The 288,358-nt window shown below is 42.0% G+C and overlaps 6 protein-coding genes and 2 long non-coding RNA genes across 18 annotated transcripts in view; 3 read left to right on the top strand and 5 right to left on the bottom strand.

Annotated features, from left to right (window-relative positions):
- LOC308595264 overlaps positions 1-15,946 on the bottom strand; it is a 32,952-nt gene extending 17,006 nt beyond the window's left edge. For both annotated transcript variants that reach the window (XR_014011964.1, XR_014011965.1), the window contains exon 1: positions 15,041-15,946. This is a non-coding gene — a long non-coding RNA (uncharacterized lncRNA). The remainder of the gene's footprint in view (positions 1-15,040) is intronic.
- On the top strand, positions 4,467-20,663 carry SCOC (short coiled-coil protein). Of its 4 annotated transcripts, none has more exons than XM_081209227.1 (4): positions 4,467-4,671; positions 17,782-17,853; positions 17,943-18,026; positions 18,879-20,663. In XM_081209227.1, exons 1-4 carry the CDS (start codon positions 4,608-4,610, stop codon positions 19,019-19,021), a joined length of 363 nt encoding a protein of 120 aa, XP_081065353.1. In that variant the 5' UTR covers positions 4,467-4,607; the 3' UTR covers positions 19,022-20,663. The 4 variants fall into 4 exon arrangements, with proteins under 4 accessions (XP_081065353.1, XP_081065352.1, XP_081065354.1 ...); XM_081209226.1 differs by having other exon boundaries at positions 17,779-17,853; XM_081209228.1 differs by lacking the exon at positions 4,467-4,671 and adding an exon at positions 16,116-16,255.
- Positions 20,664-23,502: 2,839 nt separating this feature from the next.
- CLGN (calmegin) lies at positions 23,503-48,855 on the bottom strand. Of its 2 annotated transcripts, XM_081208518.1 has the most exons (16): positions 47,964-48,455; positions 47,027-47,066; positions 42,542-42,697; positions 40,455-40,528; positions 38,644-38,702; positions 37,278-37,419; positions 36,793-36,874; positions 33,489-33,681; positions 31,945-32,134; positions 31,451-31,564; positions 30,205-30,361; positions 29,568-29,783; positions 27,821-27,940; positions 27,496-27,625; positions 25,398-25,510; positions 23,503-24,350 (listed from the first exon to the last, which is right to left on the bottom strand). In XM_081208518.1, the coding sequence occupies exons 1-16, from the start codon at positions 48,401-48,403 to the stop codon at positions 24,270-24,272; spliced, it is 2,307 nt and encodes a 768-aa protein (XP_081064644.1). In that variant the 5' UTR covers positions 48,404-48,455; the 3' UTR covers positions 23,503-24,269. The 2 variants fall into 2 exon arrangements, with proteins under 2 accessions (XP_081064644.1, XP_081064645.1); XM_081208519.1 differs by lacking the exons at positions 47,027-47,066; positions 47,964-48,455 and adding an exon at positions 48,733-48,855.
- A 371-nt stretch (positions 48,856-49,226) lies between these two features.
- Positions 49,227-51,401, top strand: LOC308594955. The gene is made up of 2 exons (XR_014011704.1): positions 49,227-49,350; positions 49,962-51,401. It is a non-coding gene; the product is annotated as an uncharacterized lncRNA (long non-coding RNA).
- Positions 51,402-58,249: 6,848 nt separating this feature from the next.
- MGAT4D (MGAT4 family member D) lies at positions 58,250-100,341 on the bottom strand. The gene is made up of 15 exons (XM_081208424.1): positions 99,512-100,341; positions 86,237-86,398; positions 82,938-83,078; positions 79,685-79,818; positions 75,795-75,841; positions 74,429-74,542; positions 72,630-72,705; positions 71,066-71,180; positions 68,337-68,467; positions 66,671-66,778; positions 63,643-63,836; positions 62,800-62,878; positions 61,010-61,088; positions 59,545-59,657; positions 58,250-58,463 (listed from the first exon to the last, which is right to left on the bottom strand). The coding sequence occupies exons 1-15, from the start codon at positions 99,600-99,602 to the stop codon at positions 58,413-58,415; spliced, it is 1,635 nt and encodes a 544-aa protein (XP_081064550.1). The 5' UTR covers positions 99,603-100,341; the 3' UTR covers positions 58,250-58,412.
- A 7,776-nt stretch (positions 100,342-108,117) lies between these two features.
- On the top strand, positions 108,118-118,314 carry ELMOD2 (ELMO domain containing 2). Of its 5 annotated transcripts, none has more exons than XM_081208464.1 (9): positions 108,118-108,281; positions 109,915-110,062; positions 111,288-111,316; positions 112,214-112,311; positions 113,624-113,753; positions 114,723-114,856; positions 115,152-115,220; positions 116,713-116,846; positions 118,117-118,314. In XM_081208464.1, exons 1-9 carry the CDS (start codon positions 108,237-108,239, stop codon positions 118,266-118,268), a joined length of 939 nt encoding a protein of 312 aa, XP_081064590.1. In that variant the 5' UTR covers positions 108,118-108,236; the 3' UTR covers positions 118,269-118,314. The 5 variants fall into 5 exon arrangements, with proteins under 5 accessions (XP_081064590.1, XP_081064591.1, XP_081064592.1 ...); XM_081208465.1 differs by lacking the exon at positions 108,118-108,281 and adding an exon at positions 108,399-108,444; XM_081208466.1 differs by lacking the exon at positions 108,118-108,281 and adding an exon at positions 108,402-108,490.
- Positions 118,315-123,227: 4,913 nt separating this feature from the next.
- TBC1D9 (TBC1 domain family member 9) lies at positions 123,228-178,050 on the bottom strand. 2 transcript variants are annotated; one of them, XM_081208320.1, is made up of 21 exons: positions 177,644-178,050; positions 157,922-158,032; positions 154,094-154,212; positions 152,148-152,376; positions 150,066-150,327; positions 148,881-149,088; positions 146,403-146,609; positions 142,090-142,299; positions 140,854-141,004; positions 139,174-139,388; positions 138,248-138,365; positions 137,408-137,693; positions 133,967-134,096; positions 133,585-133,683; positions 133,417-133,485; positions 131,046-131,286; positions 129,880-129,945; positions 128,910-128,996; positions 128,096-128,170; positions 127,897-127,997; positions 123,228-125,500 (listed from the first exon to the last, which is right to left on the bottom strand). In XM_081208320.1, the coding sequence occupies exons 1-21, from the start codon at positions 177,768-177,770 to the stop codon at positions 124,799-124,801; spliced, it is 3,813 nt and encodes a 1,270-aa protein (XP_081064446.1). In that variant the 5' UTR covers positions 177,771-178,050; the 3' UTR covers positions 123,228-124,798. The 2 variants fall into 2 exon arrangements, with proteins under 2 accessions (XP_081064446.1, XP_081064447.1); XM_081208321.1 differs by having other exon boundaries at positions 142,090-142,260; positions 177,644-178,048.
- Positions 178,051-204,814: 26,764 nt separating this feature from the next.
- RNF150 (ring finger protein 150) lies at positions 204,815-286,607 on the bottom strand. Its single transcript, XM_081208439.1, has 7 exons — positions 285,840-286,607; positions 229,430-229,680; positions 220,372-220,443; positions 219,755-219,837; positions 218,469-218,565; positions 217,214-217,424; positions 204,815-204,954 (listed from the first exon to the last, which is right to left on the bottom strand). The coding sequence occupies exons 1-7, from the start codon at positions 286,363-286,365 to the stop codon at positions 204,836-204,838; spliced, it is 1,359 nt and encodes a 452-aa protein (XP_081064565.1). The 5' UTR covers positions 286,366-286,607; the 3' UTR covers positions 204,815-204,835.
- Positions 286,608-288,358: the final 1,751 nt, after the last annotated feature.

The raw sequence follows: 288,358 nt of genomic DNA, 5'->3' as shown, positions 1-288,358 counted from the left end.
CTAATTAAATGCTGAATAACAAACACACACATATATATTCGATGCATGTCGTAGGCATGATTCTGCAAGGCTTAACACGACCATTTTTCTGCTTAGAACAATTTTTATGTGACTTGACTACCGTGAAAAGAACTTGACATGCAGCATAGCAAAAACTCCTCAATAAATAATCCCAACTAGGCTAACAGAAGTGCATTCAGATCACAGCTGAACTCTTACTAATTAATTATAATGATAGCAATAAAGCATATTTTTTCCTTGGATGTAAAAGTGTGCAAAACATTTCTTTTCTTTTTTTTAAGGCTACATTATATCTTGTCTCGCATAACAACAAAAAGTCTGCTCTGATTTGAGTCTCAATGTCACTTTGATGCTTACTTTAATGAGGCTGGTAGACATTAATCTCCCACAGATAAACAGTAGAAGAGTTACAGAGTGATCCTATCCTTGAGTTAAGTCTGCTGAGCGAGATATGATTGCTCCTAAGGTCAAAAAATGATAGCATTGCTCCTATGTGCCAGTGCAGCAATAGCCTTGCCTCTGTGATGAAGCCAACAGTTCACTGGGCACAAAATGGCCAAGGTGGGGATATGGCAAGGGAGGAGCAGAGCTTAAGTGGGACCCTATGACAGCTCAGCGTTCATTCCCACCCTCTGTAATGGTGCAAAATTGCACCAACGAAACAGGTGGTGTTAAGTAAAACATTCTGGGAGACATTCAGCTATGTCATACTCTTAGCACATAGACCAAATTAAATCAATGGACTTAAATTTCTTAATTTCAGTGGTTCTACTCTGAGTATGTTAAACCCACAAGAATTAAGGAACTGGATCTCATCTCCTATTGGAGTCATTGGAAACCCGAAGGTAACTGCCCCTATAACCTCCTCTTCCCCCACCATCCAGCTCCTCAGTTCCAGATAACTCAAGTAGCCAGTCATGGCACAGCACTGGGAGAATACAAGCCTCAGCAAGAGAACATACTTCTTACATATCAGGGTACCTGGATATATATCATAGAAACATAGACTGAAAGAATTGTAGAGTTGGAAGGGACCACGAGGGTCATCTAGTCCAACCCCCTGCAATGCAGGATCCCCCCCAATGTGGGGCTTGAACCCATGACTCTGGGAGTAAGAGTCTCATGCTCTACCATGTGAGCTAGGAGGATGGGTTATGCAATGGTTTCATTCACACATGAACAAAAATGAAGTGTAACAACTAATAGACAAGTTGATTTCCTCACTTTCAGAGAGACAATTAATTTATGTCACGGTTCTACAAACCCGTTAATTTTCATGTGTGAACTTTACTATTTCATTTTATGTAATTCCTTAATACACAATTTTATTTAAAAAATGAGAGTAATCATACAATTGAATGAACAGTAGGAATTGTGTCAAGTTCTCAAGTGCCAAGAGAATTGCTACTGCACTGCCTTGTTCAGCACATAAGACTGAACGTTATTGATTATGAAAAGGGGATTCCAGCATTAAAGTGCTGAAAGATTACCTCACTGCTGATGGCTTACCCTAATATGAGATCACGCATCAGAAAGAAACCAATGAATAAGTACAATAATGTATGCAACTAAGTCATATTCAGAGTAGACACCCTGGAGTTAATGGACAGGGAGCAATTCAAATGGAAGCCATCTTAAGGTAATCTGGTGTAAAGTATGCTGTTCAGGAACTTCTGGGAAGGGTAAAGGCTGGGTAAGCTGGCCCCAGCCCAGCAGAGAGAAAAGAAGGCAGCAAAACCTAGAGAGCTAGCTCAGGCAACATTACTATGGGGACAAGCCCACCTGTTGACACACACAGGAGAGTTCTTAAGTGCCCTTATCAGTTGTATATGAACTGAGAGACTTCTCAGAGACAGCTTAGGGAAAGTGGCTTGAAATTGCCAGCACAAACAAATGGTGCCCCTAGCAATGCTCACAGAGGCAGCCAATCAGCACACATTGTACGCCATATACTCCAGGCATGCCCACCACAAGCTCCACCAATCCCACAGCCACATGCAAGAACAGATGACTGGGTAAACAAGTGCACATGAAGTACACCAGCACATCCTGTGTCCCACTTCACACAACTCACAAGCACCCCGAAGATACGCCTGCAGACACCCCAAAGAACAAGCAGCATACATGGGGAGATGCCAAAGGACAGTTTTATTGAAAGCACCCTACTGAAAGCTGGGTCCTGGCTGAGCTGGGATGGGGGAATTATACTGGCAGATCACAGCTGAGCTGGGAACCAGCTGGCTGATCCAGAGATCCACTGGATCCTAGTTCACTTATCCCAGCAGACCTAGAATTAAGATTGCACCTTAAGTTAGTTAATTAAGTAAGTATGTTAATTGATTTCTATGGTTATTCTCTGAGTATAATCTACAGAATAATCCTAACTATAGGAATGTATTCTGGCATAAATTACCCCTGTTCTAAACTCTGCTCAAGAGCTTCTGGGAGGGGACGCTGCTGACTGCTCTGGCAGGTGTGCATGGGCTTGAGTTTTGAGGATTGGTCTCTAGGTCACATGACTGAGATGAACAGGGTTTGGAATAGGTGTAAGTCTCTCTTTATTCTGTGCTACCCCCACCCCTCACACAGAATGGCCCCTTTCTAGGATTTCTTCTGCATACCTGCCAGGTGCCCCAGAAAAAAATGGAATATCCCCATTTTTATGCACAATATCACAGCGACCATTTTTGTTGCAGCTATCTCTCATGTTGCTCTCTTGCCCCCCAAAAAGTGCTTTTCTGGAGTGAGACGAAGGTGCAGGTCACATGACTCACCTGGGAGCATGTCCTGGAAGACACGTGTCCTGGTTTTGGGTCTGAAAACGTTGAAAGGTATGATGCTGATGTAAATTCCACCAGTTTAAATTCCACTGGCTGAGCCCTGGTTGATGCAGGGTGAGGGCCAACCTTACCCCAGGATATCTGAGGTTCAAACAGCAAATATCAAGATCTGTTGAATCCGAATTCTCTCATCCTGGTGAGATCTTGGGTTTTGTTAGTGCTGTTAGTTGGATACAACCCATTATAAGTATATATTTGCATTTATTTTATAGTATCCATTGCCACATTGCTGATAAAGCAAGGAAGACTAAGAGGCCCTGTGTTCACTCGGCAAAATTTAATCTAGTTTATAAGGAGCCAATACATTTCATTCATGTCAATTACCGTACCTACCAGAGAGAAGCCAGATGGCACAAATAATAGGAAACTATTGATAGTGGCAAGGAATATTAATTAAACATTTTAGATAAGATCTATAGAGTTCAAACAGTGCATATCCTGTAGTTCTACAGGCATATAGTTTAACCAAAGACAAATATATTTATATGTCAACAGGATTATTTAGACGCTTTAGCCCAATGGATATTAAGGTTTTGTGCTTGTGTTGGCTCTGCAGAATGAAGCACACAAAATTACATGCAGACTGTGCTCTATTTTATGTGGCTGAATACTTATTTTAAAAGGTATCGACAAGTGTTAATTAAATCTTACATGATTTTTTACTTAGGGTTAGGAGTTCAGAACAAAATTAAATGCATTGTATGTGAGCCAATGGGCAACTCTGGAACTTTTCTGGCATACCTGCCCATTGCAAATACATACACACCTTGAAAAATTGATGCTAATGCTCAGGGGAATGCCCAAGCACAATTTGATGATCACGGAAGGACACAGCTGGAGAGGGTAATTGGTAGGGGTGTGCACTGGATTCAGATGAATCCCAATATGAAAAATGTCCTGGCTATCCAGGAACTGTGATGGAACCTGAAATGACTTCCCAGGTACCTACCACTGCTTCCAGGTAAGCCCATAGCTAGTGAGGTGGGTGGGCAGGGAACTAATGTGGGGAGGGGGCATCAGATGGTACTTTGCTAAGGTGGCCCTGACTCCTAAGGTGGAAAGCCAGGAACCCAACATGCCAGTTGCACATGATACAACATGAATACTATATGAAAACAGAGAATTATCTCTGGTAAGTGAAATGTCTAGATCAGACTTGAGCCATCACAGATCAAGCACTACATGAATCACAGGCCCTCTCTCTTGCAAACTCATCTATACACCAAAGAAAATGTCTTCTCACAAGTTCTCAGTTAGATTTATTTCCAAGTTAATGTGCATAGGATCACACTAAATTTGTTGTGTCACTAAATAAAATTATACACCTTTCTAAGTGTGTTTTGGACGGGGCTTCTAATTTTCAGATTCTGAAAGGCACATCTGCCTGAGCTGAACAAGTGGCGCATGTATATCTGGTTCTTCCATTATTCCCTCATAGAGAAAATACTGTACAAAACTGAAACAATGGTGATTACTCAGCACCTATTGGCGTAAGGCGTTGCAACTTGTAACTATTTAACTTTTGTACCATAGCTGTTTCCGGGAGGCAGCTCAGGGTTGCAGAGATCCTTCCGTGCACAAGCGTGCTGTTCTTAGTAAGAACAAGAAGTGTTTCGCTTTTAGTGCAAGGATCAAGTAGCCTCTGGTGGGTGGGTGGAATCATTAAAGATTTAACAAGAGGAAAATAGGATATGCTGCTTTCTCTTTAACGCACTCCTGAAATTTAAAAAACCTCACTGAAACAAAATGGAAGGTTCTCTGGAAGAGGAGGATGACAGCTTTACTAATATTTCCTTGGCTGATGACTCAGGTAAGGGAACATAGGTGGCTTGTTATAAACATGTACGACCTAAGGGCTAAAAATATATTTAGCCTTACAGGATATCCATTCTGTTACATGAATGTGTGTTCAAACATGACAATGCACATCTCTTGTTAATCATTAGTCTCTGGACTAGCATTTTTATAAAGCATTTGGAGTAAATTTTGGTGATGGCTTTGTAAAGGCGTGGGATTGTCACAGGCATTTATTTATTTATTTATTTATTATGGCACTGAGATATGCCATACTTTTGACTATGAAGTTCTCAGAGTGGTTTGCAACTGAGCTTCAAAATAGGCATATGATGTGGTGTGTATTAAAGGGAGAGTGTTCTTAAAAGAATGATAATACTGTTTTAGAAAACTCAGTTGCTATTGTTGAATTAAAAAATCTGCCCCCTGTTGCCCCTGACAAATTAGTCCATGTCTTGGCTCAAAGTGGATTTTGAATCCCTTGTGCCTCTCTTAATTCTTCCCCGCCCTTGTGGCGTTCTCCTTCAATTACTGCTGTCCCACACTTCCTAAATCCGGATATTCCCTAGATCTCCTATGGATTTTCAAAGTTCAGGGACTCTCTAGGTTTAGGGAGAAGAAAGTATGGGACAACAGTAGTTGGAGGAGAATGCTGCATGGTTGAGGAAGTATTAAAAGAGACATAAGGGGTTCAAAATCCACATTAAGACACGGTAGGGGCAGGCCCAAATGCTTCCAGTGGTATACCATTCCAGACTATTCTTCTTGCTTGTGGATGTGCAGTAGAGCATCACTGTTCTCAATGGTCACCTGATAGTTTTGAATATAAAAAGCAGACTATAGAAATGTCAGGCACTTTGAATTTAGAGATAAAGGTAAAGGGACCCCTGACCATTAGGTCCAGTCGCGGACGACTCTGGGGTTGTGGTGATCACCTCACTTTATTGGCCAAGGGAGCCGGTGTACAGCTTCCGGGTCATGTGGCCAGCATGACTAAGCCGCTTCTGGCGAACCAGAGCAGCGCACAGAAACGCCGTTTACCTTCCTGCCGAAGTGGTACTTATTTATCTACTTGCACTTTGATGTGCTTTTGAACTGCTAGGTTGGCAGGAGCAGTGACCAAGCAACGGGAGCTCACCCCGTCGTGGGGATTCGAACTGCCAACCTTCTGATCGGCAAGTCCTAGGCTCTGTGGTTTAATCCACAGCGCCACCTGCATCCCGAATTTAGAGATACTATAGCCTAAATACCAATGATTCATAGGAAGCTCCTCAGCAAGGTAATTAGACACTTTTGCACCCCCCAAAATAGCAAAATGTATGCATAATTCCACAGTGGCAGAGTTGGGCTTTCAAACTTCAGTGGCGCCCTGTGTGACACCAAAATTCAGTGCCCCCCCAGCCTCTCACCTTCACTTCTACATCATTGAGGCACCCTCTTGGCTCAGTGCCCAGTGTGACCATTGTACTCCCCTAGATCTGCCTCTGCATTCTTACTCCTCTTGAACCTGTACTATGGTTAAATAAATGACTATCTCTCAGGATGCACATGGTAGAAAGTTGCCCAATGCAGAAAATGTATCTGCAATAAAAGCTCTAAAAGTGCCCCCCAGAAGTGATAGGTTATACTATTTGCCTGTTATATGACGGGCAACAGCACACAGAGCTTCTGTCGATGCAACTGTGGTATATTGCAGATATTCATGCAAAAGTGCCAGAAAGTCTTTACCAGTCCTGATTATGCCTCTCATTTCTATTGAAAGCAATGACAGCTGGCTTTAGAAAATTTTAATTAGAACCTGGAATACATTAACTATGGCTAATTATCACTGTGCTATGAAAACGTGCTGTTCTCATAGGCAGACGATAATATCAGGTTATGATACCATTAATACCTGGCTAGAGTGTAGTCCTTAACCACTGACTGTTGCTGCTGGAGAGGGAAGGATATAGTGGATATGTTCACATGCTGGCCACTGCTGAGGCCTCCACTGTGGCTGCAGAAAGTGTGGTGGATGATATGCTACTATGATAGCGTTTCTGCAAACGTAGTGTCCCAAACTGGAACATTATAGGGATGAGGTGGGGTGCAGCGGAGCCAAGCCGAGCACAGGATTAGGCACAGGAAGCTGCCTTATACCGACTCAAATATTGGACCATCTAACTCAGTACTGTCTACACCTAGAGTGGGTAACTGGATCTGTCTGGTGGGACAAATCTCTCCCCCCGCCCACCCGCTAGGGTCAAGATTGACAGGTGGGTGAGACCACTCATCTGTCAAACACCTGACACCAGAATGCTGTAAGGTGGTTGATACCTGTCTATGTTCAAAGGAGGTAGCTGTAACTGCCAATCAACTGATTGTCGGTTATGGCAACCTCCTTTGAAGACAAGTTTTCAGTACCAATCATCTGATCGGCGCTAGAAGTGTGCCCACAAGTAAACTCCCTGTAACCAACAGTCAGCAGATCATCAGTTACATGGAACTCGGAAGCCTCTGCAGAGGGGGAAATTCTCCTAAAAATGGAGCATTTTCCCCTTTTCAGAGAAAGCTGTTGAATACAGAGTGGTTTCTCGAGAAAGAGAGAAAATGCTTTTTTAAAAAATGGAGCACTGCTTTATTCCCAGAGAAAAGATGATTGTATTCAATGCATTGGAGAAAGCACTTTGAATAAATTCATCTTCTTCTATAAAGAAAACAATTATCAGTTTTTTAAAGGTGTATTTTTTCATTCTCCTGAGAAAGTGGATTGGGTTTAAATCACTGGAGCAAGTGCTTTGAATCCAAGCTGTTTCCTCCAGCCATGTCAGCTGCTAAGGGGCCTCCTGATCTCCTTTGGCACTAAGAAGTTGCCTTCCACCCTGGCCAGTAGAAGCTGGCAGGGCTTCCATACCCTCCAACATTTCTCTGATGAAAATGGGGACGTACCATTCCATAATGATAATTTTACTATTGATACCTCACACATCTTACTGTGTTGCCCCAGCCACTCTAGGCAGCTTTCAACACATATAAAAACATAATAAAACATTAAACATAAAAACCTTCCCTATAAAGGATTGCCTTCAGATGGCTTAGGGGTCGGATAACTCCATACCCACCAACATTTCTCAAATGAAAATAGAGACATCCTAAGGAAAAGTTGGACATTCCAGGATCAAATCAGAAACTGGGATGCCTTCTCTAAATCAGGGGCATCCCTGGAAAATAGGGACACATGGAGGGTCTGGGCTTTGAATGTGGCAGTTCTGCCCTGCCTTGTCCCACTGCTCCCTCCCAGAGATTAAAATTGCTCTTCCAAAAGCAATCTTATACAGTACCTTGGAACAAGCCCCACCGAACTCAGTGAGGCTTACTTCTTTCATATATAGGATTGCACTGTCAGAGAAATATAAGAAAAGAATCAAGAGGAAAATAAATGAACTAGCACTGTTTCATATTTACACTTCATCCAGTTTTGACTTCTGGGCTCCTGGTGCCTTGCTCTTTAAAAAAAAAAATCTCTTTGTAAGTGTAATATGAAAATCCATATAGCTCAAGTGAAAGAGCTAACTATATAATGTCTTAATGAACACGTAAATGAGCAGTACATTACTAATGGCAATTTTTAAGTCATTCCAGAAGCAGAGTGAGTTCTCTTAATTTTCTTTAAGCAACACTGACAGGGCATTAATCTCTTGATGAGCTGCTTTATAAAATATTACATTCAGTGTACTGCTCATACAATTATAACTATATTATATCGATTTTCTCTATGAAAAGAATGATAGAGTAGGATTACCATATTTTCAACTGGCCTTGTATCTGTGCCTTTAATAGCAACCTAATGCAGCAATGAAGTACGTGAAGCCTTTAAAGGGCATGGGGAAAAGTAGTGGAGAAGTCTACACCTTTACTTCTTTCTTTCCATGGGTCAACTCTGGTATCCCAGCAGCCAGTGACCTCCCAGATCCCCCTTTCCTACCTATTTATGCTTATGTTTTTTCAGTCGTTCATCATTTTATGACAATGGCAACAGACTTATCCACAGGCTGGGTAGCATTTCACCTTTCTCCCATTTATTTTAACCCTTCCCATTGTTTAGAGACAACAGGCGACTCAGAGCCCATTGATGCCACCATCTTGGTTTCCCCACAGTGCACTTGAAATTATTGTGCTGTGTCATGATTGGCTACTACCTCAAGGGTGTGCATATTCCTAGTGCTGCAGCATGGCTGGCTGCTGAACTAGTTAAAATTTCATCTTCTGATGTGGGCAAGGTGGTGCCGGGAGACTTGGAGTCACATGCAGTTGCTTGGACTCTCCACTGACTCTGCTTCTGGTGTTTTTGCTTATCCTGTACCTTTTGTTGGTATAGCCTCACTCTACTCTGGGGAGAGAGAGCTCTGAGTGAGCATACAAATTTGATTAAACTCTGCATCTGCCCTCCCCAGTTTTGTTGATTCTCCTTTTGCACTGGCCATTTACCACTAGCAAAGCAGTTACAGCAGTGCAATGCTAACACAGAATGTTGGCATAAACCTAGTATGCTGATCTCATATTCTTTTCTACTGGATTTAGTAGAGAGTACCTAAGGTAGCAACTTAGACGACTGTCAGCATGCTTCTGTCCTTCAGAACAAGGGTAGAGAGTCTGAGGCCTGGGGGTCAAATGCAGCCCTTCCTTTCCCCCATTATGTGACTCTTGGGCTCTCTCCAGCCACAGTCCTCGCCAGCCCTGCTTTACACCCTCCATGAATGTTTTGGCCAGCTGGAATGCTTCCTTCAACTCTAATGTCTCTTGGTTGCCTGGGTGCAGGAAACCAAGGAGTGTATGAGTGTATACACAAAATAGCCTACTGTACAAAGGTAAAATTTACATTTGTTGCTCCACTCACTTATGCCTCTTTCACCAATCCACAACTGACATGCAGTCCAGCAATATTCAGTGCAACTATTGTCTTTTCCTTGAGTCCTTAATGAAATGAACTGGAAACAGGGGAACTGGCGTGCTCTGACAATATCATAGAAGTAGCTCAATGGCCAGAAGCCTAAAATGACCTCTTGGTAGCTAAGTTGGTTTAGCAACCAGTGAAGCAAGCCATCTCATAGGGGGTGAAACAGATTTCCTTCATTCTAGCAACATTTCACTAACCAATGGGAGAGTGTCACAGACAAGTTCCAAAGTCACAGCTACAAAACCGGATGCCTGTTTGCAGGGATTTGAAAAGATTATGTAGGTTTTAAAAGGGCCTTTTCTGAAGGCAAACAGCTTGAAGCAGCTCTAATTATATTATCTGTATGACAGAAAGGGCGAGGATCAACTGTAAATCCTTTCATATATTGAATTACTTATATATTTATAAACTGTTGGAAGTGGCGTAAAACAAACACCCCAAAGCGAATTTCCATCTACATAGCTTTTCTGCTGCACTACGTATTGTGTAATATTAAGTGGGCCATATATTTTCTACTAGGTAACTGCCTACTAGTTTGACAGGAATCATAGAATCATAGAATCATAGAGTTGGAAGAGACCACAAGGGCCATCGAGTCCAACCCCCTGCCAAGCAGGAAACTGCTGTGGAGTATTGTGGTGTCCTTAACCAATCTTCCTTATCCAGCTTGAGCCATTTATTGCACCGCACTTTACATCAGGAGTGAGAATGACAGACATACGTAATAGCAAATGCTTCTGAAAAGTCATGCCAACTGGGCTCAGCCAAGGCATAGCCTCCCTCCTCGCTTGCACTTTGAAAGGGGCTTCTGAAGATGCCTATGGGCAAAAAAGAAAACTTGGTGTCATTTTGATATCAGGTAACTGACAGGTGGGTATAACTCTGCCCACCTGCCAAACCTGGATCATGAGGAGTCGGGGGGATAATAATCTGGCCTGCAAATCAGCTCTAGCACCCCATCCCTGTTCTAGATAAATGGGAGTAAGGAAACTGCTGATAACTAGAAGTGCATAAACACCCTACCTGAAAGAAAACACAGTTCTTACAGTTAAAAGAAGGGTTGAAGAAAGTTACATCACTTACCCCATACATTAAGTTCTCCAGAGGCTAGTACACACAAATAGCCTTCACAAAGAGGCTGGTAAAAATGTTCATCTATACAAGGTTGCAATCTTAGACATCTTAATCTGGATCTATGTTCCACTGAAATCAGTGCAAACCTATTTCCAAGCAATGGCTAGGAGTCAAAGAACTTCTTTTAAAATTTTACTAGCAAACCACTATGCCATAGTTCCAATGCACCTCATTATGGTGCCATCAGGGCCCTACTGGTCCAGCAGAGTGACCAGGAGGCTCTCCAAATGCAGCATGGCTGGCTGACCACATTTTTAAGTAAGTGAATCAGTACACATGGCCAGCTAAAGAGAGAGACATCATAAGAGTCCAGAGTCTAATCTCACTGCACCACTGACACCTCAGTTTCAAAAGCAGTTTGCAGTGTAGCAGTGGAGAAAACTGTTTTAGGCCCACCTAAACCCACAGAAATAATTTGGCATGATATGTGTTAATTTAGGACAGGGGTGTAAGTTGTCATACCACTGTGGGATTTATAGAACTGGGGCTACAAATACATTACTACATACTGGAAACAACTGAAATTATTTACCAGGAAAAAAGGCATTTGCAAGTTCCCTCTCTAGACAGCAGAGGTCTCCCTAACTCTGCCCTTTTTATTAGTTCCTTGGTATATTTTCAACATTTCTCTTTTCATTTCGCCTGAAATTTTGTTCCTCAGTGAAACATGTCTATGGGGAAACAATATACTCTTTTAAAAAATAAATATATTGGTATATTCATAATGTTTTTATCCTGATAAGCACCAGTATAACCACCAGTATTTCTTGACATGTATTTTGCAAGTGTTTCTGGTATAAGAATTTATACATTTGCTAAATTGTGAGTTTGCAGAGAGGAGTGTTGAAAATTAGCTAGTTTGCTGAAAAAGCAGGGCTGAAAAACCTGTGACCATGCAGATGTTTTTGGACTTGAACTCCTATCAGCCCCAGCCAGCACAGCCAATAGTCAGGGATGATGCATGTTCTGGTCACTGGTCCATCAACACCTTGAGGGACACAGGCTCCACACCTCTAAGATAAGCCCCATGCCTTACATCACCACACCTTACAAGAGCCATTTTCGTACATTACAGTGTAGAAGGTTCTATAGATATACTGAGGTTGAGCACTGTGTAGGGAAGGGAGTGTATTTCATCATTCACACAACAGTAAGAAAATTCAGCTCCCACAGCACAGGGTGACCTACATCTGTGTCACTTTCACCATTCAATCTCTCTTATTCCCTCTGAACCCTTAACGTACCACTGACCCAGAAACTGTGGGGTGCAGGCATAGTACAAACACAGATGAATGTAACAAAGGCATTTACATTTATATGCCACATTACATGATTTAAGTGCACACGCTTATCTGGTTACTTTAAAATCATATTGCTAGGTCTAAACGAGTACATACTATGTTAACTTGTTCCTGACACTTTAAATATCAAAAGCTTATATTCAACTATTAATGTTAAACTAAGACACCTTAAAAGAAGCAGTTAATTACTCTATTAGCCAAATAGCTTTTTTATTCTCTCCACCCACTAAGCCTCACTAGCACTGTAACTGAGAGCTCAGCATCTTTTTCCAACCCTTTACTAACCTATTGAAGCAGAGGATTGTCCAGCTGTACTGCCCTAGAAATCTTCCCTCTGGTACTCCATGGTGGTATAATGGAGTGGGGAACCTCAGGCTTGGGGGCAAATGGGAGGGGTGTGTGAGTGTGCGTAGAAACTAGCCCAGTGGCGTAGCGTGGGGGGTGCCAGGGGTGCCGGCCGCACCGGGCGCAACATTTTTGGGGGCGCGTTTGGCCGGCCCCCCTCGAGGAAGTGGGAACCTCTCCAAGGCACAGCGTGCCGTCGGTAGAGGAAAAAAGCCGCGCAGCAGCAGCAGCAAAGTCGGGAGGAGGAGGAGGTGGAGCGAGCCTGCTATTTCCTTGCAAAGTCAGGAGGAGGAGGAGGTGGAGCGAGCCTGCTAATTCCTTGCTGGGAATTAAGCGGCTCAAAGAGGCAAAGGAAAAGAGGTGGAGCCGCTGGCCCGGAGGGGAGGAAGCTGGAAAGAGCAGCGCGCCAAGCGCACGTGACACAAAGGGCCTGCCCAAGTGCAGGCTGAGCTCCCCGTGGCAGGAGCGGAGGGAGCCTCCCTTCCTTTTAATGGGCAAGCATTTTCACGCGGGGAATCGACAGCAAATCCTTGGGCAGCTCTCGGGGAAGGGGGCATTTGGGAGAAGTGTGGATACCTCGGTTGGTTGGAGCGCGGCAATGAGAACGCCAAGGTTGCGTCTCTGATCCTCGTTTGGGACGGCTGCATATTTATCCCTGCATTGCAGAGGGGGTTGGACTCGATGACCCCCAGGGTCCCTTCTAACTCTATGATTGGCGGGGGGGGGGGCTGAGAGGCTGGCCTTAGGGACAGAGGCAGATCTAGCTGCTCCAGCGCCCGGAGCGGTGCACATGCCATGGGGTGAGTGTCCCAGGGGGAGAGATGCCCATGGGGGGGTGGAGCGAGCTGTCCATGCTGGGCTGCTTCCTGGGGGGTGGGGAGCCATGCCGCTTCGCCAGCGCCCTTCTTCCTTTCCCTCTTCCTTTTAACAGCTATGGGGAGGCTCCCCCCCCCAAGCAGCCCGGAAGCGAGGGGCAATGGCGCGACGCCGGCCCACAACTCCAAAGCCTCCCCCAGCTGTCAAAACAAAGGGGGAAGGTGGGGAAGGCCGCTGGCAAGGCGGCACATCTCCACCCCTTCCCCTGACGGCTCGGGGTAGGCCTGGGAGTCACGGTGCGCCGAATGTCATCCCCCTCAGTGATGACACCTGGTGTGGACCGCCCCCACCGCCCCCTTCCTCTGCCCCTGCTTAGGGACAGGCAGAGCCTGGGCTCCTCGGAGTTGACAAATGGAGGGGTGCACATGGAGGGACCAGCAGCTGGCCAAAGAGGGGAAATATCATAGACTTATTCGCAGAATCTATAGCCTTCTCTACAGCTGAATTCTCCCCACTCCCAAGAGTGGGGAGCAAAGTAATGAAAACAAATAATAATAATAATAATAATAATAATAATAATAATAATAATTTATTTAAGCCCTGCCTATCTGGCTGGGTTTACCCAGCCACTCTGGGTGGCTTCCAACAGAATGTTAAAGTACAATAACCTATTAAACATTAAAAGCTTCCCTAAACAGGGCTGCCTTCTGATGTCTTCTAAAAGTCTGGTAGTTGTTCTTCTCTTTGACATCTGGTGGGAGAGCGTTCCACAGGGCGGGCACCACCACCAAGAAGGCCCTCTGCCTGGTTCCCTGCAACTTGGCTTCTCATGAGGGGACCGCCAGAAGGCCCTCGGAGCTGGACCTCAGTGTCCAGGCAGAACAATGGGGGTGGAGATGCTCCTTCAGGAAGAAGAACAATTTACAAAATCTTTTAAACAGGTCCATTGAAAAACTAATCAACGTCCTATTTGTCTGGGGGGAGGTGGGGGGCAGTGCCTGCCTGCCCCTTTCAAGCACGGCTGGGAAGAGGCCTCTGCAGGCTGAGCAGTGGCGTAGCGTGGGGGGTGCAGGGGGGGCCGGCCGCACCGGGCGCAACATCTGGGGGTTAGGGTTAGGGGGTGCAAATCCACGGGTTAGGGGGCGCAAATTACTTCCCTTGCCCCGGGTGCTGACAACCCACGCTACGCCACTGAACTAGCCTACTGAAAAAAAGGTAAAAATAGCATTTACTGCTTTGTACGCTTTTACCTCTGGCCCTAGGCTTGTGGCCCTTGGAAGGTGGCCCAGAGGGGGGCCCTTGGTCAAAAAAAAGGTACCCATCTTGTATTGCAAGATCATGGAAGACCACTGTGATTTCAATAAGGGTTTAGGTGGTGCCTAACAATTGCTCCCCCCATGTCAAATTCATGCCCAGGTATGGACCTGAATCCTCCAAGGAGTTAATTCCATCTCTTGTAGGCAGCATTGCCATGTAGAAGTTATGCCAAGAGAGTGTACAGTCTGAGAGTGTCATAGGAACACTCTTAGTACTGGATTGTGGCTGCATGCCAACCATTGAAGTCCATCTGGTCCTAGTCCATTCAGGTGACCACATGATTATTGGGGATACTCTCCTGGCCTTGCAAGAACATCCTCAAGGCCATGTGAATGTAAACCAAGGAACAGACTAATTACTTGAGCATCAATTTACTTGAGCAGCATAGTAAGGCAGTACATAAAGGAAAGACGTGACCTGTTTCTGGAAAGATAATCCCATCCCAGTGCTTGAGCCAGTCTAAGTGTTGCATCTCAGCTGTCAGGAGTCTAACCCTGCTGCCACATAGAGGCAACTGAAAAGGGCCTTAGGCTTACCTGTTTTGCTTTGTTTATTCTTCTTATCCTACGAATAAAATCTGCATAAGGAACAAACTTCGCATTTGTTCTCTAGTCTCCTCTAGCTAGTTTCTTGCAATGCTTCCTTCAAAAGTGCCACAGCATTCAGTTTGACCCAACTGTCTGTAGGGTTGCAGCCCTTGGTCATGATGTTGACCAACCTTGCCATGTTGTTGCAACAATTAAAGGTGAGGCAAAGCACTCTGGAGAGTAGGAAATAAATATGAGCGACTCAGCAAAGTGGTTTCAGCGCTGGTCCTTCTCACCATGTTGTTGTGACGATTAAAGGTGAGGCAAAACCCTCTGGGAGAAGAGTGGGAAATAAATGTGATTACAGCCTCGGACTAGGACCCAGACTAGGTTTCAAATCTCCCCTCAGCTACGAAGCTCCTTGGCTAACCTTAAGTCAGTCCCTCACTATCTCTTTCACCTAACCAGGTGAAAGATACCATGAAAAGGAGGGAAAAATCACGTCCGCCACATCGACCTCACTACAGGAAATGTGGGAGATAAATGCAGTTACAAAATAGGAGCAAGCGTTTGTCGCTTCAGAGCATGGCAGTGGGAGGTTCCTTCGTTTCCTTTGTCGGTGAACAACCCCTGACACACGTCGTTCTGTCTCACAAAGTGTTTCTTCAGGTTGCGGAAAGATGTCTTGTAACTGGAGCGGGAGGTGCTTATGACGCAGCCCAGGGAAAGCAGCGCCGTTTGGGACGTGTTTTTGCAGCCGCTGCCGCTCTGCTCTCTTATGAATTAAAGCCTTCATTCAGGCCCACGACTTGACTTGAGGGACGGGGGTGGGGGAGAGAAGGGACTAGCGATGGGAGGCGTCTGCTCCTGTCATCCCTGTTTACTTCTCCGCCCTGCGGAAGCAGGCCGGCGATGGCGAAGAGACTCCGCCCCCACAGTCGATGGAAGCGTCTGCCGATGTCTCCCTCCGCTTATTGGCTGCCTCGCGAAGGGCCGTCCGCTTTCGTTTGCTGTGATTCGATGGCTGGCTGGGCCATCTCTCTTCCCTTAAGCCCGCCGTCTCCCTCCTGCCTCCTCCATCCCTCCCACCCCGCCGGTTGTTTTCATGGAGCAAAGCGCGTGCGCTGCCGGCTGGGCGAAGGAGAAGCTGCGCAGTCGCAGTTGGCCGCTGTTGAACTAGGCGAGGGTTGGGGTCCGAGGGCAACCTGGGCAGGTGGGGGAGAGGTGAGTAGCGCGCGCTTCCTTTGCCTGGGGACCTGAGCGGGAGGCGGGGCTCCCTGCTTGCGGGTTGGGAGGGCGAGGCGACCGGGGTGTGGAGGGGATGTGCTGGCAGGGGGAGGGTTTCCTCCTCCCAGGCTCCGTTTTCAGGATGCAGCATCAAACCTGGGTTTTTTGGGGGGTTGCTGGGTGGTGCTTTTTCTTCTTCTTCTTCTGGGGAGTGCGCAAGAGAAAGCTCTGGAGCGCTGGGTTCTCCGCCTTTCCGGTAGCAGCGACGTTGCCTCCTACCGAGGCGTTGTGGGTGGAATGAAAATGAACAAGCGCCTCTCAAATGCCAGCCTTGCTTATGAGGGACCCAACATCCCCTGACGTTAATAATCGCCATCCATTTCTTGATTAGGATGGCTCTCTCTCCTTTCACCTGCCTGGCAATAGGGAATGCACCCCTGTAGAGCGAAAATATACAGCATTAAAACTATGAGTTTCTTCGAAGATATGCATGTGAAATGTTATGGTACTACTGTATATGGACGCTTATAGACAACATACAGCGTGAGTCTTTTAAAAGAGGCCCCGTGGAACATGTGTACTCTGTATCCACCAGGCCTCTTTTAAAGAGCTCACTCTGTACAAAATTAAATTGCACCCAATAGTGTGGGACCCCAGACCACCACCTGAAGTTAACATTCAACAAGCTTGAAATTCGACATAAATCATTCTTGTTTTTCATTCAGCTGTTTCATTCAACTGTTACTGCTGTTGGCTGTAGTATAATTTGGTTAAAATAGTAAATTAATAGAAGCTAAATCGATATGCATAACTTAAAAGATTATTAATAAAACAAACTGCATACTGCCTTTCATTTCAGGGAAACACCAAGATGGCTTTCAGAACAGTTAAACATCAACAACATATAAGAGCCACATGCTTTATGGATTATTTCAATGTTTTAATTTTTTTGTAAACATTTAGAAGCTTTATTGCAATCAAACAGTATAAAAACATAAATAGGCTTGAGTCAATGAAAGTCAATGAAGCATCCTATCAGTTATAGGAACCAGAGATGCCAAGAGCCAGTATTAATAGTCCAAGAAAACTTGGATGGAGAGGTATGTTTTAAATTGCTGGCAGAAGTAGCCAACAGTCAGTCAACAGATGCCTACCTGATCAGTTATTAACAAAGATGCTCAAAGCATATATCACCTTGCAAAGTGTGTCCCAAGAATGTTGAAATAGGTTGGTGCAGTTGATATTGGTGTGCAAAATGTGGCAGATTTGGCTGCTGCTGGAAAATAACTGTTGTGTCTTCCTTAGGAATATTGTTTTGCTTCCTTTTTCTGGAAAAGTTCAATTTTACTACTTTTTTTAAAAAGAAGACAAAAGCAGATTTGTCTATTTTCACAGCAATGTTTTGTTGGTTGCTGTTCACATTGAAGTTTAGATATCAAATGCTACCCTTCTAAAACATTAAACTAAAAAACCTGGTTCTGCATTTGTACATACCGTTGACAAGTTTTATCTTCTTTAAGGAGAGTACATTTCTGAAGTACAAGATTCACCAGTGGATTGGATCTGTTCAACGATGATGAATGCGGATATGGATGGTATAAAGCATTTTTTCAACTTCATGTTTTCCCTCTTGTGCATTGTAATACTGTACTTGGCTGCACTAAAGAGTATCTCTTTTTTACAGCTGTTGAGGCTGAAAATCAAGTGGAATTGGAAGAAAAAACACGACTTATTAATCAAGTTTTGGAACTCCAGCATACACTTGAAGGTTAGTTTCTTAATTCAGAAGGTTAACCTATCTACATGCAGAATTATTTTAAGGATAGAAACTTATCATTGACACAGACTGCAGTTCGGATTGAGCCAAGATGATGTTCCTGCAAATTCTGTTAAATCTGGTGTGGCATAGAAGTCAACAAGGGGTTTCATATTGTGACTATGGGTGCAGTCCAGAAAGTGCATTTTGTTCCCTCCCTTGCCATTTATACTATAGTGTGCCTTAGCATTCTATATTTTACATGAAACTGTTGAGTAAGGTCACCTGGGGTTTTGGAACACAGTATCATCAGTAAGCTGATGTCTCTCAGTAAGCTGTGGAAGTGTGAATGGTCTAGATGATGGTAATTCCTGATAAGTTGCCGATGCTGTTGGTTAGAGGGATCAACTGTTTTGGACCAGTTTGTAGCCTAGGGATGTTATTAGACCCAACCCCTTTTTAAAGGGGCCTGAATGGCCTCTTGAGACATGAAGTGCTTTTCGTCTACTAACACTGATATTTATCTACTAGCACTGATACTCTGGCTATAGCCGTTCCTGGACAGAGATAGACCACAGTTATTCACGCTCTAATAATGTTCCATTTAAATAACTGCAATGCATGTGGCACCCTGACTCTGGAATGCTTTTCCTAGGAGGCTTGCTTGAGGCAGGGACTAAATTTGACACTGGGTTACTGCGTGTTTTAAGAACATTTTATTGGAAAGCATTGGATAAACTTTCACTATACAGAATGTCTTTAAAATGGGCTTTTCGTTTCATGTGACTATTTCTACCATTTAGTTAAAACTCAGAGTAGAGCAGATGTTGTGATTTGCTTCTAAAATTCACCTTGTCCTTCCAGATCTGTCTGCAAGAGTAGATGCTGTTAAAGAAGAAAACCTGAAACTGAAATCAGAAAATCAAGTTCTTGGACAATATATAGAAAATCTCATGTCTGCCTCTAGTGTTTTTCAGACTACTGACACAAAAAGCAAACGAAAGTAAGGCACTGGTAACCAAACTGTAACATTGTATTGCTGCTGCTTTTGTTTAATTTTAAAATTGCATATGGCTACATGACTTTAGTTTGTAGCATCATTGAATATTTGAAGATTTATTGGCAGTGCTAGACAATTTTAAATGAACAACTGGGCAGTGCAAGTCTATCGTGTTAGCTTTCAGCAATGTGCAGAGATAGTGTAGAGGAAATATTTATTACACAGTTTGAAGGCAAGAGTTTTCAACTCGGCTTTTATGTTAGTCAAAACATGTAATAAGCTGCCAAGTACTTTAGATATCTTAATTTTTACAGTGGTACTACTGTTCACTAGCAGAATAATACAGTGTTGTGTAGAGTGATGTGAAAATCCTTATTTGGAATGAGTTATTTGCATGACTTTCCCTGGGCTCCCAAAAAGTTGTAACACTCCTCATCCTTCATCTCCTCAATGGCGTTCTACATTCTACTAGATAAGACCACAAAAGCTTAGCTTTTAAATATTACTTTGAAAGCAAGTGAAGGATTTAATATTATTAGATACCGGTAATTGCTTGCAAAATTGTGAAGGGTTGAAAAACCATTGCAACACCTGAACTGATAAATTAACATTAAAAAACCCACACCCTGCTTTAAATTATATTGCAAGGAAAGGGAGTCACACCTTGGCCTTCATTGTTTTGCAGTCTCTTAAAAGTGTCCTCCCCTATTTACAAAATAGGGAGTAGCATGGTATTTTAACTGCCAGCTGTAATGGTCATTAGTGGTACAAGCTCAACAGAAGTATATTTGTGAACAATTAGTAGGTATTTAAGAGTTTTCACTAAACATGGATGCAGTCTAGAGTTCTTTTTCTGCATAATCCTCATTAACTGCTGCTAGCCTTTAGCTGACACAGAATGTTCAGCCTTTCAGGATTAGAATACTTGGGGTTTTCAAAGCATGAAGTGTGCCTTTGAAATATTAAAGAAATATTAGCAGTTGTTGGAGAACGCACCAAGTTACTCTCAACCTATGACATAGCCATTCATTCTGCATAGGCTCAACAAGGCTTACTTGGATATGCCAAAGTAGTGGGATGAGCAAGCGAATTAATCACTATCATGTATGCATAGCAGCAGTCTCATGTCTGTGAATACACATTACATGAAGTGGATAAATTATGACAGCTTCATACTTTTGATAAAATGTTGCTGTTGCCAGACATCATATGTTGACAGATTAGGTAGTTCAGCTGGTAGGGGACAGGACTATGTGGAATAAAACAGTTTCTACTTGGGTCAGTTCTAGCTTTGTTTGGAATCTTATTTCTGCTTCCTTACTACTGGTTTCAGGGAAGATTTCATTTCTTACCTAAGCAACAGGTCACTTTTCTCTTTGTGGGGAGGCTGGCATATTGTCTGAGATTATATGTCCAGAAGTCTGAGCTCATCACAGAATAATTCTTACCTTCAGGATTCACTGTTATATAGCACAAGCTAGTAGTGTCTTTTGCGTGTTCCAGCTGTCAGTATTATAAACAATGGAACCTAATTTGAGGCATTAGATTCTAACTAAAACATCCCCATCACTGGACATACTTTAATAGACAAAAGTAAATGAAAGCTTTCTCTGGCATAACAAGGGTTTAGAATCTAGAGAGTGTAAAAACATTCCTAAAACGAGTGTAGTGCAGGATCAAGGCAAGATAAAATTTAAACAGATGAGTGTGATGACCACTCTAGGGAAGTGGCTTTCCAACTTGGCATTTACACATTGACTTGTTTGCCAAATAACCTTTGTGCGTCTGACATAGAAATTGTTTTGGAGAGCATTATGGGACATGTTTCATGGTGCATAACCAAGCCTAGCTTGTGCTTGAGTCAAGCACTCCATATAAGCTACCTGTGACACACCTCTGTAGCTGTGCATTGTAGAACTGGTAAACTGTCTTTTCAAGAAACTTGTCCACATTATGGCTTTTCTCATTGAGGAATCTGTGGCTGTTAGAACATAATTTGGAACACACCGTTCTACAGCCCTACCTAAATTGTGAACTCTTTAGGTGGCACGTGCCTGTTACAACAATTTAGCCTTGAAGAGTGCCAAGGCCGGTGGTTTTAGTATTAGGGTGGGCTGTAAACCAACTCAACTAATGCAGATCGCCCTAATTTCAGCTCACAATTTACTTCCTCTTTCCCCCAACTCCTTACTGAGTTGGGAGGGGGGAGCTGGAATACAGAAGATGGTAAGAAACTGAGGATTATTTCCTTACTCTGAGCAATAAAGGCTTTATTCAAATAGGTATTTATTGCAAATAGGTATTCTAGAAAGTGTACATTTTTTTCTTGCCATTGAATAAGCAAAAGAACCTTGGAAAATAAACTCAACAGTTCTTTTCCCTACCCATTTCTTTCAACTCAGTAGTTAAATTTGAAAAGGAGAAGGAATTTGGAGAAGGTATGGAACTGGTGCAAGAGAGGATTGCTCCCATGAAGGACAGGTCAGGAAATCTGTAACTTGGTGTAGTGATTAGAGATATGATTTTTCAGAGCTTTGGATTACTTTTGGGTTGGTGTGGGTCAAGGCTTTTTCAGGACTTCCCCACGAGTGGCCTTTACACATCAGTTATCTGCATTTCCAGAGGCAATTGAGGATTAGCAGGGACTACTAATGCAAACTCTGATGAAGAGGAGGTTAAGGGGTGATATGATAGTCATGTTCAAATATATAAAAGGATGTCACATAGAGGAGGGAGAAAGGTTGTTTTCTGCTGCTCCAGAGAAGCGGACACGGAGCAATGGATCCAAACTACAAGAAAGAAGATTCCACCTAAACATTAGGAAGAACTTCCTGACAGTAAGAGCTGTTCGACAGTGGAATTTGCTGCCAAGGAGTGTGGTGGAGTCTCCTACTTTGGAGGTCTTTAAGCAGAGGCTTGACAACCATATGTCAGGAGTGCTCTGATGGTGTTTCCTGCTTGGCAGGGGGTTGGACTCGATGGCCCTTGTGGTCTCTTCCAACTCTATGATTCTATGTTTCTATGTTTCTATTCTATTCTACTAAGTAGTACACATGCAAGGAATACACCACCTAGTCTTTTTGTAGGAACTTCTTCCCACACTAGTGTGTGGGAAGGTGCCATCTTGATATGATTGGGTAGAAGATTGTTAATGTAATGCTGAATTTTGGTGTCCTAGATAGTTGTAACTGTAAAGAACCTTACTACTGTGGCCTTTGTTAAACTAACAGTTGTGCTGTATTTTGGAACTTGTATGAAATAAAAGCTTTCAAGTTTCTCCCATTTGGTCTGTTACTAGAATCTTTTTGAAAGTTTTACTAGTTATAGCATGTGCCATAGTTGTAAAGTGGTATGCTTTGTACCATTAGTAGTTTGCATTAAGTAGGCAAAAAAATTGGCTCCTATAAGAAATCAGAGCTGCCCTTCTGTCCTCTTTGTGTCTACCTTTGCCACTTTGTAGTTTAGACACAAGGGACCACTTTAAACTATAATGCATATAGCTGGTCCATACTATTAGGTTTAATATGGAATGCCTCATTGGGATTTTGAAAATGATAGTGACCATTGCTGCCATTTAATTATAGGAATGAATATCTTCCCCCAAGTAGTAGTATACTTACCTGATACAGCAATTCTGCTAAACTCGGGGCTCTAGCTGTTGCGGATATATACTCACTGAATGCCCTCTGCCCACCTGATCGCTAAATGACTCATTAACATGCATTCTGCTCCTGATATTCCAGTCTTGCATGATGCTTCAGTTGGTCTTCCACCTATATCTTATTGGTTTCAGTAATGTTGCAGCATCAGATGTGTATTTACTGAGCCCATTCAAGCAGTTAAATATTATTCTCGCCACTTGTCTAATGGAAAACAGACTAGTCCTCAAGATACTTTGCATTTGTGCCCCCTATCTGAACAGGAAGTATGCAGCTTGTCAGTTACCCACCACTATCATAGTACTATGAGAATAGGCTCTTAACAGGGAAGAGAAGTTGTTTCTCAGCAATAGTTGGTCTCAATGGTTAGGATAATGAAACAAAGTAGCAACATTGCAATAATCCATATTCCTATATTCCCATACTTAGACTGTAATCCTAATACCCATTTGCAAGCTTCATTGAATGAAATGGGATTTATGTATAGGATTTTCCCTCTAGCAGGGAAAAGTAAAGCATGCAAACATCCAACTATTTTTGAACTACAGTAAGAATTAATGGTGGTGTATTCAGGTGATTTAGTGGTCACATCTGCACCACTTCTTAGGAAATGTAGTATCAATGGAAAATAGGATTTAAATCAATCCTCTCTGAACTTGCCTGCATTGAGGTGTACATATAGCTTCTTTTAAAAAGTAACATTTGAGGGCTATGCTGAATATAGAATGTTATGGTTACAGTATATATTTACTAGTTTACTTCTAAGGAGAGACATTTCAGTCATTCCAAAAAATGCAGGGATTAATGAGTTTAACTTAAGCAGAACAGATTATATTAAAAGTTTTATTCAGGAGGCAATATACACTTAGCAAATATTTTGTAAACGGGTTACGCCATTCTGGCTTGAAACATGAAACTATAAAAATGTGAAAAATTCTCTTGTACACCATTGTACTTGAATAGAGTTAACATTTTTGCATTTAAATGTAAAGCATGCTATTATGACAATGCAGTTCTCTGTAAAACAAAAACAGCAGCAACTGCTAACACAAACTAACATGTGACGCACAAACTGTAGGTTGACATTGCAGTAAAGGAAAAAAAGGTTGATATAAAAAAAGAGCCAAAACAGTTCTTGCATTCAGCTCAGCAAAGAGTTGGCAGTCATTTCTTCTTTCAAGGCATCCAAGTGGTTGTTGCATCTACTGTTCATGCCTTTTATCTAAAGTGTAATTTGTGCTAAAGCTGGAAAATCCCATTTACATGAGGTTTAAAAAGGGTAATATTTTGAAGCCGAATCATTTCCAAATATTTATTATCTAAACAACGTCAAATAATATTTACAATAAATCAGACATATCACCATTTTTTATTCTATGAAGTAAAGGAAACAGGTAACTTCACAAGTCGGAGCGTTTCTTCAGAATAAAGGAAAAGTCTGACAAGATTAAGATGGTCTGGAGAATGGAAACAGAGGAGTCTAAGCTGAGTTCAGTCTTTTGGTTTAAGACTCAACAACTTGCATGCTGTTAGGCAAGTGAAAACTGCATGCCTATGTTCTGTAACCTGGACCTGTCAATACTAGGTGGAAACAAGTTATTCCTTTCGTACTTTTCTTTTACGCACTGATTTTGCCGGCCCATCACCAGATCCTGTGCTTTCATCTGCTTCTTTCATCTGCAGGGGGTGGGGATGGGGAGAGAGATGCAATCATCTTTCCAAAATATGATACAGTTCATATTCTCTACCCAAACAATGTCTAAACTGTTGAATCCACTGGAGTTAAGCACAATTAAGCTGACTGATTTCAGTGGCTTAAGGGAACTTAATTTTGCTCAGATTCAGGCCCATGCTTGCTTCTCAAAGTACTCAGTTTTTAGCTTTTATGTTTGTTCTTTCTTCACATAATAAAATGGGAATACGAACACTTGAGTTTATGGATGCAGTTTCTCTTACAACTTAACACCTATATTCCTAAGCGTCAGTTTCTTGAAATAAACCAGATTGGGGGAGGGGGGAGTTGAAGCTTGCCTCCCAAATGTATCTGCATGAAAACCTTTCCAAATTGATTTATCTGCTGAGGAACTCCTACATGACTATCCTAGAATGCTTGCACACAAATGCCTTGTGAGGCTAGCTTTGGATGCTGGAGATCATGTTTGAAGCCACTGCCCTCAACCCAATTTCTGACCTGATAGAATATGCCATATAGAGATGGTAACCTCCAAATAAGATCAATAGCAAACTGCTTGTATTAAAAATAATAATAATCAAAATTACGAGACTATGACAATTACACAAATACCCAGCAAAACAATTTAGGATGCCTTAAATATATGGGAAAATATTTGAATTTCAGCACTGAAGTGACAATTAAGATCTCACAAGCCAGAACAATTCTATATTCCACTGTATTATTGTTTTATGTTTATTTCAACAATTTATATACTGCTTAACACAGTTTTAAAAACCCAATTAAATTATCAATGAAATCAGAAAAGTCTAATTTAAATGCCTGCTTAAATAAATTCAAAGTATTCACCTAGTGCCTGAAGTTCAACAGGGAAGGGGCTTGTGATGTCAGTTGGGAAGGAGTTCCACAAGATTGAAAATAAAATGCCCTGTATTAGTACCATGGGGGAAAGTTGCCATTATACCCCATGTTTTGACACAGCTGCAACATGGAATAATCTTTGTATATTATCTCATTCTTGGAAAGCTCACCTCATCTTCTTCAGAGCCAGATTTATTTGATTTATTAACTTCTTCCTCCTGACTTCCTTCACCACCTTCATTTTCTTCCTCATAATCTTCTTCATCTTCACCACCTTCATATTCTAAGACACAAGTCGGTTATTCAGTTTAGCTCTCTAAAGGCTAAAATACAGCAATGGCACAGAAGAGCATACTGGTTGGATAAACCCTTAACAATAAGAAGAAACCACAGGGCCTGTGTTGGTGAAGCATGTCAACAATGGAGCTGCACAGCGCTGCAAATTGTGTATCCATAATGGGCAAGTTATTGGAATAGATCAATGTGAATTCTTAACAAGCACCTAAGTATCTCTCTCATTTTCATGAAGACGTAGGAAAAATGTTGAGTTTAAATTACAATACATTTTCAAATTAAGAATGTTATTGGGTAACATTCTGAATTAACAAAATAATAACAGTAACATTCAGAAAAGCAAACAAACACCTTTCCAGCAACATCCAATGGTAGTAGCATATATTCAGAGCACACCCATAACCACTGAAATAGACATTGATTCCAATGGGTCTACTCTGAGTATGACTGAGGTCAGCTGTCACCCTTTAGTAAATAGGGATAAATCTTTATATTTTTGTGGGTTGAAAATACTCCAGTTCTCTCAAGTTGTTCTTGCTGAAATGTGTTACTATTTCTATCCACCACCATTTCCACCTATAGCAAGTACAGTGGTGCCTCGCAAGACGAAAAGAATCCGTTCTGTGAGTCTCTTCGTCTAGCGGTTTTTTCGTCTTGCGAAGCAAGCCCATTGACGGATTAGCGGATTAGCGCTATTAGCGGCTTTTAGCGGCTTATCGGCTTAGCAGATAAGCAGATAAGCGGCTTAGAAAAAGGGGGGGAAGGAAAAAAAACCCGCAGGAACTCGCAAGACATTTTCATCTTGCGAAGCAAGCCCATAGGAGATTCGTTTTGCGAAGCACCTCCAAAACGGAAAACTCTTTCGTCTAGCGAGTTTTCCGTCTTGCGAGGCATTCGTCTTGCGGGGCACCACTGTAGAAAAAATGCTTTTAATCATAATTTAATGTAGTGAAAGAAAAAGAGTATCTCCAAAATATGTAGAAGTTCAACATCTCAGTTTCTTTATACAAGATGCTGGAAATTCCAGCATAAAACTTACAAAGTGATCCAATCATTAAAAGGGAGACAGAAGACAGACCAAATAATCTGTATTCTCCTCCAAGAATTCCACTCCCATGTTCCCAACACCATGCTCGGTGCATTCACAATTCCATACATGGGATTGCAAAGAGGTCACAGGAAAGCAAACAAAGAATATTTGAGGTTCTGCTTCAGCAGCAGAGTTTCCTTTGCTTGGAACCAGGGTAGGTACCTGTGATTCACTGCAAAGCCCTCAGTGGAAAAACGCCATTAGTGTCTTAGATGTTGAGAAATATTTAGTCACTAAGATGAAAATCAACATTTATTTTTTCCTGAGGATTCTTAAGTAGGTTGTATTAGGCATATCTCAAAATGGGAAGCTAGGGTATAAATGTAACAAAGACAAAAAGAAGAGATTGTATCAGCCCCAGCCAGCATGGCCAATGTTCAGGGATGATGGGAACAGCAGTCCAGCAACACCTGTCTGACTGGCAATTCCCTACCCCAATGTAGTTGTTGACATATGCTTTAGCTGACCAATTTAAATATTGGTATGACAAATTGCTATTAAGAGAGCAAGCTATCATTCTGCAATTTATAAGCAAAGAATTAAAAAAAAATTAAAAATCAAGCAAAGAGCTAAAATACTCCCAAATATGAAAATAAATTGTGTCATATGATTAGGGATAAAAAACACAGAATATTCAATTCCAAGAGTCTGGAATGCAGGAAAGAACTAACTAAGAAAGCAGTTAGCTACAAGACACAACTACACAATTTTGATCTTGCTGAAACAAAAATACACTTATCTTGAGTGCTGTAAAGTATAAGCAGCAATTTCAGACAGCAAAACAAAGTGCTATGAAATGCATTGTTGTTGTTTTTTCATTTAGCTACCATTTTTCAGCATTGATTACTACAGTTTTTTAAATAGGTATGGCTAAAATCCCTTACCGTCTTCACCACCATTTTCATTTGGTTTTTCTAGGTCTTCATCTTTCCTTTGTACCTCTTGTTCTAGTCCTCCTTTTGTAAGTGGCTTGGCTATATCAGTTTTTTTGTAGTCCATATCTTCATCTATTTTCTAAAATAGAAGGACAATCATGCAAAAAAAGCTGATAGCCCCCCCTTTTTTAACATCCACCCACCATTGAGGCAAGTCTGCCAACTTCATCTTCCCTCTCACCCCAATGGATTTTTTGAGTGAAAAAATATTTGGATAGAAAGCACATTAAGCAGCATGCAAAAAAAGAGGATATCAGATTAGTTTCTCCTGTACCTTGGATGGCCAGCAGAATAGTACACCCAATCCTATAGGTAGTGCTAATGTCAAGATGTAAATAACCCAAAGCCATGGACGTTCTTCCGCAGCAGTCACCAGCTGACTAAACATACCAGGCTGGATGGAAGAAAAGAAAACACACATTATAGAGCTTGCCATAAGGTATTTTTCCGAAACAGCATGAAGGAAACAGCAACAAAGGAAGGAAGCTGTTCAAGGCCCTGGAGATCTGCAAACAGCCCTGAGTAACTACACTGCACTAAGAGCCTTAGCTGGAAGTAGCCAAACTGAATGTCATGTGACTACCGTAAAACATACCCACAAACACAGTCAAGGGAGCTAACAGAGGGAACACCACATAAGGCAGATAATGGAGCATGTGAGCAGGTTTCTAGCATGGGCATCTTCACAGTTCTATCATGTACTTTTATTAAGTTATTGGGGGTTTTACATTTTTCATACAAACAGTAAATTAAACCACAAAATATTCACAACCATTAAGTTTTAAGCTATGACATTATGACTCAACCTTTGAAAATTAGAGTTTTAGGGCTTTCTTTTCTATATTTGACCCTGCCAAAATCCGCTATTATGGTTGAAAAGACCCCTTTAAAGTTCTGGCTGGAAATAGAAATAATGACTAACTGCAAAATTACTTTAGTTTAACTCGGGGGGAGGGGGATGTTTTATTGATACAGTGGTACCTTGGGTTAAGAACTTAATTCGTTCTGGAGGTCCGTTCTTAACCTGAAACTGTCCTTAACCTGAAGCACCGCTTTAGCTAATGGGGCCTCCCGCTGCCGCCACCACACAATTTCTGCTCTTATCCTGAATCAAAGTTCTTAACCCGAGGTACTATTTCTGGGTTAGCGGAGTCTGTAACCTGAAGCATCTGTAACCTGAAGCATCTGTAACCCGAGGTATCACTGTATTGTTCTAAAAATGTGGCCTATCACAAACATCATAGTATATTACCATAAGATAAAAAAGAAAAAAAATTCCAAATGCCCATATTGTCAGCGATGGGGAACCCATGACCCTCCAGATTTTGGAACTGCAACTCCCATCATTCCTGACCACTGCCCATTCTTGTTGGAGTTGATGGGAAAAGAGTCCAACAACATTGGGGGGGGGCATAGTCCTCTCTTGCCTGAAATCACAGCTGCAAGTTTGCATTATGAGTGTCAGCTCCTGTGTCAACATAAAATCAACTTGGAAAAGAATGAAGGTAACATTTACATCCAGGGTCCAATGGTTCCCTGCAGTCCTTTGTAGGTTATATTTTGTACCAAAGGAAAAACAGAAGTGGTATAACCACACAATATGCTCTTGGAAGTGATACAATGACATGGATTGATGATACAATGACATGGATTGAAACAACATGGTAGTGTTTTTCCTACTCTATTTGGGTAAGTTCCTGGGGACAGAATGCACACCAGTTAGTTTGGGAATTTCATTTGCCTTTACTTTCAATAGGAGTGAATTGGACGATTAATATTTTAAGTTAAATATAATTTAATGAATTGAGAAGGAGGTAAAGAGATGAAACACCCTGGGACAACTGAACCCATAACCGTTAATAATTTCATTGCATATGAGGTCATTCTGGTTTGTAAAAAATATTTACAAGTATTTCAAACACCTTCAGGTTCACAACAATCCTAATATAGGAAGGTTAAGACAAAAAGCTTTTTTTGCAACATTGTGTATTTGGGCACAACAAAATATAGTAAATTCTTACTTCATTAGCACTTGCAACCAATTTTTTAAAGCCCCATCCATCTGCTGCCCATCGATCAGCAACTTCCTTTTCTGAGCAGATGATGAAGTTATCAAAGTAAATATCAGATGTCATAGACCAAAGCTCTAAACCAACAGCACCAACAGCAGTCATTTGAAAAGGATGAGAATCTTCAAAATAATCAGGATTAGGGATTTTTTGTGGACTCCATATTCCCTGTAAGAGATAAAATAAAAACATACCACATTAAAATAGACATTTAGTATTAAATAGGCCAGCAAGACAGGTTGATTCAGTTCTGAAAAATAATTGAATTTTCTTAAATATACCACATCTGTTAAAAACAGGTAACACAGTTAAAAGATTGTGGTCTTCAAAGTGCATAGGCACTTCCACAACACACTTGCTTCCACTGCCATTGGTCATTCAAGTCACTGACTTTAGTTTACAGTTTAAGAAAGTATTTCCAGCATCTCTTAAAAAACAACCCTGTTAATTCTGATTAATGGATAGAGAAAAAACTAAACTAAACCCTATTTATATTTATCCAGCAAAAATCAGTAAGATGAAAAGAACAAAGTATTTTATTAACACACATGTCATTCTGAAGTATCTGGAACTACCTAATAAGTATTACCTGATAATTAGGATTCTCTATCATAGGTGGTTTCCATTTTCCTTTATAATTTGGATTACTCATCATGGGGCGTACCCATACTCCACAGCCTGGTGCAGTCTCACACTTTGGATTAGGAATCTGTGGAGCTTCCCATTCACCATCCATCTCTTCATCCCTGTACAAATGATCAACACGTCTGTTCAAACTCCTGCTGTAAATTAGTGTATTTTATTTCTATCACCAAACTACTTCTAGTAGCTTAGAAGAAAAAGCATCTCCTAGATTTCAACGTAACAAACATTCTTTGAAAAATGTGGCTACAGAATAGCAAAACAATCCCTTATATTTTCAGATAGCTTGAAATGTGGTTCCAAGTACAGTGCCAAAGAAAATGCGCTCCTTTCTTGTGGATCTACATCTTGCACCAGTCTAGGTCCTGAAAATCAAGTGTCATTTCCTAACTGTCAAAAGCTTCAGCTTTTAAGGCACTCATCAACACATTTATTAAGCTCCCCAAATACATATGGAGGGTAGGACCCAAACCAATGGATTAAAGTTACAAGAAAGGAAATTCCAATTAAACATCAGGATGAAAGTTCTGATGGTAAGAGCTGTTCAACAGTGGAAGCAGGTGAAATCTATACCTAGTCCCAGATTACCTGTCTAAGAAAAAACTGTGGTCCATGTGAAAATAAGTGACAGTAAGAGCTATTTGTGAGTGGAACAGATTCCCATGAGAGGTGAAGGTTTTTAAGAAGAGGTTGGATGGCCATCTGTCACAGATGTTTTAGTTGAGATTCCTGCATTGCAGGGGGTGGACTAGATCACCCTCAGGGTCCCTTCCAACTCTACAATTCTATGGCTTCTGAACACTCAAACCAGATGTTGCAAACATACTTTTGAGATCCGGGCCTTGAAGTTGCAGACTAGAATTAGCCTCTAACTAGCACACAATCTAGTGAAATAGCACATACTGGTTAGGTTAGGGACAACTGTTTGATGTATCAATATTAACATTTTAACACATTCAGTGTTTAAAAAATTCTATCCCACCTTCGTTTAGTCTTCAAGTCAGCTTACATATTATTATTTAATTTTGAAAATATAAAAACAGTGCAAAGATAGAAAACTATTTCATAAACCAAAGCACAGGAGAACAAAACAGCTAATCAAGTCGTGAATAAGAATATCTAGACCTATTAGTCTAATTTGCTACAGAAATCAGAGCCTGTCTAAAGTTTTGCCACAAGCAGAGAAAGCTTACCAATCTTCTGGTTTTTCTGCATTAGGATCTGGAATGTATTCTGGTTCATCATCAAGCCAACCTTCAGGTTTAACAGCATCATGATCTTCTATTTTGGGAGGCTCATCTTCATTCCTTTAAAGTACAGACCAACTTTACCAGGAGATGGACAAAATACAGTATGATAGATAAAGCCTAGTAAAGTTCTTCCCAAGCATGAACTAAAGGGTACATTATTTCAGAGACAAAACCTGTCTATGTTTTTGAAAACTTAAAAATAAAAAGGTAGTTAGGTTCAACGTGACAAAACTAATTCAAATTTACAATACAGAAATATTTTGGAGGTTTCCCTTCTACTTTATGAATGATTCCCCATCAGAATTAGTATTTCAGCTACCAACTTAGCAACTCAATGATCAATTACATAAAGTCAAAATCAAACCCAACAAAATTTGCATACCATGTACTTGGTAATAGGAGGGAAAGGGCAAGAGAACAGTGTAGGTTTTCTTTACCAGTCATCTGGCTTGACAGCCTCAGGATCAGGAATTTTAGCTCTCTCATCCCAGTCCTCAGGCTTCTTATCATTGGGATCTTCTATTTCTTTTGGGGGATTCACAGGTGGAACCATATCCTCCAGGAGACTTCCCTTGCCAACCACTGCCTGGTCAATTAGCACTTCAAAAGTGTCATCAGGTTTCAGCACTAAAATATAATAAAATACACATATAATAAAGGTAACATCTGGAGAGCTACATGTTTCTCATCTGTGCACTGCTGGAACCTCTCATAAATAAACTTCATTTTAAAAGGAATTTCAGTCACTCTAAACTAAACCGTCCTCGTATTTGAAGTGAACAACATAGAGAGTTCTTCTGATGTTTTAATATAGGATATAGCTAAAAGTTTTTCCCAAAAGTAGACGTGAGACTGACTGGAATAAAAGAACTAGAGAAAATGGGATGGCTGTGTGAAGGTAAGCAGTAGGCAGGATTCAATATGCCATGCCTAGATGCCCCTTTTGCTCTTTATATTGGGAATAGGGGGATGGCACATATGGAGTCTCAAAAAAAATGCACCATGCCAGCCACCTACACGGATCAATTTCTACAGGGCAGTTCTGCATGGAGCAGCACCGTTTGCTGGAGAGGACACAGCTTTTATAACACATGCACAGGAACTAATGTTACAAAAAGTCACCATACCACAATTATGCCATTGACAGCTTGAACGTACATGCAAGTAGCTGAACTGGTTTTGCCTATTTAACAAGCAGTAATTCTGGCAACTTGTCGAGAGTAAAATTCTGGCTAATTAGGAACCTTAACTACCACTCGGATTACTGTTCATATGCATTTGCTTCATGCTCCTTTTCCAAACCCTATGGAAGTACAAACGAGTTACAGGACATGGCCATGTGGCTTAATTGTGGGAGAGGGCAAAAGCCTTCTGTAGGAGTGGGTAAGAAGTTGATTCATTCTAAATGAAAATGAATGTGTTGGACCCTAGAACATGCAGGACTTCCTTTGTGGTTTATACCTTGATGCAAGTTTAGAATTAAAATAAAAAATATGAAGGCTGCCACTTAAACAAGAGCATTATTGGTTGTATGTGGATCTCATTTACAAGTCTGTAATAGGCACTTAATTGATAAGATATGACAGTTCAACTGATTAATTTCCTATCCATATTTAAAAATAATTTTTACATGGTTAGAGTAAGTTATCAATTCTGCTTTAATAGCAGAATAAACCTCACTGCTTTCATGACTAAACAAAACTACTGTTAGTATAATGGTTTTAGAAATATCTTCCAATTTCAGCAGTTAGGAATGATGCAAAGAAGTTATAGAAGTTCCCTGATTTGAACTGCTATAAGACCAGTTCCATTTATTATCCAAATCTGCCTCAGTATGCCATGTGACACCCCCTACTTACACCATATGGGGTTCCCAGAAAGGACAGCTTAAAAGCATCTTTAAAATATGGATATACATAACTGGCTTTGTAAAATGTTTTCAGTTCTTATTTTTCTAAACAACTTAAAAATTTAAGAATACCAAGAGTATATAGATGAGTCTTCCTGTCAGTGAAGATTTTTTTCAAGTCTACATCAGGGCGTTTAGCATGTTTTTCTTCATAGTCTCCAGTTTTAGGATGTTTATGTCTGAAGATAAAATGTAGTTTGTAATCTTCACCACATTTATCTGGCCCAAACATAATTGTGTAAGATGTTCTATCATGGAAGTATTCCTGTAGGATGAAAATGAACACTGTTCTTAGTTTATATAGCAAAAAAGTTTAGCACTCCATTACTTTGGCACTTGGCATGCAGTTTGGTTATTTCCTACTTTGCCATAAATTACTACATATGACATGGAAGAAATATTGCTCTCAGTTATAAACCATACCTTAGTTCCCTCACAGAACAATACGGAAAAGTATGCACAACCAACCAACCAACCAATATTCAGGATTAGATCAAAATCACTGAACTGGTTTTAGACTATCCAGCATAAAGACAAGCCTTGTATCTCTAAGGTCCTTCTGCAGTTTTCATGTGAAGTTTGGTATTTTATTCTCCCTCTAAGTTACAGTCTCTGACAGCAGAGGGAAATAAATAGATGTTCAAATAGCTAATATGTTACACACCTATATGTGTAAATGAGCTCCAAAGCCATTTTAAAGTAGAGAGACACATGATTTTGAAAACAGGGTGGAGAAGGGAAGATGTCATGTTCCATAATTTTGAGCAGGAGAAGATTTAAGCACTCTTCCACCTCTACTATTTTACTCTAAGGTACACTTTTCCCAAAGCTGCTTCCAATTTAAAATAATGGTATTGAGGCTCAGTTTGTGTGCAGTGCATTAGCCTCTGAACTATATCTGTTATATACGTGGAAGTAACTTTTCATACCAGAGGTTATTCTGCTTTAATTCTCAGAATTTCATCTTCAGACCTCAGTCCGTTTTCTAGACCTGAATGGTTCCCAGAGACAGGCTGCCATTAATGACAGTGGTCATGCAGTGAGGACAAGATGAAAACATTCCAGAGGGGGCAGGGGAGATTTGTTTTACTTACTTATTAAACTAGTAAACAGCCTCCTCTAATTTGACTGATAGTATGCCTCAACATCCACTGGAACTTCCAAATATAATTAACACTGCAACCTTAGGTAGCACATTAAAATAATGTCACCTTATTGAAACACCACTACAATATTTATTATTAGATAGTCATGGAGATGTTGCTTCAATACTTGGGGCACAATCAGGCAGACCTTTTTCCATTCCATTCGCTACATAGGAGTTTCCTGCCGCCATCCTCATCCCTTCATCAGCAGCCCTATTGCAAGCAAGGAATTTTGCTTGCAGAACCGCTCTGACATACATAAGGGAATAACTGGGTCTGCTCCTAAAGCTTTAGAACTAGCCACCCAAGCAGCAACTTTAATACAGCATGAACTCTAATCATTCTGGAACCGCAAGTCCAATTTTTTTCTTGTTCACCAAGGAAAGATTTGAATAACCCAAATCTTCACTAGGCTTGAACGATTATAAATAAGACAAAACATAAGCTGTGGTTTTTTCATTTAAAAAAGTTTTTATTAAAGACTTTCTTGTGTTACAAAAACAAGAAGGAAATGTTAATATATGAGTGGTTTTTTGAAAAAGAATACGTTGCTGCATTTTCAGTCACTAAACAAATTATTTTCTCTCTCTACTAATGCTGTTCTAGACCAAGATAAGTAGTGGTGGTTAGTGTATGACTGGAGAGATCCAAGTTCAAAACCACACTTAGGGCTCATCTACACTTCTGCTCGTCTTGCCACTTTTCCCCAGGAAAAGATTTTTTGGCAGATTGACATTGTTGTCTCTCAGCCTATCCTAGCTCACACAGTTGTTGCAAGGGGGAAAAATGAGGGCAGTAGAACCAAGCTCCTTGGGGGTCTTGAGCTGCTTGGGGGAAAGGCAGTTTAAATGCAGTAAAGTAGCCCAACATGTACCTTATTGCCTTTTTTGGTGACAGGCAAGAACCTATTTATTTTTCCAGGCTTTTAAGAAACAAGTTTAGATGATCTTGCTGCTTTTGTGACAGTGGCATTTTAAGTTTGCTAAGCGTTCTTTTATATATACAATGGTACCTCAGGTTACAAACTTAATTCGTTCTGAAGCATTTTGTAACACAAGGTACCACTGTATTTCAATTTCAGGCCTCATCCACACTTCCTTTTGTGCCATGCTTTCTAGGCACAGGTCTGGGATTTCTAGGTCCATCTCTGAGTGGTTTTTTGTTTTGGTCCCACTGCTTTCATGGGAAAACCTGCTGTTTACTGCTGAATCAGAACAAACAGCAACCCAGAGAAATCCCAACTGCCATTTGTTTCAATTCAGTGGTAAACAGTGAGTTTTCCTGGCGAAGTCCATGTGACAAAATAATCCCCATGGACATGGACCTAGAAATCCTGGACCTGTGCCCAGAAAAAGCAGCACAAAAGGACGTGTGGATGAGCCCATAGTCCACATTGTAATTTGTTCTAGGAATAGGGTTGTTGAGCAATATAAAAATACTGATACATAGTCAATATTCCAACAAAAGAAATTTATGAAGACCCATCAATATTAATTCGCTGAGTGCACAAATATGTGTGAACTACTGAATACAGTGCTATCTCCGGTTACGAACTTAATTGGTTCCAGAGGTCCATTCATAACTGGGAACCACTCATAGCATGCGGCGCACTTTCGCTAATGGCGCCTCCTGCTGCGTGTGCGCCACTGGAGCATGACTTCCGCTCGCATACTGGGGCAAACCTCACAACAAGGAGACGTACTTCCGGGTTAGCAGAGCGCGTTTGCAAGGGGGACGGTACGTAACACGAGGTACCACTGTATTAGGCACGTCACTTACAAAGATTAAAATATACCTAACCTATTATTTATGAGCTGGGTATCTTATACCTTAGGAAATCATAGACATACAATTGTATAGTTGGAAGGGACCCCAAGGGTCATTTATGTCCAACTCCCTGCAATGCAGGAATCTCAACTAGCTCATACATGATAGATGGCCATCCAACTGCTGCTTAAAATCTCCAAGGAAGGAGAGTCCAACACTTCTTGTGAGAGTTTTCTCCACTGCTGAACAGTCACTTGCTGCCTTGCTGTCAGTTTTTTTTTACATGAACAATACTTTTTTCTCAGACTGATAATCTGGGACTAGGTACAGATGTCACCTGTTTCCTTATAAATATTGGGACATATCCAAGCAACAACTGGTATAAGAACCCAAAGATTTAGGCACTCTCCTTCCCAACACTGAAACATGTCTGATCATACCTCTCTCTCCCAATTACTACATACCAGATTCAAGTCATCACTTTTGGAAAGAAGTTTAACATATGCACCACCACAATCAATGCCATCTTGAAAATTCACTTCATACCTGCACAACAGAAACACAAGAATAGTCTTCTGGAGACAAGTACTAATTAAAAGTTCACTTAGCTACTAGCTTTCAGATACTTCAGCCACTGTGTGCAAAATTCTTAGTTGCTCCTCCCCAGTTGTTCCTATGGCTGAGTAATTTTAGTTTTGAAAATTTGAGAAACAATTGCTATTATGCTTAAATACTAGCAACTGGGAACCGATGGACTTCCAGATGTTGTTGGATTACAACTCTTATCGTCCCCAACCACTGACCATGCTGGCTGGGTTTGATAGGAGTTGGAAAGGCAACCTCTGAAGGGGCACAGATTTCCCATTCCCTTTTTCTACAAATCAGAATCCTGTTGGTTTTTTTAAAAAAAAAATCACTTTGCAAACCATCCGAGTATGGATATACTTACTGAATAATCAGTGGTTTACTATCAAAAATAAATGGCTGTGTTAGCATAGCCGATATCGCATGATGCTTTGCTACTGATTTCAGCACCAGTCCTCTGTCACCAGGCACTGTGTTTTCCTTTAAAGGTTCTATTTCCCATCTTCCTAAAAGAAATACAGCAAGAGAAGTACAAACAAAACCACAATTATGGTGTGGTACAAGGTATTCCTATGAATTTAGTCCAACTCATTCTTACTAGATATATTTAGTGCTCTGTAGCATGGATTATTAGAAAAACATTGGCCTGGGATTAACTGTGCACAAACTGCACTGGAATATCTGAGGGAACAGTTCAATGAAAGAGCACATGCTTTGCATATGAGATACTAGGTTCATCCCCTGGCACCTCCAAGTAGGGCTCGAAAAGACTCTTGTCTTAAACTCTTAGCATAGATAATACTGAGCTAGTTGGACCAATGATCTGATTCAATATAAGGTGATTCCTATATTTCTTTCCATTACACAGTCAACCACCATTACTATCCCTTCCCTACATCATTATCTATCATTAAAAGCTCTTACTAAAAGGAAATAAATATACAGTTTGGAACTATGATAGTAACTCAAACCATGGCAATTGATTCGCCATGATGAATGCTCCATATTTTTTGATTGCTCAAAGTCATTAAAAGAAGAAGAGGAAATGAGGATTATGGTTATTTTAGGAATTCCTAATCCTTTCTTCCATTTGCTAGCATCTAGACACACAGTTTTGACAGCCTTCATGCTGCTAACCGATTACTTTTCAAAGGATGGCATGCATATTTTTTCTGTAGCATCATTCTTGTGTAGTCTTGCAAAACATTTATTAAGCTACCAGTAGAAAAACTATCTACTTTTTTTGTTTTCAATCTAAGCCCTGGTCTGTCATATGAGCTATGTTAATATTGAGGTAAGGAATTAATGTACACCTAAAATGTCACTATGTGTTCTATGTTCTAATGCTTAGATCAGGAGTGAGGAACTTGTGGCCCTCTAAATACTGTTGGACTACAACACCCACAATTCCCCATCACAGACTATACTGACTGGAGTCTGACAACATCTGAAGGGCCCTAGGTTTCCCATCTCTAGCTTACAGCAATGGGAAAAAAATGTTTGTGCTTCTGGTCAAAAGTGTCATCTAAAAATATATAGATGCTAATTGCTACATGAAATGAGTTATAGTGAAAAGCATCTGTGCACTTTTTCAGTCTGCTAGTTTGAAATATTAAATGGAAAAGATAATATAGTTACTAAAAATAGAAAACTGTGAAAGCAGAAATGAGAAAATTGAAGAGAATTTATACCAGTCACTCAAGTATCAAAACAGAAAGCTTTAGTCTTACCATCGTATTTAGCAATATCTTCATCTGTATCCTCTTTTTTGGTTTGAGACAGAACCCACCTGTTAAGACAGAAGTATGACCAGATCACACCAAGTTTCTGTAGTGCAAAGGGTTTGCTTAATTGTTAATTAATTTAATGTTTCAGTTAAATATTATGCCAATTTTGAGTAAGGGTGTTACTGGGATATTGAGTAGAGCTGACACTTGATAAAAGAAATTTTAGGCCTGGTTTACAAATTCAGCAAAACCTCAGCGCCTAGGACTTGCCGATCGTATGGTCGGCGGTTCGAATCCCCGCGGCGGGGTGCGCTCCCGCTGCTCGGTCCCAGCGCCTGCCAACCTAGCAGTTCAAAAGCACCCCCGGGTGCAAGTAGATAAATAGGGACTGCTTACTAGCGGGAAGGTAAACGGCATTTCCGTGTGCGGCTCTGGCTCACCAGAGTAGCTTCGTCACACTGGCCACGTGACCTGGAAGTGTCTGCGGACAGCGCTGGCTCCCGGCCTATAGAGTGAGATGAGCGCACAACCCTAGAGTCTGTCAAGACTGGCCCGTACGGGCAGGGGTAGCTTTACCTTTACCTTTTTACAAATTCAGCAGAATGAGGTGATAGGATCCTAAGGCAATAAAAGCTTTGTATCACTTCAGACTGCAGTTGGGGAAGGATTCCATTTCTGAATGCTCCTTCATGCAAAAGACTGCTTGCAAGTAAGAAAACTAGCGTGTCAGAGTGGGACGAACCTCCCTCTAGCAGCCATTCTATCTGGTTGGAGCAGAGAGATGAGAAAGCAGGGCCCATTCAACTGGCACAGCTGAGAGACCAGCTTGGCTTCTTGTCTCCCTGAACTATTTCCATTCAAGCTAGTCATTATAGTAACTATGCAACCTCAAGAACTGAATTTCTAGTTTTCTTCTTAACTCCCATATTTTATGTCACTTCTTTTAGATTTAAGACTGCTAGGGGAAGGACAGTCTCATTTTGTGCAAAGGTAGAATGCATCTAAGAAGGCTCCCTCTTTCCACTTATTTTTAAATGTTTGGATTAAAATAGTTAATTTTTAAAATCCAATTTGGGACACTTTTTTATTAGATTGCAAATGGATTTACCAATTTAATAAATTTATCTACTAATACTGCAATCCTAATTTACTCTTTGAAAAGTTTTGTCTATAAGTATTTACTAAAATTGAACATTTATTTCTCTTTTCAGGAAGTAATAACATTTAACAGTTTAAATCAAATATGACATACTATACTAAGTATGTTTATCATATTTCTATAAGTAGTATTTAGCATCACCTCCCAACAGATTAAAACACCAGTCCAAATAAGGAAATCTGAATAGGTATTCCTACGTGCAACCAATTACAACAAGCCAAGCTTTCCAGCTTTTGTCTTTAATTAATCATATTGCATGGACTTAATGCTTCCTTTGGAATATTCTTACCCAGACTTGTATTCAACCTACCAAACATTTATAATGACCGCTCCCCACTTCAAATGGGGGGCACTTTTTGCATGGTCGCGGCAAGCCCCCTGGCCCTACAGACTGACTTCGCCTCCCCAAGCTGGATACCTGGATGTTCCTGCCTAACCACAGATATTTAACCAATCCCAGCTGGGGAGGTGATGCCAGGGGAGTTGACCAGGTAGGGTTAGGACTGCCCTGCACACACAACAGAGGGTGGAACTTACCTGGGAGTCCTCAGTCAGCTCCAGAGATGCAACCAATTAGAACAAGCTAAGCTTTCCAGCTTTTGTCTTTAATTAATCATACTGCATGGACTTAATGCTTCCTTTGAAATATTCTTACCCAGACAGCACTGCATCATCAAAAGTTTCAGTAAAATACACTTCTCCAGTAGGCTCTGGCGTCTTGTATTCAACCTACCAAATATTTATAAAAATACATTCAAAATCTGAATAGTCACATTCAAGTAAAATGCACTGAGTTTTAAATCAATTAAATATTTTTATATTTATTGCATTAATTGAAAATAACTAATCTATGTGTTATAGATTGAGTTTTCATAATCAGCCAAACCCATAAGCTGCACAAAACAAACAAGAAGGTTTTGAGTGTCCAAGAGTTGTTAAATTCTGATCTGCAGAAGCAGAACTTCTGATGTACAATAGCTTGTGGAATTAAGTCTTTCAAAAGCAGGTGTGTGCTAATAATACGTCAATCTGAAAATTGTTCTGCAAATTTGCACCCAAAAGTTACTACCTAATAAACTGTTTTACTCACCTATATTTAGCTTGTAAAATGGGCTTAAAAATAAAGGTAAAGGACCCCTGACAGTTAAGTCCAGTCGCGAATGACTCTGGGGTTGCGGGGCTCATCTTGCTTTACTGGCCAAGGGAGCCGATATTTGTCCGCAGACAGTTTTTCCGGGTCATGTGGCCAGCATAGCTAAGCTGCTTCTGGTGAAACCAGAGCAGCACACAGAAACGCTGTTTACCTTGCCACAGGAGCGGTACCTATTTATCTACTTGCACTTTGACATGCTTTCGAACTACTAGGTTGGCAGGAGCTGGTACCGAGCAATGGGAGCTCACCTGCCGACCTTCCAGTCGGCAAGCCCTAGGCTCAGTGGTTTAGACCACAGCGCCACCCACGTCCCAAAATAGGTTTATGAATAATAAAAAAGCAGACTGGCAGAAAATTTCAGGCTAGAAAACACAACAGATTGGAATCAAAGGAGTGGATTCCCCACCAGTCTGCAGGGTTTTTATGCTAGATGAGTAGGATCCACATCCTGCAAGGAACCCACATCAGAAGATGTGGGTTTCTTGCAGGTTCCTGGGCTATCAGAAGAGGGATAAAATGCTCTATGCCTCTGCCAGAAACTCACTTGGCTTCTATGCTTGGTAGGAAGAAAGTGCCTTCCTCCATGTATAGCCCAGCAATGCAGTGAAGCGCAAGAGAAAGGGCCAAGAGTTTTGTCCCTCTTCTGGCAGTCTGCTCATTCACTTAAGTACAATTCCTATTTGTCTTTGGAGACCACATCAGTGGTTAAAAACAAGGCAGCATTATACAATAGATATAAGCACATTTTACATTAAACTTTCTTCAAATGCATTGATGAGCTTCTGGATTCTTCACTCAGAATGGTTAAGGAATGCAGTTAATGGGTTAATTCTCACGAGTCAGCGGAGATTACTCATTCCCCACAATGCACCTTATGACCTCTTATCTGTAAAACTGCCAGACTTCAGAACTCATAGAACTCTATTGGTTGTATAACTTTGCATGGACTTGGTTGTGGACTGCAACACAGCAAGAACTTTGAAGCAAAGAACCCTCTCTGGGCTCAGAGAGAAAAGACTACTTGTAACATCTGTAAATAGTTTGTCTATGTATAGTGGTGAATGCTGGTGTTGGCTTAGTAAAGACAGCTCGGCTAAACGTGTTTTCTGTGGTGAACTTAATCACTTAACCAAGTTTCCACAGTACATACACCCCAAACCCCAACAATAACCAAGTTTCTGAATACTATAAATAATATGAACTATGACTATTGGAAATTAAGAGCCAGAGAAAGTATAAACAAAGAGGAAGTCTCTAGAGAAAGCTCCCCCCCTACCCCTATGTGAAGGGCACCACACCACACTATGGATTATGCAATGCATGAGCAGCTATACTGTATTTGTTTCCTCCAGAACTCATGCTCAAGTACCAAAAAAAATGACAGATTTGATGTGGCTTCTCCTCAAAAGTGGGAATGACTTTATGAGCTTCATCACTTTTATCAGCAAGCCCTGCCCACATGGTGCTATTCATATCAGTGGGAATGAGCAGGTTTTCCATTTCAGATCTCCAAAACTCACCAAGAGCTTTTTTGCTTCTCAACAACAGAAGCAAAAAATGATAATGTCTTCTTTAAGATGGAATCTTACCTCTAGAGATGAGCTGCCTTTTTCAACATTAGTATCTTCTGAATTCTTGTCAAAACCTTCTACTTCAACTTCTGAATCTTCAGATTCTGCACTTACTGAACTTAACAGCAAGACACTGAAGCACAGCCAATCCCACTGGAATTGCATCCTGGCTACCTATAAAAGAGAAACGCAAATGGCAAAAGATTTATACGATCTGAGAAGCCAGAGTACAAAAGTGCAAAGACATTCATTCTGTTATTTCTACTAGTCAACTATCCACTAAATGAAATTAATATAAATGGTAAAATGGAAGGCAGCTTGCTCATAACAGCTGGAATAGAACTGCAAATATGGAAGAAAAAGAATTCAAAGCCACAAGCTGGTGTTAAAAACAGACTAAGGCAGTTGCACTTTAGTAATGATAATTTGAATCACACTGATTCCAGCAGAACTAAGGCTGCAGTTCTAACACTTTTAGTAGGAGTAAGAGCCATTGAATTCAACAGGACTTACTTCTTATTATTTGATGTATACAAATATAGTGCTTACATGCCAAAATGGCTTCTAAGCACATTAAAAGTATAAAATCAATTATAAAATATATACACATAATTAAAATACACAATAAAACAGTTCTATTCAAACATCAAAAACAACTATAATTAAAAGATACAAGTAAACAAACTACAGGCAACTCCCTGTTTGTGTGTGTTTGGCATGTGTGCAACTGACATACATGCCATTTTCAGCCCTGGAAAAGGTGGAACAGGGCGGGCTTATGTATGCCCCACCAATGTAGGTGATATCCCGAAACACATTCACTGTGCAAACAGGAAGCTGCCTGTAGCTAAAATGCATAACAATTAGAGCAATTAAAATACAATGATGACACCAAGAAGTTCAAGTTCAAGAGAATGCTTCTCTAAACAGGTGTGTCTTCAAAAAATGCCAATACTGATGGGGCTCCCTGTATTCTGCAAGGAAGGTGTTCAAAATTGGGGCCGACAGTGAAAAGCCCATTTCCATGCTACCACTGGCCAATAATTATCATTTCACGGCAAAACTAACTGGATTTAATTTCCTCTCTAGGCAGTAGAAGGGAGGATTTTTTTCAGCTCACTAGTCTAGAGTTGTTTAGGGGTTTATAAGCAAGAAGCAGGATTTTGATGCTCATTCAGTAGAGTAGACATGATTAGAATTATGCTACAAACACAACCTTCTTAGACTGGATCCAGCCCAATGTTTGCTGTAGCATTCCCAGTATATTGGCTTACATTTCTTCTTCAGAAACAAGACCATTTTACAATCTTATTTCACTTACTTATTGGAACAGCAATCCATCAAAATTATACAACATACGGCATACTAATATACTACAGTTAGCTTTCTATTTGAGCACCTTCATCTCCTTTTTTGGTTTTTAATCTCTCTGATACTGCGTCTTTCTTTGCATGGAAAAATCTGCTCTCTATCTTTGGGCATAGCATACCAATCGTATCCTTCAAAGATCCACGTTACACGCATAGGCCACAAATGCATATCAAGCCCAGCCCATACATGCCAGAACAGTGTAATCACTGACATGCATCACTTGCACAAAAACACAGAAGTCAAAGAAAGAGCTAGATGCATAAATAACTTTTTGTAGCTTTTAATTCAGACATTGGCAGAAATAGATTTGCTTGCTAGTTACTTCCTGGCATTTTAGAAAAAAACTTCAAAATTTTGGTCTGGTAAAGACATAACTGGGAAGATTGAAGCAAAGCAAGGCTTATAGCAGCCTTTGGAAGTATCTATGTATGATTGATGAACTGGTTAGCAATTGCAAGCTAAAAATATGCAAAGACATTAAAAATAGTCTAGCAGCTCAGGAGAAGAACTCTTAAGTTGTCATAACTGTGAACCATGGAAGATTTTATGTATCTATGACAATGTTTTATAATCCACCCTTCAATATTATTGCTCCCAGGGTGGCAAACAATAATCAAGTAAGATAAATAAAACATAATTAAACCAACAATAAAAATCAGCAAGGGATTAGAAGAAAAATCAAAAGCAGCAGAATAAAAGCTAAAAGCTTAGTCACATTTTTCAAAGGCCTGCAGGGAGCAGGGTATGTATTTGCACAGTGATGAAAAAACATTCCAGGACAAGGCATTCAAGAGTCAAGCACCACCACAAAAAAGAACTCCCCCTAACCATTCACTGGCCTCACTTGTGAGAATGGGGACATCTAAAGAAATGCCACCTAAGATATCTTTGTGTGCAACAGTTCACACTGAAGAAGGCATCCCTTCCTCAATGTGTCACCCACATTGGCCTGCTGCTCTTATTATTACTACTATTATTATTATTACAGTGGTGCCTCGCAAGACAAAATTAATTCGTTCCGCAAGTCTCTTCGTCTTGCGGTTTTTTCGTCTTGCGATGCACGGTTTCCCATAGGAATGCATTGAAAATCAATTAATGCGTTCCTAGGGAAACCGCCTTCAGACCAGGTCCGGGGACAGTCTGTCCCCGGACCTCTTCTGAAGGCTGGGGGGGGGGGACAAGGGCTTTTCTTCCCACCCCCAGCATTTTAAAAAACCCCGGGACAGCGGAGGACTTCTCCGCTGTCCGGGCGATCTTAAAATGCTGGCGGGCGGCATTTTAAAATCGCCCCGGACAGCGGAGGACTTCTCCGCTGTCCGGGGCGATTTAAAAGCCCCTGGGAAGGCAGGCAGGGGGGACAAAGACTTTTGTCCCCGCCAGCCTTCAGAAGAGGTCCTGGACCTCTTCTGAAGGCGGGCGGGGGGGGGCGAAAGTCTTTGCTCCCCCCCCCGCCTGCCTTCAAAAGGTGTCCCCGCGGCGGCGGGAGGTGTCCCCTGCCCCCGGCCCGGCTTCGGAGCACCGGGAAAAGCGATCTCCCCGCAGCCCCTTGCTGCAAAAGAGGTCCGGGGGCAGTGGGGAAGAAGCGCGTCGCTTAAAATGCTAGCGATCTCCCTGCAGCCCCTTGCTGCAAAAGACGTCCGGGGGAAGCGGGGAAGAAGCGCTTCGCTTCCCGCTGCCCCCGGACCTCTTTTGAAGCAAGGGGCTGCGGGGAGATAGCGATCTCCCTGCAGCCCCTTGCTGCAAAAGACGTCCGGGGGAAGCGGGGAAGAAGCGCTTCGCTTCCCGCTGCCCCCGGACCTCTTTTGAAGCAAGGGGCTGCGGGGAGATAGCGATCTCCCTGCAGCCCCTTGCTGCAAAAGACGTCCGGGGGAAGCGGGGAAGAAGCGCGTCGCTTCCCGCTGCCCCCGGACCTCTTTTGAAGCAAGGGACTGCGGGGAGATAGCGATCTCCCCGCAGCCCCTTGCTTCAAAAGAGAAGACCCGCTGTCCCCGGGGCAAGCTTCGTTTTGCGAAGCAAGCCCATAGGGAAATTCGTCTTGCGAGGCAACTCGAAAACGAAAAAACCTTTCGTTTTGCGAGTTTTTCGTCTCGCGAGGCGTTCGTCTTGCAGGGTACCACTGTATTATTATTATTATTATTATTATTATTATTATTATTATTATTATTATTATTACTGGAGGTGCCAGCATGGGCTGAATTCAGGGTGAACACAACTTAGGGGGGTATTCAAGTAAGTAGAATCACGGAAATTAGTGTACTTAAGTTAGTCATGCCCATTAACTTCAGTGAATCTACAGCCCGCAGCTGGCTGTTAACCAGAAGGTTGGTGGGTCAAACCCACCCAGGGATGGCTGTGGGCAGTATTACTGCATTGTAGGGGTTTGACAAGATGACCCTTCGGGTCCTTTCCAACTCTAGGATTCCATTATTCTATACTCCAAGCAGGACTAGTGCTGAATATTATTACCCTTAATTGCTTGGGTAAGAATTCAATAACAGAATAACAAGCAAATGGAACTGGATTAACCCAGCACGAGGGCAGTTGAGACTACTTCAACTGTCAGATTTTGCTTTCCATTAAGGATGACAGAAGTGCCAAATGAAAGAAATTGGATGCAATCAACTGGGGGGGAAATCTTACTCAAAACTTAACTGAAACCAACATGGCACTGACAAGAGAGAAGCCTCCCTGTTCATTTACAGTGGGGCTTGCCAGGTGAGTTTCCCAAAGGATTGGACCCACTTTTCACTAGAACCCCACTGGATCAGACAAAAGGCCTATCTTGCACACAATTAGGTCTCCCACAGTGGCCAACCTGATACCAAAGGAAGCCCACAAGGATAGGCATGCAATGGCCCTCTCCCACTGTCCTACCCAGGACTGATATTCGGAAGAATGGTGCTTCTGATCCGGGAGGTAGTATATATGACTAGCATGCCTGAGAATACCATTTGGATTTTTGTCTAATTCAAGCATCAGAATGCATTGGGAAAGTCCTAATCAATATTAAAACCCAAATTCATACTCCAAGATCAAGTTTTCAGAATCCCCTGATATTTTTCATAACTGCCATTTTCGTGTGGCTCTATGCTGTAATTTTACAAAAACCTAGGATAACTACTATAGTGATACCTGATCAGTATGCCAGATCTTCATAAATAAAAAGTGTATCCTGCAACAAAAAAGCAGCGTGGAACATTCCTGTTCACAATTCCAGCTAGCCAACCATGCCTTCTTCCCATATACTATATTCTGTTTCCCCTCTTCTATGGTCAGCAAGCATTTCATGCTCATTGAGCATGGTCAGTCCTCATTGGGCTCATTTTTGGATTTCTCTTAAGTATTTTCCTTAAGGCTTTTTGTACTACTGCAAATCTTGGGACTTCCCCAAGTTTGCCAATAATTCATTGTACACGTGATGCTCTTTGGGCTCCTCCAGATGACCTGTTTAGTCACTATTCACCACGATTTGATTGTACAAAGCTTATACATGTATTCTCTATATTTGGTCTTTATTGAGCATTCATTCTTATTTGTTTACAGGGTTTGTCATAAGTCAATGAGCATTCACCCCAATTTGCTTGCAGGGTGCTGTTGACACATCTTCCCAATAAATAATTCATTCATCTCACACTTTACATTCCTAACTGTAAAAACTTCTTTTTTAGTGGATTTGCTGCAGTATCGTGACAGCATTTTAATCCGCTTCAATTACACCAACCTAAAAATATGGGATGTGCTTGAATTCTTCCTGCAAAATATTGACAGTTGGGAGGTACGCTCTGGCTACACAAGAACAGACTGTCCAAAGAACAGAGTTCATCATCAGTAAATATATGGGTGTGTGTGTGTATATATATATATATATATATATATATATATATATTCCTACCCTTCCAGAAAGGCGCTCAGGAAAACACATCACAATATTTCTGAGATATATAGGTTAGGCTAGAAGCATGTGACTGGGCCAAGGTCATAGAGTGAAATTCTTGAGGAGTCATTTAAACCCTGGTCCCAGTCCAACACAAAGAAAAATGCAACATTCTGGCTCCAAACCAACACTGACCCACCACAGGCTAAATCGTCACAGTGCATCTCTCCAGTGCCCCAAAGCAGGTCTGCCATCTGTGGGACCTGCTGCCACCATTTGTTTAGGATCCACCATTTGTTTAGGACTTCCTGGCTGCTTGATGATACCAAACAAACAAGTAGAAATGAGGCGCTGAAGCTACAATTAGCAACAATTTCACCCGCTTCAGGCAGGTAATTATGGAGACCTCGGGTCGTCCTGGCTGCGAAGCCTCCGCTGATGCTGCTATTGCAGCAGCAGCAGCAGCAGCAGCAAGCAGCTGCCTCCGCCGCCACCCGGGCGTCCTTCTCCTCGGCTACCAAAGCCCAAAGGCTTAATTGGTGTTGATCTCTGCGTCTCCCCCCAGAGGGCCCGTCCCCAACGGAGGCAGTGCTGCCGCCGGGAGAAGGGGCGACTCCGCACCGCCCTGCGGCCATGGGGCTGACGGGGATGCAAGACGAGGCCGAGCGGAAAGATGCCTCCTCCTTCTCCCACCTCTCTCCCCGCGAAAGAGAGCGCAGCCGGCTCGCGCCGAAGCCTCGCAACCTTCAAACGCCAACGGCAGAATAACGGCTGAGCCCGAAGGCGGAGGGATGGGGGGGGGGGAGAAGGATGGAGGAAGCCCCTTCTGCGAAGGGCTTTCTGAGGAAACCCGCACCCGCCCTCCCGTCGTTCGCGGCTTCGGGGCCCTCGGCAACGCGCGGAACCGTGAGTAGGGCGCCCGCCCCCCACCTACGACCCCCTGGAAAGGCCACGCAGCCGTTACCGTCCGCGAAGCACGGTCCCGTCAGAATCTCTCCCCAGCAAAAAGCCCGGCCGCCTGCCAGAGCGCATCACCTCAACTGCCGCGCGCGCATGCGCCGCTCGCCCCGAACCAGAAGGCATCGAAGAAGCAGGTGCTTCGACGCGCGACGCGCCGCCGCCGCCGCCGCGACCAATCGCGAGCCGGCGCTCGGATGGTTCGAAGCCAATCGCGGCGGAGGGTTTCATTCCCGGCAGCGCTAACCCGAGAGCGGATCAGCTCGCCGCACTTTGCTTAGAGAACGCAACACGTGCGGCCTCCTCCAATCACGGCTCTCGTCATTCCCCTTGCTTAGTGAAGGGTCCTGATGAAGCGCCTGCTCTGTGTCAATCGCAGCTCTTGCTAAAAAGAGCTGGCGTCTCTTGACACGTGCGATGTAGTGAAAGATCAGTGTGGGAACGCATCATGCTATAGGCAATTTTCAGAGGGAGGCTTATTATTATATGCCTATTAAAACAACAAAGAATTTTGGGACACCTTAAAGGCTATCATATATTATGTCATACGTGGACTGTTCATCTGTTCTGTCAGCCTACCTATGTTAACACTGGTACTGCTAACACATCCTTGTCAATTGTCACTGTAAGTCTTTTGCTTTTATATAACTATTACCTACCTGTTTTTTGCATATTCTCTCCGCTTCTTGTCTTCCCTTCCCTGCCCTAAACTGTAAGTATATACTTCATGCATCTGATGGATTCTGACCTATAAAAGCTGATGCACTAGTAGTGTGTTACAGCCATTTAAAGCACATGGCTTCCCTAAAAGAATCATGGGAACTGTATTTTGTTAAGGGTGTTGTGAATTATGACTTGTGAGGGGGAAATTATAGTTCTCGGGATTCTGGGGGGGGGGGGAGCATGTGCTTTAAATATATGGTGTGGATGAGGCACATCTATACTCAAAAGCCAGCCCAATTTAATTCAGTGAGACTAGCTACCAGATAACTGGGATTGAGAGTGCAGCCTTGGTGTTTTAATGTGCCAAAAGCCTTTTCATTGTTTTTGCTTGCTGCCGCAGTCTGCATTAATTCTTTTTAGTGGGATAAATTAGAACAAAAGACTGAAATTGGTTTCTAGTTACCTACCAGTAGCTTATTTTGCACTGATCAAGCCTTAGGTCTTTAATCATGTGTGTGGCCTGTTGTCACACCTTAAAGTGAACTGTACCAACAGAAGGCCTTTTGTCTGCAGAGATTGCTCAAGGATCTTCAACTGGGAAACCTATGAATCAGAAACAAGAATTCAAAAACCTAAGACGACCCCTACTGGATCAGACAGACCAACAGCCCATCTAGTTCAGCATTCTGTTGCAACAGTGACCAATCATACATCTTTAGGAATACATCCATAAGCAGGGCATGAATACAATAGTAATCTTCTACAGTTGTTCACAGCAGAGGCATTCTGAGGTATCCCCCCTCTGCTACTGGAGATAATACAGTATGTAGCCATCATAACTAGTAGCCATAGATGGCCTTATTTTCCCATGGTTTACTTTGCACTTTTAGGTCCCTCTAGATGTCCCTTTTATTCTGTATCTATTTAATTATTTGTGCTCAAGATGGTATTGGGGTAGTGATATCGCTTTCCATCCTGTTTCTGCCTGCAAAAGATTTGGGGCGGACTTACTGCTTTGGTTCCAGTCAGTGCATGCCCTGAAGCTTCCTGCTGAAATCATACCATAAATAACCGGGTTATTGTTTTGCACCACTTTTGTTAAGGTATTGAGCAAGGGTGCCTCTCCAGACAACAATAATGCTATAAAGTTGGCAAAGAATCACAGAACAAATAAATCGGAATGAGGTGTAGACCATCCAATATAAATCTACCACCAATGGACTGTTATTGTATTAATGGCATGCTGCAGAACACACCTGCAAAAGGCCACAATTCTGGAGGAGCACTTATTCTCTTTTAGAAAAGTGACTCACTGCAAATGTAAAACAATGTATGAAATGTATTACTGCAGAAAATCATGACCATTTTGTACCTTTGTTTGTGATGAATATAATAAAAATGAGTTTTCAAATGCAAACAATACTCAAGGTGGTTAATGTGAGAATGATAAAAATGATGATTGCAATGGAGATTATACAGTATTGAACTGTTTTAAGTAGAATATAAGAGTTTATATTGCTAACAAAATAGTAATATAGACTTGATTTTCAGAAGGAAACCCAATACGTTTTACAATATTACGGAGATAATTACATTCTAATGTATATTTGTATGGAGAAATAGCCTCTATAAAAAGTAATATGGAGCTTGTATTCTTGCAGTTATAAATTAGACTGTGTTTGTGTTTGAAATAAATTGCAATTTTGGCTTATGCTTTAATATGTTACAGTAATTCTGCAATATTAATCTATCTTTGCACTTTTTCTAACCAAAGCCTTAGTTTCTTTTAATAAACTCAATAAAATAGTGGTCAATACTCAAAAGGGCATTAGTAAGAATATATTATAGAATTAATATCATATGATAATCTATCAGAACCACATGCATACTGTACATAAGACTGCTTCCTGATACCCCCATGCCTATAAATGTTTTGTTATGAGTGTGCGTTATATACCAAAATGTAAATAAAAGTGTATTCAAACCAATTTATTAAACTAGTGGCATCTAAAATTGCTCCATGGGAAAAAATATTTGCTCCTGGATTTTGAAATCTTTTAGTGGACCAGCTCACATTGTTATATTATTATACCTGCATTGTGAAACCAAGAACAAGAATGTAGCATTTAAAACGCAAGATTTTAACATGAATTGCCTTAATCAAATTTGCAGGCTGCTATGCATACTTCCTCATGTTTTCAATTTGGACTGTCATTATTATAGCAAATGGGTTCATCATGAGATACGCTTTTTCACCCTAAAATGTCACCTGAAGGTTCTTTAACAAAAGAACCTTAATGTTTCTTTGAAATTATAGGTTTTGTGATGTGAGGTACATTTTGGGGAGAACCAAAGAGACAACTACAGTTTGGAGCAAGCTTTATAAGTTGACTAATGCATGAAAGATGCAGTTGCTTTATTTGGGAACCTGATGCAGTATTAGTAGCTGTGCTATCTGCCTAAAGAGCGCATTTGCCTCTACTAACTTCTGCTTGTGTATTTTTTTTATAAAATATTTTTTAAAAACACCATATGTCTCTAGTGCTCTCCCATCCAAGAGAAATTAAATCCTGTATTTCTGTGCCTTAAGCTTATCCTCAGAAGTGTGGTGTGCATAATAATGCACTCCAAATGAGCTCAGAGGAAATAAGGTCTTGGAGCACCAGTAAAATTGCCTTCTCTTATTTTTAGCTAGTGTATCATTCCATTCAACAGCCTCATCCATATGGCACTAACAGTGTAACCATGGAGTAAGTTGCTATGGAAAAACTACTCGCTTGCTACTGTGGGTAGAGAAAGGAATGTCCTTGTGCAACCTCAATAGCAAGAATCTATATCTCCCCATCTACACACCACAGAGAGTTAGCTTCATGGTCTCCAGAGCTTTACATGCTCCATCCTTGCCTCCACTCCATGTGTTTAATGACCATTTGTTTGCGCTGTGCCAGATTATATGTCATGAAGTAGTTCCTTTTGCATTAGTTGCTTACAATATTTTCATTTTGGATTTCCTCTTAAAAAACAACAACACTTTCGCCATGCAGGCCTTGTGATAAAGAGGGAAAGGAAGGTGTGTTGTTGCACTGAACGTGACTCTCCAACAAAGCTTGGAACTAATCTTACACACAGTGTGCAAATTTGTTTTATTTATTTAGAAACATTATAAACCACTTAATCAAAATATCTCTAGTCTGTTCTGCATATCAACACTATAAAATAATTATAAATAATACACAGATAAAAATCAGCAAAATTTGAAATCAAATATTTAATACAGATCTGGATAGGGTCATTTAAATAAATAAATAATAGTCTAATCAGGGTATCTGCCTAATGTTAGCAGTCAGGGAATTCCAAAGCATAACTGTTGCCATACTGAACGATCAGCTCCTAGCAAATGTGGAGCAATTATCATAACGGCATTTGTAAAAAGTGCAAGCTCTGTAGATCAAAACTGTTGAAGTGACACATAATGGGGCAAGGCACTCCTTTTAGGCAGCTGATTCTAAGCTGTTAAGGGTTTTAAATACTAATAGTGAAACCCTGAATTTGATCTGGTAGCCAATTGGCAGGCTGGGCATATCTTCTGAGCCAAGGTATAATATGCGGGTAGCATCTCCTGTCAGCAATCAGGCTGCAGCATTTTTCACTAACTACTGTTTCTGCAGCAAATGCAAGTCCCAGATACATTGCAATAATCCAATACTGAAGCTGCCAATTAAAATAATTTTTAAAAACCATAATTTATCAATTTATAAAGTGATAGTACCAGTTCACAGGGATGTGGAATGAAATTCTACCCCCTGTGCTTTATTTTTTTCACAGCCAATTTTCCATTTCATAAGTTCATTAGAAACAATGAATGGATGCCAAATGCAAATACAATATTATGCAAACTTGGCAGTTTCAAAGTTTTTACCTGTGCTTAATAGATACATGTAAAATAAACATACTAAATTATATCCAGTGCAAACTGAACATTTTCAAATGCTTATTTCCAGTTCAAAATTTTCTAGAAAACTCACATTCCTGCAGCTCAACACAGTAGCAACACTGTATGTCTTACTAGAAAAGTTAGAAGTATTTTAACTTTTTTTTTTAATCTTATGAGCTGCCATTTCTCTTTAAAGCTTTTCTAAACTCTGAATAACCAGATAGTCAGGCACGATAACCACAAATGCATGACAGTTCTGGAACATTATCAAGTTTTTTAAGGGCAGCTAGATGGACCCATGAGCTCAAGAGAATGGGGGTACCTTGCTCTATGTTTAAAATATTCTATCCTCTAACTCTCCTGCAAGGATGCCTTTTCCTGGAGATGGGAGGAGGAGACTAGAAGTCTGAAAAATGCTGGTGACAGCTTATGAAGTCCTAAGGCACAGGCTGTGTATTCCTTACCAATTTAAAATGCAGGCAGTTTATTCGTTTTCTCAGTTCAAATTGAAACTGGTTTGGGGGGAAAACACATCAAAACACAATATTTCATTTTTTAAAAAAAAAAAAAAACACTACAGAGCAGATACGGATTGTGGCTAATGTTGTGTGTATACCACTTCCCAAACCAACAGTGAGAATGTACTGGATGCAAAGTTAATGGGAAGGTACACACAGCCACTGCCCAGGGGAGCCGGTTTGCAAGAAAACACAACACCCTGTTGTACAATGAGGTCTCCAAGCTGTAGGAACCTCTGCCAAGGGACACCTGACTGGCACCAACTTTGTTATCAGATGAAAGAAGTTTTATTCTTCTGTAATTTTATTATAGGGGTATTTAACTTTTTTTTGGATGGATGGCTGCATTCACCCTTGGCCAACTCTCAGGGGACCAAATGCCAGCAGTGAAGGTGGGCCAAAGTCAGTGTGGTCATCTGACACTCTCATGTGTGCGCACACACACACACACACAGGACGGGGACACACACATACAGAGGACACACATAGTCAAGCACACAGCCTCCCTTCTTAACTGATCAGTGAAGAACAGCTAAGGGGGTAACTGCATCCTCTACTAATCATATGATCCTTTGATGACCAGGGAGGGGAGAATTTGTATCCCAATCAAGGTGCCAGCCCCATTATTCTATCCACTTTTTCTTTTGTCACCACTGCCATAATCTGTGGACTTGGTGGTCGCAGGGGGGTGGGAGGTTGTTCTGGGAGTTGGATCAGGCTCCTGAAATTTAATGGACAATTTTCCTGATTATTTTTGCTCTGTGTCTTGTTTAGTCTTGATTTGTGGCTATCTGATTTTAATATTTTATTAATCTCTTGTTGATTCAGTGTTAAGCGGCTGTGTTTTTTTAAAAAAAATTAGGTTAGTTGCCTTGGAAAATCCTGCCCACCAATCCCACACAAAGGACCAGTTATGAGGTGATAACTATGCTAAGTTTTATACACTACTGTATAAAAAGTTATTCCTGAGTAATATACAGTATTCAGAATTGAATTAAACACATTGCAGACTATAAAGGCACTTGGTTGTGGTGTGTGTGTGTGGTTTTTTTTAACAGAATTTCTTCAGTTTTTCATTTTATTTTAAAACTTTTCTGAGTCGTGGACATATGATTCAGCATAGATGCAAGGCACAAGAGTGAATGATTTCGTCTTTTGCCATACCGTATGCAACCACAGTGAAAATACCAAAGTTCTAGTGAATCTTCATTTGAAATAAAAACATCAAGGTATTCAAACTTTAAAAAAAAAAAAAAACTTCAAAGGGGGCAATCCTACACTGGAGTTATGTTGGCTGAGGAACTTTAGGATTTGGCAGAAGAACCAGGGCACCGGTGCAATACCATGCGCATTGTTGGCATGACAACTACACTGGTGGAACACTTGGCCAGTAGAGCTGTTTTACCAGTAATGATCTTAATTTTCATAGTAAATTTATTACCCACCCTAAGGTTGCAGGGTGGGTTACAGCAATTAAAACACAATGTTAAAGAAAATTTAGAACAACTTTCAGTCACAGAAAAAGGTTGAGACCAAATATACATATATACCGGGTGTCAAAAGCCAGGGTAAAAAAGCTTGTCATCAGTATTCACAAAAAATGCAAAATGAAGATACCAGGTACACCTCTGTGGCAAGGGTGTTCCACAGCTTAGGGGCTGCCACAGAGAATACCCTGTCCTGGGCCGTTGCCACCTGCGTTTCTGAGGGTGGTAGAACAATCAAGAGGATCCCTTCTGCTGATGTTAACACTTGAGAGGGTATGCAGGAGAGGAGGAGGCCTTTTGGGTAGTTGGGGCCTGAGTTATTTAGAGCTTTAAAGACTAACATGAGCACCTTGAATTGGGCCCAGAAATGAACCTGCAACCAATGCTGCTATTTTAAAAACAGGGATTAGGTGAGATCTGTCTTTTCATGATTCAGTTTCAGTTTACTGGCGAAATGCAGCCCACCACTGCCTTCAGATTCAGATGAAACAAAGAGAGAGAACTGGATGTCATCCGCATATTGATGACACTTCATTCCAATCACCTGATGACAGCTCTCAGAGGCTTCATATAAATGTGAATTGGCATAGGGTGCAAGATGGAACCCTGCAGAGCACGACAGGACAATCTCATGACACTGAACAGTAGTCTTCCATGACTTTCCAGAAATGGCCCTGGAGGTAGAAGTGGAACCACTGAAATACAGTGCCCCCAACCTCCATCTTCCTAAAAGGCTCCAGAAGAATACCATAATCAGCAGTATTGACAGCTGTCAAGAGATCAAGGAGAACGAGGAGGGTCACATTTGCCTCCCCCCAATCTCTTTCCTAACAAATATAATCAACTAGAGTGACCAAGGCAGTTTTGGTGCCATGACCAAGCCTGAAGCCAAACTGGAATGGATCTAAGTACAGTCATACCTCGAGTTACAGATGCTTCAGGTTGCACGTTTTCAGGTTGCGCACCACGCCGAACCCGGAAGTACCGAAATGGGTTACTCGTGCTTTGTGCATGCACAAAAGTGCCAAATCGCGACCTGTACGTGCGCAGACACGGCGCTGCAGGTTGTGAGCACTGCGGGTTGCGAACGTGCCTCCCGCACGGATCACATTCGCAACCCGAGCGTCCACTGTAATCAGTGAGGCAAGAACCTTGGTGGGACCACCAGTCATGTCAGCTGGAAAATCTTCCAGAGCATTTAGGACTCCATCAGTCTCCAAGGGTAGACCAACTCAGTGGGTCCCTCACCCTTGCAGAATAGCTGCATTCAGCCCAAAACTCACCATAGAATGGTCTGTCCATGACAAGAGACTCACAGTGGGCCCTCCAATCAGCAAAATATTACTAATCTGCTCTATGACAATGACAAGGCTGAGGGCATGTCCAGCCACATAGGTTGGGACATTGATGTACTGAGACAGCTCCATGGTTGACATGGAGACAACAAAGCCCGAAGCCATCCCATATGAGGCAGCTTCGGCATGGATACTGAAATCCCCAAACGCTATTTTGAAGGGGTTCTCCCACATAGCACCTGAGGCTTCTGCTGCCAACTTGGTTAGGGAGGTTGTGAAGCAGCACGGTGGAGGGCACACTAGCAACATCCTGGTTCTGTATTTCTGGCCCAATACCACAAGCTATCCTGTGGATCGGTCTGCTGGTGAAGGTGATTGAATTCTTATGGACAACTAAAACTCCCATGTGCTGCCTCACCCTCTCTCATCTGGAACGGTGCTGCGCCAAGAACCCAGGCAGACACAGCTGGGCTAGCATAGGGTCTAGTCCATCATCCCAAGGTCTCAGTTATACATGCCAAACCTGCTCCCTCATTCACAATCAAATTGCAGATCATCAAAGTTTTATTCCAGGAAGCCCTGGCATTGAGCAACACTAAACAGAGTTAAGATGTGGATGGGATATAGGAGAAGTGCACACTGATGGCAAATCCTATGCCCCACCCCCTAAGCAACGCCACACCCCAGCCCCTGATCGGTCACAGGAAATTTCCCTCCCACTGACTTGCATTAGGTGTGGAAAATATATTGGAAAAAGCTGTCCCATGTTGACAGCAGCCACACCCCTATCGCCCTGATAGAACATAAGATAGATGTAACTCTGCACCCTATCACCCCACACCAACATCAACAAGTAAATTGTTACTCAGATGATATAGCATGGGGCTACATTGCCCTAGGTTGTGCATGCACGGAGTTCAGGAGGGAAAAGCTTGGTGATGGGAAACAAGGGGAAAGGGCATTTTGCATGGAAAAAGGAGCACTTTACATAGTAATCTGATAATTTACTTTCCCCCACCTGAGCCCTTTGTGAGGTAAACAGTTGCTCCTTTCAGGCAATTCAAATTAGGAAAACAGCAGAGAGGAAAAAGCTGAAAAGCCCTCTCCCAGGACTGCTGCTTCAATCTGTCTTTGAGTGCCTCCCTCCCCAGATGTGACTGCTGTTATGAAAAAAAATAATGTTGGGAGATCTGATTATGAAACTTCCACATCACATACAGTCCATTTGGGAGGGCTTTAGTTATGAAGGAAACTGAGTTGCTTTGCGTCACTGCATCTCTTACCTCAAAGGGCTGCTGTGAAGATAAAGTTAAAGAATTCCAGTTCCGTTACCTGAGCAACTGGTTAGGGAAAAATGAGATCAGATAAATATTTTTTTTTAAAAAAAAAAAAAAACCCTGTTGTAATAGGACTTTAAAGGTATGTAGTTTTGGCAATATCATGCCCTATGGGTTTTTTTTTTATAAAAAAGGTGTATTGCTAATCTACTGTACAATAAATTAACATGTGGTATTTACAGTGCAATCCTATGGGTTTTTATACCCTAGAATGTGTAGATAGGACTGCATCCTTATTTGTTTAAGCTATTGAAAGTATTTTTATTTACAAAGGGGCTGTTGGCAATATATTATCAGTTTTTCAAAAAAAATAAGATTTAATGAGATTTAAAGTAACATTATCCCCTCTCCTACTACGCTGTATTAGGAAGGAGATTACATTTTATAGTTGACAGTTTTGCTGCTGCCACTAGATGGCCTTGCTTCCATGTAGCATTCAAGATTTTCATATTTTCAAAGAAGTGTTTCTTTCTTATTCTCTTCCCACTGCATCTTTATGAATATCTACATAAAAAGAAATGAGAGTTTATTTGTCAACATTTATGGAATACTGAAAACATTTTTCTTGGTTTGTTTGCTTATCTTTACATAATTTGCAGTTGTTTCCTCCAAATCTCTCAGTAAGATATTGTGTAAGTAGAAAAATGTCAAATTTTACAGACTAATCAGTATTAACAATTCTGTCTGAAGATGTTTCCCAAAACAAACAAACAAACAAACAAAACACCAGAAGAATTAACAGTAAAGACAAAGCTTTGGAAGTGATGTTTTTTCTTCTTCTTTTCTTCATAGCAGTTTTTTCATTTGCTAAATTCACCCCATTGGTTTTGATTGGTGCGGGGGGTGGGGGATGAACTATGCTCAGTTAGGAAGAGATGGCTGCATGGGCATAGCCAGGATTTGGGGGGGGCAGGCCTTTTGTTAGGGGGCACAGAACCTCAGTTTGCTATGTATTTTTATTGATTTAGAGGGGGGTAAGCTGCCTCTCCATGCCCCCCCTTGGCTACGCCCATGGATGGCTGCTGTGATGGCTTCAGACTCTTTCAGTTGCTGTCAATGGGCTGCCCGGTGCAGTTGCTTGCTGAATAGCTGGGTTTTCAAGGCCTTCAGCAGGTGGGGTGATGCCGCTTACCTGCAGGGTCCCAGCCGCTCCTCCCCTCTATGTACCCAGCGACAGGGACTTTAATTTCGTCTCTTCAATCCCTGCTCGATATGAGCAGTTCAAAGAAACCTATGCCACCTCCATGTTTGCACAGTTAATGGGTGCAACCCTGGGTTTCTTGGGGGGAATTGAGGGTCTTTGGATCTCATGGTCCCTAGGCTGCCTCTGACATGACACTGTTCCTAGAATGCCCCATTTCAGAGCCTACCAACTGTGGAAACACCACTGACAGTAAATTATAAATGCTGAATTATCTATAGTTGTACTGAGGGTTTGCAGGCACAGATGCCTCGTCATCAGAGCTCCTCTCCCCTGGCAGAGGGGTATTTCTGCTCCATCTTAACCCCTTCCAACCAACAGATCTGAGGTTAGGAGTGCTCTGTTAATTATCTTTTGACTAGTTCTTTATTCCTACAAGCTTACCTCACTCAGTAACAACCACGTAGCAGAACTAGAATGGATAGATAAACGAAGAGCTTTTATATTTCCTAAGTTTGGGTTGACGATGCCATCTGCTATTCCATTTTTGAATGTGCCTATATGTGAATGAAAACATTATTTTTGGTTTATGTTGTAATAAACCTATTTTCCCAGAATAGTAAATAATAAAAAAATAAAAATCTTATTTTATATTACATCAAATAAGGTACAAAGTTAAATAAATGAATATTGCATTTTTTTTACGTCTTAATGAGACATCACTGAAGTGGGCATACTATCATATTAAAGTAGAACCTTGGTGCATATCTTTGTAATGTTAAAACTGTGCAATGCAAACCTGTGACTTTTGTTTCCAATTCATGATCCTGCATAGCGGTTTGTAAAAAGGTGTTATTGCCTTGCTCTAGGTTGTAGCCAATGGTGGCTTTGCCTTTGTGGAAAGTGCTTTGGCGCATGCAATTTTCAACAATTGGGACATCCAAGTTTCGACAATCCCCTCAACCCAAATGGGCTCTTTGCATCCCTGCTCCTCAGCAAAGCTACTCTTGAGGGTAGAGGGACCTTCCAGAACAGAATGATATTAGACACAGAACAGAAGGTTACAGGGGGGAGCAGGTATCAGAGAAAATCAGATGCCCCTAATTTATGCTGTCACAATCTCTTTCGACTAAGGCAAAGTCACAACTAGTTACAATTTTCAGTCCCCCAATGATAGCCTTTTACAGGCTGGGATGAGGCCACACCCTTTCTTTGATAAGGCAATGTTCTTTACCATAGGTGCAGCCTACAGCCAAACATGCTAAGGACACTGTGATAGGAGAACAGACCATTAAGGTTAGAAGTCAGACTGAAGCGATGTGCACGCTTGCACAGTAATGCACACTTGACATGACTTTGTCATGCAGACTAGAGTTGGCTATGCAATAAGTGAGCTGAAATTCTGTCTCTACCATGCAGTCACTGGGTGGCAGGGAAGCATTCACACATCAAGCCCCTCCAATGTTCCAACACTAAACACAATCTTGCTACCCCTTTCTTCTCTCTTGTGTTGTGTTGCTTTCTTGAGACATCCAACCTTTATATCCCCTGTCCCTCCCTCTCTCCCTCCCTCCCTTCTCTCCTTCCATATCTCCATGTCTTTCCCCCATTTCTTCTTCCTGTCTTCCTGCTCTGATGGACTGTTTTTGTTGTCCACCCTTAGCCCTACCCCCCCAGCTGCTAATACCTCTTTCTTGAATGAAGTAATGTGGTTTTGGCTACATAAGCACAATCACATTCTAATCGGTTTTAAAATAAATGATTTTGACTTTCTCGTGCAACATTGTCATGAAAGGAGTACAACTTTTGGATCCCACCCCCTAAATGATTGCAAAACTTTAAGCTGTGCTGCAGTTTAGAAGAATATAAAAACCAAGCTGAAACCATCTTAGAATATATATATATTTACCTATTTGAAAATATCCATCCTGAGTTTTTGCGATTTTAAAATTCCCTGAATTGCCTCCTGCAGCCTGTATGTCTATCTCCTGTAACAAATAAAAAGAAAGAAAGCCTAGCTAGTTTTCCAAGAGGAAAGCCAAGCCTTATTGTGCACATTTCCCTTTTGCAAATCTCCCCAGCCAATAGTGCTAACCATGTGATAACCCAGGATATCCAACTAATCAATTCCAGTTTTAAATTAGTTTGTAACAACTATGTATGCTGTTAACATATTTTAACTTTCCCTGGGCAAAGTTATTCACTATATACAGTCACATACTCTTTTCAGTGTTTTCTTTCTCTCAGTTTTTACATGTTTAAGGACAATTTTCAAATAAGAGAATCAGTGGAATTCCAATAATTAATCAAGGGATCCTTAGTTGCATAAAAGTTTTGGCTGACAGCTTACCTTCCCATATTCATTTATACTATACCAGTATGTTCACTATTGTTTCAAAGCACAATGTATTAAACCCAGAGATTTGCTTTTCTTCCAAGCTCTGGTGAGTACATTTCTGGCAACTGTCAGTAAACTGGCTATCAATTTGCAATATGTTGCATAAGCTGGGTTCTCAGTTGTGTACAACGCAACAGAACCACTGAGCACTTCCTGGGCCAATTACCTCAGTTGACTACAACAGTATAGGCAACATGTGGTCTTCCAAACATTTCTGGGCCACCACTCCCATCATCCCTGAGCATTGGTCATGCTACTTGAGGATGACAGGAGTTAGGAATGTAGGAAGCAGCAATTGGTCCATGTAGCTCAATAGTGTCTACACTGACTGTAATTGCCTCTCCAGGATTTCAGGCAGGAGTATCTCCCAACCCTGCCTGGAGATGCCATCAGGGATTGAACAGGGAACCTTCTGCTTGCAAGGCAGGTGCTTTATCACTGAGCTACAGCTCTTCCCCAAGTTGGAGTCCAACAGCACCTGCAGGGTCACAGGTCCCCCATCCCTGGGTTACAACAAATACAGTGGTACCTCGGGCTACAGATGCTTCAGGTTACATACGCATCAGGTTACAGACTCCGCTAACCCAGAAATAGTACCTTGGGTTAAAAACTTTGCTTCAGGATGAGAACAGAAATCGTGCTCCGGCGGTGCGGCAGCAGCAGGAGGCCCCATTAGCTAAAGTGGTGCTTCAGGTTAAGAACAGTTTCAGGTTAAGAACGGACCTCCGGAACAAATTAAGTACTTAACCCGAGGTACCACTGTAAAGATTGCTAGTCAAAAGATCTGCAGGAGGAAATTTTACAAGGCAGGCCCAACTTCCGTTTCTCCCCCCCCCCCTTTTTTTTTAGCTGATCAAACAAACAAGGTGCTATCAGAGCAATATACCAATATATAGAAGAGAATTTTTTAAAATATAAGTGCCTGCGCCTTGTAAGACTGGTCCTCAAAGACTGCTCTCTGCTCCAATAACTGATTGTCTTTTTTAATTATTATTTTGCACTATGGCAGCAGCCATGGTTTTCAGTCAAAGTTGACTTCTGCAGTGCTACCAAAGGCCATTGCAGTTCAACACATTCTGCCACCACATGCTGAAGTCAGATCAGAAGCAGTGCCTGGATGAGATAAAACGGGAGAGATGCTTATCTCTGAGCAGAATTTTGACAAAACTGTCCCGTATGAGGTTGAGATGCTAACATCCTGACAGGTTATGACTGCTGGCCAGGAATTTTAAGAAAAGAGCAAGACTTCTCCCTAATATTAATAATAAGATTTATATTTATGTGAGAGCTGACATACTTACAGCATTGGGTAAAACTTCTACAGTAGCATCAACTATTATATCTCCTGGATGTTCAACATTTCCGCTTTTAAAAAGGTACCTGCAAAACACATTATTGGGGCAAATTTAATAATGCATTAAATATTTAACTTATTGTTATTTTATGACAGGTCTTCCACTTAATGTTCTCTGGGAATATTTTACAGATGGAAGAAAGAGTATAAACAGACTGAGGGTGGAAGTTACATGGCAGATAACACTCTGCCAACGCATTGTATTCTTCTTTAAAATTACAAATAAGGTACAGAGAGCTGTAAATTCAATCAGAGGAGTGATGAGCTACAGTGCCTACTTCTTTCTCCATCAAAGATGTTTTTCTCAAATAGGGATAGTTGAATGAGTCAATTTCAGGTTCTCAGATTTAAGTTAAGTTCTCCACATTTCCACATCAGCTTGTTTTTAAAATTTTGTTTTAAAATTTGTTTGGTTTTTGTATATTCTTTTCTTTTTTATTATTATTTATACCCTGCCCATCTGGCTTTCACTATCTGGTTTTCACTAGTATATGCATCATTAAGCACACTTTGCCTACAATATGTATTTTTTTTTACTCATTATTTGGTTCGATAAATTAATTGCAAAATTCAGAAAAATGCAAATTTCAAAGGATGAGTGTGTCTTGGTTTGCATTTTGTTTCAGGAAATACAGAATAGGTAGATTAGACTGTAAATGCAAACTGAACTGAATTTCTCCCCCATCCCAATGTCCAGCTTTTTCACCCATGGGAGAGATTAAAGAGCTTGGGGAAGGCAATTTGGACGAGAAACAAATTAGAGGAAATGTTCCTGCATCCTAATACATACCTTTCTATTTTTATTGGCTGCCAAAAGCTGAACAGAATATAATCACCAGCCACAGGAGCAAAAGCCCAGAAAAATTCTATTCCTTTATAAGCTTTTTCTAGGGTAAAGTGCTGGAATACTTTTAGACTTGTAGTCACTTCTGCAGCTGGGTTGACATGTGCTGTAAGTAATGGATTTTTCCCGAAATCTCTATCCTGTAAGACATAAATGTATATTTTTATATAAAGAGAGTGAAATACAAAGTTATCAACAAAATGAATGGCAAAGACAAACCATAATCTTTATACTTTAAATGTGCTGTAAATTATAGTCATGGGTGCATCACTGAACATTTTGCAAATAAAATCAGTGGCAGTCATTGATGAGGTGTAAACTATAACTCTTTTCAAACAACCAGTGAAAGAACAGGGTATTCATGTAGGAGAGAAGTAAGATCCAGGTATCAACATACAGTGGTACCTCGGGTTAAGTACTTAATTCATTCCGGAGGTCCTTTCTTAACCTGAAACTGTTCTTAACCTGAAGCACCACTTTAGCTAATGGGGCCTCCTGCCACCTCTGTGCTGCCACTGTGCAATTTCTGTTCTCATCCTGAAGCAAAGTTCTTAACCTGAGGTACTATTTCTGGGTTAGCAGAGTCTGTAACCTGAAGCGTATGTAACCTGAAGCATATGTAACCCGAGGTACCACTGTACATGCATTTATTAGACTGCGATGGTGAACCTCAGGTGCAGAAAGAAAGCCACATGTCCTATTTCATATGGGACAGTCCTTTATTTGAAAGGCTGTCTGGATAGTTTTCTATCTGAATGAACACCTGGTGCAAATCTGTTATAAAAATATAGAACCATAAGAAGACAGAGCAGAAGCCTTAGAGTTGCCCATCAGCAGTTAGCAGACTGGGCAGGTGTACAAGTATGCAGCTCTGGATGGCACTCGCAGTGGAACAGAATGTGCTACCACAGCCTAACTGAAAAAAGTTACACTGAGTGTTGCAGAGCCAGCCCTACCATCTGGCAGAGTGAGATGGCTACCTCGGGCAGCTGATTTGGGGAGTATGAAACAGCAGCTAATTCCAAGTTACTTAATTGATTGTTGTAATTTTATTCCAAAAAGGAGGTGCATGTGAGATTTTTTGCCTCCAGTTCCAACAGTGGCGTAGCGTGGGGGGTGCCAAGGGTGCCGGCCGCACCGGGCGCAACATCTGGGGGGGCGTGAGTCCAGAGGGAAGGGACAAGTTCCTTCCTCCGCCGGGCTCCCCGCAGCCACCGCCAGCCTTGCGCCCTAGCGCGCGCGCGCGCCCCCGCCGCCGCTGCGGCTGCGCTCCACTCACTGCTCGCAGGAGGAGCAGCCGCTGCAGCAGCGCCGACGCCGCCACCGACCCCTGGCCGGCACGGGCAGCCTCCGCACCCCGACGCGCCACCGGGCCTCGCCGCGCCCTGCGCTCCCCAAAAACCTCCGAGAGGAAGCCGGTGGGCGGGCGAGGCCTGGCTAAGCCTCTCGCCAGCGGGTTAAGAGGCTTTCAGTTTCGTCAGCAAGTTTGACGGGCTTGCTCACGAGTAAATGAGTGGTGGATCATCCCCCTAAGGGTGTGTGTGTGTGCGCTAAAGAAAGGCTTCCGGTTTAAGTTCTTTGTTACGCTGAATGTTTATCTTTTAAAGATATATAGTAATAATAAAAATAAATGAGAAAAACGAAAGGCGTTGGATTTTGCTGTGCATGGTGCCCTTTGGGAACTGGCAAGGTGGGTTTTGAAGCTACTGCTGCAGAGTGGCGTAGCGTGGGGGGGGGCAGGGGGCCCGGCCGCACCGGCCGCACTGGCCGCAACATCTGGGGGTTAGGGTTAGGGGCGCAAATCCACTGGTTAGGGGGCGCAAATTACTTGCCTTGCCCCGGGTGCTGACAACCCACGCTACGCCACTGAGTTCCAAAATAACATAGTCACTCTTGGTTATTGTGCACCTTGACTTTGGACAAATGTGGTGCTCCAACCCAGGAAGCAAAATGTTTTGGGCCAGCCCTGAGAATGAAACCTGCTGCTATTATCTCGCTCCCATTCCGTGCATGTCACACATATATAGATCATCTAAACAAATCTTTACATTTTATGCACCATTTTTGGAAAGAAACTTTGCCTGCGTGCAGACGAGCCCAAAATTTCAGCCACTTTTGCAGGGTGGGATATAAAAACAAGAGGTATTCATTCATCTCTAAAGAAGAAACAGTGACCCATAGATCTATGGCCGTTAGGGACGGGCAAACTGCACTCAGCTGCTTAGCCCTAAAATTAATTGAGCTTCTCAGATTGAACAATCAACCATTCAATTATATATATTTTTTTAAATTTCCAAACCACCTTTCATCTAGATGGATTCCCAGGCAGTGTACAACACCCTCTAGGGAGGGTGTTCCATGGTTGTGGTGCTACCACAGGAAAGTCAAATTCTTGAACACTTGAGTAGCAAAATTCCTCCCTACCCTCCCTACCAATTTCATCTACCCCACTTCCTCCAGAAAATAATTCTTACCTTGGGCAAGGCAGGACAATGGGTGGGAGAGACAGAAGGCTAGGGCAGCCAGTTCAGAGTAAACTTTCAAACTATAAAACACATGCAGCTATTGATTGTTGGGCCAGACCCATAATCCCCTGCTGAAAATGTCAGCTCTGTGTAGCTCTGAAAATACCCTGTAATTCCACCTCTTGGCTGCTGGGGGTCAAGGAGCTGGCAAGCCCTACATTCTTCAGCTGTAAGCTAAAGAGGGGTGAGGTAACATCCAAGCAGGTGTACTTGCATTCTTGAGCACTCCCACCATGAATAATCACCCAATCACTAATGGCAATTGGAGACTGTGATTTGTTTTGCTAGCAGACACTGTGCAGGGCAGGGGACTAGTCTTGGCATCTGTGCATTGCATCCACAAAGTCTCTAGCACTTTATTTGCCTTCTCTTTGAACTTGGTGACGGTTGTATTCTACGCTATTGACACCGTGACGTTGAGAAAGAAGCAAATGACTAATAGAACTTACCTTCAATTTCTGTATTTTCCCAGCCAAAGAAGAATGAATTCCCACATGCTGAAAGAGAGATGGCCTATAACGGATGCGCAAATAGGTCTTTTGCCTTTCACAGTGTTTCTGAAAACGAAACCATTTCATGTAAAACAACAACAGAAGGAGGCAACCACATTCAGCTGCATTTCAGTTTCTCTCTATATTTATAACTTTCTATTGCAAACTATATTCCGTCACAGGTGAACAAACCACCTATACTTTGTTATGCTTGTGGTGCTGAACTGACTTATCTTGTTCTCACATTACCAACTCAGCAAGATCATTGTCCCTCTGCTTGTGTTGCTTGCTGCATTTTCACAGTGTTCACACTTAAGAGGGGGACAGGGATGTCTTCACTCAACATGTAGATGAGACAAGGAACTGAAGCAAGTAGAGACTAGTGAGAGAGGGGCTCTAAAGAAATGTCACAGTGCTTAAAGCCTGTTTTACTGGAAGTGCTGCAACCCTAAGGAAGCAATCAGAGCTAAGACACAGTAGCCAGGGGTGGGATGGGATAAGCATTAAAGAAATATCATACATATATCAATTTAAACTAACCACCCAATTCCTTGGTTGTAGGCTTCTAGTTAACTTTAAAGATATTTGTTGAAAAAGACTACACACAAATTCAATTCAAGTTTAGTATTTATGTGCCAACAATGAATCAGGGAAAGAGTAAGATTTTTTAAAATGTAGGATTAACTGTTTAATTACAGATCAACTCAACTGATCAATTTCAAAATTAGGTCCAATATTCCAGGAGATATGGTTTTAGTAGGATTCAGTGTGGCATAGTGCTTTAAGTGTTGGACTAAGACCTGGGAAACCAGAGTTCAAATTCCCACTCAGCTATGAAGCTCTCTGGGCAATATTGGGCCAGTCACTACCTCTCAATGTAACCTGCTTCAGAGGGTTGTTGTGGGGATTAAATGGGGGAGGGGGGAATAGAGTATTAAGGAAAAGCCTAGGAAATCAAGGAAAAGCCTAGACCTATATGTAAGCAATAAACAAACAAACAAACAAACAAACCACATCTTATTAAAATATACAAAGCAATACCAGTCTTGAAAATGACAGAATATATAAACTCAGATGTATAATTCTAATGGAATATCACATGTAAATACTTGCGCACAAATCTAGCTTGTATCAACTTACTGTGTTACTTATAAATTGGTTTTAAAATAAAATACCCATAACATATCTAAGGTGACTAACCATAATTGAAAACCAATTAAAAAACCACAATAATATCAACAGATAAAATGCAAATGATCAACCGCTTAAATTGGATTTATTAAATTATTTTGTACATAACAGCAATTTTGTATTTTAATTGTGTTCACCATTTCTGTTTCTGTCATGTTACAGTATATTACACTCAAACTTACATAATAATGGAATATGCATTTTTTCATAGTGAGGTGACATGATTGCACTGAAATTTATGGAATTTGGTTGAGTTAATTATTGTGAACTCATGCTGTCCATTTGCCCAATGGTTGTTTGGAAATTCCAGTTGTGTAAGCAATCAGCAACAATTTCCTTCTCTTTTTGTTCTAAAATGTAATTGTATTGTCAGTGTTTGCCCATCTGCCCCAACCCCATGCAACTTACTTTTGTTAATAATTGTAGTACTTACTGCATCTTTCTCTGGACTGCAAACTTTAACCCAAAGTAAGTGGTCTAGAAGCCAGTCAATTGGCTTATCTTTGTAGAACATTAACAAAAATTCAACTATCAGCGGCAAGTCTCTGCATCGGAATAATTTTCCTGAAAATGATGTTTTCAAAAAGGGAGAGGTAAATCACAACTTTCCATACTGCACAGTAAAGCACAAAATAATGCATTTGTGCATGTTGTTTCCATGATTATATGCAGTTTTATGCACACTTTACGCTACTGTATGCATTTTTTGTGCATATCATTTGACCAGAGAACTGCACTGCAAAATTTAGAGATGTGCAAATTTTGAAGGATGGTTTTGTTTCAGTTTGTATCGTGTATGAATTGAGTACGTTCGCCTTTAAATGCTAACTGAATTGAATTTATCACCCATCCCTAGGTGGTAGTACTTCATGGTCCATGATGACCTCTTCAGGAGGGATGGCACCACCTGCTTTCTCAAGGTAGTGAGCATCTTTCCCTCTCACAGCAAGGCATGCACCACTTGCTGGACCCATCCAGTCAATCCTTTTCTGCCAGATTTTAACAAGGCAGGCAAGGTTGAGAGGACAAACAATTGGTCTAATCCATGTAAACATTCTATCTACATCCATGGGCTTCAAAAACTGCAAATGATCCTATAAAACTAACCAGGACCTGCAACAACTGGCCTCAAGTTCAGAGTAGATACAAGTAGGGATGGAAAGATCTGTTCATTTTAGTTCTCTCAGTATCTCATTTTTCCCATCTTAAATTCTGTTCTTCATATATCTGCTGCAATCTGTGTGGGTTTTTTTAAAGAATCCTCATGAAAATTCATCAGAATTTTGCTGCAAATTTCTTCTAATGTACACATTTTTGCATACAGCTGTGGCTAATGTACACATTTTTACAAGCACTTCCTCCTAACATAATGCATATTTGTATGTTATATTTTCTAATGTATGGAATTTTATGCACACTTCCACCTAATATATGCTTTTTTGTAAATGTTGGCTGGTTGGAGAACAGCACTGCAAAATTCAGATGAGTGCAAATTTTGAAGGTGGCTGTATTTCAGTTCTCATATTGTTTCATGAAGCGCAGCCAGATTTAGGGCACAATCCAGCCAAAGTCAAGCTCTTCTGAGTCCCATTGAATCCAATGCTTAGCATTCAAACAAAATCAAAGTAGGGCATGAAAGATTTAGGGCACAATCCAGCCCAAGTCAAGCTCTTCTGAGTCCCACTGAATTCAATGCTTAGCATTCAAACAAAATCAAAGTGGGGCATGAAAGATTTAGGGTACAATCCAGCCAAAGTCAAGATCTTCTGAGTCCCATTGAATCCAATACTTAGTATTCAAACAAAATCAAAGTGGGGCATGAAAGATTTAGGGCACAATCCAGCCAAAGTCAAGCTCTTCTGAGTCCCATTGATTTCAATGCTTAGCATTCAAACAAAATCAAAGTGGGGCATGAAAGCATTCAACTATGAATGAACAGCATACGCGGTTAAAAAACAATGCCCCTTACAAGCTGTAATACTCCCTTAACCAGATAGGATGAACCCTGAAGGAAGAACAAAACATGCAGAACTAGTTGACGTTGTTCCAACAGTTGCTTATGCAGTATTTTGCATTGTTTCTAAATGCAAATTCTGGAGATTATATGTAATCTAAGTACCTGCTAATTTACTTGGGCCATGTTTTGCTTTCTTTGTTTGATCAAGGTGATTTATTAATGGAAGAACTTAACAACCTGCACAGACCTACAGATACTCTATTTTGGTTCTGTTACAGGTTAATTCCACTCATTGTCCTTGGATCTGCCTCATAGGTTTATAAATCATTATGCTGTCATAATGTTGAGTTCAACATTTCCTTGTTCCAACCTGTCAACTATTTCCCATAAATTAATAAGAAAAGAAACTGCATCCAATGATTGTCCAAGGGGAGGAGAAGTTTGGTTAAATTCTTAAGTGAGGTTTTTGTTCCACCTATATTACTTTAGAAGTAGCTGAAGGGTTTTTTGAGCATCTTTTCCAGCACACCCCTCCTTCAGTTCAGCCTACTAACATGAATGAATGAAAAATTCATTCTTAATTCAGGAGCAAAGTTGTTGCTGATAATAGGCACACACTTCCTCTCTTGCTTAGGCTGCTCCTTTGCAGTCTTGGATAATGTTGCTTTGTTGTTGTTGTTGTTTTTTAATCGTTTAGTCGTGTCCAACTCTTCGTGACCCCATAGACCAGAGCACGCCAGGCACTTCTGTCTTCCACTGCCTCCCGGAGTTTGGTCAAACTCATGCTGGTAGCTTTGAGAACACTGTCCAACTATCTTGTCCTCTGTCGTCCCCTTCTCCTTGTGCCCTCCATCTTTCCCAACATCAGGGTCTTTTCCAGGGAGTCTTCTCTTCTCATGAGGTGGCCAAAGTACTGGAGCCTCAGCTTCAGGATATGTCCTTCCAGTGAGCACTCAGGGCTGATTTCCTTCAGAATGGATAGATTTGATCTTCTTGCAGTCCATGGGACTCTCAAGAGTCTCCTCCAGCACCATAATTCAAAAGCATCAATTCTTCGGCAATCAGCCTTCTTTATGGTCCAGCTCACACTTCCATACATCACTACTGGGAAAACCATAGCTTTTACTATAAGGACCTTTGTTGGCAAGGTGATGTCTCTACTTTTTAAGATGCTGTCTAAGTTTACTTTACTTTACTTTACTTACCAATAAACCCAAGCTGAGAAAATTCAAGAAACATCCACTCCTTTGAATCCTGTAGCACAACAAACTCACTGATTGTTTGTATAAATGATGGTTTGGCTATAATATCATCTTCGAGCTGAAAAAGAAATCAATTTTTTTCAATTGCAGCCATAGATCAAGAGACCCTTTACAGATACTGTAATTTTGTTGCTTCCAGAGAAATAAATGAAATAAGCAAAGGGAAAAGAAATGGCAACAAGGTATCAATATAAATATAAGTCACTTCTGTACTCCATAGTAGATTAGCAGAAATGGAGGCATAGAAGAGGCATTGCTATATTCTAGGAAATGGGTTTGCAGGATGAACACAAAATTGGATAATCCTTTGGGTGGCAGGTAAACAGTGATTTTTTTCTGGGGGGACGCAGGGGTACGCATACCCTTAAACAGTTTGTGAATCTAAGTTTGAGGGGCAGTATTTCAGTATGAGTAGGAAAATGAGAGTACCCCTAAACATTTTTTTTAGGGGGGGAAAGCACTGCATATAAGCATCACAGCGGTAGTGAGAAGGTGAAGATTCAGAATCACTAGTAGGCTGATTAAAAAGTAGCAAAGATTGCAAAAAACATATTAACTACATATGAGCAGTGCTGTTTAATGACTTGAATTGAGAAGTTTAAATTTGGCGCAGTAGAAATAATAAGATGTCTTCTGAGGAGATTCAAATGTGGAAACTGGATAATCGAAGCCAAAGGTTGTTTAAACATTAGCATTTTCCCTCATCAAACAGTAGGTACCGTAAATTGATATCCTTATTGCATAGTTTTCTCACTGGAACTGCTTCTTTTTTACTTTAACAATTTGATATGTCTCTTAAATGAATAACCTGCTTGCTTTCTCTCTCTCTCTCTCTCTATATATATATATGTTTAATTGCTACAAATAAGAACATCATCTTGTGAAAAGCTGTGGGTGCCAAGAGTGCTGCTGAAGTGAAACAGTACTCCCAATAAATGTTCCTGACTTTTTTTTCTGGCATGAGTTCTGAATCAAGCTGCTAAAAGCTGCTGTAGTTTTTAATGTTTTCATTTCATCTCCCTTGAGTGTTAATAAAAAGCACTTTCTAACAACTCCTGAAACAGAGCTTCTCAAAGATGCTTTCAGCTTTGGAAATGCCTAATTATCTCAGGATGAAGCGGACGTAAATGGACACAGAGAATAATTACAATTCACCCCAGGTGAAGAGGGATTTGGCTGCCTGTTCTTATGGCTCCTGTACAGCCATTATCTGTTCCCAGGCATGACTAAAAGTCTCTCAAGGGACCCTCGTGGACTTCAGAAATTGTGAACGATTGCACTGAAAATATTGACACAATTTTATCTAAACCTCCCTCAACCTTTTATTGATTTACAGAGACACTGGCCTTAAAAAAAGAAAAGAAATTTATAGCTTACATAAAGAAAAAAGGAAGCTGCAGATAAGAGGGTTTATTTCCCTAAACTGCCTTGAAAATGTTGCTAATGGTAGCACAACTACAAAGGACAGAAGAAAAACTAATTTAATCAGTGCAGCATGTGAACTTACCTGTAAATAGAATGTTCCCCTTGGTTGGGCATACATCATTAAGAAGCTATAATCCAAATTCTGTTTTGTTCTCCATCTAATCAGAGGAAACAAATTATGTTTTTTTAAAGAGGAGCTTACTTTTATACTATACTTTCATTTTAGACAGACACAAGCAAACTCTTATCAGTATTTCAGTCTAGTTTTCTGGATGGTAGTGAGGATGGAAACTGCCTTGGTGACCCTGGCTAATAATCTACACTGGGAGAGTGACAACAGGGACTGTAACTTTATTGTTTCCCTGGGACATATCAGCAACTTTCAGTACATCAACCAGAGTTTCTTCTGCACTATCTACATAGGCTGCAAGTTGGAAGCCCTGAGTTACTCTGACTCTGCTCCTACCTTACTGGGAAGTTTCGGAAGGTGGTGTTAGAAGACTTCTGTTTGTTTGTTTGTTTTTTTGTTTGTTTGTTTGTATTTGTGTTTGTTTGTTTGTTTATAAGAAATCCAAACTAATTGCTTTACATTTTTAAACAAACAGAATAATAACCATAAGTAACTATCCTCTGCGGGGTTATGCAGAAATTTATTGTTTCTACCATGATTTTAAACTTCTACATGAAACTTTAGGAGAGATTGTCTGGAGGTTTGGAGAGAGTTGCCAACAATACACAAGTGACATCCAGCTCTTATTTCTCCTTTCCATTTCAAAAAGGTGTGAAAATGTCAGCTTAAAATATTTGCCTGAAATCAGCAACAGACTGAACAACAGCAAATAAACACTCAGTGCAGACAAGAAGTTTATGGATATATAGTACTTCGCCTGGGTGGGGTCATATTCCCCAGAAAGAAACTGTTGTGCTCCTGGATCTAGGCCTTATTCATCAGTTCTTCCCAGGACTACCTCTTACTAAAAGTAGTAATGGCCCATAGGCATTTTAAATTTATTTATTTAAGTAATTGATATACCTCTTTTCAGACAAACATAAAAAATACACAACAGTTTGCATAAGATTTTTGTGAGTATAACTATCATTTTTAATAATAATAATAATACATTAAAATGAAAAAATGCAAATTCTTTGGAAGAATATGTTCTCACTTCCCTCAGGGCAAGAAGCCTCTGTGGTTACAATTGAGGGAGGCAGGGGCTACAATGGGGGCTGGATGTTGATAATTCCTCAAGCTTCTGTCTTCTCTACTCCCCCCAGGACAAGATGGTCCTGCGGCGGCAGCTGGGGGAGGGAGGGGTCACCATGGGAGCTGGATGCTGCCAACATTGACAGGTACTGGGGAGAGGGGAGCATCTGAGTGTGCTCAATGATGCTGACAGAAGCACCCCTGCCAGTCTACACTCCACCACAGGTAGGGAGGCTGCACTGATTCCCCAGCAAGAGCGGTGAGGGTGTCCTTCTTGTGAGTCTCCGCTGGAAACGGATGCACCTGGGTGCCCTCAGGTTTACTTGGAAGTCAGTTGGCTGCTGCCATTGGGCCCAAGACTAGGGCTGCTGGTGGGGCAGGGTGCTGTCCCCATGCTTCCAGAGACCGAGCAGAGCGTAGAGGCCAAGCAGGTCTCTGGGGCCTCCTCTAAGCTGCAGCTGCCAACTCTGCTCCACCCTGGGGTGAATTATTTAGCTTATCTTTGCAGTTGTGGCACTTGTTGACTGAACCATGCCTTGTAGTTTCAAGATACTGAGAGCTGCTTTGGGAACAAAGCTTTTAAACCAAGGTATTCACTTTGAAATAAATAAAACAACCCTCTTTTTAAAACGCTTAATAACGTGCTGTCTGAAATCCTCACACGCTGCCTTTCATACCTTACTCTCTCACTTGAATCCCCTAATGATGCCTTGAGATTGGAGAGCTTGGGATAATAGGAAGCCGGGGGAGAGACAACCTCCAGGACTCCAGAAAGTGCCTCCTTTGGGAAGCTAAGAAAAGAAGAAAAGAAAAACAGTATTCTCTTCCGGTGAACTTCTGTTCAGAGGTACAAACTGCATACAGGATCAAGGGCTCATTCGAGCTTGTTTATGCTTGTGGGAGGACATTTGTACATTTTATTAGCAAAAAACATTAGTTTTTCCTGTGTATGTGTATTGCAGACTTGGGCAAAGCGATCTTCTGTTGCAATTGCTCTGTGGCTTGAGATATGCCACCACTACATTCAGGGGTGGCCTGTCCTGCTTTGCCACCTGAGGTGAAATGGGCATTTGTGCCTCCTGCCCCCTGCCCCTCTCTGACTCTCGCCTCTCAACTTGGTGGGAGATGGGGCACTCTTCAAAGCGTTGTTGCTTGGCTTCTCCGCCTGGGACCAGGGAAGACAAACAGCAGGGTCATATGCCAGAAGGCTTCCTTCTTGCTGGTGGAAGCAATGGGGCAGGCAGAGTGCTGCCTCTTGCACTTGCACCGCCTGAGGCAGACGCTGCAAGGAAACAGAGGGAGCCAACCCATTCTGGCAAGTCTGGAGGCAAGACCTCCCTCCCCAACCCACAGCACAGCACAGTACCCTTAGCATGAGAGCCCTATTAGCACAGGAAGCAAACATATAGTTCGCCAAACTCTAGGCAGCCCTGGAGGAAGGGTTGTGACACCTCAAATACACATCTGCACATGAACGCTTCAGCCTCAGGAACCAACCAGTCTCTCCTTGGAAACCTATGGGACCAACTTCTAAAAGCCACATTTTCCATACCTTTGGCATCACAAAGGCACTCTTTACATTTTATTACATAAAAGTAGGATATTATTTTGAAAGCAGACAAAAAACAACAACAACAACCTAGAACAGGGTAGAAGAATTGCTACTCCAAATGTCTAGATACTAGTAAAGATTTCTGATTACTTCATAGAATGTAAGTAATTGAATTCAGTATTATATACACACAAGGGTGCATTGGGCTGGCATAGTTAAATTATGTGGAAAGTAGTCTCAAATTCACTTATTTAAATATTATAAATGCAAAGTAGTGTCATAGAGAAAGAGAGAACTAAAGGATTTAGCTAAACTTTGCAATACTATTATTTTTCTGTCTTCCTTAGTGCTGTAAATGTTAATATCTAGTTTCGTATATGCTACAGTAATCCATGTTACTGATAAGTAAACATTTATTGATGCGGTATTTTTAATGGCATAATATTACTTATTTTTAGTAGCCATAAACAGACATATTATAAAAATCTTACCGGCTTCTGATGCTTTCTGCAATGCTGTTAACATATTTTAAATCCACCTAAAAATTAAAAAAAATAAATCAACATTTCTGCTATTTTCTGAAAACAGAAGTTGTGCTAATCATACAGGAAACCATATGTGCATTCGTTTTATTCTATTTTACGGTCACCATCGCTTAACAATGGATACAGCAGAATTAATTTTATTATATGACTATTAATAATTAAATAGAAAGAAGTTGCTGCACACTTGTTTATATTATATAGAAGGATTAAGATGTATGTAGTTTTCCTCATAATTATATGCAGAAGTATTGCTTTTAGAAAAATCTATCACTCTTACCTTGCAGCAATGAACTATACCCTCCTTATTTGTTCTCAATAATGGAAATGCAGCTGGGTTAATCACAAACTCTCACACACTCCAAACCTTTGGTGAGAAAATTCACCCAAGCAGTTTCCTTGCCTCAGGACATCCATTACAGAGAACTTCCAGCAGTTTATTCCAAGTGTTTCCAAACTGTTGCATTTATATGTGAAATTGTAGCAACCAAGTTACAGCACATTCCCACAACATAACTAGACAGGGTTTTTTTTGATGGCATTGCTCTAGCAGTTCTAAAGCTTGCTATGAACACATTCTATATCTCTGGTACATTTATAGATTAATACATGGTTAGGCAAACTAAGGCATGGGGGCTGGATCCGGCCCAATCGCCTTCTAAATCCGGCCCGCAGATGGTCCAGGAATCAGCGTGTTTATACATGAATAGAATGTGTGCTTTTATTTAAAATGAATCTCTGGGTTATTTCTGGGGCATAGGAATTCATTCATTTCTCCCCCAAAATATAGTCTCGCCCCCCACAAGGTCTGAGGGACAGTGGACTGGCCCCCTGCTGAAAAAGTTTGTTGACCCCTGTTAATGCCATCAGGAATACCCATAAAATATTCAAATATTAAAGTCATGATAATGCACAATTGTGCGAAATATTGAACTCTAGTATGCAGTATTTGATCTTTTAGAGCAATCACACAATATGTCCACAGTAAAAAGGTAAAGGTAAAGGACCCCTGGATGGTTAAGTCCAGTCAAAGGCAACTATGGGGTAGCGGCACTCATCTTGCTTTCAGCCCGAGGGAGCCGGCGTTTGTCCACAGATAGTTTTCTGGGTCATGTGGCCAGCATGACTAAACTGCTTCTGGCTCATGGAAGACCGTGATGTGTGCCAGAGCGCATGGAAATGCCATTTACCTTCCCACCACAGAGGTACCTATTTATCTGCTTGCACTGGTGTGTTTTCGAACTGCTAGGTTGGCAGGAGCTGGGACAGAGCAACGGGAGCTCACCCCATCGCGGGGATTCGAACCACCAACCTTCCGAACAGCAAGCCCACAGTATCTTGTGCTGTATATGCAGTAAGACTACTTATGTAGCTTTGGAAAGATTACCACCATAGGTTTGCCACATTAATATATGTGAGAACGTGTCCTTTGTTTGCAGGTGCTGCCTAAGAAAACCATCATTTCAGCAGACTCGGCCTGGGCTTTATTATACACTGATTAAAGACTATCAGCATAATGTTGTTCCAGAAACCACAAGGTTTCTTCCCTCTTCAAGCTCCTACCTATTGCATTGTCCATTTAAAGCCATTGAGCTTTTGCTACTTTAGAACTCTGCATTCTAAACCAGAACTGAAGGTTTAGCAAGCCAGAACTCTAGCACTGAAACCTGCATTATTTGAGTGCTTTTTGTTTTTTGCTATTTTAAAAAAGGGATATCTGCAGGCCAGTTATTGCATAGTAGCTCACAGTAGATGACCCTCAGTATGAAACATGGCAGGAAACAGCAATGCAATGGGAAATACGAGAAGGGAGATAAATCTATTCTAAAAGAACTAAATGTAAGGATGAGAACCTGTGGCCCTCCATGGTTTGTGGCCTCCAGCTCTCAGGCACTATGACCAATGGACAAGGATGAGGAGGACTGTGGTCTGTAATATCTGGAGAACCACAGATTCTACATCTTTGGTCTACCACAAATGAGTTCTGATGTGACCTATCTAAACAACAGGTTTAGATGGTAAATGTGGAGCAGGCAGGATTTGAACTCTCTCACTCCAGAAAGCAGCACTCAAACCACACAGCTCCTTGAATACAGGCTCATGATGGGTCATTTAATATTGCCTAGACCATGACACATGCCTTTACCCATGCAGCATATCCAGAAATCCCTCCCAATGTGGAGCCTCATCTCGGTGCAACAGTCCAGGTTCAGCAGACCCAAGTGTTGAAGTTTTTTAATGTTACATAAAATGGCGTATAATTGTAATGCTATTGCATTTTAAGTTGCTATGAAAAGCGTGTGAACACTTTGTGAAGGCTTGCATTGTTTCCATTGCAAAGATAGGGTGGACTAGGTTTTATGACTGAGTCATGGGTCTCTGGACAGAATTTTTAAATGTTTACTTATGTTAATGAACAGGGGCGCCGAGTACAGGGGGTGCAAGGGGCTTCAACGTCCCTCAATATTCTGAAGCAGGGCCCCCAGTCCCCCTCAGTATTGAGGGGGCTGACATCCCTCACCGCTAGGTGCCCTCTGCATGCCCCAGCCCCTGCCCCTCACTCGTCCCAGCCCCCTCCCAGTTCCTCGGTTCCCAGGCAGGGGCAGGGGCACACAGAGGGTACCTAGCAGCAGTGGCGGATGTCAACCCCCTCAATACCTGGGGGGCTGGGGCCCTTCTTCAAAGTATTAAGGGGGCTGAAGCCCCTTGCGCCCCCTATATCCAGCACCCCTGTTCTGAGAGAGTACAAGCGTCATAGGCACTTCCAACTAAATTTATCCTTGGTTCTTTATTGTTTTCCACTGTGAAGTGCTCCTTTGCATCAACTTGCTCATCAACAGAATTTCATTCAGGGCTAGTGCAAGGCATTTTCCCACCTGAGCCAAGGTGGATGAGCTGTCACTGCTTCCCGATGCACTGATCTCCTATTGCTGCTTCTTTACTTATTTGCTGTCACAATAGCAGCAAGGGTGGTCCTTTGGCCTTCTGTGTAGTAAACTGTGAAACTTTAAACAAGTGTGTGTTCACAACAGCTTTATTAGGAGCACCTATGTGGCTTCTAGCTTCCTAAGGAACAGGTGCTGAGCCAAAGGTCATGACTGGTTGTTGTTGGTGGTGGTGGCAGGGCAGCAGCAGTTACCAGCCAAACATTGGTGGGTGGGTAGAGACCAGAAGTCTCAGAAGGCAGGCCAAAGGACCCTGGTCTACCACCATGCCACCTGAGACAAGGGACTCACGTTGACTAATGGGTGGATTCACCCTGATTGCTTCTAACACACCCACAGATCTCCACATGAAGAAGAGTGTTGCAGTCCCACGACTGGCTCCTGAATTAATCAAAGCAGTGGCTTTGTTTCCTCATTGGGTCAAGACCTAGCTGTTTTCTCTGGTCTTTATGGGTAATGCTCAATATAGTGATCTGCTTCCTGACTTTAGTTTGCCATTGCTTAGAATGATAGAATCTTGACATGCAGTCTCCCATCCAATTTGAAACCATACCAGTCCCTGCTTAGCTTTCCAAATGTGCTAGCAGTTTTATTGCTGCTATTCATTGTAGTTCAATATATATCTGACAAATCATCATTTTAGATTGAATGTATCCACCCCTTGAGATCAGCTGGCAGAGTACAAGTTGAAAATAAATAAATAACATTCTCTAATGTAGCAAAGGGGTAGAAGGGATTCTGGACTGTGGATCCCAACATACGTGGGCTAGGACTGATGAGAGTTGGTGCTCCATGACATTTGCAGGGCCACAGATTCCTCACCTCTGTATTATAGACAAACACAGACTGCTGCATTTTCTTTGCGTAAACACAAATCATTTCAAGCTAACTTACCTCTGCTACAAAGATAATTATCATACAATGCTTCTTCTGATCGTCAGACATTCCACTTAAAAGGGATTGCAGTGTGTCCATCAAATAGCTTTCCTTTTCTCTTCGCACTGTTGGAACACCTATTACCATGGCCACTAATATCAAAAAAAGGGGACTTAGTTGTACAATTTTTTAAATCAATACAACAAAAAATCATTTTCATTTTCATAATGACACAACTACATATATTACTAACGTGATTCTATTAGCGTCCTTAGGTGCAGAAATCAGCAGTGAGTTTAAACCAGTAAGAATAGAAATGCATATTCTACGTTGGCCATAATCCAACGCTAAGTTAGATTTTATAACTGTGTGTTAGAGTGTGGTTTTAAGTTTTGAATCCAGGTCCTCCTTATTTTGGGAATGTTTTGCATTCTCCACTAGCTGTCCATTTTATTAAGCTAGTTCCCTTAATTTTTGACTTCCCTTTAATATGGACAAATTAACCCCCTTGATAAGGAGGATCTGTCATATTTTATAGATAGCAGCGGTAACTCATATGCTGGCGGCGGAAGCGTCACACAAGAACATAAGGACAGCCTGCTATATCAGGCCAATGACCCACCTAGTCCAGCTTCCAGTTCTCACAGTGACCACCCAAATACCTGTGGGAAACCCACAAGCAGAAACTGAGCCCTCCTGTGGTTCCCTGCAAGTGGTATTTAGAAGCATACAGCCTCTGACTAATGTTAGGAACATAGGAAGCTGCCTTATGGTGAGTCAGACCATTCACCCATCTAGCTCAGTATTTCTATACTGAGCGGCAGTGGCACTGCAGGGTTTCAGGCAGAAATTTCTCCCAGTCCTACCTGGAGATGCTAGAAATTGAACCTGGGTTCTTCTGCATGCAAGACAGATGTTCTACCACTGGGATACGGCCCTTCACCTACTACTCCACTAACATCTGGGCAGAATTCTAAAGCAGCTTTGTGCAGAGCTGTCAAATACAAGCCTTTTACAAAGAATAGCACAGAGAAGACTCCCTGGAAAAGACCCTGATGTTGGGAAAGATGGAGGGCACAAGGAGAAGGGGACGACAGAGGACGAGATGGTTGGACAGTGTTCTCGAAGCTACCAGCATGAGTTTGACCAAACTGCCAGAGGCAGCGGAGGACAGGAGGGCCTGGCGTGCTCTGGTCCATGGGGTCACGAAGAGGAGGACACGGCTAAACAACAACAACAACAACAAGCACAGAGCAGTAGAACTACTGTGAGGGCAAAATGAGATAACAATGCACAAAAGGTGCATGTGAGAGAGACTTGAAGCCTGAGAAGATAGACCAAAAGAGGGACCTATCTTCTGTATACTAAACAGAAGCAGCAAGAGAAAAATGCAATGGTCAAAAAGTTGCCTATTGTGCTTTCCTCCTTCTGCCAAGGTTTTACAAAGCTTTTCATCTTGGAAATTCCGCAACTACCCCCTAGACAAACCTTGGATAACTTTTTAAAAGTGGCACTTTTACGTTGTCTCTCTTCTCATTCTCTTTCCACCCCAGTATCCAAGCAGTGTGATGGTCTAGGGGTCCAGGCACTTACCCAGGGTTCCTGTTTCCTTTAGAAATGAGGCCCAGCAGAGAACGTGGAGTTCTTTATGATATGTGGTTTATTTACACGTATATACAACTATGATGGAGGGGTTCAAAGCATTACACTCCAAGAAGGTCCCATCTCTCCAGGGGCAGATTGTTGGTCTTTCAAATTTCAGCAGCACCCTGTGCAAGGCCAACATTTGGTGTGTGTCCCCCCCTCGCCTTCCGTTCTGCTCAAGTCACTACTTCATAGTTGTGATGCTCTGTGGCACCCCCTAGGCACATCTCCCAGAGCAACAGAACCAATCATGCTGCCCTAAATCTACCTCTGGTCTCTCCTACTACTGCAGCCTCTGATTCAAAACAGGCAGCCTACATTGTGCTCTGCCCCCGCTCTCCAGCTTGCTGTGAGAGACTGCAACCTCTTTTTCCTAATTCACATCACCACCACTCAAATCCTAAATTTAACGCTGCTTTTTCTTTGCTCACCATCACTCTGTGGAAGGAGGGGCTCCACACCTTTGCTGTCTGGCACAGCCAATGCCTTCTTTATGGTTTTCTTAATGGTGCTTCCCTTTCCCTTTGCCCTTTTTTCCTGAGCCCAGAAAACTGGCTTGGCCTGTATTTATTGACACTGGTAAAATTGACATCTGGCAGCCCATCTTAATTCTCCAATTAAACCCCAACACCCACTAGACTTGGGAATTTAAGGAAGGATCTGGCACCCAGGAATTTAGGAGCAATGAGGCGCCCGCAAACTCATAACAAATACGATTCTAGGAATATATTGCAAAAACTGTATACACCCTGACTTCCCTGGTGAAAGGGCATGATATAAACGTAATTATAACCACTGGTCTGGATCCAGCCTCATCCTTTCATGAACAGAAGCATTTCTTCTGTTTGCAGATGGTCCAGCGGAGGCTCCTGCTAGAGCAGCCTTTCTCAACCTGTGGGTCCCCAGATGTTGTTGAACTACAACTCCCACCACCCCTAGCTAGCAAGGCCAGAGCTCAGGGATGATGGGAGTTGTAGTCCAACAACATCTGGGGACCCACAGGTTGAGAACCGCTGTGTTAGAGGAAGGGGAAAGGTGATACCCCTGTCTCCCTGCACACCCAGCATCACCTCTTATGAAGTTCAGGAGCAGCTACAGGAGGAAGGAGGATTTGGCAAAAATTGTGCGCGCCCCTTCTTCCACTTGGTGTATCATGAGTGCAGAGTTTTCTGCTCACTAGAAATCTGGATACAACCCACTATTTCCCACAAATGCTAGTCACTATGCAACAGCACAGCAAAGCAAGCTATGTGATAGGCACACAATTGGCTATGTGGCAGATCTAACACCACACTTAAAGCTCTGCAAGTTTGCATTAGCAAGGCAAAAAGTGTGTGTGTGTGTGTGTGTGTGTGTGTGTGTGTGTGTGTGTGTAGTTTTGCTGAGGGTTGCAGCCCAGCAGATCACTACAGTTTCATCCCCCCACCATTGAAAGCAGTAGTGGAGGAATTTGCTATGGTGGGGCAGAGCCCCATTTGCCCATATGGACCAGCCACCACTGGCAGAGGGAGGCAGATAGGCACACCCACCATATCCTAACTCTTTCCAAAAGGCAGTTCTAATCTGGAGTTTAGGGTTGCTCTCTAAATACAAAAAAATAAAAACAAACAAACAAACATATTCTCACCCCCAGTCCTTCCTTGTCCAATTACAACATTTGGATAAATACCATCTTCATGCTCCTGGAGATGAGGCAGATAGTAATGGATATTTGAAAGATGTATAGGGAGCTTGTTGGCGAGACTCAACACGTTCAACTTCGTAGAGTCTTAAAGAGAAAGGAAAAAAGAGCTTTGGAACTCAACATGCCAGCATGCTCAAGAGTACTGAGATAACATCATGGCTGATAGCATACCAATAGGTCCAAACTGCACGCTTTAAAAGCATGCAGCTTTATGGTGTAGCATTATGGCATACTATTCACTATTCACTATTGTGAAGCAGGCCTCTCTCAACCAGCCCCTCCAATATTAAGCTTAAGAATGTCATGCACCTTCTGCTCACATCTCATGCATTGGCTATCGACTGGAGCTTACAATTAGGTCTCCCAGTCTACCCTGCTTAGGAGAAGTCCTTTACAATTTATCGCTTTGCTGTTCTCTACATATACATATTACTCATGCAGTGGTACCTCGGGTTACAGACGCTTCAGGTTACAGATGCTTCAGGTTACAGACTCCACTAACCCAGAAATAGTACCTCGGGTTAAGAACTTTGCTTCAGGATGAGAACAGAAATCGTGCTCCGGTGGCACGGCAGCAGCGGGAGACCCCATTAGCTAAAGTGGTGCTTCAGGTTAAGAACAGTTTCAGGTTAAGAATGGACCTCCGGAATGAATTAAGTTCTTAACCCGAGGTACCACTGTACTGTGAAACAATTCATTTTGCAGTATGATAAAGATTTTACCAGGGACACAGAGTAAATATCATTGAACTCTGTGAGGTTTACTTCTGAGTGTACAGGCATAGGATTGCTATGTAAATTATTTCATGAGTCAGATGTGGCATTTATTTTTAAAGTCAGACCATGGGCGTAGCCAGGGGGGCAGCTGCCCTCTTCTAAATCAAGCAAATCAATAAAAATACTTAACTGAGGTTCTGCCCCCCCCAACATGAAGCCTGCCCCCTAACATAAATCCTGGCTACATCCATGAGTCAGTGAGTGTTGCCTTTCATCCAGTCATTGCAAAACAGTGCACAAAACCAATATACAGTGCCTCTCCCTAGGTTCTTCTTGAGATAAAATCTGGTGTCAAACCTTGGCTAAAGGGGAAGCACATTAAGGGAGCTTTGCACAATGTAAGTTATAGGTGGCAAGAAGGTTCCATGCTCCTGAGTCCTCATTTCTGATTTTGCAGCTTAATTCAGACTTCTCTGTCCCAAAATCATTTTTATCTCATTTTGGAAATTCTCTGTGAGAGAGTCAGTGTGGTATAGTAGCTGAACGGTTGAACAAGGGAGACCAGGGTTAAAATCCGCACTCAGCCATGAAACTCACTGAGTGACTTTGGGGCAGTCACTCCCTCTCCTCAACTTAACCTATGTAACAATAACCGATGCAATCAAAAACAAACAAACAGATAGTACTGCCTATTAAAGTTAGAAAAGGACTCACGGGCAAGAAATCTAATAAAATTCACTTATTCAGTTCTGGTGATGAATTGCCGGTTAAAACACAGGCCAGAATTGACCAACAGTATGCGTTGACCTAAGGCTGATATTTATTGCATGTGGGTTCATTGTGACAACCCAGCTACTGGAGGTGGTGCCATTTTAAAGATAGAAAGCCTGGAACCAGGCCTGTGCAGAGCTTCTCTGAGGCCTGGGGTGGGAGTCTTGTTAGAATGAGGTTATAAACTCAAACAAAAAAGCAGCCAGTCCCTGGCAGAGACCCCTCAGCCAGCTTAGCCCTCCAAGTCCTGGGGCAAGTGTACCTGGCTGCTCCCGCCTCTGCCTGGGTCTGCCTGGAACACTTAATATTTTTTAAGATACGGGTTAGGTCAGAAGAGGACTAATAGAGTCAGAAGTACAGCCAGAAACTCCCCTAATATAGCTGATGGCAAAGGTAATAGGTACATCCCTTAGGGGGGGAGCTGGATCTTCCTTAGACTTCTGAATGGGGCAATAGTAGAGCTTCCACAACCTCAACTAAGGGTGATGTATAATTTGGTTCTGTCTGTGTGGCTGAAATGGGAAAGTGAGACAGATTGGTGAGATACAGAGAAACACTCAGAGCTGATCTGATCTGAGGCAGTGGATCTGGCTGTCTTCTGGAGACTTCACTTATTCTCAACCTGTATATTTGTAAATAAACTCCTAGTTTTAAAACGCCCTAAGTCTTTAGAAACTTCTTTCCAAAGTAAACTGGTAGGCGCTGCACTCTAGAATATCTCGTGGCTCTGAAAAATTCAGGCAAGCATTACAGTATATACAACCTTTGTATAAACCCTTGTATAAAATTTTGTGAATGCAACAAATATTTTTTCAGACTTTGAGGGGGGGAAAACGCTTTGCTGGGTGGGGTGGGGGTAGATCACCGCGTTCTATTTCCCAGTCATACCCAAATAATTTATAAGAGGCTATCATTTAATTGAAAATTAGAGAGCTGGTTTTGACCTATAAAGCTTTAAGCAGCTCAAGACTGCAGTACCTCAAAGACCACTTCTCTCCATAAGAACCTACATCTCGGGGGTTGGACTAGATGACCCTTGTGGTCCCTTCCAGCTCTACAATTCTATGATTCTATTATTCTACCCTGACCCTGAGATCACCCTCTGAGGCCCTTCTTTGTGTGCCTCCTCCACAAGAGGTCCAGAGGGTGGCAACATGAGAACGGGGCCTTCTCTGCAGTGGCTCCCTGTTTGTGGAATGCTCTCCCCGGAGAGGTTCAGCTGGCGCCTTCATTACGCACGTTTGGACACCAGGCGAAAATGTTCTTCTTCAACCAGGTTAACATTCAACACCCTTTTAAATGTGCTATGGGAGGGGGTGAGGTGGGATTATTAGTTTGTTTTTATTATATATTTTGTGTTCTTTTAATCTTGTATTTTTATGTTGTGAACCACCTTGAGTTCTATGGATGGTGGCATACAAATTTAATAAATAATATCTATCTTGTAGTTTCTTATAAAATACTGCATTTTGATGTGTCTCCTCCACAAACCAGCTTTGATCAGAAATGAGAAAAAGAATTATTGAGCTGTGTTTTCAGCTGGTGTGTACACAGCCTTATTCTCTGCTTTCTTGGATTTCCCTTATGCCTTCTGTTCCCCACCTCTGTGTCTTTCTGACTTCCCACTGCCCAGCATCGCATCACATGCTCCCATTAAAATCCACAGCCCTCCATTAAGATCCATGTTTCCTTTCTGAGAAAGTAATGACTGCACAAGTTATTAAAAAAACCCCAAAAAACCAATTCTACACAAACCTGTAAAATTTCCGGAAGCGCTGGCTAGCTCACCAATGAATTGCTTGATTTCATTTAGGACACTGTTCAGCTCTTGAGATCTTTTTTTGTTTTCCTTTTCAGCAAAGAAAAGTCTTTGGCGAAGTTCCAAAAGCTGTCTTTGGTTCAAATCTAAAACACTTCCTGTAATTGTAAAGGCAAATTATCTTCTTCGGAAGGAAGTAATTCATTTCCTTCAGTAAAAGAAGGGTTAAACACTTTCAGACTGATCATTCATTCACAGAAGGAAGAGTGGAAAATACACACCCTTTTTTTAATCCTTTGTGTATTTATGGATTTATACATAAATGCACTTATTATTTTAAGCAACGTGTAAACATAAACTAATCTTCATAAAGCTCACTCCTCCTCTCCAACCTCCCATAAATCTGGATTATTGACCATGCCTTTCCTCACCAACACATAGTCAGACTATAGATTAATGAGTCTATTGTGATTTATGCCTCCCACAAGTGCCTTACAATGAACCTGTTAAACACTGCTATTACAAAAGCCTGCTGATCATTGAACAACATGTAGCTGAATTCCATGCAGGTTTTGACCTGAAGAAACTTAACTAACTGGTAGTGGAATTTCTAATTTACAGCAGAAGAATGAGGAAGAATTCAGAGCCTGCTTTTCAGTAGCGCTAACGGAACAGCATACACACATCCAAAACAGCCTGTCTTCCAGGGGTGGCTTTTAAATATTGTATAGCACTTATTGAATTAATGTATAATTAATGCACTGTATAAGTGTTTACTAATCGAAGCAAGTCCCTGATCTGCCCATGTCCCCATGGTTACCAGAGCCATCAAGTAAGTAGAAAATAGTGACAGGGCGCTACTTTTAGGGTGCACATTGTTGCTTCTTCAGCTCCAGTGACTGAACACCCTCAGTCAACAATATACCGTATTTTTCGCTCTATAACACGCACCCGACCATAACACGCCGTAGTTTTTAGAGGAGGAAAATCCGTAGGCATGCCACCCGTAGGCATTCCCTCCATAACACGCACAGACATTTCCCCTTACTTTTTAGGAGGAAAAAAGTGAGTGTTATGGTGCAAAAAATACGGTATTTTACATAGCTCTTTGGCAATAATGACACTTCCTGTTTCTTTCCCACATCTGACGCCCCCATGTCAACAAGAGGGATAAGAAGCAGCTGTTGCACTTGCCAGAAGTGAGCAAGAGTCATAGCTGGCAACTTACAGATTTGAAAATAAGGGACCAGCAGCCTCAAAAATAAGGGATCAGCAGCCAAAATAAGGGATTTTCCAAGCACAGGTATGTTCAACTTCTGAGCCCCTCCAAGCCAAAGGCAGAAAGCCCAGCCAGCAGCCAAACAAAGCCTCAAGCGGTGGTTCCCACAGTGCAGCAACCCAGCAAAGCGGATGCAGCAAGGAAACCACCGTCACCTCTCCGCTGGGAAGCGCTGAGCAAAGGCGAGTCCCCAGGCAACGCTGATGATTTGATAGGCACAAGGCATGCAAGCTCCACCCTCCCAGTCATTCTTAGACTCCTTACTGGGTGAGCAACGCAGCCAAGCAACACAGTTGGAGGCTGGCTGGCAGGGAGGGAGGGAGAGGAGCTGCTTCCTTTGAAACCCAGGAAATTTAAGGGACATCATCAATAAGGGACAGTAGCGGGACACAGCCCTGGGATAAGGGACCTTCCCGCCAAATAAGGGACGGTTGACAGCTTTGGCAAGGGTTATTATCCAAATGAGAAAGGAACTCAGGAGAACTGGATTTTTTAAAGGGTGGGTGTGGATATCCAACATAGCGTCTTGATCCAACTCAAACAGTGTCAACAAAAGTACTTCCTTCTACCGAGCTAGCATTGAACTGACTATGTAAAACAGGTGAGCTACCCAGCTCAGCGGCACTTGATTTCTGCTTACGTAACCATTTTACAATCTTGTGTGCATTTACAATGAGTGATAGGTCCAGTTCCATTTATTACTGCTCATAAAATCATAGAATCATAGAATCATGTGTGCAAAGTTACTGTCTCCATCACCTTATATAATAAAAGCTTGTTCAGGACTATGCCTCCAGTTGTTTCCCTGTTCAGATGGAAATTTGACATATGCAAAGCATACAGACGTTTGGCCTTTGATTTTATTATCAAATCTGAAGGTGGAGGCTGTACATAAAAATACTAGGCGAGGCCTTTGGGTAACAACATCATTATGTGAAACTCCTGCAGCTGTGGGAATATTGTTGTTGTGTTAATAGTTCTTGTATATACCTGGAGAGAGAAAAATATGCACCTATGCTCTATATATAGATCTACTAATGGCTAACAGAAATTCTCTGTTGGAGGAATGCAATTTTAAGGAAGGATATAACCAGACATATTTTGAAAGAAACACCTTACAATGTTTTGGACAATCTTCCTGAGCATTTATGTCAAAAAGATGTTTTATTACACACACACAAAATAATAAAACCACTCAGTGTAGAAAAAAATCACCCCTGCACACATGGAAGTATGAGAAGTGCTGCAGAACAGTGAGCATGGATAACCTTCCACAACTGTGTTCTACACAGTGCTTTTCTCCTCAGAAGCTGAGGAAGTCCCTATTCAAAACAAATCTCCCGGCCATGATGAAAAAATTGATGACAGTTTAAATGTGAGAGGTGTACAACTAGGCAGGGGCACCAGACAGCAGTTGAGAAAGGCCAGAACATCACAGTCGAAAATGCAAGTGTAAAAGACAGAGACAGAGTCTTTATACACTAATACTAGAAGCCTCTGAGTCAAGATGGGTGCACTGGAGTGCTTGGCCTAAGAGGACAAGATTGATATAAGGGAAACCTGGTAGAATGGAGAGAGTGTGCAAGACTCTGCTTATAGATTTTAATGTTACCTATGTTCGTTGATTCCACTGAGGGGATCAGACCCTGTGTGAGCAGAATGCTGTCCAGTCTGGACACTGTACCATGGCGTCCGGATTGGAATGTATGGCTGGTGTCTCCCGGGTTTTGCTCACCCCAAATGTCGTAGAGACCCCTGTTTTTTTAGCATTTTTAGTAACTTGTAAGAGTCCTTAGTTGTTGAGGGTTTCCTTCAGAGGAAGGTTGCCCATGGGATTGTAGGGTGAATGTCTTTCAGGGATATGCCTTTCATATTTAGGTTGAGGTCCCCTCTTAGGATTGCTTCCCCTTCAGAGAAGGAGAGGAACTTGTTTAGTGTATTCTGGAAGAATTCTAGTTGTTTTGAGTTTGGGGCATATATGGAGTCGATTGACAGTTTAATTTTGCCATCTAGTGTCCCTTTAGCGAAAACGAATCTGCCTTTTTTGTCCTTTAGGACTGTTGTGGCAGTGAAGTTCAGGTCTCTACTGAGTATTATAGCTCGTGCAGCCCATTGTTGACGGAAGCGGGGGTCACTCAGGAGTTTGCTCCCTTTGGGTGGGTTGTGTATTTCTTGTAAGAAGGTGATGTGTGGTTTCATGGTGTTTATGTATGAGGTGATGCGTTTTCTTTTTATGGGGTTTCCCAGCCCCTTCACATTTAATGTAATTGCTTTTAGACTAGCCATCTTGCTTATCTATTATGTAGGGTGATTCCTTGCCAACTCGTCCAGGTTGTCCTGTGTCTCTCACTTTGTGTTGTTTAATGAACCAATGGGGTTGAGCTGACCTAGCGCGTGGTGGGTGGGGATTAGTGGAATTAGGATCAGATTTGGGTTAAAGAGTGGGGGATAGATTATAGAGAGTATCCTATATGTAGTCATATAGGTGTTTGTTAGGGGTATTTTGGGCCATCTGGCATTTAGCCGGTTGGTCCTAGGTCTCAGCTGGTGTGGATGGCCTTGTTCAGGGGCAGACCATCTTCCCTGTCGTTTGCAATAGGGGGTGGTCAGTGAGATGGTGTTAAGCGTCTTTGTGATGCCAATGTCGGGTATAGGGTTCATAAGCAGTGTTGCCAATGTTATTAGCAACATGTTGGAGTGGGGATGTGGGTGTTGGTATGCTCTGGTGCCACCATTGTGCTGATTGGGTGTCAGATTAGCCTGTTTGTGGGTTATTTTATCGAGGTTGGAGAAGTTATTTTTCCTTAGTATGGAGTAGGGGGGTGCTGAAAGTGCGGGTTATGGGTTGTTGGGTGGTGGGGGATATGATTTGAAGTCATCTGGACTGGCATTGGGGTGGGGATCTCTGTGGAGATGCAGGAATGGGGGGGGGTGTTGATGGTGTTGGCTATATTTATGGCCTTGGGGGAGGGAGGGGGGAATCACCAGTCCTTCAGTTTGAGGTGTTTTCTGGGTGCTTCATTCAGCTGTGGTTGCTGTTGTAGGGTTGTCCATCTGCGATGTGTTGATTTGGTTGATCCTGGTCTGTTGTTTTGTGCTGCGTGTTCGGCGGGATGCTTCTGTGCGTGGTGGTGGTTGGCTGTCCTGGTTTGCATTGTTGTGTGGCTTCTGTTGCTTCTTTTTCCTCTTTACTGTCGTCCAATTGTTTGATGTTGTTGTTTCATCGTGGTGGTCATGACTGTCACTTGGTGGGTCTGTCGGTTGCCATTCCAGTGGAGGGTCAGGTTTGAGGTTCTTCAGTAGTTGCAGGGCTTCAGGTATGTTGGCAATTGTGTGTTGTGTTGTGTTGTGTTGTGTTGTGTTGTGTTGTGTTGTGTTGGTTGTTACTATAAGGCAGAAGGGGAAGCCCCATCGGTACTTGATCCCTGCTTGTTGGAGACGCTGGGTGCATGGGCGTAGGTTTTCCTCCGATTTAGGGTGTCCTGAGATAACTCCTGTAAGGCCAATATGGGGTTGCTTCCATATCAAAGGCTTGTTGTTAAGTTTCTGAGGTTGTTCCATATCTCTTCCTTCTTTTTGTAGCGTGTGAAGCATACAATGATGTCTCGGGGGGGGGGCGTTGGGTTTCGGCATTTACCTCGAGTGTCAGGTTTGGGATTGTATTTTTCAGCCAGCATACAATTAGGTCTGCTGGGCTTTTCTCCTCCACTTTTTCGGGAAAGTTGTGGAAGCGGATGTTGCAGCGTCTACTACGGTCTTCAAGGTCTGCCTGTTTGATTTTCATGGCTGTATTTTCCATTTCTATTATTTCCAGGTGGCTTTCCAGTTTAGCCAATTTATTATTGACACGTGTGTTCTCCTCTCGGTACTTCTCTATTATTCTTTCTTGTATTTGGTTCTTGTTTTCTAGAGTTTCACTTTGGAAGTCATGTCACTGAACGCTTTCAATAGTTCTGTTAGTCTCATTTTCACTTCCTTCAGTTCTTGTTTTGTTGCTGGGTCATTGTCATCTTGGGGAGGGGTGTTGTGTTCTTGGTGCTGTTTGCCATCTCCCTGGTTGTTGTCATCGCAGTCTCGTTGGTGTTTTTGGTTTCAAATCTGCTTGGCATCCTCTTGGAGCCGGGCGTGTTGTGGTTAGGAGTTGTGGTGGTGGTGGTGTTCCTGGGTGTTGCTGAGCTGTTAAGCTGAACAGGCATTGTTGACTGGTGGCTTTTACAGAGTGTCTGGATTTGGCGGTGATTAGTGTCCTGTCTGGGCTGTGCTTTAAGGGCTTCTCTGGGGTTCCCGCAGTCTCCTCAGCAGTGTTGCCAGGGTGAGGTGGGGCAGTCGAGCAGTCAGATGAATAAGCCAACAGACAGACGGTTCACGTAAAGGGGTTGGTAGGCAGGGGTATGAGAAATTGGTGGGGTGGGGTCAGAGGGAGAGTGTATGTTTGGGGGGGTTATTTGTGGGTGACCTGTGCGTACACATCTGTGCACAGGTACTCATGAAAGGAGTATTGGGGTCCAGTCGAGCGTGGAGAGAGGGGTTAGGGGTTCGTAGTAAAGAATTAGGAATTTAAGGTTGGCAAGGATGTGTTCAGGAACAGAACCCAACAAAGCAATGTAGAGGTTGAAGGTGAAAAAGGAGGGGAGGGAAAGGGGGAGAAGCAGGGGAGGGGAGGGATGGAAGTCAGAGTAAAGTAAAGAGGGGAGAAAGAAAAGGAGGGAGGGAGAGGAAGGAAGGAAGGAAGGAAGGAAGGAAGGAAGGAAGGAAGAAGTAAAAGGGGGGAAGAGAAAGAAAGATGAAAATGCTTAATTGCAGTGGTGGTTCTAGTTCTAGTATGAGGTAAAAGACCCCTGGGGAGGGGGGATTGCTAATGAAAGTGTGTGGGGAGGTATGTGTATGTGGATTTTAGGGTTAGGAGGGTAAGAGGGACTAGAAAAGCAGACTAAATCAAAGAGGGAAAGCGGGGGGGGGGGAGATGAGAGATTTGAAGATGTCGAAGTTGTGATGCCTGGCAGTAGTATTTGTATATCAAATGCCAAAGGTAAAAATAATGTAGAAATGAAAATATATTTAGAGCCCTCTTAAGAGGGGCAAATATAATAGTGTGTGTGTGTGTGTGTGTGTGTGTTCGTGTATGTATGTGTTCTTTTAAAGAGAAGGAGGGGGAAAAGGGGGAAGGCGGAAAGGAAAAGAAAGGAAAAGAAAAAGGGAGGGGGAAGGGTACCAGTGGCAATAGCACTGATATGGGGGGGATATTTTTATTTTATTTTATTTTAATTTTTAGAGGGGATGGTAATAGTTGCAGGACAATGGGGGGAAGGTAAGGCTCCCCCCTCAAAAACAGAAAAACGAAGAAACTAAAGGGGGTCTAAAAGGAAAAGAGGAGTAATAATGATAGCAATAATAATAAAAAGGATTTTTTTAAAAAAGAAAGGTAATAATAATGATAAAAAATAGTAATTGGTAGAGAATGGGATAAAAATAAAACAAAATATGTTAGAGAGGGGTAGATTGTCTGGTAAAAATAAAGTAAAAAATATTGGGAAGGAAGGAAAGGGGACAGCAGCAGCAGCAGCAGCAGCAACAACAACAACAACAACAACAAGAAGAAGAAGTCCCCCCCCCCTTTTTGGGAGGGGATGGAAAATGTGTTTTAAAGTAATATATGGATGTATTTTTAAAATGGTAGTAATAATAATTTAGTGAAATGGCTGAAGACTTGGGGAAGGGGGGAAGGGGAAAAAGGGGGGTTAGAAGGGGGTTAAAATATGTGAAGGGGGAAGTTTTTTAAAAAATAGAGTTAATGATAATAATATAATATAAAAAGTTGATATATCTGTTTTTAAAAAATAGTAAAAAACACAAGCACACAAAAAGGAAATAAAAAATTGAAAACTGAGAAAGGCAAGGTCTTTTCCCAGCGGGTTTCCCTCTGGGCTTCAGCCTGCTTCTGGTGCGCTAGCTGTCCGGATGGATGGCTGGGCGTCCCTCTCCTCCTTTTCCTTGGCTCAGCAGCAGCGGCAGAAGTTTGCGCAGCCTTCCTCTTGCTTCCTCTGCCTGCTTTTTAGTCAATCTTTTTCTAACTAAATATCCTGTAATGATACCATATTAGAAGACTGCCTTTCTAGTTAATCAGCTCCTCAACATGCAATTTCATTTTGTTTCCCCCCTCTCAAATCACCCTATTCAGTTTCACATAAGACTCTTAAGAGTAGCTCAAGATTATGTTTGTAGAAGATCTACTTTCACAAGGAGAAAAGCTGTAATAAAACAGGTATTGTGTTTTGTGAATGCCTCATGTAGCACTTGTCAATTATTACGGATTTATTTGGGAGACTCATGCATTAGTTTAGTTTCCACACTGGCTTGCTGCCATTCTATGGTAACAGATTCACCACTTGGAACATCAACCTAAACTTGACGTGAGAGAGGCTAGATAAGAGACTGCTACCCAATTCTTTAGCTGTCTGTCTTGTTAGGCATTCTTGTGTACCACTTTTCAATACTACCCCAATTCTAAGCACATTTATGTGGAAGAAAAGCTAGTATGTTTGAATCTGATCAGTCCGATTTGCTTGTATGTCTACTTGGGACACACTGCAAACTGTGGTTTGAGTGCTATGTACAGATGGGGATTATATTTCTTTAAAAGTCAGGAAGGCAAGCAGGAACAAAAAGCAACACACAAAGAAAGAACATGCAGCCTTTTTGTCTCATATTTGTTTAAAATGCCTATGTCAACTTGACCCAAAATGTCACACGCAAGCTAGTTGGCTAGTGTTCCACAGTTAAGTATTTGTATTTATATCTCCATTTGTTCTGCCTTCTACCTGCCTGGCACCCTCCTATTTTTCAACTGAATTTCTGCTAGTTGTGTATGACAAAACTGCCTCTTGTTCATAATCTAAGGATTGGATGCCCCAATTTCTAAGAAATCCTACAATAATGGAACAGCTTTGCATTACTCTGGAACCAAAGAGACCCCACCATTCTGTCACTGGAACAGACACCATCTCCAACACATCCTTGGACTGGAAGGAAAGGGGAGGGGAACACACAACCAGAAGAAAAAAAAATGGTGCTGCAAGCCCTGTCAATAACAATCAAGCAGTGACTATGCCCACATACAGAGCATACTGCCCACATACAGAGGTACCCAATGAACACACAATGAAAGCCACATACTGCTAGCACATGCATACCTGCATTACCGCATAAATAACACACATGATAATGCCACAGTGCCTCTGCTCTACCAGTGCCATTGGCACAAGCAGCCAAGACCCCACTACTGCAAGTCCCAGGAATCCCTACAGGCAACCTCCCTTAGGCTCCTGATAACCACTGTTTTATAAGCCCAAGGCGAGGAGAGCCTATACAACATAATACACACATAGCTCCCTGGGCAGAGAGCCTGGAGAGATTGCATACAGAGCTCCTGAGATAAGGGTTCAAGACCCACCCTGGAAGAAAAGACTCTTTTCAGAAGCAGTCAAGGGGAGCGGCCAGGGCATGCAAGTGCAGCCACAGACACACTGAGAGCAGCAGCCTTCAGTGCCCTACTTACAGGGCACAGGATTGGCAGGCAGGAGATATCCCTACTCAACCCTGTGAAGGAACAGCAAGGAGCATCCTGGGCCCTGCTTGTCATGGGATTAACACAGAACATGGTGTGGGATGGATCCTGTATTTGTGGGAGAGTGACCTGTGTAAGGACAGGGAAACACAGGGAAAGAATAATGAGCAATTGTCAGCAGCTGGAACACACAGTCCTTGAACCTAGATGGACAATGGATGTTTGTGAGGCAGTGAGAGAGAAGGTGGATTGGTGCCACCTGGGTGCTCAGCCAGTGTCCATGCCACAGTCTCCTTCCTGTGGAGCGAGACACTGTAGTGATTATTTATGTACTTCCTTTTTAATGGTTGTAGTGAAACACTGTTTGTAACAGCTCTTTAATTTGCTCCATGCACCCAAGCTGTGATATGGCAAGGCAGAAGCACTCGTGAGTGTTTAGCCAGCAGTGGCAATGGGTACAATGGAGAGCCTGACTTTTGGCAGCAGAGAACTTACCTACATGAGCCTACATGAGCAAAGAGTGCTTCCTCTGTGTGATGAAGACAGAGCTCCCCACTTCTGGGTTGGAAAGAGTATTAAAGCAAAATAGTTTAGTCTAGACACAGATTCCCAGCTTTCACTGTTAAAACAACTAGCATTTGTAGAACCTAAGATACATGACAAAATGTACAGGCACTATTTTCCTCGTGTGAAAGTAAGTAGCCTGATGCCACCTTTCAGTGATTTAGTCCCCCCCCCCAAAAAAAATTAAAAAGTCTGCAGGTTGGTATGGGATTTTGCATTGGATGTTTGTGTCTTGATTCCCAAGGTGCGGTATCAATTAAGGTTATAGCGGAGAAATGTTAGCAATGTGCTCGACTTTCCACATGTGTTCCATGTGCAGGCAGTTTTGTGTCCTTTCTCCTTGTAAAGTTCACTGAGACTTAATCCCATGTATATATATCACTGAATGTCCTAGAGTCACAAGTACAGTACCACAAAATTAGTCAATTTAAATCTCAGGGGCAAGAAATATATCAACTTTTACTTTGCAGTTAAGCCAAGAATGTTAAAATCAAATAGAACTCTATTTCTCATTTACATAGGACATAACATATTAGAACCTAACAATGATCTCATGAATCATGCTCACATGTTTGGTCACTACTGATATTCTCCAAATTTATCTATTTAACTAAATTAAAAGCAGCATAACATAAGAAAACATGCATACAATGGCTTGGATCCTAAGATAAGTTAACTTTAGGAAGTTCATGGAAATAACGTTTCCCACCTCTTCCCTCCCCAGTGGCCACCTATGCCTCTGAAAAGCCTCTCCAGACAGTGGGGGCCCTCCTGAGCAATGTGGAATGGAGGCAGGGGAAGCTTCCTTCCATGAACTAAATTAACTTACTTATCATCAATAGGAGTATAGCATCTAGATCAAGGGAAGTAATAGTGCCACTGTATTCTGCTCTGGTCAGACCTCACCTGGAGTACTGTGTCCAGTTCTGGGCACCACAGCTCAAGAAGGACACTGACAAACTGGAACGTGTCCAAAGGAGGGCAACCAAAATGGTCAAAGGCCTGGAAACGATGCCTTATGAGGAACGGCTAAGGGAGCTGGGCATGTTTAGCTTGGAGAAGAGGAGATTAAGGGGTGATATGATAGCCATGTTCAAATATATAAAAGGATGTCATATAGAGGAGGGAGAAAGGTTGTTTTCTGCTGCTCCAGAGAAGCGGACACGGAGCAATGGATCCAAACTACAAGAAAGAAGATTTCACCTAAACATTAGGAAGAACTTCCTGACAGTAAGAGCTGTTTGACAGTCGAATTTGCTGCCAAGGAGTGTGGTGGAGTCTCCTTTTTTGGAGGTCTTTAAGCAGAGGCTTGACAACCATGTGTCAGGAGTGCTCTGATGGTGTTTCCTGCTTGGCAGGGGGTTGGACTCGATGGCCCTTGTGGTCTATTCCAACTCTATGATTCTATGATTCTATGATCGAATCCAAGCCATACTATATATATCATTTCCTTCCTTCCTTCCTTCCTTCCTTCCTTCCTTCCTTCCTTCCTTCCTTCCACACCCTCAACTTTCACCTGGTAGTGACCATTCCAGGAGGCTTCCTCAGTGGGAGAGATGGGAAACCTGGCTCATTCCATCAGCTCTGGTGAAGGACCAGCTCTATCAGGTATCTCCTGTCCCTGAACCATTTTCATTCCAGCTGATCATTATAAGAACTATTTAACTTTAAGAACTGGCCCCCAAGTTTGCTTTTCTGCCTCTTTCCTCCCCATCCTCTTTTCTGTTTGTGTTCTGTCTCCTAGATTGTAAGCCTGCAAACACCATCTTGTTTTAATTGATAACATGCAAGCTGCTCTGAGAGACTTTTTGGCTGAAGAGTGGGGTACAAGTGCTTGTTGTTGGCATCCATCTCTCTCAAGGGACAATGGAGTGCACATTTGGGGTGAAGTCAAACTGCTGTGTTAGCAGCACCAAAGTGACCTCCTTGGGGCACAAGCCTGGGCAGTGTGTATGGAGATCCTGAGCTGCCCAGATGACAAGACAGCAATATCAAAAGCAATTACTGGTACAATGTGAAAAACTGAAGTCTCTGAAAGTCTTTGGAAGTCCTTCAGTTGGTTAGTTTTGATGTTTTGAATTAGTGCATAAAGTTTTTCACATTGTAATTGTTTTTGGCCATTGTGTTGCTTTTGATATTGCTGACTCATATTTGATATTGCTGACTCATATCTGATATTGCTGACTCATATTTGATATTGCTGACTCATATTTTGCAACACAGGGGTTTGTTTGTTTACCCATGGTCCAGAAGGAGGCATAAAAGGCACCATCCAAGTGTCTGAGGGACTCCACCGCAGATTTGTGTCGGGCTTACTTCTTAGGCTTTTTTTCTTCTCCCAAAGATATCCCACAAGGCAGCAGAGGTTTAGGATCAGAGATGGGCTACCTTCCCAGAATGATGAGCCCCATCTGCCCCTCACTTCCCTCTACAGCATGTGCAAAAACTGCCTCCTCCTACTTAACTATTGGTCTTGTGCTCTCAATCCTTTACAGTCTGTCTTCACATGCAGGAGAAGTCTTTAACTCACCAAGGGTTTGAGACCCATCAGCTACCCTCACCTGGTTTAGCCCACCAGTCAAAGCCATTTCCTGGTGTGCGGATACTGTTGCATGTTGACAGCTTCTAGGAGTCACAGGTGAGAGCTGAGTGCAGGGTGGGGACCAAAGGTGGACAAAGTACCCCAGAAGGAGCATGACATGTCCCCCACCAGAGGTACTACCTCTTCCCTAACACCCCATACACCCCAAGGTACAAGTGCAATAACTAAATAATTCCACTGAAGTTCATCTGGTCCATGGGGTCACGAAGAGTCGGACACGACTAAACGACTAAACAACAAAATTACTATTCTTTTACCACCAAGTGGCAGTGGCACAGATACGAGAAGTAAATATCCTCAAATCCCACAAGCACTCTAATTTTAAAATATTTCTATAGAAGAGCCAATTTGAATGATTATTCTGGGCATCAACCATCACTGTGCATGTAGCCAATGCAATGTCTCAACAATTAGTAATTAGCAGGAAATTAGCAGGAAAAGCTATTTGGCACATCACTGTTCAGCCCCATTAGGGTGGCTTCAGTGGCATGCTACTCATTTTGTGTCTGCGATACATTCATTATTCTGGGCCACTACAACTTTCTGAATTTGGGTAAGGAGTAAAAAACACACCCACACATTCATAGCTGTCAACGTTTCCCTTTTTTAAAAAGGGAATTTCCCTTATTCCGAATAGGATTCCTCGCAAGAAAAGGGAAACGTTGACAGCTATGCACATTGCATCAAGTGTGATTAGTAACTGACACGCGTTTAAACAGCATTCAACGAGCGGGTTGTCCGCACAGGGTCAATTCAGGACATCAAAACTCACAAACCATGCAGCAAACTTATGCAGCTCTCCGTGCTAATCTTACTTCGTCCATACTGCAGAGAAAATCGCTGGGACCCCGCAGATGGCACAACCCACAAAAGGAGTTCAGGACCAGTAAGATGCAAACACCGTCCAGGCGAGCGCCCGGAGAACGGAGAGCAGCGCCCGGCCAATCAGAGCCAACCGGGACCTGGGCTGCTGCTGGCGACGAGCGCGCACAGCCGCCGCCCGCACAGGTGGCGGTTAGCGGGAGTTGGGAGCCGTGGCCCGGAGGCTGCGGAGCGCGCGGTCCCGCGGGGAGGCTCCAGGTGCGCCTCCTCAGCCCCTTTCCCTGGGAGAAGCGAGGCGCAGCAGTGTCTCCTCCAAAGGGGGCCCTCTTCCCTCTTCTCTTTCCAGCCAACCAGCGAAGCCCTCCTCCTCCTGCCCCAGGCCGGGCCGGGGCGCGCGCCAGCAGCAGCCTTTCCTCCGCCCGCCTTTTCCCGCTTCTCACCTCCGCTCCCGCTCCGGGCGGCGTACCAGGCGAAGGAGAAAAGCGCGCTGAGGCACACAAACGTCAAGGCGCTGGTCAGGCGGAGCCTCATTTCTCGGCCCCCCAGGCGAGGCTGCCCGAGGTCCTCGGCGGCGGTGGCGCCTCGAAGCGCTGCTCTGCCCGTCGCCTCACCGCCTTTGTTTGGCTTCGTGTAGCTGCGTCTCGCTCACCCGCGGTGTTTTGCTTGACGCCCCGAGCCGGCGGAGGCTTTTTATGTGTGTGTGGTGTTTGTTTGTTCCCCTCACGCCTCGTTGCCCCTCTGGGAAGTTATTATCTGCAGAAAGGCTCCTGGCCAAGTTCACAGGTGCGGAGATCCGATTCCACGCTTATCTCTCTCAGCCTTGGCTGCTGCTCCAGCAACGCGGGTCCAGCTCTTCCTCGCGCTTTCAGGAACTTGTGGCGCAAGGCATCGACCATCTCTCTCTCACCCAAGAGCTACTGAAATGTTTCTGGCGCTTCCCCGGAGGGAATCGCTGGAGCCGCGAGCCCAATCAGGGAAGAGTCGCCGCCGCCGCCCCTCCCTCCCGCTTTAATGTATAGGTCAACAACCTGTGCAACCTGCTTCGCTTTCTCGGAAACATTTGAACTGCAGACCCTGTGGGCAAGTGGTCAATGTGGAGAGGGATAGGTCCTGCGCCTGAATTTTAAAAGGCAGCAATACCCGCCCTCATTCTTAGGTGCAGTCGCGAGAACTTTGGCACATTTCTGTTCGAACGCGCGGAGTATTGTGACGTAGCAATTCCAGGGGTTCGCATGTTGACCCGGGCAACTGAAACTTGCCCCCAAAACTGCTGCAACTCCAGCTATGGCACTTCTTTGGCCCAGTAAAGCATATCTTCTTGCGTCAGTGTTGTTTTTTTTTTTTAAGCGACTCTTTACAAGTATGAATGGAAAAGTATCCCTTGTTCACCGATGCAACTTTTTCAGATATCTGTACTGCTGTTTGAATGTGGTTTCTATATCTTAAGTATTTTGAATATTGCTTTATGAAAATTGAGCAAGTCCTTCTTCACGGCAAGGTCAAGGTACAGAAGTCATAGAGAAATTAAAATCAGCATTGTAACCTTTCAGTCTCGGTGAAGGAGCCAGAGTTCTGCAAAGCCTAAAGAAGCAGAGTGTTTCTTTTTGTTTGATGAAATGAGCATTTTGAGGTTTAAAAGTCAATATTCTTTTTCTGTGATTTTCACATAAGTTCTCACTGTGTCAATTGCACTTGCAGTTTCTTTTTAATCATTCATTCCAGTTCTAGCCAAAACATGTAGTGTTTCAAATATATCCTAAATACAAACATTAATTGCATTTCCATCTTGAAAGTTCAATATGCTCTCAGGCTGACACATTGGCAAATCTCCAGGGAAAGTTGTAGAGCAGCAACTAAAAATGCTTATGTGTTCTTCCCGCATGGTGGCAGGAATGCAATAAATAAATACAGTACACCATTCTTAGACAACTGAGATTGTGACAGGATACAGAGGAGGAAACTGTTTCCTTGATATTTTAGATTCTGGTGAAAGTATCTTCTGCAAAGGGTACTTTGTAGCAGGAGCACTTTTCAGCTATACATTAAGCTACTTAACTTTCATCAGTGTGACCTTCCTTTATTTAGCAGTTTACAAGGACAGTTTTACTGCCCCTCTTAATAGTCATTATAAATCATAAATGATTATTATTTGTTCATGGTACCCATGAGTGTACTAGAGTCTGTAATGAGCAACATAAATAGATAGTCTGCCCTATAGAGCTTGCAGTGTGATTTCTGGAATAAAAAAACCCACTGAAAGTGAAGAGAGAATGGGAACAAAAGAATTCTAAACAGTTATTTGATGCCTCTGGCATATATAGTAAGACCCATCTCTTTATATGTTGTTGTTGTTTAGTTGTATCCGACTCTTCGTGACCCCATGGACCAGAGCACGCCAGGCACTTCTGTCTTCCACTGCCTCCCGCAGTTTGGTCAAAATCTCTTTATTATTAGCACATAATTATCATTGTAGCCAATTAAGTATTTAAGCTGCGCATTATTCACATTGTAGAACATTATTGTAAGGTGTGGTTCAGTTTAGAAACTAATTACACAACTGCATATTGTACAATGTGTCCTTTTTCTGAATAACTAAAGCAAGGTGATTCAGTTTTCAAATTTTAGGCAGGCTCCTGAAGTAAAGGCAATGGTAATATTTGACAAAAGACAAGTATATTAAAGTATATCTTATATATCTTGTGCCTATTTATTTCAGATGAATGAGTGCTAGGCAACATCTAAGTATAGATAAAAAATTTCACTGATCCATGAAAGATCAGACTGGTATTGGACCCTAGAGCTGTGTATTTGAATGTACATTTTACTATGTACATTTAGTTGCCAAGGATCACAAGCAAGTATGATGCAAATAGATGTCATTATCCTTGTAGAATAATCCGTGTAGAAGGCATGGTCAAAGGTCAGGATGAAATATTGATTAGTATAAGTGAAGTTCTCTGAAATCACTGACACCAGCTTATTTAGATTTAGAGTAGCTAGTTTCAATACCAAAAATACAGGCTCATTGCAAATTCTGCATTATCTTAAAGTATGTTCATTTGAAAATAAATGTAAACAGATTAAAGCAGTTATGGCAATGTGGGTTGTATCCACATCTGCCAAATGCCATTGTCGGTATGTGTACATCAGTGTCAGCAAACTTTTTCAGCACTGTCCCTCAGACCTTGGGGGGGGCTATATTTTTTGGGGGGGGGAATGAATGAATTCCTATGCCCCACAAATAATCCAGAGATGCATTTTAAATAAAAGGACACATTCTACTCATGTAAAAACATGCTGATTCCCGGACCATCTGCAGGCCAGATTTAGGAGGCGATTGGGCTGGATCCGGCCCCCGGGCCTTAGTTTGCCTACCCATGGTACGCACAATCACAACTTCCTTCTTCATTCACTGGAGCATGTGCAGGGAAAAAAAGGTGTGGATAACCTAAGGGCAGCCTGTCCCATTTTGTCAAGAGGCAAAAAGGGAAGGTGCCACCTGCCCCCTGTGGCTGCCCCTCCACTGAAGCCTTGCTTACTGAGGTTGTGCAGCTTTGGTTTCCTGGTTCTGGTGAGATCTTGTGAGAGGTCTGCGATACGTATTTTGGCAGAACCTGGAAGCTGCAGCCACTTCTCCTGTGACAGTGGCAGTGTGCAAGACACCTTAATTAAAGAGACCCTCACAGTCAAGAGGAATTTATTTGATACTTGAATGTGCCTCTTGTGGGAGACCCACTGATTGCAGCCAGGCACAGATATGGAGGGTGATGTAAGCCTGCCATAGCTTTTGAGTTACAGTCCACCATGTAGTGGGAAATGTGGATTTGCTGCTTAACCAATCAACAGACTTTGTGATGGAAAATTTGTGGCAGCTCTCTCTTGTCCTCCAGCAGGTGATGAAGAAGGAAAAAAATTTCCCCCAAAAGGAAATGCTACCTGTACCAGGAAGAAAGCAGGGATTTACACTACTGATAGTGTGAAAGGCAGCAGGAGAGGGGTGATCAGTACCAATGATGGTAGTGGAGGTGAACTGGGTGGAAAAACAGGACTAGTGTACACACAGTAGTAGACAGCATGATGAGTAGCATAAGTATCAAAATGAATGTGGTGTCCAACATAGATGACAATTTTTTTCTTGCAACAACAGTTGGTACTAATATTAGAAGCTGGTGAATAGACAGAAAGCAGACACACCACAAATGGCAATGAATCAATCAGAAATTATGCCATTGTCATAGAAGCAGGATGTTGACCCAACTCAATGTGCCCAACATTAGGCAATCTGTCTCATCATTTAGTGTGCTGAACATCTTTGTTTAAGTTTCTACAACAAATAATAACAATGACATAAAATATAATAATATACAATTAAAACACACATAGTAAAGGTAAAGGTACCCCTGCCCGTACGGGCCAGTCGTGACCGACTCTGGGGTTGCGTGCTCATCTCGCTTAAGAGGCCGGGAGCCAGCGCTGTCTGAAGACACTTCCGGGTCACGTGGCCAGCGTGACGAAGCTGCTCTGGCGAGCCAGCACCAGTACAGCACACGGAAACGCTGTTTACCTTCCCGCTATAAAGCGGTACCTATTTATCTACTTGCACTTAGGGGTGCTTTCGAACTGCTAGGTGGGCAGGAGCTGGGACCGAAGGATGGGAGTTCACCCCGCTGCGGGGATTCGAACCGCTGACCATACGATTGGCAAGTCCTAGGCACTGAGGTTTTACCCACAGCGCCACCCGCGTCCCCACACATAATTCAAAGCAATTCCATTTATAAGCAGTACCAAACAGCCAAGAGGGAGGGGGGAAAGATAGTCTCCAAAGGGTTTGTGAGAACAAATGGGTTTTCACCAGCCAAGAAAAAACCATTAATGTTGTCACCATTTGTGCTTCCAAAAGGAAGGAGTTCCATAAATAAGTAAGAATGCAGACTGGAAACATCTAAAGCAGTGTTTCCCAACCGGTGTTCCGCGGCACACGAGTGTGCCGTGAGACATCGGCTGGTGTGCCGCGAGATGCCTGGAGGGAGGCGGGCGAGTCGGGCGGCGAGAGGCGGGGCGGCGGCGGCGAGGAGAGGCCGCGCCTCCTGCTGCTGCCTGGCGCTCCTCCTCGCAGCCGGCAGCGCTGCCTGGGCGCCTCCGCGCGACTCTGCCTCGCTGGGTTTGGTCTCCCAGCAGAGACGGGTCACACGCGCACCTCCCTCCCTCCCTCAGCCTGCGCGGAGGGAGAGCCAGAGAGAGGCATCGCTCCTGCGCGGCGGGAGAGGGAGCAGCCGGAGCGATGCCCCAAACGAGCTGAATTCCGAGCGAGGGACTGAGGGGGGAGGGAAAAAACTTTCACTTTCGTGCGTCCCTCCCGGCGTGACGCTGCGCGCTGACGTCACGGGGCGGGGCTTTAATGGTGGTGTGCCGCGAGATTTTTTTTCAGTAAACAGGTGTGCCGTTGCCCAAAAAAGTTTGGGAAACACTGATCTAAAGTATCCATCAGGTTCTGCCTAATAAGAATGGATGAGAAAACATTCTCTCACTTGGTGATTCCAGTGCCTATGGGATGTTTGCTCCAAATTTTGTTATGTTTAGGGAAGCTTTTAATGTTTGACAATCGTATTTTAATATTTTGTTGGAAGCTGCCCAGAGTGGCTGGGGAAACCCAGCCAGATGGGCAGGGTATAAATAATAAATTATTTTATTTTATTATTATTATTATTATTATTATTATTATTATTATTATTATTATTATTATTACTTTTGATTACTGAATGCTTCTCCACCTATGATTCTCCCCCTCCTGATTTCCTGGAGATAAAATGGGGTTGTCCTCCCTCTGTTCTTTGCCATTCACCTTCCTATTCACCTTCTTATTTTAGAAAAGGTGTGTGACAAGCATTCCACCTTGCATGGTTGTTGGAGAGATTCCTCATTTAACAACCTTGCATCTATATGAGCCAACTAAAATAGCCGGACACTCTTTAGAGGCAAATGTATATAAAGCATATTACAGTAATCCTACTTAGATATTATCAGGGTATGGATAATGACCAAAATAACTTCTATAAACTCACAGCTGGCTTACCAGCCAAAACTATGTCAATAATACAATCCTATGCATGTACAGTGGTGCCCCGCAAGACGAATGCCTTGCAAGACGAAAAACTTGCTAGACGAAAGGGTTTTCCGTTTTTGCGTTGCTTCGCTAGACGAATTTCCCTATGGGCTTGCTTCGCAAAACGAAAACGTCTTGCGCTTTTTTAAAAGCCGCTTGAAGAGGCACAGTTGCAACGGACCGTGCTTTGCAAGACGAAAAACATCGCAAGACGAAAAGACTCGCGGAACGAATTCTTTTCATCTTGAGAGGCACCACTGTGTTTTTGGAAGCATGTCTTCACTGGCCTGGTTCACACATAACACTAAGCCATGGTTTATTATCCAAAATTCAAACTGTTCTCAAGGCTTGACTGATCATGCTAATGCCTGGCAACAGTCTCTTTTCTTACCCCTGAAATTATGTACAGAAAGTGCTTTCCAGCTTCGACTCATTGTGTGCTGCAAGGGTAAAGGAGTTTTAAAGATCCTGTGGGAAAACAATTAATTGGGGAAGACTGTAGGAAATGCAGATGCGAGCTTTGGTGGAGTGGGGTGGGGTGGGAATCACAGTTTTGAGAAAAATGTGGAAAATAAAACCATTTGTGAAAAGTGGAGATGGAGGGGAGACAGGAAAGAATGCCTCTATTCAGCATGGTCCAACTTCCAGTGTAGCATAGTGCACACAATGAGTTAATGCTCTTTCTGTATGGTTTCTCCATTAATAGGGGGTAGTGCAGGAAAGAGGGATCATGACTGGCTTGGTAGTTGTTAGTGATCAATAGCAAGCAGGCTGTTGAAATGGGACATACTGTATGGTGAAGCATTATTGCCAGGGCAAGGACTCCATTGTGTGAAGGTACTTTGCTCAAACCTCCACCATAGTTTAAAACCACAATTTCCCTCTCAGTTATCTCATTTCTGCCTTACTCAAACACCAACTGCTATTTTAAACTACCACTTTTCGCATCCGTGCCACTCCTTCTTCATTCCCATGCCATGGCTGCTGCTGTTATGCAAACCTGCCTTCATTTTTGCTTTCCTATCTTGCTCTGACTTCATGCAAATCCAGGATTGTGATACAGCACTACAATCCTCCAATGGGGGCTACAGGATTACAACCTTCCATTTTTATGTATATAGGAAAATATGATGTGTAAGTATGTATTACAAGTGATAAATAGTCTCCAACTGAAGTAAGCTAAGCTGTATTAGAACACAGCCAACTTCCCTCCTGCCCTAGCACTGGAACCAATGTCAAATTCAGCTATTAAACAGCAAAAGTTCACTTGAAAACCAATCACATGGTTATCAATAAGACTGTATCTGACTCAGGATGCTCACCTATGTGAACTGCAACATCTCTCTTTACACAAATGTCAGAAAACCACAAAAAACAAACCTTTATAAAGACACCCTAAAATGCGCTGCTGTATCCTATGCACTCAGAAACAATAGTACAAAGGATTACAATCCTACTTGGAAATAAGTACCACTAACTTGGAAGTTAGTGGGCTTTGCTTTCAAGTAATAGAGCTAAAATCTATTATAGCAACCACCAAGCATCTACAGCGACAAATGTTTTATGCAAGACAGAGCAGTGCATGGGTTAATGTTATTTCATCATCTTGTTTTTTATTTTAGAAAGGGACTACTGTATAACTGTATTCCAGGCAGAAACCACAGTGCTGTTGGCACAGCAAGACAGGTACCTTACATGGAAATGGTCCAGCTGCACTCCCCGGGATTTTCAGCGTATTAAAAAAGAGAGAGGATATTATAGCAGGAGATGGGGAAAGACCTCTGCCTGAGACCCATCTGCAGTCTTTACAGGCCACACTGGGCTAGTCTTGAACAGACAGGCAGCTATGAATCTTTTGTTGTGGAAAGTCCTGGGATTCCGATTGGCTGAAGGGCGGCGCGTAAATCAGTTAAAATAACACGGAACAGAAACCAAATAGGACGTGTCGCCCGAAGCGGTGCCTGGTGCTCGAGACCCAACCTGCACCATCTCCTTTTTCCTCCTCTCCCTTCGGCCTGTACAAACCTTGCGAACACCTGAACGAAGGAGAAGCAGCGACGGAGCGACCTGGTGGCCACAAGACGCAAAGCCAGCAGGAGACGCCTCCGCTTCTCCTCTGCGCCCGCGAGCTCCAGCCGGCGGCCTCGTTTCCCCCTATTTCGAACCGAACTTAATTGATGGTTATTATGGGATAATACATTATTCATAAGAATTGGCCAATGTGTCTCATTTCCGTACTCGTTTACTGGCACTAATGAAATTATAGATATATATATATCTTAACCGGCTTGTATTATAATAATGATGATGATTATGTTCCATTTGCTTTCCTAAAGTCCTAGTAAAATTATTATTAATTGAGGACCGGCAAGTGTGTACGTGAGTCTTTTCTGGCTCCTTTTGGGGCACGCGCAGCGACCGTTGTGTCTCTCAATTCTTCTCCTCGTTTCACATTAACCCCACCGCTTTCAAAAAATAAAAATAAAATCTTCAGGACCCCACGGCCCAATTTTCATTTGGCATCATTTTTATACTTCTTTATTGCCAAAACAAAGCCGCTTCCTTCCCTGTCCCAGCTTTCCCTCAGGAGCCTTCACGCTTTATAGGATGCCTGAGGAAGGGTCAGCAAGCGACTGAGCCGCCCGCCCGCTCTCCGAAACCCTTTTTAAGGCTTAGAAACCAGCCGCCGCCCAACCATAGCTGTCAACTGTTCCCTTTTTTAAAGGGAAATTCCCTTATTCCGAATAGGATTCCTGGCAAGAAAAGGGAAAAGTTGACAGCTACGCGCCCCAACCGGCGTCCGCCTCCCAACTGTCAGAGCGGCGCCTAGGCACGCAGGAGACAAGGCAGCGACGCCCCGCCCTCTTTGGCCGTCGCGAGCGTCTGTTGCCCCGGTAACGGCGGCGACCGCCCGCACGCTTTCGACGCCGGGCCCGCCGCTGTGGGCAGCCCCGCCCACCCGTTCGGCGTCGTTAAACGGACATAACGGAAGACCCGCCCATTCCCCCCGCTCCGCCCTTTTCGGCCCTCACGGGCCGGTCTGCGTTCGCCTGGTGGGCACCATGGAAGCCCCCGCGGACACGGACGCTCATGTCATTTCTAAGGAGGTGGGGAAAGGAGTTGGGAATGATTTGGTTTCTCTGACAGGACAGTTATAAACAGCCAACGCAGCCCCTCCCCCATCTCGGGCCACATCGCTCACTTCCGGGTCTGTGGGGGAGGCAACTTCCTTTTATGGTGGGGCCGTGGGAGGGAGCTGCTGGCGTGAAGGTGAAGTGAGGCCGCTGCCCGGCCTGCTGCGCTCTCGCTTGGGATGGTGTGACCAGAGTTTGGTACCGTTTGAGGGTGGGGAGGTGGGGGCGGGGGTAGAGCATCTGGTGGAGCGTGCAGGGGACGGGACGGCGAGAGGACCCTGGGAAATGGGGCGGCGGGGACAATGCCGCCTATAGGCTCGTCCCCTTTCAAACCAGCTGCTCTTCTCTGGCCCGATATTCGCTTCCGGGATCAGGTTCATTAGGGAGCCGGTGGGCGGGAGGACTTGTTTGTGACTGCGTACACTAAGACGGGATCTTTTTGTATGCTGCAGTGGCCTCTTGAAACAGAACCTCCATATATATATATATATATGTATATGAATGAATCCCTGCAGGTTTTACAGTACAAACATATTTGCAAATGTTTAGGTCCTGTGGAGATACCCTAGAGAAGATGCTGGCCAGAATCAAGCCAGTAAAAGCTGGCGCTTGAGTATTCCTTTTTTTTTATGAGCTCGGGAAGAAGCAGCAAGACAGCAGTGAGCTCACAATCATGAGAGTAACTCACGTGCAATAAAATTGCCTTTTAAAACTACCGTTCTGTTACGATTTCTGCAAACATTGCTTCTGATACCTTTGCTGCTAGCGGAGGTGAAGGGATTAGGATGTTCTTAAATGTTTATATAGTGTGTTTATATGTTTACCCTTTAATGGTTAAGAGTTTAACCAGATGTTTTCTGGAATGGTAAACGACTGTAAAATCAGCATGAAGTCAAACCAAGCACTGAATGGACAGTAAGCCCAGCAACTAAAACTCAAAACTTAGAAAGTTTGGGAGAATAAAGACTTTGTCTGCAATACAGATGTGAAGACAAAACGGGGTGGTGGTGGTGGTGGTGGAAAAATGGGGAAAACTATCCCTCTCCCTAAATGCCCCCCCCATCATGTCTCTAGTCTGCAAGAAAATGAGAGCAGGAGCAGTTTTTCAAAAGCAAGAAAAGCCCAGTTTGAGGCATTCTATTGAGACATCAATGGGGCATGCTCCCAAGTAACTGATACAAATGCAACCCTAATTTTGTTGGTTTCAAATGCTTAAGTACAGTGCAGGCTCTGTATATCTCTAGTCAGAAGTAAACTCCATTGAATTCAATTAGATTTTTGTTGTTGTCATTTAGTCATGTCCGACTCTTTGTGACCCCATGGACCAGAGCACGCCAGGCACTCCTGTCTTACTCCCAAGTAATTGAATTTAGGATTCCAGCATTATTTAGTTTTGGGTGAAGTGCCCCAATAGTTTAATAGCTTGAAGCAGCTAGTACTGGAATTTAAGGTTTGCAGTTAATTCTGTGCACACTTACGTGACTTACTTGGGAGTATGTTCCATTAGGCTGCACGGGCCTTCTAAATTAACATAGTACAGAATTTTTGAGTATTTGTTATACTCACCATTTGTGTGTTTTTTTTGTTTGTTTTTTTGGTGTTGTAGAAAATGATTGTACACTTATGGAGCTATTTGTATAGAAATATATTTCGATTTTGGCTAAAATGGATCTTGAGACAGTTAACTGGAAAATGTGAACTGCAGCGTATCTGTGATGGCTCAATGAAAAGAGCAGAAAGGACACTACGGATAGGTAATATATTTGAAATATACAACTTATACCTAAATTGTTATGTTCAATCTCCAAAGTTAGTTTGACAACCACAGATCAAGAGAGAATTTCAAGTTTTTCACCTTCCATAAATATTTCCCTTTACCTTCCTTCTATGTCCTTAATTTTGGGTGGCTAAAATTCATGTAGATAAGGCTATTGATTCAACAGAGGAGACAGCTGACAATATACACAATGTAGTGTATTGTAGTTTTGTCTTTTGCAGTGTGTTGTTCCCTGTTCAGTATGTAAGCTGGTACAGTAGCTGTAAAATAAAGTCCTATAGACAAATAGTTATTTCAAATTAAAATACTGATTCCTTGCCTTTTCAGTTGCTCCAGCCATTCTCACCCCCTGTTTCTTTCTTCAGGCCTTTTCTTTTCATTCCTTTGGACCTCCCATCTTTCATTCTCAAGCTTAATTTTCTAATCTGATTCACTCCCTTGGTCTGCTGCCTCTTGAAATCCTGGCGCCTGCATTTATAGCCTCCTGGTTCTTCTAGTCATTGTTGTCTTTCCTGTATCTCTCTTAGAGATTAGTAACTCCACATGGATCTCCTTTTTTTTGCTGCAAAAGGCTAAGGGTGTGTCATTTTCCCCTGCTGCATTTCATGCCTTATTTGCATAGAGATGTTCAAATCAGAGATGGGATAGGGATGCTTTCACCTTATGTGTGTGACATTTTGTTTCCCTGCCCCTGTAATCCTCCTGGAACTCCTATTCATTTTACTGTCATAAGTGCTTGTGGAGTCATCTGCAATTGCATGCTAGCTGTTGAAGTATGTTTACATGTGTGGTTAGCATGCTTCAACAGTACACTGGGAGGTCTGTTCCTTACAATGTAGGAGTTGGACCTTTATTGTGGTGGCGCCTTCCAATTTGAACTCCCTTCTGCTCCATACCAGACAGGCACTGTTTTTACTGTATTTTTGGTGTCTGTTGAAAACCAACACCAACAAGCCTTTTACACTGTGATTTTTATTCTAGTTTTTAACTCTCTTAGATTAGAAATTTTATATATAGTTGTTTTTATTGTTAAATCACTTATAGATGTCTTATGGGAAGCAATTAATACATGAAAAAAACAAATTAGAGGTATTAAACCATGGTTACAATCATGCTTATTCATTTGTCTTGTGTAATTTTAGAAATCAGAATCTAGGTCTATGAATTTCTTTAAAAACATGCATGTTTTTATCTTAATGCAGAACATTCGTTGGAATCATCAAAGTGTAAGGTAGGTTAACTTTATATTATGCCCAGCATCTAAAGTCAAGCCCAATTCCCTCCCCACCCCAAAGTTACATTCATGAAAGGCATTATGTAAGAAACACAGCTCTAAAGCATAGAGAACTAAGTTTTCTGATCCTTGGATCCTCATCATTTTTCTAAAAAAAGAGGCCCAATATTATCATTTGCACCTGGTTGGGCTTCTTCTGAGTAAATGTGCACAAGATTGGCTTTATCATTGCTGTAGCAATGATATGCCAACCAAGGCTAGTCAAGAACTAGACTGGATGCGAACTGGATCAAGTCTGATTTATGAGCCTGCTTAGTTTACATTATCTGCAGTTATAACAACACTGCTGTGGTACAGTTTTTGGCTTGCTGTTAATGAAACAGTGCTGAGGAACCTCTGGTCTTCAGGTCTAATTAAATGTGCTTGGCCTTCCCATCTGGCCCAGACCCCTATGGCCAAGCCACACCCACCTGTCCTATGCCTAACATGTGAGGCAGGGTAAAGATGTGGCAGAGTCAGAAGTTTGCAGACATTGCAGTCAGCTGTTCGGTGGTGTCTTTAAAGCACTGTGCACTGAACTTCACAAGCCCCACCAGTCAGCTCATTCCCACACTCCCAAATTGTGAACTTGAACCTTTTGAGGGAGTCAAAATAAAAAAAAATTCCTTCCAGTAGCACCTTAAAGACCAACTAAGTTAGTTCTTGGTATGAGCTTTCGTGTGCATGCACACTTCATCAGATACACTGAAACAGAAGTTTTTGAGGGAGTATGACTCCATCCAGAACAGGTTGTGGAATCCCTACTCATAGTAATCTCCTGAAATTTAAAGTAACTGCTATTAAAACAGATGATATTTTGTGTCAGAAGATTGATGTTTTACTTGTATTTATCAGGCTTTACAAAGGGCTGTGTATTCTTCTAAAGATGACGTGGAAAAATGTGTGGCACTCATCATAGAACAAAAGAAGATTAATACACAAAAGGATGCAGTGTAAGCCTATTATTGTTCTAAAGATACCTTGTTTGGAACTTTATCTTTGAGGTCATTGAAAATGTGTTTTGTTCAAATAGACACTGAGAATTAGTAATTCATTCAAATTAGTCTTCATAAAATGCATTTAGTGTATCTTGTAATTCATACATAGTAATGTGATTCTTAAGAGATTTGCTTAAAAACTATTTTTAAAAGTGTGTTAATAAGCAATGATCTGAGTAGAGTCTGACTTCATTGAAATGAGTAGTTTTGCTGTGGACTTCAGTGAAGATAGAATGATACACAGTAACACTCGTTATCTAAAATACATGATTCTGAGAACCTAAGGAAATACTGGCCAGTTGCCAACTTCCCTTTTGGGGGCAACGTTCTTAAGCAGGTGGTCACTGAGCAGATCCAGGTGCTCTTGGAGGAGACTGGTTTTCTAGATCCATTTCAATTGGGATTTCGGCTTGGCTTTGGCACAGAAACTGCCCTGATTACCTTATAATGACCTCTGTTGGGAGAAAGACTTTGGCAATGTGCCCGCCTTTTGATACCATTGGCCATTGTATACTCCTGTAGAGGCTATTTGAATTGGGGGTGGGCAGCACTGCTTTGCAGTGGTTCTGGTCCTACTTGGTCATCTTTAGCGAGTGATGCTTGGAAAGTGTTTTTTGGCAACATTGGGGTTTCATTGTGCTGTCGCTGAGGGCTCAATTCTATATCCCATGTTGTTTAATATCTATATGAAGCTGCTGAGTGACCTGGAGTTTCAGAGTGTGTTGTCAGCAATATGCGGGTGACACACAGCTCTATTTCTCCTTTACATCTACAGGCATAGCAACGGATGTGCTAGACGGTGTGTTGCCTTGGTAGTGGACTGGATGGGAGCCAGTAAACTGAAGCTCAATCCAGATAAGACAAAGGCATTGTTAGTGGGTGGTTCCCTAGACTGGATGGATGGGAGACTTACTGCTCTTGAGGAGGGTACAATCCCTCTTAAGGAGCAGGTATGTAGCTTGAGGGATCCATTACTGGGATCTATTCCTGGATCCATTACTGTTGCTTGAGACCCAGGTGGCCTTGGTGGAGCAGAGTGCCTTCTGTCAGTTTTGGCTGGTGGTCCAGCCACACTCCTATCTGGACAGGGATACCCTAACTTCTGTGGCCTATTTGTCATAGTTTAGAATGGTAAGCAAGGTGGTCTGGGAAATGAAGGTTATATGATTTTCAACTGGTACTAACAGCTGTTCTCCATTTTTATTGCAGATGAAAGCTGTTTATCACCTGTTAATTATAATTCTCTTTGTGTTTTCCTATATTATAGGTTTGCTTCAAAGCTGCAATTAAGTTTGCTCCAGATATCAGGATGTAAGAAACTTTATTTGGCCGTAGAAGAGCTGAGAAAACAGCCATATAACTCTGATAATAAAGAACATGAAGAGCAACTAATAGAGGTAAAAAAATTAGGTTTTGTGCCTTTTATGACATATTTAATGTCAAATTTGTGATGTTAAAAACAAGCATCAATTGTGAACTCAGTCTACTGAAGTTACAGTTGCCCAGGCTAGTGTAGTAAGGCGACTCTTATCTGCAATAAGTTCATGCAGTTATGAGTGATGTGAAAAATGGGATTGGTGAAAGTTGTGTCTCATAATAATACTAAAACACAAGGCCATCCAATGAAATCAATTTAGCATTAAGTTTTCAAAAGGCAAAATGAAGTATTTCACACAGCATACTTAATTTACGGAATTCATTGCCACAGGCAGAATACAATGATAACTACTTGTTTAAATAGCTTTAAAAAGGAGAGGTGGTTAGAAAATAATTGGTGTTTTTCCAGGTTTGTTAAAAATTGCAATCTGATTTTTAATAGTAGTATGACTCTAGTTACTGAGGCCTAGAACACATGGGATAGCTCAGATACAAAATGCTGGAGTGGAGGGTATAATTTAACAGCCATTCTTTAGTGAGCTGCTAGATAACACCTGCAAAGCAAGTGTGACTTTGGTGTGTTGCAGTTTTATATTTGTTGGGAGAATCTTATAAAACAGTTGATTGTGAGTCCATATGCTTTAGTACAAGTTCATTCAGTCTGGTGCCTATGTGGAGTTCTGGACTAACTGCTACATTGAATTCAACAGGAGGAGGAAAGCTGTGTTTATAGATCCGCTGAAATGAGCAGGGAGTCCTATGTGCACAGGAGAGCTTCATGCCCAAAGGAGATTGCCATGAAAGCTCTTTATCGCTTGCCACACTCAAAAAGAAAAAGCTTCCTTGTTAATACATTTCTTTGCATCCTGTGTTTCAGGATGCTTATGCCATTTTGTATGGCATCCAGTTTGATTAATAGTACCTGTTTGTATTTAGAATAAGTTGGGGGAAATACTGATAATTCTGTTAACAGTAGCATATTTATACAGCTTTGGAATTTGTTGATGCCCCATGAAAAACTGAAGGCTAGAATCACGAAGCAGTGGTGTGACATTGGTTTCCAAGGTGATGACCCTAAAACAGACTTCAGAGGAATGGGCATGCTGGGATTAACTAATCTTCTGTAAGTCAAAAATATTATGTAACAGTGGGTATTCTTTTGCTGATGTAAATGGGTATTAAAAAGAGGGTATTGGATTCAGTCTTCAACAACCTGCCAATCTAATTAATCTATCTTATTTCAAAAGCTATTGTCCTACTGTTCATTAATTTATTAACACCATTAATTATACTGTAGAGCAATTGACTTTGCAAGGCAGTGGTTATAATGTGAATGTTTAGAAAAGTAATTTTTAATCACTGCTAGTATAAGCAGTCTCTTGCAAACATAATTACTTTGTGTGTACATATATTTTCAGATATTTTAGTAAACACTATCCCCGTGAAGCTCGTCAAATCCTTTCTCGCTCAAATAATCCAAAACTGGGGTAAGCTACTTTTGAATAAAATTGCTGTCATAATTGACTCTTAAACCTGAAAAAGCAAAGCTTTCATTATTACTTTAGTTTCTAATAAATAATCTGAAAGTATATTTATCTTCTGCGCCTCCTCTTCTATAATATTTGTGAGAATAATCCAGTAATTTCTAGGGATCCCATAAGTGAAAATATTTTTTTCATTGCATGTTAGCCTTATGCCTGCCCTATCTCACTTTTCCTCTGTACCTCTGTACCTCTATTGTGTGTGGTTAGATTGTCCTGTTGATGTCTTCACACAAAATACCCTAGTAACTTTTTCTCTCTTGCTCCTCTACTGTATATGTATAACCTTAAGGATTTTTCCATTAGGTGGAACCTGTCCAAGCATCTTATCAACATTCTTGGGCGTTAATAACTGAAACTCATCCAGTAAAATTGAACTAGACATCTCCATTAAAGGAACTGCATTAAATGTTGCTTTGTAGTTTTGAACAAACACAATCAGTATCTTCCATCCACATGATGTAGGCATGTGAGCAAATGGGAAGTATGTCAAGTTGGAGGCTGTCTATAAAGACCTTGTTCCTGTTTTTCAGGATCAGTAAGCATAGCAGATTGCCAGGTTGCAGTCCTTAATAGTGCTCTACCCACACAAAATCCTAAAAGTAAAACCAAATGAAATAGCAATGCTGTCCTCAACAATACTGCCTTTTAAATTTAATTTTAAAATATTTGCTGCAGTGTGAATTGGTACTTGAAGCTTAAGATACTGTTTCTCTCACTATCATTATTAGATAAAGCCTATTTCATAAATGTTTTTTTAATTTTTAATTTATTTTTTCCATGTCATAAGAGATGTTCCCCAACCAAGTGCCGTCCAAATGTTTGAACTACAACTCCCATTATCTTTGACTGTTGACCATGCTAGCTGGAAATGATGGGGGTTGTAGTTCAAAACATCTGGAGACTGCCAAGTTGGGGAAGCCTGTTTAGGTTAGGGATAATAACACACATTTTTAAATGGCTGTCATTCTACACCACACACCCCGTAGATACAAATAGCTTCTTGCCCCATCCTATCATTAGCTGCAAAATGGTCAAATAAAGGCAAATTGCTTAATTTGTATAATATGAACATATTACATAATTTGAATTACCTTAGTGTAGTTTTAGTGGTGTTTTTAAGTATCTTATATTCACTTCTCTTAGTAATTTGAAAATTGTGTTTGGACATGGGAGTCATTTTTTAACTTTGGTAACACTAGGGCCCAGTGAATGGTCTTGGAACGGTAGGCAGACATTGCAGTATTGCTTAACTTAGGAGGTTATGCATAGAATGAATAAATTTATATTTTTTAAAAAAATGTTAACACTGAAGATGTCTTAAGACTTCTAAAATAATCATAAAGGTAATAATTTGCCTTCGGTTATCCTTGACATTTATACTGCTTAAAATGCAGAAATCAAAAAGTATAGTGATTAGAATGTCTGTGTATTGCAGATATTCTTATGCAATAGTTGGGATCAATTTGACAGAAATGGCTTACAATTTATTGAAGAATGGACATTTAAGAACTCACTTCTACAACTTGGTTCCTGGTGAACCACTAATGAAAGACTTCCATCAGTTTTATTGTGAGTATCTTCAACTATCTTTTATATATGGATAACAACTTCAGTGGTTTGGAAGCTGCTGTTTCTGAACTTAGTTAGAGGCAGAATGTTCTCACTATTTTGTTAACATGTTCAACTATAACGCTTGCAGAGATCTGTTTTAAAAAAAGAATCTACTGTGTTTTCTGGAAAGCATTTTGAATCCTACCATGATCCTGTCAATGCTAACACATCTCAAAGGCGCAAGGATGGGGTATCAACATGCTTTCAGGAAAAATAATGCTTTTCTATATTTAAATGAAAGATTAATTTCAAAGGCCTTATACACACATTACACTACTGGAGAAGAAATAAATGTAATCAAGCATCTGTCACGTGTATTTGTCTCCAGAAGAGTGGAGCCATATACACCACTGTAAACTTTGACTTTTTTGGCAAAAGCAGCCTCCACATTCTGACTGAAGGTCCTCTTCCTTGAACAGACAGAGAAAAGCTGGAGAAAAACTTCTGGCTGTGACTCCTTGTATTAACCTATTCACCTCTGCAAATTAATATAGGGTAGGGTTGATTACACATATTGCATGTGTTCCAAAAATAATATATTTGCTTAATAACCAAAGATAGGAGTGAACCCTATGGCTTTGTATTTAGCCCTTTCAAGTGAGCAAACCAACCAGGGAGTCTTCCGTTAACTATGGTCCCCCATTTTGTCTGTTTTGGGAAGCTATGGTTAACCGCTTCATAACAGGTTATTAAGCTGAGAGAGATGGTCATATGAACAAATATATAAATTATATGAGCAAGCCATAATCTACGGATATAGAATGTTCTACTACTACTACTACTAATAATAATGGGAAATGAAACAAATGACTGCTAAATTCTTTTGTAGTGTTCCCCGAACCTTAGTATGCTGTTGTATGTGTCCTCTTCTTTGTTGCATACGTACAGTATATGGAAATACAAGATTATTGATTTTCCTTATAAGTGCATATTTTATGCAAAGCATACCAAAATTGAAACTGTAATTTCAAAAGTAATTTGATATAGCTTCTACTCTTCTACATTTCAAAAATAGTGCCAGTGTCCAAGCTTTTGGTTGCATGTGCCTGAAGTAGCTCTCTTTGGTGGTATTCAGCTAAGATTTACTAAAGTAGACATACTGAAATTAATGGCTCTTAACTTAGTCATGTTCATTAATTTTAATGTGTTTTTAGTCGTTTTTGAAAAGCTGCTTAGAGGCAAACACATGTGTTGTCTCAATACACTTTCTATGTTTTGGTCTTTACAGGTTATTTGGCTTACGAATTTGACAAATTTTGGTTTGAAGAAAAGCCTGAAAGTATTATGTACTTCAACCAGTATAGAGAGAAGTTTCATGAAAAAGTCAAAAAACATCTTCTGGATTACGATGTAGTCCTTGCCTTAAGAAACGAAATATAGTAATGTGCATTCCTTTGGATTCTGTCTATAAAAATTATGCACTTGACTGGGATTCTCATATTTAACCAAAAACTTCACTTAGTGATCACAAAGTTTTATACATCTATTTTTTTTATTTAAAAAAGTGGTTGAGAGAGCTTGGACAATCAACACTTACTTAGGTCTGTATACTATTTGCTGAAGGTAAGAACTTTTTAGAGACAAAGATCCTTTCTGTACCACAGATCCTCATAATTTTTGTATACCTAGCAGATGAAACAGGTTCTTGTTGTGCTACATTTTGTCTAGCAATAGCTTTTTTCCATATTTGAAACGAAGCAATAGCTTCTTTTCCATATTTGAAAAGAAGCAATAGCTTCTTTTCCATATTTGACTGGTATTAACTTACAACCAGAAATGTTGCAATACTTCTTGAACAGAAATAGCTTTTGTTTTAAATGTATTAGGTTGTATTTTCTCTCTTCTAACCTGGAACACATGGTCTTTTATTATTACACTACGGGGGGGGGGGGGAGGGGAACCCACTAGCAGGTTAAATGATTTGGGTGTATGAGAAAAAAGCTTCACTTCTGTTTATTGAAGACTATTTGTTTGATTTTTCTCATGGCAGCATGCTTAAACATTGCCAGAGTTAAAACTTTTGTTTTTAAATAGGTCTTTGCATTTTATCATAAATATATTAAGTTAAATATATTTTCCTGTACTAGACTATTTTTATTTAAGATGTAACTGCTTTCACATATCAACCATTGCTCTATTTCCCCCTTTCTTTTGTCACTTAAGTTCACAGCTAAAGCTTAAGAATACTAGAGCTCCAAATATTCAGTAGAAGATAATTGGGCAATTAAGTAAATTTTCTTTAATACACTGCTATTTTGTATTGATGAAAGCAACTCAGATGGCCTATTCCGAGACAATCTAAAGATTCTTCAACTATTGAATAAGCATGTTTAAAATGCTTCTAATCAAACTTTAGTTGCAGGTAGCCTTGCTTTAGAGATAGGGTAATTAGTTCAAAGATTAATCTTTTTAAAGTGCCTTGTACTTACTTCATGTGCGCTTCAAATCTGAAGCTGAGACTGAGTCGTTGCTGGTCAGTTCCTAAAACATGCTGGCTTTGTTGTAAGAATTGATATTGGAATTGAGCAAATTCCTATTTCATCTTACTAACTGATAATCGACTAATTAGACTGCTGATAAGGAAAAAGAGTGCAGCAGGAAGCCATGGGAAGAACATATGATGCCACATGGCAACATTGTAGGCATTACATATGCTGGAAGTATTATCTAAAACCTGTGACATCTAAAAGTAATAATTTATCTAGAACAGTAAAAAAAAAAGGACAAGGCAAAATGGATGATATCTAACTTATGGGAAATAAAATGCTTATCGAAGTTCCGTTCTACCAGAGCAGTAGAGCCCTGACACAGAGATGGAGTGGATCACAGAAGGCTTTTCAGTATCTAAATCTATTTTTAGAGATGTTTGATCACTTTTGTGCAATACAAGATATCTTTCAAGAGAAATTTGATATCTGCAAAATGCATTGGGGCACAATCAAAAAAAGTCCATATGAGCTCTCTCTGTATAGGGACAACCCTATTTTCTCTCATTAGCTGGAGATTAGTCTTCACAGAGAAGTGTGTACCTGGTTATATATGAGCACTGGATCTAGTGGTTCATGGTATCAGAATGTATACAAAAATCATTCCTGGCTGAAACTGTTGTAAATATATTTTCTTTTTCTGTATGCTATAAGGTACATTTATTTGCACACTTGATTCCATTTGAGTTTTTCTTTGAAATGGCTTAATTGACAACCTTTTTTAATTTAAGAAATTTCATTTATTTTACTTAAAAGAAACCTTGATTTTCTATACTAAATGCTTTAAATATAGAGGCAATAGAAAATTCTAGAAAATATACCAGAAAAGATTTTAAGGTATGTATTCATATAGTTGTCACATTACTTGTTTACAATAGTATTAAATAAGAATCAATGGCTCTGTAAAAAATAAAGCTGATGCAATATTGTGCATGTGAACAGTAGCATCTACATTGTTCCTGTGATTTCATCAATTTGGACCTGTAGGGATTTGGTAGGCTGAGTCTACCTGAGCCTTTCCAATACAATCTGTATTTTTTTCTTTTTTTCTTTTTGAGTTCATATTTTCCTGTCAGATGATAAACCTAAGGAAGACTGATAGATTATAAACTTTGTCAACTCCCTAATGCTAGTGATGAGTGGAACCATAGTTCCACTCCAGGAATGTTTGAGTTGTCATTCTACCAAAACTCTGGGCTAGATTATGCAACAATTAAAACATAAACCAGCAAACAGACTAGTTTTAAGGTTTTATTTTATTTTTGTAAAAACTAACATATTAAATGAAAATGATTATCAACAGAGCACAAAGTGATATAATGCTAACATACCCAGTTTCAGGCAGTATAAATATTCTTTTCAATGGTGCTAACAATCATAGTTGACAATTTTTAGGAAAGAGGTTTCTAAAGTTTTGAAGTCATCAGTTGTGTTGTAAATATTTTGAAATTCTCATTCCTTACTGGAACAAATTTGTATCTTCCTTCTTTAAATGTATTGTTGATTTTTTGTAAAGCTGTGTTCCTTAATTACAGATAGTGATGTAGCTATCCTATGTGGATGTAATTTTTAGGTATAATAACCAAACTTAATAAGTCCATTCTTCATTGGTTTTTTAAATACATTGTTCTCATTCAGCTGTAATGATCCCGGTCTGCTAAAGTATAGTTTATTGGACGAGAAACAAACCATCTGCCCTCTTGCCCTGCCCCTCATGTGTTCAGTTTGGCAAAGTTTTCTTGAATTCTTAAACTACCACCTTCTTGGACATTCATATTACCTCCAAAAAAGAATTTGAAGCTAATTTGGAAGGTAGCCCTTAAGCCACAGTTTGCATGTGCAGACATTCTGGGAAACATTTAAAGAAAGTAGGCAAGCTTTATTGAAGATGGCTACTAGGGGGAAGGGGAAACTGCACGAGCCAGTAGCTCCTGGTCAAATACCTATGATTTATCAGACAAATGGCTACAACTGAACTGGGCCAATGTATTCCAGTAGCTGTTTAGCTTGTATATATATTTGCCCATTTCTTTTTGAGAATAATTAATTGTAGACTTGTAGTTGAACCACTTAATCTAGTTTTGAGCTGTGAAAACCTAAAGAGACTGGTGGTAGATAGAAATATGTTGTAAAACAGGGTTTTTCAATAAATATTGCATTGTGACAATCGTAAGACAATATACTAGTATATCTGCACTGTTTCTTTAGAAAGAAACAAATACACATTGAAATACACACAAGCAGCGATTTATTTTTTCACACAGCTGTTCACATTGTTTTTCTCTATGTGGTGCAAGGTGAGAGGGCTATATGGAAAAACATGTAGACATCTATGTGTATCACTTTCACTATTAACGTTTCTCCAAAAGCTTTTGAACCTGTGACTGTATGATACATTGTGGGAAGGCAGATCCAGCTGCTCGCATAAAAGTTCGTTTTACAGACTTGAAACCAGAAGCGGCTTGCATTTCCACCTGCTCAAGGCAATCCTACTGAATTCTCCCACTTTCTCATTCTAATCACTGCTTTCCCTACCTATCCATTCCAGATGGTTCCTTGACCTTTGTAGTTGCTTTTGGGGAGCAGTGCTGGGGGATGAGCCAGCAGAGACCCATTATGGGAGCAGAGTTCTACTCATCTATCTGGATCTAACCCACAACGTTTCAAATTGCATTCTCACAAAAATGGCTGCTAGCTGGGGGAAAAAATTGATCTCCAAATTAAGCTCTATGGCACAACCGAATAACACTTAAAGTTTGGCTTATAAAAAATGGATTTCATAAAAATCTTGGGCACTTGAGTGCATATTACTGGACTCAACTAGGAAATGAAGCAAGCATTAAAATATCTTAATAAGACAAACAAGTAGTAAACAGCTTCCTTAAAGGGAGCAAATTACAAAAATCACTTATAGCAGTATGAGCCACAATATTTGTTGAATGCCTGCAAATGAAAAAACTCTAGGAAAAAGGGTATACTTTTAAACTTGTAGTGGAGCTTCAATCTGGAATTGCCAACTATCACAGACACCATTCATAAACTAGAGATGCCATATTATTGGTTGTGCTGTATTTAGGTGTCCAGGTTCATTGGATTATTTACCATAGCCACAGATGCACTAAAAGATCATGTAAAAATATCCAAGAGGCAGAAATAGAGACCACAGAATCCTCTACTATAACAACCTGCTTTTTAGCTTTCCAAATGTATGTCAAAAGTGTCATAATTACAGTTGCATTAGTAAGGTTCTGTAGCCTGTACTGATAACTTACTGTTTCTTGTCCTTATGATGTGCACTTGTAATGGCTACTTCTGTGGTGCTCAGGCTGGTGACAGTTTTTTCTGTTGCTGCCCTTTTCCACTGTGAGGAACACATACGGGCAGTGACTTGTAAACCTTTGTGGAGCAAGAGCATTGCCCATTACTAACTGTGTGTAGTTTGGAAGCAATAAAATGTGATTCTTGTTTGGGTGTGGAATGACTGCTAGCAAATAAAGATCAAGTTGATCAGAAGCTTTGTTTTGCTCAGGTATGTTGTATTTATTGTTTTCACAGTCCCCTTTGTAGGTTCCAATGTTGCTACAAGAGTACTTGTGTTACAGGAGTACTACTTGCTAAGTCTGTTTGTGGAACACAAGGATGAGAGTTTTGAGTTCAGCAACAATTGCAAGGGCCACAAGGCCTGATCTATATGATGGGACCTGGGACTGCATCACATGGCTGTAGAGAGACTGCATGTTGGCTACCCCTGTTGTAGATAAAGTCTTACTCCCCTGCAATAATTCTGATTTCTCTGCTACTTAACTCAGTAGAAGTCAAGCTAAAAGAGTTACACCATGAAAGACCGTTGCAATTTTCCATCTGATAATAGTTTAATATCTTTTTCAAAAAACAAAAAAGAGCCTTGATTACATTTACCTACTGTGGCTAAAACCACGTCAGACAGTTCAGTATCTTAAATAAGAATTAAAGCAATAGCTTTGGCTAAAAAAAAAAAAAAAAAAATACACCTGGAAAAGTTACATGGTCATAATATACAATATATAAAAAAACAAAAAGGAGGTGGAAAGATTTTTTGAAGGCAGCAAATATAGTTCAGGCATGTAAGAATGATTTGGACCTAATCACCTAAGAAATTTAAAAAATATTAGGCACAATCCAGTCCTATCACAGGCACATTCAGAGGATTCCCATAGTATCAACAGACCTTTGCCCCACCCCCAGACAAGGGCATGCGTACAGATAGTGTGTTTGAGGTTGGCCGGGGGGGTGGGTCTCTCTGAGCCTCTTGGAACCCTCTGAGCAAAGTAAATATGTGCACCATGGAAGTGAGTTGTGCCGCCATTTAATGTTTTGGAAAAAGAAGCGAAGATTCAAAGTGCAGGTGCTCCATTTGTCATTCAATGTATCATTCAGTAAATTACATTATACATTATTCATCTATAATAAAGTGACAGTGTTTTCATTAAGACTTTCAAACATTCAGTTACATTTCCTTGCAAATCCCCCCCATTACATTCCTGCTAATAACGGTTTTAAAATGAAGACTTAAGCTATGAATTCTTAACCTACCATACACTAGGTTTAAAATGTTCAACAACATACAATTATCTACAGAATTTTATTAAAAACCCTCTCATTTTTAAAAGGGGTACTATGAATTGTTTAGGTCAGGATGTTGGCATGTGTCAAGGCAAGTCCATGGCGGTATCCCTGAAGAATGTATTTTAAAAAGTATTAGGAATCACTGGCCTCTCTTAAAAAAAAAAAAAATTATATCAGGAGACATCCACCAGGGATGCTGCACAGAACTTACTTTCGAGTCCTAAACAAGTTGACAGCATCCCTTTCTATTTTTAGCGCAGCCTACTAATCTCGTAACAGGCATCGGGTTCCAGTGCACACATGGTGCTCCCTGCCTGCAGCAGCTTCTACTTCCCCATTCACGGCAGTGAGGGAAGCAGCTCTGCGTGAGCCAAAGGCATGTGAACATTGTGCTACCTCCCTCAAGGGGAAAGGCAAAGACAAAGGAACTCCATGTGCACGCTGCAGTACACAATGCTTCTGCCACTTTTAAGTTCTTCCAGTTTCTTCCTTACCAGGATTTCAGGCCTGTTTTTAAAACATACACAAACTTTGTTCATTTCTAGACTTAAAATTGTACTAATTGTCACCATTTATCCATGGATAGCAATACTAATAACATACCCACCACTGACAATGATCCCCTCCCCCCCTATATATTGACGATAAGACAAGCATTCTGATAATGTTTCCCACAGCGAGAGAAAGTTCAATATAACATGTTCACATAAGCAAGAACTACCACCTTTTGAAAACACCAGGACCTGTGCCAGGCAGTAATAAATATGTAATAAAAACCAAAAAAATAGTTTTTTAAAAACCCTCCCTACCTGGGCCCACTTAGCCTGACATAGCAGAGATTTCGTAGTCACTCGCAGATATTATGGGTTTGCCCATCATCCGCACATTCTTGGCATTTGTAATCCTTGCCATCATGCAGACTGGCTTGTCGAAATACCGCACCAGGGCAGGTTCAGTCAAGAGGGAAGCCAGAAACTGCTCAAAGGTGATAGCCCAGTCTCTGTCAATGCTCATGCTTCTAGGTAGAGAAGGGTTGCTGCTTCGCACTAAAACCGTGTCCTCCCCGATGTCTTCACAATGCAGCTTGTCTTCCTCATGAGAGCCTGCACTTAGGACGGAATAGGAAGACATGGAGCTGTCGTCTTTAGTATCGTCATCTGAAATAAGCATGGAAGAACCAGCTCCATTGTCTCTAGGAGAAGAATCTTCCAGCTTGATGTCCTCCATCTGTGTGCCATCACCACAAATATTCTCTTCCTCATCCGCAAGGAAGCCATCTTGAAAAGGGTCACGTTGTCCAAGGTGATACTGCTGGCTTCCTTTCTTCTGAAGCAGTGCGTTCTGAATGGCTTTGCTGCTACTCTCCGCCTCCTTAAGAGGCTGCACACTAAATAACTTACCAACTTCCCCAATCTCCAAAAGCAAACTTGTCACAGCTGCAGTAGCGTGGTAAAGATCCTGCTCATTGGGGTCTTCACTAAACATGTTATACATTGTCTTGCACAATTCAATAAACTGCCCCTAGATGCAAGAGAGAGGAACAAGGTTTTGTTTCTTAAATATCTATTATACTTTTGTATGGGGCTCCAAGTTGTCTCCCATTCTAGATCGTGACCATGTCCACACTTGCTTAGCTTCAGCAGTAACATGTATTAGGTGCTCCCAGTTAATCGACTGAGATGCAGGGGAATTAATGGGAAAAGGAAAAGGAGAAAGGCACAATTGTTCTCTGTATATTCCTAGACATGTAATACCAAATTAACAATTACCAACATATATTTAAACTTGACAAAATCAGTTCATTTAAAAAAAATCATATAAGTGTTACTAGCATCTAGTGCTTATGCCAATCAAGCAAACTTTTCTGAGGCAGATTATGGCAACAGAGATTCCTGCATATTCTTACCCAAAAGAATGCATGCGCCAGCCTAAGCTACCCTCCTTAAGCTATGTAGAAAAAGATTAAAAGTTAGGCATTTATTAAGTCACAGGGCTTAATCTCGAAAAAGTATGTGTATACGAGGGGAAGCTGTGTAACTATAGGTGACAACAGAGCCATCCCTAGGGGGGTGCAAATCATGTTCTTTGGGTGCACTGTATTACACAGGGAAAATCTGCCTCTGAAATTTGAACCAAAAGGCAGAGAGCCTAGACTCCCATGTCTTTGAAGAAAATGTCTAGATTAGAAGAACTCTGAATGCTTTTAACAGGTGACAGGGATTGACTCTGAAACTATATATGAACAAAACATGCTTCTAACTCCCTGCAAGTGCCTCTTGAACTTGCCTACGCCAGCAAAAAACTTTAAGACGTTTGGGATTCAATTATACCAGTTGTTTCAAGGACACGCACCTTTTACTTAGGATTCCCATCCTGCTAAAAAACAGAAAAGAGCAGAGTACACTCTAGAAATTACCTTCATTGTTAACTAAATTCAGAGTGCAGGCTTTTTATTTAGGGTTACTTACAACATTATTTGGCTTTAAGCAATTAAGCATTACGTGAACTAATGGACTTTAGGATTTGCCCCACATTCCTGCAGTTGAATGTGAATGTGTTGAGAAAATAAAACTACCAATCTCTCTCTCATACATGTGCCTTTTTCAGAGGGAGGGACTTTGCTTTTTGAAATAGGGGAGGGGGGGAAATAAGCTATGCCACCAGCTGACTTTTGAATGCAGGCACACCCCTCTTCCCATGCCTGCTTTTCTGGGGGCTGTAAAAGGGGATGCAGGTGAATCAGGGGTCCTATCCAATCGGTGGCCACTGTTACTTAGCATTTGGGGTCTGTTCCCAAATGAGGCTGCCTCCACGTAAAGGTGTGGAACCCCTGAAAGTGCAGGGCCCAGAGTGGTCACCCTGATCCCCAACTGTGTCGGACAACTCTGGATGACTAATTAAAAAATCTGAGGCGGAGATCCAACCTTGCAAACTTCCCTGTTGCGGGCACATAAACCACCACCACTCTGCCATCTCTGATAGCAGCAACAGCAAAAGAAAAGGGGGTGTCAGTGAGATCACAGGCGTCTTTGGATCTGCTAGATCAGGCTTCCTCAACCTCGGCCCTCCAGATGTTTTTGAGACTACAATTCCCATCATGCCTGACCACTGGTCCTGCTAGCTAGGGATCACGGGAGTTGTAGGCCAAAAACATCTGGAGGGCCAAGGTTGAGGAAGCCTGTGCTAGATCTAAACAACTCTCCTATTCCCTGACATGTCCCCAGAACAGATTAGAAAGTGCACCAGCCCTGGAGCTGGCGTTATTGATTTTGAAAGCTACTGGGACTAATGGGAGAGGAAACTCTGAAAGAAAGAAAACCACTGGTCAAAAAAGAAGAAACCTAGAGAAACACAAGCAAGGCTTTGGATTTGGTGGTGTCTTGACTTTATATTCATATTCTTTCCCTTCCCTCTTATCTCTCCCTCTCACACAAACCTCTGCCAGTCTTCATTTCATTATGCACCTGAAATTTAAACAACCTTTTTCCAAAGGATTATGCATGCAAACAAATTGTGCATTTTTCTTTTCTCTATGAATGAACTTCAAATGCACCAACAATATTCTATCAACAGCCCTCTTCAAATCTAATAAAATAAAGGTAATTCACTGTTTTAATAGTCTTACATTTCTGTTCAAAAATGACTAAAGGATTTGATCTACAGATCATTGTATGGGTTACTGCATGCATTCACCTGTTGAAAAAATGGCTTATGCTGCCAGCTTTATCACTGATTGCCAGCTGGGGGGAAGTGGGAATAAAGGGACTCCTTTATTTGCATTTAGAAGTGTTAGGGACTAACATACCACCTATGTTATAGAATGCACTACTTGCAGACTCAACAACCTACTCTGTGCTTAGTTGCTGGATACAGGGACTGAGACCTTATGCACCTTTTTGTGTGTTAAGAAAGCTTACCTGATTAAGTTTGGGCAAGTCCTTTGCACTCTTTGCTTTGGCTTTATTCTCTTGGCTCCACATTCTAAGGTAGTTTCTATTATCTTGAGAGTTCTTCTTACCTAACACAAATGTTTTGCCAAAAAGCAAGATTATTTTTTTGGGAACAAGTTGGATAACAAAAAAATATTTCCCCATCCCCTCCAATTTAACTTCATACCTTTTTCAGTTTTCACACTCACATTAACGAAACTCTCATCTGCTCCATGTTTGTTCCTGCCATCTACGCCAACAACTAATGCACAGAAAGAACAAAATTAATGCACTTTGAGACACCTCTGTATTTACACATTTGGTTACATTAGTTAAGCACAAGACCAGGAAAGCTGGTATCAGCCAGGCCTTCTCAGGGTGTTTCCAGACATGTAGCAATTCATCGCTCCCCTTTTTCCAACACAGCTGATGAGTATCACACTTTTGGTATGTGGGCATCCTGCTGCAATCTCTCCACACAAGAAGGCATGACATACCATAGACGATGGCACAATTCATCTGAGTACCATCTTTTTTTAAAAGCGTCTCAAATTTTTAAAAAAGCAAGCTAATTTCTGCTGCCTCTATACGCCATTCTGTGCCTACTCACCCTCAACTGGGAACCCAGCCTGAGCCACAACCTCAGAGAAGGTGATCGGATATGCCCTTCCCTCTCCACATCAAGTAAATTTCTGTGACCTTTGTTCACAGAGGGGGTACACCAAAAGAATCCAACACCTTTCCGGTCTCCTGAAACTCCCCTCTACCCCAGAAACTTAAACTACTTCAACCATGAAGCTGATGTGTTTTTTTTTTCCCTTCCAGAAGGCCAAAGGGAAGAGGGTGATTTATTAAATCCACAGTCCTGATATTCAGAGAGAAAACTGCAGCTGGCTTCTGTTTTATTTTGGGTGCAAGAACCTTTGAGTTTATATTTGAAGGGGAAATTGGGAAATTGATGCGGTCATGAAAGAGGAGAGATCTGAGGTAAAGTCCTGTACCATGTGTACACTCTGGTGTGATGTCTTCAAAGAAGTACTGTGTTGCTTCAAAAGCAGAATCCGGCTCTTCTTGATCAGAGGATGGGTCTGCGCATAGAAGCATCAAGCATCATCATACTTGGACACATCAACCAACCCACTTGTACATATCAAAAATGCCAAACCCCCTCCCACTACCAATATATATATTACAGATTTATTTTTTTTAAGCAATCTATTTCAGGGCAATAATAAATTACTAATGGATAGGTTTATGAAACAGCACTTCCTATATAGAAATGTGTCTTAAATGTCTGATATAAAAGTCTTGGGCACAGATGTCCTTATATGTGCCAATTTAGATGGACAAAGGCTTAATTATGGTCTTTGTAGAAACGTGCAGGTTCTCGGAAGCCCAGTGCTGGGCATCACAAGGCAAACACATCAATGTTGGGGCAATTTGTGGATGGGCCCTAGACATTAATGGCACATGTTTTAATAATAATGGAAACAACAAACAACAAACTATTGCATACCTGTACCTTCCAGATCCTGCTGGATTACAACTCCCATAATCCCTAACCATTGGCCATGTTGGCTGGGGCTGATGGGACTGGGGAGTCCAAAAAAGATCTAGATGGCCGCACAGTCTCCCCCTGTTATTTATAGTAACTAGATGCTATTTATTTTTGGTCTATATGTTTATTCCATTTAGCACTGCCATGCATATCTTTTTGATGACAAACAGAGATTATGGCTATGCCTCAGAGCACAGCTACCCCTCCCTTTTTAGTATGTGCGAATAGAAATCCCAATACTGGTTGGTGGATGAGTTACAGCAAATGTCCCATCAACAGATGCAATCCTATGCATGTCTACTCAGAAGTAAGGCCCACCGAGTTCAGTGGGTCTTACTCTCATGTTAAGGAGGCCAAGAATGGCACGGTTAGTGGAATCTTTAGGTATCTGGAATGGCCCTCTGCTTACTTACCAGGCAAAACATGCATTTTATACAGTAGCTTCAGCTTCTCTGTAAGATCTCCATGGCATGCTGCACCTAGAAGAAGTCATATTTGCTGTATCAGAATTACTAATTATATTTTAATGCGGCACACCGAATCTCCCAGACATTTAGAAATTAGTTATCTATCTTAAATAAGGAATTATACCTTATTCATATGTAACCTCCACAAACATACATAGCAAGTGCAGGGGGGAGGGGAAGGATTTACCTGCTTCTTTAGATGCTATATATAGAGAAAACAAGGGCTATAATGTAGTAATCCATCCAATGTGGCCACATCAATACAATTTAGACTCCATGTCTGAAGACATAAACTCATGTATTCCAAATTAACTACTGAAGAGGGATCAAACAGTTAAATACTGGACTTTAGCTTTATTTTGGGGATTGTAAACTGTGTGCACATCCAATATGCATCTCAATTGCTTAGGAATATATTTACATAATTGCAGTTTACTGTTTGTTTGAATCCACCCACCACCATTGCCTTAATCTGAAAAAAATGTTGCCATATTATCTCACAGCAGAGTACATGCTGGGGGAAACTTTGACCATATGAGAATTTCACATGCATCAGATAAACTGCACTTTTGTTAGAAAAGACAACATGCCATGAGCAAACTTTACTGGCATACAATGTACCTCTTTTAAATTCTTAACCACAAGATATTGAGGCATTAATGTGCTGAGCACAATTCAGATGTTGCTTGGCTTTTGGGATGACAAATTCTTTACACACTTCAAGTGTTCCAATGTGTTTAGATTGTGACTTACTATGTAATTACTACACAATAAATATATATCTATTTTATTTAATGGTAGCATCCAAATCCATATAAAAACTGCATGTTAACAGGTATAAGCTCTGATATTTCCCTTCTATTACATTCAAAAATATATAATTGAATGGGTATATAATTGAATAGTAATTGCTCCTATTAACCTATTGCTTTAAAATGACTGCCAAGAATATAAACATATCCAGGTTATGAGAACACATGTGTATATAGCCTTTTAAAATACAATTGTCTCATATAAGGCTGCATACCAAGCTAATGATTTCACAGTTAATGCAATTGGGAGAGATAGGCCTCAGGTTTAGAAAAGCAGTTAAATACATGCATTCTTCTTACTTAGTCCAGAGACGAATTCCCGAAAGTTGATTAAGGAATCTCCGTTTTCATCCAACAATCTGAACAACCGTGCCGCCAGAACATCAGAGTGAGTACCGCAGGCCCAAGGAAAGAGGAGAGCAAACATGCCCTTGAATTGCTCAAAGTCAATGCGGTACTGTTCTAAATAAGGCAAGCTTGGGTCATGGCGGTCCGTGGCATTGCTGGTGCCTCCCCAGTAGCAGCTAGTGAGATGCTCTGCCTGAAGAAAAGCAAGGCACACAACATTGCCATTATTAGGACAATATTCACATCTCTTCTGGCAGCAGCATCTGCCATCGTGATTTACGCTACTTTTGAACAAATGCAATTGTTGACAAATTCCACCTGACCTAGAGTTGGCACACAGAGTGGTTAACATTACAGGACTATTACTGCTATACCAGGACAGAGGTGCCAGCTTGAGTAAAATATTGGGGGGGGGGACCCAGGTAAGCCCCACCTTGCATAATCAATCACATGACATGGCACACTATTTGAATGGCAATGCCCATCAACTGGGAGGGGGAGGAATGGCCCCCTCAAATATTTTACTGGGGTGGCTGAAGGAATCTCAGCTCCTAGGAGTTGGCACCTATGTACCAAGATGACCCATTCTCCATAGAGCACAACCGTAACACAGAACCTAAAGATTAAGCCATCTACATTTTGTAGTCACAGAATCTTTTCTATTATGAAATGTTCACAGGTGCTATGGAAACACTGGTTATACACCCCCTCTCCACACATGTGAGATCAGGGACACGACTGTCAACCATGGAAAAGAAGAGTCCAGCTTGCCCGGTTCAAATCTTGCATCTATGCATAAGCGTTTTATTGAACGACTGATTTCATTACATTTACAGTGAACGCTTGGGTTGCGAACGTGATCCGTGTGGGAGGCACGTTCGCAACCAACACCATTTGCAACCCACAATGCCGTGTCTGTGCACGCGTGGGTCGCAACTTAGTGTTTCTGTGCATACGCCAAAACCTGGAAGTAACCCGTTCCGGTACTTTCAGCAGCCTGAAAGTGCGCAACCTGAAGCATCTGTAACCCGAGGTATGACTGTATAACCTGCTTATCTTGTCTGGAACTCAATATTTATTAACCTGTGCAAGCAGAAAAGGATGCTATCCAGACTTTGCCTTCTGCAGACAGAAAAGCTCCTTCCAATTCATGGAAGGCTTTTGATCAAGTGCAGGGATCCAACTAGTAACGTGGTTGCGACAGAAGGAGTGCCACCTCTCCTCTAACACAGTTCCAGGGGATTCCCAACCCTCAATAACAGTATGGGAGGTGATGTTGAGGGTTTCAGTCAGTTTCTTCCACCCTCTGCCAGTGGGGCTGTCCCTCAAGTTGAACTCCACACAGATGATGCTCCTGCCCATTGGAGTGAAGTCCAGATTTGGCCATATGTACTGATATACATCTCAGCTTCCATTATACCATGGCTATAGGGACCTTGCTCTAGTAATTGACATAAACAGCCTCGGCTCAGTATACCTGCAGGAGCATCTCCACCCCCTTCATTCAGCCCGGACACTGAGGTCCAGTGCCAAGGGCCTTCTGGCGGTTCCCTCACTGCGACAAGTGAGGTTACAGGGAACCATGCAGAGGACCTTTTCAGTAGTGGTACCCGCCCTGTGGAACGCCCTCCCATCAGATGTCAAGGAAATAAACAACTATCTGACTTTCAGAAGACATCTGAAAGTAGCCCTGTTTAGGGAAGTTTTTAATGTTTGATCTTTTATCATGTTTTTAGTATTCTGTTGGGAGCTGCCCAGAGTGGCTGGGGAAACCCAGCCAGATGGGCAGAGTATGTATGTATGTATGTATGTATGTATGTATGTATGTATAAATAAAACAACAACAACAACAACAACAACAACACCACCAACAACTAAAGGAGGGTTGCCTCCCAAAGTTAGTGTCATGGATCTGAGCTCTCTGGGTTGCTACTGAGTTCCTTTTTCAACATATACCGCAATGGTGTTTTTGCAAAAAGTTACTGGATTTTTAAAACAACCACAAGAACAACAATTACTTGTGATTACCAATGTGAAAGAGTATCTACATGACAATTATATGGTTGGTTTCATTTCCCAATCTACACTTACTTTAATTAAAATATTCCATCCACATATTTACCGTCAAAGTGGAAGTGAAATAGTTGCTTCTGCATTATGGGTTGAACTCAAACACAACTTAGTTTTTTCCTTTTTCAAACTGTTTTGACAATCAACTGAAATTTCACTGAAATCAGTGAGAAAATATATATGGAAGGGAACACAGGCAAGCTACATAATACTACTAAACAATGAATGAACTAGACAGCTATTTCAAATTTACCTTGAAAAGGGCATAGAGTTCCTCCAGCTCATCTATTGTAAAAGAGGTTTCTGTCACTATGGTTCGTACCTTTCAAAATGTGTAAGCAGAAAGAGTTTAGGCGCATGTAAGGCATTAGAAACCAAAACTCAAGAGACAATCGATTAAAACAGCACTCCAAGAACCTACCACATTGCGTTTGGTTGTGTCTTCTAGAGTCTGGATCACCTTCAATCTCTGTTTGAATCTCATTTGTTCAATCAAATCTGCCCGTATGCTTCCAAATTTCTAAAGGGAAAAATTATCACTCAGCTTTGCTGTAAACCTAGACAGTCAGATCTGTAACTGGTTAAAGAATAGGCAGCAAAGAGCAGGAATAAATGGGAGTTTTCTCAAAATGGAGGGATGGGAGAAGCAGGATCCCTGAAGTATCAATATTGGGAACTGCGCTTTTTAATATGCTCATACATGACCTGGAGTTAGAGCAGTGTGGAGCCTAACATGTTGCTTGTTTGTGTGTTTCTTTCCTCACATTTTTACATTTAATCGCCGATTTTTTTCCTCAAATCACCTCATAGGAAGTTCTGATGAGCCTGAAGATATCCACCTCAGGATAAGGCCCTACATCGTCACTGAGCAGTGAGTGAAGGTGAGGAATTGGTGGCAGAGTGCTGTCCTTATTGGTCACGCTGTCCAAATACCTACAGGTGGGAAAAGGAATCAAATGGAAGCAGTGTAAGGCACGTCTTTGTGTGTAAAATTAATCCAAGCTTAAAAGCACCGTACATTCCATTTCTCCCCCAAAGTTTATTTAAAATACTCACACCCACCAAGTTCAGGTTTGTAACAGGGCTTAGTATGAGCATCTCCAGGTAAGGGCTGGAAATGCCCCCTGCCTGAAACCCTCAAAAGCCACTGCGAGTCAGGGTAGACAATACTGAACTACATGGACCAATGGTCTGAGGGAATAAAGGCAGCTTCCAATGTTCCTAAATAGCTCAGAATGAACTACAAATGACTGCAGATTATAGCATCAACCCTGTAAAGGAGACAATTACTAAACAACCTTGTGTTTGTGATGGAGACTGGGAGATAATGGCTCAGCTAAGGCTATTCAGCTGCTCCCACTGACTGACGCTAAAGAAAGAGGGGGTTTTGCCCTGCCGGACCTAAAATTGTACTATGAGGCAGCAGCTTTTTGCTGGCTGAAAGAATGGATGCTCCTCGAGAACACGGACATCTTGGATCTGGAAGGTTTCAATAATGCTTTTGGTTGGCATGCATATCTTTGGTATGACAAAGTTAACAGTACTTTTAAAAATCACATTGTTAGAAAAGCATTATTTAATGTTTGGATAAGATATAAAGACCTATTGGAAAATAAAACCCCTAGATGGGTGTCACCAGTGGAGGCTAAAGCAGTGAAGAAACTCAATATGGAGGTCGGATGGCCGAAGTATTGGGAAATCTTAGAACAGGATGGAGACAAGTTTAAACTACAAAGTCAGGAGAAATTGAAGCACAAAGTAGAAAATTGGTTTCAATATCGCCAAATAATGGAATTTTTTAAACAGGATAGGAAAATCGGTTTCCAGGTGGAGAAATCAAAACTAGAGACCGAATTGTTAGAACCCAATACTAAGAATTTATCTAGAATGTATAACTTGCTGTTGAAATGGAACACACAGGATGAAACAGTTAAATCGGCTAAGATTAAGTGGGCGCAGGATGTTGGACACAACATTATGTCAGATGACTGGGAATGGTTATGGAACACCGGTATCAAATTTACGGCATGTAATGCCTTAAAGGAAAACATTATGAAAATGGTTTACAGGTGGTACATGACCCCAGTCAAACTGGCAAAAATCTACCATTTGCCCGATAATAAATGTTGGAAGTGTAAAGAGACTGAAGGTACTTTCTATCACCTTTGGTGGACATGCCCGAAGATAAAGGCCTTCTGGGAAATGATCTATAATGAAATGAAAAAGGTACTTAAATGTACATTTTCTAAAAAACCAGAGGCCTTTCTCTTGGGCATTGTCGGCCAATTGGTGACAAAGAAAGATAGAAATTTCTTTATGTATGCCACAACAGCAGCAAGAATACTCATCGCAAAGTATTGGAAGACACAAGATTTACCTACTCTGGAAGAATGGCAGATGAAAGTGATGGACTATATGACATTGGCTGAGATGACAGGCAGAATCCGTGACCAACGAAAAGAGACGGTGGAAGAAGAATGGAAAAAATTTAAAAGCTATCTTAAGGACTACTATAAACTGAATGAATGTTAAAATGTTGTGGTTGCCAGAAGCAATAGGGTACAGGGTTACAAGGTTAGACAATAAAAGAGGACTAAGTTGACAGAGATTAGAAAGTAACAATTGGGAGTTGCTAGTTCAAATATGGACATTGGGATGCAGAGAGGGGGGGTATGGGGAAGTCCAAGAAAAGAGGTTTATGAAAATATCTTTGAAACTATTCGTGTATGTTTGTCATTTTTTGTGTTTGTTTGTTTTTCTTAAAAATGTTGTAAAACCAATAAAAATTTATTAAAAAAAAAAAAAAGGCTATTCAGCTGCTCCCTTCCAGTTAGCTAAACGAAAATAATAATGTTGGCAGAGCTTGTTGACGGAAGTCAAGCGGTAGGATGTCTGGCTTTTGGATAGTCACAGAAAACCATGTGGAAGAAAACGCTTCCCAGAGAACAGCATAACCTGCGACTAAACTCTGAATAAGACAGACCTGAATTTAAGCACCAGCCTAGTAGCTATAGGCCAGGCATAGGCAAACTCGGCCCTCCAGATGTTTTGGGACTACAACTCCCATGATCCCTAGCTAACAGGACCAGTGGTCAGGGATGATGGGAATTGAAGTCCCAAAATTTCTGGAGTGCCAAGTTTGCCTATGCCTGCCATAGGCTATCAGGAATGCCATGCAGGGTGAATGTTGTGGGCTAGCGGAGGGTGGACTGAGTGTGACATCCCTTCTCTCAACCCAGCATGAAAACCAAGTGGGCTGCTAGAGGAGGAAAGTCCCATTTCCTACACCTAGCATGCAAATGCAGCTGCTATTCCAACAGGCTAGTAAAATCATTTGACACTAGTAAATTCGATGGGCTTGCTTGGACTGTTGTTCAGTCTGTATCAAGAGACTGCGCCATATAACTGAGTTGCAATGCATATGCTCTGCATGCATGAGATCCCTGGGTAATTTCTCAGTATGAGCCCTTAGTAACAGAGCTGGGAAAGACTTTGCTTTGGGTGCTGTTGCCAGTTTAGCATTGTCAGTACTACGTGACACTGAATCATGTTAGTGGCTCCTCCAAGACAGCTCTTTCTAATGAAATCAAATCATAGTGCCAGAGACGGGGGGAAGGGGGGGAATAGACTTGAGCAAAGCTGTTCCAGTGCTAGCGAGTGGCTAATTAGGGAGACAGAACACGGTGAGTCAAAGTTATTCATTTAATGGCTATGCTTTCCCTTTATTACATGGAAAGCCCTTTTGGCAATGCAAAGTTACTGATTTAAATGGGGGAGTGGTGTGCTGAAAGAGCATTATGTACGACGGTCACAACTGCAAGATATTTTAAGCTTAGTTTATGTATATGCTGCTTTTCCACATGGAACTGTGCTGAAAGTAGCTCACACCAAACAACTTACTGTCAACATATATAACAATTGGAATACGTAAAAGCAAATTTGTTATAAGACATTATAAATTCAAACAAAGCAAAAAAACAGTTTCAATACGTATCTTATAAATTCAACATTACAATGAAATAGTCTAGACTTAATGCATAACAATTACAGTGCTGGAAGAAGCTGTGGGGAAATATTTAAATATTTAACCATCCTAGTTAACAATAAAACTGCTAGCACATTTGCAAAAAGCTAAGCAGGGTCCTGTATGGTTTAATATTGGATTGTGGGGTGGGGCGCTGCATGTTGAGATTCCTGCATTGCAGGGAGTTGGACTAGATGAGATTCCCAAAGGCAAAACTTACCTTCCAAGCACTGTCATCGCTTCCCCGTCATCTTTACAATTCAGCAACTTGTCAACATTTGCATCTAGCACAGCCAGTGCCAACTGGAATATCACCTTTATGCCTTCATAGAAGAAACAGTCCACAACAACCACGGCACTTTCAAAGGGCATTACACTGAGGAAGAGTGTGAGGAACCAGGAAAGGGATATAGTGGAGATGACCCCCAAGTCCTGCATACAGTCATATAATTGTGGAACATAATCTCGAGCTAACTCTTCAAAGACACCTTGATCCACCAGAGCTCCTGCAAGACATAATCAGTATTTGACGTATATGAAATGTTGATTCATAGAACATGCATTTAAGCCTATCTAGAAAAGCAGTGTGCAATAATTTTGCAATTAGCTTACACTGAACTACGTTACAATATCTTGCCACTCAGGAATCATCCTTTCAACATTAATTTACTTATTGTGTTTATGTATTGAAAAGAATCTGCTTCATGCAACTGACAAACATTACAAAAATCCATTACTCTGGCTCCTATTGCTCTAACTGGATCATCATAATAGCATAAGGTCTTTATTGATTTTGACTTTTGCAGACTAAAAACAAAAATATATTTTATAGACTAGAAACAAAACAGGGAATGGCTATGTTTGGACATGATGTGAAACAAGTTATAAAAGGCAGTTCTCCAAAACACAAGGCAGAAGCCCAGCCACTCAAATGTCATTCAGCATCAATGAATTCAAGTATCCTTCCCCCATTGGTAGACCAAACCTCACTTTCCGGAAGCTTAAGAATTAGGTCTGAAATTCCCAGTGATTATGCTCTTACAAGTCTCCTTTGACATACCAACAACTCTCGTGTTGTAGTAATCTGGCAGCATGCGCTCACACAAAGCCACAAGCAGCCAGAATGCTTCCTCTTCCTTTGCATACAAAAGCAGTACCGATGTAACAATATTCATGGCCTAGAAAAAAAATACATTCAAAAGTACATATACTAGATGTTAAATGGTCCAGATAACAGAGTCAATCAACAACAGCCCTAATTTGGGCCTAGTTTCAGAAAGTAGGAAGGGATTCCACAAAGTATTTTTCGAAGATGTTGAACCATGCAGCCTGGCCAATGTCAACAAGTTATCACACACACTCTCTCTCTTTCTCCCTCGTTTCCCATTCCCTTGGAAATGTGCAGAGGCAAAAGCCATGCTTTTCAAAGTCTGAGGTATGTGACTAAAAATGGAGAAGTAGTCTACTGTGTTACTACATAACAGCAGTTTTAAAACAGTCACCAGTTTTAAACCAAAGTCACTCCCTTTAATGGCAAACCAGGTGGTGGATGCTGGTGGTTCTGCAGTAGCCACAAGATGGATGTATCAGCACGCTAAGGGATCCCTGAGGTTTGCAGAAGTTCTACCCCACCCCAAAAAATCTTAAACATCCAGATGCACACAAGCCCAATGATCATCTGAGTATATTCAGCAGTGTCAGTTGGAAATGAAAACCAGAAAAGACCAAGTGTGGGAGGAGAAGAGAAGAGTTGAATGCCCTGTTTGGCTGGACCTTGAAAAGGAGAGTTCCTGTTATAAGGGATCATATATTGCAACATTTTGCTGCAAGTCCCACTTGTTAAATTCCAGGAAGATTTAAAATTTCCAACCTACTCTACTAGATCAAAATTTACCACAAGTGCATGGAAGGTTGGGCCTCTGTGTGCAACAATAAATAGAGGGATAAGGAATTTGGGTTCTTCAAAATGAAATGAGTTTGAATTACCTGGCAGTATCCTATGTTTGGATTTCTAAATGCATAAGCAGTTAGTACTCTTCTCAGAGCAGCAATACCCATCTCATTCTGGAATGCAGGATGCTCTGGGAGAGAGCGGTGCAAATCCCTCTCAATCTCTTCTGTGGCGAGATTGTATTTCCCCATAGACTTCTCCACCAAGTCTTCATAATAGCCAGCGTGGGTGGCCATTTCATTAATAGCTCCTAAAAATGCAACAGAGCAAATTTGACAAAAGAGAAAGTAGGTTACAGATATATGCCAGGATCCAAAACAACTGCACAGTGAGTTGTGCATGCCCAAGGAGGACGTGCCCCCCCCCCGCAATGCTAATTGGCAAATCATTTTTGAAGCGAAGAAGGTTTTCACAAAAGTCTGTGATATGGCATAAGGGTTTGCCATTAAAATAATAATTAAAAAAAACCTCTCTCACCATTCAAATGTGCCTGAAGCGATTCTTTGGATTTCAGCCACTGAGTACAATAATCAGGTCCTATTCTTACAAAACCTCCAATGCTCAAGTTAACTGTCATAGACCTTTGGTTTACCACAGTGAGTTAAACACACCTGCCTCCTCTTCTATGAAAAGTTTTGCAGTCTTAGTGGTAAGCCTACTGTGAGAAATCCAAGATATTCTGTATACAACCCCAAATACAGCCAAGCTAACAAGTGTGTTTGTGTTTCTGTATACACACACACACACACACACACACACACACACACAGAGAGAGAGAGAGAGAGAGAGGGGGGGGAAATGTTCATTCAAATAAGATAGCAGAATGCAGGTTTATGTTCTGTGGTAAGCTACTTATAAATAGGTCATAAGAAATTTGCAATCCCCTTAATAGTTTCTCACGCCTATTATGTAAGCCCACAAAAAGCCTGCTTTGAGTTATAAGTCTCACTGCTGGCTCCATGATTTGGGGGCACTTCAGCAAGACATCCTCAGTTGACCCCAGATTGGCTGCACAAACTGAGAATTCTATTGTTCCGTCTCTCTCTGTCTTGGTGCTGCATATAAAGCAAAAAAGGTAGGGCATTGGAAGTGTCTGTTCAGGTGCATGGACAAAGCTCTCACTGCTCCTTTTCTCAACCCAGGAGAACAGATTTAACTGGTAAGTTCATTTCTCTCTAATTTAAAAAAAGTATCCGTCAATCCCTAGCAATTTAATGAAGTACAAATTAGTCCACCTGCCTGCTGTTAACTAAATTCCTTGTGGAACTTGACACCTATGCCTACATCACAGAGGAGAAGTGTGAAGGACCATTTTATATGCTTTGCTGTACACTTCTTCTGAAGCAAAATTATTTTGGGCTACCAGGCAGACACTATTGATTGACCCGAAAGGAAAAGAGTTTCTTGCAGTGAATAGCAAGCCAGCTTTCCCACCAAGAAGTTGAACTTCCAAATATCTTATTTCATTTGCACTAGTTGGTAAAATATACCTCACCAATTTAGGCCACAATCCTAAACACAATTACCAGCAAGTAAATTCCAGAGAGACATTCTTCTAAGTAAACACACTTAGGACTGCAATTGTCAATCTCCATTTATCTGCAGCCAACATGTCCACTAGGGCACCAACATAATGAACTCCACAGAAGGATAAAGATCATATGGGAAACCTTTGACTTACCATTAATAAAACAATGTTATCTACTGATACCCACCTGACAGGAGTAGCCAGAGTTCCCCTCTCATGCTTTCCGGAATACCTTTCAGCACAAGGTCTCTTGTTTTCTCAGTCCGATACATACAGATGCCTTGGCCATATTCTGCGAAATGAATCTTCCAAGCTTGTTCTTTCAAAAATTCTTTTGCCTTAAAAATAATGGAGAGTACGATATACAGAACTAAAAACACTGTGTAACACAATCCTGTAATGCAAAAGAAGAAGCCACCCCCCCAAAATGTCATTTAATCCTTAATTTTATTATCAGGAGTGGTGTGCAGACTACTCTTTCAGCAAAGCTTTCTCAGTATACTCATTTTTAACATGACATTTTCTCATCTTGATGTCGCCTCCTAAGCATTTATGTACGTCCCCATGTACAGACGTATTTGCAAAAAAGCTACAAGCACTAACCATTATGACATGATGATTTCAAAATACACTAAAATGACATGCAGGCAAGGAACATTTCCCACCCAAAAGCCACATTCCCTTCTGGGAAAACTTCTGTGGGCTACATACCCATGGCGGGCATGGCTAGTGGGAAAAGTGGATAGAGCAAGGAGTGCAAATTACCTTTGTACAGTTGTAGGCAAGTTTCCTACACAAACACACATCCATTTCTCAGCCCTTTTTGCTTTCCTGGATGGAGAATAATGAGAGTTCAAGACCACATTTCAGCCAGGCAAAAACACTCAAGGAAAATATTGCTGCGGTGTGTGTGGGGGGAACCTGTGGAGAGATCCAAGGGCCAGCGAGAGGCCTGGAAGGCTACATTTGGTCTCTGGGCCTGAGGCTCCTCACCCCTGGACAACATCAATCTCTCCCTCCACCTTGTTGACAACAGAATCCATAAGGAAAATTAATAGGTCTAAGTCAGTGGAGAGGAACCTCAGGCCCAGCGGCCAAATGCAGCCTTTTAGGCATCTCTTTTTGGCCCCACTCCGTCCCAAACACCACGAGTGCTTTTGCCTGGGTACAATGTGCCGTTGAGCTGCTATGACGCCTTTCGCCTACCTGGATGGAAGATGACTGGTGTGTGTAGCAACCTGTGACACTTTGGCATGGCTGGAGTGCAACCTGCTGTGCCAAGGTAAGAGTCACCTTGCTCTGCCCACTCCTGCATCTGTTCCTACCCACTGCTGGTATGAGGAAGGTATAGTTCACATCTGTCAACAATTAATGCAGTAATCCAAATGAGAGTTAAAAAGAAGAAGAAGAAGGCGTGACCTACTAATTTAGGGTTGAATTCTTCAGGTGAACGCCTCCGGTACATGGTCATTAGTGCCTGGGTTACAGTTGGGATGCTGTTGCCATTCAGGTTGAACTGCCGCTCTCCATCTGCTTCGGAACTAAGGCTTCTTTGAGGGCTTGAGGAGAGAATGCTGCTTGTCCTTGAATAGACCTGAATGGAGGAGGGGGGAAATCCCCACAATTTTATGAACTGTTCAGGTGCGGGAAGGAAAAGGGCAAGGATCAGTTTGTTTCCACGGTGCTAGGATAGTGGTACCCACCGAGTTGCGAATTGCAGATGCACACAAGGGCTTTCTGAGTTTTTAAATAGCTACATGTCAGGAAGCAGTTTGGCCTGCGCCTCTTCTCCTGTCACACTGCCTACCCTTCTCCGCTGCCAGCCTTTGTGCTGAGCTCGAGTAATTGGAACTACAGAGGGTGGGAAAGGAAAGGGCAGCCAGACTGCAGCACTGCAGCAGACAATCCACTTTGGCCAAATGCATTCTGCCATGAAGCCTCAAAGGCATGGCCCACCCCCACCCACGGCACTCGAGTCAGAAGCCTGAACCCCTTCAAATTAGAAGCCTGCACCATGGTTGTTTGCAATGCTGAGTTCCTGTGAAAATCATAAAGGAACTGCAGTGGATTTCAGGACTGACATTCGGACAACAGAAACAAGCTCCAGGGAGAACAAATGCATCCAACCAGTAAAGCATTCAATCCTTCCATAAAATATTTTTTAAACGTTTTCTATAGTATCCCACACCCCAATGCCGCACCACATTATTTGAATGGAAGTGGAAGGTTTTCAATGAGCATCATAATATGTTTATGAACTTCCACTGGCAAGGTTATTAAAAATATGTACCTAGGAACAATCTAAGAGCTGATTTAGAAGAGCAATAAAATTATGCTGAAGGATACTGTGGTCCACAAAGTCAGAGCAGCGATTTGCCAGAAGACATTTGCACCTTCGGGGCTTATTATTATTAAAGAGGAGCTTTGTATAAATAACAGCTCCCAGAAACTTAATTGGTAAAAGCACTGGGCAAACTAAATGTGCAACAGCTCTCTTATCAGAGATGCTCAGCTTGTTGGGGGAAGCAATATTGCAGTGGGCCTCTTGTGGCCCTCCTGTAATCATCCTCCTGTTAGCAGTCTGGCAATTCAGTGGACGCACTGCCATGCATGTCTGTCAGATTCTGTCTCTGGGACAGTAGCTGTATTCATATGCTGCACTAATCTGTGGTTTAGCTCTATGTGGATGAGCCAGAATGAGTCTGAGTGAACCTGGGACCCTGGTTTTTAAAAATGAAACAATAATCAAAGGCAACAAACCTCTGGTTAGTTTAATTGGCCAGCTTAATAACCCAGGATCCCTTGGAAGGGGAGCATGCTGGGTCTCATCCAGGTAGTGGTAAACTATGGTTCTGTGCTACTAGCAATTGTGGACAGTGTGAAAGTGATCACCTCAATAACATAAAAGATGGAAGCCAAACTGCAACCAGATTCGTATGGGAGGTAATAAAGCGAAGCAGAAACGAGACAAGATCTCCAAGCAAGAATGGTGAACAGCTTTTCAACACTGCCGTTTTAAGTTAAATTGATTTTAATGACTTTTTTAAAAAGTGTTTAAAGAGACAGAGAAGTCTCTAGCTTTTCAATGCCCTTATGTGTCACCTCTGACTTCCTAGTTCCAGATGAAAGCTTACTGTGCATGAAGTCTACTGCCATCCATGCCTGGAGGATTGTGTTTAATGTGGGGAAAACAACAAACCGTCTTGTGGTATCTTAGAGACTAGCTCATTTATGATAGCATAAACCAAACAATGGAACTTCAATGGGAAATTTTAGGGTAGGGTAAAAGCTGCTGAATTAGCACTTTCAAGATGTTCAATCTATCACCTGTGGCTTGAATTGAAATAAGAGGTTCTAATCCCACTACAGGTGTTGAATTAATTTATCAATGCCAGGATGCTTCTGTTATCAAGAGTGTTTCATGAATATCTAAGTAATTGTTTTGCATACACTTGAGCGTTAACACAAATCATCACTGTCTTGGCTGCTTTTCCCTGTCTGCCAAAGTTTGTGGGAAAAGCCTTTACCATGATACATGTGTTAGTCTTTAAGGTACCACAAAATTCTGCTGTTTTGGCTGCAACAACCTAACACGGCTACCCCTTTGGGAACTTGGCTTAGGGCATCACAAGTTGTTTGGACCCACAGCTGAAAGAAGCCCCATGACCATATTGCGCTGAAAGCAGGAACTGAGGGACCATTGACTGCTTACTGACCTTTCCAAGACTGTGAAAGTATTTATACTTCCAGCCATTATTAAATCAGTCATGCTCAAAAATAGCACATGTCAAAAGACAAATACAGTTAACTAAATCATCTGATTCAAAGAGGTGAACTTTTAAATGGCTTGTTGCCACTTTTTTTAAAAAAAATCTGACCATAATTTTATGATTTGACAAGCTAGACACTATGTCTTAAAATCTTCAGTCTTGGTCATTTGGTCATTTCTCCAAGCTCATTAGAATCCATTTGTAATATAAACAAATTACTTTTATAATTAATTACTGCAATTTTATGTGCACTCCATCATGCTACTTTCTGCTGGGTTTTTACTGCCTTGTATTTCATTTCCAAGTTGGCATACATTCAGCAGTCAATAGCTGGCATTCTGCTGACACCAGCATTAGGCAACTTTCCAGACAAGAGGATATCTTCTGAATATGGGTAAATATTTCCTCTCCCCTTCCCAACATTTAACCTTAAAAGCAGATAACGTCTTTTATTATAGGATACTTGGTTTTTCTTGAAACCAAGGTTCTGGGATGCAGAGTTAACAGTTGCTGATGGGATTACTCAGTCTCCATGCGCCACACTGTGTCTTTGTCTAATTCAAATATACACATAGACGTGGTTTACGATGCAACACCAAACCACAGGTTGTAGTTATGCACCCAAGTATTTGGCCTGTGTGCTTTTTGGTTCCCACACACCCAAGCAATCTTATAACTGAGGGAACCAAAGTATGCAAAGCACTAATGGTCAGTATGGTGAGGCAGAGCCATAGAGCCACCCTCCCAACACTGGCCTTGCTACAGCTTACCTTGGCATGGCTAGGTAAGGTTGGGGCTGTTCAGATGTAGCACCAGGAGTGCTAAATTAGTTGCACTGTTACATCTGCACAAACCTGAGCAGGCCATCATCCTGCCCCCAGCCCTGTCCAGGTAAGCTATAGTGCCACCACTCCCACCACCACTGCTATGAACTTGAAGCTCCATGATTTGGCCAAATTGGGCCAATGTGATCAGCTAAGCAGTCTTTTCTTCTTTTTTTTGAGGGGGGGGGGAGATATTAAGACATGCTAAAACAGGCTGTCCCCATATTGCTGACATAGCCCTTCAGCACTACATGAGAAGTGCAGAAACAAATATTCAACCCCGGTTGATTTGAGCTCAATCCTGATATCTGTTTCAGATTTCAAGAAAATGTGAAACAACAGGATAGTGCCTCTAATTATGGGCAAAGATCTTCTTTTCATTACTTGAATGTAGCCACAGCTCCTCTCCAAACCCTCTTGTATTAGGGAACAGGGGTTCTGAGTCAAAGCATAACTTTAGGAGCCCTGACACCACTCATTTATAAGTTTTGTGGTATGGAAAAGGCTTTTGATGCAGTGAACGGGCACCTCTGATACATGCAAGTCACAGGGCAACTGTGTGGCAAGTAGATAACATGGTGTAAAGACTTTTTTCTGTGCAGACTATGTCCTCTATCATATGGACTAGCATTTATTTCCATAGATATCCCCATAACTGCTTTGTGGATGCGGCTATCAGAGGTGCCATTATGCTTTCAGAGGGCATTTATTATGTCCAAGCAGCTTTCTTTCCCACAAAACCTTGATCATACATGTTCTTAAAAGCCAACATAAGATTTTCAGGGAAGTACATGATACACAATATTACACCCTACACTATCAGAATGCAGCAGCAGCCTTCTGCCCAATGTGCAATTTTTACATGTCCAGGAAAAGACTGATATGAAAGCATTTCCAAACAGTCAATGGTTGATGTGCATTCTTAGATGAAAGATGGGCATGAAAGGGTTTAACCATATGCCTACCTAAATGTTTGGCTCAACAATTTATTAAGAAGATCAAAACAACCTAATGTCAATGGAGTTCTGCAAAAAGGAATCTTTACACAGAATTTATTACTTGGGAGCAGCTACTTGAAATTATATAATTTTACTAATCTGAAATTAACTGAATACTTCCTGACATTGACGACATCTACTCACCTCATCATCTGAGCTGTTGTAACTGCCAGAAATCTCTTTTTCAGAGTATATTTTGGAAGTAGTTTGCTGGAGAAAATCAGAAATTCTCTGAACCAGAAAGTCTCTGTCTTTTAAATTGGCAAAGAGAAATGTCATTCGATTTTTGGTGCTAATAGACAATGGGCTAGGTAATACACTAGAGCTGTCAGCCTTTTCTACAATAGTCACCTAAGGGAGAGGAGGGCAAAAGAAAATACACACATACAAATTGGTCATATTCCAGCAACATCTGGCAATGGCACAATCTTAAATACAATTGGATTATCTAATCATTTTCTAAGGCACCCTCACAGCAGTGAAGCTGAATATCTTATGGCCTTTCCATGTATCCATTTCTGCACACTTCTGGAGCTGCACAAGGATCACAGTCTTATGATATAAGACTAAATAATCTATGAGATCTATCAGTCTGAGCAGGTCTACCAAAGGCACCTAAGTATGAGGGCTTAAGGGAAGAGGTACAATTTTCTTCCAGGAAGTCTGAGAGCTATAACATTTTGTTATTCAGCAAAGAAGTGAGTAAATATCCCTCGAAAAGAGCGCTACTGCGATTTAGCAATTTGATGATGTTTCAGACATTTAGGAAATCTGCATTTCAGAACAAAACTGGCCAGAGCAAAAGCAAGGTACAAGGTGGTAGCAGAAATCTAAGAGTAGTATGGAGACAGGTTGTCTCATTTAGTGACAGTCTCTTGCCCCAAACTGTGCTAATGCCAGGAATATAGAAAACTGCCTAATACCAGGTCAGAGAATTTCTCTCTCTAAACCAGTATTGCCTATCCTGAATGGCAATGATTCTACACAGTCTCTCATTATCATCTGCTGCTTGAACACTTTTAACTAGAGATTGGAGGGACTGAACCAAGGACCTTCTGTATGTGAAATATGGTTCTATTTCTGAGATATGGTCCTGCTCATACAATTAACTGTGTAACTCTCTCTCTCTCTGTGTGTGTGTGTGTGTGTGTGTTTGTGTAGTTGTGAGATTTTCATTTCAGGAACAGTGCATTAGTTGGAAATGAAAACAGTATGCTCAAAGACCCTTCTGAAGACCATGAAGAAAAGTTTTAAAAAGCTTTAAACCACTGCTTCCAGATAGCTTATCAGAAGCAATAAAAATTGCATTAGGCACTTCAGGATAATAGGAGTTTCAATGTACAGAGGCTTTAGTTTCAGTTTGCAGGGTTTTTTATTTTAATGATCTATGGCCAAGCATTATTACAGAGTTTTAATGTTTCATTAGCAGAAAGGGTAATTTGTTGCCATCCTCCCTTTCATTTAACATATCCTATTAAATTGTATTGAAATATCAGCAGCTATGTCTCAGTTACTTAAATGATATTGTCTTAATACTTCTCCCAACCAGGTTCTTACTTCCTTTATATAAGCTATAGATCTGTTCATAATGCAAGAGAGCCACATTAACAATGCATATTTCCAATTAAAAGGGAAAGTGTTTTAATAGTCCTTCCTAAGAACATGAAAGTAGCCCTTGATCAGGCCAATGACCCATCTAGTCCAGCATCCTGTTCTCACAGTGGCCGGCCAGATGTCTATGGGAAGTTCACAAACAGGACCTAGAATAGAATCATAGAATCATAGAATCATAGAGTTGGAAGAGACCACAAGGGCCATCGAGTCCAACCCCCTGCCAAGCAGGAAACACCATCAGAGCACTCCTGACATATGGTTGTCAAGCCTCTGCTTAAAGACCTCCAAAGAAGGAGACTCCACCACACTCCTTGGCAGCAAATTCCACTGTCGAACAGCTCTTACTGTCAGGAAGTTCTTCCTAATGTTTAGGAAGAACACAACAACACTCTCCCCACTTGCAATTCCCAGCAAACTTCCCAACAGGTCCTTTTTATGTATGACTTACACTACTACTACTACTACTAATAATAATATTAACAGGACCAGAAATGGAGGGATCCTAATGCAGAGACAGTGTCAGTTTGCTGTAAATTATACTAAGCAAGCAAGGGAGTTCATTGCTGAGATGCTCCCTGGAAGCTAAGGAGCCCGTGAACTTGACTTAGGTAAGGTAAAGGGACCGCTGACCATTAGGTCCAGTCGTGGCCGACTCTGGGGTTGTGGCGCTCATCTCGCTTTATTGGCCGAGGAAGCTAGCGTACAGCTTCCGGGTCATGTGGCCAGCATGACTAAGCCACTTCTGGTGAACCAGAGCAGCGCACGGAAACGCCGTTTACCTTCCTGCTGGAGTGGTACCTATTTGTGTACTTGCACTTTGACGTGCTTTCGAACTGCTAGGTGGGCAGGAGCAAGGACCGAGCAATGGGAGCTCACTGCATTGTGGGGATTCGAACCGCCAACCTTCTGATCGGCAAGTCCTAGGCTCTGTGGTTTAACCCACAGCGCCACCCACGCCCCGAACTTGACTTACATGGTATAATAAAAATGGCCAGACTTGATACCCACCTCTCGTAGAGGGATGATGAGGCTGCACAGGTTTTCTTCCTTGCTAGTGAAACAGATGTAATTTGTAGACACAAACATCTGACCCAAGATGTGCATTTTGTTAAATGGAGTCCAGAGGGTACAATCGGTATGTCCATCTAACTTTTCGTCCTTCGGAAGCCGGAACAAAGCACGGTACCTTTCACTCTTTGCTCTGGCATCAAGATCCCTGAAGTGAGCAGTTCAAAGTTTTGTTGTTCATATTAAAATTCAATGTGCATGCGTATGTCTTCAACAGATTAGATAAATGTACATTGTAAATTAATTCTGCACAAGCACAAATAAAACACCAGGAAATGATATTCTATGGGAGAAATCTGTCATAGCAGTGCTGATGTTTGTATGCTTCATTTATATTCATGCTTTCTGACAGCCTTATAAATTACACCACAAAAATCATTAGCCTGCAATATTTGTCTGCTTTTTACTTATAAGAGGATAGCTGGCTCTCTTTATTTACCCTTATGAGTAAAAAGCAGGCTAATAAAAAATGTTGCAAGACTGCAGGTTGGTGGAGGAAGAACAGAGCATTCCCCCTGCATTCCTTCTACTCCTCCTCCTCATTTATTGTGTCAATGCACTTCCATGCAGGATGAAGCTTTGCCTCCTGTGCATATAAACAAAGAGGACTGCCATTGGATGGAAGGCCTGCTCCTTCTCGCCACCACAAGCCCTTTTCTTTTCTATACTGGATGCACAGGAAGAGGCCAGCATGGAAATGTAAGAAGCCACTGGATGAAGGATGAAGCCTTCCATTCTTCCTCCAGGTGCCCACTGGTTTTCTTTGCTGGGTGAGGAGGGCTTTCCCCAGCTTCAAGAAAGTTCAGGAGGTGTTTAAAGCACCTGGAAGGTTTTCATCTGGTAAAAAAAAGCTTGTAGTGTCAGCACCTGATATGCCTCTTTCTGGGGAGAGCATTCCAAAGTTAGGGTGCTACTGTAGAAAAAGGCCCTTACCTTGTGCACCAGTCCCTAGTCTCCATTTCAAACAGCTTCAGTCTTTACATGCTTAATTCTAACTACATTCTACTAAGGTCAAAGGGCCTATAACAGTCCATTGCAGAATGTTGTTATTTCGACAGGGCTATTATTGTATACAGAGCTTTGAAATACAGGGATATATGTGAATATAGTGACTTTGAAACCTACCGTTTTAGTGCAGATACTTTTTTGGGGGACTTCTTTTTAAGTCTGGGCAATGACCTGTCTTGCTCAAAGCCTTCATTGTCCAAGAGCTGTCTCATGGCTATGTTGGCAAGTTGTTCCATTAGCTTAAAAGTTTCATTGATGTTGAGGAAGACTGAAAAGAAATGCTGACTGGACCTTGTGCTAACTTTGATCACATCAGGTAAAAGCAGAGTCGCATTCTTCTCAAGCTGGGTGATGTCAACCCACCGGATGACTAGCTTGGCTAATGAAAAGAAATCAAGAGTAAGCAGAGAACAAGACTTTTCAACATTTTCAAATCCAAAAACCACTGGTGATAAAACAGCAAGCGTTTTGACAACCCTAAGCACTTCTACCATTATCTTGTTTCAGGGCTCTACAGTGCATGTTTATGCAGAAGTAAATGTCACTACTTTCAGTGGTCCCCCCCCCCCATTTTAATTGTGTTTAGGACTGTAGCCTCAGTACAGTGCTGCACTTGGTGCTAGTGGGTCCATTTTGTCAGAAACACAACAATAATTAAGAATTCTGCCATGCATACTTTCAGTTTCAAATAATCTCATTTTTTAAAAAAGCAAAATTCTACACAACCAATGTTTAGTTTGCAAACAAGCCAACTTCAAGCTATGGTGAACAAACAAGATTGTTCGACTAGCTTGTACAACTAACCAGCTTTGGTTGGTTCACACATCATTCTAAGGCTGAGATCCTTTGAAAATGGAAGTCAACTTAGCAATTCCTCCTTCCAGGGAGGATAAGAGGGAGAGAGCAAGAGCCTTGCTGTGCTTCACCCCATATAAAAGTGAACTAGCCCAAGCTCAAAGAAGATCAGGCTCTCTACAATTAATAGTCAATATAGTTAACTGGAACCAAGTACAAAAGCATTATAACCACTGAATGCCAGGTTGCTGTGCACAAGCAACAGGAACTGGCTATCCCATTCATGCCTTGCTTGTAAGCTTCCTGGAGGCATCTGTCCGGACTACAGAAAGAGCAATATGTGCTTATGTTCTCATATCAGCCAGCTGTCCCTACACACAATGTACACTAGAATGAAACCTCCTTCTAATCAGTCCAGAGTGTTGGAATAGGAAAAACAAATATGAGACATACAATAAATTAGTACTAGGGCTCCATGCAGTAACTTAATCCACTATAGGCAAAACCACCACAACACACTATAGGACAGGAATGGGGAACCTGAGGCCCTCCAGGTGTGTATGGACTCCCAACTCCCATCATCCCTGACCACTGGGCATGCTGTCTGCGGCTGGGAATTTTGAATCGAACAACATGTTAAGTCCACAGGTTCCCCACTGCTGTGAATCTCATGATGGATTCAGGAAGTAAGAATGTCTGTAATTATCCTGGCAGTAGGATGTTGATGAGCCGATTGCTCGTCAGGCAAGGTGCCATTAATCAGATAGCTCTGCAGTATAAAGCTGTAAACATCTTATAGAGAGTGACCACACAAATGGTGAAGGTTCAGTGAATATGTGTGTGCCTGAGTTATCACCAACTGCCCTGAGGCAGAAACTAAAATTGTTTATGAACAAACTCAATTGTATACGATTTAGCTCTTTTGTCCGTAATCACTGCTTATATATTGCTTCCACTCCTTGACAAATGCATCACCCAGTGTCTGTTTCTTAAACCTGAGCAATGAAAACTCATTCAAATAAGGATTAAGCACAGCCACTTCAGACCATCGGGCCACTTTTCCCTCTGCTTGACATCCATGAGGATGTGACTGCAGGCTTTCTTCAACATGGTCAGCTTTTGGAAGGGACACTTTGCCCCCTCGCCATAGTTCTTGGGCATCATATATTGCCACCGTAACACCAAGCCTAAAGCCAGAATGTTCCACGTCTCCACATAAGTGACACTTAAAATGAGCGGGCAACTCTAACTAGAAGGATAAAACATAGTTTAGTGGTCCATGTGCTGTCGCCAGTTCCTGTACTACATCAAGTCCACGAACAATGACTATGTGTATTGTTCTAAACCACCAACTTCAAAACACACACACAAAGATTAATAGAAACCGAAGTCTCTCATTCATACCTTCCCGTCCCATGAGGAAGGAATAAAAGCAGAGGTGGTTAATGCTGAGATACATCCAGCCCTGACGAGGCACCTTCCCTTTCCAGTAACTGCAGGAGTAGTAATTCACCAGCTTCTCTTCCTCCGGCATCCCAAACAGTTTGTGGAATTTCACTATGGCTTCCTTAAACTTTTCAGTGTCGTCATCCTCCTTGATACCATTAATTTTGTTAAATTCTGCAATGATGCCCTAAAGCAGAAGATCAGACAGGACAGTTTGGCTTCCCCCCAAAATATATGTGTGCTATGGAGTTCAAAATTCCAGCATTTAAAAAAAGAAAAGGTTTGGGGAGAGGAAGAGAACACATTTTCAGTACGCAACCCAACTGGCATACTGCAAAGACGTGGGGCTGTAGTCAAATTAGCAGAATGACAAGATGAGTCTGCATCAGGGTTGGGGAATCCATAGCCATTCAGATATTGTTGGGTTGGAAATCCCATAGGCCCCAGCCAGCATGGCTAATGGTCAAGGATAATGAGAGCAGAAGTTAGAGGTGGATTTAGGAAAGCATGACCAGTTTTCCTGCAATGGGTGCTGAGCCGAGAGGATACTGCAACAATGGTGTAAAACAGTAAGCAAGAGGTGGGGGGCACTGAATTTTGGCATTGCACAGGGTGCTGCTGAAATTTGAAAGCCCAAAGTCTGCCACTGCTGTAGTCCAGCAATTTCTGCAAGGCCACACCCCTGGTCCATATGTTCCATTGGAGTCTTTCTGGCTGTTGTTGGACTACACCTCTCATCAGGCCAGTGGTGAGGGGTGATGGCAGTCCAAGAAAGTGTGGGGGCCCAAGGTTGGGAAAGGCTGTTCTATTGCCTCCAGAAACCACAGGATGCACATAAATCACACTAACAATTTCCAGAGGAGCTTTAAAAAAAAAAGGGAGAGCCTTACAAAGTTCACACAGAAGCATAATATTGCTTACTTTAACTTGCCTGTGGAAACAACTGGCTATTAAGAAGAAAAAGGATAACAACAAGAAGATGGAAAGATGGGGCTGGTGAACACTAAAAGCAGCAGAAATATGAGATGACTGGACCCTTACTGAACTCGAAGCATGGGAACCCCCAACAAAAATATATCATTTGGCAAAATATTTGGACTTTATGATATGTATTGGTATAATTTGGAATAATTAATGTGATATGATTGGATTGTTAAATGGAAAACTTAATTAAAAAATATTTAAAAAAAACAAAACAATTTCCAGAGGAGTGGCCATGCTAGTTTGTTGCAACAAAAACAATAACTCTGGTGGCATATCAAAGACAAACAAAAGCTTTTGTCATTTCAGCTGTGTTATCAATTTTAGCCTTTAAGGTATCACAAGACTCTTTGCTATTCTAAGTTACCAAAGCAACAAAGAGGAGAGTGCTGCAAGACAAAACCTTAATTGTTAAATCTAACCTACATGGGGCATCTCAAGAGATTAGATCTTGGCCATATGGATTTCCTAAACTACCAAACGAACTAGATATTCTCTGCTAAGAAAGGACCTGGCCTTACTCCCTCTCAAACAATAGCATCCCAAGTCGCATGGTAAACCTGTTTTGGTAAACTGATTGCAAAAGATTAAAAAGAAAAAAAGAGTGATGTGTTGATGGGGAGGTGTTCTGCTGTTACAAGATAAAAATTCTGAAATTCCACTTGGCTAGCATAAGTCCCTTGCCAAACCTGAAGATAGTTATGTGATCTAACCCTTATCTATGCAAATTGATAATACCAATGTGTCTGTTTACACTGATGCCTGCTTCCTCAAACCAAATAATGAAGCTCACTGGAATCTGCGCTTACCAAAACAGAGAAGTACACAAACCAGCAAATCAAGTATAAAGGACAAGCTTGCATAATAGTTTTTTCCTGGTCATGAGGATAATTAACTGTGCTGACAATATATGTACACACTACCTGTATTTTTCCTTTGACAAATGTGTTTATGTCATTTTCATTTTCAAAGATCGAAAGAGTTTGTAGTAAATTCTGTTCAAGCCATTCCCAGTGCTCAGTTATTTCTTTCCTTGAACAACCTAAGACAAGAACAGGATAAATTGCTAGATTATGTCTGGAATTTGACCATCATAAAGCAAAAATAAATAAATATATTTATGGATAGGTGTGCAACAGTATGTTTATTGGATAACCAAACCAAAACAAACCCAACAGAGAGAATACTGTGCATTTTAAAGCAAACCAGCACAGAAGAGTAATTTAATTCAATAGAACACCACGGCCCACTTCAGTTGTAACAAGAAGCCATGGTATCCTGCCATATGAACATGACATAGTTCTTAGGGCAGCGGGTAGCACTGTGGTCTAAACCACTGAGCCTCTTGGGTTTGCTGATCAGAATGTCAGCAGTTTGAATCCCTGTAACGGGGTAAGCTCCCATTGCTCTGCCCCAGCTCCTGCCGACCTAGCAGTTTGAAAGCATACCAGTGCAAGCAGATAAATAAGTACCGCTGGGGCAGGAAGGAAAATGGCATTTCCATGCGCTCTGGCTTCTGTCACATCACAACCCCATATTCGCCTTTGACTGGACTTAACCGTCCATTCCCTCCCCTCCTTAGCATGCTTTGCTAAGTTTTCACTTCCCATCTTAAACAAAACACGGTTCCTCATGAGGTCTGAACTTTAGGATGTGTAGTTTGTCTATACTTTCCAAACAAGGCAGGAAATGAAACCATAGTGTGATCCTGGCTTGTTCTTACTACTCATAGTTTAAAACAAACCAGAGTTATATGAACTTGGAGAACATGGGAAACTGTGGTTTGTTTGAAACAGGAAGTGAAAGCTTGTGAGTTTCCTTCCAGGGGCATGAAAGTGTAGGAGAGATGAGAGCGGCATTCAGGGGCCAAATGATCTTAACAACTGGGCCTGCATGATCTGTGGACTGAATAGACTTTACTAGACTGGCAGTTTTCTGCAAACTAATTTTTCTGCTTATCCTTGAGCCCTTGGTTTTCTCCTAGAATGGTAATGATAGAGTCACTTCTAAATGGCATTATAAAAGTTAGAACATTATTGTTGAAGTAACTTGGCAGCACTGTCTCTTCCCCCTGACCCAAAAGTAGAAACAAGGACAGACCTCTAAGCTCTCTCTTCTAGTTTTGGAAATAATTACCCTGCAAATACGTTCTGTAAATAGGGTACAATTCAATCAGATACATTTAAGCGTATACCTCACTTAGTCTTGCATTTAAGTACTTGCCTGCTAGGTTTGGCAGACAATGAATTTCATGCAGGTGAGTGCTCCATCCTTAATTTAAACCCAGCATAGAAACCATGGAGCATGTCAGAAAACATCCTCTATGTCCAAGGTAAAATACAGTGTATTGCTAGGGGAGGGAGAAAGCTCATCCTCTGCTAGCCCCCCAAAGGCTAAAATAATTTGTGGACTTACTAGGAAGGTAGGCTTAACTCCCTCCTATTATAATCAATGGGATTTAAGTGATTCATGTCAACAGAATTATGCCCACAGATTACACTGAACTCCTGAATGAATAGAAGTTATACAGTACATATTATATAAATCACTCAAGAGCTTGCTCCAACAGTGCCAGGAAGGCATAGGTATGTAGAAATCAATTATTTCCTAGCCACAAAATTAGAAAGCTAACACAGTAGTGAAATGATTTCCTGGGAATTGCAAGCATAAGCTTATCTCCTGCCCAGCTCGGCTGATGAGGAATGAGATCATTCTCTGCAGCTTCCAGGGAGGCCTGGCATTTCTGCTCTGCCTTTTCAACACAAATCATTTCTGAGAGCCTACATAATTTAAACAGCGGCAGCAAAGGCCCATATGTGATCATCATGTTGGGCTTTGCTTGCAATTACTGCATGAAATTGTATTGTTATAACTCCGGATGTGGCTTTAAAGACCGAGTTATTCTTTCCATGGCTTTTTACACACCTACAAAAGAGCCATAACACAACGTATAGGTCATGCACTTAAACTCGCCAGAGAGATACAAAATGATGATGTCTTGCCTCCTGTGGAGCAATAAAATGCAGAGTTACCATGCCATTACCATCACAGTATCTGTAGTCATCGTCTGAATTATTTTTTATATATGGATTATTAAAGCTGAGGTTACTATTCACTATTTCTAAATATGGATACAACTGCCGTCACACTTCAAAACTTTTTGTTGTTGCTGTTGTTGTTCCTGCTTGCTGTTCTCAGGAATTTTATTTATTCTGAAACAGGAATGTATTTTTTTCCCCAAAAAATAAAAATACTAATATTTCTCAGCTTTGTTTCCCTCTTTCCACTAGCAATTCTGTTACGGGAAAGACAATTAGGGCACTCAAATATATTTTCATAAAAGGAATGTAAGAGACACATTATTTAATGAAAAGTGTGGCCCACCTGTACCTGCACACAGGGGGGCGTAGGAAGGGGGGCGGTGGGAGCAGTCAGCCCCAGGTGTCATCCCTGAGGGGGGTGACAAAATCCCCCTGGGTGGATCGCTGCCCTGCCCTCCGGGCACTGATCACCACACCAATGGCCCCCAATAGGTGCTGATTGCCATGCTGATCACCCCCAATGGGCGCTGATCGTTACATAAAACTGCAACAATGTCAAAATAGCCAATACTAGCCAGAGTTTATTACCCTTGTCATAGTCAATGCTTACAAGGAAAGGGAGCAAAAAATTCCACATAAGAGAGGAAATGTGGGAACAGTATCTGTACACAGCTTGGTATCCTGTTCTTAAGTGTCTTAGGAGTTTGACAGTATCACATCTACAATAGACCACAGCCATTGCTCAATATAATCTCACTAGATTACAACAGGCTACAATGCAACACAATGGGTTGGATCCAGACTCAACCGTGCTTTGAGTACACTTAAACAAATCAATGGGGTTTAGTCACGACTAATTTGTACCCACTGCTTTCAATTCGTCGAATCTAAGCATGAGTAAATCTGGATAAAATCCAGTAACAGCAATGTCATATTATAGACAAAAGTTTGATGGGGTTAATCGCCTGGTCTGATAGTTACAGAAGAGTAAATGGAAAATACTGTAACTTTTTAGCATTTCAGAGCCTGGATCTCATAAATGACCTGCTACTCAAGTACGATGTCATCACACAGTATAGTGGTACCTCAAGTTACAGACGCTTTAGGTTACAGACTCCGCTAACCCAGAAATAGTATCTCGGGTTAAGAACTTTGCTTCAGGATGAGAACAGAAATTGCGTGGCGGTGGCGCGGTGGCAGCAGGAGGCCCCATTAGCTAAAGTGGTACCTTAGGTTAAGAACAGTTTCAGGTTAAGAACGGACCTCCAGAATGAATAAAGTTCTTAACCCGAGGTACCACTGTACAGGCAACCCCCTCATTTACACGTCTTCCACTCACAGAAGACGTTTATATGGGTCACTGCAAAATAAATAAATAAATTGGTCTTCCTTCCTGGAAAGGAATTCAGGGCTCCGATCAAGAGAAGGCTTGGGACAGGCTAGGTAGCGGCCTTTAGCGACTTCCAGGCAACAGCCCCAGCGGCACACATGAATCTCTTTCTTTCTTTCTCTCTCTCCTCCCTGCAGACCCTCCCTATTAAAGTAGGGTGCTCCCCACTTTATGTCATTTCACTTATTCACGTGGGGGCCCCATGTAAGTGAGGGGATGCCTGTCATCATGACAGTATACAATTCAGTACTCCTATGAGCTACATGGAACATCCAGTCCTCTAAGAAACTGGTAATTTTAGCCACTGTTAAAATACTTACCACAGGCAATAGTCCAATATATCATAGAGTCCGGAGCCTGGTAAAGAATTCGATATGGCGCTACCCTTGCACTTGAATCCAGCACAACATCAAGAGTTCCCACAAGAAGACCTAGAGGGGGGGGGAAGGAATTCAGTGGTGAACAGTACTGCTGGATACATGAACTTAACAGTACATTCCAGCCCAGATTTAAAAAACCCCCAAACAGATAAGAAAGATATATTTAATGCCTGAGAGCCGGAAGATACAGTGACTAGATTGTCAGCCTTAGATTGGGTGATGTGAAACTAAAGTGCTAATCTGAGCAATTTAAAAGAGACAAAATTAAAGAGAATTAGCATGAAAGGCAAGTTTATATAGGTAACCAGGTCACTGACTGAATGAACTCTTCTCCTAGGGCTTAAACAAGTGCTTAACAGCAGTGGTAGCTAACTTACTTCTTCTATTCACGATTCTTTAGATCCGCTCTTTGTTTGACCTGTCACAATTTTACCCAGTCATCACAAAACCTTTCGGGCCATGCATAATCTGAACGGTTAACTAGTCACAGGTCATTCCTCAGCCTTCTAATTTGGGAGATAGCCATGCCTCGCCACATCCTGGTTCACATTTGGGATTTTCCTTAAAAGCTCAAAATAATGTTTTTAAACACCGCCACCAACACAGAGACATAGCCACATTCCAGTTACTACAGAGTGGAAACCAGCATTAGAAATTTCTCCACGTAATTAAAATGAAACATTTAGTAGGCACTCGGTTGATCTCTCTCCTCTGGAAATGCATCTGTTCATAGTCCTTTGGCCAGGAGTAACTTATCTCTCCACTCCTCTATTCATACCCATTAGCCCTCTACCCTCCTTTTGTTTTTAGTCTCAGTCAATAAGAGGGAGGTGTAGCCTGTGCGGCGTTAACATATTGAACTACACTCTGTTCGTATAAGAGCACAGTGTAATAAATAATTGAGCATAATTTGAGACATTGACCTTGCTTGTCCCTACTTCAGCCTTTGTTGTGCATGAAGAAAATGCTTCAGTGAGCGCTTTCCCAAACATTTTCTTGTCAAGCTGAAAATGTATTCAAGAACCAGCTCTTCCTCTGATGCGTATTCTCTGCAGAGCAATCGGCATCAGAGGCAGCCTTAGCACAGTTGGGCACAGGACGAGGGAGGGATGTTTCAACTCAGTACTGTCTGAGACCTTTGCAATGTGCCTTTGTAGACATTGTCCTGGGAGAGGGAGAGGAAGGAGTAGCAGGTGCAGCAGCTATCTGACACCCCATAGCAAGGAATACCATTTTAGGGGGTGAAACTTAATTATTGCAAATTTCTTCCATGAGAGGATCTTAAAAATGTGGGTTTCTTTTGGTGTGAGAAATTCAAATCTGCTTCTGTTTCAAGGCCTCCACCACCTATTTCCAGAACCCTGCTTTACTTGGATAATACAAAAATCTTTTACATCCCCTAAATATTTCATCCCCCCCCAGTGATGCCTGGTTAACCTTTATGAATGAAACATACCTTACCATGAAATATGTCCGATTACATGGATCCAACACATGTAAACGTACGACATCAGAGATTTAATATACTAGGTTCAACTGGAAATACACAATTTACTCCAAACACTACTTTATTGGTGCTTAGGTAAACACATTTAAAGTTTTGAAAACCATATCACATGCAGTTGCATGCTAGGAACAGTCAGGTTTTTCTGTTCATCAAATGGCACCACTGCAAGGCATCACAGTTACCATGGAATTCTTGGCATAGGGCAGTGCATACCTTACAGTGGAACTGATGAAAGTTCAAAACTGAATGAGATTTTTAAAACAGCATTATTTCATGATTTGAGTACAATAGTTTGCAAACTTTCTAATTTTGAGGAAAACAGGTTGTGGTTCACAGAAGTTTGATATTCCCTAATTATTTGTCACTTTTAGACTGATTGAAGAACTATTCAGCTACATATATTGCTACATTCAAGAGTTAAATCCAATCATACACAGTACTGTATTATGCTTCCTGGAAAAGTGGTCATACTTGCCACCATAATGTGTCAGCTTTGGAGTCAAGTCTCTGTCAGACACCCGCTGATAATTCATAGGAGGTCAGTAGAACCAACAAGAGCAACAACAAAATCCACAATGGTTTATGTTGTGGTTCTTATGACTTTTACTCAAGTGAGGTCTCTATTTCTTTCAACCAAGGCTACTGTAGCTTGGCAAACCAAAAGCACATGTGCAGTTATGTGCTAGTGATGCATAGATCCCTTTGCAGCTCAATGGGGATATGGGGTCACATCACCTTGAGAGACACTAAACCTCAAAAGTCATATTACCATTCTAAAGACTACAGGCTTCCTGCAGTTGTAAAACACCTCAATACTTAGATGTTCATATGTTGCTTAACAGATTAGCAGAGGGACAGAAATATGTTGTTGTTGTTGTTATTCAGATAAGCGTGCCTCCGCTACAAAGAAAAAATTCTAGGAATTCAAGGAAATGCTTTTAATAAAATACTGTATAGAATAGCCATAATATATCTAAATATGCCTGATGCATGCTAAGATGCAAATGTGGGACATTTGCCCACATTTGGTGGGAATGGCCTCAGGTTTAAAAAATTGAAAAGATTACAGATAGTGCAGGGAGTAAGATATTTCTGGATATTTGATTCAGTTAAAACTTTGTGTTGTGCTATTGGGAGCAATAAAAGGTCAACTCAGGAAGGAACATATAGCATGAGTCATGCCAATATTAACTACAGCATATATGCTGCTGGCAAAAGCATGGGAAATAGATATGTTGTCATCTCCAGACCAATGGAAAGAGATGATATGGAGCTGTATGCTACAGAAAAAGATTACCTCTTATAAACACTGGTGGGAAAGAAGAAATATAGCATCAGAGACTTTCCAGAACATGTGGACACTTAAAAAATAAATAAATTCAGAAGAGATACATTCCATTCCATTGAACTGCCTGAGATGGGAAGCAGGGTCAGCTTTGCCAAAAGACCAACTCCACCAGCCACCACCTGCCCCTGAGTTACAATTTTTGGAATCGGCACCCAAGTTTGCTTTTTCCCTCTTCCTTCCCTGTCCCTTACTTTTTGCGTGCTGTGTTTTTTAGATTGAAAGCTTGTGGGCAGGGGCTGTCTTGCTTTCATTTATTATATGTAAGCCACACTGGGAGCCTTTTTAGCTAAGGAGCAGGGAACAACAGACCGACCAACCAAGTGACTTCGCAACTACAGCCATACTGACCATTTGATGCAAGAACTGAGAAACTGAATAGGATGCAAGGATGAAAATGTGCATGCACTGTTTCTTTCTTATCTTAATGACTTGCAGACTTAATGATTCTTTTGAACTATCAGCCCCCCAACCCGCAACGAACACAATTTTTTAAAAAAAGACTCCCATTGCAACAGTGATTCCACTAGAGAAGTGCTCTGAAGGCTAGGGACATTACAATTTCATGCAATAAGGTTAATCACAACTGGGAACTTCAATGAGGATGCAACTTTTAGCTTGTAGGTAATCTTCTCAAGTAACAGCTCTCCAAAGAGACAATGCTCAACACGTTGTAATTAGGTACGAACTGCATTGGATGCTAGCCAAATTCCAAAAGTGAAGATTTCTTCATTAACAGCCTGATCTGCCACAGCAGAAACAACAACTGTTTCCTTTCACACTGAGAACGAAAGCAAGGCTTGGACTACAAATCTGCTAGACTTTAGGAAAAGCTATCAAGACTTGAGCCTTTAAATATTACATCATACTTCTTTCCCAAGTGACATTTTAACAGAAACAACTGCTTTCTCTCCCCCTGAGATAGGAATACTTCATGTCATGCAATTTTATTTTATTTCTTTAACCAGAGCCCTGGCATCCCCCAGCAGAGTAAATTACAAAATGGCAGCTAGGAGGCAGGAATAGAACAAGCAAGAAAATGGCAACCCAAGGGCAGACAGACACAGCCATAATTACCAGCTGCATCCCATGAACCATAGTCACTAAATTTAATGGGCATTACTCACAAATCAGTGTGTATAAGATTGGAGCAGGCATTTTCAGGAGGCCAGACTTTTCTCCCAGTCCTATACATGTTTACTACTACCAACTAATGCATTTACCTTTTCAGATTTAAACAAGGTAGTTAGTAGTTTATTACACATTTGTGTGATTTAGTTACTCAACCTGTTTTCTTTTCATTTATTACTGAAATAGTAGGAGGCATTTGCCCTCAGCTGCCACCAAGACTCTGGAGAATGAGAAAATCTTCCAGTCACCCCCCCCCCCCAGCAATGGATTAAAAAGATCAGCTCTCTCAGTTTTTAACCTGTTTGTAGGTTTGTCAGGAATACTTGATTAATACAGCTTGTATTGAGTTTTTTCCTCTATACTCTAGAGGTAAAATTGTTCCCCAGCTGTCTCATTTAACTTTTGAAGAAAGAAAACATCCGCAGCAGATCCATCCACTCCTCTCAGTGCTGGTTCCCCACCCCAAAGAGTGAAAGCTTTGAAGAGACTAAATACAGCTTTCTTTCACAAAACTCCTGAAGCACAAAACTATTCCTTGTAAGCGAAATCTGAATCTGCAAAAAGCACTGTAAATTCTCACAAGTTCCATGCCATCATGCAATATGATCCCTATCAAAAGACAACTAGAAATCATACGAAATGTATAGTAAATTTTCCTTTCCGTCCCAAGAAAAAGGCCCATTTTACAGATGAGACTATCCCAGAGGTCATCAGTGAGTCAATGGGAGAGAAAGAATTCATGGCGTATTCAAAACAGAAAAAAAAATAAAAGAAGTGAGCTAAGACAAAGACTCTGTGTTCACATATGCAGGATAATTAATCCCCTTTTATAGCTTGGCCATCTGGAGGCTGAGAGAGAACAACAAAACCCAATGCATCTCTTTCACTACTTAAAATGTCATTTAATAAGAAATATCAGTGGAAAACCTATTTGTGGACTGTACCACTTTTTAAAATGCTCTTCCATAAATAATAATTATCAATAATCAGAAGACAAATCCTTGCACATAGAAGCTAGTTTGTAGTGGGAGGAGGCTAGAACCATTATCTCCAGCATTTAGGGCAGGGTGGTCCAATACATGGCACCCAAGAGCCACATCTAGCCCCCAAGGCCCTTTTTAGCAGCCCCTGGCAATATTTGAAACCTGCCCCACCACCTCAGCTCTTGCTCTGCCTTCCCAAAGCCAGGTAAGCTATGCTTATTCTATCTGCCCTGTTTAAATACAAAACTGAAGGGGTCTATTATTTTGTTCAACAGAACACAGCACACAGGTGAGTGGATCTAGTTAAACTCAAAGTTCTGTGTTCCAGATGATCCCCCCCCCGCCCAGTTTGTATTAGGTAGTAAACTAGCCAGAGTGATACAGCTAAGGGAAAGGAGATTCATCTCTCATCTGCACATACATTCAGCTATAAAAAGGAGCACAATTTCCAACCCCACCTTTGTTTTCTATTTATTTTATGCTATATTTAGATCTCCAATCAGCCAAAGTCCTCTGGCCAGTTTTTATAGTTAGTAAAATGTACAGGTAAATACAATAATCCTGTATTGCTGTGCACTGCTGCTCTGTGCTGCTGTTTTGTTGTTGCTTTTTTGTTTCATTTTGTGATTTTTATTTTAATGTGGGGTTGTTGTTGTTGTTTTTGGTGAATGGTAGACTTTAAGTACAAATGAACAACAAATAAAATTGCCCAAATACAAACACCATAAAATCTCAAACTAAAGCAAAAACATTACTAGAGTGACATTAAAAACATACTGGCATAAAATGGAATACAAAAGCCAACCTAAAAGAAAAAGAAAAAGAAAAAGAGAATGAAGTTGTGGGATGCAATTCTGCGTAAACGTTTAAGGAAGTAAGTCCCACTTAACAAGGTAGGCCTCATTCCTAAGCAAATATGAACAGAAATGACTCCACACACATTTAGGGAGTAGATTGCTTTTTGGTATAGGCAGGTAACTCCAACATAAGCACACAAAACACAGACACGACACAACACACAGAGCACTACTCTGATTAAACCACACAGTTATATACACCTATTCTGATTCCCTTTTACATGTACACATACAAATGAGACAAGACTCTTCCTTTTTCTGTTTCCTTTCTCACACAGACCCACATCCCACCACTAACCAGTTTTATTGCTTTACTGATAAATTCAACTTTAGCTAGAGCAGTGCCTTTCCCTGATATCAGTAAAACACGGGTGACACAAAATTTTAATAGTAAACAAGCAAAGGAACAGATCACTGCTGAGCTGTGCTCACCATTGTGAGAGCTGAGGTGATGATGATGATGATGCTTCCCCAGCTGTTGTCATTGGCTGTGGACTGCCTGTGATGTCACAAAGCACATGGCATCTGAGTGGATACATAAAGGTGAACCAAGGGGAAAACCAAGGCAAAAGTAGTTTTACTTCCCAAAGAAAACACAGTGGGAAATAGCTGTGGTGTTCAGTACTGGGCAGTCTCCTTCCATGCCAAGGCAAGCCAGCAGATGGAACAAACTAATCATCCAGCAGCATGCTGTGGATCAATAAGTGTGCATGCACACGAAAGCTCATACCAAGAACTAACTTAGTTGGTCTTTAAGGTGCTACTGGAAGGAATTTTTTTATTTTGAATAAGAAGGCAAGTTTTTGTGGCTTGAAACCAGATGATATCCATAGCTAGAAGCTGTCTGCTGTCTGGTGATGGACCTAGCAGAAGCTGACAGATGTTGGTGGGTGGAAGCTGGTAAAGTTCGTATTTGGATGTTGGTGGATGCTGCAAGTCTGAAGCAGGCTGATATTTGTGGGTATAAACTGGCTGAAATTCACCTTTGGAAGCCCAACAGAAACTATGTGGCTATTTGTGGATAGAAGCTGGGGTGTATATGTGAATGAATGGAGAATGGCCGATTAATGAATGTGTCTGTGCAAATGTCAAGCTTTGAATGTGTTTGAAACAAATGGTGTGTGTCTGCGTAAATTCAGAGGTGGCATAGTTCACCCTCTGGATGTGGCATGCCTGGGAATTACGCATTCAAGAGGTCACTCTCCAGGTGAAGGGTACATGCGTGAACCAGTCAACATTCATGGGTGGAAGCCAGTGGAAGTTGGGGGCTGAAGTCAGGAATGAAATTGGCAGAAGCTAGTGCAGATGCCTGGGTGATACTGCTGGATGGTAGCCATTCCTCTCATTGTGTTTGTGCCTTTCATGGTTGTCAGAAGCTGGCAAGCTTTTTCCATAGACCACTCGTGAAAGTAATGAAGAGAGCAGTAGGCCTTAAGAAACCCAGCTTCTATTTCTAAATAAATGGCTTTCTAAATACATCTAGATGGGACGTGGGTGGCGCTGTGGGTTAAACCACAGAGCCTAGGGCTTGCTGATCAGAAGGTCAGCGGTTCAAAACCCCGCGACAGGGTGAGCTCCCGTTGCTCGGTCCCTGCTCCTGCCAACCTAGTAGTTCAAAAGCACGTCAAAGTGCAAGTAGATAAACAGGTACCGCTCAGGCAGGAAGGTAAACGGCGTTTCCGTGTGCTGCTCTGGTTCGCCAGAAGTGGCTTAGTCATGCTGGCCACATGACCCGGAAGCTGTACACCGGCTCCCTCGGCCAATAAAGCAAGATGAGTACCGCAACCCCAGAGTCGTCCACGGCTGAACCTAACAGTCAGGGATCCCTTTACCTTTAAATACATCTAAGTAGTGTTTGATACACAGACCCCCACCGCAAGACAGATAATAGAAAGCTGTGCAAATAGTTCCCCAGCTGTTGCCATTGGGTACAGACTCCCTGTGATGTCACAAATGGACGAAGTGGCTGAGGGGAAAGAGGCAGCTACTAGTGGAAAGGAAGGAGGGCAGCAGGACCAGCAGAAGGAAGAGGTGGGGGCTGGGGGTTGGGCATGCAGGGCTAGCTGGAGATGCAGAAGGGAACTCTGGGTTGACTCCCTCCTGTCTAACTGAGGTGCCAACATTTTGCTCTCTCAAGGCTCCTCTGTGTGTCTTGCGATGCCCACATAGGGGTAAAAGGAAATAAAATCATGACTGATTTTGTCACGAAGAATCCTCCAGCGCTAGTCACCTTATAAGGTTCCCTGGGGGTCGAAAAGCCTTTTTAGCCGAACTCTGCTGTGTTTGGCAAGGTGTTTCCCTCAGGGTCAACTGCTTCAAACTTTTAGAAGAGAGAGACTCGGTGCAATGTAGAGGCTCAGCACGCGAACTATGATGAGCCTCAGAGAACCTGAAAGTCCTGACTGATAGGTTTTCAAACACGAAAGCATAGAACAAAAAAATATGCATACCCAGCGTTCTGAGATGGTCCTCTGAGTGCTTTGCATCATGTGGTCTGCAAGTGAGCCCCATGCACCTAATGCACTCATTTAGCATTCTGAGAATATCAGCTTCCATTGTAAAAAGTAATTTTCTAGCTTTTGTGGTTGCAATTTGATCTCGGTACATAATGGGGGTGGGGAGGGAATCTGATGTAATTCACTATATTGGATAAGCTGCCCACCCTGTCTTATAGGAACATGCTTAGTGAACATGTCCACTGATATAGGGCTTCGTGGAAAGGCAAAGCAATGTTGCGGTGAACTTGGCTATCTGCCCAGGAATGTAAAACCCCAGTGCATAAGATTTTTTAAAGTGCCTCAATCAGCCATAGGGGAGAGGAAGCCTGGGGGCTAAGTACCCCATACATTTAAAGCACAGTTCCCCTCACCTAAATAATCCTAGGAACTGTAGTTTACCTGACATACAATTCTCAGCACCCTTAAACTACAGTTCCCATGATTCTTTGCTGGGGGTGTGTGCTTTAAATGTATGATGTGTACTCAACAAAAGTGAGTAATCATATCACTGGCTGAGCACATTTACTGTATTTTTCGCTCCATAGGAGGGGGGGAACAGGAAAAAAATTTTTTTTCTTGTTCTCCCCCTCTAAAACAAGGTGCGTTCAAGGTACATTCACCAGAGCTTGTGGGGCTGGCGGTGGGGGGAAGCGCTGCTTTCCCCCACCGCCAGCCTCAAAGATCCCTGAAGCCTTTGGAGCGCAGCGCCCCGCTGCCCTACAGAGGTTTGCGTGCAGCCGTCCCCAAGCTAGAGCAGCGAGATGGAGCCCTCCGTCTCACTGTTCTGGCTTGGGGACAGCCTTGCTAGCTTCTGCAGGACAGCGGGGTGAAGGCACCGTCCCCAAGCTAGAGCAGCAAGACGGAGCGCTCCGCAGTGCTCCGTCTTCCTGTTCTGGCTTTGGGCTTAGCGGCGCAGCCTGCATTCGCTCTATAGGGCGCACACACATTTCCCCTTAATTTTTGGAGGGGGAAATGTGCGTCCTATAGAACGAAAAATACGGTGCTCATCAGGAAGCATTAGCTCAGCAAACTCTCTTATACAGTGGTGCCTCGCAAGACGAAAAGAATCCGTTCTGTGATTCTCTTCGTCTAGCGGGTTTTTTCGTCTTGCGAAGCAAGCCCATTGAAGGATTAGCGGATTAGCGCTATTAACGGCTTTTAGAGGCTTATCTGCTGATCGGATCAGCTGATAAGCGGCTTAGCGCTATTATCGGCTTATCTGCTGATCGGATCAGCTGATAAGCGGCTTAGCGCTATTAGCGCTTTTAGCGGCTTATCTGCTGATCGGATCAGCTGATAAGCGGCTTAGCGGCTTAGAAAAAGGGGGGGAAGGAAAAAAAAACCAGCAGGAACTCGCAAGACATTGTCGTCTTGCAAAGCAAGCCCATAGGAGATTTGTTTTGCGAAGCACCTCCAAAACGGAAAACTCTTTCGTCTAGCGAGTTTTCCGTCTTGCGAGGCATTCGTCTTGCGGGGCACCACTGTACTTGAATGATCCTCTATCAAAGAAGCAAAACATGCCAAGAAGCAGCTATGGGTGTTTCAAGATTTCAGGTTCCCAAGTGAGAATCGACAACCTGGAAGGAGACTGGGAAGTATCTCATATTGCATATGAAAATCATAAACAATTATGTTGGTCCATAAGGGTAGATGTATAATTTATTGCAGGAATGGCATACGAAAGATGAACAAGTGAAATCTGTAATGATTGAATGGGCCAGGGATGTGGGGCACAATATCATGATTGTGGATTTGGAGAAATTGTGGAAAAAAGGAATAAAATTTACAGCTTGTAATGTATTAAGAGAAAATTTGATGAAAATCATGTACAGATGGTATTTAACACCAGTGAAGTTAGCAAAAATGTATCATACTCATGATAATAAATGCTGGAAATGTAAAGAAAAAGAAGGAACCTTTTACCACATGTGGTGGACGTGCCCCAAGGTAAAAGACTTCTGGGAAAGGATTTATAATGAACTGAAAATAAAGTATTTATAATGAACTGAAATGAAGTGTTGAAAAACACATTTATTAAAAAACCAGAAGCCTTTTTACTTGGTATAGTGGGCGATGAAATCCCCAAAAAGGATGTTACTTTTTCTGTATGCCACAACAGCTGCGAGAATATTGCTAGCGAATAATTGGAAGAAACAAGATTTACCAACTATCAAAGAATGGCAGATGAAGATGACAGACTATATTGAACTTGCCGAACTCACTGGAAGACTCCGAGACCAGAGAGAAGAGCTGGTGGAAGAAGATTGGAATAAGTTTAAGGAATATTTGAAAAAATATGTTAATATTTAAGAATATCTTTGGAAGTGGATATAGGCTGTGGGGTTAGAAGTAGAAGATAGTGTATTTTAAAACAGTATTATTTGTAAGTGATAAAATGTGAAGTTTTTTATGGTTAAAGTACGGTAAGTGTGATAAAAAAAAGATGGTTAGAAATTATGATATATGTAAACTGCTAAAGATGAAGTAAAATGAAAATCAGATAGGTGGGACTTGGGGAAGCCCATCTAACTATTTTAGAAAAATAAGGATAAGACAAGAATCCGTTTGTATTGTTTGTTTTTCTGTTTGTGTTCTTTATTTGTGTTATAAAATGAATAAAAAAAATGGGGGGGGGGAGAATTCAAAAGCCACACTAGGGCAGCTTGAACAAGTTTGCAAATACTCCAGGATGCATGCAAACAAACAAAAACAAACAAAAGACCCTGCAGGCTTTAGAATTTTAACGTTGTGTCCTGTTTTTCCCTCTAACCCACCACTTTCCTTTGCTGCAATTAAGATATGATCTCTGACCAAGAACTCTAGAAAAATTGTGGAGTTAGTGTGAATCTTCTCCCCAACTCCCATGTTGTCCGTCAGTGCACTTGAACAAGTAGTAATCAGCAGGGAAATAAGGGCCTGACTCAAGACTATTCATCATGCTGGCACTTCGCGCATGCCAGTCTCTTACAACTGCAGGATAATCACTGGAAAGGAGCACAGCCAGGAAATGGCAGTACAGAGCTAAGCCCAAGAACAGCTGCAAATGATTGCCCAAAAAGTTGCCAAGTGTTCTTCACCAATTGATTCCTTCTGTTTGGACGAGATAACCCTTTGGGTCCCTTCCAACTCTATACAGTATTTCTATAGATTTCTATCTACTGGGAGGAAAAGACAGATGTCCTTAATAACACTGGAAGTTATAAATGCAGGAGGGAAGAAAGAATTATTCAGCAGCATCATGGACTGGTTATTTTAGATGTGGTTGGGAAAAAGTGAAAATAACAACACAAGAAAGAGCTCTGCTGGATCAGAACAAAGGCCTGTTAAGTCCAGCATCCTGTATCCCCAGTGTTCAACCAGAGGTCTGAGGGATGCTCACAAGCAGGACATAAGCATAACAGCATCATCCCCATTTGAATCCCCTAGCAACTGGTATTCAGAGACACACTGCCCCAAATACAGCAGTATGGAATCTTCTAGTTAATTATGTTCGCTTACACGCTCTTAAGTACTCCCCAGGCTTTTATTCATGCTCATGCGTGCAAGCAGGAAAGACAACACCTAGGTAACCAGTGAAGTTGCTCCCAATAATGGATTGGGGGTTGACAAGGAGAAGAAGAGTCCGAAGGAGTTTCACTTATTCAGAAGGGAAATTCTGAAAGTAAAGATGTTGCTGCCATTTCTTAATATTGATTCGTTAGTCTCTTTTTACTAAGTGACTTAACCAGAGAAAAATAACACAAATAAAAACAATTAAAACCAGAAAATGTAAAACAATCAATACAAAAATGCATTAAATGCTCATCCAAGCTGGTACTGCTTGCATGTTGCAATGTAGCTGAAGTCCACACCTCTGACATTTGACACATTTAAACAGGATGACTAAGAGGAGACTTAACAACAGGAAAGATTTACATCTGTATACTGAAAACAGCAGTTTCTCATGCCTTAAGAGTTGCCCCAACAGCACAGCGACCTCCAGGTAGAAAACCAGTCCCAACCTACAGGTAGAAAACCAGTCAGTTCTGAACCTAACAAGTCCCATATTACAGGAATATCTTGCTGAAATCAAAGCGAGGCGATTAGGCAATTCTGTCCAGCACCAAAGGTTATTTTTGGAGCACTTTCAAAACCCTGTGGCTCCATTCAATCTGCATATTTTATATGCATATAATTATATTTGCATGACTCCTTTCTGGTGCCAGGTCATGCCTGCTGCTGCTAAACATGTCTTCACTTGCCTATCAACATATTTTGATGGTTTTATTTTTCGTTTCAGCAATTTGTTTGTTTTTTAATAAAATGTTTATTACGATTTTACATAAAAGAAAAACAGTGTGATAAAAAATACAAAAAAAGACATTCAAAGAGTAGAAAAAGAAGAAAAAAAGGAAAAAATATCTTAAAAAAGAAATAATCCATTTTTCAATATCTTTAGGTTCATTTGCTTATTTCCTTGACCACCTCACACCTCCCCTTTTTCTATTCCCGTTTACAAAGTCCTTTCAGCAAATCCTTACCCTCTTTCATTTATCTTTACTCTATATTCTTAACCTATTATAACTATAAATTCTCATCCAAATAACTATATTTACATATTCTTATAAGCCTCAATACCAAAACCACTTATTTTCAGTCAAACATCACTTTAACATTCATTAATTTTACAGTATTTCTGCAAATAGTCTTTAAATTTCTTCCAATCTTCTTCCACCATTTCTTCTCCCTGGTCTCGGATTCTGCCAGTCATTTCTGCCTTCGTTTCAGCAATTTGTTCCTGACAGATTGGCAAGTTTGCCAAGTATTCCATCAAGGGAAAATGACAAAGGACCATGGGATATACATGAACTCTTCTTCTTGAAGAACTCGGACTCTATGCTTTGGAAATCCCCAAATTATTAATGAAATTAGCACATGGTCTCAGCACCAACTCAGAGTACAGGTTACTTAGCTCAAAATGTACATTGCCACGGATGGGATACATGGCTAGGCATAAGCAAAGACTTGACACATCCCTCCTGCTCTCCTTGTAAAGCAGTGGGATTTAGAAATTTTCTGAGCCCATCAGATATGCCATTATTTCATTTTCAAACTTTTCACCAACTTTTTTTTAGCCCAGGGAGATTGAAATCTATTCTACACCAAGGAATCTTATGCATCAAGAAAACTAAAAAGAAATAGACAAACAAATCACAACAGCTGTTTCCTTTTGGCTGTATTATGGTTGCTAATTTCCCCTTCATTTCACAAGACAAGCCATATGGTCAATAGGCTTACTCATTTAAATAGTAATAATAATAACAGGAAGAGTCATCCACATGACTTAGTGTCAATTTACAATTGCTGATGGCACGAGGAAAAAATGGGTATAACAAGGAAATTCCTGGGGCAAGTACTCTTTGGTGAGAAAACACTAATAGATTTAAAATCACAAAATATGCAGCAAAGTTAAACGTAGAAATATAGGCTGTTAGATTTTTTTTAAAAAATATCCCCTTATGAGTTCCAAAACCTCCCTCTTCCTTTAGCATAAAAGGCCACATATTTGTTCTTAAAAAAGGATAAGTAATAACTACTTTGTAAAATGGATAACTCTCCTGAGATCTCCCACTGCTAAAAAAAGATAATTTATTACCAAAATGCAGCCCCACAAATCCAAGGATAAAATGTTGGTGTTGCATGGATGTGAAAGACAACACTATCTGATGTTTGAAAGCAAATCCTGCACTATGTCTTATTTAACATTTTCTGCACAATATTTTTAGCACAAGCATCCTTATAATACCATTATGCCTAGACAACTGAGGCCAAGAAAGAGTAACTTGTTCAAAGCCACCTGGGCACATAACTGGGTTGCCCCAGCCACTCTGAGTGGCTTCCAACAGAATATACCAAAACACATCAGAACATTACACACATTTAAATCCTCCCATAGTAAATGTTACTATGAAGGCCACAGTAACATTTCTATATATGTGAATCCTGCAAAGATGCTGATGAAAAGTTCCTTTGTTAATCTATCCTTACTTCTTTGCAGCAAGGATCAAAAGCAGTAAACCCTGCCTCTACAAAGATACTGCTGTACTGAACAACAACAAATTAAAAGTCAATTAAAAACAAGGAGATTGCAAAGTGCAATGAATTCAAAACATTTTCACAATGCCATGATTAATTGACTTTTAGCCATTCATTTAACCTAGAACATAAGCAAATAATTCAAGCCAAGTACTTATAGCACTAAAATTGGACATGCCATTACTATAGCTTCTGTTCATGATTGTGTTACTCTTGAAACATTAAAGTTTTTAATCTTCGTCAGTTTGGTTCCTAATAACCCTATAAAGTAGATACCACAGTGCCTATTTTCTCTAATTTAGTTGGTTTGGAGTTCCAAACACGCCCTTAGAAATACTAAATATAGTACCAATTTGCCTTTAGATTTAATGAGTTTCCCTTTACTTTTGCTACACAAATTTTTAAAGATTCAAGAAAAGGTAACTTCAATAACTTACAAGAAAAGTTTTGTAAAATTTCACAAATGATAGAGATTGAGTTTCAGGTGTTTACAAAATCATATGAAGAAAATAATTTGTGGTAAGATATATGAAATTATGTTACCATGAAGGATGCACTGCTGCTTTATTTTAAACTACACAAAACAGTAATTAGGCTATTGGGTGAAAAGGCAAGAATGTACTCAGAAAATGGTCTCCCCCATTTCAGTAGATTTATGAACCCAGTAGCTTCAGTGACCTTGGGATGAAAGTACTTCACAACATTTTCTGATTTGAGGATAAGGGCAGGATGCATTTAAAGGAGCAGACCGGTTTTTGCACATTGCCAATTTAAGAGTTTGTGGGTATATACTTTTTGCCTAATATGGGCACAAGAAGGTTCAAAATAACTGAAAGAGTGCAAAAACATTAATGAAACTATGGAAGTTTTGTGAATTTTTCTTTCTTTCTTAGAGTCCACTTATGGATGAAAATATTTATGGAGCCCCGAATTCTGGTTCATCTTTTGCAGATTTTAATTTCCCTGATGTTGTTGCTTACTCAAAACTATGTCCCATTGAGTTTAATGGGATTTACTCCATGGAAATGAGATATAGGTGTGCAGACTACATCCACAATTCTATATGAACTAACGTGGGAGTAAGTCTCATGAACTCTTCTCTACTTCAGAGAAAACAGTATTAATTTATTATTTCATCCCATTTGTTAATTGCTTCCAATGAAACATCTTGAAGTGATTTAACAAGGAATACATATATGAAACTACTTTATGCACACAAATCAATTAAAATATTTTTATTGCTACATCTTTTTAAAGACATGTATATGACTGAACTGCATTGATGTAATATCCCCAGGGCCAGTTTCTTACCAATCCTTATTAGCTGCTATAACAAAGAGGTAGGCACCTTAAAGACTTAAAGTTTAGCATCAGCACAGAGAATTTGTAGTTTTAATGAATTATGAAATGCTTTGTCAATCCCTTAAGAGTTTACTGAGAAAATGTCTCAACTCAGCAAGAAATATTTAGGTGCACTGAAGGGGAAAATAATCATTTCATTAAAGAATTTAACAGCATAATCCTATGCATGCCTTCTCAGAAGTAAGCCCCTTTGAGTTCAGTGAAGCTTTTCCAGAGTTAACAGCACAGAGGATTGTAGCCCAAGGCTGTATTCTGAGAGTATGCCCCAAAGAACTCTGTGAGCCTTAGAAGTAGATATGCACACGATTAAGCTGTAAGCTCCTTGTATACCAAATATTTCATACTACTGTATATGTGAAAATGACATTGTTTTAAAAAATAGTGCTGGTGATCTGTTAATGCCAACCTATCACACTAAACTAGTGTCAGTTAGATAAATTGTTTCTATATAATGGTGAGAGAAGACAATTCCCACCACAGTTTCTGTGAGCATTTTATTCCCCTGGTAGTCAGTGGATAGCCATCTGCCAGGCACCTAAACAAATGTGTTAGAAAGATGTTTGGCACCATTTCATGAACTTAAAACTACTGTTACATGCCCAGGCTGCAGTAAACAGCTCCACAGTCCACACTGCTGTGATCCAACTGCTACCATAAAAACTGTATTTATAAAAATACTAATTCTGTAGAAATGTAACTTGTAAACACAGAGAGAGCATCTCTTGTTTCCCTGAGAGGTCCAAATGGAGGACGCCACTAAAAACACATTTATGTAGGTATTCTGCAGACTGCACCTGAAAGCAGTTATAGAACCATAAACAATAGCAGAGAGTAAGGCCTGGGAACTAGGAGTGCATGTCAAGTTCTAATGCTAATCTGCAAGGACTCTCATAGTTGCTTCTCTGAAAGCCAATTGCTGCCGTACATGAGCTGAAGTGTGCATCACAAGAAGGAAATGCACAATAGAGTGGAGCACACTTACAGCATCCATGCACATCATGGGCGGACACTCATAAATTTGAAAAACCAATTCCATGCTAATGGAGCACACAGCGATTAATTTAAACTTCCAAGTGTTATGACGGGTTTCAGCACTGAATGACTTAAAAGCAAATTGTGCTGTGCAGCAGAGGCAGCCAACAGGATCTCCTCCAAATGTTGTTGGACTCCAGTTCCCACTGGGCACAACCAGCATGGTCCATGATCAGGGATAATGTCAGAAACATCTGAAGGTTTCTCATTCCTTACCTAGCTTGAATGGAAGTCACTCTTATTAGTTACAGATTTTTCTCTATTTTGTTACCCAGTACAGGAACTAGAAATGTCAGAGACTGGACCTGGGACCTTTTACATGCAAAGCATGTATTCTGTGATTCCTCCTCCCAATCTAATAAACTGTTTTCATATTTTAATAGGAAATTACATGTAGCTGAACGTGCTCTAGCCAAACCCTTTACATTTGCAAAATCTGTTTAATCTGAAATACTGCTGACTTCCAAGGCCAAATAATCTCTTCCTGGCAAACTGAGTCTTCCTTTAGATCTATTTTTGTTTGCACTTCTTCTTGCAAATTGCCATGATTTGCATAGATAGCCAATGCACAAAAGGCCACACAGACTATATGCCTGCTCTAAAAGGGCTGTCTTTGAGCCTTCAGGCAAACACCTTCAACAATAAATGTATTCTGTTACCATTTTTTGTTGCATGTAGGCAAGGTCACATTTTTCTAAGCCTTTATTTCATGTAGTAACAGCCACTGATGGAATGAATTCTTGGCATGCATAAAATATATTGCTTTCAACAAAATCATAAAATTAGTATACAGATCCAGCATGATTTGGTGGCTGAAGTGCTTTGACTTAGGAAGCTTACATCTGAACCATTTATCATCTGTGAATTTTCTAGGTGGCCAAGAAAGGAGTGATTGAGGTGTTACAGTTTTTCCAAGTTATATATGGGATAAACTCAAGCAGCTACTTGAAAAAAGACATGCTTACAGTGACTCAGATTTGCCAGACCCTACTTTACAGTAGCCCAATGTTACAATGAGGCAAGGGATGTTTTTGAAAAAGTGTGCCATTTCACCGATGTCACTCGACTTTATACAATTAAATATCAATACAGATTAGGAAGCAGAAGAAAACAAGCTGAAAACAAGCAGAAGTTGAGAATGTATTTTTGACTCATTCCTGTGATTTCCATTTAGGTAACTGTCCTTGGGAAGTACAGCACAACTGACATGCACAATAGTGGCTAATGGAAGAGCCTTGCTGCAAAAGCTTTCTAGGACACTTGAATCAAAATATCCTAAAAATAACCTTAGACTAGGAGAGAGAGAAATGCACAACCATTTTTGGGAACGATGGAATTGTCAACACTCTAGTGCTACAGGATTAAAATTCCTTAAGGATCTTCCCCACCCTCTTCCTGGTTTTATATTCCTTTAGTGCCAATTAAGACATTACGTTTTGCAGTTGCCATCAGAGCCTTGCAGCCAGTATTGTAATTCAACCCAAATTACAACCAAGGATAGTCATATAAAACACAGTGACAATGCACATGTAAAACAAAATTTTAAAAAGCTGAATCCTGGTTGTCTTACCTGATCTTCACTATTTCCAGATGATCTATGCTAGCAACAAAAAACATACATGGCTAATAGACACCACAATTACAACCACTACACTTAAAACATTCAATCTGTCATATTAAATTGTAAGGAGTTCTCTAGAATGGCAAGTCCAGTTCAATTCAATTTCAGTGTTGGACTGGTTGGCTGGCTCTAACCAAGCTAGGTGTAGGTGAGGAACTGATTCATTAAAATAGTGAAGTGCAAAAGGAGATGAGGAAATGAGACTCATCATGTTATACATTTACTGGTGTAGGCCACAGAAACTGACATGCCCTAAATCAGTGCTTCCCAAACTTTCTGTCCCACAGACCACTGAGTCGTGGCAGATCACTTAATGAGTTCATGCCTGTTGCAGCAATTCTAATATGCGATAGGTGCTGGTTTAAATTGTATTTTTATTGCTTCTTTTGTATTTCATATATTCCACCTGAATGAAGCTTGTGGTCTACAGACTAGAGTTTGTGACACTCTGCCATAAACCATTCTAGATCTTTTGAGCCAGATGGCTCAGAATTTATTTTTTTCTTGATGCAAGACAGAAGCAATGTGCTCCTGTGAATAAATTATTTCACTTCGGATTCCTGCTTTCCTGATAAGTCCCAAACTCAATGTGAGACCTCGCTGTATTTCACTCCCAGTATAGCATATCTAAAATAACTACTGAGTGGCCTTCACAGAATTTCTTTGAAGGTAAGTTACAAAAGCACTCTATTAATCTACCTCCGCTCTATGCATGGCTGATTAGAAGTACCGGTAAGTCCCACAGAGTCCAATGGGACTTACTTGCAAGAAATTGTGCAAGAACTGCAGCCTAAAACTTCTCCGTGTGTGCTATTAGTAATCTTCCTTCGTGCAATTTTCAAAGGACTCTGGGATGCCACTCTAAGTCTTTTGCACAAGGATGTAGGAAACAGTAATCAGTAGAGACTCTGCCAACCCCAGCAGTACTGACATGCAGGTGAATATAGTCATCCATACACAATAATAAAAGCCTAAGCAAGCCAATATAGATATATGAAGAAAGAAAAACTGGCATCCTGAATTTACCAAACACACAAACGGTATACCTTCAAGTGAAATGCACACACCTGTTGCAAATGCAGACCCCGCATCAAAGACACCAAGCGTGGACATGGCATGTAAATAAACGCATGTAAAGGACTAGCAGGAGCAGCATCCCCCACCCCAAAGGCAAAAGAAGAAGATCCAAACTGAGCAGTTTTGTCCCTTATTTCTCCCCCTCCCGCCTCGGAGCCCTCTTCGCTCCCTTACCAGCTAGCCCTCCGCTGCCTCCATCTCCTCCGTGCCCCTTTCTTCTCTGCAGGATGAAGTAAGGGTTGGCCCTCTCCGTGATCCACAGGGCGTTTGCCAGCAGCACCTCCTCCGGGTTCACCCACATGCTCCCGGCCAAAGACAAAGGCAGCCTGGACGGGGTTCGCTTCAGACGTCTTATTTCGCTTTTAAATCATGCGGAGCCCCGGTTGGCTTCAAGCGCCCTGCCCAACCCAGCCCAGGTAGGAGCCCGTAACGCCCCGGCCAGAGGAAGGTACATCGGGGTTAGAAAGGGCAAGGAAAAGCAGCACCATCCCCACCGGCCCCGGATCAGCGCCTTCTCCAAGCCGAGAACAGTGGCAGCAGCTAGGCGAGAAGACTCGCTCGGTGGCGGACGCGGGGATGAGCCGAGCGGGTGACCTCAGAGAGCATCAGCTGCGACGGCTGGGCCCGCCCAGCAGCCTCGCCACCTCCCAGCCTCCTCACTGCATTCAAGCTCCGGGAAGGAGCCGCTTGCGGAACGGCGCCCCCACTTGGAAAAACGCGAGTTTAGCAGCTGCTCTCCTTCCGGCACAAGAGCTCCGGAGGTCCGCTCCGCTGCATAGACGAAAAATGCAAAAAATAAAAATAAATGCAAAAAACCCAAGCCAAAAACCACCCTCGCAATGTCTGATGCTAACGAGTAAAGGCCAAGCCTATCTATCATTAGGGAGCGATTGCAGGGAGCGAGATCCACCGTTCGGCATCTGTGATATGACTACGGGGAAATCACAACAGGTAACCCTGGCGAGAACGCGCCCGCGCGCGTACACACACACACCTCCGGATTGGTACTGCCGAGAGCCGCCCAGCGCACCACGGATCTTTGAAGATCACCTCCCTAGCTACCCCACCCCCGCTAGGTTTAAAGCACGCGCACAGCCTAACAAGATCTCAGCGAGCGCGCACATGGGTCTAAAAAGCGTGCCAGGGACCAACACCGATCTATCTGAGATCACTGCAAAATCGTCCGCATCACGGTCTAACAAGCTTATGCCAGCTAAGGAGATGGGCATCCGCAGGGCGATCAGCTGCCAGTAACTGCCACCGCTCGGAGCAGGATGCACAGAGCGAATAAATCTAACCACCCTGCCACCGCTCGGTTGCTACAGATGGCTTGCTCGTACTGTCCATTTCTGCTCAATGAAAAGGGGAACGGGGGCCTGGAAGGCCACCAGCTCCCGTTCTGCCCAACGCTTTCTATGCGCAAGCGCGCGACCTTACGACTAGCGCGCCGCCAGGTTCCGAAAAAGGCGTGGCCAGCGCCAGCAGCACAACCTGCGCAACGTTGTTTGGTTTCCTCCTTCCTGCATTTCCAGGAGCCAGTCCCGCATCCCGTCTGCCCTTGCTCCTGTCCTGTGCGGGTCTCGGCAGAGGCTCCACCGTTCCTGCCCCAGCCCGGTTAGAACCGGCGCAGGAATCCCCTGCAGAGCTCTGGCAGCGAGCTGATCTTCAGGGAGGGTGTGAGAGAAGAGCCATTTCTATCTCACCTGATCTCCCAAGTCAGAATTCTTAAGCAAAAAATACTTCAAAGAGGCGAGGCTCCAACAAATGTTGCCGAACTAAATAGGACATGGGAGTAGCCAGGATTTATTGGGGGGGGGGCTGGCTTCGGGCTGCAGAACCCCAGTTAAGGATTTTTTTTTATTTTCTTGTGAAATAGGATCAGCAAATTCCAATCCATTCAGTTCGAATTTAATTGAAAGAGTTGATTTCTTTCCCAATTAAGGGATTACATTAGCATAGCTAGAAAGATAAAATTATCAGCCATGATTACTACTGTTGTGTTAGCCATCATTTTATCTCCCAGAAATGGCGCAAACCTACACACACAATTACCTCCTATTCCTTCATGTAATTTTATGGACTTTTTGCCTCACTACACATTTTCTTCCTCTATATCTGTCAATTTAGAACACCACATATATTTGACAAAATAGTCTCAGGTCCTCAAAAGCTTATTCCATAATGGATGTCATAAGATTTGCTTTTCAAGAACCAATGCCCCTTTTACTAGACTATGGCAATCTAATTATGGCAGGGGTGGCTAGCCTTCAGTTTAGGGCTAGAGCAGAGTTTTTCAACCTTTTTTGGGCAAAGGCACACTTGTTTCATGAAAAAAAATCACGAGGCACACCACCATTAGAAAATGTTACAAAATTTAACACTGTGCCTATATTGACTATATAGAAAGTAATTCTCTTGAATAGGAATCAAATAAACACAAAGAAGCATGGTTTAACATTCAAGCATGGTTTAATATTTTTTTCTTTAATGGCAAACAAAAACATTGCGGACCGTTCTCTGCTCAGCGGGGATCGATCTGCTGATCCCCGCTGAGCTGGCGGATGACAGCTCCGTCTCTGCACTGTGTGCGGAGAGGGAGATGTCAGAGCCCCGCTCTCTATAGGGAATCAGATGAGAGCGGAACGCCTGTCCGCTCTCATCCGATCCCATCCGATCTGATCCCCACCCAGGACGGATGGAAAATAGGGTGGACACAGTCTTTTGAATTTTTGAATTTTTCAATTTTTCCCACGGCACACCAGGCAACATCTCGCGGCACACTAGTGTGCCGCGGAACAGTGCTTGAAAAACACTGGGCTAGAGTGACAGCCCACAAGACAATTTTGACCAGAAAATATGTCCTCCCCCATTTCGACATCATCAACAACAACAAAATATGCAAATGACCTGCCCATGGTTATCAGATTGGTGTTTGATGAGTGGAAAGGAGGCAGCCCAGCTCATCTACACAGATCAGCTGAAGGGTCGGAGTTTGCCAACTGTTTGAACTAGTCCTTAGCAGCAGTTTGATCTGCAGCAATTAGCAGGTGGTAATGTTATACTAGAGGGACGCGGGTGGCGCTGTGGTCTAAACCACTGAGCCTAGGGCTTGCCGATCGGAAGGTTGGCGTTCGAATCCCCACGACGATGTGAGCTCCCCTTGCTCGGTCCCTGCTCCTGCCAACCTAGCAGTTCGAAAGCACGTCAAAGTGCAAGTAGATAAATAGGTACTGCTCCGGTGGGAAGGTAAACGGCGTTTCCGTGCGCTGCTGGTTCGCCAGAAGTGGCTCAGTCATGCTGGCCACATGACCCGGAAGCTGTACGCCAGCTCCTTTGGCCAATAAAGTGAGATGAGCACCGCAACCCCAGAGTCGGCCACGACTGGACCTAATGGTCAGGGGTCCCTTTACCTTTACCTAATGTTATACTTCACTGCTTCCCTTGCCAATTCCTGCCTATCAACCTGTTACAACTGTGGTAGCCGTGTGGGAAAGCTAAAGAAACAGCTCAACACAGCCATACAGTTACCCTAGGACTCCAGCAGCAACAAAAGTGTCCACTCCACTTGTCATCCACAACTCTCCTTATCTTTCCAGGTCCATCATCAGGAACATAACAGCTCATCCTGGAAGATGCAGGTCTGTTATTTCTACCTGGAAGTTTCCCCACAATGGATGAGTGAAGGGTGTGGTCTGAGGGGAAGTGTGGGTTGGGCCACCTGGCTTGGAGAGAGTCTGGAGTGCTAGACAGGGAGGCCTGCAATAAGCCCCCAGGGCAGAGGTTATCCATACTGGCTATACTTAGTAATGTATCTGGAAATAGGCCCCACTGAGGGTTTGTTGTGCAATACTCCCAATCAACTATAATTGCACAACCTGAATTCACCAGCATGTGACTGATTCCCACCTAAAAATAGGGCAAGTCTGGAAGTGCCTGTAGTGTGCCTAGTAATGGCGGAACTTGGTTGTGTGAGTGTTTAAGGATAATCAGCTTCTTTATGGCTCTGATTTGCTCCTGTGCCTAATCTGCAGGTAGTAGGAGGGAATTATGTGTTTCTTCTCTGCCAGGAAAAAGTTTCTCCTGCTGGTTTCTTCTTACCAAGCTGCTGTGAAAAGATTAAGAGCAGGCCACATTTTTCTGGTCCATTGGCAACCCAGAACACAAGCCCCTTCTGGGATATTTGTATAATGATTCTGTTGTTAGCAACTGCACTTTCCCTCGCTTCCTACCCTCTGCCAACCTCCCATGGTGTTATGAGCTATGATTTTCCTTCAGTAGGAGAGTAGGGGAGGGGGGAAAGGCCAGTCATGTTTAAGCTGCTTTGGTAGCCCAAAGGATTGTCTTGCAATATAGGAAGTCCCCTGAGTGGGCCTTTGGTTCAACAATATGCTGAGCCTTTGAGATAAGGAAAATATCACTTCTAATTGGCAGGGTATGTCTTGATACCTGCAAATGTATATGCTATGCTTGGTTGTTGTTTTTAATCCCTGTTGCTTGGATTCCTCTGTGGAAGCCTTATGATTTTCCTTCCCCCCTCTACTATACTGAATTCTCTTTTCTTTTTTTCCTGTATTTTACCATTTTCTATAATTAGATCATCCTTGTTTGGGTTTTCTTAAAAATATTTCTGATAAAAAACAGTGTAAATCTTACTAGAGGCCACATTCACACATTTAAAGCACTTTGATACCATTTTAAATAGTCATGGCTTCTCCCAAAGAGTTCCTGGAGCTGTTTTGTTAAGGGCCCTGAGAGTTATTAGGAGAGGCCTGACAGCTGCAATCCCAGCATGGTATAATAGTCAATCCTTTTGCACAGGGAACCCTGGGAGCTGAAGCTTTGGGAGGAGAATGGGGATAGTCTAAGAACTCTCACCACCCTTAGTAAATTACAGTTCCCAGAATTTTCTCCTTTTGGGGATAAAAGTGCTATCACAGTACTTTAAATGTGTGGTATGAATGTGACCAAAGCAATTGGGAGCAATGCTACCCATTATTCCATTCCTGCAGCTGTGTCCTTGATTTTCCTTCTTTAAGAAAAATTACAGTGCGACACACAGCACAGCACCACAACAGACACATCCCACCTACTCCAGAAGTTGAAGCTGCAACTACACAGGCAGATAGACGGGACCTCTAGTAATAACCCTAAGGCCGTTTAAAAAGCTGTTGACATCTGTTTTCCCAGCAGGAAGAAGCTGACAAACATTGGGATTAATAGTGTTTGCTGATGTCTCTCTGCTAGGTATAAGAAAACCACAACTAGCACAAGACCCTTCTTGAGAGAGAAGTACTTTGATACTCAGCTAAGGCTGCTTCCCTTAAAAGTTCAACCCTGGAATGAAGAAGGCTATGAAGCAGTTCCAAAGTAGTTAACTTATAAAAAGATACAAAACCAAGGGAGTTTTCACATCCTCAAAGAAATGAGGAACGATGTTGGAGGCAGCAAACCAACAGTTTTTGCTTCTTCATCAAGTTGACTGTTGACCAGAATGGAAAGGCAAATAACATAGCAAAACCAGACTGTTAACTTTGTAGACATAGTTATCAGTGGTATTTACAACATGAGGATTTCTGTTTGTGGAGAAATATCACATCTAAGGAAATATCAAACTGCATATCTGTGAGTTATCAAGTAGTGAGTATATTAGCATGGTCTCTCTGAACTCTAGTTGTTGATCAGGTCTGTTTCCAAATTTATCCTTTTAAAACATACTACTGATTGCATCAAACTCTCTTGACTACATCTGCAAAATCTTTTGGACTTGTTTTCTTTGGATCTGCAGTGGCTAATCTCTCAGATAGTGCAAAGACACATGTTTAAACCAGAAACTGACCTGCCATTTGAATGTTAACAATGCACAACTGCATCTGTGTTTTCAAGTCAACATATCTACCCTCGTGGTATTTGGTGCTACCTGCAGAAGCCAATCTATAAGTGAGACATAGAGCATGAGTCTGTACATGGGCGTAGCCAAGATTTTTCTTAGAGAGGGCAAGCCTTTTGTTAGGGGGGAAAGAACCTCAGTTTGCTATATATTTTTATTGATTTTTATTGATGGGAGGGCAGCTGTCCCTCCCTGCCAGGGCTGTCCTACCTATAGATGCTAGGGGTGCACTGGGGTCGCAGGGGCATCAGGCCGGGAGTCTGGGGCCCGAGAGTCCGGGGAAGAGCCCGCCCATTGGTCAAAGCGCTGTGGTGAGCTCTTCTGCTATGGGCGGCTCTGTGCTGTGAGTTGGAAGGTGACCAAGCCAGCGAGACGCTGAGGTGGCCAGCTGGCTCCACCCTCCTGCGCGCCTGGGACTGGGCAACCGGGGGGGGGGCAGATCTTTGCACCCAGGCGCCACATATGCTTAAGACAGCCCTGGTCCCTGCCCCCGCTGGCTATGCCCATGAGGCTTTATGTGTTTAGTTTGAAAGTAAATCCTATAGCATTCAATAGAATTTACCGACAAGTAGTTATGTGAGGGACTCCAGCCTGGCCATATGCAAAAGTTCCACCCAGTTCATTGGGGTTTGCTGCAATATTCTGTGCATAGAATAGAAGCCTTAGGCATTCTCTCTTCCCTACTTAATACATTTTAGTTCATTGTGGCATTATCCCATAACTATATTCCTCTGTGACGAAAGAAGATTGTACTCCTGAAGCATCACAAAAAGGGGAAAAAAATATAATGATTTTGATCTAGCCCTCAAAGTTTTTCAAGATGCAGATAAAGAACTGATGGTTAAACCTGCAGCTGTTTGGTATTCATATTCAAAATGGGGCCCACAATCAATGGCAAATGCAGTCAAGTAATTGGACTTACATTGGGCATCCGTGAGGTACTTGGAGTTTGCATTGCCTGTGCACTTTTCTTTGTGGCTCAGTCCTGCAACTTTCCTCTGCATCAGGGACAGTAAATAATAGACAGGGGATGGGCTTGAGGAGCTTTTGCAAACTACAGCCTGGATTCAGGTTCTGCATCAGCACAGCATTCCTGTGGTATTGAGTGAAAATGGGAATAAAATGCATTGAAATCTTTCAAGTTCAGTTTCAGAAGGATGGATGCAATGAGTATTTTCCTCCTCCAAAACCTTGACTCTAAATGTAAATAATTGTATGCACTTACACTTGTACCTCTAGTTACGAACACTTCGGGTTACGAACTTCACTAACCTGGAAGTAGCTGCTCCTGGTTGCGAACTTTGCCCCAGGATGTGAACGGAAATCGCGTGCCAGGAGACCCCATTAGCGAAAGTGCACCTCAGGATAAGAACGGTTTCAGCTTAAGAACTGACCTCCGGAACGAATTAAGCTTGTAACCAGAGGTACCACTGTAATTACCGTATTTTTTGCTCTATAAGACTCACTTTTTCCTTCCTAAAAAGTAGGGGGAAATGTGTGTGCGTCTTATGGAGCGAATGCAGGCTGCGCAGCTATCCCAGAAGCCAGAACAGCAAGAGGGATCGCTGCTTTCACTGCGCAGCGATCCCTCTTGCTGTTCTGGCTTCTGAGATTCAGAATATTTTTTTCCTTGTTTTCCTCCTCCAAAAACTAGGTGCGTCTTGTGGTCTGGCGCGTCTTATAGAGCGAAAAATACGGTAGTTTCTTACATTTATATGCCAACTTTCTTCTGTCATGGGACCATCCTATCCAGGCACTGACTGGACCCAGAACTGCTTGGCTTCAGCAAGGTGGTGCCTTTAGGCCACACCCTGGGATGTCTGTTCTGTTGGCTAAAAAAACTCTGCTTCTCCCAGCCCACTGAGTCTGGGGGAAAAGCTAGCCTGAGCTGCAACTCAGTGTGATGATGGATGGCATCAGGACCTGGTATATTGGGACCTTTGCCAGGGCCTATGTGTCCTGGCAGGGCCTACTGGGATTTTGCCTTGGCATTCTGCCCCACTGCCTGCAAGCAGCTGTTGAGGCAGCAGCCACCAGCCTCCTCCTCTGGCTAACAAAGGAGCTTACCTGGCGGCAGCACTGTCAGGAGCAGACACTTGGCTCCAATCAGCACCTGGTGGCCACCTTATCTTATCTTCCACAGTGCTGTAAGATGCAGCAGGCGTCACATGGCTCCTGGCCCATTGCATTGCTGTTGCCCACAGGTAAGCCTGTGTGCTTGCAGCCAGTCATGTAAGCCAGCAGATGCAGCAGAGAGACAACGGGTGGTGGTGGGAGGGTGTCAATGGCCAGAAACCTGCCCTAGGCTTCCCAAATCTGGACCCAATACAGTGGTACCTCAGGTTACAGACGCTTCAGGTTACAGACTCTGCTACCCATAAATAGTACCTCGGGTTAAGAACTTTGCTTCAGGATGAGAACAGAAATCATGCAGCGGCAGCGGGAGGCCCGATTAGCTAAAGTGGTGCCTCAGGTTAAGAACAGTTTCAGGTTAAGAATGGACCTCCAGAACGAATTAAGTTCTTAACCCGAGGTACCACTGTATATGTTAACTTTAGCTCTTCCCCTCCTTGTTTTTTAAAGATACATTTATTTAGTTTCTGGGATGATGAAAGGGGGCAGGGAGGGGAGAAAAGAAGCGGCAGCATTTTCTAGAAGTTAACCTGCTTGGCAGGGGAGACGGGAAAGGGGGCAGATGTTCAGGAGAGGCCCCCTTGCACAATCTGAGGTATTTTTCTCCTCATGTTTCAGGATTCAGGTGCAGGCATCGTTACAAATTAAGCCTGGGGTGGATGAGGAAAGAACAGGCAGAGAAGGTAGAATTGTTCTTGTGAAGAGTTGCTGTAAGGAAAGCGAGGGGGAAACAAGAAACCAATTTTGTTTAAAAAGAATTATGGTAATGTCATACAGTGATATGGAAAGGAAAGTACTCATATACATGTGTATAAAAAAATAAGGTGAAAAAGAAGTAAATCATTTAATACAACAAGGAGCATATAAATTCACAGTAAAGGGAGGGAAATCCACATTTTCAAGACTCAGTTGTTAGTACAGTTTTTCTAGAGGTTTATACAATTCTGAACTTGTCAAGAGAGAAAATCGTCCTAAAACATCTTTCCATAATGAAGCATGAGTCAGTGGTAAGCTCCATCCATGTTCCTTTTGGGCCACATGGGCTATAAAAAATATCCATTTACATAGAATGTGTTTTTATTTGTTGGGTTAGTTTCTCCATTAAGGTGACTGTCCAGATTTGTTTAGTCCTTTCTTCCATCAAATTAGTCAAGTTGTTTTCAATGTCTTGCTGCCGCCTTGGGCAGATCCACATCATACATACAAAGCCTATCCTATGGGCATATAAAACACACGAGTTCCCCCCAAAGAACTGTAGTTCCCCTTCACAGAGCTTCAATTCACAGCACCCTTAAGAAACTACAGCACAAACATATTGGGGCAAGGGATGTAGCTCGGTGCTTGCATGCCAAAAGTCCCAGATTCCATCTTGGATGTCTGCAGGTAGGGATAGGAAGGACTGCTGCCTGAAGCCTTGAAGAGCTGTTGCTGGTCTGTATCATCCGCATTGAGCCAGATGGACCAGTGGTCAGACTCAGGTATCAGACGGCTTAAGGATCAAAGCTTCTCACAAGGAATCCAGGGATTTGTAGGTAGGCAAGGTAATACAGCTCCCTGTCCCCTTCTCACATAATAACAGTTCACACAGGTCACTTCAGGAGTGGGATTAATACTTAATCTGATTTAAGTCTGTGGTGTGGATCTGACCACAGACATTTCTGTGATGTATTCTGGCATGTAGTCAGTGTTGTTATTACTTCACGCAAAAGGGAACGGTTTGTCCTCTCTTTGGAAACAAACAAGTTGCATGCTTTGCTGTGATGGTGTTTTGCAATTTACATACACAATTTTAGGTCATGTGGTTTCCCCAGATGTGTTAAGAAGCTAGAACCATCATTAGTAACCAGCTTGCGCCTCTGGCTCACCTGACGTCTTCCTTGCTATTTTTAGGGGATGACTCAGTCGCTCTGTATTACAGCCACTGAGAATCTCTGTAGACTAATAGCAAAAGCTTTATGCCAAGTGCTGCTGAAGCCCAGCAGAATACTGGAGCACGTAGATAAAACCAATTGGCACTGTTGCTAGGAAGACACAGAGGCTTTGTTTGCCTTTCTTTTCCCAGAGAAAGAGCTCAAATAGGCAAAGGGAATATCAAACAGGAATAAAACCCTTATGATGAAGAGAATAAAGGCAGAGCCAGTGGCATTTCACTAGGGGCTTCTTAATACCGACATGACTGCTGTGCAAACAGACATGTATTTGAATGTCATTTTGCTTTCAAACAGGAAAAAAGTATAACATTCCAGGTCTTTTATTTGTTTTAAATTAGCTTTATTACACCCACCAGTTGGCAAATAATGCTGCCTTGCCCAACTTCTTCCACTGTCTTGTGGCACATTCATTCCTACTCTTTCTGTATGAGGCTGTGATTTCTCTGCCTTTTCACCTTTCTCTCCAATGTGGCTTTCCTAGAGCCAGTTCTTATGGAACAGTGGTGACTTCCCACACCAGTTCTTCCCCCTCTCCTGTGATCTCTTGTGTTCAGACATTTCACACTTAGTGGTACCATGTGCTCCCAAGGGCCACCTGGTGCCCACTAAGTCCAGGCAGGGCCTTTAGCGTGGTGGCGCCTGGCCCTTTGGAATGCACTTCCAATGAAACCAGTCAGGCAACTGCAGCATTTGTTTTTAGCTGCCTGTTTAAAATTTCTCTGTTCATCTGGGTTTTTACTGAAGGGTGGTCTAGGAATTGTTGTAGAAAATGGATTTCAAGTTCTGATTTCTTGTAGAGTTCCCTTCCCGCCACACATTTGCTGGGCTGGTGGTATGAAAGAGAACAAGAAATGTAGCAGCTGAATAAAGTTTCACGGTCATGGTATGAGAACAGATTAACACAATGCAATGTGCTAGCTAGGATTATCAATGAGGTCCAGGGCAGCGCCATCTACTTATAGGGGAGATGGGAAGAAAGAGGTAGAGACCAATAAATGCTAATAAGCCAAAACATGGTTGAAGGGACATTGCATTGTGCTAGGCCTGAACTAAAAATCACTGTCCCCAATCCAGCACCCTATTCGTGGGTGGCCAATCCAGTACTGTACCTGGTTTCGGTAACTGTGATCTCACTCTGACATGCTGTTGGGGGGCTCGCATGAGGAAGATTGCTTACCCAAAAGAATCCATATTACCATAATTACTGGAGAAACACTGCAAACATAACTCCGCTTAGCAAGGAAGCTGTATGTTTTGTTTATACTGGAGGCAGACCTGCGTCTGGCCATTGCTGCTTTGCCCTGGAATCCTAGCTGTAACCTGATACCTGCAGCTCCTAACTGCAAAGACTAATTGAATCAGTCCACAATCTCCCTGCTGACATGCAAAGTGCTACCCTGTCTGTTGCTATCTTTAGGTGGGATTCAGTCACATACCTGCAAATTCAGGTTGTGCAATTAAAGTTGATTTGGAGCTCTTGGTAAACACCCCACTCACTCCACAGACTTTTTTTGCTGTAAGGAAAGTGACAGAAAAAATGCACCGGAAAAGTGGGATAACAATTGGTTGATGCAATGTCTTCTTACACCCCCACAGACAAATCAGAATGATTCAAAGGGAAAAGGCCTGCCACTGCCATATTAAGCCCCCACCCCTCCCAGCAGGACAAAGCAACCTGTGCCTTCAGTACACGTATAGACCTTTCATGACCCCTGCTCCTGGGCAAACCACAGAGAAAGGTGTGCAGCCCTGGTGCCAGTGGCGTAGCGTGGGTTGTCAGCACCCGGGGCAAGGCAAGTAATTTGCGCCCCCTAACCCGTGGATTTTAGCACCCGAGTGCGAGCGCGCCCCCCCATGTTGCACCCGGTGCGGCCGGCACCCTTGGCACCCCCCACGCTACGCCACTGTTCCAACGTTCAGCTTCACTGGATGCCCACGAGTTATATTGTACAGAGAGAGGGATAAAAACTTTCCTCTCTGTCCACTCTCTCCTTGCCATGCCTTAGTTTTGCAGGCTTCTCTCCTGTCGCCTCTTGCTTGCCTTTTCTCTAAACTAAAAACAAACCCAATGCTGCCGCCTTTCCTCAGGGCACCGGCTCCATCCCCTTGCTTAGATTCCCTCTACCAAAGCTGAAAGCAGCCTGAAGTTCCTCCTCCTGATCGTGAATGGGAAACAGCTGGCGAAGCCGGCGGCCTGCCAGGGAAGGGATCTCTTCCTAACCTGCTCCACGGAGCCCGTTCCTTGCAAGCGCTCCGTGTCCCTCGGATGGCGAGCGCCTTTGGAAACGCGGAGCAGGCGCTTGCCGGCGAGCAGCCCCCCCCACCCCTTCCCAAGCTAATCCTTTTAAAACCGAAAGCCCCTTAACCCGCTGGCGAGAGGCTTAGCCGGGCCTCGCCCGCCCACCGGCTTCCTCTTGGAGGTTTTTGGGGAGCGCAGGGCGCGGCGAGGCCCGGCGGCGCGTCGGGGTGCGGAGGCCGCCGGTGGCGGCGTCGGCGCTGCTGCAGCGGCTGCTCCTCCTGCAAGCAGTGAGTGGAGCGCAGCCGCAGTGGCGGCGGGGGGCGCGCGCGCGCTAGGGCGCAAGGCTGGCGGTGGCTGCGGGGAGCCCGGCGGAGGAAGGAACTTGTCCCTTCCCTCTGGACTCGCGCCCCCCCAGATGTTGCGCCCGGTGCGGCCAGCACCCTTGGCACCCCCCACGCTACGCCACTGCCTCGTGCATATACCAGCTAAGACTGGTGTGGAGGGGCTTCTTCTAAGACCTCCTGGACAGTAGCGTTGCTAGGGGGGCAGAGTACCCTGGGTGGTACTTACCTTGGGGTAGCCTGCCAGAGCCCAAGGTGATGTACTGAGAGGGACATAGTTCCAGCAGTGCCCCCTGCCCCAGCTCTCCGCGCCCCTATGGGCTGCTCACCCTGCCCCCAGCCACCCCAGCAGCTTGCTCTGCCACTGCTCCTGGAGAGATCTGGAATGTGACAGGGAAATGCATTGAAAACTGTGAGATAAAGGAATGATGAACGAGGAAGCATGTAAACGCCCTGCAAGCAAATCAGGATGAATACTCGTTGTCATATAAACCGCCCTGTAAGCAAATGAGAAAAGATGCTTCATCATGACCGGGCGTAGCCTAAAAGCGGAATAAGCTTTGCCCAAGCACATCATGACGAATGCTCAATGAACAGGTCCTCTGAAGGGGATGCAGAGCGACCAGTGGCAAGGGCAGCAGTTCCCATTCCATTCCAAGCATGCCCAGAAGCCGCTATTTTGCCACCAGGAATACAATGAGATGATAAAGATGGGCTAAACTTCAGAGAGGGATTTGGTCTGATTCACAATTAATGGATCTTTTCCCAGCAGGGAAAGTGCAACAGCTCAGTGGTAGAGCATCTCTTTTGCATACAGTAGGTCCCGGGTTCGTTCCATGACATCTCTAGGTAGGGTTGTGAAAGACCCTTGCCCCAAATCCTGGAGAGCGACTGCTGAGTACAGTGGCACCTCGGGTTACAGATGCTTCAGGTTACAGACTCCGCTATCCCAGAAATAGTACCTCGGGTTAAGAACTTTGCTTCAGAATGAGAACAGAAATTGCGCTGCGGCAGCAGTGGGAGGCCCCATTAGCTAAAGTGGTACCTCAGGTTAAGAACAGTTTCAGGTTAAGAACGGACCTCCAGAACGAATTAAGTTCTTAACCTGAGGTACCACTGTAATTGAAAGACAGTACTGAACTTGATAAGCACTTCTAAACATAGAGACACTTACCTGAGAGTAAACATGCACAGTATTATGATGCATGAGGAGCAATTGTTTATAGAGCACCTATGATATAGTTGTTAATAATAAGAATTAATAGTAGCCTGCCCATCTGACTGAGTTGCCCCAGCCACTGTTTTGAGATGCAATGAATAAAAGATTTGATAAATGATTGCATCAGCCACTAGATGGCACTAGCAAACTTGAATAAACTCAAGTGATACAATGCCGAATTGTGACTTCTTGTGAGGTAAGTAGCAGCAACTTGTTCCAGGTCATCCAGTGGGCTTCTGGGCCAGGTGGAGATTTGAATTAGGGTCTCCCTGAGCTAACACTACACCATACTTGGTTTGTAGAGCCAATTGACCTTGGGCGCAACATAGGCCCAAGTGAAAAGTGGCTGGTCACTAACCCTGGTAATAAGACTCATTAGCTGCTAACCATAGGTGTATTTTTCAGGCAATGTCTTACTCATGATGCTGATCAACTATAGTAAAGGTAAAGGTATCCCTGACTGTAGTGGACAGCAAATAAAGAGACCTGGTCTGAAACTGGATAATATACCCTCATTAGAGAAGATGTTATTTGTGTGGCTGGTTAGGTATACACTAGGTATTCAACTAAGTTTTACTCGGAGTAGTTGCATTTAAATTAATGAACCTAATTAAGTCATGTCCATTAATGGGTCTACTCTGAGTAAATCTTGGTTGAATAGCACTCTATGCTTCTACGGAGCAAATTTATTCTGCGCTTGAGGCAAGCTCCTTCTACAAAACAAGCATCTAATCCTGGCTTTAATCAGCTAATTAATTGAATCTGTTTAGGTGGAAAGGGAAACGTTTAGGATATTGCCTGAATAATTTAAACTGGATGCTTTGTAACTCAGAATGATGATGGTGGGGATAGATTGGAAAGGTAATAGAATTTGGTTTACCATACTGTATTTTCTTCTAGTTCTGCGTGTTTCTTGCTCATCTTTCTTAATAATGATGGAAAAGGCTCTCAGTGGAATATAAATCATTGTGTCTCTGTGTTCACTAAAGCAATTTTGAATCTCTACCATAAGCTTTGTTCCCCTGGGCCATACTGAGATTAACTTCTTCTTTGTCTATATTCCTTGTATCAATTTGAAATCCACATGAATCTGCTTTCCTTTTGAGTGTAGCTTGACTATTTAACATACATTTCAGGAAAATCCTACCATCATTTGAAAGGTATGAATGCCCCCTACTGGTAATTTTAATAATACAGCTGGATTGCAAACCTATACCCTGTCCATTGAATTCAAATGAATCCCAAATCTCAAGGCAAATTGGGGCATCTTTGAGAGACTTGGGGCTTGACAAAGGTGAAGTGGGCTCTCTACAAATCAGGCCACACAAATCAAAATGCTTTGTGGCATGTTGGCAACCAATGCATGAAAAATACTATAGACAAGCATCTGCTAAAAGTAAAATAAATGCCTGTAAGTTTATCATAATACCAGGAGTGACTCAAGGGGGGAAGGAAGAACAAACACCAGAGCCCAGTAGGGAGAGAGAGAATATTCTCTTGGGTCTGAGAGGTCAAACTTCTAGTCAGATAGGACAATTTTATCTACAGAGTGAATCCTTTTTTAGTTCTTACCTTCCCAAAATAAACTTTAAGGGTGACTAACACAAAAGCCTCTGAACAAATTTGTTTGCAGTTTGCCAGGGTTGTTACTCAGGGGGCACCTCTCTCATGCATACAAACATCAGACTAATTTCAGGCAAAATGCTAGGGGAGATTAAGTGATTCCTTTATTTCCCTGTGTGGGAAAACAACTGCTGCCATCTTTCTGAAATTTGGCAGGATTCATCCTCTCGGAAGAGGTAAACTTCCCTGCAAATTTCATCAAATTCCACACCCAAATAATAAGAAATATATTGTGAGCTGGCAGTAATTCACTGTTCAAATAGGGGTTAACTTTATTAACAAGATGATTATCTCCACAGACTTGGTGGAGTGTCATGCCTAATGAGCCCAGCAGCTCACCCCTGGTAGATCTTGCCTCATGAATTAGTTGCAGGGACCAACAGTCCCTGCCTTCCCACAGCTGTCTAAAGTCCCCTCATTTCCAGGGTTTTCCCCAAGCAATTGTAGACTACACCTGCATGAAGCCACCCTCTCCTCTGCTCTTTTCATGCCTCTTCTGGTTCTGGGAAGCTGGGAGGGGGAATATTGTTGCAGCAGGAGGGGGAGAAACCCGTGACTCTCCACCAGCCTGACTCCTCTCTGCTTCTTGGCCTGTCTACTCCCACTCTCTGATTCTGGGGTAGATACCTGCTCTTTTCTGATTATTATTAGGCCTGCATAGCATGAAAGGGGCCAATTTAAACTTGAAACCTGCATGAATGTTGTGTAGATAAGTATTTCTGTTGACCAAAGGATAATATATTTTAGGGAAATGAAGTATTTAAATTTTATGGAATTCAAACTGCAATACAATAAAGTACAATATAAGAAATAAAAGGAACAATAAAAACACAATTAAGAATCAATATTAATATGTAATGCAGGCACACTGTGGACCACTTGAATGAAGTTCATGGACCACTGATGGTCTGTGGACCACAGTGTGGGAACGCAAAATCTAGATGCAGCATTGTGAAAAAGAGTGTAACTTTTAGATGTTCATTCAGAGACAAAGTCCAGGAGAAATTCCTATTCAGGTATCACAGTGTTTTGTATTTGACTTGCTTGGCTGCTTTTGCATTTAGAACCATCTGGTTTCATGCATTTTTAACTAGAATGGCGTTTGCTTCACCATATTCCACCAGGCCTTGGTGCTGGGCTGTTTTCATCTATTGAACTGTTGGCAGGCATATCAGTTGCTTACAAAAACAACCTGTGTACTAGGTTCTGTTTCATTTGCTATTGTTGGTTTAGGATTAAAAAACCTAACTGAGCAAAGTACACCAGACTATGCTTATGTTAAAGTCTATGCATGTTTACAGAGACTGTTCAAGTGTGTTTTAAGGATGGGGCGGCCAGTTGAAAAAAATTTCAATGCTGCTTCTGTTCCTTGGATAGTTGCTAGATGAGGACATTTCAACAGATGCCGCTTGCAATGCAACCTACACCTGCTGAAAATCCCTATTCTACGCAACTATTAAAGGTATAGGACGAGGCCTGCCTTCTTTTTTCACCTGGCCAACCCTTTTGCTTAGGGTTGCAGCTGTTCAAATGTCTCTCTGTATACATGGCTCTGCATATGGAAAGTGCAGACATGAAGAGCAAAACTCTGCTTACCTATCATTTTACACAATTGCAATAAGCTATATTGTTCCTGGAGCTGAGTTTCCCAGCCAATGGGGGGCTCTCACTTTTGGTGTCTCAAACCCAGATAGCAGTGCCAATGTGCTGTCACCATCTGAACAGTTTTAAAAATATAGCTAGCATGAATCAGTGAGTGGGAGAACTTCTTTAAGTCCTGAACCAGAATCTCTCTCCGCAGTCAGCAGCAGATGTTTTAATAGGTTAGTGTCAGGCTCTTTCCATCAAAATGAGACACTCATATTGACATGTACAGAGCTGAGCTTCAATAAAATTAAAGGAAGGATTGTATCATTTCCCCACATTGAGTCTTTATCCCCAAACTGCCAGAGCTTTCCAATAGAAGCCAAGCCGGGGTAGTTTAATTCTCAAAAAGCTGTTCCTTCATTCTGGACTTGGCAGTTCCTCCTTTTGTATTTATTTATAGATACTAATGCCATTCTTTCTCGCCCCCTCCCAATGCTGCCCCCGCCCCAGCTTCAAAATGTACTCTTCAGATATTTGAGACCATTCCCTCCCTTAAGATCTATAATATCAATGACAGCTGTGTTGTGTGTGCAGATCACATAGCAACTTGGTCCAGCTGCCTGCCAGAAACGCTGGCGCTGGCTTCTCCCATGACCGTATTTTAAATGTATGTGAAGAACAAAAGGCAATGAGGAGAGAGGAAAGGGAAGCTGGAGGAACAACTGCAAGAACAGGGCATGGCTTATAATACTCAAGTGACTTATTTCTTTTGAAAAAGCCAGACAATTCTAGGGTTTATTTCCGTGGCGACTTGCTTCCATTCTTGGAACCAAAATGCTAAGGAGGGGAAGCCTCTTGTATCACCAAGTGGCTGACACGTTTTTAGGGCTATTGGGAGAAGTCCCAGCATCATTGGCAGAAACATCTGGAAATGTGTGTGTTTCCTGTTTCTGATTCAGTGTGCTTCCCAGTCACACGAAGAATAACTGTAGCTGAATTGCCTTTAACATCAGGCTGTGGCTGGTCACAAGACTTAGCTTGGTCCTGACTCTGACTAGGAGTGAGGAACCTTTTTCCTATTGAGGCCCCCATAAACTCCAGGAGACCGAGTTTGTTCTACGTAGTCTACCCAGTTTTCTACCTTCCACATGACGCAGAAGAGGATGTGATCCCGAGATGTTATGGGCCCACCCAGGAGATCAAGAGTGAGCCCACAACATCTAGAGCACTGCCTGTTCCCACCACTGTTCTAAGGAAAGGCAAACATTCATCTTGTGGCATTTTCACTTTTTGCAGACTTAAGAACATAACAAGGACCTGCTGGATCAGGCCAGTGGCCCTTCTAGTCACGTATCCTGTTCTCACAATGACCAACCTGTGGGGAAATTTCATGGCACAGAAGTGACTGTCCATTTGCATTGTCCCAGGGGGGAAATTAAGTTGCTGAGCATTAATACAATAACAAATGTAGAAAATATAATTGTTTAATCCCCTTTCCTTGCTACCACATTAATGCCTCTTCTGGCAGATTCATAGATACTCTTAATTTGAGACACAGGAACATCAAATGTTCCTGCACATCGGTGAATGAAAGCACCTACGCTTGAAAATTCAACTAAAAGGCTTGCAGCTGAATCATGTCAGGTTGGAACCCCTCTTTCCCTGTGAATAATATATATATTTTCTATGTGGGGGAAAAATAATTTTGTACATGTATTTATAAAAAAAACGGCTGAAATCTTGCAATCTGTGTTAAATAAAAGAGACCGAGGAGTAATAAGCACCAAATAGCACTGCTTGTAGCTACGGAGCCAAAGAATTTCAAGATTCCAGTAATGTGAATGCACGGTATGCAAGAATCTGTGCTTATTTTGCAATGCTATTTCTATTGTTAAAGATTACAGTGGCATTCATTTAATTTTCTTTCTTTCTATAATGCTACCACGAGGGATATTGACAATGGAACAGATAACTTTGGGGGCTGCTTTTTTCCAGGGCATTTCTAAGAGGCAAGCTAGGGTTGCCTTGAAACCTGTCCTCCAATTCCTATTTTTTCTTTACCTGTGAAAGAGGCTTCTGTTTTTCTGCCTTACATGAGACACTTGAAAATTTATTTGATTTTGATGGGTGTGCAATTTGGAAACTGATGCACTTGTGTGGGATAGGCATGTGTGTGTGTGTTTTCTTCCTATCAAATATTTCTCCAGTGCTCACTGCAGCCTTCCCACCTGCTTGTTCTTTCTGATCTGAAAAAGGCCAGAGGGTGAAGTTAACATCATTATGTCTTCTCCTGGATTTTAATTGATTAATTCAATCAATATTTTTTTAAAAACAAACCTGCCCCAATTTCTTAAAAAGCAAAAGTACTTTACACAGTCCTTCTCTGCTGCACTTAGTTGAAAGCCTAGCTGAGGAGACCAAGGGCTTTTCAGGAAGTGTGGGCAGCTAGGAAGGCTGAATTGTGCAGACAACCAGAGATGCCATTTGTAAAATGAAAGAACACTCAACAAGCAACACCTTGGCAACCTGGAGAGTAATTTTAGCACAACAAAAACACTGCAGCCCATGCAATAGACTTTTGCTGAAATTGTCTCACTTCTTTGACAGATACAACTTCTTTTCTCATTGAGAACGGTTATTTAAATTGCATAAATTTTCGGCACAGCACTGAGGGGATTTGTGACGGCAGCCACCACTCTTTTTTGGCCAGAATGCTCTAGAATTCCACAACTCCCATTACTGTCTGGGATGAAAGTGGCAACAAAACTCAGCTCCTGCTGCACCAAATATGATTGTACTACTCCATCCAAATAGGTAATAGGAAGCAGGAAAAATATGAAAACTGAGCTTAACGAGCCTCGTTCAGTTCAATTTTTCATTTGTTGAGAAATAAACTCCCACCTCATGTGGACTTTGAGATTGCATTTGCACCAGCAGCTGGAGTGAGCATTTGTGAGGTGGGTGCCTTCAGATTATTTTGTTTCTCTTCAGAATTCAACCTGAGATCATTTGGAAAAGAAGCCTTTGTGCACTTGCCTAATACGTTTGTTAGGGAAAATGTAGGACACAAATCAGATAGTTTTTTATTAAAAAAGAAAGCTTGCAATAAAATTCTTCCAATTTCACAATCCTTTAACTTTTACAGTTGCAATATTTTACTAATACAGAATAACACAGTCTCACATATTTACACTATAGTCCTCTATATAACAAAAATAGCCATGTTGTACTACTGAATAATGTTTCTCCAATATCAACCTTAACATCTCCATATTTCCTCCCATAGCTGAGTCATTGTCTAAGCTGTAAAGCAGGCTTCCTCCACCTTGGGCCTCCAGATGTTTTGAGACTACAATTCCCATCATCCCTGACCACTGCTCCTGCTAGCTAAGGATCATGGGAGTTGTAGGCCAAAAAACATCTGGAGGCCCAAGGTTGAGGAAGCCTGCTGTAAAGGACAGTGAGGACACAATTAACCAAAGTAATGTTTTTTAAAAAATAAAATTTTAAAAAATCAATATTTGTGCCACGATTTCAGGCAAATCCCTTTATATATGATAGTTGTCAGACTCCCACATTTTCCAAATGATATAAAGTGCATTGGAAGGGAGGGTGGGATATATAAGGATGCATAATAAAGTAACAGCAACTTCACTAGCAGTTGAAATACATTTGCAATACTGTACAGAATGTGTCGTAAAATGAATTCTTCACAGAACTATTTCAGCGCCGCATAGGCAGACAATTCACAGCTGCCAAAATATGTTAAGATGAAAAAAAATGCCTATGCAAATGTCATTGGGTAATCTTGATGATTTCTGCCACACACATACCCCTCCTTTATAAGCCGATTCAAGGTGAGATTTAGAAGGTGATGAATTGCTTCCACTGTCAAAGCAGGGATGTTTTGTTATGTATATGAGCATTATAGTGTTTAATGAACACTGTGAATGTTACTTGAATTGAGCATCCAATTGAACTGAGCATTCAATTGGTTGTATTACTTATTTTAAAGGAACAAAATCATTTATTGAAATAATAATTAAAAAAAAAGAAATAAACAGCTTGGCAAATGGAGGAAATGGCCTTGTGATAACACAGGGAGGCAGCCAATCAGTGCTGTACACAGCCAGCTTCTGCTATAAACAGCAGAGTAGCTTGCATGTGTGAACACAACTGCTTTTCACAGCAGGCTGATTGTTCAAACTATTTTTGTCTGACACATTCTAAATTCGGGGGGGGGGGGGGAAGCAGGAGAATGAACTGTTTTAAGAGTGTTCTACTGTAAAACACTGTTTTGGTAACTAGAAATAATTTCAACATAACTGCATAAAAGGAGTATTTTTATTCATTTATCTACCTTTAAAAAAATTATTGGCATTTGCTGGTATGGTGTGCATTCTGCTACATGACACGGCAGGAGAGAACTTTGGAGCAATTACTGTAAACCAAATACTTTTAGCGTTATGGATGAACGTTATACCAAATGGACATCTTGTTTTAGTTTAAAAACTACTTTAAATAAAAATAAATATTTTCAGGAAATGGATGGAATGTATATTTTGACAAGTACAAAATCATTTTAAAATGCTCACGAGGTACAAGGAACATCTTGCTATAAAAATAACAGCCCTTCCCACCCCAGCCCCTAGTTTACATTTCATTCTATTTATAAAATGGTATATAGCCTCAGGTTGCTTAACATGAAAACAGGAAGAAAAGGTGATACTATGTACATGTTAAAAAACACTTTTGATATTTCACATCTGTAGTAACCATATACATATACATTCATGGCAAAGACATGTGTATCATCTGATGCCTTTAAAAATAGGCAGTATTTTAAAATTAGAAAATAAGGGGGAGGGGGTGATGACAGCATCCTCTTCCTTCTTTTGTCCTTTCTTCTTTGAATTCCTTCTTGCAAGACAACGTTTTGACCAGAAAGCAAAATATTTTTGAAGAGAAGTGAGCATAAGATGATGCTATATTACACTTTCAGCACCTTCAATCCTTTTCCCGTCTCATTATTGTTATAGCCAAGCGGGTACATCCTTTCCCCACCCCACATCCCGGCCACTAAAGAATTAACATTTCTACCAGTGACAGATTTCCAGTTGCTGGATCTATGACAGAATTAAAAGTGGGCTTCTGGCGGCTGGAAGTCAGGCAGCAGAGGGCGCTCTTCTACTTTGCTATACAATGCATTAACAAACACCATCTGGTATGCCAAGACCCTTCTAGACTAGAAATTCTCTCACGTTGTTACTACTGCAGAACTATCAGTTAGGTTCTTTGTTTTGACAAAACGGTTGCATAAACTAAGTTGCTTTGTATCAACTGTTCCAATTATTATTATTATTAAAAAAAAAACCCTTTACTTAAGCTCAGCCTTTCCTCAAATAACCCCTTGCTTTAATGGATTGCCTTCTGCCCACTTATAACAGGCCTGCTTATAGATGCACGTATTCTTGAGAATAAGCCCTGCAGAATGCAGCAGGTCTTTCTTTGCCAGGAGAAATGCATAGGGCTAGACTGCACACTCATGAAATACAGCCGCCAATCATATCTGCTTATGAAGGTATCCATGGTGTGCATTACATTTCCTGAACTGCCCGATCCTTTTGTATCTTTTAGGCTGGTTCCTCTTGTTGCCAAGAGAAGCCGTCCCACAGCTGATCAAAAATAGGGCTTCTTCTCCAGCTGCCTCAGGATGGTACAGGAATAGCCCAGCCAGGCTGCCGTAGAAGGTGCCTGTTCTCAGGCCATGCCATGTGTTTCTTGGTAAAGGCACACTCTAGGTGACTGACCATGGCAGTGACACTGCTGTTAATGTCTGTGAGGTGGTTTCTATTGATGGCAGCGTAGAAATACTGGAGGAAGAAAGTTGAGGGCTTGAATTCTAACTGAACTCCTGGGCAAAACTTCAGGTTGTTCGCTGCCTTTATACTGTGCAATGCAAACACCTCTAGCCATATTCATATAGCAAGGTCTGGGAGGGAATACTGGAAGGTCAAAGTTAAAATGGTACCTATTCTTAACAATGGTGAAGACAATAGAGCTATACATTTGTAGAGAACCACGATCCTGGGCTCGGGGCATTTGATCAAATGGCAAAGATCATATGACTTTGGGGGAGATTTCTCACACTCAAATCTTGATGTAGCAACAGCTGAAGGAAAAGATGGCACCTCTCCTCAATCACAAAAGCTGATTACACCGGCAGCTGAATCTGACCTCAATGCTGGGAGTGGGACAGAAGCTTCCACTGCACCTGAGAACAGCAGGTTGGCTTAGGAGGGGGAAGGGCAGGCCACGTGGAACAGGCACAACACCTTGCCACATCTCCCTGTACCTCACCAGCTGTCTCACTCTGACTAATGATAAAGTTATTCCTGTACCGCAGATCTGGGGAAACTTTGGCCCTCCAGATATTGCTGAATTACAACTCCCATCATCCTTGGCCATTGACAATGCTTGCTAGGACTGATGGGAGTTGTAGTTCTGCCCAAGGTTCCCATACCTGTCGTACAGCAAAGATATTCAATGCAAATCATACTCCCCTGTTCACATGATGGCTGCTGCCTCCTAGGCATTCTGAGGCTAGAGTATGTCTGGAAGAAGAAGGCACCCAAGCACCTTTGAGCTTCCTCTCAGCCTTCTATTTTCAGTCCTAATTGATCCATGCTGTAGTTCAGCCACTTACAAGGCTGGAATCTCTCTCTGAAATTTGACATAAATCCATTTTCCAAAAGAAACTTCTTTGGATACAAGGGTCTGAAAAAACCTCTGAAGTATAGGTGACATTTAACTGATTTTCCAGGACTATTTTGTTTTGTTTTTGCTATTTCCATATCAGTTTAAAGGCTTCCATCCTCCAGTAAATAAAGGCCTGGTTCCTGTAGTATAATAACAAATTATCCCTGAAGGATCTCTCAAAGAAAGGGTGCAGAGCACATCCTTTGCATGCAGAAGTTTCCAGGTTCAATTCCAAGGAAGACCAGGTAGCAGATAACTGAAATCACCTTTGCCTGAGACCCCGGACAGCCACTGCCAGTCAAGAATAGTCTATAATGTGCCAGATAGACAAACAATCTGACCTGCTACAAGGCAGCTTCCTAAAGCAGAAGATGCATGTCAAAAGAACCAATGTTTCCAGAATTATGGTTTGTACTCTTTGTGGATTCTACATTTCTACATGTTTTTGGCGGGGAAATGAGATGGATGAATATGTTGTTAATTGGGAGTTGGCCATTAGCCTTTTCCTCCCTGTCACTTCTACATGGGCAACTAGGCAGAATAAGCTGAAAGGGTGGTAGCTTTGTTGAGGTGACACAACTCATGCTGTTCTGTCAACCAAGCATTAGTGGATGCACCAGTAACAACCTCCAATACTTGAAGTGACATAAAAGTGGTGCTCAAAGCTATCAGATAGCACAGAAATTACAGAAGAGACGGGGGAGGAACAGAGGCAGGAAGATTCACTGGGGCAAAGTGCCAGCTTTTGCCACTGCAATTCTGGATGCATGGTAAGAGGTTATAAAAGGAGTACAACTTACAGCACAGCTAGATGGATACATACTATTTGCGATCTTGTTATATTCATGCGAGCCACATAGCAATATAGGGTCAATAGGGGCTGTATAGAAAACCCACATTAAAAGGTGGCTCCACTAGATTAGGACTGCGCTTTGCTTCTTTCTAACTGAATATGATATTCCTGACGTGCCTCAGAAATAGTAAATTGAAATTGAAGATGGACCTCCCCACAAAACGCATGCCCAACCACACTGGAGCACAGGGAAATGTGAATTCCAGAGCAGAGATGGCAAATGCTTCCATCTTACGGTTCCTACATTTTTAACAGTTGGGATAACTGAGTATGTTTTCACAGGTGCAGCTTTACAAAACCTGGTAGAGCTGCGATGTAAGTTACACCTGCCAAAATTCTCTCTTCTCCTTAACTACTGGAGGTATGAAAAGACTAATTTGAAAGCTTGACCCTCTCAGTCTGAAGTTGGCCTGAAACAGCAATAAACATAAGTCTCAATTTATCCTCACACATTTATTTTGGCTCAATTTAAATGAGATTATGAAAGAATAAGTAGAAGATGGCAGCTTTTTTTTTTTTTGAAGGTGCCCACCTTCCCACACATAAGCCTTCAACACGATGAGGCAAGCATGATCTTTCAAAGTGATTTAAAGCTCACTGAAAGCAATGCTCTATATAGGAGAATTACAACAGCTCCATAGTAACACTTAGGGTTGCTTCAGATGGAACACCAAACCAAATTCATGGTGCTACATGAATAAGCCCCTTAGGCGTGTATTCCCCTCTTCTCATGATAAGACATTCAGCTCCTACCACCCACTGCAAGGTTCCCCTCAGGAAATGGGTGGGAGCATGTGAGCACATGACCTGTTCGCAAAGTGCCAAACTATCGGCAGATGGCATTACGTATATCTGAACAATCCTTATAGTACTACTCTAATGCAGGAATTCTAATAGATTCTGTTTCTATTGCATTTTTTTTAAGCACAGGCTACAGTGCTAAGCCTATTTACCTGCCGCAATTTAAATCACTGTTCATACTGTCAGGAGTAATAGCGTACCCTTTTATGAAAGACAACAAGCTGAAAAGTCCTCCTTAACGCTGAAGTATTTTGATTGAAATATACAATTGCCCTCTGCATCAATAGCAAATCCCCTGAAACTACAGCACAATGCAAGATCTCTTGAGTCCCAGCAGTTTAATGGCAACCCTTTTCAACCTATGCAGTTGAAACCGACAGTTAATTCATTTTGGAATGTTTCAGGTTTCTATTACAATTCAAAAATATGACATGGGAAGAAGAGCCTCATCATTTTCTTTAACCCACTGGGGATCTACATCCAAGTGAGTTCAGAAGCCAGGGAGCAAGAGTTGACTTCCATACCAGGAACAACAACAGAACACTTTGTGAGAGTATCTTTTCACACATGCCAGTAAAAGTGCCTCAGTGCCTCTGAGCCTCATTCCCACTGTTTGTGCACACTAGTGAATTGCTTCAATGCAGGTCTGAATGTGCTAGTTTTTCATTTGACTAAAGGTTATGCGGGGAATAATCTCAGCCCTCGTGTGCTTTTGCTGTCGCCCATGAACACATGTTCTCTACCTGAATTGGAGGATTGGCCCTTCATCTAGCAGAATGAGCACAGAGCTGTACATCTGATGGTGAGTGTGCACATTCTTACCCCTATTGACTGAAAGGGACCTTGGAAGTAGGAAGTGTTTTCACCTATGAACAGAGGAAGCAAGAGTGAACTAGAGTGTTGGTGGTGGTAAAGGTGGTTGTGCAAAAAATAGCCTCAGTCCATTTGTAACTTTCCTATTATGGCCAATATCACCTAGCTTCTCCCCCCACACTTCCAGAAATTTCTGTTCTCTTTTCCCCTTACCACAAAGAGTTTCAATGAACTTCAGTGCTCTAATGGCCAGAAGGAAATCTGAGTGAAATACCTCTGAAGAAGAAGGGGGGGGGGTGAATCTCATTACATACTAATCATAGGGAAGACCATTAAGGAATGAGAGATTTGTGATTGCAGAAAATATAGTAAATAGGCTGCAAGAACAGACTGACTTTTAATCCCATTATTATTATCATCTTCATCTTCTCCCACTTGGTATCATATGTGCAAGCCATGAAACTCTGAATACGAACTAATAACATTAAGTAGCAAGTCACCAACTTCAGTAAATCCAGTCACCTATCTCCTGGCTGGGAGACCTGGAAGCACAAATCTCCAAATCCCACTAAAACCACAATGAAAAGAAGCTTCAGACCAAGACACTGCTCTGAAGCACCATTTCTTTCCAAAGCAATGTTTACCTTATTCACTAACTTGGTGACCCATAACTTATTCAGATTTCTGGGCTGAACTTTTGAAAAAGCTGGGGGAGGGGGTGTTGAGAGGAAGAAAGACATGTCTATCCGAAACCAGCTATAAATAATCACCTTGGAGTGCTTTCTTCTGCTTAAAAAAACAACAACAACCAGGGACTGAAGAAAGGTAGAAAACACACCAGCTGTCATTTCAGTTACATCATTACGAATCACCAAGGAGGTGAATAACTCTTCTGATCACCTTCCAGTGTCAGTGAAATGGACACACCGAGTTAATGATGAAATTGCATCCAAGCAGACACGTCTGTTGCTATTGCTTTTCATGACCATCCTAGAATGGAGCGTACTGGAGTTCACAAAACGTTCTGGACGTGTGTATGGTTACGCGTGTGTGTGTGTACATGTGTGAATGAGAATGCATGTGTACACCAGTGGTCCAAATCTGACAGAACTTAATTCTTTTCCTTCCCCTCCCCACTACTGCCCTTTAGTTTAGTGGAAGGGTCTTTTGAGCTGCTTTTTCAGGATTTCACCTCTTCGCAGTCTTGGTCAGTAGAAAGCTCTACATCAGAGAGTCCAACCTCCATTGCCATGATCAACGAAATATCTGAATCGCTACTGACGGCTGGCTCCTGCTCACCTGAAATAAGAAAAGAATATTAAAGCCAAATTCTCACATCCCCCAAATTCCAACTTAGCTCCAACAATCTGATCTTAAATAAGAGGAGATGCCATGTATTGAGCCAAGTACTGCCTATTCTAATTGAAAGAAGCTCTCACGGTCCAAGGCACTGAGCGGCCTTTCCTCTCCTCACTGGTCTTTTGAGTGGGAAATATCTGGGATCTTCTGCATGCAAAGTGTAGTGTCATACCCCTGAGCTGTGACCACTGGTTCCTCTTTCGTGTATTCTTAACTATGTGTGTTACTGTTCCCTCAAACCCTTCCCCAAGCCAGTGTGCTGGATTGCTCAGTGGATGGATCTTGGGTAAGCAACCACCTCAGCTCTTTGTCTGCAGCATCTCAGGAGCCTAATGAGAACACAACCGGTTGGCAAGGCTTGCTACATCTCCTGAACTTTAAAACAATCTTCCAGTTAAGGAGAGTTCCTCCCCTGGATTGTTTTGCCTTTCAATCTACCTCTCTAGAATTCCCCATTGCTCTGTTCTGTTTGTTCTCCATCTTCTGCAATCTCATGCCTGGTTCCAATGCTATGAAGTAACGTACTTCCATGAAAGGAATGTGCAATCTCTAGTTTTTCTACATGTATACAAATGCTAGGAAACTGAAACCACTTGTAACTTCCTGGCAAGTGTATATATGGTGGAAAAACTTACAACGATGCATGTGTGGGTTTATTTTTTTATTGCAATACTTAATGGCCCACATTTCTTTTGTGTAAAAGGAAATTAAAAATAATAACAAAAACAATACCAATAAAACCCATAGGGAAATAAAAGCAAAAACAGAAAAAAGTTGCATTAACAGACCGGCAAACCAATACCAAATTATCACAGAGTAGCCTCTTGATGCATGATTAAGCAATTATGTTTTTATCCAGTGCCAAAACACAGAGAGAAAGGAAGGCAACTGGATCACCCAAGTGTAGAACTCCAAACTCTGGGTACTACAATCAAGGAGCTATTGTCCCTTATGCCACCAACTATATCTCAGATGTTGATGGAATAGAAAGCAGGCTTTCCTGGAAGATCAATATATGAGACACACTTCCACTGCACAGAGAAATGTCTTCTGTGACCAAATTGTGTTATTGTTAATTTTTTAAGGCTGTCTTGCATCTAAGTCCATGGCTTTTTAGATACATACTTCTTCCTATATTTTGCCTGCAAGACTTCTGAAGCAGAGGAGTAGCAGCTGCTTGAGTCAAGCAACAATGTATAAAATTGTTACCGTACTAAAACAGCTGGATTTCCTATTGGCTTTTCAACAGTAACATATAAGAATGTTTATGTAATTTTGACTATTCTTCTTTTATAAATTTACATTTTAGGAATGAAAAGTGAAACTACAAAAGCCCATCTGGGCTTGAAAATTAAAAAAAAAATTAATCTAAAACTGAAGACCAACTAAATAAATCCACATTCAGCCAATACTGGATTGCAGAATTGTAGCTTCAGGATAACTATCCCAATTAGAGTTTTCAAAGCAATTATGCATTTAAAGCTCCCTGAAATCTCTCCAGATTTCTGTAGCTTTGTCCTATAATAAAGGACTTGTGGTATAAATACCTCTTTGACAAAATAATCACAACAGCAATTACAGAACACACTAGGTAAATCCATCTTTAAAACACACATGAAAAACTAGTTCCACAGGTAGAGGCACTGTGAAATTATCTCCCCTGTATTTCTTACAAAACACCCAAGTCTTTGTGCAATTCATATATGCATGTTCAGGTGTCCAGTACACAGAGAGATTCATGGAATGTGGGATGTCAATTTTTTATCATCACACTTCTGTAAAGGGCATTGGTGAAATCAGACACGGTATCTCACTTTGCAAACATGCTTCTATGTTGATGGGGAAGACCAGAGACCAAGTAAGCCCCAAAGTGTCTGAATCTGCCCCCGATAAATTAACGCACAGCCTGCCCAAATATAAAACTGTGTAGGAACAGTCCAACGCATATAGCTAATGACTGGGATATAAAGCTGTACAAAGCTATGGGTGGAATATAATTAAAGACTGCAACTGTCTCTTCTGCTCCCTGTTGTGTTACCACTGAGCTACTATCTAGACAGTAGCTTTGACAAGTGCTTTGAAAGCTCATTAAAGGATTTTCCAATCCATCACTGAAGACAGATCAGTGATTGACAGAGGATCTTAACCAACTAATTTCTAAGGAAGAAGCCCCAAGGAGAGGTGGCATTTTAAAGAAGCAAACAATGCAATAACCCAGTTGGCTTACAAAGGGAAAGGAATGATCGCTGGGTGCATCTTCAATGGAGGAATGCCCTCTCTTTGTCCTGTAAAAAGTGAGTGAAAATTGCCGTGAAAGATGAGGGAATGCCTCTTCTGAAGCATGGGAAACCATTTATCTTACAGCAGAAGAACACTGCATGGGCAGTGTTAAAAACCCTCAGTGTAGTGCAATGGGAACCTCTTGCTTTGTTTGAGCTACTTGTTCCTGCTACTTTTGCTACAATAGAGTGGCAAGCACTGATGTGAATGTGGGGAGCGAGGGAAGCAAGTACATCTTACTTTTTAAGAGATGAGTGTGTTTTTTTGTGCAGGCATGACATTGAAGAAGTGTTTGGAATCACTAGTACATCCATGCTCACTGGTTCATGATTTCTGAAGCCACCCCACTTTCCAGTTTCTGACAAATGGAAGATGTGCTTTCTGTACATCTGCTAAACAGGCACCTTATCTAGCATGCTGAGTTTCAGCAGATACCTACTAGATATTCGCTAGATACACAGACTGTCCCATTTACTCAGCATCCAGTGTGCTCCCACCACTGGTTTGTGAAGCTGTGCACACATGACATCAGCCACAACCCGCATCAGTCCTGCAGTTACTTGAGAAATACTGTGTTTTGACGTTGTTTGCTCCCAAACCAGCTTTGATCCAACTTGAAAATGTAAGCCATGTGAAGACAGCCTCACACCCTCTCCATCCACTGCTGTGGTCAGGCGGAGGGCAGCTTGGAAACACATTCATCCATACTGTTGTGTACAACAGGCCTAGTGTAGTGGTTAGAGTGCTGAACTAAGACCTGGGAGAGCAAGACTGAAAAATCCTTACTAAGCCATGAAGCACACTGGATGACCTAGGGCAAGTCACTGCTTCTCAGCCTAACCTACCTCACAGAGTGGTTGTGGGGATTAAATGTAGACCACCCTGAGCTGCTTGGAGAAAACGTGGGATATAAATGCATTAAAATATAATAAATAAATGACGTGCAAGTGCAATTTGAAATACAGCAGTGTGGAATTGAGTGTTTTAAGTGGGTAATGTGTACATAGCCTTTGTGTGTAGCTACCTATCCAGCCTTTTCTTTCTCAAGACATAGGCATGAGGGTGATTCCTTGTCAGCAAGGCAGCATGCAGAGAGGGAAGGCCTATCTCTTCCATCCTCACATGAATGGAATGAACAAGCTCTCCCCCTGCCCCCAGCTACAAACTTTTTTTGGGTGGTGGTGGTGAACCACCACTGGTGGAAATAAGGAACATCTCCTGCCCCAAGGCGCCTGCTGTGTGCGTGTGCATGCGTGATCATTCCAATCACACTGGGGAAGGGGGACATAACCCTCCCCCAGCCTGCATCCTGCATACACTTATGAGGGAGGGAAGTCCAACTGAACTCAATGATTCGTATTTACAGGATTGCATTGTAATTGTTATTATTTTTGCTTCCACCTAAGAAATAACAGTTCGCTCAGATAATAGTCACAATTATAAAGTTATAACTTGCTTGTAAAGCTTTCATTAAAAAAAGCAATTGAGATAAAGGGGGGGGGGGGTTTGGCAAGAAATGCAGGGAGCATCCATAACAGGAAAGCAAGGGCTTGGGAAAACCTTTGGATCACTCATACTAAAAAGATATTACTGCAAGGCATGAAAAGCCCCCTAGGAGACATTTTGAAAGAACGAAGAATAGAGCAAGAATGATGGTTGCAGGAACTTTGTTCCTTAAAGAATATGATGTTCCTGAAGTACACATGGACTAAAACTGTGGGAGCATCACACTAGGACTGGGGAGACAGGAGTTCAAACTCCCACTCAGCCAGTGAAGGTCATTGGATGACCTTGGGCCTGTCACCAACCTGGCTTGCATGTCATTCTAGGCCAAACCATGGCTTAGCATTAATACATGACTATGCAGGTTCCCAGAGAGGAGAACACAGCCACTTTGCTCCTCCCTGGCCATTTTGCTGTTGTGCTACACTGTGCTAAGTGATGGTTTGGCTTAGTGTGTCACCTGAACTCGGTCTCTCCCGGACAAACCATGAGTCAACAAACACAGGACAAACCTTGGATTACAGTCTATAGGGAATCTGGAGAGATCTAATCCCTGAGCCCAGGTTCAGATGACATGCTGCACAAAGTCATGGCTTATCTTAGCACGGCCAACCGCGGAATAGATGGGGAAGAGCAAACCAACCACAGTCACCTCTCCTGGAGTCCAAGCATTCATGCTAAGTCATTGTTCAGCTTAGAGTGACAGGTGAACCTGGCCACTGTCTTTCAGGTTAACCTACCTCACATGGTTGCTGTACGGATAAAATGGACAGGATAAAAAGAAACAGTGCTCTGAGCAAAGAGAGTGGAATATAAATCAATGATGTGATCTATTCATTATATCATGAATAGATATAAGCAGAGTGAAAGTGAACAGGTTATTTGTCTTTCAAGTCCCGGCTAAACAGAATGATGGACGGAGTGGAGGAAAAAAACAAAATCTTGAGATATTTTCTGGTCAACATTGCACTGTTATTGCATAAAAGCCATTGTACAAGGACAAAGGCCCCGATTCTCTGTGGGAATCAGCTCTGTGCCAGTGCAGTGATTCCCATCAAATCAAGTGGCATTGATTGAAGTGACAGTTAGCTCAGTTGGTTAGAGTGTGGTGCTGATAACACCAAGGTCACGGGTTCGATTCCCATTCGGACCACCTTCATATTCCTGTATTGTGGGGAGCTGCACTAGATGACCCTCGGGTCACATCCAACTCTACAATTCAATGATTCTGAGCAAGCCAAACTGCCATAAAATGTTGCAACCCACCAGAGACCGAAACTGGCTAGCCTAGTTGTCACCTTGCAAGACCAAGACCCTGTCTGCATGAAATATTGCTATGGCACAATTTGCTTATACTCCATAACGGTGTTTGATATGCACAATTGACTCTGTAACAAATTGATTCTTGCTACAAAGGCAAGCTGCTCTTCTCTACATTTGTTCTGCTTTCTGCCCATCCCCAAACATTTCCTGCTGCCTCTACAGGGGATGCCTGGAATACTGCTATGAGGTTCTTTTGCTTTACATGTGTATTAATTTGTACAGCTCTTCCTACTTATTTATTATTATTTTTTAAAAATGGTACCTACCATTCCTTAGTAAAATAAACTCACAACAACAGTCCATTAAATAAATAGTAATTAAAAAAACCCAGATACATTGAAATCAATACTATTTCCCTAAGTTACTTGACTAGCACAACTCCCATTGGTTTTTATGGGTCTACTGCTAAGCATGACTAAGTCTGGATCCGGCCTAGTAAAAACAGTTCCGACTACTAAAAAAACTGCACCTCTCTTCCAAAGCTAGTCTTACTGTTGAGGTAAGATCACCATACATTTAAAACACATACATTTAGGCTTCCTGCCCAAAAGTCTTAGAAACTGTACTATTTTATTATTATTCTGCTAATCTGGAAATTCTGGGGAAACAATTTCTTTTGTCATGCGGCCTTTGCCAACCTTGTGCCCTCCAGTTGTTCTGGCCTACAACTCCCACCAGCCCCAGCGAAGTGAGGCCATGCTAGGTGGGCCGATGGGAGTTAACAGTCCATAACCCCTGGAGGGGTCAGGGTGGTGAAGGCTGACACAGTACATTAAGGAATGCCAGGTACGTCTGCTGCATTTAAAAAGCAGAAAAGGCAGGACTGGCCTTGCTGTGAGGCAGAGGGAGGCAGGTGGGAGATGCTGGTCAGCACAGAGTGGTGGTCAGGTGTTGGGAGGGCAGAGCTATGAATGATGGGCAGTGTGTGTGTGTGTTTGCCATCTTGTTCTATGCCTCATGCCGCAAAATGTCTTGGGCAAGCCCTGAGAAAGGCAAATAAGTCTTCTTGATAAGAAAGCAACACCAAGCACAAATGGTATGCGAATCTTTCGTATCATTTCCACCAGAGTGATTGCAGACAGACAGTGGCATCATTTCAGCCTTCCGGAATATTGTGGTGTGGGGAAGGTCCAGTGGACCTGATCCAGAGGAGGCACTACCTTGTTTCTGTTACCTCTTGTATCCTTAGTGATCAACCTAAAAGGTAAGAGGAAGTCTACACTAGCTATAAAGAAATGCTGCATGGGTGAAAGTACAGCTGTGGGAACAACTGGTGGATGCAACAGAGCCTTTGAAGTGCTGCTGTGATGGGTGTGCACCTATAACGATACGTAGTCACGAGGTGGTACGTTAACCCTCCCTTAGCAAGATGGCTACCGTGAAGAAGCAGCTTTTAGAATAAATTCATTTTAGAAATTGATTTTGAATGCATTTTACACTGAACAGCTGCTGAGTAGCTTTCATTGTGTGCATTCCAGGCAGCCTCAGGCCTGTAAATAACCCATTGCTACAGTCAGGCCCTGAATAATTTCTTCTTTCCCTTGTAACAGAAAATGGCTTGTTTCGAATGCAATTCTTCCTCATTCTTAAGACGTTCAGAGCAGCATATGCTTCCCTAGGCAAGGAGCCAGTGACTGTTAAACCTGCTGCAGTGGAAGGTCTCTATCAAAAAATGAAGTAAAGAAATGAATGCCTAGAGGGGGTCATGGACTGCACTGAAAAGACGGGTATGAAAAAAGTAATGCACATAATCGTAACAGCACTGTGCATGTGACAGGGTATGTGTGTGTGTGTGTTTTGGAAGTATGTGCTTATACATAATAGTATATAATCATTAATCAGAAGTATCATCTATTATCAGAGAGAGAGAGAGAGAGAGAGAGAGAGAGAAAGAAAGAAAGAAAGAAAGAGAGGCAAGGAAGAAGGGCTACCCCTATGCTATCCATATAATCAGTTATCAGTAATCAATATATTCATATATGCTTACACATAATCAAGGCTTACAGTATTTTATAATCCATTTTGAATCAAAGGGAAACTGTGCCTTAGCTAACTGCAAACTGCTTGAAACAGCAAAGTTAGGAACCGACCTTTCCCCTACAAGCATCCATGTACCCTGGACAAGGGGAAGACATGAATCAGAGATTCTGGTACAAAATCCCCTCAGATACAGGCTAAATTAATCCACAGAACAGGAAGAGCAAAACCACAAAATCTCCAAAACTCCTTGTCCTGTCATAACTAGGGGAAAGGTTAGACAGAGCGTCACTGCAAGCATCGGAAAGCAGAACTTGAACTCTGTGCTTGACCAGGAGCTGGTAGCGTGACAAGAGCTTGCTGATTGGCTGATTCTCGCTGACAATATTGTGAATCCCTCATGGTTGTCTCATGATCTATGATTTGCTGTGATTTGCTCAGGTATAAAGACCTCTGGATTTCTGTCAATCGGGGTCCCAGTTCCTTTTGGAAGAGATTCCAACTGGGTCCTTATTGCCTGGCAATAAACCTCACCTTCTTATTCTCCATTGCTGAGTCTGCCTGATCCTTATTTTGCACCTAGCAAGTACCCACTTACTTTCACGTGCTTCAAAAGAAAGAAAGAAAGAAAGAAAGAAAGAAAGAAAGAAAGAAAGAAAGAAAGAAAGAAAGAAGCAGATATGCTCATGCTTTATAATCTTCAGGGTAAAGGTCCTAAGAGAACTCTCTAAAACAGGGGTGATGAATCTGTGGTCCATCAGCCACGTGACCCAGTTCCCTCTGGGAATTTAACTGTACAGACAATTCCTAGACGTAAGACAAAAAAAAAGGGGGGGGAAGCATCACTAGGATGGAGCTAGACTTATAGAGCAATCAAACCATGATTAATCAGAAGTCAGTCCTATTGAATTAAATGGGGTTGACTCCCACTTAAACAGGGTTGGGATTGCAGCCTTCATCACATTTAGAACAGACTTGTTGGAACTGACAAGGGTGCTGCTCATAATCTCCAGTTAAGCCACTGAACACCCTGGCCATTGGATGTGTGCCATCAACAATTGCAGTTCTTAGTCATACTGCATGCCATCAGTAGCTGCGCCAAATCTGGCTTCACCCTGTAAATATTTGTATATTTGGAATATTTATTGGGACCAAAAAGCTCTCGCATAACTTATTTCAGTACAGCTATGGGAATATACAGAACCAAGTTAATAGAATGCCTTTGCTCTAAGTGCATTTAGCTAGACTTTTAATCTATCTTTGCCATCCTGAAGTTCCATGAGCATTATTGGAACACAGCAGCAAGAAAGGTTTGCCTATTATTCTCTCTGTTAAAAAAGAAGCCAATTAACTATTTTTCAGTTATTTGGGAAACTGCAAAGTACCACTGGGGCACCTAAAAGCACAGGTACTGTTTATGCATCATTTGTTTAAATCTATCAGGTTTATACATTGCTGTTAAATCACCCTGCTGTTGTTTTAAAATATTTCTTTTCACAGTGAAATTTTCATTGTGGTTGACAAATATAATATCAGAATTTTTAAGCTATTATAATAAGTAGACTTTGGAAAATGAAAATACACTCCAAAGTATATTCCAGAGTACACTTTGGAAGAAGTTGATGGGACTTATGTCTTGAGTTACCATGCTCAGGTTGGATTTTTAGAACTGCAACAACCATTCATTAGATTTATACACTTTAAAAACATAAAAATACATAACCTCCCAATAAAGATTCTTCTTGCTTTAAAATTGTTTCCTTATTGTTACGTATATTCAATTATTTGATGCATCTTTTGATACTGTCCCCTGCTTTGGGATTTATTTTAATTAAGACTGCGTTATAAGTACCCTAGATATAGATGATAGATAGATAGATAGATAGATAGATAGATAGATAGATAGATGATAGATAGATAGATTAGATAGATATATATAGATAAATAATACTATTTCGCATAAAAATAAATTCAGCAACTTTCTATCTGGCTAGAAGCAGGGGATTTGTACATTGGGCTGATCCTCACTAATGAGATATTGCTTATCTGTCACATTTTACATGAATATTAATTTAAAAGGAAATAATTTATACCAATAAAAGCCCAAATCTTTCTGCTACCATACAGAAGACTGGAGATGAAAGCGACTTTGCAACTCTAATAGACAAAGTGTGGTTTGTGACTGTCCTTCTTCTGCACGTCAGATTCCTCCAGGGGTTAGACCCTTGCGGTGGGCAAACTTTCTCCACCCTGGGGGCACCTCATCTATCTTGGTGCTCAATCTCAGTCAACTCAGCTCTGTCAAGTAACTCTGCATATTGTTCTGTTGCTTGAGGTGTGACTCGGCAGGCCTTGAGTTGCTGCACCTTCACTTCCAGCAAGACAACCACTTTGCACTTGCTACAAGTTCACTGGTGCTTGTTCTCTGGCAGAATTACAAACATGGCACAGGCGTTACAGGTCACTGTAGCAGCTCCCTCGCCCTCCATGTCTCTGGTCCTATACACACCAAGAGAAACCTAGGCTTCCCCTGCTAAAAGCCCTTGCAAACCCCCCTGTTTGCGAGGTGTGTTTGCGAGCTCTGATTGTGAGCTCCGAGGATCTGCACTGAGCTAAGTTTGACTGCTGCTGGTTGCTAACTTCGTCATGTGCTATTAATCATGTGAACAGCTGAGACAGTAGGGGGTCAAAAACTCCAAAGCTGGATTTCATTAGCATGATGCCCTTGAAAAAGCCAACTCACAACAGCCACACACCTATACTGTTTCTGTAAAGGCCTTGAGTCTTATGAAGAACTTGATCCACAAACCACATAAACTGGAGTATTCAGACTTGCGTCTAGGAAACTAAACAGTTTTGCTTGAGTCATTTAACTAATCCATTTAACTAATCCACCTAGACTGGGTGAGCTTCTTGAGAAATATGCATTGCCATCTACATTCCTAGGGTCTCAGTGTGACTGAATGATATTGAACCAATGACAACCCTAGCAGAAATAGAAAGTGTATGAACTCCTGAGGTGACATTTTAGAAGAGCAACGACCTATGCTGAACTCTGAGTAACATAATAGGGGAATGGCACGCAAGAACTTAAAATGCTTGTTGGAAGTCACATAGTATTTCCAGTGTGCAACTTTGGAAGCCATTAACTTTAACTGAGGGATGGAGGACCGGATCTGGCCTACTGGCCAGATCTACTTATCTACACACTCTCCTGAAGGCCAAGTTTGACAGGTGGGTAGGCATATCAAATTGCTTTGCTGCTGGGCTGCAGAGAGAAAGGAACCACAGATTCCTTGGGATTTGCACTTTCTTCCCAGGTCTTCCCAAACAGATCTTTTGGGGAATTTTATCAGCCAGATAAAATTCTATAGGTCATACTGATTCTGTTATGCTATTGAAATGTAGAATGTTTTCCCCTCCCTTACCCTTAGTAAATATTAGGTTTTGTTTATTAAATTGTTAATAAAAATAACTTGGATTCGCTTTAATATCCCAGATTGACAGCGCTAACTGAAACAGTACTTTGGGTAGCTATGAAGATATTTTCCTCAGAGCTAATGCAGAGAGAAGACTTTCCCCCATATGTTGCAACATGCTCTCTTTCCCACAGCTCCCATTTTACAGTAAATTCTAGATGTATGCCCTGGTTAGTTCATATCTGTGAGTCAGTCAGTCAGCTTCCTGTTTTGAAGTCACAAAACATGTGATTTTATTTTTTAAAGAAAAGGGGGAAAAAGAAAGCAGAAAAATATGATTATTTAAAAAAAACCCCAAAAAGTGTAGCAGGAAACTCAATGTGTATAGCTAACAGATGCTGTAATCCTAATCCCAGCTACCTAGGTATAAAACCCATTGTAATTGATATGAGTTTAAAGCTCCTTTTGAACTTTAGAAATGCATGTGGGAGGAAACCAATGGGAGAGTAATGTCCCTGCTAGAACTGCATTTTTAAAATTGTCAAATCTGGAAGCCGCTCAAGTATGCTGTGGTAGCAAATGCAAGATACTGCAATGCCTGCTAAAATTGAGGCCAGCTACTGTGGTCTGACACAATCCAAACATGTTGTGTCCCCTTGTGGCTTATGAAGAGTAAATGTATAGCTGGACTAGATCATCTTTCTGCAGAACTGAACCCTAACAGAAAGGCAAATATAACCTGTGCTTACACTCTTGCGAGCCACAGACATATTTGCTTTAGGTTACATAGAGCCATCCGCAGGGACGCGGACTTAGAAAAAATATTGGGGGGGCCCGGGAAAGCTCATGAATAATAAATAAGCTCATGAATATGCAAATAAAGTGGCTCCGGCCCTAAATAGGGCAAGCCACGCCCCCCAGCCAGCTGATTGGCTGGCTGGGAGGTGTGGCCAGTCGGGATTCCCCTGTTCTCGCGGGATTTCCGGCCGGGGCTCTCCGATTAGGGCGCGCGGCTGGCTGGCTGGCGAAGGAGCAGGTGGGGAGGAGGCGGGGGACAGCGGCGGCGCTCTGCTGGAAGGGCGCCCGCCCGAGATTATTGGGGGGGCTGAGCCCCCCAAAAATTTTTTTTGAGGGGGCTCGAGCCCCCTCAAGCCCCATGGAGTCGGCGCCTATGGCCATCCTGCAATTCAAGGATTGGAGAGCGACAACTTGTTTGCCAGAAGAGGCCCACTCAGGACTCAAGCTTACCTTTAAAGTCTTCTGATAATAAATGAATTACACCAGACTGGCACATGAGATCTCTGAATATTCGCAGTTAGAACTATGATCGCACTGCATATTCACAAGTGAATATTTTTGTCTTAACACTACAAAACCCTCTTCCAATACCTTATTTCATTATGTGGTTGTGCCTGCTTGCACCTTCAGTGCAATTTTTGTTTTCACTGCAGCCAATCTGAGATCATAGTGAACATCGCGATTCCATGTAACCCATCAGATTTGGTTTGGAAAGGATTACAGAATGCATTTGGGATGTCTATTGGAATTTCAAATGGGAAATCCAGTTCCGCTGAAGTATCTTCAGTGTGAAACTGGACTTACCCATATCCCTGTTGAAAATACTACAGAATAGTCACCAGCGATTTTATGAATCACATTTGAAACATTCACTCTAAGCAAATGAGTTGAGAACTTACTGCTTGTGTTGAGGTTATTTTCCCCAGTCTGTGGAAGAGGGTCTGCATCCTGGATGACTTGTAGTACTCCAACTGTCCGGACAGGAGGATCCAGTGCTACAGAGCTTTCATTCACAGTTATATCGCTTGCTCCTGTAATCTGATTAGTTGGTGGCCCTCCTATAGAAGCTTCAAAATCTGGAGGTATGTCATCTACACAATCTGCATTCGGCTAATGAAAACAAGAAAGAAGAGTCTAATGGAAATGGGGAGAGAGATTCTGAAAGGAAATATTTGTCTCTGGATTACAGGAAGAAATAGTTCATTTAGTTCTATAGTTCATTGTAGTTCCAAATATTACCTTGTCATGGGTTTCAAAACATGCATTTTGGCTTCTCTTTACAGGATAGTCTCTATTAGTTTGCAAATTCTTCTGAAAGCAAATGGTCAGAGACTATCCATACCTAGATTGTTATGTTAGATATTTGTTGATGGCACCAAAACACCAACGCCTGTAACAGCATAAGCCTAACCATGTCTACTCAGAAGTAAGTGCCAGTGAATTCAATGATGCTTAATGCAAGGTAACTGGGGTTATGGCTGCAGCCTAAATCAGTAATCTTATCTTGGACATATCCTCACAGAAATGTTTATCCAAATTGGAGGCATACGACATCATGTGCCTTTTTTTCAGAACTGATGCATGCTTGGTATATGGAGTTAATACTTAATTTAGACGTTTTCTTCGTAACCCTTCAGGTGTCTTAATGGATGATATCTACTAGACGCTTTGCTAATTTATGGGGTTACTGCTGGGATCCCCATTGTGGTACTGGGGGGTGCCATGCTACCCTCAGACACACTCTGTTCCTCACAATTTTCACTTAATTTTTCGCTTAAAAATGTGTGGGTATTCTTTGATTTTGGGGGTGTTTTGTTGTAGGGGTTGTCAGTTTTGGGGAGGGTTGCTTACTTTGTTGCCTTGTGTTTTGTTTTATGGGTTGTGTGTTTATGCGATCTGGGAAGTTTTGAGGTTCAGGTTTTTTCCATACATTAAATATTATGGTTCATGCTGAAAATGTCACTTGGGGTGGGGGTTGTGTAGTTTATATTGTCTTATTAGCATTGGTGAGGAAATGGCTTTAGGAGACCCAAAATCTTCAGAATAGAAATATAATGCTCACTAGGATGATACTTGCTTATTCATTTTTTTAAAAAGTGGAATTAGGATAAATGAAAATACCATGTTCCGTGTTCTACCACGTTACATGCTTACCGGAATCCCTAGTGCTTTTAAGATGTTCATTTTACACATAGGGCAGGTGCGATGGTCTAGTAGCCATGGATCTACACAAGATTTGTGAAAGAGGTGCCTACAAAGGGAGAAAAATGAATAAAATCTATACAAGATACAATTTCTCAAAGTTGCAGTTGATACCATCTGTTTTGAAAAAGCCCAGAAGTGTCTTGTAGCGTAAGGACTATACAGCTGAAGATATATCTGTGTGGAAAATACTTTTGTCAAGAAAAACCTGATGAAAGAAGACCTGTACTGAAAAACAGAAGTGCTTTGTAGTTAATAAATTGTAGTGGATGGAACCTAGCTTGTAACTTCAAATGTAAAATTAGCAGAAAAAAGCTCCCTAAATAAAAACTTCAGAAGATGAAATAAAATGGAAGCAATTTTCCATATTAAAAACCAGACCCTAAGAAACATTTATCTGCTGACAGCAGATTTATCATCCTTGGTACTGTGAAAAGTAGCATAAATAAGAAAAAAACTATTTATTGTGTTTCACCTCTGTATTCATGACTGGAGAGACTGCAAAACGCAAGATCTGCAACTGCAGAAAGAGAACTGACAGCATAGAATTTGATCTGTGAACATAGAACCTATCAACCTGCGTAGGATGAGAATTGGAGTAATGGGCATTGATTCCCTAACAGGCTTGCTTCTTTGCTTGGAAAAAGATGCATGCAGTCTGTCACATCTGTTTATTTACTGGTTTTGGTTTACTTCCCTCCCCCCCCCCCGCCCCCACTGATCATAAAAGGAACATATTACATTAGATTGGGTCCAAAGGTTCTATTCCCCTGACAAAGGAAGACTTCTTCCATCAGAGCAAAGCAACCTTTGGATCTAAATCATCTGTTCCAAAATTGGATTTTTCATGTGGGCTTTCCAAAAATACTAGCAGCATGTGCACTGAGGTAGCTGAAAAGGGGGCATGTATATGACACCACTGCTATATACCGTATATGATATAACTAAGAAAAACTGCAGTTAAATTGCTTCTACTATAAGGTAATCCAGTAAGTTAAAAAAAATCCCAATCAGATAAATTTCCGGCAACCAAATTTCAAACACCAATGCTGTTTCTGTAGCTCCCCCCAAAGCTACTGTTATTGTTTTAGCTTTAATTGGGGGTTTTTTGGGGGTGTTTAAAGCATATTGCACTGTTAGCAAATGACAAGGACGTATTATTGGCCTGTGAAGAACACCACAAAAATCAATTACTTTATTAATTGTATCTCTCTAATTGGATGGTTATATCAACTCACCGGCAGGGCAAGATCCTGACAACGTCGTTCGGTTTGTAACCCTCAATACACACTGCACAGTTATCGAAATCGGGTTCAGTTTCCTACAGAAACATTGAGATCGACATTTTCAACGAAAAGCATGGCGGACTGAAATACACTGACATTTAATAACATCCCCAAGTCCTTCCAGATTCTGAGAGTTCAGTTTAGTCCAATTGGTTGCAGTGCCCATTTGAAAAGGGATCCCTGTAATTCAGGAATGGAGAACCTGTGGCACTCCAAACTTTCACCAACCCCAGCCAGCCATGGTTAATGGTCAGAAATGACAGGAGATGGAGTCAAGCAATATTTGGAGGGAACCATGTTGGTACCACTGCTGAAGCACATAACAGAGGCCAGTTTCAACCCTTCCTCCACATGGGGAGTCAATGTAGCAGGCTGCTGCAGGTATGAGCAACCAGTGTGTGCCTCCCATACAGCACTCTCCTCAGTCCTCACCAGGCCCTTTTGTGGAAGAAAGTAACCCACACAAAGATTTCTGGTTTATTTTATTTTATTGCCCACGGCACAATGCCTAACTGCATTCCCCACCCCCACCCTACTTGGTTAAAATGAAGACTCAAGGAAAAAATTACCTTATCTCCTTTCCTTATCGTTCTGACCTGCAGTTTGCTGATTGCTTTCTTTGCAGCATCTCCGAGACGGCGCTAAAAATGTAATATATCACTCTTTACTAAAGAGCACACCTTCACACAGACGTTCTTGCATGGCTCTGTAATAGTTTGATGGTCCAAGATCATTTTAAATGAAACAGAGAAGAGCTACGTAAATGCAATATTGGATTCAAAGAGGTCACTAATACGGGGAGTAATTGGTATTGACAAAACACCAGATGCAGGATGGATTAAAAGGTATCTAATTATCTCACATTGTTATAGATGTTCAATCTGTTGGAACAGGAACCAATGACAGAAGAATCAGGTGTAGCTGATTTTTGCTGATCCCTTGCTACATATTTCATGCTACATAATATTCCAGAGAGCCTGGCAACCTTTGGGAGCACGGTATTTTTTTAAAAAGGTGGGCAGGGACTTGGGTGGATAGGAGGGATCTACAAAAAACAGGTGTGCTGACTTGTGCAAGTAGAAGCACTTTTTTTTGACGATTCAGGACAGACAAAAATGGTTCTTCACACAAAACACAGTTAAAGTACATCCCACAAGATCTAGCAATGGTCACCAGCTAAGATAGCAGTATGCCTCTGAATACCAGCTGCTGGAATCACAAACATGCTCAATGAATGGGTGAGTGCTCTTGCAAGAACAGGGTTATATTATGGGTGGTATCAGAGCAGGTCCATTATTGTCTGGTGTATTGCTTACAGCACAATCCTAAACAGGCTGATTTAGAAGTAATTCCTACTGAATTCAGTTGGGCTTGCAAGACTTCTTCATAGAGTGCACAGAATTTGCTCCCAAAAGAGGCAACGATGACCACCAACTTGTATGGCTTTAAATGCAGATTGGTCAGATTCCTGAAGGATAAAGCTATCAATGGCTACTATCCCTAAGGGCGATGTTCAACCCCCATTTGTCAGAGGCAGCAATGCTTCTAAATGCAGTTGCTGGAAACCACAGGAGGAGATGGTGGTGCTGTTGCGCTCAGGTCCTGACTTCCCATGGGCATCAAGATGGCCACTGAGAAAATACTGCTGGGTTAAGATGGGCTTTTGCCCAGATCCAGCAGGTCTTGCAACCTGTTAGAATTCCTGCTCCGTGACTGCAGTCATGGGATTATTGTCTTTCACATGACGGTGTATGTTTTGACTCCACAGAGTGGGAAGTGACGGAGACAGGATGTTTGTGTTACTGTGTTCTGTGAAGTGGGACTATTGTCCTTTGTTCTTTTTTTGCTGTCTGATGCTTGAGAGAGAGAGGGACCCATGTTGTAGTGCTCCGTGTGTGTTTATATGTAAATAAAGTAGATTAGCCAAAATGCTGAGTTGCTGAGGTCTGTTACGCAAGCTGCGAAAACTCTTCGGATCCCTAAGTGTGCTGATGTCTGTTGGCATCGGTTGCTGTGATGTTCAGGCTGAAGAAAGCTTTTGAAGCTCCCGAACAATTGACCAGGAGGGAGAGAACATGCCAGTTGGGCATATGTCTCTGCCAGGGTCCTACTCGAGTGTAGGACGAGCTCCTGACACAACCTGGTGGCCAAATAAAGAGGCAGGCACAGAGGCTGGGTTGAACTAAAGCCATTAAATTTGAGATTAAAACCCATAAAACCGCTGCAGAGGGAAACACTATCAGTGTGGGATCAAACTTGAAACTGAAGCAAATTGCAATCTCTAGGGCAACCAAACTCAGGAACTAGAGGCACAGCTGTCCAGTCTGCATCCCTTTCGCAGGCCACACCATGAAGGTGAACAGGAAGGTCTATGCAAAAGAAGTTGCAGGATGTTGTGCAAAGGCCTTGCCATTATGTTGCAAGAGGTATATCCCTGGCAGAATCCCAGACTGCATTCCTTGGCCAAATACCTGAAAATGTTCCGTACTCTGCAACATTTGAAAATGCATTTCCCCACTACATTTTATTGCTAAATGAATAACTTTTCTAAGCGAAGAAAAATGACTTTGGCACTTTAGCACTTCATCCACTTTCTCCCAACCTAAGTACATACTGACTTCACACCATCCCTGCATGAGTGAAGCCATCTGCCTGGAGAATTAGGGCAAAAAATTATTCCACATATTTTTTTGCATCTGAAAGTCTGGAATGTGAATCATTCTTCACCCATCTGTTTCCATTTGCTTTTTTGTTTGTTTGTTTTTCCAAGGCACCATTCCAGTTTTCAGAAAGGAGAAGCAAAGATTTGGAAAGGGGGGAAGCAGTAAGAAATAAGTTTCCAAAAAAAGAAAAAAAGCAGTTTATTTTAAGAGCTGTCGCTGCAGTTATTTCCTTTTTTAAACCATGTAATGGGCTATAATAAGGCTATCAACTTAGGCCAAACTTCTAGTTGGCTGCTCACCCTTACCTCCACTTTTTGTTTAAGCAATTATTAAATACAGAGTCACTCCACTTCATTGTTGGAGCCACTCAGTGTAAAGAAGACAGTGAACTGATAAAAATATATAGGAGCTCCTGAAGAATCCTGTCATGTGATCCAACACACATGTGGGGCACTTCCTCTTCCAAATGGGCTCCACTGAGTTTCTTGCATTTACTATATCTCTGTGTACTGGATATATAGACTTGGATGTTAACATTGCTCTGTTCACAGAAGGACCTTCGGTTGATGATTTTAAAAAAAACAAACCCTAGTTACGTTTTTGTAGATAAATTTCATTATGTTTTTTGAATTTCTTGATCTTTTTTCCCTGCTAATTAAATCATGTTATATATTTTCGGTTTAATTGCCCTTATTATGTTAGTGCAATACATGGGGTTTAACATCTTGCGGCCATGCTGACGGGCCAAACACCTCCCAAAGGTCTCCTACTCGGGTGGGAAGGCTGTAGGGCTGGGGGCAGCCTTCATGCCCTGGAAACGCTTTCTGCTTCTGCTCACCATGGAAGAAAGGCACCTTCCACCCTGTACTGAGCAGCAGGAGAGAAGCCATGCTGCGTGGAGAAGGCTGCCATCACCTCTCCCTGGGACGCACAGCTTTGCTTCTGTTGCACAATATGGAGGCAAAACAGTCCATACAAAGCAGGAAAGAGAAAGATGTGATTCCAACTGCACATTGGGAGGCTATGTTTTATAATTTCACCAGAGCTGTTTACCTACCCAAGAAGCCCTGGTCAAATGCTGACATCCTTACTGAGGGGTGTATGTGGTGGTCGTCTTCCACTATGTAGTACTGAGTCAGGGCCCTCCTGGGTCCTCTTTAGTAGCACTATTTAGTTGGCACAAATTTCAGCCGCCACAATGAGTGGGCGCTGAAAAGTGGTGCACTCTGGCTGGATCACGTCCATCGTTTGCAAATGTGAAACATGTCCTTCATACAGCTCCTCAGAATGGAGATAACAAAATGAACATTTAATGTAGCTCTTGATCATGACATGCTCGCCAACTATTATCTTGTAATGCAGCGTTTTATCTTTGGCACCATTTCTCTCACAGCTTGCACAGAATGGAGGGGAAAGGCAAGAGGGAGGAAAATATTTCTTGTGCGCTTTTAATATATATCAAAGAATGTGAGCTAGTGTAAAATAGATCTGGCAGGATAGCCATGATAGTTTGCTCCTCAGTTTTGCTCTCATGAAGCATTTAAGAATAAAACCATTTATTATTAAGATAACACTAGTTGCATCCAAATGATGTTTGATTCAGAGAAGACCTATTTAAATGAATGGATCCCGTTTGTCATGTTCATTAATTTTAGTGGATCCACTGCAAGAAGGATTAGCAATGAACACAACCCCATGCCACCTACTAAATACTTTCCACCTACTAAATGTACTTTCATATTGATTGTTCATCATTTAAATGACACACTCCTTGCCTCCCTGAATATTTTTTGCTGGAAACTTCAACTTTTGAGTCAGCAGATGTTTAATATTTTTGGGAATTAGAAATTCTGTTTAAGATGGAAAATGAAGGTGGACAATAACAGATTAAATATTTGTGATACTTTTGGAATACACTTAAGTTTTAAAAATATGATCACCATATAAGACAAAGTAGAATACTTTCTCATTTTTACAGTGTTTAGACATTTATCCAGGGCAGTTCCCTTTCTCCTCATTCCATGTGTCGCTTGAGTGGGGAAAGCTCCAGTGTTCAGGACCAACTCAAATGGTTGGGTCATCTAAATATTCTCCCATCCCATGCAGCCTATACAAAGGAAACATAATTCCAATACTCCAACTTCTAAGTGATCAGTGACTCTTCCTATAGGAGGAGCTGTATTCACTTGGGGAGGCTGTGTTAGCTATTCCACTACTTGTGGAAGCTCATAGTGTGGCAGCATGTGGAAGAGCCTTCTTGGTAGTGGCTCCAGAGCTCTGGAACTTCCTTTCACTGGATCTACATTGTATAAGTGTCAATGACATTCCAAGCTGACCTTTTAATCTAAGGTGAATTTTAAAGGGTATTTTGTCAATTTGGAGAGGAGCAGGGGTTTTTTTTTGACTGGTTTATGTGGAAGAGGGTTATTTACTATGGTGGATAGCAGCGGTGGATTCCTTTTTTTAACTTGAAAGAAGAAGTTTTGCTGTTGCTTGTGATGGTGGCAGCAGTAGTAAAGCTCTTCTAAGTGGCTGGCAGAAGTCATCATCCTTTTCTTTCCATAATGCCCATGGACTGCTCTTTGCCACTGCAACCAGAAGTGATATTTTCTTCCTAGCAAACAGAGAAACTACTTTTTTCTCATGTTATGGTCCACTGACTGACACCTGCCTTTTGCCTTTTGTGTTTTAGATCTGAGATGAGACTATACAGCTTCCTCTGCCATAAAATTCTAGAGCTGTAACCAATTTGACGTGAGCTTGGGTGCTCTCTGTCAAAAGGGAAGCAAACCAGTGCAGAAAACAAATGAAACACATATTTAAATAATTAAAATAGGCTGCTGACAGAACTAAAATACCACATGATAAAGATATTTGCAAGAATGACCTGAAACAGGGGTTACCAATCTTTTTTGGGATCGTGGCCACATTTGCAATCCAGAAAAACTACTGTGGGCACCACACATGCAGCCCCTCCTCTAAATTGTTCCTTGCAGTATAATCAGGCTTTTAAAAGCCTTCTGTTGGCTAAACAAGGGGTTTTCTCCCTAAGCCTCATTGCAGTGGAGGAAGCAGCAGAGGGATGGAACCCTGTGGATAGCAAGGAAAGTTCTTGTGGATGCGTGTCTACCCCCAGGCAGCATGTTAGCAACCCATGATGTAATTATCATAGCTATTGGAGGGAACGACAAAGGCCAAGCTAAAGAGGGCAAATGTTTGCAACAAATGGCTTTAGAAGAAGAGATGGAAAACCTCCATACTTTAAATGTCAAACATGCAATACTACACCGGACGTTAAGCTTTGAGCACTCTGCCCAAGAAGACGCAGAAGAAATACTGAATATGTGAGAGCCAAAGGCCAAACAGATATAAGTTATAAGCAAGCTGATGTTTCACATCATTTCTACATATCATACAGCCAAAGATATATTAACTGTTAATGTTTTATATTTTGATCCAGGCAGGAAGGGCTACTTTAACAGAAGAACTCATGGCTCAGGAATAAAGGGAAATGGTTGCAGCAAAGACTAATGGCACAGATTGAAAGAAAGCTGTCAAGAGAAGACTCCCTATTAGCAGCTCTCAGTTTCGGAATGAAAGCTGGCAAGCAATAAATGTTGACAACAGGACTTGGAAATCGATACTCTCTGAACATTAAGCCAAGGAAATTTCATTTTTTTATTCCAAAGCAAACAAGAGGACTAAGTCAGTGGTGGTTTTTTAAATCTGCATTGAGTTCATCAGATGCAGCTGATGGATTGCAGGAGGGAGAATGGGACAATTTATTTATTACATTTAGATTCTACCTATACATGGTTCACCTGAAATTATCCTCACAACAATCATATGAGCCAGGTTAGGCAAAAGAGATAGTGACTGGCCCAAGGTTCATGGTTGAGTGGAGATGAACTCTGGTCTCTCAGGTTTTGGTCCAACTCTCTGACCACTACACGTCAAAAAACACACCAAAAATTCCACAGGAATCTTTATTCTCTTTAGTAGGAAAGATTCAGTTTGTGATGTGTACCAACTGCAATCTGCTCTTTCAAACATAGCTCTGCTAGAAAGTTGGAGGGAAATTTCCAACTTTTAATAAAGAAAACATTTATGACCAAAGCAGAGACATCACCTTGTCAACAAAGGTCGGTATAGTTAAAGCTATGGTTTTCCCAGTAGTGATGTATGGAAGTGAGAGCTGGACCATAAAGAAGGCTGATTGCCAAAGAATTGGTGCTGGAGGAGACTCTTGAGAGTCCCATGGACTGCAAGAAGATCCAACCTATCCATTCTGAAGGAAATCAGCCCTGAGTGCTCACTGGAAAGACAGATCCTGAAGCTGAAGCTCCAATACTTTGGCCACCTCATGAGAAGAGAAGACTGCCTGGAAAAGAACCTGATGCTGGGAAAGATGGAGGGCACAAGGAGAAGGGGACGACAGAGAACGAGATGGTTGGACAGTGTTCTCGAAGCTACCAACATGAGTTTGACCAAACTGTGGGAGGCAGTGGAAGACAGGAGAGCCTGGCGTGCTCTGGTCCATGGGGTCATGAAGAGTCGGATACAACTAAACGACTAAACAACAACAAAATGGGTGGACATGTGCCACGAAAGTTGATACTGTTCAAGGTGTGTGTGTGGGGGGGTGTTGCACCAATGAAGAGACTCTTGATGGGCAGAATAAGTTGACCATTATAACAGCCACAGCATGTCAATGAATGATGCTTACAGATGTACTGCCACCAATGGCACTGGCTGAGCATAATTTCAGTTGAATGAAATATAAAAATAAAAGTGCAAGTCTTGCTTTCCAGAATTTATTCCAAGCAATCTTTCGGCCAATAAACTTGCATATAATCTGTGGGCTATTTTACTCTCCATTCTGAATATTCTTTAATAAGGTATGCAAAGCTTAATCTTACATTTGTCAGCAGTATTGCACATTTGCATTTTTAGCATGTCTGAAATATGTAGCTTTTCAGTGTCTTTTACTGAAGCCATTTGTGTAATACTTAATCCTCTTTAGCGGAAGCCATTTGTAGTTCCTCCAGTGAATTATGTGCTCACAATTTTTTTTTAGTCTCTTTCTTTGCATTTATATAATACAAAAGTACAAATACACATAACTTAATTCCCATCTCCCCTTCCCCCAAAGTATTCTCTGTGTATATATTAGTATAAGGCAAGTAGTAATATAGCCCATATGTTGATTCTTAAATGATTATAATTGGATATTGTGATATTTTCTTAGCAGATTGTTCCAGAGTGCCATGAGTTGCTTGTGACTTTGTCATTATGCTATCTTTCCTAATGTACTGAACAAACATGTACCAAATTTCTTCAAAATCATCTCTGGCTTTTGTGTTTCTTCAAGCTTTAAGTTGCTTTGACAATTTTTCCATGACAGCAATGTTTCCAGCCATGTGTGCTATGTTAAAATGGCATCTTTTTAATATATTTATATATTAGTGGAGGAGGACTGCCACTGGTATCACAGTGCATAGAGAGGTTTATTCCTTTCCTCCCCAGATGCGATTTGGCTGAAAATCGCCCTCCCACACAGGCATGAAGTTTAGCAGTTTAAAAGTTCTACTGGACGCTAATGGAGATTTTTTCCCTTCTGAATCTAATATACGTGCCCAGAATATGGGGAGATCTTTGTCCAATGAGACAGAAAGGACAAATCTCATCTCCTTGCATGTTATGGTTCTAATGACAACTGGATCCCCGTGGCTGTAACTAAAAAAGAAGTAACAGAAATGTAATGTATAGTTTGGCCCCAAGGTATCTGTTTTTGTCTCTGAAATAGCCTGATATATGTGAGCAGTGATGCATATGTGTAGACATACAAACTGCTGGTTCAAAATTTTGGCTGGGGTGTGGGTGCTACTTCAGTCAGTGGGGCTAAAAGAGAAAGGTAACTGCTGGATCTCTGCACCCTGGTGCTGATAAGAGACAGGGGCTGGATGGCTGGTAGAAACCTGGAAATAGGAAACTAATGGAGCAGTTGTACAGTTACAATTTTCTTCACGAAAATAGTTATTTTTCTTTCGTACATTATGTTACTCATCTTCTATCTGCATAAGTTTGTCCACTTTTAAAAGAAGTTACAGCTTTTTCTTTTTCTTTTTTTGCTTTTTAAAACTTACTGCCATTTCCCACTTGGTACTAGATCTGACTACTCTCTGTCTGGGCCTTTCACTCCTTATCTGTTGCCTTTTGGCATTTCCAGTTCCAATTCCTCAACCTGAGACCAAGAATGAAGTGTGCACACAACAAAGCAGGAATGCAAGAACTCTGCTACCATCACAAGCCATATGGGAGTTAGGTGCCCCATTTTCAAGCAGGCGTAAAATTCTCTTACTTTGCCTTAAGTAATGTGTTAATGGTTGTTTTCTCTGGAGTAAAAAATAAATAAAAATAGTGTGAACACATTCCTGGGCATAGAACTATCAGTTCTGACACCTCACTTATTCAGTGCAAGAACTGTCAAATGGCACATCATCTTGTTATTCTCTTAGCTGTTGTATTGTATTATTATTATTTGTTAGATTTCTGACAACCCGTCATGGTAAGTTCTCATGATGAATTACAGCAATATAAAAATATAACATTAAAAACAGTTCTCAAAGGCCAGGGGAAACAGGTGCCAGACACATCTCTGTGGGGAGGGAATTCCACAGTTCCTAGTACAGGTGAAAAATATAACAAGCACTTCATTGTGTAAGAATCTATTAATTCACCTGTCTTTCTTCCCTGTTTTTTTTGTTTTTGTACTAGCTGACTCTCTCATTGCCTCTTTCCTTCATATTAAACATTTCCTTCTTGGCAATAAAAAGACAGGTTAATTTAAAGTGCAATTCATTACTATGGGTTCGGAAAGGTTAAATAACAATGACATAAACCCTTTTAAGGAACTTGGGGCAGTGCGGGAGAGAAAACTATGTCCATTTGCAAAGCTACTCACCTGGTTTCTGTCTCTAGCATTCGCATATCTGAACCTCTGAATGTAGTAGAAGACTAGCCATGCCAAGGAGATGATCATCAGCACAATGAAGGAGATGGAGACAAATACCACAGAGGTTCGGCTAACGTACTTCTGTAGGTTTCGGGTTCCAATTGTTATATGCATCATCACAGTAATATTTCGCTCCAGCAGACTCACTATCTCTTTCCCCTTTGGCTCAGGGATCATTATTGCTACAACATCTTCTGTACCTGCCAGATTGGAAAGAAGGAGAAACAACCATTAAAAAACAGCAACAACCAAGGAAAGCAGCAATTTTTAAGAGGAGGGAAAGCAATAGCATCACAGCAACAAAGGGGCGCAATGGTAATTGAAGAAAAGCATCTGCAGCATACTCCTATGCGTTTATGTTGTTTTCCATCGAGGGAGGAAACAAACTTGAACCCAAAGAGAACTTTAGGTAGGGAGGTTGAAACTCAGAGTTGCAATAGGGTCCTGCAACAGCTTGCGGGAAGCCTATTTCCACAGTAGGAAACAGCGATTGAGTAATGACTCATAAGCGCTACACACCTTTCCTATTTGACCACTTGTATTTAAAGCTATTATTTAAGATCAAAGAGTAGAAGGGTGCTATGATTATACAAAATGTCTAACTGTAAATCATGCCTCATGTTGGCTACGTCTTCAGTGGGAACAATAGAGTCTCTGCTTGCTTTATTGCTTACATCGCTCCTTCTCTTTTTCTATTTCTAGATGACATTAATACAGAGTTTGCTATGAATTTTTAAGCAGCTGACAAGACGAATCACACTGAATCATGAATCAAAGGTGTCTAAATGCAACGAATGGGTAGGTTTTTCTGTCGTTCTTTCTCTAAACATCTCAAAATGCCATTTTTCTTTATTATTTAACAATTGGGGGGGGTGATGACGTGGTTAACTGAAAACTACTCACTTGCTGAGAGACATTTACCCATCCCTGTATTTGAACTAAAAGGACTACAAGATGTTCCAGTGGCCTTTGATTAACAGCAGCCTCTAATTTTGCATTGCACAGGATTGTTAATGACTCTAGAGAGCATTACCAATAAGGAAATATAATCAGGAGAATGGTAGAAGTGTGACAACCACACTCTCTTCATCCACACGTTCTTACTGTCTTTCAATTTGATTTTCCAGGACTCCAAAATGCACAGGGAGCCTCCATGGATACAAAAAGACTTCCCACTACAGACACTCACCCTCCATGAGGGTGAGTTTGAAATAAACTGAAATAGTGGTGGAAAGGGGTGAAGCTAGCATGCTCATTCCTGCTGCCCTCCTTTATGTGCTTACGTTTCCCTATTAGTCATGCCTCTACAGGGCTTGAAATGATAGGTAAATCAAACACAACCCAGCGACATCTCAGTAGTCCATCCTCCAGAAATCAAGATGCTTCCTATTATATCTTTTGGTTCTATATTCAGAATCATTTTATTGCTTGCAGGTACAGACCCAGACATGTCCATCCAGCACTAGTAACTGTATTTCTTGGAGAAATTTCAAGACACATAAAAAAAGAATTTCCTTTATTTTAAAAAAATCAGCACCATAATCTGTGTTCTGAATACCAGTCACCTCATAAACTGGAGAGTTTCACTGGATCAGTAATTTGAACTACATTTACTTATGTATTACCGCAGAGGTGGGTGAAAAACGTTGCAAAATTTTTGGACCACTCCATTAAACCAGCCCTGACCTAACTAGAGTTAGTTAGCACTAATTCCTATGGAAGCCAACAAAAAGGTTTTAGGGACAAGAAACTCAGGTCCCTTAAAAAAAAAAAAAGGATCTAGTCATGACGATGGGTGTTGCAGAATTCCAGTGAAAATGGAAACAGAAGAACAAGTTGCTGATGCTCACTTATTCATCCCATGTTGGAATGGAATTCAACTTGTTGTTGTTTTCAGTCTAGAAACAATGCATAATGGATGGCTTCCCTCTCCCTCATTTATATTGTGTTTCCTTTGCACTGAAATGAATGGTGTAGGAAGAATGATCATTAATTATGTTAAATTCATAACTTACATAAATTAAGTAAACAATTACATAAATTCTGTTAAATAGCAGACAGTAGGATGATTAACATAGCATTTAGCAGGAACTGAGCTGCAGTGGAATGGAAACAGCACTGATTGTGACGAAGGCAGGTCAGAACTGAAATGGCTGCCTTCTTACTTCCCTAGTCATGACTAACTTTAGATGGATTGTACAGCACAACTCAACATGGTGTATAAGAACTCAGGCAAAAGGTTATGCTTCAATACCATATAATGCTGCAGTAGAGAAAACTGAAAATAACAACACTGAATTGAAAATTGTACTTAGGAGATTTTAGGAGCCTTATGTCAGAAACCTGTTACATTAACAGTCAATTCTTAGACAAACTTTTGGATGAAATAAAAATGTTTGAGACAATGTAGAAAGAAATGTTTGATTTCTGAAGCTTGCTATCTGACATAGTAAGACAAGCATAGTTCATCTGAAATATTAAGTGGTAGACTTCTCTAAATCACATTTGGATTCAGCAAAAACTGCCTTGCAGAATAAGCTTAAAAATGATAACTAGCCCATTCACATGTAACTATTGTCAGTCACTGATAACCAAAGCAATATAGAAATAGACCCATCTTTTCCCCACATGTATTGATTGACGATATTCATATTCCTTCCAGTTTATATATATATATCTGATCTTACCTTTCTACTGCATTGGGTCTCAAAGGCAACTGACAACTCAATTTAAAAACAAAAACAAAATCATCATTGTCATCACTACAATAATAACAACACTGCCCCCCCCCCCGGACTCGGGAAAATGCTATAGAAAGCAAACCTGAAAACAGTATGACACAGAAGCCTAAACGCATAAAAACAGCAATAGCAGCAGCTGTTAAAATTAAACAAGCAAATAGATCTTGTAAACCACCAGAAGGTTGGGAGGACAGGACGGATTTAATGGGGCACTCAAAGAATAGCAGTGTCAGCACCAGGCAACAATTGTCTAGGAAAGGAGCTCTACAAATCTTATCATAACCATAAAAGAGACCCCCGGCAACCACTCACCTAATTCCAGGCAGTTCCTCAGCTGAAAACCTTCATTTCCAAAAACATCATTGTCTGATCATATACAGTGGTACCTCGGGTTACATACGCTTCAGGTTACATACGCTTCAGGTTACAGACTCCGCTAACCCAGATATAGTGCTTCAGGTTAAGAACTTTGCTTCAGGATGAGAACAGAAATTGTGCTCCAGCAGCGTGGCAGCAGCAGGAAGCCCCATTAGCTAAAGTAGTGCTTCAGGTTAAGAACAGTTTCAGGTTAAGTACGGACCTCCGGAACGAATTAAGTACTTAGAACCTCTACAGTGGTACCTTGGGTTATTTGCCACAGGACACAGGTTATTTAAAACCATGAATTAACCCCCTCCAAATAAAAAGGTAAAAAGAAGTTTATGTATAAAAGCTTCTTATCGCCCTGCTGGATTAGCCCAAAGACCAGCATCCAGCTTCCTGCAATGGCCAGCCATACACCCCTGGGAAGTTCATAAGCAAGGCCTCACTCAGTTAAGTAGCCAATTCCCCATCAGATGGTATTCAGAGACATGCTGCATCTGATCCTGCTGGTAACATATAGTCATCACAATTAGCAACAAATGATAGCTTTAAAGAGGGAATAACCTATGGAGGATAAGGATCTCCGCATTGGTAAAATGCAACACATAACAGGTAGATATGCCCATGTACAATTATGGAGATGTGGGCATCGGCGTAGGCCAATCTTCCCCAACCTGGTACCCTCACAGACATTTCAGATCTAATAATTAGCCATGCTGGCTGGGACTTGTGGCAATCCTAGCCTAGCCAGCAATCCCTGGTGTGAAAATCAGGGTTTAAAAAGTACTCAAGTATTTCCAATTTTCACTATCAAAAATATAAAAGATATATAATGAAAAACAAATTAAATATCCCAATCAACATAAATATAATGTATGATGATGGTGATTAAATACCTCTGTTTTGTCACCTATGAAATATCAGAGTAGACGTCTTCTCTTCTAGGTAGTTAAGTTTTCCCTTTAAAAAAATTGAAGTCATTCTTCCATTATCCTTTTCTCCTTTTCCATTACTTTCCCAACTCACTTTGAATCCATATATAATCTGTGCAATGAGTGCAATACAGTGGTACCTCAGGTTAAGTACTTAATTCGTTCCGGAGGTACGTTCTTAACTCGAAACTGTTCTTAACCTGAAGCACCACTTTAGCCAATGGGGCCTCCCACTGCCATGCAATTTCTGTTCTCATCCTGAAACAAAGTTCTTAACCTGAGGTACTATTTCTGGGTTAGCGGAGTCTGTAACCTGAAGTGTATGTAACCTGAAGCATATGTAACCCGAAGTACCACTGTACTTCCATATGACTTTTAAATGGAGATATGGTGCTTCCACATGACATAAAGGTGACTGACTCTGGGCTTGCGGCACTCATCTCGCTTTATTGGCCGAGGGAGCCGGCGTACAGCTTCCGGGTCATTTGGCCAGCATGACTAAGCCGCTTCTGGCGAACCAGAGCAGCGCACGGAAACACCGTTTACCTTCCCGCCGGAGCGGTACAAGTCAACATCAAAATGCCAACCCACAGCCAGCTTCCAAAAAGTCTCCCTATTTATCCTTCCCATGAAAAAATTACAGAAACCTGTTGTTGACTACCCATTCGCGATATCATAATAACCCGTTTGCAATATTAGGTCCCTATCTGGAAGGAACCCCCCCCCCCTTATTGAAAATACTAATTCAGACTATAACCCCATCCTTCGGCCACAAACTGCACAATGCTGCAGACACATTAACAATTTAACAGGATAATTAAAGCCAAAGGGGTTCCTCCCCCCCCCCACCTTTTTTTACACTGGTCGTTTAATGTCTGGCTACAATATGAAGCAATTAAAATGGGAACCTTCCACTCAGATATTAACAGAATACTACAGAGCTCCACTGAACCTGTTTGAATGCTAATTAGGACTCCTTTCAAAATGCAGACCAGACACAGACAAGATGCAGCTGACTGTGATCTTTCCAACGTAGCACAGAACTAAGCCAGTGTGTTTATCATTGCGCAGGGAGGCCAAGAATTTTCTTCTCGTTTTGCTGTAATCAATGTCAGTTGTGCAGAGGCCCCGAAGAACTCAGAACTGGCTGGCTTTCCTTAATTGTATGCAGACACTGCGGCAAACCAAAACGTATGGTGAAAATGTCCAGCGAAAGAGTTTATATTTTGTGCCTGACTCCCCAGCCCCTGCTAATAAAGAATTTCAACCCATCAATCAAGCAGGAGAACTTGACAATATGAAATGAATTAGGATCCTGTTATTTATTTTGGTTAGATTAAAAATGTCATAAAACATCTAGGCATTAACAGTGCTATCAGACATCATTAAAAGCTTTTCCAGATGCTGCTTCTTTGGCCTTTAGGAACACTTTACTCCTCAAAATTCTGGCAGATTACCCTGAGTATTTCTCTGGAGACTGCCTGTATTGTGTTTCTTTTTCTTTTTCTAAATCCACGCCTGGCTTTAATGAAACAATCTTATTGAATTCTACTTAAGGCTTAAACTTTGAGACTCTGCTTTGATTTTGCAAATCCCTGTAGAATTTTACCTCAGTCCTTCAGAGCTTTTTCATCAAAGTCTATGAACAGACTTTTCACTGCTCTAGCCACAACACACCAGCCTGGCCTCGGGTACATGAAGATTTCCCCAGCTTGCAGTAGCCCATCATGAAATGCATTGGGGAGGTTCCTACACCCTTCAGGGTGATATTTGGGGGGGGGGGGGCGGGTGAGCAGGGGATTATTGCCTGGAGGGGGAGCTGAACTGCGTGCTGATTGTAACTACTAAAATTAGGGGGAGGGGCAAAGTTACAAACTGCAGAAAAATGGAGAAATAAATCCTATTGTTCAAGGAAAGTATAATAAGATACAGGAAATATTAACTGCAGATAAGATCTCATATCAGTTAAAAGCTACAGCTAACCCCAAAACTAATTATACTTAAAAAACAACAGTACTTGTTCCTAAGTGTTATCCACTCTGCTAATAGGAAATAAAAAAGAATACTCAGATTCTCCTCAGTAGTACTTTGGTGATTACAAGATAACGGTTACTGGGTTTTTTTTATACCTACATCCAAGAAAGTCTTTAGTATGCCTTTTACAGTTCCTGATCATTCTCATTTCTTCCCTTCACACTTATTTGTCAATATACTCTGTTCTCACTTGTGTCCTTAAGGAAAAGGAAATGTGTTATTTTAAAATGTAACCACAAAAAATCTAAAGTATGCAGTACCAAAAGATATGGATAGGGTGAAAATGAATGATTTGTTCATTTTTTAAAAAATAAAAATAAAATTTGACTCATTGTTGCTGCATATTTTTAAAGCAATATTCAATTATTTTGAATACACTCTGAATCGGTTCATTGATATCTCTGTAAAACAGCCTAAGGAAAGCAGAAGCTTTTCTGCACCAAAGCAGCATAAGCAATTAAACAGCCTCAGCCTAAATTCACAAGTTAAAACAAATGTCTGCTAGCCAGTGTGAAAGGAAGCAAATGTTATTATCCATAGTATCACGCAATGTCTGTCAATTATATGCTAGCCAGATGATATACGATTAGTGCAAAAAATGGCTACTGTTCTTCATTTGATCTTTGGCAGAAATGACTGTATATTTCATGAATATACAAAGAGAAAGCTTTGTATATTTTCCCAGCACAATTATGGCAATGGGTTTATTTATTTGAAAATTTATAACCCAATCTTTTCACATGATAAAACAAGGCAGTTTACATCATATAAAATGCAATGTAAAAGATATTGCTATGCCTACAGAGGCTGAAAGCAGGCAGATGACTGTGCCTTCTTGAGAGAAGAGATATGCTTTGGCCTAAAAGAAGAGAAAAAACAGTAAGAAATCTCAAACAGCAAAATGCTTGATTCTCAGTTCCAAATTGCATGTCTCTAAGCAACATCCCACGGATATGCTTCTTTTTGTTGATAACCATGTTCTGTTGAGGGGAACGATATGAACAACAGATTTGCATCAAGAGTTTGGGACAATAGGCAGTTATGTGTGCATGCTGGCGGAACTTGTGGAAGGAATGTGTGCATGATTTCAAGGGATTTCCAAGCATTGCCACTGTGGTGGAAGACATTGTGCAGATGGTCAGGCAAATGGGTGGTGATGGCTTTGCTGGCCTCATCTAGGAAGAGGTGGAAGAGCTAATTGAGGGCCAACAGATGTTGACTGTTGAAGAGCTGGAGGAACTGGTCTGATCAAGTTCAGAGTGCAAGGAGGAAGATGAGGAGGTAAACATGAGCCAGCAAGCTGGAACCTGCAGAAATTTTCTTAGCTCTTCCAAAGTCATAAAGCATGCAAAAGATATGATTGTGGAGTTTGACCCCTTCATGGAACACGGCCTCAAGATCACCGGTGAGCTTACAGACAATCTGAGACCATACAAAGAAATGCTTGACAAGCTCATGAGACAACAGTGGCAGCCACCAATCACCAAGATCCCCACAAAGGATCAATAACAACAGTAGTATCAGATGTGCCCAAGCAACCCAGCTCTGGATCTGAACCACAGCCAAGAACATCTTCTGGCTGCCAGTCAAGCCCCCTTGTTCTCATATCATCTGAAGCATCATCCAGTGAGGGAGAAGAGGAAGAAGAACACAAGTCATATTCGTCCCTCACTGGTAATTTTAAATGATTTCCTTGGGGTTGTTCCGGCTTTGTGTGATGTTGCTTATACATGCAATGGCCAGGAATGTAACCCCTACATAAGATGCAAGTTACCTGTATACCACATGCAGGGAACTGCTTGAAAGCAAAGTGTTTCGCAGCACAATAAGGACAAGCAAAAGTATTAGCACAAGATGGATCAGCTGCAGCCTTTTTGCTGCCCAAAGAGAAAACAAAACCTGAGTTGTTGTCCCCAGTTAGCCTCCTTTTCCATTGCTGCCTTATACCTTACAGTCTGCTTCCTCCTCCTGCAGATGTAAGAGGTGCAGAAGTGCCAGACACAGGCAACAGAAAGTGCACAGACTTTCTGCAGCAATCACTCTACACCATAATCTGTACACAGATTAGCAGGATTATCTGATGTCATTTTGTAGGTGTCCCCAACACCCCTTTTTCTGACTGCTGCCGCAAGAGACTAGTGCTAGTGAGGTTAAGGGTTTGGAAGGTGACACTTTTTGGAACATGTCAGTCCAAAAACTCAACTCTGCTACAACTGCACTCCAAATTTAAGTCATATTTAAAATACTTTCCCAGAAAATAATCTCCAAAGAGTTTTATAACCATAAGACAATAAAAGCAGCATCAAAATAATACAAAAACAATTGCATTGGCAAGCAATAACTGAAATTGCAATTCAAAAAGCAATTCCAGTTTATACCAGAAGGTTTATACAAAAGTCAGGAATAACAAATGTGTTTTCTTCCAAAATGTCTAAAAGCATTTATATGGAATGTGGGTATACGCGCTCTACATATTATTCTGGATTCAGGCTGTTTAGGTCTTTAAAGGTCAAAACCAGCACTATAGTAGAATCTACCTAAGATTTGTGTCACGTGCTTCTGCTTCCACAGACCAACACCTGAAAAAAACAATACTGTGGCATTTGAGAATGACAGAAGTGTCAAGATTTTCATGAAGTCTTGCAAAGAGTATGTTATACTAGTCCGGTATAAGTATAACAATTATTTGGACTAACTGTATGTAAACAGCTTTCCCATGTTTTCCTGCACATCTCAGAAAAATATATATTTTGTTTACAGATTTGTGGTGGGAACAATTGTAAAACCAACTATTTTGAATAAATCAAAGCCAGGGCAAGTATGTACTATGATACCAGTTCCAGAATGAGAGCATGAATTGTAGAATGTGAAGTTGTATAAATAAATTTATTCTATGTAATATTATTTATTATTTATTTATTATTTATTCTATGTAATATTTATTCAACTGAAAACAACAACTTTTTTGCCCGGATTTTCATTGTTTGAAATATTTCAACCCTAAAACCACGTAAAACCTCAAAGAAAGGAGATCTGGATGGGCATGTTTTGGATGCGAGGGTGACACTACATTTTTAATTGATTGGAAGGCAAGAAAAACAAGCGGCTGATGCAAATACGGGAGCACTCTTTGCATGTACTGTTGATACCCACTAACTACAAAATCAAATATAAATATTAGAAGGTTACCAAAAAAATACTTATCTGGCAGAGTAAGGATGCCAAGTTAGAGGGCTGCATTATATCCACAAGACAGTCGTATCATTATGAATGCCAACTTAAAATGCTGCTTCTCCCTGGGGGAGAATGAGCACACAAATCAAGAGCACACTTGTTCACAATAAGACAGTGAGGCTCTAGAAGTGAGATTATTTTTGGTGATCTTTAAGAAGAAGTGGAGTACAGGCACACAGTTTGGAGGTGGGTTGGGGGAATGCAAGTTTTGTCCAGAGTCTCACAGGGAGATCTCATACAATCATCTCCAAGCCATCTGCACCAAGCCAAGCTTTACTGCTGCTATATTCCGAGCTGCCCAAATGCCAGCATAACATCCTCAACAAAACATATCCATGTACGCCACTGCAATCCATTTCCTGGGCTAGAATTTCATTACAGACATGCTGCCTTATGCAAGTATTTCTCTCAGTAGACTTGATGTGATGTGGTCAGAAGGGCTCATTAAGCTGATCGTTAGCTACTATGGTGTTCTGGAAACTGTCACGGTTATGGGCTAAAGTCAGCTTGCCCAAAGGAGCTCTGACTGCAAGGCATAGTATTTATGGCCTGATTTTGACCCATCAATGAAACAGAAAAAGCAGTTTGGTGTTCTGGAGCTAAGAGGCTTCTGGGCTGGGAGTCTTGATGAGGCAGGAGTGCTGCTGTGTTGTTTTGGGAAGAGCACTGCTGCAGGCTATGGGCATTGTGTCTCTTTAAATAAACAGATATTCTTTAAACACCAAGACACTCAAGTGGCTTCTCCAAACAAGGCTGATCCTAGAAGATCTCCCTGAAATGTCAACACTCAGGGGAAGAGGGGAAAGTGAATCAGGGAGCAGAGGTTAAAACAAGGGCAAGGTGATCACTTGCACAATGCTCAAAACGAAGAAACACATCAACATCAAAAAAAGAAACTTCACAAGTAGCAGCCAAGGCTTGTTTTACAGTGGATGGGGGTGGGGAATCTTCCTGGCCAAGTGCAAGTGGGCCAGATCTTTATTTCCCCCACCCCCACGGCCAACTGTGGCAGGTGGGTGGGATAACCCACATGTCAATCATATGACCTGCCAAAGTTGGCTCTCAGGATAAACCCTTTGGGATTTATTTTGGTAGTATCCATAACAAGAAAATACTGGTAGAGAAATAAATCACCTTTCTTTCATGTTCATGTAAAGCAAATACTATATATTTTTTAGAGAGAGAGGGAGGTTTTAATATCTTTTTAAGAAGCATGGCCTGGTCCTGTTTTTAGGACATGGCTTGCCAAATAGGCCATCAAAACACTGTAAGAAATTATAGTAGATTTATTAGATATCTGGGCTGTCTAGATAAGGGCATCCTGCTCTGTTCACAATGTACAGAGAACATTACATAACAAGGGACAAAAGACAGGATGGAGGATGAATCATACTGTGTTCCAAACCCTTTGTAATAGACCATAAAAATATCATTACTGTACAGTATATAGAAAAAGATGAATAGGTGCAGATTTGTTATGTGTTAGTAGTGGGCATTTCAGAATCCTTAAATATCAGCTTCTGATACTAATGGCTGGTGTTCAGTCATTGAGGCCACAGTCTTATGCAGACTTACCTGGGAGGAAGTCTCCTTAAACTGAACAGGATTTACTTCCGCATCAATATGGACAGGATTGAGACAGGCAACTGTTGCATGTTTCATAATTAATGTGAATGGCACACTCTTATAGCTAACACTTTGATGCACCCAACATTGTCATAAACCAGTAAATGGGAGAAGCCCATTGTGCTTTTTGCAAAACCAGCATTATCTTTATGTTACTAATAGTAAGAAATAACCTTCAAAGACAGCACTCTTCCTAGAGCAGGGGTCAGAAAACTTTTTCAGCAGGGGGGCGGTCCACTGCCCCTCAGACCTTGTTGGGGGGCCGGACTATATTTTGGAAAATTAAAAAAGAACGAATTCCTATATGCCCCACAAATAACCCAGAGATGCATTTTAAATAAAAACACACATTCTACTCATGTAAAAACATGATGATTCCCGGACCGTCCGCAGACCGGATTTAGAAGGTGATTGGGCCTGATCCGGCCCCTGGGCCTTAGTTTGCCTACCAATGTCCTAGAGCTCTGAGGTGAGAAAAGCATCCAATTCTCTACAGCAGCTCCTAAGGGCCAAAAGGGACCCTGCTCTAAAATCTCACAGGGGGCTGCACTGCACAGGGTTGTATTTAAATGGCAACTTTGTAGTAAACATGTTTCTTATTAGAAAAGGCATATACTTTGATAAGTGTGGGTGTCTTCAATAATTCTAAGCCCATCTTAATGGCAAACAAAGGCCAATTACAGTTAAATCCACAGTCAAAATAAAAAATTCCTTCCAGTAGCACCTTAAAGACCAACTAAGTTAGTTCTTGGTATGAGCTTTCGTGTGCATGCACACTTCTTCAGATACACAGTAGCACCTTAAAGACCAACTAAGTTAGTTCTTGGTATGAGCTTTCGTGTGCATGCACACTTCTTCAGATACAGTGTGCATGCACACGAAAGCTCATACCAAGAACTAACTTAGTTGGTCTTTAAGGTGCTACTGGAAGGAATTTTTTATTTTGACTATGGCAGACCAACACGGCTACCTATCTGTAGTTAAATCCACAGAGTACATGCAGTGTTCCATACATATGAAATGAGGAACCACTTACAGGCATTTTGGTGTGCAATATTCTTATGTTGTTTTGTTGTTTAGTCGTTTAATCGTGTCCGACTCTTCGTGACCCCATGGACCAGAGCACACCAGGCACTTTTGTCTTCCACTGCCTCCCGCAGTTTGGTCAGACTCATGTTTGTAGCTTCGAGAACACTGTCCATACATCTCGTCCTCTGTTGTCCCCTTCTCCTTGTGCCCTCCATCTTTCCCAACATCAGGGTCTTTTCCAGGGAGTCTTCTCTTCTCATGAGGTGGCCAAAGTCTTGGAGCCTCAGCTTCACGATCTGTCCTTCCAGTGAGCACTCAGGGCTGATTTCCTTAAGAATGGAGAGGTTTGATCTTCTGGCAGTCCATGGGACTCTCAAGAGTCTCCTCCAGCACCATAATTCAAAAGCATCAATTCTTCGGCAATCAGCCTTCTTTATGGTCCAGCTCTCACTTCTATACATCACTACTGGGAAAACCATATCTTTTACTATACGGACCTTTGTTCGCAAGGTGATGTCTCTACTTTTTAAGATGCTGTCTAGGTTTGTCATTGCTTTCCTCCCAAGAAGCAGGCGTCTCTTAATTTCGTGGCTGCTGTCACCATCTGCAGTGATCATGGAGCCCAAGAAAGTAAAATCTCTCACTGCCTCCATTTCTTCCCCTTCTATTTGCCAGGAGGTGATGGGACCAGTGGCCATGATCTTCGGTTTTTTTATGTTGAGCTTCAGACCATATTTTGCACTCTCCTCTTTCACCCTCAATAAAAGGTTCTTTAATTCCTCCTCACTTTCTGCCATCAAGGTTGTGTCATCTGCATATCTGAGGTTGTTGATATTTCTTTCAGCAATCTTAATTCTGGCTTGGGATTTATCCAGCCCAGCCTTTCACATGATGAATTCTGCGTATAAGTTAAATAAGCAGGGAGACAATATACAGCCTTGCCGTACTCCTTTCCCAATTTTGAACCAATCAGTTGTTCCATATCCCGTTCTAACTGTAGCTTCTTGACCCACATAGAGTTTTCTCAGGAGACAGATGAGGTGATCAGGCACTCCCATTCCTTTAAGAACTTGCCATAGTTTGCTGTGGTCGACACAAAGGCTTTTGCATAGTCAATGAAGCAGAAGTAGATGTCTTTCTGGAACTCTCTAGCTTTCTCCATAATCCAGCGCATGTTTGCAATTTGGTCTCTGGTTCCTCTGCCTCTTCTAAATCCAGCTTGCACTTCTGGGAGTTCTCGATCCACATACTGCTTGAGCCTTCCTTGTAGAATTTTAAGCATAACCTTGCTAGCGTGTGAAATGAGTGCAATTTTGCGGTAGTTGGAGCATTCTTTGGCACTGCCCTTCTTTGGGATTGGGATGTAGACTGATCTTCTCCAATCCTCTGGCCACTGCTGAGTTTTCCAAACTTGCTGGCATATTGAGTGTAGCACCTTAACAGCATCATCTTTTAAAATTTTAAATAGTTCAGCTGGAATACCATCACTTCCACTGGCTTTGTTATTTGCAGTGCTTTCTAAGGCCCATTTGATTTCACTCTCCAGGATGTCTGGCTCAAGGTCAGCAACCATACTACCTGGGGTGTACGAGACATCCATATCTTTCTGGTATAACTCCTCTGTGTATTCTTGCCACCTCTTCTTGATGTCTTCTGCTTCTGTTAGGTCCTTACCACTTTTGTCCTTTATTATGGTAATCTTTGAACAAAATGTTCCTTTCATATCTCCAATTTTCTTAAACAGATCTCTGGTTCTTCCCATTCTGTTGTTTTCCTCTATTTCTTTGCATTGCTCGTTTAAGAAGGCCTTCTTGTCTCTCCTTGCTATTTTTTGGAAATTTGCATTCAATTTCCTGTATCTTTCTCTATCTCCCTTGCATTTTGCTTGCCTTCTCTCCCCCACTATTTGTAAGGCCTCATTGGACAGCCACTTTGCTTTCTTGCTTTTCATTGGGATGGTTTTCATTGCTGCCTCCTGTATAATGTTGCGAGCCTCCATCCATAGTTCTTCAGGCACTCTGTCCAGCAAATCTAAATCCTTAAACCTGTTCCTCACTTCCACTGTGTATTCATAAGGGATTTGATTTAGACTGTATCTTACCGGCCCAGCAATATTCTTATAATGAAAGCTAATTATTTTACATTTCAATATGAACAGATCTCCTCAGCTAACTAGAAGTCGTATTATGCTCAGGAATGAATATATTCCTTACTGTAGCACTAAGACACTGGATTTGTTGAATAAACCATGAAAATGTTAATCTATCAATCATCACAATACCTGTGTTATTAAACAAGCTTGTCTGCTGGTAGTGGTATAATTGCTGCCTCTCTCAGTTACAAGTGAATCTGAACAACCAATCTAATTATCCTATCTAGCCATCCCATAATTCACATGAAAGCCTTTAATGAATGATGAAAGATTACAAAATGGATCAGCCATATGACAGGGTTACATTTGAAAAGAAAACAGATTTAAATGAAAATTTGAAGCTTGATACAGCCACTTGTTATTCTAAGAAAGAGCACTGTATGTCCCGTTTGCTCTGAAGCAACCATTTTAGAATTACCAACCAATAATTCCACATTTGGTAACATTGATTATTGTTGATTTAGAATAATCTCAAATATCATTTAAAATATCATGCACTTCATAAACATACTTACTCTTGAGACACCAATTCTGTATATTTATATTTTCTGGCATTTCACTGTATTTTTTAAAATGAAGCTTATCTTCTCTATCACACAGGTTACAAATGTGGCTAGCTCACAGTTTTTAATATTTATACCTTTTTAAAAATATTCCTTGAAGACACAGACACTGAAGAAGAAGAAGAAGAAGAGTTTGGATTTGATATCCCGCCTTTCACTCCCCTTCAGGAGTCTCAAAGCGGCTAACAATCTCCTTTCCCTTCCTCCCCCACAACAAACACTCTGTGAGGTGAGTGGGGCTGAGAGACTTCAAAGAAGTGTGACTGGCCCAAGGTCACCCAGCAGCTGCATGTGGAGGAGCGGAGACGCGAACCCGGTTACCCAGATTACGTGACTACCGCTCTGAAACTATACAACTATACGTGACTACCGCACTGAAACTATACAAGTGCCAGAATATATTTCAGGATACCGTATTTTTCGTCCCATTGGACGCTCGGTCCCATAGGACGCACCTAGTTTTTTTTGGGGGAAATAAAGGAAATTTCCCCCCCTTTATTTCCCCCCCCCAAAAGCAGGTTGGGGAAACCAAACCAGGTCGAGGAACAGCGGGATGACGGCGCTGCGCCTCCCTGCTGTCCCCCGAGCTTGTGGGGCTGGCCCATGTCTGCCCGGCGCGAGGGGCGCTCTGCTTCAGGGCGCCCCTCGCACTGCGCGGCAGGCTGCTATCCGCAGCGTGGGGAGCCTTGCGGGGAACTCCTGCAAGGCTCCCCACGCTGCGGATGTCTGCCCGGCACGGGGGGCGCTTTGCTTCAGGGCGCCCCTTGCGCTGGGCAGCAGGCTGCTATCTGCAGCGTGGGGAGCCTTGCGGGGAACTCCTGCAAGGCTCCCCATGCTGCGGATGTCTGCCAGGCGCGGGGGGGGGCGCTCTGCTTCAGGGCGCCCCTCGCGCTGGGCAGCAGGCTGCTATCCGCAGCCTAGACATCCCTGCAGGACCTCCTGCAGGGCTGCCTAGGCTGCGGATATGTTCCCGAAGCCTGGAGAGCGAGAGGGGTCGGTGCGCACCGACCCCTCTCCCTCTCCAAGCTTCAGCAAAAGCCTGCATTCGCCCCATAGGACGCACCCAGATTTCCCCTTCATTTTTGGAGGGGGAAAAGTGCATCTTATAGGGCGAAAAATACGGTATATATGCTGCTTAGATAGTCATTTGAAATCAGAGTCTGAAGGATAAAGATGCTTCACAATGATGGACAAGCAACAGAAAGTTCACGTTTTGGCTGCAGTGGAGGAATTGCACCTCAGATTGAAAATCTTAGAACAGGGATGTGAAGCCTGTGGCCCTCCACCTGTCTGCTGTTGGACTCCAACTCCAATCATCCCTGATAACAAACCAAGCTGACTGGGACTGTTGGGAGTTGAAGTCCAACAACATCTGGGTGACCACAAGTTTCCCATCCTCATCCTTGACAAAGGGAGTGAAGAGACGTTGTTGTTGTTGTTGAAGAGTTTAGATTTGATATCCCACTTTATCACTACCTGAAGGAGTCTCAAAGCGGCTAACATTCTCCTTTCCCTTCCTTCCCCACAACAAACACTCTGTGAGGTGAGTGGGGCTGAGAGACTTCAAAGAAGTGTGACTGGCCAAGGTCACCCAGCAGCTGCATGTGGAGGAGCGGAGACGCAAACCTGGTTCCCCAGATTATGAGACTACTGTTCTTAACCACTACACCACACTGGCTCAAACAAACAAACAAACAAACAAACAAACAAACAAACAAACCTCAAAGCAGTTTACAAAAAGAGAAAGTGTGTGTAATAACAAGAAGTTTGTGCCATGTGAACTGCTAGACTTTTTGTGGATCAAGTGTTTTCATCTTACAACAAATAGCTATTCTCAGAGAGGAAACTGGCACAACTATCTTGGAAACAATGTAGCCGGCTGCAAGATCATCCTGATCACCAAAAGGGCTAAAAACTTCTTGTTTGGCTGCAATTCTGAAGCACAAATTCAGACTAGAAAACTGTGAAGGAGGGGGGATACCCAAAGGAAGCTACCATCCCTTTGGTACTAATCTCACTGCGTTGTGCAGCATTTGAGATACCTAGAGAAGCTGTTCTGTAGCAGTGCCCCATCATAGATGGTGCCCCCAGGTAAGCAGCTCTGGGAAGTACAGGTGTCCCCCCACTCATGCTCGATTGCATATACACACAGTGCTGGGAAATAAACAAACATATTCAAACCAGGAAATGGCAGGAGAGAAGTTGAGAGTCCTTGTGGTTCGCGAGGAGGCCCTCCTCAGAGTTCAAAGAGGATGTCAGTGAGGGAGACAAAACCTGGAAGAGACCAGAGGAGCAACGGGCTTTGTTTAAGCTGCTGAGCTTCCCCGCCTAACAGCTGATGTGCAGGGTAGTGCAGTTGCTTTTCTGCATGTCTTCCAGGTTCCAGCTGGCCCCAGAACTTCAAACCTAGTTGAAGAGAAAGTTGTGTAGAGAGGGAGAGCGCGGAGGGGGGGGATGACTGGCATTTGTAAGCTTTTTAGAGGGTGCTCCCGACTTACATGGCTTTCACTCATGCGCTTAGAATGTAACCCCCACATAAGTGGAAGGATGCACAGTGTTTAGGACGCTGCAATGGCTGGCATGACCTCATAAGTACATCCCCTGTTGCAAATGTACAAGTTGATCCTAATTTTCAATGATGGGGGGAAAAACAGTAACTTAGAGGTGCCAAAAGTGAATTCCCCATTTGCAGTGATGCCTAAGTAAATAACTTTTTTAAAACTATCACTGTTTTAGATGCATGGGAATTTTCAGCCTTTTTAATCTTTTGCATGTAGCACTGTTTTTGTTTTTTTAAAAAAAAAAGTTTGTGGAAGTAGCGGCAAACTTCCAAAGCTAAAGACCAACAATCCTTACCCCATTCCAGTACTTTAACTTTTATTTTTATTTACTTCTGAACAGCTATGGGCATTTTGAATCTTACCAGTATATAAACAAACACGAAACAGTGTTTTGGCAAACCCCTTAAGATTTAGATCTACCCAGGAGTCCTCATTAGCAAAGGCAATTAAAGAGTAGCAGCAGAAGCTTCTCTCATACACATACACATCAATTATAGAATTATTGTACAGAGGTGCAGTCAGCTTCTTCCACTTTTGCCATATTTATTCTCCACTCCCTTTCTGTGCATGTATAGAGGTATCCCCTGAGTATAACAATTCCTTGATTCTCTGTTCGTAGATTTGTTTGCCTCTCTATAATTTTTTTTTTAAAGGGTTACCAGAAAATGCAGAGCACAGTTAAAGAACAAATAAGATGGAATGCTCACTTTTGGATATCTTACAACTTTTCAAAGTTCTTTTCTCGTGTGGAACAGTTTAGAATATATTGTGAACAAATATAGCAGAGTCAACTAAAAGTAAGGGCAATTGCTTGTAAATGTTTTTAGATTGTTGTGAAAAGAGGGCCATTTCAGCTTCAAAATTGCTTGAATGCAGTTATAGGCATTACTCAGAGAGCTGAGAAGACCTCTGTCCAAATGGATTGCCATATTAAGAAGCCATACAGCCTTCTTAGGTGCACAGATGTGCCTGCTTTACAGATACTGAGACTTTTCCAGTTTAGTGAGTGACGCAACTCAATGAGTGACATCCAATTCCTGTGTTGCCTCTTCATCTGTGTACCTGTTTCAGAAACACCCAGGTGAATTATGTTCTGTGTAGAAAAAGGAACCACGATCACATCACAGCAATTAGAGTAATTGTTGAGGTTCTTTCATTTATGCTGGTTCTAAAATAATAATAATTATTATGAGAATTTTCATCCCATCTTTTAGGTGGCAGGTTTACTGTAATGCACTCAATGCAGGGCTGCCCTTGAGGTTGGTCCAGAAGCTGGAGTTGGTGCAAAATGCAGCAGTTGAACTGAATGTCTGAATGGTACTAGCTACTTTTCCTTGATATAGCATTAGTTTTAAACAATCCCACATTAAATAGCCATATTCCTTCCTTTCTAATTGGCAATGCTATGTCAAAACTATTGTTAAGGAGTCAATATTTTAGCTTCAAGAAGAGATCAGGTAATGGCTAAATTATCCTTATATGTTGTCAGAGCTAAGTTAACAAGTCCAGAATTCCTACTTTAATGAAAAATGGTGGGGGGACCTCTGTTAATCATGAGCACATTTATTGCATTTCTAAGTTATGAGTCTGAAGAAAATACAGTTAAACCCTGGCATATGATCCATAAAGTTGTAAAGTAAAATCTGTGTACACCAATAATTGTGTTCAGGTCTCTCACCCTAGAAGCAGGTCAACATGCCACTTGATAGAAGCTTTTGAAATTTCTGAAAGGGAGTTTTGAAGTGGTTTCTGCTGCAACATGAAGAGCTTATGCTAGAAACACAAGTCAAAGTGCACGTGCAGAAACCATTGGGTGCAGCTGTCCAGATTGCAAACTTTTATGCTCTTATCTGCATTAAAGAGTGTGCAAGAACTGTATTCATAACTTCAAGAGACTACAGAATAAACACTAACAGGATCCTGAGAACAGTCATAAGCCAACAAAGAATAGAGGGACTGCAGTGGTGGGGAGAGAGCTGAAAAAAGTCTAGAATCAGTGGTAGATCAGAGGAGGGACAATAAACTGGAGCTCAGTCTAGACAAGATGGAGGTTCTGCTGGGAGGTGGTTTCTCTGATTGGGAAGGTGATATTCAATCTGTTTTGGTGAGGTCGCACTCCCATAAAGGACCAGGTTTTCATCTTCACTATGGCATTCTTACGATGAGGGAGACTATCGGGTCTATTGAGTCCATCTATTCCGACAGGCAGCAGTTCTCCAGGGGTGTCAGTAGGCATTTTTGCAACATGAGGTGGTTAACGCTGGGGACTATCAAAAGCCATCAAAATGCTGGTGATCCTTGCTTGGAATGACTATTTGTGCTCTAGGACACTGGAAGTTTAGAATGAATAGTCTCTTAAGGATGCTATGAGGGATGAAGTATTTTTAAATTAAAGAATGCATGAAACAAATGGGCATAATTTACGGTCTGGGGTAGAACATAGTGCTATGATTAAGCCGGGGGGGGGGTAGGCTGTATGTCTGAGATACTTCTAATTCCTCGATCCACCAAGTGTTACAATCGAAGCAAGGGTTCAAATTGTTGAAATAGCCAGACAAGTTTATTGGTAATACCCCCTTTAAGTATGGGTCATTAAGGTAACAAAGTTAGTGGCTCTGTGCCAGATAGCAAATGAGTGCCCCCCCCCTTTAATACAAAAGTCAGAGTTGAGTGCCATGTGAGCTACAAGGTAGAAGCTGGCAGGCTGCAGGTAGAAGCGGGCAGCTGGGAGACAGAGCCATGTCTGATTTCTGTTGGAATCCAAGGCTGTGGCTCTGAGAGAAGCAAGACCCTCTTGGGGAGTTAATGCTGTGAACCCCTCCGTCATAGGTAAATAAACCATGTATTATAGAGACATGATAGTCTCCTCTGTCCCTAATTCCAAAGGAAACGCAAACCCTGGGTAAGCGCATGGACTCCTGGAATCTTGCTCTGCTCGGAGATTAATTCCCTGCTTCAAAATGTCCATCACTTCTAATGTTGTCTACTTTGCTTGGCAGAAAAAGGACAATGTCAGTAGAGCACAAATAGTGATGGTGGAAGAAGAATCCACTTAAGAGACAGCTTGACTTTAAAACCCTAGAAGTAATATATACAGTACTCATAAGTGTGTGTGTGTGTGTGTGTGTGTGTGTGTGTGAGAGAGAGAGAGAGAGAGAGAGAGAGAGAGAGAGAGAGAGGCCTTCCCACATGGACACACTTTAATCTCTTAAGAATGGGAATTAATCTGACGCAAATGCATGTCTTCATTCGCTATCAGTTCAAATTGCTCTAATCTCTAGCACTTTATTCTCTCTCCCCTATGGCAAGCTTGGCTTTCCATTCCAGCAATCAACTAAAGTGAGGAGCTGGGATCTTTTTATGGTTAGGAAGTGAGTGCATTGGCATTCCGACAGCAAAGCTTAATCTGGAATTAAAGCCCGAACATCTCCTGAAATGCTACTTCCTCTTTCAGTGCAGGGTTTTCCTTCTCTAAAGCTTTTTTTAAAATAAAAAAAAAACACAAAAACAAAACTCAACAGATTGTGGTTTTGAACAAATCTGCCACCATCATGAAATTATAGTGTTCAGTTTTGTCTCAATTCAAGTTGTTTGTTGTTGTTCAGATGGGCTATGAACATTCTGGTGTCAAACACTTGCGCTCCTAAAAATAGAACTTGTCATAGCTTAGAAGGGCAGAAGGTCACCTTTGCAATAATACTACAAAGGGCCCACAGAACAGCTTTATGACTGCAATAGGATCCCCAGTTAAGACAAGACATTTATGTCTTTACAAGTGTGCCATGGGAGAAGTAGGGGATTGGGGGCTGGAAATCAGAATTAAAATCTAAATCCTGTTAATGTATCAGAATGAAATAAAATATAAATTGAGAACACCAATCTCTGACAATATGAAAGAACAAAATGTATAAAGTATAAAATGACCCTGTGACTACTATGTTCAGGAAGAGTGAGTTCTGGGTCACAAAGGTGTGTCCCTCTCCATACTACCTAAGTAGCTCGAATCAATGTACTTTGACCCAGTGCTGCACAAAAGGCCTTAAACTGTAGTGTGACATTGAAATCCACACAATGACACTAGGCAGTGCAAAGCAGACTCATTTTAATGGGGCACACTTAATTGACATCTCACACACTCACCCAGACTACTGTAATTGGAATGGAAGCAGAATGTAATTGGAGTTCTTGTTCATCCCAAATGAGAACCCCTTCCATCCTATTAAAATCTGACAAGTGTGATGTGTCAGGAAGCCTGAATGTGCTACCACATTAGATAGAGAATTTCAGAGCTTGGTATTAATGGAATGCTATTGTTTGCTGCTGTTTGCTATTTCACTGGACACCCTCAGCTCATTCTCCAGCATTAGATAGAAATACAAGACTCCTTTAAAAGTATCGTTTTTTAAAAAAACCTGACAAGCCACATTCCCCTTATCCTCTCCTGCTTGTACTATATCACATTATTCACACATTAAAAAATAAAAATTATATAGAAGACATGGTGTATTAGAGCAATAAAGGAAGAAAAAAGTACACAAACCTTCTCCAGCTTGTACAAATGCACATAAAGAAAACAAAATCACAATGTCTGTACTTAAAAGGGCAGAATGGCATGTTAGATTGGGGAGAATTTCCCAACCCAATGTTTCTTCCCTGACATTAATGGGATGCGAGGGCCTGTTTAACCCTCCTCCTGCCCATCAATTCAGCCATCAAAATACTGCTTAAGTGGTTTTAATAGTTTGTTTATAAGCACACACACAATTAGGCTAAAAACCAGGAAATAAGCCTGGCTGGGAGCAAAGTGTTGCGGTAGAGAGTATGCACACTGGGTGCTAGAGAAATTAAAACATCCACCTTTCCACTCTTTCTCCTCTAGAAACGCTCTGTGCCCCCATTATCGTGTTATTGTGGCAAATTGTGACAATTGCTTCTAAGGGTGGAGCTACTTACTGCAGCATTCCCTCTCCTACAAAAGCCTAATTACCCAGGTGGCTTTTCCTGAAAAGGAGAACAATAGATTACAATAGGATTTATTAAAATCTAATTTTGTCTTTTCATGGCATAGTTAACCTACTTTTGACTTCACTTTTATTCAAGCACCATCCCTTTATGTGAGTGAACTTGAAATACCTCTCAATACTAAGGATCACAAGCCACAATGAAAGCAGGTTCATTTATAGGGTAGCAAATTTAATGAGTACAGTCTTGTTCAGCATAGACTCAGAGGTAGAAGAGGTAAAAAGACAACTAGGAACACCATCAAAAGTTAGTTCTGAACAACTCCTACAATTAGAAATCAGCTACCACAATCTTGACAACATTGCATCAGAGTCAGGAAGAAGCTGTAGCACTCATAGCATTATGACCTCAGAGTCCAGCAGTAATCAGATTTAGAGACCAATTTAGAGACTGCAGTGGCACCAGCTGAGGAGGTGGTCTACATTCCTGGCTCTGAGCTTGATATCGGTGATATCGGGGCACTGAACCCCGGCTTGCCCATCAAGAACCTGTTTAACCAGAACCCACAATATCTGGGCCCACAGAACCAGAGCAAGGACTTTCATAGGTGTGTTTCCTTGGGCCTGAGAAAGTGAGTGCCTCCCACATTCTATTTTGCAAATCCAATGATGCAGGCATTCCACTAGGCAGAAGGCCATTTAGTAAGCATTCATCTTCAAGCAGAGAATTAGTTCTGTAAAAATCTGCAGTTAGCGAAAAAAGGGGACAGAGGCAGATAGGAGATCTCAGTTCAAAAGGCCTCATTTCTCCTTGGTACTGCGACATGCAGCTTGTCTTGCTCCTGGTGGGCACCTCCTTGGGACAAGGGCAGGACAAACAGCTGAGTAAATACTAGCTCCAGTTGACTCACTCTTGTGTCAGCTAAAGAAGACATAAAAGATGCAATCACTGGTGCACATCATTCCTCCACTCCCTTATCAGACAGCATCACCAGCTAATCTGACCTGCAGGAAAACTTGTCTACAGTGGTGCCTCGCAAGACGAAATTAATTCATTCCGCGAGTTTTTTCGTCTAGCGAATTTTTCGTCTTGCGAAGCACGGTGTCGGAAAAGTTTTGGAAAAGCTTCAAAAATCACCAAAAACCTCAAAAAAGGCTACCACACCGCGTTCTATGAGTTGCTCCTCGAAGTCAAGTCGCAACTGTATTAACGGTGTTAAGAAAAAGGAAACAAACTTGCAAGACGTTTTCGTCTTGCGAAGCAAGCCCATAGGGAAATTCGTCTTGCGAAGCAGCTCAAAAACCGCAAAACCCTTTCGTCTAGCGAGTTTTTCGTCTTGCGAGGCATTCGTCTTGCAGGGCACCACTGTATCTGAAATGATGACAAACTGATCAGTTCTGTTGGATGAGCAAGCAAAACTGATCTACTGAATCACCACTAAGTCTACTATTCAATAAAGCTTAGATGGCACAATATTTACACCACCAAACACTGTCTCTAGCCATGGCAATACCTACCCCAGTGAGGTTGATGGGAGTGTCCAGATGCAAATACAGAGCATTTTGTGGACGAAATTCATGAAGAAGAAGAAGAAGCTTCTGCAAATGAATGCTACAAACAGCAGTATTTGCAGAACTCCCTTTTCTTTTAACACCAGAAGAACTGAGATAATAAAGAATCCAATTACAAACCACAGCATTGAACAAAAAGGAACTGAACTCAAGACTCTTTAACCTGCCGGCAACCCTTTCGACATCTTCATTTTTTGCTTTTAATACCTCTTTGTTTTTAATACGCCTTTGAAGTTTTCACAACTGATTCCAGTTGGTTGCCATTTTTAGGAAAGGACCACAGCTAAGTGGTAGAGCATCTAGTTTGAAGGCAGAAGGTCATGGGTCCAGTCCCTGGTATCTCCAGAACTTTCCCAGTCTGAAACCATGGGAAAGGTAAAATGTATTCAGCAGTATGTATTCAGCAGTAGAGTCTGAAAGGGGATTGCAAGTGCATTTGACTGAATGTGCTTACAAGTCTCTCCGCAATCAGGAAGCCCTGGTCACGGGGAGGAATGCAGCACCCCCTTTCTTCCCACTCAGGGAAGATCAGGGTGGAGGACTGTGACTGGCAACCATGGCCCCAACCCCCCTACAATGTTACACATATATAGTGCTTGAACAGGCTTGTTCCATCCATAAACTGAGACCCAGAAAGCCATTATACAACCACAACCATCATTATTAAAATTATATAAAGGGGCTTCAATTCTACACAGTTAGGCTACTTAAATTGTCAATGGGATTTTAAGCATCCTATATGCAAGGTTGTAACTTCTGTGAAAATTCCCCAAAGACAAGCTAAAGTTAGGCTGCTAGTAGGAAAAGAATGGAAATAAGCCCTTAGGTAAGATCCAGAAACCTTCAGCATGATGACATCAAAATCATTACTATTCTTTATTTATTTTTCAGATGGGACAAGTAACGTAATATTCTCGCAGTAGGATTTTGTGTCACAAAATGGACTAAGGACAATTTTGTTGATGTAAAGAATCTTCAATTTAAAAATGTGAACTTTTTCTGGATTCTCAGCAACTTGATGAATGGATCCTACATTTGTACAAGGTATTGAGACATAACTTTAAGATTAAACAATGCGAGTAACGGTATCTAAGCTTCTAAAAAATCCAACATCATTGGAAATACAACTGCAACTTAAACAGAAAAGGGCATTTCTTCTCTCTCTCCCGAACAGGGATATACAGCAAGAGCCAAATTCCATCTAAAGTATTTTCATGTTTCTTCAATGCAGATGATCATAGAATCATAGAATCATAGAATCATAGAGTTGGAAGAGACCACAAGGGCCATCAAGTCCAACCCCCTGCCAAGCAGGAAACACCATCAGAGCACTCCTGACATATGGTTGTCAAGCCTCTGCTTAAAGACCTCCAAAGTAGGAGACTCCACCACACTCCTTGGCAGCAAATTCCACTGTCGAACAGCTCTTACTGTCAGGAAGTTCTTCCTAATGTTTAGGTGGAATCTTCTTTCTTGTAGTTTGGATCCATTGCTCCGTGTCCGCTTCTCTGGAGCAGCAGAAAACAACCTTTCTCCCTCCTCTATGTGACATCCTTTTATATATTTGAACATGGCTATCATATCACCCCTTAACCTCCTCTTCTCCAGGCTAAACATGCCCAGCTCCCTTAGCCGTTCCTCATAAGGCATCGTTTCCAGGCCTTTGACCATTTTGGTTGCCCTCCTCTGGACACGTTCCAGTTTGTCAGTGTCCTTCTTGAATTGTGGTGCCCAGAACTGGACACAGTACTCCAGGTGTGGTCTGACCAGAGCAGAATACAGTGGCACTATTACTTCCCTTGATCTAGATGCTATACTCCTATTGATGCAGCCCAGAATTGCATTGGCTTTTTTAGCTGCCGCGTCACACTGTTGGCTCATGTCAAGTTTGTGGTCAACCAAGACTCCTAGATCCTTTTCACATGTACTGCTCTCAAGCCAGGTGTCACCCATCTTGTATTTGTGCCTCTCATTTTTTTTGCCCAAGTGCAATACTTTACATTTCTCCCTGTTAAAATTCATTTTGTTTGTTTTTGCCCAGTTCTCTAATCTGTCAAGGTCGTTTTGAAGTGTGATCCTGTCCTCTGGGGTGTTAGCCACCCCTCCCAGTTTGGTGTCATCTGCAAATTTGATCAGGATGCCCTTGAGTCCATCATCCAGGTCGTTGATAAAGATGTTAAATAAGACCGGGCCCAAGACAGAACCCTGTGGCACCCCACTAGTCACTCTTCTCCAGGATGAAGAGGAACCATTGATGAGCACCCTTTGGGTTCGGTCAGTCAGCCAGTTACAAATCCACTGAGTGGTAGCAGAGTCAAGACCGCATTTTACCAGCTTCTTTACAAGAATATCATGGGGCACCTTGTCAAATGCCTTACTGAAATCAAGGTAGGCTATATCCACTGAGTTCCCTTCATCTACCAGGCTTGTAATTCTGTCAAAAAATGAGATCAGGTTAGTCTGACATGACTTATTTTTCAGAAATCCATGCTGACTATTGGTGATCACAGCATTCCTTTCTAGGTGCTCACAGACTGTTTGCTTAATGATCTGCTCCAGAATCTTCCCTGCTATTGATGTCAGACTGACTGGGCGGTAATTATTTGGGTCCTCTCTTTTCCCCTTTTTGAAAATAGGGACAACATTTGCCCTCCTCCAGTCTGCCGGGACTTCGCCTGTTCTCCAGGATTTCTCGAAGATGACTGCCAGTGGTTCTGAGATCACATCTGCCAGTTCTTTTAATACTCTTGGATGCAGTTCATCTGGCCCTGGAGACTTGAATACATCTAAACTAGCCAAATATTCTTGTACTGTCTCCTTAGTTATTCTGGGCTGTGTTTCCTTTGCTGAATCATTTGCTCCAAATTCTTCAGGTCGGGCATTGTTTTCTTTATCGGAGAAGACTGAGGCAAAGAAGGCATTGAGGAGTTCAGCCCTTTCTGTGTCCCCTGTTTGCATTTCACCATCTTCTCCTCTGAGTGACCCCACTGTTTCTTTGTTCTTCCTTTTGCTACGAACATACCCATAAAAGCCTTTTTTGTTGCTTTTAACCTCTCTAGCAAGCCTGAGTTCATTCTGTGCTTTAGCTTTTCTGACTTTGTGTCTACACGTGCTGGCTATTTGTTTGAATTCCTCTTTGGTGGTTTCCCCCCTTTTCCATTTTTTGTACACATCCTTTTTTAATCTTAATTCAGTTAAAAGTTCTTTAGATAGCCACCCTGGCTTCTTTAGGCACCTTCCATGTTTCCGTCTCATTGGTATTGCCTGACGTTGTGCTTTTACTATCTCCCTCTTAACAAACTCCCAGCCATCATGAACTCCCTTTCCTTTTAGTATTGCTGTCCATGGGATCTCACCCAGCACTTCCCTAAGTTTTATGAAGTCGGCTTTCTTAAAGTCAAGAAATTGAGTCCTAGTATGCTTGGCTGCTCCTTTCCGCTGTATAGTAAACTTCAGAAGAGCATGATCACTCGCGCCTAATGATCCTTCCACTTCTACCCCACTAACCAGGTCATCAACATTGGTTAGGACCAGATCTAAAATGGCTGTTCCTCTTGTTGCTTCTCCCACTTTCTGGACAATGAAGTTGTCTGCAAGGCCAGTGAGGAATCTGTTTGACCTTATGCTCTTGGCTGAGTTTGACGTCCAACAAATATCCGGGTAATTGAAGTCCCCCATTACTACTATCTCCCTTCCTTTTGCATGCTTGGCCATCTGTTCCAGGAAGGCATCATCTATGTCCTCCGTTTGGCTTGGGGATCTATAGTAAACTCCCACAATGAGGTCTCTGTTATTCTTCTCTCCCTTAATTTTGACCCAAATGCTCTCACATTGGCTTTGAGGTTCTAAATCTTGGATCTCTTCACAGGTATACACATCCCTGACATATAACGCCACTCCTCCTCCTTTCTTGTCTGGTCTGTTTCTCTGAAATAGATTGTATCCCCCCATTATTACATTCCAATCGTGGGACTTATCCCACCAGGTTTCAGTGATGCCTATTATGTCATATTTAGTTTGCTGTACCAAGAGCTCAAGCTCATCTTGTTTATTTCCCATGCTTTGCGCATTAGTGTACAGACATTGAAGTCCATTAATCATTCCCCCGTGTCTCTTATTTAAGGATTTTTTCCTCCCACCACTAGGTCCGCGTGCTGTTTGCTCCATTTGGTCTATGACATTTGGATGATCATCTTCATTAATTGATAGACTCCTACCTTCAGGAGCACTGTCTCCCTCCCCCACATTAGTCAGTTTAAAGCCCTCCTGATGAGGTTTCTGAGATTTTTGGCAAAAACATTCCTCCCAACCGTTGTGAGGTGCAGCCCATCACTTGCCAGAAGTCCATCTTCAAGAAACTGCAGTCCGTGATCTAAGAATCCAAACCGTTCCTGTTTACACCATTTGCGAAGCCAGCTGTTCACTTCCACTATTTTCCCCTCTCTCCCTGGGCCACGTCGTTCAACTGGGAGGACAGACGAGATGACAATTTGTGCATTTAGTTGCTTCAATTTCCTGCCGAGAGCCTCATAGTCTCTTTTGATCTTCTGGAGGCTATTGCTTGCAGTGTCATTGGTTCCCACATGAACCAAGAGGAAGGGGTATTTGTCAGTGGGTTTTATGATTCCTTGCAGTCGTTCAGTTACATCTTGGATCTTAGCCCCGGGGAGACAGCACACTTCCCGAGACATCTTGTCAGGCCCACAGATCACGGCTTCTGTTCCCCTCAGTAGGGAATCCCCTATCACCACTACACGCCTCCTCTTGGGTTTGGTCGGGGTTCTTCCGTGAGCTGTCCGTTCCAAGGTCGCCTGCACATTCCCTGAGGACTGACTTTGCTGCTCGTCTTCATATACCTGATCGACTGTAATGAGGGAGAGATCCTCAAGAGAGCGCCAAAAATAGATTGTATGTTTATGTAGTACAGATGCCAAACACACGGACTGCACGATTCTCTTGCTTTGCTTTTGCCAAATCAAGGGAAATGTAGGAGAAAATGAAGCAAAGCACCCTCGATTAGCCTTACTAAAGCCTAAAATATAGTTCCTTTTTCAATGTTTCATCTCACAAAGCAAAATATTTTCCTATTATGGTAGAGAAGAATTTACCAGCCCTCCTCACCACCTTTAAAAATCTGGTATAGTTTATGCCTAGATGCCAACTCTATGTTTTAAAAAAGTAACCAAGACATAATATACCGGTACTTTCTGAGTTGGGGACATAATCTATTGGGGTCAACGCAGCTCTTATAAACGCAACTTTCTCCCCTGACAGTTCTTATTTTAAAAAAAATATATGACCATTCTAGGCTGGCGAAAAGAAGGTCTAATCCTGGGGCTTCCCAGGTGCTTTAGAAACAAGGTCCTTTTCAGCAGTCTAGGCAGTTTTATAAGAAATAAATTATGATGAAAAGGAACAGTGCTCTCCCATCATCCCTTGAATGTGGGCTTTGAGGATTCTGTTAGCGTTAGTTTAAACCACAGTTTCTCTTTCAACTGAACCAGGAAACAGTGGTTTAATTATGGATGTATTTTTTCTCTACCTTTCTACACCAAAGCACACTAAAAGGCATAGTCTGCTGAATAACTGTAGAACAGTGCACTGTACTTGTACAAAATATGCTTGCCATGAAGAGATGCTCATATTTGTGAAAAACACAAACACAAGCTGGCAGTCATCCGCCAAAGGTAAATTAAGTATGCTGCTTATGATGTCCATCTATATTTTACAAACTTCGTCTAAATCAATAAGAGATATGCTGCATCTAAGAAGAACTGATCTACTGTTAGACATGGATCAAAGCTGGGGCTTCTGGCTCAAAGGAAAAGAAGAAGAGGAGTTTGGATTTGATATCCCGCTTTATCACTACCCGAAGGAGTCTCAAAGTGGCTAACATTCTCCTTTCCCTTCCTCCCCCACAACAAACACTCTGTGAGGTGAGTGGGGCTGAGAGACTTCAGAGAAGTGTGACTAGCCCAAGGTCACCCAGCAGCTGCATGTGGAGGAGTGGAGACGCGAACCCAGTTCACCAGATTACGAGTTTACCGCTCTTAACCACTACACCACACAGAAAATATGTCTGTCACCTTTGGACCAAGTTACGGAATCAAGTTACATGTACAAATATCCACACTGTAAATGTAACTAAATAAAATAATGGTCCATGTTTTCATGACACAGTAAGCCATAAACCAGGAATGGGCCACCTACAACCCTCCAGATGTTGCTGGATTGCAAGTCCTATCACCCATGACCACTAGCCATTCTAGCTGGGGCCGAACGTCCGATGCAGCTTCCACTATTTTTCCTGGTGCACCTGTGCAATCGGGAGCCAATAGGAAGCTGTACCTTGGTTTCCAAATGTTTCTGAAGTCGAACAGACTTCTGGAACGCATTCTGTTCGAAAACCAAGGTACAACTGTACACACTTTCAAATACACATGGATCTTGACTACATTCTCAAAGTCTGACACACAGCCTTTACACACAAACACTAATTAAACCCCTTTTCTAATGCACATTGAGACTGTCTTATAATCCAGTAATAACATACAAGTTATAATTTAATCCTAATATTTACTAAACTTGCCTGATTTTGTAATTTGTATTCATGGCTTAAGGTAGAGATATTATTTGAACTAAGCAAACGTGAAATCACCCTTGGCTCAACAATTAGCTAATACTAGCAGATTCAGCAATATTTCCTACAAGTTGGGGCTGCCTTGGAAGTTGGCCTGGATGCCACTGCTAGCGCAAAGTGAGGTAAATTGGTGTCCCTTTACTTTGTAAATCTGCAAAAGAAATCTTATTTCAGGTGAGGACAAGAGCAATATCTCCGATCTTGAAATGTCCATAATACCACATGACTTTTTAGCATGGGGCTACTAATTAACATAAATACTGCAGCACTGTTGTGATATCCTAAAACAGATCTCAATAGAATTAAGATGGAGACAATATTACTCCTTAGTACATGCCACAACTAATTATTACCTTGATGATATCAGAAACATCTTTGCCTTGATTTCAAAGAACAAGGAACAAGAGCACAAGCCATTGAGATAGTATCTTTAAACAAGCAGCTACTCTCTGAATGGAGTTCCAGATTAGTGAAGCTGTCTAAATCAAGGCCATCTAGCGTATGCTCCACTGCCTCATTTAAATATCTGTTAATTATGAGTTCAGGCTATTTTGCAGGAGAACTCAAAGCATTGTAACAGAGGGAAATGACAGCCAATCAAATACTTGGCAGTGAAGGTTTCCAGCCCTCGTCAGTATACTGCTATTATGGCCTGTCAGTTTTAATTTATGGCTGACATCACTCATGGCACTAATGAAATTATTCAACTTGTTTTGTTTTTGCTTGAGCTACTAATTTTAACAAGGAGTCTGCTGTGGCATACTGATATGTTTGGATTTCCACCCATGTCCTCAATAAGATTAAACAATAGTTCAGAGGATTTCAAACAGCAGGGGCAGAAAAGGGATTCTGGCCATATGTTGTCTATTATCCTGCCCAAACAATTCATTTTCCTAAGTCTATTTCCTATGGCACTGTAATGTGTAATTTCAGTACACAATGAGAAGAGATGTTTAATACTTTGTGATCCCATGAGCCACTACCATGGTATGTTAGACAAGCTCAGGATATCATTACTGGCGTTGGTATTTGTGCTGGCTAAGACCACCCTCACTGAAGTTGAGCAATGGTGTTAGGCAGAGCTTGCACCAATGCACTGCTGAGACCCATGCTTCAGTTTTGCCCTGCTGCACCTGGAATACATATTACCAAAATGGGAATATAAGAATATCCTAGTCTCATTGGATCCAAACTTTCCAACTCACTGCCAAAGTATATCAGGGACCATATTGTATAGCTTTACAGGATCCACATTGTCTCCTTAGGCTGTTCATGTATTCTTCCAACTTTATTAATCTATTCTCAGTAACACCCTGCATGAGTACATTACCACCACTGCTACACCTTGAATTGTATTGTATTGTATACATTAAGCAGAACATACAAATCATATAGCTCCTATGTATATAGTTTATATTCTGTTTTCCTAAACCTCCTTTGCTTGACCTGTTGCTTGTTTTCAGTTTTTGTATTGAACAAAGCCTATCTAATCCAATGTTTACTCTTGACTGTAGAACATACCTCTGGTCAACTGTTGCACAATAAAAGCACGCTGTCTGGTCTATTGTCATATATATTTGCAGGATCTGAGCGTAAGGCCGCAATCTTATAAACGTGCAACCAAGGATAGGCTCTGCTGAACTCAACAGAACCTGTGTAGGACAGCATTGCCGAAGATCTGAAGGCTAAACATGCAGGGGAGCGGGGTAGAGAGAAAGGTTATTATACAAAACTGTGGCAAAGTTGCTTGTTTAAAAGCATGGACAGGCATGGATGCACGTTATAAACAGGAGACAGAGAAAGAAACATAAAATCATCCTAGTGAGGAATGCTGCAAGCAGCAAGCACTGATTTATCCCCAGGCCAGGAAAACATGGCCAAAATGCATTAAGAAGTTGATGGTTTTCAACCTTTGGCTACTTGATGTAGGCTGAAATCCTATGTACATTTTCTTTACAGGAAGCTCCTTCAAACTCAGTAGGGCTTAATCTTCCGTCAACATACATGGAATTGTGCTGTACGACAGGCACGTGTAGCTAGCAAAGATTTTTGTGGGCTAACAAATTATGTGGCTTTATTTGCAAGACTGCTGTAGTGTTATCTCTGTTGTTTGCACAACGGTTCTTGGAGCAGGACTCCAAAGACTGCACAAATAAAGCATTAAGGCTGCTCACTGCAGCATGATCTCTAAATGATCTGAACTCAACCTTCCCTCAGATAGATATGGCTCTGAAAGGCATACTTTTCAGCATACCAACACTGTACCAATCAAAGCACTGAATTTTCTCTTTGGACAGTGCATTGGGTCTTTAAAACATGGGGTGGGGCTGGGGAAGGGGGAGAGGTGTGTGGGTTACTAAAAATATCCAGGACCTAGAAATAAAATAAAAATTGCTACTCAACAGCAGAAAGACTGAATCCCCACAAACATGGTTGATTTAGGTATTAAGTTTGGCAGTTCCTAAAATAAATGTTCATTCATTGACTCATCATTGCATGTAGAGGTTCCTCAAACACTGCTTTGTTGCAGAGCAGCATGAGTTTCTTTGAGAAGGGACATGGTTATTATCCAATCTGTAATGTTTGATGCCTGTGTATATGCAATGCATTCTATCGCCAGCTATTATGCAGAAAGAATTTCAACAAAATTATGTTTCTTCTACCAAATTCCACACAGTGCCACAAAACAGCTTAAAAATCATGTTTTTCTTCTCAAAAGCCTATGACACCATTTAAAATTAAGAGTATCTGAAAGCTGTGGAATCTTCAGATCATCAAGCACATTTCCCAACCAATCCCTTCTCATAGTTCTTATACTGTGATTGTTCCATACCATTTCCATATTTGAATATTGATGTGTTTACATTTTTCAGTATGATTATATAATTATATAATTACTTTGAGTTACATTTTAATACATTTTTAAATAAATTGTTCTTAATCTTGCAAATTCTTGCAGACTGGAGATATCAACTATTTACCAAAACATTAGCAAGAGATGTCTTGAGACTCTGGTGAGCTCAGTATCAGGAATTACAGCCATATGGTTAAATTGTTTATTATTATTACTTTGTCAACTATTTTTGGTGTTCAGAACTGATGCATAAGGAACTTCTATACATAAATATATGTCACTGAGGAAGGGTGACCATGCCAAAATGTATCTAGCATTGCAGGGATCACAGAACTTCACCAAAAATATGGATTATATTTTATTGATTGTATGTTTGTATAAGCGTTACAAATGCATTTTTAGCATTATAGCCATTAGGTTTACTTTCCATAAAGGTAGACACCACACCATTTTATTTACAACTTTTTATCTTGACTTCTTGTGCCATATGTTTATAGTGTATATTCAGGGATATCTCTTGTCGTTCTGGTTAGTTAGTTTCCATTTGTACATCCTCAGCACATACATTGGAACATGATACTGAAGGAAGGTCTGCATAAGTAGGCAAAGCTTTGAATATAGCTAGTGTCCAATTAGTTTTTAAAAGACATCTGGCTTTCCTATCTCTGTCTTCTGCACAACTATCAAAACGTACATCAGTCAGCACAGAAGGACAGGCTTACGATGCTGAGTGTTCAGTGGAGAAGAATGACAGCAACTAAACCATAAGAATTCATTCCAGTGGTCTTAGGATCATATGCATTCAGAACAGACATGATCCTTACATGCACACACATTAGATTTAGTATCCCAAGTTTCCACTTTCATCGGGCCTTAGGAATCTCACATATGGCTAGCAGATTCTCTGCTGGATGTTATCTGCAGTCACTGCCTGCTTTGTTCCCCAGTCCAAAGATTTTTGCAGTTAGATCCCAAGCTTTCACTGTAGTTTACATCCTCTCATGTAGTCCCTTCCCTAGCAGTTTACTTTTAGCAGGAATTGGGAACCTGCTTCCTTCCAGATGCTGCTGGAATACAATTTCTATCATCCTGATCATTGGCCATGCTGGCTGGGGCTGATGGGAGTTGCGAATCTAAAAACATCTGGAGGGCAACAGGTTTTCCTAGGACTCCTCTTTATGGCGAGGAACAGAGCTATATATTGCTATCTGATTTCTCCTCAAATATGGCACAGTATCTCCTTTCCGGAGCACTCAACTAACACCTGGTTGACATTTTGTAAGATCTTATTTGAAGGATGGTTTGCAGCTGTTCTTGGGTCTAGGACTTCCTCAACACCTTGGTCTCACTGCAGGCTTGCACTAGCAAAGGTATTTTGGTGCCTTCCTTTAACAAGACTTTAGGTGCAAACTGCATCTCTGTGAACTCTGAGGCAACAAACAGGAGACATTCCCAGTCCTATCAAGGAGATTCTAGGGATTGAACCTTGGACCACTTTTTGTGTATTCTACCCACTGACCCATGGCCCTTCCCCATTAGGAATCTCTGTGGAACACAAAAACTTTGCTATACGAGAGATTTTGTTGTCTTCGTTTCAAATCAAAACCACTAAGTGGTGCTAAGAGGTGGCCGTGTTGTTCCTCACACTTGTTACAAAACTAGAACTATATAAGCACAGACAGTTGTTTCTTTACCCTTGAATATTTAACTGGCCAGTAAATCATAGTATGATAATCATATGTGCCATACTTTTCACACAATGAACACTGATTATTTTTTCTCCTGAGAGAAAGAGTTATGGCCACGCAAAACAAAAAAGAGTAGCAAGTTCACAATATCATAAAATCATCTTGTCAGCAGTTACAATAAATTCATTGGCCCATAAAGTGATAAGCACCAGTGATAATGGTATTGGAAAAGCTTCTTGCTCAATTACAAAAAAAAAGTCCTTTTAGCTTGCAATCTTATACCCACTTACATGGGAACAAGATCCATTGAACTCAATGGCTATTACCGTATTGCCCCAAATATAACATGTACCCACAAATAAGCTGCAGCTTAAAAATTCAAGGCTTATTTGCGGGTGTGGCCCACCACCTGGCTCTACCACCCTAAACGGAGGGTGGCCGGCACTGGTGCTCGGGGCCCCACTCGCCAAGGCAGTGCCGGGGGAGGCTTGGGAGCGGCGGGTGGGCTGTGTGCCATTGAACTCCTGAGCTACTTCTGGGGGGGTGAGAGCTGCACCACTTTGCAGGCGGCCTTCCCCCTTTGTTTTGACAGCTCAGGGGAGGCTTGGGAGTCGTGGGGGGGCGCACCATTGTCCCACACCCCCAATGGCAGTCTTGGGCAGCTGTTTCAGCAGCGGTACCATAAGATTGCAAATATAAGCTGCACCTTAACTTTTCACACTTTTGGGGGAAAGTGCAGCTTATATTCAAGCCAATACGGTACATCACACTGTGCTGTTAGACAACAGATACACTAACATGCTAAATATACAACATATAATTTACCAATGAGCCCTGGCTCCAATTAATTACTGCTAGGGGCTGTAAAGTAGAAATGTAAAGAACCCCTGGATGGTTAAGTCCAGTCAAAGGTGGCTATGGGGTGCGTCGCTCATCTCGCTTCAGGCTAAGGGAGCCGGTGTTTGTCTACAGACAGCTTTCTGGGTAATATGGCCAGCATGACTAAACCGCTACTGGCGCATGGAGAACCATGACTTGTGCCAGAGTGCACAGAAACGCTGTTTATCTTCCTGCCACAGTGGTACCTATTTATTTACTTGCACTAGTATGGTTTTGAATAGAAGCTGGGACGTGCTTTTTGGCAGAAACTGGGACAGAACAACGGGAGGTCACCCTGTCATTGGCAAGCGGATTCGAACCGTCAACCTTCAGATCGGCAAGTCCAAGAGGTTCAGTGGTTTTGATTACAGCGCCACCCACTTCTCTGCCGGGGCAATACAGACATCCTGGACACCAAAGAGGTTTGCAGTGTCTCTTACCCCCATTAACTACTTCTCTCCCTCCCTGCTGAAGCTATGTCAGTCCTCTCCACACATCATCACAGAAATCCACTTATGCATTTAGTGATCATTGGTGTGCTGACAATTATTTTTACAGTTGTCTCTTTAAATGTCTACCCAGGAATATTCTCCTTGAAAGATATAGTATGCTATCTGGAAATCTGGCTACACAGTTTCGAAATGATGTTTCAGCATGCGTGTTGGCTAGGGTGAGATAGGATATGCATTCCCTTTTGAAGTCAAACATGCCAAAGTCATTTTGGTTTAAACAGGCTTCATGGGCAGTGGCTGCTATCTAGGACAGTGTGAGTAGAACTCAAGGAGGGAATAGCACCAGATCTAAAAAAAATACAGAGCTTGCTTTTTTATGTCAAAAACCTGTTAAGCCTTTGGACAGTCATCTTGCTTCCGATGGGTTTGAGGCTTAAACAACCACACATACAGATGCCAGTTACACAAGAAGCAAGAGACACAATCCAATAGAAGACTACTCAGAAGTAGAGTGGTCATTTACACATCAGCAAAAATGAGGATAAAAGAGAACATCAACTTTCATATCAAGTTTGCATGTGTATGTAGAGGTGCATATTTAGAAATAGTATCATTTCAATTGATGCTTTTGAATTATGGTGCTGGAGGAGACTCTTGAGAGTCCCATAGACTGCAAGAAGATCAAACCTATCCATTCTGAAGGAAATCAGCCCTGAGTGCTCACTGGAAGGACAGATCCTGAAGCTGAGGTTCCAATACTTTCTCCACCTCATGAGAAGAGAAGACTCCCTGGAAAAGACCCTGATGCTGGGAAAGAGAAGGGGTCGACAGAGGACGAGATGGTTGGACAGTGTTCTCGAAGCTACCAGCATGAATTTGACCAAACTGCGGGAGGCAGTGGAAGACAGAAGTGCCTGGCATGCTCTGGTCCATGGGGTCACGAAGAGTCGGACATGACTAAACGACTAAACAACAACAATAATTTCAATAGAACAATACAATAGTGAGGAAGACCATAACCAGGTGACCTATGTGACTGTTCATTTTGCTGCACCATCCTGGAACCTTTTGATGAAGGGTGGTTAAAAATGTATATTTTAAGTTAAACAAACAAACTTCCAAGACCTCTATTCTCTCTCCTAATAATTCATTATCATTAAGCCAGACTGGACTGGTTAGTCCTTTCAAGCAGAGGACTTATTCCAATAAAGGACTGCCTTTACACTGCTATTAATAGAAAAATAACAGTCACAGGGTTGAAATCAAACCACAAATATGACTAGTCACACAGTAAAAACAAACTAAAAAATATTATGCCCCAAAGACAGGAAAACAGCCCAGCAACACACAATATAGGGTGAGGCGAAATTTTTAAAAGTCAATTTTCAAAGGCAGACTAAAACGGAAACCTTTTACCTGCTTTCAAAAGGCCAACAGAGAGGAGTCTGTATGAACTTATTTTGGCATGCACAGCATCAAGGCTGTAATGGAAGAGACCTTGCTCCTCTTGGTGGTGAATACTGCAGCCCCATAAAATGAAACCCAGAGCAGGACCTCATCAAAATGTCTTAAGAATCATAGTTTGGGAGGGGTGGGATATAAGGGTGAAGATGCTCCCTGAGATAGTCAGGATGCAAGGTTCTTGGGTTTTTAAAGCTAAAATGGAGAACCTACATCTCTCCATAGGTTGGAGGGCTGTAACTCCTATCATCCATGAACATTAGCCATGTTGACCGGGGTTGATGGGAGTTGGAGACCCAACAATTTGTGGAGGCCCACAGGTTCCTCATCACTGTTTTACAGGGAAGAGTGAACACTCTGAACTACTGGGCCCAGAAACATGGTGGCAACCAATTCAGGTGACTTCAAAACAGATATCAGTCTACACTTGTTAACAAGTGGGACACTTCATTTAGCTTCAGCTGCATTTCTGAACCTTCTTCAAAGTCAACACTGTGTAGAGTGCATTTCATCACACTTATCTGCATACCACCAAATCATGAATGGCAGAGCTGAAGTCTATATTCCAACAGTAGGCATAGCTGATAAAGGTAGTTTATGCAGCTGCCACCTGGGAATACAGGAGCAATACTGGGTCCAGCCACACCTTCAAGCTATTTGTCTGCTCCTTACAGGAGAAGATTATCTACAGCAAGCATAGGCTCTGGCATAAGAGTGTTGGGGCTGGTTTTTTAATCGCCTTTTTAACCTAAATCAGATGTGTGTGTTTTCAAAATGTAGTTATAAGTGCCCCTAAGAATACCACAGTCAGGGATTAGTCAAGTATCCCACTATCATCAATGCTCTTTTACCTTGATTGAGATTACATTTATTCACTCTCATCCAATGCATCACTTATTGCAGACATGTATTCAAGGACAGAACTGCCTCACAAGGGTTGGACGGGGACAAAACAAACCACAGAGGTGAGTGTCATCAGTGCACGAACTCTTGTTAACAAGTCTCTCCTAGCGACTTCATATAGTGGGTGACAAAACCAAAGCTCGAGTGCAGCAGCATCCCCATCTGGCAGAAACTTCTCTAATAAAGATTCACTAATGACCATGTTGACAAGGTTGGCCAAAGCTTTCTAACTGGCCCTTACCAGCCAGTATGGCCATCACTCAAGGTGGCAAGTTGTAATAAGTACCTTGTCTGTATTACACAACCATGTCTAATAAATGTGAAGAAAGTGACTGGATTAGCATCACCATAGCACTTGGCTTTCCAGAATAGGTATTCCCTGCTTTTCCCAGATGAAAAATTAGTAGCATTTAGCAGAGAGTTGAAAGCGCTTACTGCTAAAATATAAAAGACGAGTCATGGAAAGGCACAAAGAAAAAATATTTCTAAGAGGATCTATTAGGAATCCCACAGCAAAAGAACTGACTTTTTTCTTTCTTTGCAAAATTACCTTTAATCTCAGTAATGGGAATTCCTTTTGCTGCTATCAACTGTTCCCTCTGGATATAATCCAGCTCTGAATGTAAAATGCAAGAGCATTGCTCCATCAGCACTTTGGGCACTGCTAAATGGCAAGAGGAACATGAAAATTGATATGCTGGGCAACAGCTAGGAATGTTCACCGGTGGACAGACTCTCTGAGCAAGTGAATGGAAGCAAAAATGGAAGCTCAGGCAGTACAACAAACGGTAGAATAATCATTGCAGAGCTATGAAGGGATACATGACAGCCACTAGATCAGGACATCTATATCCCACCTCAGCAAACAGATTACAAACTCACCACACATTTACAACACAGGACTTTCCCCGCCCAAGAATCCTAGGAACTGTAGTTTGCTAAGGGTGCTGGGAATGGGAGCTCTGTGAAGGGGAAACCAGAGATCCCAGTCATGTGTTTTAAGTGTGATTTATGGTGCGTGGGAAGACGCCAATGATTAGTACAGTGGTACCTCTGGTTAAGAACTTAATACATTCTGAAGGTCCGTTCTTAACCTGAACTGTTCTTAACCTGAAGCACCACTTTAGCTAATGGGGCCTCCCGCTGCCACTACGCCGCTGCTGCACGATTTCTGTTCTCATCCTGAAGCAAAGTTCTTAACCCGAGGTACTATTTCTGGGTTAGCGGAGTCTGTAACCTGAAGCGTCTGTAACCTGAAGGATATGTAACTCGAGGTACCACTGTATCTGGCTTTATCTAAAGATGCTTGATAGTAATAGGAGGGAAATAAAAGACAATAGGTTTTTCAAAAGTATAACACCACAGTAGATAAAATACTCTGTAGGGATTCAAATAAGATGAAGCAAAAGGGGAATAGCATGGAGAACCTGATTTCCTTATGCCATAGCACTCACGTCCAGCGCACCACAGATCTGGGGCCCCCTAAACAATTGCCCAAGAATAGGAAACAACCTCCAGCATCCTCCTCTCTCTTGTTTTTTTAAAAAACTTTATTATGTGTGATGCAATCAAAGCAAGTACAGTGGTACCTTGGGTTACATACGCTTCAGGTTACAGACTCCGCTAACCCAGAAATAGTACCTTGGGTTAAGAACTTTGCTTCAGGATGAGAACAGAAATCGTGCGCTGGTGGCATGGTGGCAGCGGGAGGCCCCATTAGCTAAAAGTGGTTAAGAACAGTTTCAGGTTAAGAATGGACCTCCGGAACAAATTAAGTACTTAACCCGAGGTATCACTGTAGTTGCACCCACTGTCTTTAATTTGCCAGAGTCTCTAGTGTGTGTACCCAACGGTGTGTGTACCCTGGACCCCGGGAACTACTCCCAAAGCCGGTACTTAAGGAAGAAAATGAGAAGGATGTAACAGGAGGGAGAGGAGATAATTGAGCACACTGACCACTTCTATTACAAGGGAAATGGAAGAAGTCTCTTCACCACTGAGTGGTAAGAAGGCTGCAGAGGGTGCGAGGATCACTCCTTTTTTCTTTCTGAAGAGTGAATGGAAAAGTGACTCGATCTTCCCCCAGGATGGGGTGACAGGAGAGAAAGTGGTGTGACAATGGGGGAGCCAACAGAGGGCATTTTGCCCAGGGTCCCCTGAATGCGGGCAGTGCCACTGGCTACATTTACAGACAGACACAAAGCTGCAGATGCAACTGTGGCTTAGTTAACACAGCAACAACAGGCTCCCCCCCCCCCCGCCCAGCCACTACAGACCTCCATCTATAAAGCTGCAACAAGAGATTAGGAAAAATGTGGTTCCAGATAACTGAAGCCTGTAAAACAGCAAGAACTTTGATCATGGGGGATTCTTTAATTACTTAGCTATTGAGCGGAATAACAATGAAAGGCAGAACCTAAGGAAGAGAGCTTCTCTATAACGGCCTGACAAATTGATTTCAATTAAAAAACAAAAAGCAGAAAAGTATTTTATGACTCATTGTTTGAAAACACCCACAAACACAAAGTCATCAGGATGTCATAGGGTCAAAATTCACTGCAGAATTTGGAGACAGACACAGTACAGTAGAGACTGAAGTGTTATCTGAAGCCATATACTGAAAAAATGACTGGGTAGGTGTTATATACTGAGTTGAATAGGATCCAAAATGCAGCAGTCTGATTGGTCCTAGAACAATAGGATTCAGAATGCAGCAGTCTGATTGGTCCTAGAACAACAGGACTCAGAATGCAGCAGTATGATTGGTCCACAGCAGCCACCCAATCCAGCTCCAGGTGGAAGTGAATCCGCAACCTGATTGGCCTACAGGAGAATCCCGTAAATAGCCAATCACGTGGGGCCCATTGTGTAAAGCAGGCATTCTGGGGGAACTTCCACTCCTCCTCACCACTATGAGCTGAATAAAGAGCATGAAATCCACTCTCAACTCCGAGTATATTTCAGTAGGGCTGCCCTACGTCCAAGTTTTCCCTGACACGTCCAGGAATTGGGCAGCAAAATGGCATTGGGGCAGATTTTCGCTGAATCAGCAAAATGTCTGGGAAAAGAAAAGTCCACCCCCCCCCCCCAAAAAAGAGCCAAACAACTTTGTCCCAGTTTTCACTTTTGGGAATATGGCAATCCTATTACTGGGTCACATATTTATTGCAGGCCACTTCCATGTTAGGTGTGCCCCTTATGAGTGCAACTGCGCATGTGTGCATCCCAGAAGTGACTCAAAAATGTCACAAAAGGGGACGGAATGGGGTGTTTGCAGGCTTTTTCAACGGTGTTTCAAATATATGCGATTTCACTTAAATGTGCAGTGCCGTGGAACATAACCCCCACATAAATCGAGAGTTGCCTGTATTAACCTCACAGGAATACAAAGCGCAGAATAATCTCAGTAAGACAGTACTAATGTGCTACTTCTATGGGCCAATTATTTAACACTTTGGAAATTATCAGTTTTGACTTGCATATTGTCTTCTAACTGATCTGTCTTTGTACTTGGGTGTTTTTCTTGGCTTTTTCTGGTACAAAATGTGTTTTGATGTGACATTTTTGTGCTAACGAAAGCAGAGATATATCCACTGAAGTTAAACGTTTATAACAAAGCTTCTCTTAATTAAATGGCTTTATAACACCTAATGCTTTTATTGATCAGTTTCTTCATCTTTGCTTTTAGATGATGGCAGGTTAGGAGGCGGAAGAATAGATTAATGGGTTGTTTTTAATATGATTCAACAAACAGTGTTGAACAATCTTTTTTATGATGGGTTTATTTGTTTTTGGCTTATGAATTCTTTTCTTTATAGATTTTTGTGTTTAATATTTGTTGATTGATGATCAAGCATTAATTTCTCTGGTGATTAACCAGGATCAGCATTGGTGAAGAAAAGCCACAATGAAACGGTCTAAGATTAAACTTTCATGAGGCCTAGATATATAAGAAATATACTTGGCTTAAATAATGTTCCAAAGGAATTGCCTATTTTACATACTGAAGGAAATGACTGGGTCATTTTAATTAGCCATTGCTTATTTAATAAATATAGTAACCACAATAACATTGATGACACTGAATAATAATATCTAAAGTGTATAGTTTTTCTTTAAAAAAACACCACCACTTGTTTGTTTATAGATAAACTTAGTATTTACTATCTTTTTTTCCAATTATATTCTTTAAAATTATATAACAATTCTAAGTTATAAGAGATTATATATGAAAATCAGCCTGTACCTTTTTTGGGGGGGGTTGATATCCCCCCCTTAACAAAAGAAAGAAAAGAAATCCTCTTTTGTGTTTCAAGTTAATATCCCGGTTTTATTACCGTATTTTTCCTTGTATAAGACGCCCCCATGTATAAGACGGCCCCTATTTTTTTGAACCCAAAATTAAGAATCAATATTTTAAACATCAAACAAAACAACTTTTTTTAGTTAGTGTGCTCAGGGGAGCTTTTTTGGGGAAATCACCTTCAAGCCCAGGCAGAAAGCGTGGAGGATCTAGATAAGCGGGCAGGTGGAAGAGAGGGGGCCAGTCTGCTGCCCTCGAGTTCTTTGCAGCGTAAGCCACAACCTGCCCAATCTGTTCTGCCTGGAGACAGTGGCAATGCCCAGGTCCCAAGACCAGAGCCGCTGGAGCTGGGAGTGATCTTTGTGGACTGGGCAAGGCGAAGCAGGAGGGTGCTGGAACTGGAAAAGCCACCTGCACCTGTCCCCAAAATAACACCTTCAGCACGGATTGGCAGCCACACCACTGATATCACCAAACTTCAGAACCTTGGCAGGGAAGGCTGGGCGAAAATTTTGGAGCGGGAGCGACGGGCAGAGCGTGCCTTCTGCACAGGGTGACAAGGCATCCTCTTCAGTGTCGCACTAGAGGAGCTTCTACAGGATACTTTGTGAAGCTTGGGCTCCATGCACCAGGCTCACTCCAGGCTGAGGGGGAAATAGTGCTTTTGGGCATGAGCAAAGTGCCTTTCTTTTTCCGCCATGTCGCCTGACAGCAGCCAAGCTTTCAGCTCCCCCCACCCACCTCGCATTCACATTCCATGTATAAGACGACCCCCAATTTTTGACTGAAAAAAGTCAGCAGAAAACATTGTCTTATACACGGGAAAATACGGTAAATTGTTCAGAATATATAACGTGTATAATGTAACTTGCTATCAAACCAGTTTATTTCTCAAAATGTATTGTTATATCCTATAGTATAAACTGTAAAGTGCCACTTTTCAGCCAACATATTATCAGCATTGTATCTGAATACTATAATCTAAAGAATTTCAGCATGCACATGGGAAGTGAGGGAGAAAGACTCCCAATTTCTCCTTCCAGAAGTATCTTCCTGAACCACACTGAATCCCACTCACAAGGCCCCTCTCAACCTCCAGGACAGGCTTCTGAGGGATGCCCAGGGACTGCAGTAGAAAGAGGAGCTGGAAAAACCATCATTTGCAAAAAGCATATTCACCTATACTTAACCAATGTCACATGAGCTGTGTTAGATTCCAACTGAAGCCCAACTTAGTACCTCAGGTTAAGAACTTTGCTTCAGGATGAGAACAGAAATTGTGCAGCAGCGGCATGGCGGCAGCAGGAGGCCCCATTAGCTAAAGTGGTGCTTCAGGTTAAGAACAGTTTCAGCTTAAGAGCAGACCTCCAGAACGAATTAAGTTCTTAACCCAAGGTACCACTGTATATCCTATAAGGTTGAGGGGCAACAAGGAACAGACTGTTCCGTTCCCCTTCAACAACCACTTGGCAGTATGAACATGCAGCCTTTGGCTACTGACCATTCTGGGTAGCTTTGGGGAGATGCAGACTTCTTTTAAAAATATGCAGCATGCCTCAGAGTTCTCCCATTGCTTTCAGGGACCCAGTATTCCACTTATCCTTCACCTGTTTTGGCAGCCAGTGCTTCCTCATGCTAGCTACCCTTTTTGGTAACATATATGCTTTGCAGTAGTACAAAACCACCCAGACCTATCGTGCATGGACTATACTCAGTTAACAAAGAGATGAGGTTACACGAATTCATGGTCCGTTTACGTATCTTATTTCAATAAATCAATGAATGTATTGTGTCCTCCAGCAGCCAAATAATCAGCAATCCAATGTAGATGAAAAGGGCAGAAAAGCACCTTATCAGGATTGAATACTGTCTTTGTGCAGCATGACCATGCAAGAGGTACTGGAATGTGAAGAAGGCATTTGAGCTACTCTTTCACAATGATGGGAGTGTTCCTTCATCTGGCTCCAGGTGTAAGAGACAGGCAGAGGCGGGGGGTGGGGGTAGAGGCAGATCATATGAGCCCCTGATCAACACCTGCACTTCTTTTCCTCACCAGCTTTTAAGAAGCGACATTTTCGCTTTATCTTCTGAAAGCATTCCAGGTGCTAAGTGAAACGCATCACAAGAGTTGTCATGGTGCTTCGCGCGCATGAGTCAACGAGAGGCAACTGTGTTAACACAACAATGACAGGATGCTCTGCCGCGATATTGTAATAGCCTAATTAGTAGGTATCATATTGATGCTTAAACATCAGGGCTAGAACAAGCAACAATGAACCCCTAATGCACTTGTATGTCAGCACCTGATATCCATGTATTCCAAAATGGAGTGTAGGGTTCATAGTACATGTTAATATACTGTCAGAGGACATGTTAATCTGAGATACCTGAGACCATTTCAACGGCTGTTTCCATGGAGATCAAGAACTATTTCAGTCTAAAAATGCCATCAAACAATGCTTGGGAAACAGATTTTCAAACAATTATGTGAATCAGCCCTACAAATACCAATGTTTGCTGCTGAGACGACCTGAATATAGTCTTTCATGGTGTTATTCAAAGAAATGTGAGGAAGTGTCTTCTGGTTTAATTGCAAGCAGGTAAGGTTTACAAGCTAGAAATGTGCAACAGTCAAATAAAAAGTAGATACAGTCCATGGATGCACTGGAAAACAATATTTAAGCTCCAGATCCAGTCCTATCACTACTGAGCATTTTTCCACTTCTGCTTGCTCCAGCACTCAATTTGACCTCAGATTTAAGCACTACAATTGTGTAGTTGTACCTGCTTGACATGGCTGACTTTCTCTAATATATAAAGTCTATATTGTTGCCACATTTGCAGGGTGCAAATCGCTAACTCCATGTCAAAGGATTAAGATGACGGCAGCTTGAGAAAATGGGACACACACTGTATATTACTATAGCATAGGGCACCGTCCCTAGTTTTAGCTGCATATGATGTATATGTAAATCTATTGTTTATTTATAAGAATATTTGCATACCACTATACCAAAGTAGAAAGTGCCTACTGTGGTTTCTCACCTCCCACTATTACATTGCTTAAGACTATGCTAGCCAGATGAAGCTAGGCTATATACCAGCCTTTCTCAACCTGGTGCCCTCCAGAAGTCTTAGACTACAACTCCCACGGTCCCTGATCATTGGCCATGCTGGCTGGAACTGATGAGAATTAGAGCCCAACCTCACCTGGATGGCATCAGGTTTGGGAAGGCTGGCATATTACTTTCAGTAGAAATATATTAATAACCAAGTCTTTAATAACATGGACCATATTGTAAAAATCCAAGTAACAGATTACACAGATGGTCTTTTACCAAGATGTTCAATGTTTTGTGTAACATTAAGGGCATGACTTGGTTCAAGATAGTAATTTATGCTACATGTTGTATATTGGTATTTCCCACAGTGGTTTAACAGTCAATCCCTCTTCACAAAGGGACTTTGAGTGTATTGTGGCCCTATGAGGTAAATGGGGGGGGTGTCCTCCTAACAACTCTCAGCACCATTAACCCACAACAGATCCTAGGATTATTGGGAGGGAAGCCACAATTGTTTAAAGTAGGACACTGCTTTAAATGTATAGTGCAGATGGGGCCTTGCTTCTGGCTAGTCTGGGATAGCATCCAACCTTGAAGTTCAAAATAAAATAAAAAATATGGTATTGCAAAGCTCAGTTTGCATGGGAACAGGCCCTAGCTCAGAAACAGAGTGAATGCTTTTTGCACAGAAGGCCTCATGTTTGATCCCTGGCATTTCCAGTTACCAAAGAACTAAGGAGTAGGTCATGTGATCTACCTGAGATCCTGGAAAGACACTACCACTGCCAATCAATTAGCACTGGGCTAAATGAACCTGACCTGGTATAAGGCAGTTAATTGAGTTATTGCATATAGTTCTCCAAAATACGTTATATATATATATATATGTATATTTGCATCTGAAATCAAAGTATCTATGCTGCAGTTGGATTCGTGCATATGGCATTAAGTCCTCCCAACCTGCAGATGTACAAAATTATATATGTTGTTTACAGGCCAAAAACAAAACAAAAACAGAGACTGTGGTTTATGCTGACTGCAGTTGTGGTGCCATACTTTGTGGGCTGCAAAAGTTACCACAAAAATAAGTGAAGTAGGAATTAAAACCTCTATAAACTTTACTTAGCCTTTTTGTGGGGTTTAATGCATTTCATTTCTTTTTTCCTAAAAATATGAACTTAAAAAAACCCTTCTATTAGGGTTGGAAAATCTAAAAACTTCCTCCACCTTGGTTTTTAAAGAAAGCTTGGGGGAACATCTGGCATAGGAGAGTTTCAATTCAGTCAGTGGGAGAAGTTGGATGTTTAAGATTCTGGAAATCCTACACAACCCTATCATCTGTAATTCTACATTCCTAATAAATGTACAAATTCAGGTAGACTGAGAGTTACTGCATGCATTTTTTTAAAAAGAAAAGTGCTCTAAAAATAAACCCACAGATTGTGAAATCAAGATACAGCTACATGAAACCATTTCCCCAAAAAACTAAAATAGCATTTCTCATAGTTAGTGCCCAAACAACTTTCACGTGGTTATTGTTCCTCAGATAAAATGGAGGGGGGAAATATGAACCCCACCCTGAGCATCTTGGGGGAAAGGCAAAATGTAACAAAAACAAAAAAATAACTCCATGGTTATCTTCCCTGTAAAAACTGATCATATTATTTCACCTACACTCAGGAATTTTCAAAACCTAGAACAGAAGACTTTCCTCTTAATATACTATTAGCATACTGCAGTCAATTTAATGAATATATAGCACAACATTCCTTCCTCATGATTTTCACAATCACAGGAACCCTTTTTTGGATGTGCCAAAATATCATAGATATCTTATCAGAGCATCTTTTGTAAAAACAAGTGCATTTCAAGTTTTAAAAGCGTGGTGGCTTTTACTGAAGTAATGGGCACTTGGGAGAGTTGCCATCTCTCACCTGTACAGATTTATGTGCCATAATTTACATGTATAATATGAATATTAAGTATGTATAGTGATTTATATTATGAATATTGCAAAAGGGGATGCTAAATTAGCATCTCTCATTTGTGCCAAATCCAATAGACTCCCCCTAGTACCAGCCAGGCACCCAAAGTCAGCAACAGACTACTGTTTAATGTCAGGAAAGACGGGAGTCTTATGCCAATATTTAGCCTTTAAAAGCACTAGCCCCACTTCAGGGGTGGGATCCGAATCTTCCCTATTCACTTGTGATTATTGAGAGAACTCCAGTTAGGTTTCTTTTCCTCCGGGCTATGAAATTCAGTGGGTTACCATATCTAATCTGAGGCTGTGTTAAGGAGTCCTAGGTAGCTCCCCTATACCTTTCTCAAACAGCACAAGGATACTAGCTGAAGACACATGTCATAGGTATAAACACAAACAGGAGGTGGAACCCAGGTAAGAAAACCTTCCCCTGCCACAAAGAGAGGGATGGTGCAAGCAACATGAAACTGAGAGACCAATGTCTCTTTTGTTCTATGGCCTCATATAACGTGGAGTTGAGTTGGCTTCAAGTGCAAAGCTGAAACAAAAACACCAAAGCTAGAACAACCAGTTCACTAAAATAAAATGGTTTATGAGAATGAATACACAGAAATTTTGAGAAAAGCGAGAACCAACGTGTCCTCCTTTGAGCAACAAACTTCCTTTTTCGTTTTGCATGCCTTCATTTCTCCTCTCCATAACTTTTTATAGCTCTACTTCTGGCATTCTGCACCAAAGCCACAGTTGCCATGCTATTCTTCCCCTCTTACCCATTTGACAAATGTATGAATCATAAAAACAAAGGCTGAAATGTATAACTTTCACACTTTAGTCAGCACATACATGCATACACACAAACACACACACACTGCTGGAAAAAGTAATTTTTCTACCTTCTTAAAACTTCCAAAGGTTCTGGCCAACAACAGCCCCCACAAAAACACCTAGAAACCTCCCAAACCATGACTGCTATGCTTAATTAAAAAAAAAAAGAATTAGAAAAGTCTGGTTCTGGGTACTTGGGTTAGGATTAGGGCCATGAGAACAGCTCACTTTAATTCATTTGTAATGACCTAGACCACTTTTTCAAATTTAGGGCACAAAGCTTGCCCTTTTGAGAATGTGTGGCCTTTCCCTACACCCAACACTATGACTGGATGCACACACAGTGTCCATTGAAGCTCTCAGGGTTGCGTCAAATGAAGTTGTCCCATTAGCAGAAGGACTTCTGCCTGTGCAATGGGACTTCCTCTCCCTTTCCTCTCCCTGTGCCCCCCACATCTGCTTGGGATTTTCAACAAACCCTCCAGAGCAGATTTGTGGGGAGTGGGAGGTACAAAGGCGGAGCAGGAGAGGAAATTGCACTGTGAAAATAGAAGACCCTTATACTGAGGGATTTCTCTGTTGGATACAACCCTTCGTTTCTCCTGTCCAGTGCATTAAGCTCTCTGACCCGTCCCTTAATATTCAAATTGACTATAAGTTTTCCATGAATGCATAAATGTTTTTGCCTGCACAAGCATCCATGGAAATGGAAGGAGGGGGAGAAAATGTGGAGAAGCATTCCATTGTAATGCATTCCACATGAAAAACAAATGTGGAATACATTATGTCAAGAGCTAGTAGCTATGAGGGGAGTTGTTGCAGCAAGCATCAAAAGGAGGAAATGCCAGGAATGGTAGAAAATGCTGACCATGTTTGCTGGGAAAGGAATTCAGGTTTACACAAATAGGTATAAACTGCTATTTTAGAAAAATCAGAGCTGAGGCATTTAGCACTTCTCTGGGATGTACCTGCATTAAACCACTTTATGGCTGGTAATCAGCAGTGAGCCTTCAGACTTTGCCTTGGGACTTTAGCTGAGACTGCTATCAAGGTGAAGCTGACAAAAAGCTTCTTCACGCTTTGTCAAGAGCAAGGGTAGCTTGCTTGTTTGATCCTTGGAGAATTTGCAGTTAACCTGTGGTCCTCCAGCTATTGTTGAACTCCAGCTCCCATCAACTCCAGCTAGCATGGCCAATGGTCAGGGATGATGGGAGCTAGAATCCAACAGCACAAAGAGGACCGTAGGTTAACCAAGGCATGGTCTAAAGAGTACAGTAGATAGTTTCAGTTCCAGCACAAGTAGCCAATCAGGAAAACACATGAAAGGCACCAATGTCAATGTCAGCTTCTGTCCTGGAGTGACCATATTCATGGTGTTACTATTAATGTATAGAAACCTTTAACAGCTTGGGACCAGTTTACCCGAAGAATCCCATTACCCCATATATCAGGCTTCCTCAACCTCAGCCCTCCAGATGTTTTTGAGACTACAATTCCCAGCATCCCTCACCACTGGTCCTGCTAGCTAGGGATCATGGGAGTTGTAGGCCAAAAACTTCTAGAGGGCTGAGGTCGAGGAAGCCTGCCATATATGCACATTCAGCCACTTCAGTCTGCAGAACTGGCATTTCTACAAGTTTCACATGATGTTGTTTCTGCAGTTGCAAGGAGTCAATCCTTCAGTGTGGCATCACCTACACTGTGGAACTCCCTGCTCATTGACATTAGGCTACAGTCCCAGTCAGGATCACCCACTTGCTACCCAAGTCGTTCTGTCAGTGCATCCACACAACCCCAAACTCTCCAGCATCCTGCCTCACTGCAGCACTAGCCAGGTATGCTGCAGCAATGCCAGTGTTGGGAAGGTGGCTCTGTCCCTCTGTCCCTCCACACTGGCCACTACTGAATACATATTGTGCAAATGCAATATTTTATTTGAAAATAACACCTCACACAACTATTCTCCAAATAAAATATATCCGGAAGTCCTAATCACCCAAAGTCTCAGGTAGCCTGTACAGTAGCTGTTGCATCACAGTATTTCTGTAGGAAGTTCTGATTTCCTTACTGCGTGCCTTAAATACCCCAGTACATATGCACATTTACTTGGAATGTCCTATTAAGTTTCATGAGGCCTAGTAGGGATGAGCAGCAGCTACAGACAAATCTTGTGCTGAATCCGGATACAGAGAGATTGTTGGCTTCTCCAAGGTGTAGCAGTATCTGCACAAGCCAGGTGCTCTGAGTTAGAGGAGATACTGTATTGTGAATCACCTCGTGGCACCTTAGTGACTCAGATGCCAAAAAAGAAAGAAGAAGCCCAACCATGCTACAGACAAGGGTCTGCAAAATGTGAAACTATGTATCTAAGCTTTCCATAAAAGGAAAACACAGGTGAAGAAAAGGTACAGCTTCGCAAAATCAAACTTATGCCTCTAGCTTAAGAAAATGCCAAGATCTTGAATGGGAAGGGATAGCTCATTCACAACTGACAGGCCTAGCGTGCAAACAGCATCCTTTCCACAAGGCACCTGCACTCTCCAATTCTATTGCTTTGGAGGGAGAGATACTGAAGGAATATGTACTTTCTCACTATTACTTCCTGATCTTTTGCTGTTTTGTTCTACAGAGCAAAATACATCAGAAAGAGTTCTGATGAAGTTTGGAGGCATTCCTCCCTTAGGCACCCTTTTCTAATCATTGTCCAACGTCTTTGACCCTTTAATTCCATTCTGATTTTATATGTTCTAAGTGTTCTTGTTCTCCTGAGCAGCGCGTGTGAACAGTCTGGTCCCTTGCTCACCATTTTGCCTAGAGAATAAGGCATATCCCTTCTTAAACACACAAAATTCATAATTAAATCCTTTCTAGCAAGAAGACAAATGAATCCTGGGAGAATTTCTGTGTGTGTAATAACCTTCTTGCTGTGCCTCCAGGAGGTGTCTACCATTTCCCCAACACACACACTGATTCCCTGGCAGGCACACCTGAACTCTGATTAGCTGGAAACTACTTTAGCTGCCCTTTCTTTTTTTTTAAGAAATTTTTTTTTATTAACCAACCAATCACATCAAATCAAACCAAATTACATAAATTCCAAATTACACAGCCGAATTTTTAATTTTTGTTGGGGGTACCCATATTTCAAGTTCCGAAGGGGATCCAATCAACTTCTTGCTTCTTACTGCTGTTTTAATGTCCACAAATCTAACCTTATGATGTTCACAGTACTATCCAGTACTATCCCCAACCCGCAACTGATGCTTGAAACTTCCAGTGCCAGAAGTGACCATTAAGAGTAAGTTCGCAATGTTCATTTGGATAAAGTATAGGATGATTTAAGACCACTAGTCTGGTGCAGTGTTTTATTTCAACTCTGAGCTTCGTACCTGCCATTTCTCCTCCACACCCCTTTTTTTTACTTCTACAGTGGTACCTTGGGTTACAGATGCTTCAGGTTACAGACTCCACTAACCCAGAAATATTACCTCGGGTTAATAACTTTGTTTCAGGATGAGAACAGAAATCATGCAGTGGCGGTGCAGCAGCAGCAGGAGGCCCTATTAGCTAAAGTGGTGCTTCAGGTTAAGAACAATTTCAGGTAAGAACGGACCTCCAGAAGGAATTAAGTTCTTAACCCGAGGTACCACTGTACTCAATTTGAATAAACTGCTTAATTGGATTTCTGGGCTGTACTGATTTTGGCGCACACTCGGCGGCTGTTTATCCTCCCACCATGTGGCTTAGGCTGCTTGGGGCTACACTAGGGGTTGTCAAAGTGATTGGATGAGCAGACAGGAGACAGGCTGAAGTTGCAAAAAGTCTCGGAAGTCAGCTGGCTGCTCTCCAAGACTCAAGGAGATCACCGTAAGGCAGTGGGAATCCCGCACCCTTGGCATTAGGTGACACAGAAAAGGGTTGAGGCAGCAGAGAGAAACTACTGCAGGTTCCCTAAGGCTATGAAGCTGCCCTTCAAGTTTGGTACTGAAACAGGGGGCCGTCCTACTGTCACAGAGTGCAGTGTTTTAGTTAGCAATGTAGTTTTGAGGCCTTTGCTTCTGCGCAACTTTGTGTAATATTTTTCAATCAATCCAAATTATTTTTTAAAAAATGTGTGTATCACTCAACCTCTTGTTTTTAATGATATTATTTCTCTCATGTGTGGTCATGTCCCAAGTGATTATTTTCATTTACCAGCCATGATTGTTGTTAATGTTACTTAGTGCTTACTGTCCTTGTGCGCCTCTTTTCCACATACACACTAGGGTCTTTTACTGAAGTACTATTTGGTGTGAATAAACACTCACTGCAGAAAAGTACCACACAACAATAACACACATTTAGCAAAGTGTGTTGTCCTCATCTACCTTGTGCCTGATCAGGGCAAGAGGTGGGGGCAGCGGGAGAGATGGCTCTCTGAGGGCTCCACCCACTAAGCTGAAATGCACCTTCTCTGTTGTAGCCAGAAATAGTGATGACATTCAACAGCTGCAAGTTCTCTCTCTCTCAGGATGGCAGAACTAGCAGTGGGAGCAAACAGCAGAGAATATGGGTTTGCTTTGTGTTTTCAGCAGAACCTAGATATACAACCTGCCTGCTTTGTAGGAAGCAGCTAAACAGGGAGAAGCTTCCAGGGCACTATACCACCAGAGCTGTCATCACACACCCGTAAAGGATGGAGAGAGCCAGGGCAGGACTGCACTGGTGGTGCACAAAATTCACATACCCTTGTTCCCACCACCAACTTGATGTTTTCCTCACTGTCACTCTGCTGGACACATCCCAATCTGGCAAACAACAACACTGGCACAGTTGGGAGGGTGCCATGACCGACAGGATTTCGGGTGGGATAAGTATATGGGTCCACAAGGAGCAAGTTTCCAATGCCCACATTAGCCTATTCCTCAAATCAAAAGACTTTGTTTGCAGCTCTATGTGCAGTAGAACCAGTAGCACCTCTCTAATGCTGCTGAATTTTTGACCACAAACAAAACCACAGGGAGGAAAAAGAATCCCTTTCAGTCTTCAGTCCACACACACACACACACACACACACACACACACACACACACACTGTCAACTTAAAGGAACCTAGCACAAAACCTCCTAGGCCCATTTGTATGTAATTTAGCAGGTTTGACACCTAGGGGCACTTCTGCTATTTTCAGATCAATCGCCCACAAAACACTAGCAGAGACAAACGAAATCTCTCTGAATTTATTGTTCTATTGTCAGTGTGCTGCCCCAGCTTTTTTTGCCCATTACAAACTTTCTATGCTACTAGTGACCAATAAGCATAATAAATCTTTCTTTCTTTCTTTTTCAGCATCCCAAAACTGCAAATGCTGTCCTTATGAGGAAGCTGCAGTAGCTATCTTTCTTTGGTAGGATCCATCCCCTTAGAAGGGACTGCCATGCCTGCAAATTTTATCAATTTCTGCAAAATATAAGAACTATAAAATGTTATTTTTAAAAAAGAAAAAAACGATTAAACTTTAAAAGGCAGCTACCACAAAAAACACTGTATTGATTTGCCTGTAATTTGTCAAATTTTATCCACTTTGGAGGGGCTATTATGCCCACATAAATCATGAATCTCTTTCAAAAGGAATAGAATTGGAACATTTTTCAAATTTCTCAACAGTGCATAGGTAAGAACAAAGCCTCATTTTTCTGAAGAAGATTCAGACCCCGAGCTGAATCACAGAGTCTCTGAAGTGCTTTGGACCAAACTGGGCTGTTTTCCATAGCGCCAACTCAAGGTCCAACCAAATATTGCGGTTGGTATATTCCCTACCTGTCAGGGTCTACAACTTAGTAATTACTGTTAAAATAATGCTAATGTTTTGCTACCAATCTTTCTTCTAGGTTCCCCTCTAAGGTGGAGAACAACTGCAACCTCAATCTAAGCCCCATTGAATTTTGTGGCGCTTACTAAAGAAGAAATATATTTACCTAGGCTGATTTGCAAGATGTGTACAACCCAAATTAAAAAGTGGCATTTTGACTCTCCATAGCGTGGTATTTTGGAATAAGAAGCAAGTAGCTCTTGACCATGTAGGGCTCTGCCCCCAAACAACTACTCTTGGTGTTTTCTAAAAACACAACATTTTCAAATGCTGATAATGAATAAGAGCACATGTTCACCACACAGCCTGTTCTTGCATACTGATATTTTGTAATTATTTTTATTCCATATGACAAAATGGAATATATCCAAGAGCACCATCACATAAACATCTACACTGTGTGTGTTGCAAAGAAGCCTTAGCAGAATTCAAAGACGCCTAAAAGTGGATTTAAAAATTGCATGTGTACATACTACCTGAAATTAGACAGTAATCCGTGTCACAGGAATTGCAGATATTGTACTAAGACTGCATTTTCCAAGTAAAATCTTCTAATAGTAATTAACCTAATTGTGTTCCTGGCATCCTGAATAGCTCATTCTCTTGACACAGTGCTTGCACAGCTAGAGCAAGTGACGGCAAAGCCAGAAAAAAGGCTTACAGCAACAGCACTATATACAGAAATCACAAACCTCCTGGGATTCGGGAAGTGGCTTAAAACACCAGAACTTTCAAACTTTCCCAGACATATTGAAAGGTGCTGTTGTATCAGTCCACTGTTTAATCAGCATAGTTCAACCATTCATTACAAAGGGCTGCACCCGCAAGCCCAAATGTAGCATGAATGAATTTGAAGGAACACAGAAAGTAATGTGCACATCTCGAATGGCCACTGAAAAAGGCTCAGAGTGAAATCAAATGACAGAATATGTGAATGTCCTCCAGATGTGGTTGGACTCCAGCTCCCATTATCCCTGACCATAATCTATGCTGGCTGGGACTGAGTGGAGTTGGGAGTCTAAGCAACATCTGGAGGGCCACATATTGCCCTTTCCTTCCCTGCACCAGACACACTAACCTCCCATTCCCTTTCCTGCCTACTGCCAAGATGCACATCATTCCAGCAGGTTTCCCCCTTTCTAGGGTTTCCCTTCTGCCTTGTACCTGTCCTTTTCGCTTTTGTCTTCCACCTGGTTGGATCCTTGACTACTACGACCTTTCTCCCCCTACCCTTCCCAAAACAGCTGACCTGTCTCCCCTTATTACTTTCCTGCTCCCCTGCATTCAAAAGCTGTCCTTGCATCCCTTGTCATTTAGTTTCAAGCTATTCAAAGGCCAGCTCTTAGATGCGCCCCATCACTCACTCCACTAGCCTTCCCCTCTTTTTTCCCCCAGCTCAAGAAGGGGGGGGGGGCAGAGAGAGAGAAATAGCCAAAAACTCATCTTATGGCGAGCCAAAGCACACAGCACTGCCTGCTTTTCACCCAAGCCAGATCCCAGGATGTTATTAACCCTGGCCACGGCCATTGGCTTTGCTATTAATAACATCCTGGGAGGCTGGTTGGGTGCGATGGTCCAAGGAGGGGTGCGATAAAGCTGTCCAGAAGGGAGATCCTCAAACCGTGGCACTTTTTGGGGGGAGGGGGGATGGTTGTGGCTCAACACCCTTCCCCCCCCCAACATCCTCTCACCTGCGGGGGGCATGGTGATGGTCTCGTTGGCGTTGCTGGAGCCCACGTTGTAGACGACCACAGCCGAGGCATTTTGCGCGGCGGCGTGCCGGATCTTATCCTTGTAAGTGCAGTTCCCCTTGGGGATGAGCGCGATCCAGATCTTGCCGGGCCCGGGCACGGCGAACCTGGCGTTGGGGTCGCAGGCTAGCCGGTCGGCGGCCGCCGAGGTCATCACCACCTGGCCCCAGACGTCGTGCTTGGGCGAGTGTTCCCCGTAGCGGCCGCACTCGGTCTTCTCGCTACGCAACTCCCCGCCTGCGCCGCCGCCTGCGCCGCCGCCGCCAGGATCCGGGTAAGTAATGTTCACGAAGGCCGTGTACCACTCCTCTTTCTCGGCCACGGTGAAATCCAGGCACAGCAGATGCACGAAACAAAAGGAAAGCAGCCATGTTGAGAGAGCCAGGCTGCGGCACGCTTGGATCACGGACATTGCCATCTTCGCCTCCTGCTCCCGCTCGCCCCCCCGCCGCGCGCGTGTCTGCATGTGGGGGGCGCGCGCGCGCGCGTGGAGAAGGCGCGCGGGGACACGCCAGCCCGGGCGGAGGAGGCAGGCGGCGCGCCCTCACCTTTGCAACCCGCTCGGCATTCCCAGCTCCTCTGCTGGGCGCGCGGGGGAAAGGAACAAAAGCGGACGGCGGCGCAGCCTCGCTTGCCGTCGGCCCGTCCTCCTCTCGGGCGGCTTAAGAAGGGCGGGCGGCCGGCTGGCTGGCTGGCGCGCCGGCCAAGCGGGTCCTTTTCAGTGCGCTGGCAGGGCGCGCCCGGCCAAGCTGGTCTTTTCAGTGCCAGCTGGGCTCCCCAGAGACGCGGGCGAAGGCGGCCTCTTCGCAGCTGAGGGAAAAGCCCCCGAGAGGCAGCGCGCTGCTCCAGCGGCCTCTCCGGCTCTGGAGCTCCCTCATTCCCCCCTCGCCTTGTGGGCTTCCCAGCCGCCTCACGCCAGAGGAGATGTTTTGTTTTGGAGGGTAGAAGGGGCGGGAAAAGAGGGGAGCTAAGGTTGGAGGGGGGAGCGAGGAGGTCGAGCGCAGGAGGAGCTTGCATGTGATGTCAAGAGCTCCCGCTTGCAGCTGCTCGGCTTTTGCGAGGTTGGTCTCTCGACTCCGAAGGGAAGGAAGGACGCCTGCCGGCAGACAGAGGGAAGGCAGCCTGCCCGGGCGCCGTGTGCAGGAGAGGGGAAAGGTGAGGGGCAGCGAAGCCCGCTTGGTCCCCTGAGAACTGGGGAGAGGTCACCAGGCCTCGTTCCAATGAGTCCCCGCAGGTGGGAGAATGGACTGCGCCCGCGCGGGAGGGAAGGCCTCTGTGAACGTCTCTTTCTAGAAGAAAATCTCTGCGAGGAGACAACTTGTCACAGCAGAGCAAGAGGCAGATGGAGAATTTTCAGCCTGATATACTGGGGTGATTTTAATAAAATAAAATAACTTCCAGGAAGGTGTTGTTGCTTTTTAAATTGTGGTTATAGGCAGTGCTTTTTTAAAAAAAATGTTTAGGGGTACTCTCATTTTGACTCAGGAAGATCACCATTTTATAGTTCAAATCGGGAAAAATAAATGCAGTAAATGGACAAAAGTACAAAGATTCACAAAATGTTTAGGGGTATGCATACCCCAGCGTCCCCCCAGAAAAAAGCACTGGTTATAGGGAATATTTGGGGGGGGGGGAATGGCAAGCCCCCGCTTGGAGTTTGAAGTGGTATGTTCCACTTTATCACCTTGGTTCCCCCAGGGAGCTCATTCTGCTGCAGGCCATAATGAGTGCAAGCTGCATGGTAAGTGGATTTGCACCAACTTATCCCAAACTGCTTCACTATTCTGGTAACTCTTCAGTAACCATTCATATAAGCTTTCATTCAGTGTTAGCCCTTGATCTCTGCTCACTCACATTTTGAGGGGTTTTTAAAGAAACCCTCACCCATTGGACAGAAAAAGCATTGCCAAAGCATTTGTAGCTGGTGTAACATTGCCTTTGCACAAAAATGCCCCCCCTTTTTTTAATGGAGAGGGTAAGTGGAGGAAGGTCTGTCCACAAATCTTATGAATGAATCCACCTAGGAAAAGTGTGCGGTCATCAGATAGAGACTGGATCCTAGACAAAATGGGGAAGGAACAGAATATAAATGCAGGCTGGGATTGGTTCAATAGATCTATACAGTGGTACCTCGGGTTAAGTACTTAATTCGTTCTGGAGGTCCGTACTTAACCTGAAACTGTTCTTAACCTGAAGGACCACTTTAGCTAATGGGGCCTCCTGCTGCCGCCGCACCTCTGGAGCATGATTTCTGTTCTCATCCTGAAGCAAAGTTCTTAACCTGAAGCACTATTTCAGGGTTAGTGGAGTCTGTAACCTGACAAATTAATCCTGGGGTGGGGTGGGGAGACAGCAGGTGCATGTGGACAGCCCCGGGCAATGAGTTACAGGTCTGGAACAGCCATCGCATCTCGTACATCAGCTTTCCTGTAGCTTGCCATCACCTTCAGTGCAAGGGT

The sequence above is a fragment of the Podarcis bocagei genome, assembly GCF_964188305.1.
Source record: "Podarcis bocagei genome assembly, chromosome: 9".
NCBI lineage: Eukaryota > Metazoa > Chordata > Lepidosauria > Squamata > Lacertidae > Podarcis > Podarcis bocagei.
Note: the sequence above shows the minus strand (reverse complement) of the source record. Positions and strands in the feature narration are given on the sequence as shown.

Excerpts from the sequence above, each read along its gene's own strand:
- TBC1D9 (XM_081208320.1), bottom strand. The coding sequence starts at position 177,770 with ATGTGGGTGAACCCGGAGGAGGTGCTGCTGGCAAACGCCCTGTGGATC. Across the intron at positions 128,997-129,879 it reads TAAAATGCATGTTTTGCCTG|ACCCATCCTCTGATCAAGAA; the intron begins GTAAGTAAGCAG and ends TTCTATGCGCAG. Across the intron at positions 125,501-127,896 it reads ACTTGCCCAAACTTAATCAG|GGGCAGTTTATTGAATTGTG; the intron begins GTAAGCTTTCTT and ends TCTTGCATCTAG.
- MGAT4D (XM_081208424.1), bottom strand. The coding sequence starts at position 99,602 with ATGAGGCTCCGCCTGACCAGCGCCTTGACGTTTGTGTGCCTCAGCGCG. Across the intron at positions 79,819-82,937 it reads TGGACAAGGAAGGACTGGGG|TGGCCATGGTAATAGGTGTT; the intron begins GTGAGAATATGT and ends TTTTGATATTAG. Across the intron at positions 63,837-66,670 it reads GGAAAATACAGAAATTGAAG|GATAGAGATTTCGGGAAAAA; the intron begins GTAAGTTCTATT and ends TATGTCTTACAG.
- CLGN (XM_081208518.1), bottom strand. The coding sequence starts at position 48,403 with ATGGCCGCAGGGCGGTGCGGAGTCGCCCCTTCTCCCGGCGGCAGCACT. Across the intron at positions 47,067-47,963 it reads GACGATTTAGCCTGTGGTGG|GATACACTTTTTATTTATGA; the intron begins GTCAGTGTTGGT and ends TTTTTGTTGCAG. Across the intron at positions 42,698-47,026 it reads AGATCTGGCATACTGATCAG|GTAGCCAGGATGCAATTCCA; the intron begins GTATCACTATAG and ends TCTCTTTTATAG.
- ELMOD2 (XM_081208463.1), top strand. The coding sequence starts at position 108,611 with ATGCCGCCTATAGGCTCGTCCCCTTTCAAACCAGCTGCTCTTCTCTGG. Across the intron at positions 112,312-113,623 it reads AATACACAAAAGGATGCAGT|GTTTGCTTCAAAGCTGCAAT; the intron begins GTAAGCCTATTA and ends CCTATATTATAG. Across the intron at positions 113,754-114,722 it reads ATGAAGAGCAACTAATAGAG|CTTTGGAATTTGTTGATGCC; the intron begins GTAAAAAAATTA and ends ATATTTATACAG.
- RNF150 (XM_081208439.1), bottom strand. The coding sequence starts at position 286,365 with ATGCAGACACGCGCGCGGCGGGGGGGCGAGCGGGAGCAGGAGGCGAAG. Across the intron at positions 220,444-229,429 it reads ATGCTAGAGACAGAAACCAG|CGCCGTCTCGGAGATGCTGC; the intron begins GTGAGTAGCTTT and ends TTACATTTTTAG. Across the intron at positions 218,566-219,754 it reads GTCAGGATCTTGCCCTGCCG|GCACCTCTTTCACAAATCTT; the intron begins GTGAGTTGATAT and ends CTCCCTTTGTAG.
- SCOC (XM_081209226.1), top strand. The coding sequence starts at position 4,608 with ATGGAAGGTTCTCTGGAAGAGGAGGATGACAGCTTTACTAATATTTCC. Across the intron at positions 4,672-17,778 it reads TTCCTTGGCTGATGACTCAG|GAGAGTACATTTCTGAAGTA; the intron begins GTAAGGGAACAT and ends ATCTTCTTTAAG. Across the intron at positions 18,027-18,878 it reads ACTCCAGCATACACTTGAAG|ATCTGTCTGCAAGAGTAGAT; the intron begins GTTAGTTTCTTA and ends TTGTCCTTCCAG.